The sequence below is a fragment of the Rousettus aegyptiacus genome, unplaced genomic scaffold (assembly GCF_014176215.1).
Source record: "Rousettus aegyptiacus isolate mRouAeg1 unplaced genomic scaffold, mRouAeg1.p scaffold_m13_p_16, whole genome shotgun sequence".
Classification (NCBI taxonomy): Eukaryota; Metazoa; Chordata; class Mammalia; order Chiroptera; family Pteropodidae; genus Rousettus; species Rousettus aegyptiacus.
The window spans coordinates 2,020,414-2,304,496 of record NW_023416291.1 but is presented as its reverse complement, the minus strand read 5'-3'; the positions used below and the strand labels follow the sequence as shown (position 1 = coordinate 2,304,496).

The 284,083-nt window shown below is 50.9% G+C and overlaps 4 protein-coding genes, 1 long non-coding RNA gene and 1 other non-coding gene across 10 annotated transcripts; 4 read left to right on the top strand and 2 right to left on the bottom strand.

Annotated features, from left to right (window-relative positions):
- Positions 1-8,990: 8,990 nt before the first annotated feature.
- On the top strand, positions 8,991-27,031 carry QRFPR (pyroglutamylated RFamide peptide receptor). Its single transcript, XM_016144803.2, has 6 exons — positions 8,991-9,330; positions 18,373-18,531; positions 20,507-20,568; positions 23,830-24,065; positions 25,517-25,614; positions 26,304-27,031. The coding sequence occupies exons 1-6, from the start codon at positions 8,991-8,993 to the stop codon at positions 26,642-26,644; spliced, it is 1,236 nt and encodes a 411-aa protein (XP_016000289.2). The 3' UTR covers positions 26,645-27,031.
- Positions 27,032-63,447: 36,416 nt separating this feature from the next.
- On the bottom strand, positions 63,448-153,672 carry LOC118612407. The gene is made up of 12 exons (XR_004954826.1): positions 153,574-153,672; positions 152,032-152,198; positions 148,890-149,000; positions 98,636-98,702; positions 92,362-92,449; positions 83,435-83,542; positions 77,637-77,713; positions 72,564-72,739; positions 67,596-69,212; positions 65,180-66,559; positions 63,919-64,157; positions 63,448-63,780 (listed from the first exon to the last, which is right to left on the bottom strand). It is a non-coding gene; the product is annotated as an uncharacterized LOC118612407 (long non-coding RNA).
- TNIP3 (TNFAIP3 interacting protein 3) lies at positions 65,534-122,922 on the top strand. Of its 2 annotated transcripts, XM_036233444.1 has the most exons (14): positions 65,534-65,589; positions 87,308-87,428; positions 98,917-99,003; positions 102,142-102,222; positions 103,898-103,963; positions 105,306-105,437; positions 107,721-107,849; positions 110,479-110,595; positions 111,901-112,026; positions 112,820-112,870; positions 113,698-113,805; positions 116,658-116,718; positions 116,880-116,948; positions 122,347-122,922. In XM_036233444.1, exons 1-14 carry the CDS (start codon positions 65,558-65,560, stop codon positions 122,376-122,378), a joined length of 1,212 nt encoding a protein of 403 aa, XP_036089337.1. In that variant the 5' UTR covers positions 65,534-65,557; the 3' UTR covers positions 122,379-122,922. The 2 variants fall into 2 exon arrangements, with proteins under 2 accessions (XP_036089337.1, XP_036089336.1); XM_036233443.1 differs by lacking the exons at positions 65,534-65,589; positions 87,308-87,428; positions 116,880-116,948 and having other exon boundaries at positions 98,490-99,003.
- On the top strand, positions 152,792-184,045 carry NDNF (neuron derived neurotrophic factor). 2 transcript variants are annotated; one of them, XM_016144805.2, is made up of 4 exons: positions 152,792-152,951; positions 172,131-172,319; positions 174,112-174,236; positions 175,785-184,045. In XM_016144805.2, the coding sequence occupies exons 2-4, from the start codon at positions 172,132-172,134 to the stop codon at positions 177,182-177,184; spliced, it is 1,713 nt and encodes a 570-aa protein (XP_016000291.2). In that variant the 5' UTR covers positions 152,792-152,951; position 172,131; the 3' UTR covers positions 177,185-184,045. The 2 variants fall into 2 exon arrangements, with proteins under 2 accessions (XP_016000291.2, XP_036089335.1); XM_036233442.1 differs by lacking the exon at positions 152,792-152,951 and adding an exon at positions 153,726-153,826.
- Positions 184,046-211,536: 27,491 nt separating this feature from the next.
- On the top strand, positions 211,537-264,222 carry PRDM5 (PR/SET domain 5). Of its 3 annotated transcripts, XM_036233440.1 has the most exons (14): positions 211,540-211,748; positions 224,075-224,158; positions 235,694-235,816; positions 243,668-243,839; positions 245,922-246,096; positions 247,203-247,295; positions 247,536-247,657; positions 249,703-249,782; positions 253,012-253,096; positions 254,234-254,391; positions 261,278-261,371; positions 262,273-262,433; positions 262,758-263,005; positions 263,201-264,222. In XM_036233440.1, the coding sequence occupies exons 1-13, from the start codon at positions 211,656-211,658 to the stop codon at positions 262,959-262,961; spliced, it is 1,644 nt and encodes a 547-aa protein (XP_036089333.1). In that variant the 5' UTR covers positions 211,540-211,655; the 3' UTR covers positions 262,962-263,005; positions 263,201-264,222. The 3 variants fall into 3 exon arrangements, with proteins under 3 accessions (XP_036089334.1, XP_036089333.1, XP_036089332.1); XM_036233439.1 differs by lacking the exon at positions 263,201-264,222 and having other exon boundaries at positions 262,758-263,193; XM_036233441.1 differs by lacking the exons at positions 261,278-261,371; positions 262,273-262,433; positions 262,758-263,005; positions 263,201-264,222 and adding an exon at positions 254,466-255,289 and having other exon boundaries at positions 211,537-211,748.
- On the bottom strand, positions 250,622-250,725 carry LOC118612815. The gene has a single exon (XR_004955074.1). It is a non-coding gene; the product is annotated as a U6 spliceosomal RNA (small nuclear RNA).
- Positions 264,223-284,083: the final 19,861 nt, after the last annotated feature.

Genomic DNA, 284,083 nt, shown 5'->3' with positions numbered 1-284,083 from the left:
CGGGCAGGTGTGCGCGGCCTCCCTGTGCACCTGGCCGCGGCCGCTCCCGGCCCCTCGGTGCCCGTCTGTGCGGCCAGCGTCCCCGGCACAGATGCGGGCGACTCCCGTCCACGTCCGCGGTTCCACGTTGGGTCTCTAGCAGCAAGCAACACGCGTCGTCAGAAAATGCTGTTTCCACCCCAAACGCCGCCCCGGGTGCTGGCTGCCTCCCTTGCTCAGCCAGCGCAGGGACTCCGCAGCCCCGAACCCCCTCATCTGAAGCCCCGCAGCGCCGTGCCACCCCGCAGCCGAAGTCTCCCCGCAGTCATCGGACGTGCCTATGCCAGTGAGCCAGGAGAACGATTTCCTGCCCGGACTCTGAAATAACAGCCGATTTCCCATTCGGCCTGGCATTTCCTGGAAGATGCGGCGTCGGGAACTGTGCCTGCAGAAGCACCTCAGGAGCGGGCCCGGGGGAGAACCGGTTTGCACCGGCAGCGTGTGTGCCATGCCTGCACGTGGCCTCTGCAGTCACGGTCACCACGGGCACGACCAGGGCCTCCAGGTGCAGGCGGAGAGGAGCTCACACGCCTCCCAGGGCCCAAGGCCGGCCCCGCGGGGCCCCCCTGCCAGGCGTCTGCTCGACTGACCCCTTGCTCCACTGAACCCACAATTATGTACTGGGTCGCAGTGTTCGTGGTCCATGCCACATGCACGAATCCACTGACTCAGCGCAATCGCCTCCCAAGTCTGGGCCACAGAGCGGCCTCCTTCGGTGGGTTCTGCATCTGCAGCTCAGTGAGCTGTCACAGTGGACAGAGTAGATTCATTCACTGCGAAAGTGACCCCGTAAACACACGCTCATTGCTCGCAGCAGGGGAGTGAGGATTTACACGCGCGGTCCCCACACTCGACGCCGCCTCAGAAGCATCCGGAGGGTTTTCACACCCCCAGGCTGGTGACCAGGCTGGGTCCAAACGTGCCACGCCTGCACGCGGCGCTGGGCGGGGACCCGGGTGCCCCGCACCCGAGAGGCCCCCCGGGGGCTGCGGCCCGAAGCCGAGTCTGAGAGCCGCCGACTCACTGCGCCTCGTGGGAACAGGGAACACCTGTGGCCGCGCGCGCCGCACCTGCATGGCCAGCTGCTCGCTCCTGCTCGACCCGCCCCACGACCTCGTCGCCGTCTCACGGCTCGAAACCAGGCGCGGGGCCTGCGCGCCGGCGCCCGGGCTCCTCGCCTCCCGCGCCAGGTCCCCGTTTGCGGTGGGGTGCGGGGGCCGCGCTTACACCCCCGCACGCGCCCCGCCGCCGCCGCGGCCCATCCGTCCGCTCCGCGACGACCCGCGACCCGCGTGACGCCGACCGCGCCGCGAGCGCCGGCGCTGGAGCCGAAAGCCGTTTGGGGACAGTGACATCGCGCCCCGCTGTGCAAAACCCGCACCGTCCAGCGTTTCTTAAGCAAACACGTGCTTCCTTCCCCCCAAACACAGACCAACCTGCAGCCTGGTGCGGCCGCCGTCACGGACGGAGCCCGCAGGGGCCCCGGGGCGCCCCCCCCACCCCCGCCCTCGCCCCCCACCCCGGGGGGCGTCTGGCCCCACGTGCGCCCTCTTCCCAGCGCCTGTCTCGTCCCCAGTTCAGCACAGAATCGAGCTGCTCGTGGGCCCGCAAGGCCGGGGACTTACCTTCCTTCCGCGGGGCAGCGGGGGCAGCGGCAGGGGGCAGCGGCGGGGGGCAGCGGCGGGGGGCAGCGGCGGGGGGCAGCGGCGGGCGGCTGGCCCCAGGCGGGCGCCTCTGACGGCTCCTCCTCCTCGGGTCTATTTGGGCTCTGCCTGCTAATGGCCGGCAGGTGGGCGCTCACGTGAGGCCTCTCCTGGCCCTGCAGCTGCTGCCCCCTGAGCCTGGCTGGGCTCCTGGACCCGCCCTCAACCGGGGGCGTCCCTAAGTCACGCTGCAAAGTCGCTGGTCGCCCTCCTCTGGTCCGCTCTCGGGAGGCTGCCGACTCACTGCTGTGACCTCTCCCCTCTCCGTGACTTGAAGAACTGCATTTGATTTTCTCTTCTGTGCAGTTCTCTTCACAGTCCAGCCTCTGAGGCAGGCCCCGACCTGAGATAAAACGGCCCTTTCTTGGTGGCCCCCTCCCCCGGGGACTGCAGCCCAAGCCCCTGACTCCAGCCCCAGCCTGGATGGCACCGGCCGCCAGACCTCGGGGACACCCACGGCCTGCTCTCAGGGCCCTGGCTCTGTCACCAGCCAGCGTGCCAACTTCCCTGCTTTCCTGCCAGCTGCTGAGACTTGTCCCCTGCACCTCCTCTGCCCCCTGGTCCTGCTGTGTTTCTGCTCACTGGCCTGACCCCTCCGGGGCGCCACTCGAGCCTGAGGCTTGGCAGCCTCCTCTCCGCTGGAGCCAGGCATGGAGACAAATCGCACGTGTGCACCTGAAATCTTGTTCCTACCAAGCTCTGTCACAGGCAGTTTGCCCAGCTGTCTCAGGGTGGCTGGCACAGACTGCTCCTTTGTTAAAGGGGCAGGTCCCCGAACAGGGCACACCTGTGAACAGGTGCACAGCTGTTTCCTGGGGCCTCACCGGGCATCGCTCCTTCCCGCACACCCTGCATCACCGTCTGGCCACTACCCCAGGCTCTTCCCTGAACCCCCGCACACCTCTCCTTATACCCCTCGTCCGTCAGAGTCAGGCTATGGCCGCGCCCGAGAGTCATCTAAGTCACCGATGAAGTCAGGATCTGTCTTAGGAGCATTTCAGTTTCTGTTCTTTTCTCTGAAGGCCAAAAGGCTCTGCCACCAGATTACAGTGTCTCTAATTTATCATTTTATTCCTAACACACAACATAGCATATGGCACATCTTGGAAACAATGTGTTTGATGGATAAATAAATGAGTTTTCTGACACTCTTTTTCCTAAGGCTAGAGGCTATGATTCCGGTCTGCAAAACCCAATTGGCTAGAAAATGCACATGGCCGATTACAAAAATTTTAGATTTTGACATTTCTCTCAGCTCTAGTTTTAAAATCAATTTATGTACGTTCACTATAGGGAAAAATAGAAGATACTCATAAGCAAAACCGATAGCACTTATACCCAGGGGCCCTCGGAAGTAACGGCCGTCACCCCCGTGCTCACTCCACTGACTACGCACATGTATTCCTGCATATGTTACGTCGAATCTACAAAAGGAAAAGTTGGCCTGGGACACAAACGTGCTCCTCTGCGGACGCAATGATCACGGCCTCTTTACTGCCTCAGTGGCAGAGTTGCATATTCGAGGCACAGACCGGCCCTCAGGGCAGTGAATATTTACCATCTGACCCTTTGCAGACACCGTTTGTTTGCCAGTCCCCAAGCTTGTCGGCTATAGCCAGATGGACACAGATCTCCAGAGCCGGAAGCCAAGGTGGTGAGTGCCACACCCACACGCAGAAAGACGTGTTCTAGAAACGCAGGCAAAGGCAGGTAGCATTTCACACCGAGGGCACAGACGGCCCAGGGGCGCTGAGGCAGCAGTGACTCTGCTGGACGGGAATGTGGGAAGCCCAAAGTAGGGGAGGCGGGTTGGCTTCTGCCGCCCGTTGCCAGGCCTCGTGACTGGAGCAGAACAGGGAAACGGGGCCCTTTCCCGAAAGAAACAAGCCGACTGAGCGAAGGTGAAACTCGCAGGGCTCTCTACCCTTGGGGGTGGAAATCTGAGAGGAAGTATTTGGGTAAACCTCGTCGCCGTCTCACGGCTCGAAACCAGGCGCGGGGCCTGCGCGCCGGCGCCGGGCTCCTCGCCTCCCGCGCCAGGTCCCCGTTTGCGGTGGGGTGCGGGGGCCGCGCTCACACCCCCGCACGCGCCCCGCACGCGCCCCGCCGCCGCCGCGGCCGCTCCGTCCGCTCCGCGACGACCCGCGACCCGCGTGACGCCGACCGCGCCGCGAGCGCCGGCGCTGGAGCCGACCGTTTGGGGACAGTGACATCGCGCCCCGCTGTGCAAAACCCGCACCGTCCAGCGTTTCTTAAGCAAACACGTGCTTCCTTCCCCCCAAACACAGACCAACCTGCGGCCTGGTGCGGCCGTCACGGACGGAGCCCGCAGGGGCCCCGGGGCGCCCCCCCCACCCCCGCCCTCGCCCCCCACCCCGGGGGGCGTCTGGCCCCACGCGCGCCCTCTTCCCAGCGCCCGTCTCGTCCCCAGTTCAGCACGGAATCGAGCTGCTCGTGGGCCCGCAAGGCCGGGGACTTACCTTCCTTCCGCGGGGCAGCGGGGGCAGCGGCGGGGGGCAGCGGCGGGCAGCGGGGGGCGGCAGCGGGGGGGGGGGGGGGCAGCGGCAGGCGGCTGGCCCTGGGCGGGCGCCTCTGACGGCTCCTCCTCCTCCGCTCTATTTGGGCTCTGCCTGCTAATGGCCGGCAGGTGGGCGCTCACGTGAGGCCTCTCCTGGCCCTGCAGCTGCTGCCCCCTGAGCCTGGCTGGGCTCCTGGACCCGCCCTCAACCGGGGGCGTCCCTAAGTCACGCTGCAAAGTCGCTGGTCGCCCTCCTCTGGTCCGCTCCCAGGAGGCTGCCGACTCACTGCTGTGACTTCTCCCCTCTCCGTGTCTTGAAGAACTGCATTTGATTTTCTCTTCTGTGCAGTCTCTTCACAGTCCAGCCTCTGAGGCAGGCCCCGACCTGAGATAAAATGGCCCTTTCTTGGTGGCCCCCTCCCCCGGGGACTGCAGCCCAAGCCCCTGACTCCAGCCCCAGCCTGGATGGCACCGGCCGCCAGACCTCGGGGACACCCACGGCCTGCTCTCAGGGCCCTGGCTCTGTCACCAGCCAGCGTGCCAACTTCCCTGCTTTCCTGCCAGCTGCTGAGACTTGTCCCCTGCACCTCCTCTGCCCCCTGGTCCTGCTGTGTTTCTGCTCACTGGCCTGACCCCTCCGGGGCGCCACTCGAGCCTGAGGCTTGGCAGCCTCCTCTCCGCTGGAGCCAGGCATGGAGACAAATCGCACGTGTGCACCTGAAATCTTGTTCCTACCAAGCTCTGTCACAGGCAGTTTGCCCAGCTGTCTCAGGGTGGCTGGCACAGACTGCTCCTTTGTTAAAGGGGCAGGTCCCCGAACAGGGCACACCTGTGAACAGGTGCACAGCTGTTTCCTGGGGCCTCACCGGGCATCGCTCCTTCCCGCACACCCTGCATCACCGTCTGGCCACTACCCCAGGCTCTTCCCTGAACCCCCGCACACCTCTCCTTATACCCCTCGTCCGTCAGAGTCAGGGTATGGCCGCGCCCGAGAGTCATCTAAGTCACCGATGAAGTCAGGATCTGTCTTAGGAGCATTTGTTTCTGTTCTTTTCTCTGAAGGCCAAAAGGCTCTGCCACCAGAATTACAGTGTCTCTAATTTATCATTTTATTCCTAACACACGATATAGCATGTGGCACATCTTGGAAACAATGTGTTTGATGGATAAATAAATGAGTTTTCTGACACTCTTTTTCCTAAGGCTAGAGGCTATGATTCCGGTCTGCAAAACCCAATTGGCTAGAAAATGCACATGGCCGATTACAAAAATTTTAGATTTTGACATTTCTCTCAGCTCTAGTTTTAAAATCAATTTATGTACGTTCACTATAGGGAAAAATAGAAGATACTCATAAGCAAAACCGATAGCACTTATACCCAGGGGCCCTCGGAAGTAACGGCCGTCACCCCCGTGCTCACTCCACTGACTACGCACATGTATTCCTGCATATGTTACGTCGAATCTACAAAAGGAAAAGTTGGCCTGGGACACAAACGTGCTCCTCTGCGGACGCAATGATCACGGCCTCTTTACTGCCTCAGTGGCAGAGTTGCATATTCGAGGCACAGACCGGCCCTCAGGGCAGTGAATATTTACCATCTGACCCTTTGCAGACACCGTTTGTTTGCCAGTCCCCAAGCTTGTTGGCTATAGCCGGATGGACACAGATCTCCAGAGCCGGAAGCCAAGGTGGTGAGTGCCACACCCACACGCAGAAAGACGTGTTCTAGAAACGCAGGCGAAGGCAGGTAGCATTTCACACCGAGGGCACAGACGGCCCAGGGGCGCTGAGGCAGCAGTGACTCTGCTGGACGGGAATGCGGGAAGCCCAAAGTGGGGGAGGCGGGTTGGCTTCTGCCGCCCGTTGCCAGGCCTCGTGACTGGAGCAGAACAGGGAAACGGGGCCCTTTCCCGAAAGAAACAAGCCGACTGAGCGAAGGTGAAACTCGCAGGGCTCTCTACCCTTGGGGGTGGAAATCTGAGAGGAAGTATTTGGGTAAACCTGAAAGAGAGGCAAGCAGAACTCTTCTGGGAGTGTGCTAGAGTTTATCTCGCCAGTCAGTGTGTACTAATTAGGTCCTCCTTAGACAATATTACGAAATTGTCAGAGACGGGGGTAGCCGGAAGTGGGCCGAGGGTGTATGGAACCTAAAAGCAGAGCGAACGGTCCCCCTTTCCTTCACTTTGCTGGGAATTCGTCACGCAGAAGGAAGACGTGTCTGTCAGAACTGGCATTCTGTTCTCAGTTCTGACCGGCGTGGAGCGTGAGGGAGGCAGGGTGACAGACAGTGCGAGGAGACTCGTGCCCACGCCCAGCGTGAGGTGAGGCGGCACATGCTACGTGCAGACAGACAGGGATTCTCAAGGTCAGGAAAGCAGGCTCAGGATGCTTAGAAGGTCCGCATTCTCCCCGGACCTGAGTTTCTGAAATAGAAACTGGCTAAGCAGGGTGGGCCAGCTCTACGGTTTGAACTCCTCTCGACACAGCGGCGACGAGGAATGACGAGAAGGAGCGGGCTCAGGACACAGCGGGGCGCAGACGCACTGCGAACCCCTGCCCCCGGCCGCTTCATTCGTGGCAGTCGGAGGCGGACACAGCTCACGTGCCCGCCAGCGGATGACGGAGTAACCCCGTGTGGTACGAACGCGCCCCGGAATAGTCCCCGGCCGTACGAAGGACCGCCCTCACGTGGCATGACAGCGATGGATCCTGGGGACGTTACGCTCAGTGAAATAAACCAGTCGCCAAAAGACAGATACAGGCACCTCTTAGGGCAGAGCTGCTGCACGAAGCTGCCCTTCTTCTCAAACGACATGATGGCCTATGTGGAAAACCCCAAGGAATCTACAAACCAAACCAAACCAAACCTAAACCCCTCCTAAAATTACTAAGTGAGCTAAGCGACATTGCAGGTTTCAAGGTCGACATACAAAATACATCATAGTTCTGTATGCTAGCAATGAACACGTGTTCATTAGAAATACAATACCACGCACAAATGCTAAAAGAAATTCAGTGCACATCTAACAAAACCTATAGGACTTGTCTGCTGAAAACTACAAAATGCTGATGAAATAAATCAAAGGAGGTTTAAATATACAGTGAACACATTCACAGATTGGAAGATTCGACACAGTGAAAATGTCCGTTCCTATCAAAATCCCAAATAAGGCTTTCTATAGACACAGGCATGTTTATTGCAAAATTTATACAAACAGGCACAGGCCCTAGAATATCTGTAACAATTTTGAAAAAGAAGCATGAAGTGGGAGAGATCGCTGCGTCTGAGTTCAAGGCTCCTGGAGCCACCGAACTCAAGACCGTGTGTGGTAGAAGGACAAACGGACACCGAGGTCGGCGGAAGAGAATAGAGGTCAAAAGGTCAAACATAAAACCGTAAAACTTTCAGAAAAACACATGAAAATTTGGGGGACCCAAGATCTGGTGAAGAGTAGACCGGACATCAAAAGTAGAACTAATAGAAAGTGATGACTAGGACCTGATAAAAATCGATAACGTAAAACGGGGTGGCCACGCTGGAGAGCAGTTTGGCAATTTCTCGAAAACCTAAATGCACACACCACAGACTCAGCAACCAAAGTTCTTGGCGTTTCCCAGATAAATAAAAACATCCCTCCACACGAAAACCTGGACGCGATTCTGCAGAGCAGCTAGCTCTATGTGCAACAGCCCCAAACGGGGAATAAGCAAAATGCGCTCCTGCCCAGGCCGGGGCAGACAAATGGGGGGACCCCTCAGGGAAAGAGGAGCTACCCCCACCTCCCGGAGTACAGAGACAGACGAGAGATGAGCAGCGGGGCGCGGGGCTCTGGGGTGGCAGGGCGCGGTGTGGGGGGCTCGGGGAGGCGCAGGGGGTGGGGTGTGGGGGGCGCGGGGTGGCGCGGTGGGGTGTGGGGGGCTCAGGGTGGCGCAGGGGGCGGGGTGTGGGGTCTCGGGGTGGCGCGGGGGGCGGGGTGTGGGGGGCTCGGGGTGGCGCGGGGGGCGGGGTGTGGGGGGCTCCAGGGTGGCGGGGCGCAGTGTGGGGGGCGCGGGGGGCGCGGTGTGGCCCCGGCACGGACCCTGGCGGCCCCGGGGCAGCCCTCCCCCCGCCGTGTCGTGTCGTCGGCGGAGCCCACAGGCCCGCGCACTTGGGATGAGACGCCGGGGCCCCGCACACGGTTCCCGGTTTCGCATCGGGCCAGTCACGGACCGTGCCGTCGGCGGGGCTTTGCAGGCGGCGGAGCGCCCGCCGCACCTGTCTGTGCCGCCTCCGCGATTTCCTGCGCGTTGCGAGCATGTTTTCCTTTCTGGTTCGGGGGCGTGTGTGGCCTGCATCATTTCCTAGGCGGGGAAACGGAGAGTCGGCGGAGACCCAGCGCTAGGCTCTCCGCATCCGCGTGGCCGAGGCGCGCGCGGGGCGGGAGGCGGTCCAGCCCCGGGGCGCACGCAGCTCCATCTTCGGGGCGCAGCTCCATCCCGGGGGCGCACGCAGCTCCAGCCCCGCGGCACAGCTCCATCCCGGGGGCGCACGCAGGTCCACCCCCGCGGCACAGCTCCATCCCCGGGGCGCGGCTCCATCCCCGGGGCGCACGCAGGTCCACCCCTGCGGCACAGCTCCACCCCCGCGGCGCAGCTCCACCCTCGGGCGCCCGGCACTCTGCACAGCAGAGCGGAGCGGCACCCCGTCCGCTCCCGCGTCCGAGCCCGCGCGGCGGGGCCTGCGGCCATGCGGTCGCTGAACGCCACCGCGGCGCGGCTGGCGCGGCTGCTGCGGGACCACAACCTGACGCGGCAGCAGTTCATCGCGCGCTACGGGCTGCGGCCGCTGGTGCTCACGCCCGAGCTGCCCGCGCGCGCCAAGCTGGCGCTGGCGCTGGCCGGCGGGCTCATCTTCGCGCTCGCGCTCCTCGGCAACGCGCTGGTGGTCTACGTGGTGGCCCGCAGCAGGGCCATGCGCACCGTCACCAACATCTTCATCTGCAACCTGGCGCTCAGCGACCTGCTCATCGCCTTCTTCTGCATCCCCGTCACCACGCTCCAGAACATCTCGGACAACTGGCTGGGCGGTGAGTCCGCGGTTCGCCGCCTGCGCGCGGCCTTCCAGGGGACACCCCCCCCCCCCCCACACACACACGCAGTTTCTCGGAACTCCTGACTTTTCTCTTTCCAACAAAGGAGTCCGGCGCCGTGCTCAGAACTTCCTCACCTGCACTCATTCACACATAAGTTTTTATTTTTGACACTTGCGATTCAGTCCAGCATGCTTTTCTTTTTCTCTTTTTTTCTCCTTGTCTCTTAGGGACCCGGGTTAAGGAACCCCCTAGGAAAGGTCCAGGGCGGGCGGTGGGGAGCCGCGCTGCCCCCCAGTCATTTCAGCCTTCTTTTCCGTAACTACCGGGATTTTTTTTTTCTATTTTTATGTAAAAGTGAGATGAAGATATCTTAAGTAATAAACGCCTCAGCACCCACTCCCTCCCTCGACCTCCAGGCTCTCGCCCTGGGTGCCTGTGTAGCTTCCAGGGATTTGTAGTCCAAGCACATGTATGGATGTGCAACTTCTAAAAGACAGATATAATACATTTGGCGAAAAAATATACCTTGAACCTGTTCTTTTCAAAAACTGGATTCAGAGTCATGCAGAAAACTCATGCCCCCCTGACTGACAAAGAGGAGAGATTAATTTCTCCTCCCCCTCACGCGGGGAGCAGACATGGCAGGGAAGACATTTGGAGTTGTGGGGCTGGGAAAAAATAGGACTCTTCCCCCAGTGATCCAGAGACACAGCTGAAGAGCACGTCCCTGTCACCCACGGGTGCAGTGTGGTGTGTCTGTGCCAGGGCCAACCATGTCCCTTGGGGGGGGGAAGCATGGCTTGTACCCATGCTCTCGTGGATGGGTGTGCTGTTGGACCCACATCGATCCTTAGAAGGTGATTGGAAATGCAGAGACAACGTGGGAGAAATGGATTACGCCTTCACGCCCTGCCATTTCCACCCTTTTGACAAATCCTTTTCCTCTCGTGGAGAGTGTTTCTTTCATCCCGCCATTTAGTTTTTACCTTTCATTTACCTCCCTGTCATTATTTTTTCCCCATTAATTTGCACTGGCTGTGTTGTTGGTGTAACAGGATGTGAAAGTCCTTGACTTCCATGTCGATCACGTCAGCATTTCCCAGAACGCATAAGACATCAGGGGACAGAGCAGTGATTTGAAAGGGGCACAATGCAGAGAGCTGTGGACTGATGTGTGGGTGACGGACTCCCTCACGCGCTCTGATGACACCATTGTACTCGGGCGTCTTAAAGTTGCTCAGTGCGGCTCACCATGAAATCAATAGGAGTTATTTCCAAACGTTTGTGAAGACAGAGTTAGGAAGCACGGTTGTTTTGCTGGATGAGGATAGCTCCATATTTAAAGGAAAACATTATTAAGCAAAATGGGATCTTATCCTGGGACTCAAAAGACCTGGATTCCCACTTTGGCTCTGATACTTCAGCATGTCTAGACCTTGGTTTTTCAGTAAGATATTAGGGATTGTGGAAGCGTGGAAGCAGACTGACATGTGTAGCCTCTGGCCGGTTGGGACGGACGTTGGAGGAAGACCGCGTAGTGCGTGGTCTTTCCCGCTGAGGACTCAGGTGGGCAGTGTTCAAATGTCCTGTTTCCTTGCTTCCTAGTTCATGGAGGACATTATATTTTAGCTTCTAAATGCCGGAAAAGGGTAATATGTTGCTTATGTACTTTACGGGGTTAGTGTGAGACTAGAGTGTGTCCAAGTGCTTTGGAGGAAAAAAAATGATCCTTCCATGAAAATGTAGGCTATTCATTGTGCTAAAGAGTGTTTAATTGGAGGTGGGACCAGATGTATAGATTAAATCTTCTTATAAATCGAGTAGGCAGCACCAAAATGGAAAAATTCAGGGGCGAGGAGAGGTACTGGAGATAGTGAAGCAAAGGGAACCTGTACTTTATAGGACCGGATCATTGCACAACGGCCTTGATAAGTTAAGAAAAGAAAGTTCAAAGCAATGGCGTGTCAGCATTGAACGTTAATTTACAGCTTATTATTTCATGAAGCTATTGAGGCTCTTCCTCATGGCGAAGCATTCTGCCTTGGGAACACAAAAATGAATAAAGCTTGTCAAAGCTTTTGTGGGCCCCAGAGAGTAGGAAATACCCACAAATGGGTGAAAATAGGGCTTGGCAGAAGAGGAGCCACGTGTTGTGGGGGCACGGGAGAGTCAGGAAGGTCTCGCCACGTGAGGCTTTGTCGAGGCTATCCGGTGCACATGTGGGCGGTGGCGGGGAGCAAGACAGAGAGTCAGGTGAGTGGGGCTGCGGAGGGAAAAGTACATGGAAAGTGACCTAAAGCCTGAGCTACGAATGGCCCTCGAACTCCTTCCGGGGAGGCAGGGAACATAACCCGGCAGCTGGAAGACGGCCGGGCCAGGAGGCCCCGGGCGGGAGGGGGGCTGGGAGCCCCTGCCCGCGGGGCGTGCGCCCCGGACGTCGCCTCTGCTTCCATTGCTCTTACTGCTTTTATTTATTTTCCCAGAGACGCTGGGAATCCAGATTTCCATGAGGTGGGCATTTAATTCACATTTAAAAAGTAAAACGCTACTATTGGGTGAAAGACCACCTCTGTGCGGTTGGCCACAAATAATGCGTGGTCCTCACGTGTGACTTCTCTCCAAAGCCCCTCTCTCAAGCCCTAGACACCGCCGACATTGGAAGGGCTGGGAATGACCCTTTGACTTTTTTTTTTGGTGGTGGGGGGGGGCGGAGCTGGGCATCTCCCTTGCTAGGGACCAATAGCACCTGAGTCAGAGCCTGCGTTTTGATGAAGTCCTGAGGTGGGTCCCATGAAGGTCTGAGATGCACAACCTTCGCTAACGGTCCTCGGCCCTGGCTGCACAGAGACTGTCCTGAGAGGCTTCTACAAACCATCTGTGCCAGCCAGAGATGAGTGACCAGTCCAGACTAGTTCCACGTGACCCCGCGGGGCCACGCCCACTGACAGCCATGCGACCCCACGGGGCCACTCGCACTGACCGACAGAGTCCACCGTGCACATCTCCAGCCAGGTCCCCGTCCGGGGACATGACGCTGCTGGCTCGAAACAGGCGGTGGCGGGAGATCGACGCCATGGCAATGGGCGGCTGCAAAGTAGGCGGTTAGCGAACAGCCCCGAAGCCACGAGCCGGCAGCAGCCGAGGCCGCGCACTTCGCGCGGTTTGCACGGGACACGCCCTCGTCAGGAGACGCGGTGGCCCCTGGGCACCCAGGTGCTGCCCGCTGCGAGGTGGCTGCCAGAGGGTCGCCGTCGTGCACGTGCTGGCCCCCCGAGCGCCCGCGCCCTGGTCTAGCCGTGGACTCGCTTCCGCACTGCTGCCCGGAACCCCTTCCAATGCGGGGCCCGCAGGAATGGGGGTTCTTTCCCCCACGAATCCATGGCCTTTGCTTACGCTTTTCCTTTTATCACTAATGCAAGGACGGGGTCGTGTTGCCATAGCAACAGGAGTCGCAGGAGTCCCGCCTCCTCCCGCTCTCCCACGCATTTGGGGGGCTCCGGCGGGGGGTCCTGGCCCGGGGAGCTCGCCCCCTTCGCTGCAGCCTGCTCCGCCTCCTCGCATCGCCTCCTCGCCGGCTCTAAAGCTCCCTCCACACGCAGACAGGACCCGTGTTTATTTCCAGGTACCTTCGGGAGAGTCCGCTTCTGAACAGCACTCCGGTTTGCTTTCTTCTCAAGAATCCCATAACCTCCCCTTTTCCTTTTTTGTTCGTCTGCGTCTGTCTCCTTTTCTGCCCTCTGCCCTTGGGCGCGTCTCACGGTGGCTGGAGTTCGCGCGCCCAGGGCGCCCAGCGCGCGCAGCCGCGGCCTCTCTCCGCGGCTCACTCCTTCCCGCACCCGGCTGCGCCCAGGGCTCCCCTTTCTGCGCCGACAGGATTCTGAGATCAGGGTCGATCGTCATCGTGAGCTGCAGCCTCTAGGTCTGAAGACTGGACCCTCGCACGTGGGTCTCTGAGCAGACCCTCTGCCCAGGGTCTGCGCTATGACTAACGATGCTCCTCGCCGTCCTCATCCTCGTGGGCGGTGAGAGGCGGGGCCTTGTGGGATAGACCGGTTTCAGCCAGAGCGAGGACAAGTTGGGGAATTCAGGGTCCCGGAGCATGCGGTGGGGGGGGGACATTCTGAGCCTGGGTCCGCTCCAGCGGTGAGCAGGGTCGAGGACCTCAGAGGAGCGCACAGTGCTGGGTGCCCACTGCATCCTGCCGTGGGACGGGGTGGTCTCCCTGCGTGCACGCCGAGCTCTGTGGCTCCCTCTGCCATCCTGCCATGGGCAGTGAAAAGGATTTTCGGTGCTGTCTGGCAAAGAGACTAAAAGCCATTCCAAGAAAGGAGCAAATTCCAAAAACACCCTCAGTAACAGGGCGTCTCGGGTGTGCACAGGTCCACCTGAAGGTGACGGGCTCGCGTAAGCAAACATGAGCCGAGGCGAGCATTTCTCTTAGAGCAGCTCTCGGCCTGGGCGACGTCCGGAAATCACCTGGGGAGTTCTGGAAAGGAGGCCTGGCTCCTCCCTGCAGAGATTCGGATTTACTGGGTCTGAGTGTGAAACCACCTATCGGATTTTCACAAGTTCCCCAGCAGAAAAGATTATCCTTGCGGCCAAGGCTGAGGACCCCTGAGGCAGTGTGAGGGCCGACAGCGCCGAGGCTGGCGCTGTCACAAAGGCTACAAGAAAAAAATGGATGGACAGTTCTGGAATAACACAGTGCCTGCCGCACGTACCCGTGAACGATGGCGATAGCGTTTTTTTAAAATCGCCATTGGAAAATGCAGAAGTCGGCTGCATGAAACAGGGTCCAACACGGAACGCTGAGACAATTCTCCCATCGCGTGCGACCAAGTACAGCCTTCCCGAAGCCTTTAACCTGTCTGAAGTGTTTCAGGATGGATTTGAAAAGAAGTAAAACAATGATGGCATACAAAGAAAGAAGAAATTATTCCCTCGTGTGCAGCTCTAAGTGAGCATGCTCCACGCCGAGGCCTGGCGTGGGTGGGAGGCGGGGTCTAACCGTCATCCTGACTCCCTTCTCTCTTTTTAATAGAGAGGATTGGCACAAGTCTTTGCATGGAAAAAAAGGATTTTATGGCGAGGAAAGACCAAAGGGAGAGGGAAAGGAAAAGAAAGAGCACCCACTGTAAGAGCAGGAAAAATTTAGGTGAGTTTTCAGGGATTTCGAGCTGATACAGTGTGAAATGGGCTATTACAGGAAGTCGAACTGTGATTTGGTGGAAAGATCTGAATTCTTCGGGCCAGTTAAGAGCAGAGGGATCAGACTGGAACTTCTATTTTATGATTTCGTCAGTGGTTAGAAATTTTCACTTATACTTGTTATGATTCTCCCTTTCTGGGTCATGTCAGAAACTTTAGAGTTTCTGGGAAAATTTAAATGCAGTGAAATGAATATAAAATCAACAGTATTACGTGGCTTTCAAAAAGTCTTTGACCGGGAAGGATGAGAACTATTGGGGAAGAAGTCTCGTCAGAGCAGAGAAGTCACACGGCAGTGAGGCTGCTGCCCCCCAGTGGTGAATCGGCAGCAGGAAATACGGCGGAGACGCAAGTTTCACCTCATGCCGAATTTTAACACGAATTAGAAGCGCGTATCCAGTTCTTAGGATTGCTCACTGGATTTCGCTACGAGGCATAAACTATGTACGTATTTCCACCGATACCACCTTTTCACCTACACAATTTGAAAGTCTCTTTCAATACATGCATGAAAAAAAAATGCACGTTATTTTCAAAAAACCTCTTGTGAGACTGAGATGCATTGAATGCCTGGCATCGTTACAGGCCGGCGAACACCGTGTTTGACGTTGGGACAATGATTTAATTTCTCTTTGCTACAGTGTCTTCGTCTGTCAGCTTGGGAAAACCCCCGTGCACCTGGCGGGGCTGTTGAGACGGGTACTGGGTGGGGGGCCTGGCACTTGGTGAGACCCAGTGACGGGAAACTGCCGAGTATTAAAGGTCGGGTACATTCGTGGCAGGATGAGGATTTTAGAGTTTAAAAAAAAAATAAAGACTGTAATGACAATATTAGTTATGCCTCTGATACTTATGATATGCATCGACATAAAACGATAAGTAGTCATGACCAATCATGGGTTATGTTCGGTTAATGAAATCTAGAATAATTACCCTGAAAACATTTCCTCCTGTAATCAAACTAAGAAATTCGAACTATTTGTTTGTACTCGGAAAAGAGCGCTCGCTTTCGTTTACTTCGGAAGCCGTGGCACGTCCCTGAGGGAGGATCGGGTGGTCAGCATTTGTTGGGGGTGACAGGTTTTATAATTCTTTGCACGGCTCGTGTGTCTTTCTACCCCGACCCCCTTTCCTCCCCCAGCTGTAGACACAGTGTTGGCGCATCGGTACAAACACCAAGTCCTCCCACTGACCTGAGTCCCTTCTTGTGACATGGGGCCTCGAGGTCCCTCAGCTCCTTTGTGCGCTGTTCAGAGCGCCACCCGAGAGAATCTCGGCGCAGCGGTGACCTGGAAAGCTGCCCGTCAAACCACAGGGCCGCTTGGGGAGAATCATTCGCGGGCCACACAGAGACAGCAGCAGACATTCTCCCCGAATTTGGTGGGGACGCTGATATTTCCCGTAGCCCCGTGCCAAGAACTCTGTAAACGTTAAGGGTAAGTGGAGCTCCGTCCACAGTTCTCCATCCTACAGCGTCTGCTGCCTCCCCTGCAGATACACCCGCTGGGCGGCCCGACCCCAGGGCGAGAGTGGCGAAGGGCCTCTCAGCTCGCTCCTGAGTGTCGTGGTTTACCCGCCTTTGCCCTTCTGCAGCCCAGCTCGTCGGCGGCGTCACTTCCCACAGCTGGGGACGATGGCGGCGACCGCACTCCGCCCTCTGCCCCCTTCCAGCGTGCTCCACATTTCCAGGCCGCTCCTTCCGTAGCGAGGGGCAGCTCGTGCTGGGCAATGGCCCTGTGTCTGCCACAGAGTCCACCTGCATTTTCCTAACGCATTTACCAGTTCCTGTGCTGGTTGTCATGCCTTGTGTGTGTGTGTGTGCAGGGGGGGTGGGGGAATTCACACTTCACATGAAAACTCCGCAGACAGAGCAGTTCGTGACAATGTAATTGTTTCACAGTAGAGAGCAACATTTCAAGCACTTTACAAGCTAAATCCGCTTTACAGGGTTTTAGCTGCACTTAAGGAATGCTGCTGGGAGTTTAACTTGGCATTTTAAATAATGGAGACTAGGCCGCCAGAGCACATGTTCACACAGAATGTCTCATTTTCGTGAAAAAGTTACTGATGTTAAGTGGGAGATGTCTGGATTTAAGAAGATACTGACTTCCCGAATCAAGAGAAAGCTTCTCAGAAAAGAAGCGTTTGACAATAAGGAAAGGTTGTTAAAAGTGGAAACATGATTGCTGAAGTTGTAAATAAATTATAGGAGCTGAGAGATAATGACAAGAAAATCTCCACAATGTGAAACAAACAGGCAAAGAGAATTTTTAAAGGAAAAATACCTGTAAATAAAGATATAGACATAGGAGGATCGATCCAGGAATTACAACATCTGATTGATAGGAATCCACAAAACATGCACAAGGAAAAGCAGAGATCAAGGAGTCAGAGGTCCCCACAGTCGAAAGGCAAACACGAGGCTGAAGAGAGCGCGTGAGACGTGACGGCCACATCCTTGACATGTCTCCCTGATATATCGGAATTTCAATTGCAAAGAGATCAATAAAAGCTTACAAGCAGGAAACCAGGGCGCTCAGAAGGAAGCAGAAATCAGACTGACAGACTTTTCGCACCCAAACTGAACGCTAAAAGTCAATAATGCGAGGTCTTCAACATTCATAAAAAAGACGATATTGGATTTAAAGTCAAATTATATCCACTCTCAGATGTGCAAGAACTTACAGAGCTTCCTTTAAGCTCATCATTTTGAAGACGTTATTGAAAAAGATTCATGAAAAACGAGGGTGAAATACAAGAAGTAAGAGGCCATGAAATGAAAGAAACGGTGTAGCCAGAATCCACCGAAAATCGATATCAAGACGACAGCTACAGAGCGGTCCTTAAAAACACACCTGAACCCGCAGTCTCAGTAAGGAGAGTCGCCGTCTTCGACGACAAAGTCTTCGAAGAGCACGAGCTGGACCTGGGGCCAAGCGGCGAGCCCGCGAGGAGCGGAGGCGGGACGGCGAGAGCGGCGGCGGGGGTGCGGGACACGGCGGGGGGGTGGGGGGGGCGGACACGGCGGCGGGGGTGCGGGACACGGCGCGGGGGGGCGGCGGGGGTGCGGGACACGCGGGGGTGGAGGGGCGCGGGACACGGCGGCAGGGGTGGGGGGGGCGCGGGACACGGCGGGGGGGTGGCGCGCGGGGCCCGGCCGGCGCCTCCCTCTGCCCCGCTGCTCGAGGTGGCGTTGGCTGGACGGTCACACGCCGCGGGGCTGGACGGTCACACGCCGCGGGGCGACTGTCCTGGTCTCGGCGGAACAGGCGGGAGCCTGAGGGTCTGGGAGCCCCCCCCCCACCCCTCGGCTCCTTACACGGTTCGCATTTGCTCCCCACGGGGCGAGGGGATGGGAGGCGGGACTCAGGGTCTGGTAAACCCGAAACCCGGGGCGGAGCGCGGACCGCGCCTGACACGGACGGCCGCGCTGTCCGCGCGCTTCGGCTGGTCGGTTTCGGCCTTTTTCCCTGTTCGAATGCGAAGTTAAGTAATTCCGCGCGGGACCATCTCACGTTTCCAATCGGTGGGGATTATTTCTTTGTTGCGATTTGACAGGGAACCAGCGGGATTAAAGAGTGCGCCTTGCGCCCGGGGGACGCGCGCGCGGGCTCCGTGCAGGGCGCGGGCTCCGTCTTTGTTCTGTCCTCGCGGGCAGATGCCGCTCAGGGAAACAGCCCGTGCCTCTTTTCTCGATTGTTCTGCGTCCGCAGCGTCGCCATGGACGTAAAACTCCCAGGCGGAGGCTCGGGTACCAACCGCGACCGCGCGGAGGGGCGGGGGGGCCCCCGGCGCCCCGGTGCGTGACGCGCCTGTCTCCTCGCGCAGGGGCCTTCGCCTGCAAGATGGTGCCCTTCGTGCAGTCGGCCGCCGTCGTGACGGAGGTGCTCACCATGACCTGCATCGCCGTGGAGAGGCACCGCGGGCTCGTGCGCCCTTTCCGGAGGCGGTGGCAGTCCACGCCCCGCAGGGCCTGCGCCGTGCTGGGTAAGGCGCCGGGCGCGCGGGTTCTGCGCCGGGCTGGGGCGCGGTGGGATCCGAGGGGTTCGGTCCGCTCCCCGGCTCCCTCCGCCCTCAGCCCGTCTGTCCTTCGGGCCCTCCCCAGCCCTGGAAAACTCACTCAGACCCACCTCCTTGGCTTAAGTTTCCAGCTTTATTTCCAAATTTCAGCTCTTCTAAGACAGCCGTCAGTGGCGCTGCCGTAGAACTGTGAGTTAGGGAAGAGACCGCGGAGCCCAGGGGCCCTGGTCAGGGACGGTAGACTGCAACAGGGGGCGGGAAGGTGTGTTAGGGACGCGGAGGACGGAGGTGGCCCCGGCGGCGGGGACGCAGCGGCGGAGGGCCGCGGGCCCGGGGCACTGGGCAGGGCAGACGCCTCGCGGGACACACGCCACCCCACCCACGTCACAGTCCCACCCCAGGCCTTCCTGAGCCCCCCACCCCAGCTGCCCGGAGCCGTCCCCGCCAGCGAGTCCCGACGACCACGAACCTCATGACCCACGGCCAGCCCGAGCCGCGCCCCGGAGCCGAGCACAGCGCCCTGGAGCGCCGTCCACTCCTGCGAGGACGGCCGAGCCACCCAACGCCCTCCACGTGCCTGCCGCATGGTGGCCTGCGTCCCCGCCCAGCGGTCGGGGGCTCGGAAGCCACCGATGCGGCAGCTGCAGCCGGCGATGCCCCTCGCGCCTCCCGCGAGCGCAGGGAGCGGCCGCCTCTGCTGTCAGGGCTCGGCCAGCGTGGTTCGGCAGGAGGGCGCGCGGGACGCCCGAGGCTCCGCCACGCCGAACGCGTCCGAGGGCGTTTGCGGTGAAGGAGGCGCCGGCTGGGGAGCACCTGTCAGTTCCAGACCCCCGTCCCGTCCTTCCTGCAAAGAATCCTAAGACCTCCTGGCCGTCAGGAACGGCCCCCTTCGCCCGCAGGACGCCTGGGAACGGGTGTGGGAAGATGGCAGAGGGCGCCCCGCGCCCGGAGGCTCCGCGGGCAACGGGCGGCCACGGCGGGACCCACCCGGACGAGTCCCAGGACACGGGAAGGGTCCCAAGTCGAGGAGACGTCGCTCGCCGGGGCTCTGGCGCACGGTGCCTGTCGCCGGGCTCAAGCTCTGGGACATCAGCAGCCAGTTGCTGTCTGTCACACCCAGCACGCCCTCCCGGCCGAGGCTGCCTGTCCCCGCGCCCCGGCCCACTCAACCCAGCTCCTCGAAGAGTTCCACTAAGGCCCGGGGAAACCACGGGCCCTAAGACAGCGCAAGGTCACGATGGGGCCAGAGCGGATGCCCGCGGCAACGTGCAGGCAGAGAGTCATGTGTGCCCCGGACCCGCCCCGACCTGCGGGCTCGGGACGCCGCCGACAGGCGCTGCCCGTTCACGCGATCCCTTATCACAAACCCCGATGGGCCCGAGTCTCAGCCCCCCGAAACCCGAGGCCACACGCTGTTCTCTTACGATTTCACTCCACACAGAAAGGACAGGCGGAGGCGGAGCTGGGAATTTCCCCTCGAAGTCCGAGTCGGGCTCTGGGTTCGGGCCTCGTCCTCGGCTGTTAGGATTCTCTTCGGTTCCTCGCTAAGGGCACATTGTTAAAGCGATTCCCTCAACGAGCTTTCTGGTTTCTGACGCGCTTGTTTTGCAACTAAAATAATGCCCGTGTTATGATGGTTAAGATAAACGTACCTTTGATTTTAAGAAGAAACTCTAGAGGGTGATCTAGGTCACACTTATTGATCCATTCGATGAACACTTTTTTTTTTGCAGATCGAGTACCTACTTAGGGCCAGGAATTTCCCTGGGAAAAGTCGAGGGGTCGGTTTTCCCTGGAAGGGGTGGGCGCCCCCACGGCTTTCCCGGAGGTGCCTTCTGGGTCAAATCCTGGAAACGAGTCCACAGACGGACGGTGGGGGCGGCAGGGGGGGATGCGCATCGCTCAGCTGACTGGTGTTCTGCTGGTTTTGACACTTCCGCAGGTGTGGTCTGGCTGGTGGCGGTCGTCGTGGGGTCCCCCATGTGGCACGTGCAACGACTCGAGGTAGGCTCGGGGCCAGCGTGACAGTCCTGTTGCTGAAAAGTCTCCCACCCCAGCTCGATTACGGGTCTCCTTCCTGCTAGCGGATGGCAGCGGATCTGCGTGATCGCGGTTATTTCACCGGAGGTTTTCCAAGTGGAATCAAATGGTTTGTTTTGGGATTTCCCCCTCTGGTCACCTCACCCTTCCCTGGTCTCCTATTGGTAAAACCCGAATGACCACGATACAGTTCGCCAGAGCCACGAGCTCCATTTATCCCGTTACATTGTAAGAATCCAGTGCTTGCTGCAAAATGTCCTTTTAAGTCACGTTAAAAAATGCATAACGAGTGTCTCCTTAGTAGGCGACCCTCCTTGGCAAGCCCTTTCTTTCCTGCTCCTCTTCAGAGACAAATGACGATTTGAAGTGGGCACGGGGGAGGGGCCATCTCTTACCCAACCTCTCCCTTCCCCCACACTGATTCACAGTGAGGGTGGGCGCCATGCTGGCGCGGGGGGCCCGGGCCGCTCAGCGGGGCGGACGGTCGTGCGTCCTCCTCGGCCTGGCAGAGACAGTGGTCTCTGCAGGGACAGGAGCACACGCCCCGCAATCATTTTTAACCCTGCGTCTATCCGCTTGTACCTTTTTAAGTTGACGCGGGCAAATGTGGAACCCTACCGGGCGGGCAAGGCCCGGCGGCCAGGATTTCAGACGAGCCCAGGGTGCTTTACGACGTGGCTTGCTTTTTGATGTCACTGGCATGCTGAACGGGCCGGATGCCACGGGCCGGCACAGAGACCGTTCTATCCTTCGCTGCCCATTAAATGCCATCGAGGGCTTCCCAGTGCCCTGATGCAAAGCCACGGAGGAAGCCTTGCGTGGGCCCCATGACCCTCCCAGTCATCCAGACGATTGAACTCCGGGACTTTCCGTGACAAGAGCAGTCACGAAAGCGTCTGGTCCAGTGTCACATCACATAAGTCTGTGTTCTCAGTCGATTTCAGACGCTTCCCTTCACCCAGGAGAGGGAGTATGGCCCCCTTCTCTGCTTCTTCACTCTGCCCCTGTCGGGCAGAGGACCGGGCAGGCGTCTCCTGGCCTCAGCGTCCTCTGTGTGCGACTGTTGCCGGAGACTCTTTACGGGTTTTCACGAGCTGACACCCCCGAGCTCCCGCAGGCGGCTCGCGAAGACCTTTCGGCTCCTAGACACAGCCCCGCCACCGGCCGCCTTCTCTCGGGGGTCCCTGTCTCCAGCAGGAACCCGTACTGAGTGAGCCCTTTTGGAAACGACCCAGCCCCCTTCCCATTTGTGGGGTCCATTTTGGGCCCACAGGACACAAGGAGATTTGTCCATTTTTTTAAAAAAATAAAATGATGTTACCATATGCTCTAAATATATTTCAAGTACATAATTCATTTCATTTGTAGAAAATGCATATAACCTAATTAGCAAAGCCAGTCCTGTCAGATCGGCCAAATCGAACCGGCTTTCTGTCAGGACGAAGCGTGACTTCATTTTTCAAATCAAATAAATGTATTTACGTGCAGCCCAAGGCCAGCTCCCCACTCCCGAGTTCTGTCAGAGAGGGGCGTGGGAGCATGCCCACGGCCGCGCCTCCCTCCCGCCTGGGCGAAGTGGCCCCGGCGGCTCGTGCGGCCCCACCCCCGTCCTCCGTGCTCTGCGCGCGCTGGGCTTCGCCTCGCGGGAGCGACGGAGTCGACAGGTCTCGGGGTGGCGGCAGCAGGGTGGCTGGCTCAGAACCGTCGGCACACTTCCGCCCCTCCCCCACGTGCACAGTGCGGAGTCCAGGCACCTGTCACAGGCCCTTTGTTCCCATGCCGAGCTGCGCCCCGAACGGAGACACGTTTCACGTCGGGAAAAGCACAAGGCCTCGTCTGCGTTTATGGGGCCTTGATCCGGGTGGCTCCCGTGATGTCGGTCCCTTGAACCCAGTTTTGTTTTGTTTTGTTTTTTCATTTTTCTTTCAGGCTTCCCATAGCGAGAGTTGGGTTGGGCGAGCAGTAGGACGCATGTAGATTGGGAGAAGGGTGATGTCGAGGCCGGAACCGGGGATGTGGGCCCAGGCGTGACACGTCCTCCATTCCCTCACGCGGCGGAAGTTCTGACGCTGGTTTTCACAGAGCCGCCTGAGCGCGCGCTCAGTCTTGGCTGTCCCCAGGACGGCGCGTCTGTTTGGAGATGGCTGGTCCAGGCTCGCGCTTTGGGATGTGTCAATGTGTGGCCCGCACGGTTCCTGGCCCTGGCGGCCTCTGTCTACGGGAAGTCAGACGGACTTTAATATTCTGCCCGCAGGGTCTTTGGATCTTGAAATCGTTATTTACTGAGCATTTTCATTCCTAGTCGTATCTATCAGTAACACCTAGATCGGAAGTGAAGTTTCCTTTCTCCAGTGAGTATACCAAAAAGCTTTCTCCCCTCATTCAATTGGAACTGAAGATTGGTGAGAATGTTTGCTGGGAATGAAGGTGGAAGTATGTCTAAGAGCTAAGTATTCTTCATCTGGAAGCTACGGTGTGACTAAAATGACAATAGTTTTTATTAATTCTCCAATTTTTATTCCTATTATCTAGAGAAATGACTTTTGAATATCCTTTGAATGTTTAGTTTGTCCCTTATTTGCATTTGCTGTTTTATTCATAGTTATTAATCATAGTTGAACTCTTGAGTCTGGCAGAAATAGTACTAATAGATATTGCATGTCTGCAAAATCTATACCTCAAAGGCTTATAACTGAACCTGAGTGTCCATAGATGAGCGATAGTTCGAGCTCCGATGTCTCATTCAGCTCAGGATGGTGCCTTTCCCGGGGCTCTGCAGGCGGCGAATGGCACCGGCACGTGCAGCCCCTTGGCGCTGAGCAACTGCGAGAGCTCCGATGCTGTGTCGAAAGTGTCTCCACGACTGAGGGAGCAACACAATGTAACACTAAGCCAGCTGGCAGGAGTGCGAACCTCACGTTCAGACGCGCGTGGGCCATTGACGCGCGCTCGCTCGCGCCCGGCTGCGAACTTACGACCCTAGGGTGGGAGGTTAGGGTAGGAAGTGGGCAGGCCGTGGACCCCGAGTCCGTTGAAGAGAGAAAAGAAAGCACGACGCTCTTAAGGATTTAAGCAGCGCGGGGGGGCGGGGGAGCCACACTGCACAGCAGAAGAACACTCGGCCCTGCACGCCCCCGGGAGCAGGCCGACGCGCCAGGGCCCGAGCCACGCTGCCGCTCGACGCCCACGCCTGGCCCTGCTGACCGACTCGTTCTTGCGTTGCAGATCAAGTACGACTTCTTATACGAGAAGGAGCACGTCTGCTGCCTGGAGGAGTGGGCCAGCCCTGCGCAGCAGAGAGGCTACACCACCTTCATCCTGCTCGGCCTCTTCCTCCTGCCGCTGCTGGTCATGGTCGGCCTGTACAGTCACGTCGGCTACGAGCTCTGGATCCACAAACGAGTGGGGGACAGCTCGGTGCTTCGGGCCCTTCACGGGAAGGAGATGTCGAAAATCGCCAGGTCGGTTCGGTGAGATCGTCGCTCAGAAGGGTTTTAACTGGTTGTGCTGGAAGGGACGGTCCCCAGAGATCGCAGGGTTCCCGGGGGGATTCGGTCAGAGTGTCGTGTGTCATCCATGTGTAGGGCAGGTCTTTGAACTTCTGAGATTTTGCATGTGGCGGAGAGAAAGGGCAAGGTCGCCAGCGTCCAAATTAAGGGGGAAGCCACTGTCACAGAGAGAAACCTACCTGGAATTCAGAGGGTGCGGTACGTCCATCCACATCTCGTTTGGGGATGCTCGGAAGGGCTGGGCGCACTCACCGGCCAACCGCGCGGGCAGGTCCCTTCACCCGCACGGCTCCGGCCGTCCTCAGCGTACCCCGGAGCACCCCGACACCGGTCCGTGCTCCCCGCCACCCGAGGACGATGCTAGCACACGTCAGATGACACTTAAGATGAACCTTTGGAAACCAGGGCATGCTATTTGCTTTAAATGACTAATTATTGATATATTTTATTCTCATCTAAGCGTTTTTGCTTTCTGGATCATACTCATGAGTAGAAAATGTAAAACACAATTTACCGCTATGGTACCTGTAGTTCGTATGGTTTATTTTATAATCTGCCTCTAATGGCTATTAAAAGTAAAACCCGGCCTCTAGAGGTTTGATGAGATTTTGCCATTTATTCAAGTGCGCAGTGACCTCTAGTGCCCAGTTTGTATATTTACAAAATCCCCCCTGTCGATGCACAGCACCCGGAAACTTCCTGCTGACTCAGCCTTCCCACTTCCTCAGAAGGAAGGGCCGCCACGTTGAAATGTGGACTAACAATATGACTTCTAATAAATGTGAAGCACCATGCAGACATGCAGACTCCTTGCAGAGGTGAACCGCCTTCACCCGAGTAATAGAGAGAACAAGTTCGAAACCCTGGTTAATCATGGCATTTAGATATAACATAGGGTTACCTTTTAATTATATCCTTAGGGCTTCCCATATTTCGTAAACGTTGATATTTTCCATCACGAGCATGAGTGCTCTTCAGTATAAAATGACTAAGAGCTCACACGCTGACGGGAGACCACCTGCGTCTCATCTGAACCAGCGCTCGTCAGCGTAGATCCCTTACGAGCCGCCAGACTTTGCAAGTTACTTAACCCTCTCCCAGCCTCAGTTTCTGCATCTGACCAATGGCTTGTTGGGAAGGCGAAAGGCGCAATCCATGCGCGGCAGTCGGCAGAGCGCGCGACCCATGGTGAGCGCACCTCACGAGGATGCTCGTGACATAGGGACGAGGGTAACGGCAGAGGACGTGGTGATAAACGGCCGCATTTAGCCGTGGACTTCCTTAATATTTGAAGAAGCGCGGTCGCGCGGTCCGGGCTCGAGCTTTGTTGAGTCGCTTTGCTCTCGGTTTGTGACGTTTGCCGAGGAGAACTGCACTGACACAACGCGTCCTTGTGAGTCCAGGAAGAAGCAGCGAGCCGTCGTCATGATGGTGACCGTGGTGGCCCTCTTCGCGGTATGCTGGGCACCCTTCCACATCGTGTTCATGATGCTGGAATACAGTGAGTGCTTGTCTTTCTCGTTTGACGGAAGCGCCCGTTGATCTCCTGAGAGACTGCGCAATGAATCGTTGACATTGTTGCCAGTCCCCTGGGTCATCACACATCAAGTAGTAGGCTTCTCTTATGTTTTCGAGATTATTACGTGGCAATTACGTAGGACTATGACCAAGTGTTTTAATAATTACAGAAGCCCACGAAAAGCTTCTGAGAGTCTTCTTCCATGCCATGCCTTCTTAAGTTCTGTTCCCCTCGAGCCACTTAAATACTGGGAGCCCTGGCCTAAACCACAGGAACGTCACACCATGTGGGATTTCGGGCGGCCCCTTGGTGAATTCTAATTATCCGAGATGTCGCGTGGTTCTCTGATGGGTTTCTAAAACACAAGTGGACGTATGAAGAGTCACTACTGCTTCCAGTTTATGTGACACTTGGGGTCAAGCTGAAATGGAGTGAGCCCCCCAATGTGTGCTGGGCACCCGGCTATGCTTGTGGGCCTCTAAGAACAGAGACCCATCGCACAGTCGTTTTTCTTCAGACGTCGAGGGCTAGCCCCAATGTGGTCTCGAGGATTTTTCACACTTTTACTCACTTGTCCAAGTGTGTTTGGTAAAGATAGATGACCAACAGAAATTTTATTTTATGCTCATTAAAACGATGATGCATTTTCAAGTATTTCTTTTTTGTTTCAGGCAATTTTGAGAAGGAACATGATGATGTCACAATCAAGATGATTTTTGCCATAGTGCAGATAATTGGGTTTTCCAATTCCATCTGCAATCCCATTGTGTATGCATTTCTGAATGAAAACTTCAAAAAAAACTTTTTATCTGCAGTCTGTTATTGCATAGTAAAAGAACCCTTCTTTCCGGCACGGAGGCGTAGAAATTTGGGAATGACCGTGATGCAGAGGAGAGCGGTGATTTGCTGGACAGAGAACCCGGTGGGGGCGGCCAAGGGCGAGGCATTCGGCGACGGTAACATCGAAGTCAGACTGTGTGAGCAGCCGGAGGAGGAAAGACGCCTCAAATGACAGCCCTCCCCGCGTCGTCCTGAACCTCGGAGAACCCTGCGTTAGGCTGTGGGCGTTAATTATCATAGTGTCTTCATAATTCATGCCATTCATATCTTGATCTGAAGAGAAAATGATTCTGAGCAAAGGTCAAAGACCTTTTTCATCATTTCGTTGAATGATGAAAAGAAGGAACCTTAAATTGTTCTTCCATAAAAATGACATTATACACGAAAATACAATTTCAAAAAATTAGTGAACCATCCTTGTAGATTATAAAAGCGAGTTTAAAAAAATCTTTTACAGAAATAAAGTATCTTGTTAGTAGCTTTCCCCCTAGGCAGTCAATGTAATGTGGCCTCTGTGTTGTTATGTCCAACAAGAAAATAACTTTAAAATTATATCTTCTCTCTTGAGTGTGTGTAGCAGCTGAGTGCCGTCATGTAATTTCTAGAGCCCGGCTGAAGCTCGGCGATAACGTCTCTTGCAGACGAGGTCTGTCCGATCATTAAGAAGAAGATGGAGAAGCAACAAAATGACCGATGCATGAGATTTAGAGGCAGACGCCTAGGCTCAAGCAGTCACAGCGCTGTCACAACTGGCAAGTCGCTGAGCCTCTCCAAGCACCCCTCCCCCGGGTTCCTCGCCGCGGGTAGTCACGGCCAGAACAGGGGCGGGGAGCAGCAAAGGCCCCTTGCTCCGACGCCCCCCGGGTCCCCAAGCTTGGTCGCCGCCCCTCAGGTCTCCGGCCTCCCCATCTGCCCCCTTCCCGTTCCGAGACTTGTCCTCGACCCTGCCCGGCCTTTGACCCGTGCTGTTCTGTAACTGGTTATTCTCCTCGAAAGCAGAAGGATCCTGGGACCCTCGTTTGAAGGCTGACGGCGATGTCTGCAGACGGACTGACCCGTCGCAAACGTCTGGTGTTTAAGCCCTTCGCCCCCGCCGTGGCCCGTTCTCCCCGACTCCGCGTGCACTGCCTGCTCTTTCCATAAAACGTGTTTTCTCTAGCCGAGTGCATCCGTGTGCGAGTTTATGCGAACGAAGCCTCTTGGCAGTTCTCCTTTTGTTACCAACTTTTTATCGGCGTATACTATCCATAGGGAAAAGTACCCACATTGTAAGCTTTAAGCTTAGGAATGAAAGTGACTTCAGCATGTTTTATACTGACGCCCAGGTCGGCTGTATTATACACTGCGCCCCATGTTTGCCTCCTGAGTGAAGTCCTAGCTCACCCCATTGGAAATACGGGTCCGACAGTAAATGCCTCGCACTTCAGAGAGATCAGTTACCACGTTAGAACCTTGGAAAGGCAGAACACGTCCCACGGTTGGTCACCGGCAGAGCCACGGGGTGGAAAATGCCGAGCTGCCCTCCACGTGGAAAGAGGACAGTACCTCACAGACACCACACAGGAGGGCTCTGGCCCAGCGGGGCTGCAGCAGCACCCCCTCCCCCAGGTCTGCCGTGACCCCCGTCTGCGGGGCGCGGCCGCTATTCTCGCGTTGCTCTGTAGGTGGCGCCATTGCCACACGGTGGCAGGTCGGTGGGGCCCGCTCGGCCCTCAGGGGCGCCTGGACAGGCTCCAGCGTAAAGGACGCCAGGGCCGCTGGCATGCGGCTGGTCAAAGCTCAGTGTTTTCCAGTCGGGCTCGTGGGTAGATGTTGGCCGGTCGCCCCTAGGTCAGAGGAGGAGGTCGCAGTCCAGGAGCAGGTGCGACGGTGAGGGGGAAGGTGTGGTGAGGACCTGGACGTTTGGGGGGTGCTCCTGCCAGCCCTGCCCTCGTCCCCCCCCCCAAGGCTCGCCTGGCCTGGTCTGAGAAGGGGCCACCTGCTCAAGGACCCCCGTCGCCGGGGAAAGGTCTTTCTATTTGTCAGTTGTCGAAAAGTCGCGCCTTAAGAACAGTGTTGGGAGGAACTGCGTGTCTACGTCATGGCCGCTGCGTGGAAGCAGAAAGTGCTGGAACCTAAGGACCGTTCGTTCCCACTTAGCATGTCCTGCAAAGTGCTCTCTGCAGCTTCCCCGTCAGGAGCGGCTCCGCTGGTCTGCGCCTACGCTTCTCTCTGGGACGTTATTACCAGTGGCAGGAGGAGTATCGATTTCACTGTTTGCTTTCGAAAGGGCAAAGAAAAGCTTCTGGGTTTACTCCCGAATGACAAAGGTTCTCTTTCCTTCCAAAATTATAGGTCACACAGAACACATTTCCTTCCTCGATTCAATTCCACTGCTCGTGTTTTAACTTTATTATTATTATTATTATTTACCTACTTCGCAGCCGTGTGAGCTACACAAATATCATTTACAGACGGACGCCAGAACGGTTGGTTTAGCTGTCAGCTGAATTGCCTCCTGGAGAGTGAGTGCGTTGCCTGCGTTTGTACTTGCGAGACTGGCTTCACTCTAGGGCGGAACGTGAGCTGTATCTGGGGTGCCCGCGGCCTTCACCGCAGACGCCCTCTCTCCTCTGAGGACGGCCATGGCCGGGAGGCATTCTTCCGCGCGCCCAGGAAGCGACAGCTCCAGACGTATTTGTCCTTTGTGCCCCTCGTAGGACACGTTGGACAGTACACATTTGTTTTGGACTCTGAGCCTTTTCGATTACTAGCAACGGGAAGCCGAGGCCCGGGAAGGTGCCCTCCGGTGAGGGGATGCGTGTGCGGCCGTCTGAGCAGATGGCGGGACGTTCCTCGGATGCCAGGGGAGAAGCCGGTCGCTGGGCTCTTCCGTTCTGAGACGCTCGGCGGGGGCGGGCCGATGGCAGGACAGCTGGGGACATTTGCCTCGCATCCCAGGCGGCAGACGCTCAGGCGAGGGCGAGGGCCCTGCCCTTCGCCCACCATGCCAGTGCCCTGGGCTGCACGGCAGCGGACCCCCTTAATGGCCATACTTCAGAAAAGGTGGGATGCCAGGGCGGGAGCTGGTCAAACGTTTCGATTCTCCGTTTATGCCTCCGCCGATGGACTGCCACACAAACGGAGAGGATCCCAACGTTCTGGGCCCTCGGGGGCGTCACCTGCATGCCAGCAGGTGAGAACCAAGATGAGGCCGACCCCTGTGGGGATAACTGGGGACTGTCCCTCCACACGGGGGAAGATGGCCGGCTTCTGACCCTCCTCACCGCCCGGACTCCTAGCGAGAGCCAATCACATTTTTTTTTCTGTCATCTTTGGCCTACATGGAGGAAAATGTTTAACTTTTTGTTTTATGTAAAACAAAATTCTAGGCAAGATTTATAAGCAAACTAACTTTTAAGTAGATTTGCAGAAATTATTTTTGCTCATTTCCCTCAGGTGATAAAAGATTTTTAAATTTTTGTTTCTGTTTCACTCTTGATAAAAACGCGGCTGCCTTCGCCACACCTTGTCAACAACAGAGAAGAGGCGCGGCCTGCCGAGGCCCGCTCGCTCCTGCAGGAGGAAGAGGAGACGCGGCGGCGTCGAGGGGGCCCCAGGCCGCGCAGGGGGTTTCCTGGGGGCCCTCAGCAGTGCCCACCCGCCTGCTCGAACTCTGGTTCTCTGCCTTGACGTATGATTCATACTCGATGCTACACACAAGTTTCCTCTGACTGAGGTTTCAGTCATTAGATTTAGCTTCGCGACAGTTTTAACAAGCAAGCCCTCTGCTACCGTCTCGCAGAGTTTACAGGAGCCTTTACTATCCCACGGCCATCATCACCCCATCGCTCTGCCTCTGACCGAAACGGGGCGTGTGTCTTCTCCACGGAGAGCGGCCCACACTCGGGAGCCTATTCTGAGCACCCATTCAGGGTGGGGAGGGAGGGTCAGGGGGAAGTCTCTAGGGAAAAGGGATCTAAGTAGTGGGAGATAGTGAGGCAGATAAAAATAGTTTAAATTTTATACGTACAAGTTTTCACACACACAAGAAGCCCTGGTAAAACGTGGTAACCAGGCCACCAGCAGGACCCGTCCTCCCTCCCAAATAATTTTCTAAACGTGAGCTTTTTTCATGACTCAACTCTTCTATACCTTGCAATAACCAAGTACAGAAGTGAACACCTGTCAATCTGCATTTAATCTACGCCCTTCACCTTGTTTCACGCCTCACCCGACCCAAGTAAAATGAAAACTGCACGAAGGATCTAAATTTTAATCAAACCAAAATGTAGATAAAAATCTAAAAGGCAAGCACATCGGGTCATGGTTTCCGTTTTCATACAGCAGAAGTTAAAAGTCACAGCAGCAGGGAGCCCGTGTCACTGAGGAGGAATTGAACCACAGCCCCAAACGCCCCACGAGGCAGATCTGCGGGCAGTGCCGCCAGCTGCCGGGGAGGACAACTCCCGCGACCCCAGCGGGCTTCCTCCCGCCTGCGGGCCGGCCCCCGCATGAGGGCGGTCACCTCTGTTCCCACCAGAAAAGTAGCCGAAGACAGTTTTTGACGGCTTTGCACTGTCTGAGGACACAGCGGGGCTGGCGGCCCCTCTGCTCCCCGGTCCAGCTAGCTCTTCTGCAAACAGTGCACATCGACGGGGATGGACATTTACAGCCTATGAGCAAAGAGCAGCCAGTTGTGAGGGGTCCGCATGGCCTTGTCCAGGAAATGGGCACCGCAGCCCCAGCTGGGGGACCTGTGTGTAGGCCGCGGTCAGTCACCTGCGGAGAATCGTCACTCGGAGAGCACGAAACTGCCTCTGGGCATTTTCAGTGACCAGACCCATCAGCTGTGGGCTGCGCGGCAAAGCAGTGGCCCTTTGGCTCCCAGTACGCCCGCACCTGCCCGGGAGCCCCGCCTGGCCGCCCGCACCTGCCCGGGAGCCCCGCCCGGCCACCCGCACCTGCCCGGGAGCCCCGAGCTCTGGAGCGACGTGCTGGCCAGCCTCCACTGAGTTAGAGATAATACATCCAGGCCTGCCGCTGGAGGCGGATCTCCTGCCCTGCTCAGAGTCCCGTGCCCGCCTTCCCACAGCCAGCAGGCCGGGGAGGGGCACACGGGCCCCCCCCATTCCCCCTCTCCACCAAGAAATTCCCTTACGAAAACTTAAGAGTCAGATCTACGAGGCCAGGGATTTGATCTGCTTAATAAACAAGTTAGAATACGCCTTTGCATTTTGGTAGAGACGCGGCTCAGGACCAGTGGCCTGGGTGGGACCGGCCCTTTCTGCTCCTACAGGGGCCTCAGAGGTGGGCCTGGGGTTTCGGGGAAGCAGGGCTCACAGGAGGAAACAAAACACATCAGTCTGTTCTGAAGATGCTGCTGGCCGCACAGGGCAAGCTGGCAGCAGGCTGTTCTCTTCCCCTCAAAGGCTGAGCCGTGACCCCCTCTCCCTGGCTTCTCAGTGAGAGGACGCCGTGTTATTAACAGAGAGAGAGAGCTGTCTAAGCAACACAGTTCCACGCTCTTAGAGCAAGTTAGAGCACAAGACAGTCTCCTCGTACCTTCCTTATCTGTCATCGAACCAGGAACACGGTACGGAAACTCATGTCTTGCTTATGTGCAGAAATTCCAGCGTGCTTTGTGCAGTTCGACAGAGGCGAGGTATACAAATAATGACAACAACGATAATCGCAGCTCTCCTAAGTGGACAGAGGTGCCTGCCCTCGGCGGGGGACACGGACCGCCCCGCTGAAGGGCTGGCTGGGGCGCAGTCCTCGCCTTGCACATTCCCCCACAGTTCTCGTTCGTATATATAGTGACTAATTTGAAACCCGGAATTGAGGCAAAAATTACACTTTAAATCACACAGTTGAGAGTTCATGTTCATAGTTAGAACTGGAGCGGTCCCTGTCAGACCCCGCTGGTCCTGATGGAGCTTGATTTATTGCTTCAGCATTTGACAGTCTAATTCTTGTGCTTTTGTGATACATTAAACACTAAACGTGAAACAGTACGGAATTCTCGGAACCATCATGCATTTTCAGAGGCGGTGACAAAAATAGCCCGTGAAGGAGGTTCTGGTGGCCCTCTAGGAAACAGCTCCCCGACTCCGGGACGCCAGCTCGACCCGACCCTTCCGTCTCTGACGAGGGTGGCCAGGTGGGGGGGGGGCATTCTGAGTTGCCAAGGAACACATCCTGCTCTTAGAGGCTGTGATTCAGATTCTGAGCTTTTAAATTTTTTTTTATTATTATTTTTTTAAATATGGCCCTGTTCTATTGCCGGCAGGGCTTAGGGGAGCTCCAAATTTGCATAAGGAGCCCAAAAACCTTCTGGGAAGGAAAGGACAAAGAGAGCCCCGCCCCGCCCGCCCATCTCTGCTCCTCGCCGTTTGCGGTGAGGGGAAGAGGCCCTGGCGGGGCTTTCACTGGAAGCTGAGAACTGACCGACAGCCTTACATCCTTACGTGAAAGGCCGATGACTGAGCTGTCGGGCCGAAGGTCCGCGCCGGGGCTCGTCCCTGCGCAAGGCTGGTTCGGGACGGGAAGCCCCCCGGACTAGCTCGAGGACAGGGCTTGAGAGCGACGCCTACGCTCGCGGCCCGGCGTGGGCGCCCACGCTGGCGGTGCGGGCCGGCCCCGGGCCAGCGAGGACGAGGACGTCCCGTGCTGTGCTCCCGCGGCAGCCAGGCGGAGCCACCGCCGGCTCTTTCCAGAAGACGGACGCCCCTGGGGGCAAATGGAAGGCGCCCTGGTTAACTGCACACGACTGAGAGGTGTGGCAGATTTGCGTGCTGAGCGGTGACTGTGCACCCGGGTGACCAATGAACCACGGTCAGGGCTTAGGGAGCTGCCAGGCACCTCGTCCTGGTCCAGGTGCTTCCAGGGAGTGCGGGCCGCGGGGGTCAGGGGCCGCGGGGGTCAGGGGCCGCGGCTGCGGTGTGGGCGAGCCCCTCGGAGGCATCGCCTGCGCGTGAGGCCCGCACCGTGCTTTCCAGGTACCACGCCCTGTTCTCGGCGCCTCACGTCTGGGACCTCGAACCTCACAGCCACCCTGACACCTCCTCTCACAGGTGAGGACACCGAGCACAGAGAATCGAAGTAACTTCCCACGGGCCGCACAGCAGTGAGAAGGCGAGCCCGAGCCCGCGGCCCCACCCCGGGGCCGTGCGCCCCGCCGCACCGCGGAGCCACCCCGCCTGAGCACAGCAGCGCACGCGGGCACCGTCGCGCAGTCACGAGCACCCTTCACGCTGAGACGTGTCCACTCCGCTGTGAGGACGTGCGCGCGCCGCAGAGAGTCAGTGTCGCCGGGCAATTAAATCGGATGCGCACTGAAGAGAAAGGCCCTGGCGGCAGCACGGATGGCGGTTTGGGGGGCCGCTGAGGCTGGGGGCGAGCTGCGCAGTCACGGGGCCGTCGCGGGACGCGAGGGCAGAGGTGGCGGCCCCGCCTCAGGGAACGGCAGTTACGACGGGAAGGAGGAGACCGAGTCAAGAGGTGCTGAAGTCAGCCGACCCCCACGTGGAACGCGGGACCCCACGTTCTGACGCGCTCGGGTGTGTGGAGGCGGCACTGTGATGTGACCAGGGACAAGCTGGACTCGGGCTTCTTTGGGAGCCACCGAGCTGGGGCTGTGAGGCCACCTCGCTGCCGTGATGGATGTGGGCCCCGGGGGCCCTGTCGGCAAACGAGTCTGCAGAGCAGGGAGACCCCGAGCCCCGGGGTGCTGGGGCGGGGGCGGTACCGCCGGAAGCAGGTCCGGTGGAGGGTGTGGTGGAAACCGGGGCCAGGCCAGCTGAGACGGAGGGCAGCTCAAGAAGAAAAGACACGCAAAGCAAGCAAACGCTGGCTGGAAATCTGGAGATTTAGGGGAGATTAAGATAGCGCTATTTTTTTTCCCCAATGGGAAAAAAAAAAAAACCCCAAAGAAAAATAGGACTTTGCCAGGCCATGGAACTCTTAGCTTTGAGGTCTTTCTGGCCTCTGGACCTAAGTGTACGGAGAAAACTTTGCAGGTTTAAGGACGGTGGGAAGAAACCCTTATCCAGAGGACCGCAGAAAATTAACTCTCCTGCTCTCTCCCTCTTTCGCTAGACCTGGGAGACAGTGGAAAATAAGCCTCGTGAAGAAGAATTCGAAAGAACTCGATACTTTAGTTTCCAGTTCCTTTTCGATTCAATAATCTTTCCCCATCTTGCATCGTCCATTTTAGCTTAATGAAACATTAGTTACATGTGACAAAGCAGAAATCATAATCGATATCCACAGAAGAGTCTGCGTAAGCGTTGGTCATTGCAATCCTGGGAAGATATACTGTAGACTGCCAAAAACGTAAATTACGTTAATTAAAAGTTTCATAAATTTATACTGAATCCCGCTTTACAAATAAATACTACGTGATCCTTCAGAGATTAAAAAAACAACAACTTCGGTTTGGTGCATCATCTCGAGAAACACAGCCAATGCCCCTTGTGCGCGGCCGACTGTTGCTTGAAAAGCTACTTCCTCATTTCGAGTGCCTCCCGCTCTGTCGCAAACGCCATCGCGGGGCCATGTCTCATCTGAGGTTTCCTCCTCCGAACAGCCCTTCACCGCACTCTTCCTGCGCGAGCGCCCCCTTCCCTCCCGCCCGCGTCCCCGGCCGTGAGCCCGAGCGCGTGGGCAGCGAGCCAGCCCCGGGCGTCCGGGGGGCCGCCGTCCCCGCCCTGCTCGCCTCGACGCCTTCACTTTACGCTTTAGGAAAAGGTCCTCCTCTCCTTACGCACTTAATGTCACGAGCTAGACACGGATTTGTATTTGCGAGCGAGGGTTTAAACGACCCATTTGGACTCTGTACACTCATTTGCATTCTTTTGCTCAATGTACTTAGTGGGAAAACGAAATACTCTGACGACTCTTTGTTAACGTGTGCCGGGGGGTGGCGGGGAAATGACCCTCAAAGACAGAGATGAATGCTAAAGCACGATTTTACCATCTCACAGACAAAGACGTTGGAAGAAGGAAGTTTGCCAATATGTTAAGACGCTGTCATAATATCCTGTCCGCTGGGCGGGTCCACGGAGCGGGCGTGGCCTTCTGCCGAGGGCGGGGCAGCTGGGGGGGCTTCGCGGTGGAGAGGGCTGGCACTGGGCAGGTGGCAGTCCCCGGCCCCTCGGGTCTCTGCGACAGACCCATGCAGCTCCACACCTCCCCGGCGCCCTCACCGCGACGGACGTTGGATCGACGCGGGTGGCTCCTCGGCCGGTGGGCCGCGTGCTCAGCCAGGTGCCTTGCGTGGAGCGGGGCAGCGTCAGGGGGCTCGCCGAGCCGGCGGCCGGGCTGCTCCTCTCCACCTGCCACCCACCAGGAGCGGCGCGGGCCTCGCCACGACACACCGAGGGGCAGAGGCGCACGGCCTGCAGCCTGAGGCCAGCTGCCCGTCGCCCTGCTGACAGGGGGCATGGCGTAGGGGACGACGGCCGTGGCGCTCCCAAGCGCGGGGACTGCCCGTCACCTACCATGGCCTCCCTTCTGCAACGGCCCTGCTGGAAGCGAGCAGGACGCGGGGCCCCAAGGGCGTTCGAGCAGGAGGAGGGGCAAGCCTGCCCCCCGGTCCAGCAAGGCGTGCCCGTCCGGCGCACTGCCCAGCAGACGGGGCCGGGGCGTCGCAGGGGCGCCCACTGCCGCCCCCTGAGGGTCCCGCCTCTCCCCCGCAAGTGCTGAGGAACCACTGGAACGTGTCGGGCAGCGAGGAGACAGTTACATCCGCACGTCAGACTGAGAACGTCCTACGGCGCTTCTCAGCAAGCGCGGCAACTTCTCGAAATGCCAGACTCACTGACAGCCAGTTCTCTGCAGGACCAGCCCGGAGGCGCAGCCCCCTCGGAAGAGCCCCGTGGGCCCGGGCGGCTCGCAGCGGACACGCAGGGGAGGGGGTGCGTCTGCTACGTTTTGTGAACCGCGTGGTTGAAATGTTTTCCTCCTCCCATTTCAGAGCAGAATCCGAGGCCCAACCTCAGGCCCTATGTTAAACCTTATGGCAGGCATTTTGTGAACACGAACTCTATCCCGGGCTCCATTTTATAAAGCTTTGTTTTCTCTTTGCTGTTTTTCTCACACACGTCTAACATTTTGATGGACAGAAGTCAGAAGACTGATTCAAATTCCGATGCTGCCACTTGCTGGCTGAATGGCCTAAGATGAAACAGTAACTGATCCAAGTTTCCTCATTTGCAAAAATTCAACGGAATTTTTGAGACCCATAAACACAATTACAAAAAAAAACAAAAAACCCACGATTTACATGTACACACAGCACCCCTCGGAGGGACCTCCGGGGAAGGGTGTCAAGTAAAACAAGCCACTTCCAAGAGGTCACACGCTCTTGTGGTTCCATTTATATAAATAACATTCTGACATGGCAAAATGATCGAGGCAGAGAACAGAACGGTTTTAGGAGGGAGGTGGGTGCGCTTAAAAAAGGGCAACAGAAGGGATTTTCGAGGCAACAAGATTGTCCTGCGTCATCACCGGACACGTAACTAAGTCACACAGAAGTAAATACACCCAGTTCACGGAAGGCAGCCTGCTCTACAGTCCACCGTTGTTAAATGTAAATCCCAGCCGAAAACACCCTCACAGAAACATCCAGAATGATGCCTGATCAGATAACCAGGCATTCCGCGGCCCAGCCAGGCTGCGCCCCAAACAATCACACGCGTAACAAGCCCGCACCTTTCTGTCATGGAAACCTGCAAGAACATCGTGCCAAGGGGGGCCGAGGAGCAGCAGGGGTGTGCTGGGGTCTCCCTGGACACGGACGCAGGAGGCCGACTTCACGTGTGTTATGTCTAAGCAAAGCACAAGGTCCGAGCGCCTCTTCCCAGACAGCTGCTGCTCAGGTGCCTCGGGACAGATCTGCAACATCTCACGATTCTCTTTTAAGAGTCCCTGCTCGTATGGAAACCATACCTTTCTATTTTAAAGTTTTTGGGAAGAAGCCTCCCCTGCAATGTTCAAAGTGAGAAAAGCAGCAGAATGAGCTAGCACACTTCCCTCCCACGGTGTCAACTCTGAGACGGTACCTGGTGAGTCCTGCAGACACGGAGCGGGGGTCTGTGCCACGCTGCGGCCAGCTGCGCCCAATCCTGGCGATAGAGTCATGAGCTCGGGGGCCCGATCCCCGGGGGCGATTGCACCTGCAGGAGGAAGGACGGAGCAAACACCGGTGTTACTTCAACGCGACCTTTCCAGGCAGCTCACGGGGAATACGCGAGCAGTAAAGCCCTTTGGGTTTGTCTTCGTTTCTTGATGTCTGACACGCATCGAATATGCTCTGGCCTAATGGCGGAGGCATCCACAATTTGGGGGCAGGGGTGCACTAGATGTTGCTGAATGATGGCGTGAACGCTGCTTGGTGTCCCTGGCAAAATCATCAAGTAAGGCTGTGAGTAGTTGTCTTAATAAGGAGCTCGATGCGTTTTTTTTTTTTTTTTTTTTTTTTTTTAAAATAATTAAAAAACTGAAATATATTTCTTTTTGACCTAAAAATATTCAGAGGAAATTTTGTTTTTGTCAGTGACAGGGGGAAGAACGTATTTTATACACATAGAAGACAAAAAATATTAAGATTATTTATACACAAAGAACATCGAGAAGTTACGAAAAAAAAAAACCGGTGAAGGGTGTGAGAAGAAACTCCTGAGACAATACAACAGTCAGTGAACCTAAAAAGATCAGTGTCTTTAAAGACTTGGAAACACACCATTTTTTACACGTCAGAAACACAGTGAGTGATGCTGTAATAATGCATGGTGCCAGGTGGGCTCTCGACTCGTCAGGGCGATGACTCCGCAGATGACATGAGCGTCTAACTGCCACGCTGCACTCCCGAACCCGACAGAACCGCGTGTCACAGTGACCGAAAAACAGAAATCGGAGCCAGCGCGACTCGCTTTACCTGGAGTTAGGTGTTGCGCTTTCAGGACAGAAACCGGCGGACGCCGGTTTGGAGAACTGGAGCAACGTGGGTTCTCGCCGCAGGCCACGTTCGCACAGCGGCTCCGCCGTCTCCCGGTTCATCCTGGCGCGTGGGATGCTGCGGGGCCGAGGAGAGACAGGGCCACGCGCCGGGCCGGTGGCTGACGACCGTGCGCCTGTGAGCCAGGGCACCCCAGCTCTGGCCCCGGCCAGGAGTGGCGGCTCCGTTGGGTGTCGCCTGATGCTGGGTGGTCAAGATGAGACTCCTTCGCAGTGACCAGACGACTTGCCTGAACTGGGGACCCCCCCGGCTCTGGCGGAAGCTCAGGTCACCACCAGTCTTCTCGGGGGACCCGGCAGCAGGGCCGGGGGACAGACTTTCCACAGCACCTGGCGGCTTCTTTCTTAAATTTTTTAATTTTCGATTTTTTTTTTTTTTACTGAGGTAGCATTGGAGATTTTCTCTTGCACAGAAATATATCAAGCTACATGAAAGAACAAGTTTTGGGGGAAAAGGCGCAATTATTGGCAAGTCCATTAATTAGAGTCATATCTGCAAATGTCCATTCAAAAACTCACTTTGGGGTGACACTGTGACTTCCGAGGGGAGCCGTCCTCTGAAACGGTGGCAGCCTTTGCCTGTCTCTCCCGAAACGCCGGCCCGGGCACACCTGCCGCGCTCCGGGAGGAAGCCAGCTGCCACGCGTGGAGGCCACAGGCCGGCGAGCCTGCCCCACGGCTGCGGGGCTGTGGGCGGGCGGGCTTTCGGGCGACTCCGGAGCCTCAAGGGCGGCCGAGCCCGAGGTGCAGTGGGTCGAACCCCAGCTGTCTCCACTGAGCGCGGTGCGGACGAGAGCAAGGCACGTGCTGCCGTGGCTCGCGGCCGGCGTGTTTTGGGGGGACCCAGGACGCAGCACAGAGTCGCTCGCAGCCGGCGTGTTTTGGGGGGACCCGGGACGCAGCCACAGACACTGGGAACGCGCTCCTTAGCTCGAAACCCGTGGCTCCCGCACACGTCTCGCTACCTTTTCCTCCCGGCCTGCTCGTTCTCTTACGCCGACGTGTTCTGATCTTCGTAATTACTTAAACCTGGGTCTACACAAATACTGAGATCCGCCCCCAGAGAACCACCTGAACAGGCTGGGTTCCGGGAACGGGCGGCCTGAGAGCACCGAGGGGCTTCGAGCCGCAAGCCACACTTCGGCGGCTTAAAAGAGCAGCTCTGGAGACGCCGCGGCCGATCGGAGTGTGGCAGCCGACGAGGACAGAGGGGCGGGGCTTCGGCAGGCAGCAGCGCTGTGTGTACGACTCTGGGGTCCTCAGGCGCAACGTCTGGGGCCCTGGAGGCGCCTCGTCCCCGACGGGAAACGCGGCAAGATCGACGCCCAAGCAGGGAGAGCCGAGGGCAGCGCGGGTTTTTCTGACGACGGCGTGCGGACGATCTCTGGTCACAGGAATTTCCATAACGACCCGTTTTCCTCGGATGGTGCTTAGTTTAAGACAACAGTTATTCGGTCCCTTTCCTGTCTTGGGCCCTGTGCGAGGCTCATGGGTCACCACCCCGCACATGGAGAGGTTCACTTTTCTTAGCCCAATAATGAAAATAGAGCCATCTTTTCACCACTTGACTTCCTGTTTAGACCGCAGCCTTTCATCTCCATCTTGGGGGCGGAGGGGGACGGCGAATAGACCCTCTGATAGGGAATGGAGCAGGGAACACACTGGCCCCTCGGTCCCTTGGCCGCTTATTTATCTGACAGGGTCTGTCTCTGAAGTCACAGAGAATGGAAGCCAGAGCTTTTCACTTCCGAAATGTCGACGACGATTAGAGTCAAACACGAACGACATGAAAGCAGCTCGCGGTGCCCCGATGGGGAGAATGAGGACCAGATCCCCGCCGGGCCCCGTCTGCCTTCGGGGCCCCCTGCCCGACGCCTCTGCTGGCTCCAGCTGGTCCAGGCACCAGAGGGTCTTAGAAATTGTTGTGGAAGGCCCTGCGAAGCACGGGGCCCCCTGCAGTGCCCGGCCGGCGCAGGGACCCTGACCGCCCGGATAGCGGGGTGTACTGGGCCCTCCATCCACTGCCCCTTGGCACGTGTTCTGGTCAGCGAGACAATCGAAAGGTCCAACATGTGTGATCGAAGGCCTCGTTTGCTGTGCCAAGTACCACCCATTTGCCCCCACAAATCCATCTCCGCCCCTTCCCACCTGCCCTCTGCCCCGGGGGGCTCACTGAGAGGGACTCACCTTCGGGGTGTCTGTGCCTCCTGACTTGCGGCGGGGTTTGCCCAACAGGAGCCCTGCACGGAGACAGAAGAAAGCCAGCAGGTGTGGGGGCGGAATTGTTCCCCCAGCCCCTCGCTTGGGAGGTCACTGTGGCAGGGCCCCCCATAAGGCCGCCGCTTCTCCTTGGCAGCCCTCACCCCGAGGATCTCTCTTTGGAAAGAGGAGACTGAAGGCCCCAGATCTTTCTCCATTCTCACTAGCGGGACAGTTTTCTTTAGCAGAGTTCCCTAAAATTTCCCTGAGACATTCTGGCCTGACGACAAAGGTCCACAGTCAAATACAGAAGCCAAATTGATTCCCAGCTGAGTGCAGATTATATGAGGCCTCTCTGCAGAAAATATTTCTAAACATCCATATTCATGGACGAGCCTCCAAAAAACGGGGCCATCAATGTTGAGTCAGGGCAGATCTAGCTGCCCAAATATGGCTTATGAATGTTATTCAGCGTCTTCGTTGTAGCGGCCAGATCCCAGAACCCCGAAGTGAAATAAAATGAGGCTAAATAACGTTGGAACTGAACTAACGTTCAGAGTCCTTTGAGCATCTCATTTTTCAGAAGGGAAACAGCACGGAGAGGCAGCGACCTGGCCAGGGTCACAGCCTTGGGCCTTGACAAAGGCAGGGTCACAGAGGCGGGGGGTGGGGGTGGGGTGGGGTGGGGGGGGGTCTGACGTGGGGAAGTGGCCGCTTGCGTGGTCAAGCGCAGCCTGGCTGCAGCTCCAGCCGCCACTTCAAAGCCGGTGCTGGGGAAGTCTCCACGCAACCGAGCCCCGGGACTGTTTTCGCATACTTCAGAGCGAAGCGTGATGCTCGCTTACGGAGGATTAAACGTGGGAGGCGCCTGGCCCACAGCAGAGGGTGGTGAGCGCCGCGGACCCTTCGCTCTCCCCGTCGAGCATTCTCTGCACTACGAGCGCTGGGAGACGGTTCCCCTAAGGGCAGCGCACAAGAGGGACTGCACAGCGATCATTCAAACGAGGGCTCCGCGAGTCCTCACTCCGAGGCGGCGGGCAGCGGCGCTCCGCAGGGGGGCGCAGCGGGGCTCCCCGGGACCAGAACGAGTGTGCACATGCGTGTTCTGCACACGCACACGGAGGCCTGCAGAGGGAGGCGGGAGCGGGGTTCGCCTGCAGCCGATTCGACTCCCCCGTGACTCAGAAGGCCAGCTTCCTGTGCTCTCCCGAAATGAGTTCTCCCCGCCCCCAGCCCCCCCCCCCCCCCCCCCGCCCCCCGCAGCCTGAGAACCCCGCTCGCTTCACAGGCTGACTCATGGCCTGTATGTCAAAAGCTTTTTCTGCCAACACAGTTTTCAATCCAACTTCAGAACAGGAAGATTCAGAGTCAGATTGCCCCAGTTAGCAGGGTTTTTTTTTTTTTTTTTTTTTGATAAGTCATATAATCAAAGTACGAAATTCAAACCAAAAGAAAAATACCAACATTTCAACATCTTTCACGGCTGAATTCAACTGCAATTTCCGATGTGCAGAAGGACATGGTGATTCATCTCAGCCCATAAAGGGCCCACGAAGGGCTCAATTTCTTTTGCTTTGTTTAATCAGATTCCAAAGGGACTTGGGAGATGTGGATTATTGATGGAGAGACTTGAAATTCCTTCGATTCCTTCTAGTTCTATCAGTTAGAATATGTGATACTTCATTAACCTAATGGATTGCAAATTGAAAGATGTTTTGCTTAGTTAAAAATAATTTTTGAATTTGTACAAAATTAAGCAGTAGACATGTTAACAATAAAACCTTGACGTCACATGAAATAAAAAATTAATTGTGGTCAATGTATTCAGTTTCAATATTTTTAAAAAACACCATAAAAAATTTCTGTTAGGTCTGGGACACGCAGCATTAATTAATGGAAAGGACGGGCTCGGGAAATCCCTCGTGACGTGGGTGGCTGTCACGGAGACCTCTGCCCGCTCCTCTGCTGCTGTCCCGAGGAAGGGATCGTGTTTGCACAGGCTCGGCCACCAGTCCGGCTGTGAACCACGCCACGCGCCCCAGGGGACCCGCCCGGCGCGCACGCGTGGACCTGGCAGGGCCGGAGGGGGGACCCCGTGGAGCGCGCGGGGGGCCGCGGGGGCGGGGCCGGGGGGCCGGCTGCTCCTGACCACGGCCGCGAGGCCCCCGGGGCGTCCCGCTGAGCGGGGGCAGCGGCGGGTGACCGCGTCCTCACTCTGACCCTCCCTCCCTCCCGCACGGACCGCCTGTGTCGGCTCCGCGTGGCTGCACCGCGAAGTGCCTCGCACCGTCGTGACCTAAGACGACAAACGTTCACGCTCACCGAGTCTGTGGTGGACGAGCCAGAAGCGGCCGCAGCCGGCGGTCCCGGCCGGGGTGGCTGGCAGAGGGGCAGCTCGGGCGGCGGCCGGGCGCGGGCTGCTCCTCACTGCGTGGCAGCCGGTGTCCCCAGAGCGCGCGGGGTGACCCCGCACCGCCGCTGCATGCGCTCGGTGACACGGGCCGGCCCTGGTGCCGCGTGGAGACTGCGCAGGAGCGCGAGCACCCAGAGTGGGGGCACCGGGCCCTCCTGCCACACGCGCCCCCCCCTCAGGTGGGAGCCACCTCCACGCCAGCTTGTGCAGAAGTCTGTGGGGCAGGCCCTGCTCTTGGGTGGGAACCGTGCTGAGAAGATGAAGAATTTCCTCTATGTTGGGTTTTAAATAAAGTGCATCTCTACGTGCATGCATTGATACAGAAAGATTTCCAAAATAAATTAAGTGCAGAAAGCAAAATGCAGAACTATCCTGGTAGGTGCATGTGACTAAAAGAATATAAAGAAAACCCTGGCTAACAGTGGTTATCTGGGCGGAGGGGGGAGGGGATACGGGAAGAAAGGCTTGTTAATTTTTATTTGATTATTTTCAGTACTATTTGAATGTTCGAAACATTTAAGTATCTTTAAAAAATAAAATTTGGGGGTGGTGAGATTGTAGTTTTAAATTTCTCTATAATTTTATGCATCAAGTACAGCGGTGCTTTTAAAAACAACCACCGCGACAGGGTGACCCCGGAGTGAAAGCCGCGCGCTGTGTGCTGCAGGGTCTCCCGCGGCCTCGTCTACAAAGTCATTGTAAACTCACACTGCTCGCTCGTGCTTTGCAGAGGAGACTGCCTTTTGGGGGACCCTGGACAGGTGCGGAGTCCAGCCTGTGTGAGGTGAGAGCCGCTGTCCGCAGGGGAGGTCGCACCTGAGATGAGAAAGGTTTCAGCGACAGGGTTTTCAACCTACAAAACTGCTCCCTGACCTAAGACCTGCCACTGCCTCTCTCATAATTCATATAGGTCTACAGCATCTAAGAAAAGAATCTGTACAGTATTTTAAAGAGAATGGTTGTGCTTAGTGTGCAGCACCCCGGGTTTGTCAGGGAGCAAAGACCCGAAGACACGGCATCTGGAGTGTCTTACGCCCCTGGAAATGATAACTTGTATAAACCAGCAATTTTTGTTTAGGTTGGTTTGGTTTGGATTTCCATCACTTGCAACGAAAAATCTCCTGCCTCAGGCGCAGAGAGCAATTCTGGTTATCATCATCAGGGGGTCGGCAGGTCTTGGGTCTCACGGAGACAAGACAATGAGCGCAGATCGAGTTAAGGGACAGATCTGGCAGCTGAGACCGCGGCCATCCTGTGCTGGGGCCGGTCAGCGTCCACGCGGCCCCAGAGGAAGATCCGTTCAGGGGCCGGTCAGTGAGAGGGACCCCAACCAAGCTCCAGGGGAGCCTTGGGCGCGGGGGAGGCAGCCGGCAGCTGCTGCGGTGCGGGGGCGGCTGCCCCTTGGGGCGGCGCCGGGTGAGGGCGCCTTCTGTCCTAACTGCCCCTCACAGGCCCCTGGCCCTCCGCTGATTGTTAACAAAGCACCTAACAAGACTCTTTCGAAAACAAAGTCCAATCGTGTTCTTCTCCTGCTTGAAACGACCCAGGGTCTTTCCACGCCTCCCAGAGGACAAGACGATGGCCCGGAAAGGCCTAGAAGCCCCGCGCGGCCGGCCCCCTCGGCCCCCGCGCCCCCTCGCCTCTGCCTTCAGCCCCCCGCCCCCGCCGTGCTCTCTGCCTGGACGCCCTCTCCCAACAGCCAGGCGCCCGGCCCTCGCCTGCTCCAGCTGTGGCCGGAATGCCGTCCGTCCGTCCGTCCGTCCGTCCGCGGCGCCTCCTCAGACCGCGCGAGCCCACGGCCCGCCCCCTCGCGGCTGCGGGTCCCTGCCAGCCGCCCGCCACGGCCGGCGAAGGTCGCGTCCGACTCGCCCGTGAACCTTTCGGCCCTCCCCAGCCTTGCGCTTCACCGGGGACAGTGCCCGGCACGCAGCCGGCGCCCCACGGACGCTGCCCTCGTGAAGAAACGAGTGGCGAAAGAATAAACCGATCCTCTGCCGCACGGCCCTCGCCCGCCCCCCGAGAGCGGCGCGTCGCGCTACGAGGCCGCACCCCGTCTTCACTGCCATGGAGCGCCGTGTCCGTGTGCCAGCCGGAGGCCCCCGCGGGCGCGGAGCCCGGGGCCGGGCCGGCCCTCGCGCGCGTCTACTCCCCTCCTCCCGGCCTCGGCCGACCTCCTGACCGCCCCTCCTTCCCTCCGGGAGCGCCCGGGGCTAAGCCGACACGAGCGCGGCAGGCGTGCCCATGGCCATGACACACGCATGTGCGCGCACGCGCTCGTGCTCACAGACGAGCGCCCCACGCGTGTGCACGCGGAGCTTCTGCGAGCTTCGCTGCCGACTGACCCGCTGACGGGCCCTGAGACCGACCCCGCAGGAGCTGGGCGATGAACTAGCACACGGACACGCGACGCTCTCGGGGACGGCGCCCCGATAAGGCTGGGAAAACAAGAATGCGCGTTCTTCAGGCCGAAGCAGCAAATCGATCCACCCACACGTGCCCTCGGAATACGTGCGACTCGCTGCTGCCGGAGCATCCGAGAGCCGTTGCTGCGTGCTAGGACACAGCTGAGGGCTGCGGTCTGCTTCGGAGCAGCATTTAACATCTTTTATCTGGAGCGTTTAAATTTGCCTTTTATTAATTTGTTTAATTTTTTTCCCTTCATTCAGTGTTTCCTCTGCCTCCTGAAAATTGTAGAAACCGACGTTTTACTCAATCTGCTCACGAGTACACTAGGAGTTTCTAGCACACAGTTCGTGAAGGGAAGCGGTGCTCTCGCACGGGGGTGCTCGCATGGGGGAGCTCACGGGGGTGCTCACATGGGGGTGCTCGCACGGGGGTGCTCGCACAGGGGGCTCGCATGACGGGGTGTTTGTTTTTCCCAGGCAGCGCTGCGGGGAGACCCGACTCAGCACAGACTGCATGCGGCCTGCATTGCCGGTGCTGTGGGGGCCAGACCCGCACGGAGCTGCCTGCCCCGCACGCCGGGCACGGAGGGTCCGGGGGGGACCCGCCGGATGCTCTCACATCCCTCCCATTCCTCCCCCAGGCTCCTTCTTCCCCTCAGGGAGTCGCAGAATTGCCTGCATTTTAATGGCCCGCACTAAAGGGTTAGGAGAGCAGTCACATCGGAAGCTTCCCGCGAAACCGTCGTCTCCTCTTAACTGTTGCGGGCTCGGGAACGGGCACTGGGCCGCCCGTCCAGAGCTCCGGAGCCGCCCTTGACCTGTTGCCCAGTGTCCGCGCAGCCGAAGTGTGTTCGTTTCTGTCACCCAAACGGCTTCTGCGACTCTGGACATCTTTATAAGCTCTTTTGAGTGTTTTGCACATAGTGGCCCATTTTGAAACAACTTTTCTTTTTAAATTCTTTGTTTTGAGGAAGCTTACATTCCCTCGGTCTGTGCGAAGGGCTGGATTCTGAGAGGTAAGTGACTGCTTCACCCAGAAAGTGCCCCTGCGATGTGGATGAAATGCGAGGAAAGCAAGCTTTATACAGCGAGAACAACAGAGCAGCAAAGACATCTCAGCGCTGCTGGCGAAGCCACCTACGACTCCCGCCGCCGACTGGTGAAGCGGTCCCCCTCGGCTTTCAGTAACCCCGAAGGCAGTTTTCATAAGGGCAGGAGTGATAGCGAGGCAGATAGACGCCCACACGGGGCGGGGGGGGGGGGAGGTTACGGTCCGTGCGGGAAGCCGTAGGCTGCTGGGGGCGCTTCGCAGCCAAGCCGGGGCTCCCGCTCGCCCCGCTTTGCCAGCCCCCCGCCCCCGCCCCCCGCCCCCAGCTGCTTCTCAGTTGCCCAGCTGGTCTGTTCTTGCTCTGTCTGTCTCTGTCTCTCCTTCTCTTTCTCTCTCTTTCCCTTCCTCTATCCCTCCCTCCTCTGCCTCAAATCCAACACATATGTTCAAAAAACAGCTTGTAGTGCGTATTAAAACACTTGAGGTCGTATCGACTTGCATCAGCAAATGGAATAAATTATTAAGATCTTATTCACACGTTTCATCACTCAAGCCATGTGTTCCTGTAAATATTGAGTTGTTCAAAGTAAAAATGAAAATGCTGTGTCATTCGCGCTATTAAATCAGCACTTCACTTGAAATCCTCCAAGGCCTTGGGTCACGCCGATCACAGTTTTCCCCCAGGGAATGATTTCTGTCATCGCACCATTCAATTTAAGACTGGGGCTCAAAATCACCTGAGTGGAGAATGCACTCCCCCACAGAAGCACTTAACAGACAGGAATTGATATCTCAATTTTTTCCTTTCTCTTAAAACTGAGTGAACTAACTTTAAATCTTTACTTAAATTTTTTAAATTAGCTTTTATGCTGTCAAAGAGCTGACGATCCCTCTTCACACGTTCTGTGTGAACGTGTTTGCATGTGCACCTGCGTCTCATCCACACTCCGTGTTTGTGCACGCGCGCGCACACACACACGCGCGCACACACACACATGCACACGCGCACACACACGCGCGCGCGCGCACAGAAAGATAAGAAAGGGAAGGAAGGCGAGTTGCAGCACCATAGCTTCTTTTCACAAGCTTTCTGTGACTTTTACGGCCGCCGCCACCGAAAAGGCGTCTGGTGGGAAGTGACCGTCTGAAGCCTGTCAGATGGGGGTCTCCCTGAGAGCTTTGGGGCGCCGACGCCACCCGGTCACTCCTCACTGAGCTGGGTGCGGTCTCACCGCCCTGGTCTCCCTGCCTGTCACCGCAGCATGGGGAGGCACTCCCTCCTCGATTTCGGTCCAAGCGTCTTGGGCCTAATTTCCAGACACTAGCTCCTCTCAGCTGACCACCAGAGTTCCTTCTGAGAGCCCCAGGGAGCCGCATCACACAGGCTTTCCAGGACAAAGGCCTCGGGGTTTCAGATTCCGAGGGCATGTCCTGCAGCCCCTTGGCTGCGGCCGAGCTGACCCTCACAAGCTTGTGGTCCTCTGTGGACACCACCTCTCCAGAGTGGCTCTGTTGGGGCTCCCTCCCTCCTTGGCCTCGGGGAGTCTCACTGTTCCACCTAATTTTCATTGCATAACTAAGACCAAGATGTAATTTTTATCAAAAAGTGTCCTGAAGAAGTGAAGGTTACAGACGCATAACTCAGAAGGCGGCTCCCAACTGCCACCAGAGGCCCGGAGCCGGCCGCTGGTTGCTCCGGACCGCCGGAGCTTGGGCATGCACAGGACGCCTCGGACACCGCCGGCCCGGGCCCCCGGGAGGGGCAGTGACCCCGACCACGCAGGCGGACAGACTCCTGCTGCGTCCTCGCTGCTCGGTGTGCAGCCCCTTCGATCCTCACGACAACCCCGTAATGGTGACCGGGACGAGGAGCACCCCCACCACCATAGCCCTCTTTCCGATGAGGAGATAAGGCCCCCAGAAGCCGGCGCCATCTCGCTTAGGATCTCAAAGCCGGGATGTGACCACCAGCGCTCACGGCCACCTTCGTCCCCATCGGGGTATAAACAGGATTACGAAGGATGTGCGAATCTTCCTGAACAACACAGCTCTACCCGCCGAGCATAACTAAATGCGGGCCGTAACCCCGAACTCTCAGATTCAAGGGCCCGCGAGCCCCCGGCAGACACGGGGCTTCCTCCCAGAGTCGCACAACTGTCCCCGGGAGACACGCTGCTCGGCCGTCTGAGGACGGTGCTCACATGATACCACAGCACCCCCCGCCCCCCGAAACCTCCTCCCCGAAGCCGTGTTTCCCTGAACTTCCCGGACTCTGACCCAGCACAATTCGGGGCCTCCCCACCAACCACACGTTACCGACCAAGTCGCCCCCGCTGGTCAGGGTCCCCAGCACACAGCAAGCGGGCGGCGCCCTGTTCCGGAGCAGCTCCTCCAGCTCGGAGACGGGCGCGGTCCCCACCTCACCCCCGTCCCTCCCTTCGCAGTCACCGATACGGACGCAGGTGTCCACCGACCCCTCCAGGTATCTTCAAGTCCACCTTATGCTGTCACGGTCACGTTTACTTGGATTCTTCTTCTTTCGGGCCGCCTTAGTCTGCCTGCAGCCGGGCAGTCCAGGCACAGACGTCCCACGGCCGTCCCGCGGCGTGACGGTGTGGGCCCCAGGCCCAGGGGCCAGCCGCCTACTCGCAGGCCCTCGGCCTGTCCCACGTCTGCTGCTCGCGCCCAGCAGGCCGGAGCCCCGCCCGGGGCTGCCCTGACGGTGGGGCAGGGGCGCCCCGCACCACACCCCCTCACACACGCACGGACCCCTCTCCCGCAGGACAGACGCTCAGGCACGAAGTCTCGGCGTCTCTCCTGGGCACACTCTGCGCACACAACGCCCGGCCCTCGTGGCCGACTCCAAGACGCGGCGCCTGATGCCGACGCGGCCACCTGTCGGGACGCGTGGGCCTGCTGACTCCCTGATCCTCACCCCGGGGCTCCCCCAGGACCCCGGCACCCTGAGTCATTGTTCCGGCTCAGCTTCGTGCGCTGACCCGCAAGTCGGACCCCCTGGCCTCCCGCACGGAGCGCCCTGATGCCACGGCTCACCTGGAGACGGCCCGGGGCTACGCCGGCGGAAGCCACGCCCCCGCACAGTGCTGGCCACTCTGAGGACAACAGCTGTTCTCCGGCTTGCACTCGTTTCTGGAACTACTTGCCTGCCGCCTTGAAGGAGTCATGTATGCAAAGCTGTCTTCTCGCTGTAAACTTCCTTTGCGAGAGCCTCACCTCACTTCGCTTTCCTCCTTCGGAACTCCTTGTCCGGGTCCATCCTTCAGGGGTGTGGTAGACAGGACCCCGGTGCCGGCGTGGATGACAATGGTGTTACCTCTGGACATTATGGCCTAATATCAGAAATTGCTTCTCCATTTTCTCTTTCCCTATGATATGGTTTTATACTCTTAAACTTTGCATAATTACCACGTTTGACATCTGTAATTGAAAATTAAATTAAAAAATTATTATTTTAAAAATTTATTATTTTGGGTCCTCGGCCACTCTCGACTTGTGAAACCCTGGTCCTTTTGTCAAATGCAGATGATTTTCCTAAGAGTGAAGTACCCCCCTTACTGTCGAATGCTTTACGCTGCAGAGAAGGACATGAGGAGGACCGTCTTCCTCAGGCCTAGCCGTCCCTTGGCGGTGAAGCAGGCATTCGAGAGGACGCCCTGTCAGCTGTGCTGGGAGCCCGGCTCTCTCAGGCCTCCGATGCTTCGGTTTAAGAGCTAAAAGAGTGAGTGCTCAGAGCACTCACACAGTAGAACAATGCGAGTCATGTTTCTGAGATTTTTTTTTTTTCCTCAACTATTAAAAGGAACTTTACAGCTGTAAAACCAGTCCAAACGGAAAGGCGGCACTTGCTTTTCGGTGTGTGCCACGTTCTAGAATCTCTGACCGGGACAGGATCCGTAGGCACCATCTGCCCAATTCCAGTTTTAGGTAAAGGGACGGCAGCTCCAAGGGTCGAACGCATCGGGCCTGTCATGAGGTCGTTGGGATGGACGCCACTGGGAACCGTGCATGGTCCGGGCGAGGCTTCTGCAAACAGCCCTGGGGATGTCTCTCCCTGGTGTATGAAGTGATCTCCAACGCAAGCTTTAAAATCATTCTGAGTTTCAGAGCATCGGAGGTAAAGTGTTGCATTTGTTTCATAATCTTCAGAATCCTTTGGGCCGATGCAGTGAGGGCCTTTCCCAAACTTCGGCATAGTAAGTGACTTTTCCTTAAAACGTGTATAAATAAAGTTAATGATTTTAGTAACTGTTTTTCATGGTTTAAAGGTTCCTGTTTACTCCCAAATGCATGAACCCCTCCGTGCTATAGATCTGAAGCGGAAGCCTGAGGATCACAGGGAGGCAGTAATGACCGTGGAAATAACAGCCTAAGATCATAAGTTACTTTCCCGTGTTAGGTTTTCAATGGAAAACGAGAAACCGATATAATAAAAATGTCCCTTCAAATAGGCTGTGTAGGGCTTCCAAGACCTGAACTCACTTTTCTCACGGATGGAGAATGTGCAAATGATTCCATGTTGCTTTGAAAGAATTTGGTCCAAAATGCTTGGCTTCTCAGTTAGTGCTCTTCGGGTGGTAATTGCTGTGAGACAGAAATGATCAAAAGCAAACGTAATGCTGAAAACAGCCATGGGCGCTGCATTTGGATGGGAACATGCGCTCATGTGCTGGGAACAGGAAGGGCTGCAGGTCAGGCGAGGGAGGAGGTCATGGGCTGAGCATCAAGAGTCCCCCCGAGACGTCTCTGCGCCGTCAGCACCTGGGCTCCCGTTAAAGAGCTCACCACACCCTCGGCCTGACGAGCAGCGACAGCTGGACCTCGGTCCCAGACGGCTGCATCTCGGATTTATCTGCATCTGTGATTGAGAGCCATCCTTTCATCTTCGTTAGGCGGGAGAGTCATGCTCCTTCTCCCTCCTGATTGTTTATCTGATGTATCGTCTTTTTTGGCAGAATTTTTCAGAGCAAAAGTTGGTTCCAGTCCTTAGGGAAAAGCAAAACTGTCATATTTTAATGGTTTAAATGATATGCTGTGTAGCCCTCTGTAATCCATGCTAGAATAAAAAAAAAAAAAGTGTGCTTGTTACACCCAGCAATGAAGGAAAACTCAGCAAAAGTGGGTAGAACTACTCAATTCCTTAAAACAATAGTTCTATTAGAAAAAAAATGGACAAAAACAAGCAAATATGACTATCACGTCATGAGTGTAACTGTTCCCAGAGTTTCATGAAGGAGTATTCGATTCTGTAAAATGACGACAAATTGTCCATTTTCTATGTCAATTTTCATCCAGGTAGAATTGCATCAAATAGTGAAATCGGCTGTGATCCTGGTGGTTCGGGGAGCGAATCCGAGAGGAAAACCGAACGCCACTGTTCCACGGGGCAGAAAGCGCCAACCGACGCGGAGCTCTGCCCCTGATACCTGGGCGGGGGCAGCGGCGCGGTCACACCTCCCGTCTAGTCCAATATTCATCCGGCGGAGCCTCCTGGCGCTCGGCCTCCATCTCTAATAATGTCACAGGCGATGCTCGGAAACCGTGACGGAAACTCAGCCTCTGGTTTGAACTGCCTGTGGGAACAAGCCCTGGGTTGGCGTGAGGCCATGGCCTCCCTTGCGAAGGACTCTGGCGGGGAGTGGGGGGCGTCAAGCGTCCCTAATCCTCAGGAAGCCGTCACCGAGCAGACACTCTCATCTGAACTCCGGGGGGAACGGTGCCTGCGGGCCGACAATGCCAGGCTGGCGTCCACTTCTCAGGAAGCCTCGTGGGGGGCAGGCCTCGGGGGGCGGCGCCGCTGTCCCCTCCCCCTCCGTTCCTGCCCCCGGCGTGGGGTCCGGGCACCGGGAGGCTGAGGGGGACAGGAGCCCGACTGTGTGCCGGGCACAGGGAGGCGATGGCGGGAGCCGCCGGGAGGCCGGCAGGGGGCCGCGTTCGGCCTATCCCCCGCGGACCCCCGCGGATGCCGGCACCCGGGTCACTGGCGCCTCCTCCCTGAGGGACACGCCGCTCGCCTGAGAGATGGGCCGGACCCGCCCCTGCCCGGGCCTAGAGCTTGGGAATTCCCTTCCCTTAGCCCCTTTCTCCTAACATTCGTTCCCGGTAAAAGAAGAAACACCAGGACCTTTTGACAAAGCCAACTCTCAACAGACTTGTCTGACTTCGCCGGGCTCATTGTTTCCTTTTTTATTTCCTCTTTCCCTCGGACCCTTGTCCCCGTAAGCTGCGTGAGATGAATTTTGGATCAATCGCTACAGGCACTAGTCTTCGCGTTTTATTAAAAATGTTTTCAGCTCATTTCCTTACTTTTCCCCGAAGGCAAATCACTAAACAAAACGCTCTTTTGCGGACAGTGGACGTCGCTTGGTCGGCGGACAGCCAGCTCCTGCGTGCCGTGGAGGCCAGTGGCTTCGGCAGCTGCGAGGAGCCGCGCACACTGCATGGACCAGCCAGGCCTTTCAGGCCCGGTGCTCCGCAGAGCCCCAGCCCCCCTCACGGTCAGCCTGGTGGGAGGCAGAGCGAACAAGACCTGTCCTGCTACTTTACAGACCGTCCTTCGTCAGGGACATTTTCATGCGGTAAACACTTTCCACTGACGGGCATCGCCACCCTCACTGTCGGCCTCACAGTTTTCATGGAGATTCTCTCTCTCTCGCTGACCCTGAGTGACTGTAGCTGCTCCCACGCCTCCTCACACCCTTTAATCCGTGTGATTGTCAAATGGGGGGGCGCGTGGCTGGAGACAAAGCTGGTCTTAGACACGCCCTGGGCGCACGGCAAGGCTCTCATAGCAGCGGGCACAGCGTGCATCCGCACGGCGCTCCGCAGGCACGGGAGAGACCTGGGAGAAGGGGGCCGTCCGCGGGGGCGGCCCGGCTCTCTGCCCCACTGCTGCTGGCTGACGCGCTTGTCCTCTCTTTTTTGCTGTGGCACTCAAATGCCGCATTCTTGTGAAACTAAGTAATTATTTTTTCTCACATGGAAAGAAACAGGGTAAATGTCATTTTTTTGTTCATTCGAAACTTTCTAAAAGATATATTCGAGAGACTTTAGAAGATCTTGAAGCAATGCTATTTTCAAATCAAAAATGTTTAACAATGCTTCTCAGATTAAGAGAAGCTTCCTAGTTTCCATGCGGATATTTTTTTTTTTTTAGGTTGACTGCTTAAGCAAGCTGCGTCATCTAATGGATCATTTTTTCTTTTGAAAAAAAAAAGTGACAATACGGAAAAACGCAAAGAAAAATACAACAAACACCCATGACTTCACAACCCAGACCAGATATTTATAACATTTTGTCATCAGAAAGATAATGCTGACATCCCCTGTGCGAGCTGCTGACTGGAGAGGTGGGGCCGCGGGTAACTCCCCGCGTGGGTCTGTCCTGCCGAGGGCCGTGCCCCCTACGAGGACAGCCGGCGCAGCCCGTCCCCTCCAGTCCCTGTCCACGTCACCTTTACTTAATCTCCCCAGTGTACCTGGAAAACGAGCACCTCAGTATGAACAAACAGTGTCAATAACCGTGAATGATCATCATTCGGAACTTCGTCAGCAGTGATCTGATTCCCGAACTGGTACAAATTTCTATATTACTTTGGAGAGATTTCTCACTGATAATAATTATGTGTTTTCTAGTACGACGAGGAAAGTATTTATATTTCCTATCCTATAATGCCAGTGAGGCAATAGTTTCCCCTCTAAGAAAGCAGCAGCCCCTCCTGTAGAGGCGGAGGGCTTAATTTCTAAATTACTTTAAAGGGTGAGCGTTTAAATGTTAACCCGGCGCTCGTTCTCTTGGGGAGGAAAAAGGAAGACGAAGCAGAGGAACATTCCTAGAAATGTGCGTGTGACCTCTGTGGTCCTTACAGTAAATTAGACTAGTTCTACACTGATCGTGTGTTGTGCCCTCCTCGGCTGACAGAACTTTTCCATTCAGTGGGCAGGTGGATTTCCTACACACCCTGCTGGCCTGAAGAGGGAGTTTGCTTTCGCGTGTTTCCATTACAGCACAGCGCCTCGGAGGGAATCCTCTGTGGTATTTTCGTACGGGCTATGAATCTTTAATCTGTAGGCCGTGTTTGTATCTGAGAGGTGACTATTAATAGCCTGCTGACTTTCTTACAAAAGGGATTTCCCTGTGTATGGGTGGATTAACCTTTCAAAACATGTTTCTATTTAAACCACTGAGTTACCGTTTGATTCAGAACCGTCAGGACGACCTCGCCACGTCCCGACGGCCCTGTGGGACGCGCGCCGGGACCGGAGCGGGCCTCGCCGCGTGTGGCCGTGTGAGTAACGCTGACACGCCGCGCCTGTGCTTTCATTTTGCTTACTTACAGGGTCGGCTGCGACCTGACTTCTTTATAAGATGCGTGACGTTTGCATGTTGAAATGGCATGTCTGACCGATGGCGACTGTAGTAACAGTGGTGATCGGGGAACGGTTTCGTGTATTCCGGGTGGGAAGTGCAACTCCAGGTGGCCGGCGGAGCTTATAAAATGCAGTAACGTGGGATGGTTTTCCTGAAAACTTTTAGGGTCTTTATCTGTTAGCCTCTGTCTATGTCACATAAATAAGCCTTTGAAATGATACAGGTAACTATGTGAATGCTATCCTATGGGCTTATTTCTAACCATTCTGCACACGATCACTACCTGCTAGCCACAGGAAGAGCCTGACCACGCTCGCCCCCTCCGGTCACCTTGGGGTTCAGCAGTCTGGACTGAGCGGTGCCGAGTGCAGGCCGAGGAGCGTGTGTGTCGTTGTAGGGGGCTGCGGCTTCGTCCTGTCTTCATGGGAGTGTATAACCTGTTCACGGGAAGCAGAGAAGGTTATAAAAGAATGTATTTCTAGGTATAAAGTCACTGGACTGTTTTCTTTAAATAGCAAAAATTTCCACAGGAGACTGGGAAATAAACTTCCCGTGGTATAATTCAAGTGTGAGCAAATCAAACGGACAGGCAAGGAAGGCCGTGTTCACAGCCGGCCGTGGACGCGGGCGGAGTAGATGCCGCGAGAGTCGCGCTGTTTCCTTCACCTGGCGCCGTTCCGTTTCTGGCCAAGCCACGAACTTCCTGCTGGTACATGCTGGGGACTCGGATCCTCCCGGGAGGGCCAGGTGGGGCCCTGCGGCGGGAACCCTGCGCCTGCGGCTCTGTGCCCACGGCGTTCGGCTGCACGGGGCCTCGGCGCGACGGCCACAGGAGTCTTCCCGAGTGACGAGTGGGTCGGGGTTAGCGGGCCGTGTGAAGATGTGCGCTCTGCGATGTTTCAGCAGCTCAGAGCTGTGCTGTGTTGTTAAAGTCCAGAAAGCGGGGGGGTGGGGGGTGAACGTGCCTCCTCACCTTCTCCTTTCCTCTCCCCCCTCCCTCTCCACCCCCCCTCCCTCCTTCCTGCCCTCCCTGTCCCTCAGCTTACCCCTGCTCCCCCTCGCCACTGCGTCTAAACCTTAATTAGTCTGTAAGCCATCAGCTTCCAGTACAACTTCTCCATTGACCTTTGCAGCCAATGTACCATTTCCCAATTTTAAGGGAATAGATGAGGTAGGAATGAGGAAGAAATAGTTTTAAACATGGAAAATTGAGTATTAAACTCAATTCCTCCTGTTAAAGGACCTGAAACATATTAGTGCCAAAGGGACCTGTGGGGCAACGTAGAAGAGCCAGGCAACGGTCCCAAGCGCCTAATCGGTCGAGGCCCCTGACCCCTGGCCATCCTCGCCCACGGGGATTAGGCCTCTCCGTGGGAGGAGCGGGTGCGGGCCAAGAGCAGAGCCGCTTGCTAAGCTCTCTGTCACCTGAGCACCAGGCCTCCTTTTAAGTGTCTCTTTTACAAATCGCTCTTTAAGGCTCTAGTCTTCAGCGCGTCGACTTTCGGTTCCTAGAATCTGCTTTCTCACCAAGATTAGAGAGTGAAGACCACTCAGAGGGAAGGCGGTCCCCACCGCGCTTTTCCCATCTGTTGGGAGCTGTGGCAGTCTGGATCTTTCTGCGACTGTTTCTGGGAAGGACGAAGGACTTAGAATAAAAGAAACATACTTCCCACACATGTCCTCAAGTCTGTAAGAAAGAGGCAAGAACAAACAATGTCTTTCCGCTGAAATTGTGCAGAACATGAGTAAAATATTAATTTTATTTGAAAACACTGCCAAGATTAAATAACCCCACGGTTTTAAAATAAAAGCAACATACGGGTGAAAATTATTCTGGTGGCTACAAAGTGCAGTCCCAATGAACAGACCCCTTGATTGATCGAAGAATATAAAAATCCTTGGATGACAGAGAAATGGTCACAGGGGGGCAGTGAGTACACAGTTAGTAGCTTATGATGGTCAGTCCTCAGAATTAATTATTCTATGCTTTTGCTAATCGGGCATGTATAAATTCTGCAAGAAGAAATATATTAGGCAGCACAATTCATAACACACATTTGAAGGTAAATTACCCTTTTTAGTTTTAAATTATATCTTAAATTACCACTATGGTGCAACATTTCCTTCTGCTGTCAATCAATACTGATAAATAGTACGGTTATGTCCGATGACTCTAAGACAAAGGAACGTCATCAGTACGTCCTTGGGTAGGTTGTCATACTCACTTTTTTCCCTTCAGTTTTAGAGAATACAGTATCATTTTTCACAAGCTCTTCTCTAGGAGAAGCTGTTTAAAAGTCTTCTGGGAAGATGGCCTATGTTTACAAAAGGCAGAACAACGGTAAACATTAAAATAAGCAAAAAATGGGTCAGCTTAAACAACAGGAGCAAGTGCTTCCCTTCTGAATTTTTCTTGTAGAGAAAAACATAAATATTGGAACAGCAGCAAAACTATTGACTTTGATTTATAATTGAAAAAAATGAGTAGGAAGATTCTCAACTTTAAAGTGTTTCATGTAGACAAATTTAATGCTATCTAAAGGTTTGAAAAAAAAATAAGATGAATTTCTAATTAGGGATTGTTTTAGTGACTGTTTAAAAATAAGAAAAAAATATCAAAAAAATATAACATGAACATTAACATTAAGATAAGACTAAGGCAGGGAATATAAAACTAGTCTGAGAGAGTCTTGAACTTCACATGTCAAAGCACAGGACGGATTTCGTACCTGGAATCCAGCGTCCGGGGTCAAGTCTCATCTCAGCGTTTCTTTACCAACAGAAAGCGTTTATTAAACCCCCAGGGCTGAGCTTAGTGTTCGTTAACTATTATTAGAATTAAATGTCTTTCATTCATTTTCACTTTGTCATATTGAGATAGCAGAGTACCTTACATACAAACATGTGTATTAATCTGGGATAGCTACCTGGATGTTAAAATGCCAAGGTGATTTCAAGGCAGTCATGGGTATTTAGATTTACCGAAATTGCTTAATTTTAATAAGCCTATGTTATCATTATTATTACTTTGAAAACATAGTCCCTGACATGTTTCTGTTGCTGAAATTTTGGTGCCTGTCAGGATCCAGTCACTCACAGAAGCTCACCCCCGCAGCACAAGGAACAGCTCCCAGTCTCACCTCTTCATCATTATCTGCAAAACAATTGATATTCATAAATACAAAACACACATTATAACGCGCATGTCCCATAAAAACCACCATCTCTACAGGATTTCCAGTGAGTTTTGAATGCTAAAGATTTAAATTCCATCATACTTATTCAGAGCTTATTATGCACCAGGCAACTCTAGGCAAATCTCCGTGGGGTGCAGGTGAACTGTCCTCTCTTATTTAATCTTTATGTTCTCCCCTTTGAAGACAGGAAGTGTTATCCTAACTTCATAGATGAGGAGATTGGGGCTCAGAGAGGTTTTTTTTTTTTTTTTTTAAATAATCACCAAAAGTCACAAAGCTTGTTGAGAGTCAGAGACCGAAGGGGACCCACATCTTCTGACTCTTAACTCAATTACCTTTCTGATGAACACACATGCTAGGAAACACACATGCTGGGAAAGGTGGATTTGTCCTCTGTGAGATGTCAGTGAAGTCGTTCAGAGGAAATCCACAGTACAAGACAAGTTCCCAGAACGGAGCTACTTCTGGACCCCGAGCAAGCCGCTGCTGGTCCTGCTGCGGAATGAGGGGCCCTTCTATGGGCCAGATCCTCTCTACAGGGCCAGAACCGGCCACTGGTCACATTTCAGTAAGCCTCCAAGACAAATGCCTCACGAGCCCTACGGCGATGTATGTAATCCTGGGGGGTGGGGGTGGGGCGGAGGGCTGGTTCCACAGCGCCTGCTGGAAGGGTGAGGAGCCCTTCGCCCAGTCTCCTCTCACGACAGGGACGGCGATCACGCCTTGCCCCGGGACCAGCAGGTTCCGTGACGGCCTTGGTGAGTGTCTTGGTCTCCTGACTCCCGGCTCAGTAACTGGTCTAGTTTCAGTCCCCAGGTGTGAGTTTTTCAGACAGAAGTGGTGCAGGTGCCCGGGGCGACTGAGCGACAGAGAACGAGGGTGGCAAAGAACCAAACAAAAAGGCTTCTTAGAAGGAAACAGATGCTGAAAGTCCCCTAATCTGACACCGTTCTCAGAACTATGAGATGGAAAAAACCCCAGCTGCTCTTTGGGGTATTTCTTTCTTTTGATTTAGCCAAATGATGTGCAGCCAACAATCTCTTTCTTCTTCTCGATTTCCCTCGAGCCATTATGGTAAATGAGAGCATGTGTCATTTTTCTCTCTTCCAGTTTCTTCCGCACTGCAATCAAAGGGCCTAAGTACCTGCTAGAGATAGGAATCTGATTCGCGAGAGGACATAAATGAAGACCTAGAACAAATGCTTAATTTTTTAAAGTGACCTCATATATATTCTTCAAAACCTTGAACATTTGCTTAATTTTGCATAGGAATGATCTGAAACGGTTTGATGGACTCTTAGCTTTGTGTTTGTAAATCGAGGCTGGTTTTACAGTTGCCTAATACACTTGATAATCCCTGTTTCCAGGCTAAGTGGATTCCTTTTTCTTCTTACTTTTTAAAATTTTTCGGATGTACAATGACTTTAACTGGGAGTTCTAGGACCAAAGCTTCTTGAACGTACAAACTGGTGTAGAGAGTGAGTCAGACCAAGCTAAGCTAGTATTGGAAAGCCATCTTGAGGGTTTGGTATTAAAAGTGCTACGGACCCATGTTTTCAGGCATGATTCACATTCCTTAGTTCGTTCACTCAATGTTAGTGGAGCACTTGGCACCTCACAGGTGCTGTACAAGGTAACGGGCAATTGGTAGAGAACTAAACAGACATAAAATCACAGAACTTACAGCTTAGCGGGGAAGAATGGCCAAAAGCAAATAACGGCACACCCACCAACACAGTGAAGCCACAATTACGACAAACGCTACCAATGGAAGGTGCACACGGTCACAGGAGTGGACAGCGAAGGAAGTGAGTACGCTATGGGGAGTCAGGAAAGAGTTCTTTTAAGGAGAAGAGTCTAAGGAGAAGAAACAGCAGATTCTAAGATTGCAGCGGGAGGGAGCATTCCTTCACGGAACGGAATGAAAGGCCGATATGTGATAAAGACGCTGGAAGGTGCTTCCGGGTCAGTGGGGGAGAGGACAGCACTTTGGGTTGTCACGGGTTTGGGGGCTGATGATCGTAAGCATCTTGCAAAACCAGGAGAGCTCTCACAGAACGAAGGACCGCCACCTCCGGCCGGGAGCGGCCTGTTTGAGACGTGCGGGGCCAGTTACCTATGAGAAGGACTTTGATTACCGTGATGGGAAACCACAAAGGTGCTTCTCTGTGGGGTGGCGACGGGGGTGATGAGATCAAGCGTGTGTTTTGGGAAGGACACTATGCTCCCCAGTTCGCTCTTCAGTTATGCACAAGTTGCTTCTTTCTACAGGGAGGGCAAGGGCACCACGTCACCCTCCTGCCTTGAGCATTAATCCAAGAGCGATGCGAGTCACTGCCCCCAGTGCTGACAGCAAATATTTGGCAGTGACAACCATGCCATTTTAGAATCCAAGGGACATTAACGATAATCCAATCAGGCTCTCCATCAGAAGAGGACTGCGATCTCGAGAGAAGTAATATGCTTAAGAACACTCATCTAAGCTAATTAAAAAATTGGGACTAGAAAAATAAAATGAAAACAAAAAATATTTGGTTTCTAATCTGGTGGGCTTTTCTAGTGGGTTTTTCCCTCCACATTTCTTTTTTACTAATAGTAGAAAGGATCTCAAAACCTTTATGCATGATCTGCATATTGGCAACAAATAAGCCCACGCTTTGGAAATCACAAAAGGCTCTGAAAAATAAACTCTTGATGAAGGCAAATCGAATTGTTTGAAAAGAACTTTTAAGAACACTGTGGTTTGTTTGTCTACTTCCTTAGTTTTTTTTTTAATTGAATTTTAAAGCCTTCGGGCAGGACATTCATTCGCCTGTTCTCCACAGGCCTAACAGCCATCTAACGGTGCGATTTGTGTTTGTGTCTGACCTGGCAGGCATTTTCCCACTCCTAACTGAAAACGCTGCTCCTTTCCCACACGCCACCTGAGCCTCTCGGCAGGGACGAACCCTGCACCCACTCTCTGGGGACAACAGTCGGATGGGGCACAGGGCGCATTCCGTGCTCACAGCCCAGCACAGTCACCCCGAAAGCTGAGTGGCATGTGTATCACAAGTCAGTCTTATTTGTTCCCCAAAACTATACACGACAATCTTACCTTTTTTGCAATTATATAATTTAAATAAAATTTATAAAAGCTGATGTTACATGAGTACAAAAAAGAATTCTGGTTCGTATGCAAGCTAATCTGAGTAAAAAACGTGAGTTGCTGAATTTAAATTGGACGTGGGTGACAGAAATGTAAAAGAGTGAGAAAAGATCATGAAGATCTCAAAGGCTTTTGTTCTCAGACAGTTCTGTAAACGTCTTAAAATTCTAATTCTCCTGTAAAGGCCAGAAAGCCTATTCCAAATGCCATCGGCAGGGCCCCACCCGGAAAGGGGGGCTCGGCCACTGAGGTGCACCTCTGTATTCTAAGTTACAAGAAATTGATGACATTCATGTATTATTATTCATGAGTCCCATTTTAAACTATTTTTTTGATCAACCGACTACCTGTAGGTCTCTCATGGGATCCATAAGAAAGCGCTTTATTTATTAAACATCAAAATCCCATTTCTAAAACAATCAACATAGGCACGATTATATATGTAGGTGTGAGTGCGTGTATATGTATGTTTTTCATGTTATCTTGTGAAATCTTGACTATTTTATATAGATGTAGGGATAATTTTCACAATGGCTTAGTACTTACCCGAGGCATTTCATCTAAAGGTATTGACTCTGGCTGACGCCTGAGTCTGAACTTAGTCAAGGTGGACGCGGGGAGGGAGCAGAGCTCCAGGGAAGGGCGTTGTCTGTGAAGAGCCCGCATCGGCTGCAGGCTCCGTCCCAGGCTTTCGCGCCTTGGGTCACGCGTGCGTCCGACGCACCCCGGTGCTGCGGCGTGGCCCTGGCCCACACGGCAGACATGTGCGACGGCAGGAGAATTCTTTGGCAATTTTCAACACGACATTCTCGGGGCCCGTGAAGCCATTTCGGCAGAGTTGACTATGACGGGGAACACGCCCCGGCCCTTGAACCCGACTTTAGAAATCCAGGTGCATTACAATCTGTCACCACAAATGGTGAAAAGCTCATAAAACTTGGTTTACTTCCAAAAGTAAGTTTATTCTCTAAAGTTGAGTTATTTTGGAACTGAGGATTGTGTAAACTTCTGCTTAAACAATCACACAGCTTATGATCTTCACTGATGTACTGAAATTCATCCAAGAATCTGGGACGTGTTTTAGTTAAGTTAAACAGAAGGGAACAGCTGCTTCTTGAGCAGTAAGAAACTCCTTAAAAAGAGGAGAAAGAGAAGGGGGAGAGAAGGGGAAGACAGCGACCAAATGATGGAAGCGAAGAAACGCGTTTGCCTCGGCTGAGGGGTGCTGTCAGCCGCCCGGTCTCCAATGTTGTGGTCACTGAGTCCCAGAAACGCTACGTGGTTTATGCCAGTCCTCTCCCAGGGAGGGGAAATCATAAAACGACTTAAAGTTACATGTTAAGTAAGCTCTCTTGATTTCAATTTTTTTTACATAAAGAAGGCGAAAATAAAACAACGTAAATAATCCACTAAAAAGGTCTGGGCACTGATGTACGGAGGGAAAGCTGGACATGGACGTTACCGCGAGGCTCCTTCTCACTCACGGTCTTGGACTCTGAGGCGTCCGGGGAGGAAACAGGCGCCCTTGGGCTCTCCGATGCCAGTGCCCCTTACTCGTCATTTTAACACCTTTTCTCTGAGCAGTGAGGTATCATGCCTTCACCCTACTCTTAAAATGCGAAGTCCACAGCGTGAGCCAGGTGTCAGGCCAGGTCCTGGGGGTGCGCAAATGACAAAGGCAAGACCGGGGCCTCGAGGCCTCCTGCTCCCACAGCAGGATCATGACTTCTTTGAAGGCAAACACCTATTTCTTTACTTGGAATCTTAGAATCACAGAATTTTAGAGTCAAAAGGGCCCTTAGAAGTAATATCCATACCACCCCCCAAACCCCAAGCTCTCTCAATATAAGCTCTCCCACCCACCATGACTCAGATGAAATGACCACAATTACTTACCTCTACTCTCCTAAGACTCCATTTAAATGACACCCATTAACTAGTCTAGTGTACTAACTACATGCCAGGCACTACTGTCTGAACTTTACACACATACCGAACGTAGGTGCCATATTTAAGCCTCGTTACAGCCCTCATAAGGCAGGTGATATTATCCCCAGCTCACTGAAGAGGACGCAGAAGCAAAGACAAGTCGGCAGTCACCAGAGGGGCAGGGACAGTCCCCGCTTCAGGCTCCTCTTAATCACTACACCATCCTGCTCCTGTGGGTGCAAGGAAAAGTTATTTAAACGCTTACAAACAGGAACAGGAGGCCGGCTCTATTATTTTTCACCCTATGATATTTTTAAGTCACAAATATTCCTTAGCTTTACTTTCTTCATCTTATTTACCAAACTTTAACCTGTTAATTTAGGTCTTTTCCAAAAATCTTCAAAAGAGTGGGCCATAGAAGCTAGAATTCCGGAGTCAGATCTCAGTGTTCGGTTCACGGCAGCCCTGTTGGCACAGAGTAGTTGTATTACAGTCGCACCTTGTATCAGCGACGGCATCGACCACATATGAGAACATTTCTGTCATCTCCGGGTGAAAAACGGCTTCTCAAATGACCCTGGAGGGTAGAGGATAAATGCCACAGACACTAACGAAAGAAGTGTTGCCTAAGAGATATATTTTTTGAGGGTTCACTTATAATGTAATTATTTTACATGTTACTTTAAAATATTTTAGCATTAAAATTAGAACTCACCTATTTCAAACTTGAAATTTCATCTGTATATAATGTTCAGTTGTGGAATAACAATAGCAAATCACAGACCGTGAGTTAAATGGCTTGACACATCTAATTCTAGACCAGCCATTAATTAGCCAAATCATTGTCCTCTCTGGCTTGTTTCCTCTCTCGTGGAGTGACGGTGTCATAATCCTCAGGGTCTTCTCCAAGGTCTCGGATTCTGTGATTCTCTGCCACGTGGCATTTCAGGTCTGCTGGGAAATCAGCATTTTATAAAAAGTAATTTTAGAAACAATGAAACCATTGAAGACATTTTTTCTTTTTAAATCCTTAGTCCACATTTATTTCATTTAATTAGCCAAAAATTAAAAACCTCATCTTCTGCAAAGCACAGCATGGGCGCCGACTGCAAGCCACTCCCTGTCGGGCAGCAGCCCACTGGCCTGCGTCTTGGCTGCATTTGCAGAGCTGTGTCAGCGTTCCAGAGCGCCACATGCAGAGAGTGGGCGCCGGTGCAGTTTGGCACAGTTGAAAAATAGCCGTACTAGTTGGTGGTCCAGTTCCTACGAGCCCCGAAAAGCCTTTACTTTCATCTGCTAACTGGCTACCACGGTGGTAATGGATGACTTTTAAACAGCTGTCCCAGTGGAAAACAAAACAAAATTAAAAAGCCACCCTCCCACACTGTGGACAGAAGGTGTGCCAAGAGCTGAGACGAATCCTTCTCAGAGCATTTTAACATGTGAACTTCTCTGAGGATTGTTGTTATAATTAAATAGAAGCTCATAAAACTCAGACCAGCTAGCTTCATGGTTCCCATAGACCCAAAGTGCCTAAATTTTCTTATGGGATTGTAGCAATTAGCGGTTTCTAGAAACGTTTAAAATGTGTTAAGTGGCTGCAGGAATTGGCTTTTAAAACATACACAAGTCTTCAAATGCTTCAATCTCCTATAAGCCCCTGAGCTACAGATGTCTGTGTAATGTTTGACCACAGTCTGGTGCTAATCAATATTAAAGAGAAAAATATGGAAAATAAAAAATTCTGTCTCAACATAGTTTTTTTTTTTTTTTTTTTTTTTTTAATGGTCACATTACCAGTTCCCTTGTTACCTTGAAAATCATAGAAATGGTCACCGACTCCTTGTAGGAGACGAAGTTAGAAGAAAGGCGTACTGAGCAGAAAGCTCTTGGTGTCTCTGGGCCGCGAGGCTCCTGCGGACCTCGGGCTGGACTGTGGCTAAGCGAACCACAGACACGTCGGCCGGACGGCCTACCTGCTCGTGACGCGCACGCGGAACGTCCAGCTTTCTTTCACCTGTTCCTGGATAATTTCTCCCTGTCACGAGTCTCTCCCTGAGTTGAAAGATTGAGTCTCTTTGTTTACACTCAGTATTTTACCTTTGATTGAAACTAGGCAGACGGCAAGTTCATGGTTTGCCTTTTCATAATTGGCAGTGCTAAAAACAAGGCGTGAGAGTAAAAACAGGGCTTTTGGTGAAAATGCATTTAACAGGCAGTTCTCTCCTCTGGTGACTGACAGAGTATATTCCCTGGAGACGCGTCCAGGCCTCACGTCCTTTATATATTTTCTCTTTTAGATTCCACGTGGACAACTCCCAACCAAACACGAGAAGCACAAAGAGAAACCGGTGATGTTCACCAATCAGTCTGAAGATTCTGAAAGGTAATAGCGACATTTTACGTACGAGACGTTTGCCGTTAATAGCAATGTTCTGCTTGGAACACTGTGCTTTCTGACAAAGATGATGCGACTATGAAGAGAATGTACCTGATAGAACTGTATATAAAGATAAAAAAAAAAGCTGGTGGATAACCATCTTTCATGGCTTTTCATTTCTTTGATTGCTATTGCTAATTGAACATTCTTTCATTGCTACCCAAGGGACAAGAATTATGGTGGGTTATGGTGGATTATGGAGGTGGGTTATTTGATTTTTAAAGTCTTTGGTAAATTTTCCTTGGCAAGTTTGGCCCTTAAGATAATTTCTCTTGACTAGCACAAATATTCTCCTAGGAAACAACTCAATTTCACTGATGAAGTGAACAGATAGCTGTATTTTCTGTCCCGACTTATTTAAGCCTTCACTTGGGTACAGGGTGAGAGACTCACTAAGTGTCTTATTGAAAAAGGCCCCTCCTCAGCCATTTGCCACATTCTATGGACCTTCCACGGCATTTCTCAAGCCTCGTACTAGTCACTGACCCACACAGTGATTTCTTTGACTTCTTGTCACCGTTTATGTGCAAGACACTGTGCTCGCTGCTTGCAGAAGAATCAGATAGACCCTGTGTGCTCGCTGCTTGCAGCTGAGAGACGAAACATGCACATACGGAGCAGAACTACACTGAGTGTTCTGCTTCTCCAAGGAGCCACCGACTGATACACCGCCCTGGGAAATCGGAGGAGGGCGAGAGGCCTAGTTGTGAGCACAAAGAGATGCGACAAGCGGGGTGGCGGGGGGAGCGTTCCAGGCTGGAGGCGGAGTGTGTGCCAACGTCACGGCAGGAGAGGTGCAGACTGGTGCTGGGCCGGCGAGCAGGTCCATTTGGCTGCGGCATGTGGCGTATGATACAAACACATCTTGCGGGAGAGGCTGAGCGGCTGAGAACGTACTCCACAGGCCAGTGTTTGTCTGTAAACATAAAACTTCTTTGAAGTGAAAGATAATTTAAAGAAATAGTAAGATTCAGGTTCTTAAGTCGGTGTTTCTCAGATTGGGGTTCTCATGACAGTTATTCTATAACTGTGCTGCTGTGTACATAAATCTTGGCTCTGATAAGATTTTATCTACGTTAAAGAAAAGAACTCAGCACACGACAGTATAACCCACTGTAGGTCTACAAAAAGAATGACTCTACTTCGTATAAATTTTTATAAAATGTAAGTAAAATATAAATTCACACCGTGAGCCGTCTGCGGGTTAACTGGCCATGGCGACGACCCGCAGGACTCTGTGGGTGCCGGGGAAGCAAAGACGGGGCGCACGATGCTGAGTGATTCCCGGGGAAGACGACCCCGCCTCCTCTCTGGTAGCAGAGGTCCGTACTGGGAAGATATTGCCAGTTCGAAAAGGAAAGGATGAAAGGGAAGAAACGAAGGAAAGAGAGGAAGGGAGGGAGGGAGGGAGAGCAGGGAGGGGGAGGGGGGAGGAGGGAGAGCTCAGGCGCCCCTTTTTCTTTTGAGCTGAACCCTTTTTACGTTCGGTTCTGCAGGGACACGACTTGCTATCGCTTTAGTTTTGTATACTGACATTATGATTGTTACACCAAGCTTCTTTTCAAGGCAGAAGTCAAGGAGGAGAGGAAACAGTGTGGATTCCAGTGGGGGATGGTCAAAACTACAGAGTCTTCGGGTTTTCACATTCCCTTTAAGCGAATCTGGAAGCACATTGTTCTCAAAGCAGCCCCACTCAGCATAGGATCCTGGGGCCATCCTCGTTTAGAAGTACTCTGATAACGCCAGTTCTCATTTTAATATTTCTAAAGCAGACATTTCCCTGTACTAACAGTTATTTTAAGAAACGTACATATTTCCAAAAAATGAATTACGTGTTCAGAAAATGATGATAACCTAGTAAGAAAAACTTTTAAGATGGATTATAGCCTCAAGCAGAGGTAATCTCAGAAGAATCAAATGAATGTCCCGTTCTCATGGCCCGCCCCTTCTACCTGGTGTCAAACTCCTCCAACCCGTGCATCGATGTGCATCAGACACAGTGGGCACCATCCCGGGTTGCCTTCTGGGAGCCATACTGGGTTCCGGTGCACTCGAGGAGCTCCCCAAATATGTCTTTCCCCATATTCAAAGCATTCAAATGTCTTTATGCAAAACGCTGGTGTGCTGTAAGAAAGTTGAAGTTTTTTGTTGTTGTTGTTTCTTTTCCATGTGAATAGCACATTCTCCTCAGATGCAGTATTTGGCAGCCAAACAGCTGCTGGCTATTAAATGTCCCTTAAAGCCCCCTTTTTTCCCTCTTATAAAAAGAAAAGAAGTGTAGGGACGTTTATGGGGTGGCAGGCAGATATTTTTGTGGGAGAAGAGTATGTATGTGGTAAGTGAAAGCTAAAGTGATCTCTTGTATGATATCACCGGCATTTTTACAATTCTTTTGGCCTCTTTATTTTTAACCTCCTTCGCAGCTGACCCTAAATTAAACTCTCCTGGAAAGGGCAGAATAATGAGCTATTTGTGTGGTTGCTGTCCACCCCGCAGAGGAGTTAATGGTGCCATCCACTTCCGCGGACATGGGTTATTTTCTGTCCATTCATATCATTTTGTTGGGTAGAAGAGAAATTGATTTTGAAGTGCTGAATTAGGATTTTTAATGACTCACAGAACATCATAGGTCATAATTTTTCCTCATAAATTTTACTCTTAGTCATACTTTAGATAGTTTCAATATTAAAGTTCATGAGACGAATTTATCGGTTTTTCAAAAATTATAGTTCTTCAAACCAATAATCATCAAAGTCATAATGGGCTTCCCGAGAACAATCTAGTTTAGTTTATTTTCTTCCCAAAGTAAGAGAGCGGCATCTCGACTATGTGTCTCTGTGTAATATAGTAAATCAAATTAACTTTCATTGGATGGACAAATTCACAGAAATTTGAGACAAGGGGCCTTTGGAAAACTTGTGTTTTCAGCCAGACTCTATAAAACACATTTTAAAAGCCTCTTCCATGCAAACAACGTGCACGGGCCAAGCGCAGACTTTCCGCCTTCTGAGGCCAGGCTTACACGGAGCTCCCGAGAAGAGAGTGTAGCACGGCTTTGTCCTGTCGGTTTTTAAGACTTCATGCCTATGCTAACTCTTCGCTTCAGTGCAACAACTGCTTATAAAGCTCCTACTATGTGCTAGAAAGTATTTGGGGAGATACTGTTGGAAAGAATACCCGATTGGAATTCTCCAGAGAACCTGGTTTCCCGTTCTCCGGGGAGGACCGGTGCTGCCTGCCCGTGCAAAAGCTGTGTGTGTGTGCAGACAGGGTGATGGCTTTGACCTCCACGGAGACGGCCTTGGTGTTGGTGGCGGAGGCGGGCGCTTGCCTGGAGGCCCCGTGGGACGCTCCCGCAGGCTGCAGACGGCATCATGCGGCCAGCCGAATGAGTTGCCTTTTTCCCACAGAAATCTTCAGAGTTTAAGCTAAAGGCATATCCTCCGACACGGTAATGAAGTACACAGAGCCTCCAAAGCAGCACACTCGGTTTTCCATGTCTTGAACTTGACATGTTCAAAGCCGATTAACATGATGGAAGATGTTGCATTCGCAAAATTTGGTCTTCGCTGCAGTTTGGAAATAACAGAGTCATGATTTTCTGCTGCTCTGACAGGAAGTCATGTAACTACACCAAGTGAGGAAATAATGGGGGAAAAAATGAAGGGACTCAAGTTTGGAAAATTTGGTTTGGTTTTGGTTTGGTCTTTTCTCTTTTATTCCTTCATATAAATTGAAAATTTAAATTTAATACCCTCAGCAAATTGGTTTTCTCACCTCTGGGAAGTTTCTGCTTTGAATACTACATATGTCTCTGTTTAAATGTAGGTTTACTTTTGAGAGTAGGCAGGTTATATTCGGAATTTGTTTGAAATACACTTTTATTCCTCACTTTTAGTTGTTTATACTATTTGCTAATTTTTATATTGGCATAATACTTTAGCAGACACTTGATATTTTGACTATCTGCTCCATTAGATAGAAGTTTAATTACTTAAGTCACACATGACCTCACTTTCCAAGGAAGCTGGACCAGATGATTGTTTTCTGTTTGGGATCTGGGAAGTCCTTCTGAGCTCAGGGTGTCTATTTTCCAAACACAATTACTTTCTTTGTTCTAAACCACGTAGGGTCCGTTATTCTCCTTCTATTACCAGATCGGTGTTTTCAATTGTTGTAGAAAACACCAGCACATTAAAAAGCAAAATATAATTTATTTTAAGATTCAAAGCATTTAGGTGATTTGCCTTTAAAAAATGTTTCTTTTTAATCTGCACTATACTAGATTTTATTTTAAAACACAAACAGGAAGGGAAATGTAAACGATCATGACAAAACTCAGATAATCCTAAAGTGTCATTATTACGAATACTGAATATGATACTTGGGGTGCAAGTATTCATAATACGACTTACATTTGTTTAATATTTTCCAGAACTTGGAAAGTGCTATTTAAATGTATATAGAAATTTGGAGGAGGTTTCAAAGTGAGCTTCAGTGTGTGGGCCCTGGTCATTCCCACTTGCTCTGTGTCTTATCTGCTGAGTGGCTAGCTGTTCCTGACGGGAAGGGCGGGCCGCATGGGCAGCAGGCGGTGCTCGCTGCGGGCGTGGACAGGCGGGAGACCGACGTGGCCGGTCAGGTCTCTGCCCCGCGGCAGCCCGAGAGCGCCGCCCTCCTGATCCCCACAGCGGAACCGGCCGCCAGGCCGTCTCCCCGTCCTCCTTGTCTTCCTTGCTCCTTCTTTTTGAAAGTGGTCTTTATTTTCTAATTATAATATTAAAATATTTTAAGCCAGTTTTTTCTATGTGGAGGCAACTATAAGATGTGCTATATTTGTGTAAAAGGCTTTAGTATTTGCAAAATTCGGCCAAAAAGAAAAGAACACTCGTGTGTAATCCTGCCATCCAAAATAACTACTGATAGAATTTTTCAAATATCTCTCTACCTCTTTATTTATTTATTTTTTTAAATATGGGACCTCAGTTTTCGCAACTTTTTTTGTAAGTGTGTTATAAATATCTTCCCAAGTAAATATTTATCTCTATCATATCCGGCTATACAGTTGTATCAACATCTATTTAACTGATTCTCTGTTTGAGACATTCAGTTTTAATTCAGTCTTTGCTATTAGGAAGAATGCTACAACAAAATACGTGTATTTAAATCTTTGTGTACATTCACTCTTGTTTTCTTAGGGTAAATTCCTAAAAGTGGAATTGTTGAGTCAAAATATAGGAAAACTTAAGACTTTGGATATGTACTTTACAATGCTCTCAAAGTAAGACCAGTTTACTCATCTCCTTTTCCCGTGATGCTATCGGCTTCTGATAATAGCCTAGACAATAATAATAATAATAATAATAATTATTATTATTATCGTAAAATTGTGGTATTCTTCCATTACTTCTTTACTATGTGGAATACTTCTATAAGTAGAAATTGCCCCCAAAACTATACAGGTATCCTGGGACGCAGATTATATGAGAGGTTGGTACCTCACGTACCAGCTTCTGAAGCGACAAGGACATTACTTCTTTCTGGGGAGACTCCAGCGATATCACCTTCGCTGGACTCCATGCTTTGCCTCTCTGTTCAGCCCCTTCTTCACTAGACCTTCTCTGCCCTGCTTTCCAGACTAGCCCTGCTCGTTTGGGATTGAAGCTGGTAGTATTCTCGGTCTCTTATGTTCACCCCGGAATTCTTATGCTGAAGCCCTTAACCAATGTGACTGTGTTTGGAGATGGGCCTTTAGGAGATAATCAAGGTTAAATGAGGTTAAGCTACTGTAGAATTAGTGCCCCCATGAGAGGAGAGACCAGAGACCTGGCCGAGTGCTCTCCTGCCATGCACACGCTCGAAAGAAGAGGTCGCAAGAGTGCACAGCGAGGCCGCGCCCTCTGAGAGCCGAGAAGAGGTCTCAGAAGGAAACGGACTTCCCCGGCAGCTCGATCTTGGACTTCCGGCCCCCGGACCTGTGAGAAATCGGAGTGCTGTTTCCTCGACCCCATCGCAGTGTTCTGTCATGGCAGCCCGTGCCCCTAAGACACTTCCTCAGGTGTGTTTTACAGATTTTTTGTGCTTCTTGTTGACCTTGTTGACGTGTGGAGGAATCTGGATTAGGCGGTTACTAATATCTGACAGCGTCTAGAAGGGCAGGCAATATATTGGGAAATATTCTCCTTATGAAAGTACCACAAGTACTTTTATTATCAAAGACATGATCACTAAATCTGGCTGACTTTAAGGCATGAGGATTTATTTCGCCCTACATAGTGGTAATTTTTTCTGTCTTTATTACATTGTATAAATTATTAGAGGATGATGAAACCCCTTCTTATCAGTGGCTCGGGTTAAGCCACACCTATCCTGTTGATCAAAGCTGGTAGCAGAAATTCTTATTTGTTGCTAAGTAAAGAACAGCCACTATCTCAACGACACTACTTAAAAAACAGTATTATGGTTAGGAGTGTGGTTTCTTGAGTCAGATTGCCTGATTTCAAATCATATTTTTTAGGTAAATTACTTAATCTCTCCAAAACCTTCCCTTCCTTGTCTTCCTGATGGGAATAACAGTTGTGAGGATTAAAGAACATAACATAGAGAGCTCCTGACACACAGCAAGCATTCAATCGCCGTCTAGTATGCAAAACAACCAGCTAACAACTGACTTAGCTATGGCACAGAAAATAGTTTGCCTTAAAAATATTTCAGATTTCTATCATTTTCTCTTAGAAGCAGCCATGTAAAATTAGGTACAATTCTATATGTTACTCAAAAATGTGTCGCCGACTGCTTTCTCACAATAAGAAATGAGAGGCCTCTCGTGCAGTTCTTGGCCCATGGTAAACTTGAGTAACTATTTCTTGAATGAGAAAATAAAAGGCGTGTAGTGAACGACGCCCCTGATGTTAGCTCACCCCACGTGGGATCGAAGGGGGGCGGGTCTCGAGTCTTCTGCAGTTACTTCCTGGAGCCTCAGAGCGGCAGAGCGGCGAGCCGGGCGGCCCTCGAACGCCTTCGCTCCCTTCCGCGTCACTGTGTTTGGCGCCCATGAGACGCTGCAGGGATTTAACTCCTATTTGCATCCAGTAGCCTATGGGAAAAAGGACTTTGTTATTCGTGGTTTTAAGGTCGATGGGTTGAGGAACCTGTCAGGGATTTCAGTGAGGACCGATTGTATGCGTGAGACCTGTCCTCATTTCACTGATCAGCCCTTTGTTTTTTCTCTTCAACTGTTAGTCATTAGCAAACCAACAGAGAAACAGCCAGGGACAAAACAAAATGGGACCCTGCACCGCACTTGGGGGGGGGGGGGGGGAGGCGGCCCGGGGGGAGGGAGGCGGCCCTTCCACACCCCGCAAACCCTCCCGTTGCTCTGGCCCAGTGAGGAGATCTGCCTCTGCCTGAGAACACCGTCTTGCTCTGAGCTCTCTGCCCTCTGGAGTTGATACTTAAATTTATCTCTACCTTGGGTCCAAACGTTAAGCGCAAACCCCATAAACACACGACGAGACAGCTCTGTGCCCTCAGGGGCTTAGTCCGTGGAAAAGCCCAGGGCACATACATCCGAGTCTGACATTTCAACATCTTTAAATAAACCTGCATTTAAAAAGTCAGACCGTTAGGTAACGTGTCCATGGCAAAATGCCTGACAATCGTCAATCATCTGTAGATGCTTTAAAAGAAGTGAGTTAATCATCATTACATTTACCCTGCCCAAGAGTCAGGAAATAGCCACGGCTTCCTTACTGAGTTAGGTGAGGACTGGGCGAGCACTGGGTGACGTGACCTGTAACAGCAAAGCTTAGCCAGAGGCTGGTGGGGTGAGCCTCGTGTGTCCATTGCCTGCCCCGCCCGGCTACGGACGTGCCTGTGCGGACGCCCTAAACGAGAGGCCCAGAGAGCGCCTCGCTCCTCCGACTCCCCCAGCTTCGCCCCTCCCTCCGTCCTCCCTGTCTCAATAAAGGGCAACTCCATTTTCTTCGAGTTGCTAAGTCTAGGATGACTTAGAGTCATCCTTGAACTAACACTTTTCCCCTCTCTGCCCCTTTCCCCTCCTACTTAAGTTCGAATCACACGTTTTCTCTCCAAATCCCCCAGCACCCCACGCTCTGTCTGGCCTCCAGCACCTCTGCCAGGTGACGGCAGTGGCCTTCTCAGTCGTCCCCAGTGTGCCCGGGCTAGCCTCCCTACAGGCTACTCCAGTCCCAGCAACCCCAGGAATACTGCCAAAAAGAAGTCACATCGTGCCTCCTGTATGTCCTCAGAGTTGACGCCAGGTTCTCCGACAGCCGCGAGCTCGCCCGCCCCCCCCCCCCCCCCGGCTGGCTCCCGCTGCCCTGCAGTCGCACCAGCTCCACCTCCCGTCCCCTCTCTGTCTCCTCCAGCCAGCGCTGCCTCCTGGCCTTCAGACACACCTCAGAGTCTCGGCACTGCCCACCTTGACAGGGAACACTGTTTGCCGAGGAAGCCACGTGGCTCACTCCTACTCCTCCCGCAAGGCTTGCTGGAATGGCCCCTCGCGCTGAGCCCTGCCTTTAACTAACTACCCTGTGGTGAGACACTGCGATCCCCACTTGCCCAGGCCACCGCCCCACAGTCCTGATCCCGCTCACCTTGCTTCGTTCTTGCTATATGCCTGTACCTGTTAAAATGCCAACTAGACAGAAAACTACCGCAAAAGGGAAAAAGACACCCATAAGGAAGGGTCAGTGAAGAACCAGAATGTTCGGTTACGGAAGAGAACAAGCACATGAATAACGAGCGCACCGAAACACGAGCGGCTTCACGGGTAATTAGGAAACACACGAGTTAACCGGCAATGGAATGCTCATCACTAGCAAAGACGTTAATACACCTAGAGCTGACAACAGTCGTAGGCAGATAAGAATTTTTTACACATAGCTGATGGAAATGAAAATCGATATCACCAGTTCCGGACCCCCGCCCGGCGGTGGCAGAGGATTCTAGGACCCGGGCCTTCGGGCGCAGGCCCAGGACTCTCTGCGGGGGGACACAGGGTGGGGGGCGCAGCTGGACACAGACGAGTGTCGCCCCAGGCGACGGCAGGCTCATCTGGGAAGCTCTCGAAAACATCCTGGCTCTGAACTTCCCTGCGGTGAGCATCGTAACCTCTTCTGAAGGACTATAACGTTCCCTCTTAGAAAGCTTATTATTCTTTGTTTTGTGTTTTTTGATTCTGTTTGGTGTTTTGAAGCTTAGAAACTAATTTTAAACACAGGAGACACAAAACGATGCCCACCAGCCAGAAGTCCTGCTCCGGAGCCTGGGGCTGTCCTGAGCGGGCCAGGGACCACCAGCCTCTCCGCAGGACCGGCCATGGGCTTCCGCGGCAGGCCCCCCTGGGGTCCCTCCAAGCCCAAGTGAAGCATCAGTATGGCTGCCCAGGGCTCCCTTTTGTGGAACATCTGATTGGCACATTTTCTGGACTTTCCTCACACCCCCAAAACTTCCTCTCTTGCCCCCTACTCATCTGGCCTCATCAAAAGCATCCACTGACGTGGCTTGGAGTCCATTCACAAATCACCCGGTTACTGCAGCCACCAAATTTCCCCCTTGACCTTCAACTCCTACGCTCCTCCCCAACACGCATTTCCACTTTTACTAATATTCAGAGTCTCTTGCCAAAAAGTGACCTTTGCTTTCACTCTCACCTAGACCCGAAGAACCAGTTTCGCTTTGTGACATTTCCCTTCGGGGTTAGTTCCACCTAGGGTACATTATTTTCCAGTATGTTTTTGCTTTTTTTTCCCTAATAGAGTCTAGCAGAGGACTTCGAGTGGCAAGCGGGGCTGGGGGTCCAGGAACATGCTGGTTGAACAGGGGCAGAACGCTCTCTGAGGGAATAAAAAAACAAACAAGAACCGCGCCGAGCGCTGGGCAGCCAGCCGCCAGTCAGGCTCGTGCCCCCTCGCTCCTGCCTTCGCCCCTCGCCGGGTCCCCATGCGCGCTGCCCGGCGTCCTTTACTCCAGGCTTCCTTTTTCTGATTCCGTTTCTTTGGTGTGAACTGCCTCTTCTCCCCGACCCTCGCACACGGCGCTTCCAGCGGGCGCCGTCCGCACCCCCTCAAGTCTTCTTGTTCGATGGATTTTAGAGCTGATAAACCTCTAAATTTTTGTTTACGGCTTCGTATCTCTATCACAGAGGATCTATACCTTTTCCAAAGGTCTCTGAAAAGTCTCGCCTGTTAAAGATAATCTCTTGCTGAGTACTTTCCCCAAGTCTTCGTTTTTATTTTAACAATTTAAGACCTCAGAGTTGTGCGTGTATTTAGTGACGTAAGACTTGAGGGTCACGGTGCAGACCAGAGTAACTCTGGAGGAGGGGTGGTTTTCGTAGCATATTCTGCAATTTTGTTAACAGTCGCTTTGAACCTACTTATATTTTCCAAATGGAAATACTAAAGTTATAATTACCTGAAGGCAATTAATCTTTTTGCCCTCACTAGGTCTTCTGAGCCACGTTTATTAACAAACTTGACAGCAAACTCACCATTGTTCGTCCAGTCAGCATAATGTTATGGCTGTTTTTAAGAAATCCTGGAACGTAAGCTCCAAAGACAGGGATTTTTTTTGTTTCTTTTTTGTTCATTGATGTAATGCGCCCACCATCAAGAAGTGCATCGGGCACACTAGATGCTCAGCTAGTATTTGGTAAAATGGTAAAATCCAGTCATTTTCGTGCTTTGCATTGCCGCCTCTGCAGTGCTGGGAGGGTGACTTCATTAGCAAACACTGCAGCGCCTGGCAAGCCCTGCGACGGAAAGCTTAGGCCACAGTGTCAGACGTGTGTGTTCTGGGCTGTTTCCTCTGAACGCGATTCTTCACCAGGAAGGTCGCTTTTCAGCCTGTTCCTAGAAGCGAGAGCATCTTCCCCGTAGTTCATTCCTTTTGACTTAACATTTTGGTTTGAAAAGGCTTTGAAAATGTTATCGTCATTGTTTACTTTTTCTTTCCTGCGATTTATGTTAAAAAATGAAATATTTCCCAGCCCAGATCTCTAAGAGAAACCAAATATTTTTACTCACCCAGAAATATGTCTGTTACTCATACCCTTCGGTTCTTTTCTAGAATCTATTTTTCAAAACATGACCAAACATTTTTACATTTACTCGATTTTTAAAATCGCCTTTGCCTATAATCGCAGTGACGTTTTCACGTTTGTATTTATTCAGTCAAGTGAGGTTCGTCTGTATGAAAACTTTTCTTCCCACAGCTCACATTACTTGGCTGCTGGTGACTCTGCACCACTGCTCACTGACAAGGCCTTCGCCTCTCCGATCCGGCTCTTATTAACTAACATACCGTCAGCGATCCTCGTTTCTCGTTCATGGGAAACTTATTTTGAGAAAGATTCCTAGATTTAAGGTTCCAGGGCAAATCCAATGTCTCGTTTGGTTCTCTTCTCAGCCGGGCTCAGGACAGGGCCTGTGAGTGTTCACTAGGACTGCGGTGGTAAGGGACACCCCACACCTTCAGCAGTAAGTCGCAAGTCAAGGGCCCCGACGGCGAATGGCCACTGCTGTCCTCTGTGTGTCCGCCTCTGACGCTGCGCGGTCGCCCGGGCCCGCAGCTGCCTTCCACCCGCCCTCCTCCCGCGCACTCAGACGCTCTGTGCTTCTCTGAGCTCCCGTGAGCCCCGTGCCGCGAGCCAGCTCTGCTCACATTCGCTCCTGAGTCAGCCCACTGGTCCCTATTCTGCCCACGGTTGCCTTCACTGAAGGAAAGGCCTTTCATAGATAGTCTGAACACACATGCAGCAGAAAACGTAAATTATAAAGCTTTACGCCCATACCCCTACTCCCAATTGACAAAAATATATATGTGCGCATCAGGTAAATTTCCTCTGATTTTATTCTAAATGTTGTACATTAAAGGTATATTACAAAAATTATCATCAAAATCTTTATTATGAAAGATTAAAATACTTAGTATCCCTATTAATTGATTCAGCGTTTGCATCTACTTACCCGGCGTTAAGAATTCCTTGTCCAGTTCTGTGTGTGGTTGCGTTTATACAAATTCTAGAGTTGTTCTTATGTTAACCCTGTGAAGATGGATGAAGAACAAAGACAATATTAGACCGAATAACTTTCGGTTTTCTGGTTTTTCACATAATCGTGACCCTTGATAATTCTCATCTGAATTCAATGGTTTGACATTTTAAAACAAAGAGCACACAGTATTTTTTTTCCATTTTACCTAGAAATAAATGATCCATTCTCTATAGTCAGAAATAGACAAGTTCCATAATAGTTTTACAGCTTTTGTATCTAAAAACACACTGTGATAAAAGTCCATTTTAAACCTCAGTGGTGTTCTCTGATGTCAAAGATCTTATCATTGTATAAAAAAGTAATTAGAGAAAATAAATTCCCTTTTATGTACATTTCTTCCTTTTGGAATCTCCTCCCAAGACATGAGGATACAGGCTTGGCTGATTTTGAAGGTTAGTGAGCCTTATACAAAAAGTGTTAAAGAAATATTTGTTGAATTAAATGAGAGAAGGTGTTCTAGGTTTGTGTTTTTTTCTGTGTGTGTGGCTGTTGGCGCTAACCCACACTGCCAAAGGCAGCCTTCCGCGACCTGAGGGCTTCGACAGAACCTGTATGTTTATCATAGTCCAGCACCACATGGCAACAGAGAAGACTTCAACGCCTGGGGGTTTTGTCTGTCTATTTCTGTGTGCCCCCTTCCCCCCATTTAGGCTTCATACAGTATGGTGGAAATAGCTCATTTTATTTTCCGGAATCCTTATTTCCCAGCTGGAATAGACCATCAGAGTAACTTGATTCACACGAATGTTCTTCTCCCACATTCTCTTAGAGACACAAAACACTAAGTCATTTTGCTTTGTTTTGATTCTCCCTAATTTCACAAATCTCAAAGATTTATTGGCTCAATCTTAGTTTCTGCTACATAGGGCAATGCTAATTTCATTATATTTCAATATAAAAATTAATGCTAATTTTTCTAAAATGCTGCCTTGAGCATAAGATAATTTAAGTGTCAAGTCAGAATTATTTTTAAGGTTTACTATTAAGAACTTCTTAAATTTTTATAATAATTTTAAACTTACCAAAAATTTCTGAGAAGTATACAAAGATCTTTTTTTTTTTCCTGAGTCATTAGAAATAAGTTACTACTGGGTGGTTTAGTGCGCTTTTCCTAAAACTGAGAACATTCTCCCGTGTAACCACAAAATAACCACTTTATTGGGGAGGGAAAGACTTTTCTTCTCCCCTTATGTTCCATGTTAAGGGGCTTGCTAATTTACCGACAGAGACAGATTAACAGGAGAAAAGGAACATACGCTTATTAACATGTTTATTTGCATGGGAGTTCACAGAAAATAAATGAAATTCAAAGAAGCAGACTGGGGAGAATCATATAGTCTTCTTGATAAAAGGAGGCGGGTTTAGGCTTCAAGGGATGAGAAACTGGAGGGAAGTGACCGGGAAACAGGAGGGAGAACCATGGACGATCAGAGCCATCTCAGGAAGGCTGGCTCGTGCCGACTCGTCTCAAGGCTACGGGGCCCTCTTCTCATCCTGGTACAATAGAGGGGCAAAATGTACGCCCCGTCCGCAAAGGGAAACCTGTCATGTGTTTGGGGAGGATCGGGGGAGGGCAGAGAACTCTTCCTTCAGCTCGAAGTAGCCATATGTCAACGTGGCGTATTTGGGGGTGGCGTCTTCTGATTCCTTCACATCGAAATCAGGGCGCGCACACTGGTGCCACACCAGCATCTCAGTCTCAAACCCACTCGAATCCTGCCCCACCCCCAGTTAGCCCGCTCGTGCCCTTACAGAAAAAGGCCTCTGAGTCAGGGCCATAGGTGGCCTGTGGCTCCGGGGTGCTCGGCCTCTTCCAGTCCTGGACAGCTTCCCAGTCTTTGCCTGACTCTCATGACCTGACACTTCGGAAAATTACAGGCCTCATATTCAGTAGAATGTCTCTCGATTTGTCTTTGTCTGATGTTTCCTCATAAATAGATCAAGATTACGCATTTTTGGTGGGAATACTATAGATGTGAAGCCTTTTTTTTTTTTTTTTTAATGTATCCTATCAGATGGTCGGTTTGGATTTTTCTCATCACAGGTTATTTTAATGTTGTCTGCCAACATTCTCCAATATGAAGTTATTCTTTAGTATTTTCTTTAGTATTCACTAAATATTGGGGGAGGGAGATGCTATGAAATGATCAAATATCCCACTTGTCATTGGAATTTCGGCCACTAGTTTTAGTACCTATTGACATTTCTTATTTGAATTGTTACTGTGATGGCTGCCAAGTAGTGGTTTCCTAATACCGTGATTTTTCTCCATTTATTAGCAGGCCTTCCAATGCCTCCTGTCCCCATTTGTATTTATTTAAAAATTCTATAAGCATAAATTAACAAATTCCTATTTTACTTAGTTATAATGCATTTTTATCATTTCTCTTGATGCTGAAATTGTCCCATTTTTAACAAATTCTTAGAGTACTTCCTAATTACTGTCACAAAAAAGAATTCTAGGTTCATCACTTTGACATCCCTTTGAACATAGCAAAAAAACCCCAATGAATATGGACTGCTGTTGCAATCTTTAGCAGAGTCAACTTACCACGACAGGAGGAAAGCTATTCAGTATAAGTCTAACATTATATAAATGTTAAATAATGGCTACAATGCCAAAAAAAAAAAACCAAACTATTAACAAAAGAAATTAAAATCTTATTAAAAGTTTTAAAATAAATAAAATAAAACAAAGGACCTACAATGATTACACATGCGTACACCACATATTTGCCTCTCTTTCTCTCCTGAACGCAAAATTCAAAATGAAGACCTCAGCAGAAAATGTCAGCGTCAGAGACCGGTTTTTACCTGAACTTAATGCAGAGTGCCCTCTAGAGGCATCATTCAATAATGCAACATTTCCAACTGCAAATGAACCTATTTAAATCTCTGTCGGTTTTCAGAAAGGGTTCTCATTAAATACATAGAATTTTACTCCACACGTTATAATAACTGACCATGATTTGATTTAAAATATCAACCTCTAACAACACTAACGCAAGGGATCTGGCAAAAAGTGACTGAACTTCATCAGCTAGAGGAAAGGATTGGGAATATGTCATCGGAAGATAAAAAACAGATGGTTCTATATCAGTTTAGACCTTTGGTAAAGCTGTTATAAAATCTCCACAAAAATTCACACAGAAGGAATGTCTCCATGATTCATTCCATTATTTCCTCCACATCCAAAGCGAAGCAGGTGTAGATTCAGATCTGTAAGCGCGTCGTTTGCCAGACTTCTCTTGGCTCTGTATCTTTGTATGTGCTGCTGCTGTAAACTCAAACCCTGATGATGAATTACAAACTGTCATCACATCTGGGAGTGAAGCTCCATGACAGATGTAAAAAATTCACATTAAACTGATAGTTTAGATAAATATTATTTGATGAGCAATTACATACAAAGGTAAACTATTTCTACTATTTTAAAATTTTTATATAACTCTCAAGTACATGATGTCTAAATTACTTAATACCTCATATATAGTTATTAAAAGCATCTCTTTATCATCTCTGCCATCATTTAAAAGAATTTGAATAAAATTATTTTACCAATGACCGTTCCTCAAAAAAGTCCTTTCCAATATGTATCCAAATGATATTTAGCTTTAACAATATTATCTAAGAGAATATGTTTAAGATGATATTGTTTTAGTTAATGATTAATGTTTACCTAAATTCAGTCAATAAATACCATTGAGATACTAGGGAAGATATTATAATTATTAGACATGACTCAAAATTTAGTCTTCCAAACGTCTTAGATGATGTTTCAAGTTGGTATTGTATAGAGATTTGAGAGATACATTTTGATAAAATAAAGAAAACTGTAGTTGACACAAGAATGTGGTCCTATCAGATGAGTACATCGGGTTTACCTTATCTCTTCACTTTTTGATAGACACAACTGTGAAATATATTATTTAATGTTCCTGTTGAAATACTTATTTCTAAGAACATTATAGGGGAGAAAAAATTCTTTTCTCTAGCAGTCTGCTCATGGCTCACTGTGTCTGCATGCATCAAACTGCAATCCTTTCTTTTCTGGGAAGAAATTCTTTTTAGTGATGGGGAAAAAAATTCTTTTCTCTAACCACTCTTAGGTCTTGGCTGGGGCTCTGTAGCTAAAGGGAGACACGAATCACCGTAACCGAGTCTGTTTGTCCAGAATTCTCTTGGACTTCTCATCCTTGATGATAAGAATGCTCTCTGCTCTTAGTACACGGAAAGCATCTTTCACAGGGGAGTTTTGCCTCTTGTTTTCAGGAAGGAAAGAAGGAGATTAGAATGCTCTCCTAACTGCTGCTTTTCAAGTGCCTTTAGCTCAAAATAACCCTCACACTGCCCGGGCATGTCGGCGGCAGCATGTGGCAGTGAACTCCGTTAACTTTCTGGGCTTGCACAGCTAGTTTGATTTTGTTCTCTAGATGTCTGTCACTTAGTCAATATGAGTGTATTTACACTCCAGAGAAATGGTGTAAAATGTACTACCCAGTGATACAGACGTTAGAGTTAAGTGCTGAGATTTTCCTGACTTAAAAAATTAACTGTTCATAATGCTGGTTCGGAATTATGTTTCCTAGCACCTCAGTCTTTAAGATTATTCACTCTTACAGATTTATTCAAGAGAGTGAAATTTTAAATAACAACGACCTCCATGAGAGTCTGCCATATTAAAACGAGGATGATAACAAAAACGTCCTACTGACTGTAGGGCGATCGGCTGCGTGCTTTGTGCCCCGCGTCAGGGGCGCGTCTGGGGTCATCTGTAACTTGGGAATGGATGTGGGGAGCACAGCGGTGTCTGCACAACTTCTTCCCCCCCCTTTTCCCACGCTAGCGTCCCCGCTCCCCAGGGCAGAGACACTGCCCTGCTAACATGCCCCGGCCTCCAGACTCAGCCCATCCACGGGGTCCACCAGGGTGTCACTGTTCTCATAAAAACTCATTTCTCTATCTTCTTAACAAAATCTCAGAGAGCTCGTTAGGAGGGCACCGTGCTAACACTTTCCTTTGGAAAGGGCCGGCCTTCTTCCATCTCCTCTCGGGCACCGACCGGACTGGGGTGCATCTGGGGACGCGAAGGGCCACCTCAGCTCTGAAAGCCCCCCAGAGCCCTGCGTCCCGGCGCCTGGGGCCCCCGCGCTTGCAGCAGAGAGCCGTGTCCCCGCGGCAGCACGGTCGCTGGGAGGCCTCTGCGTGCTCCCCTCGCCAGACACGGGGAGCCTGGGGCCCCACGGGCCCCACGGGCCCCCGGAGCCGCCCACGCGCGGCTCCTCCATGCAGGCCCTGCTCCGGGCTGCCTTCCGCCCTCGCCGACCTCACACCCGGCTGCTCCGGACTCCTTGTCATCATCACTGCAGCTCGGAAACCCGGGAACAAGCTGAACCCGGCCGCGCCGCGGGCCTTCGTGAGCCGCAGCGAACGCGGGCGGAGGAGCGCGCAGCCATGTCGCCATGGAGACGCAGCCACGTCGCCATGGAGACGCAGCTGGACCACGCCACGCAGGCTGGGGTGGTCCCGCTCGCGTAGCTAAGGTGAGAACCGTGGCGTGGCAGACACTTGGCCGGGCGGAAAGCCGGGGCGCGCGCATCTCCTGCCGTGACTGCGGACGCCCTGCCTCAATTCGTCCCCCGGCCCTGGGGCACGAGAGGGTCGCGCCACGCACCGCGGTTCCGATGCGGCGGCCACGCAACCCCGCTCACCTGGCCCAGCCGAGCGGCACCTGCAGCCGCCGCACCTCCGCTCGCGTCCGCCGCTCGCGTCCGCCGCCGCAGGCGTCAGGCTGCGGCAGGTGGCATCGGGTCGGGAGCCTGCAACGTCACAAAAGCAGAGAGGAAATAAACAGGGATGAATGCAGACTGAGGGTGACCGAGTCCATGCTTACAAGAAACGTCCCCATCCTCTGGGCTTTCATCGGACATGCAAAGAGAATTTTCAATACTTATCTAAATATCAAACCACATAGCCTTGGGTTAAACTCTAGAAATCGTCATTCTTGCCCTAGGCCAATGCTACTTTAAACATTCTCTGAGAGAACTTTTTCTCTCCTACTACCTTCTGAAGCCACAAAGTTCCTATTTCCTAAAATAATCAAGACACCATGACTTGTTCATCTAAAACAGACACATAGAGCAATTTCTTCTTGAGTAATTTACTTCTCCCCCACATAGCCAGGAGCACACTCAGAGTGCCAGTCCTAGCACAACGTGAAACCTACAAACGACTCCTGAGCGTCGTCTTCCAGACGACACTCTTCATCCTGAGTCACAAAAGGTTACAGTTCCCAGTCTCTGAACATCTGGGAGTATTTCTATTCTAGAAAAACCTGCTATCAATTTTTCCTTGTCTTATATTTGAAAATGTGCTTTTTTCTCTAGAATATTCTCTAAAATCTTGGCTGCAACATAAAAGCCTAAAATGTGACGTTGGCAGCAGGTGGAGGGAATGAGGACATCTGAGGGGGTTGAGTGTCTGGAGGCAGGAAGCACGCCGACACCCCAAACTCCTGCCCTGGCTTTGCGCTCTCATTCAACCCCTCTGAGCCTCACTGCTCTGTCTTCTAAACACAGGAAACAAATTAAATCATCTTCGGTTATTTCCGAGATTGTGGTTCTCTGTTTTGTCTATTATGTGTAATTATTTCTTCAGGAATTTATACTATTTGCCAATGCTAAGGAGGCAACCATAGCATGTAACCATAAAAGCCAAGTTGGGTGGGTCTGGGTCGCATGCTCACTGTGAGTGACTATCAACTCCTGGAAAGTCAATGCTTTTAAAGGATAGACATAGAGCAGGGTTAGCGTACGATGTGCAAAAAGTTAAAAATGTGGCTATCATTCAAATATAAAATGAACATATGTTCATGGTTTTAATTCAACTCATTAATTGAAGAAGGAGCCAGAAAGATACAAAAGCTCATTCGAAGAGCGTTTGGAGTTGGGTATCTGCAAGCGATTTAATAAAAGAATGTTAGAATGAGGTGGTGAGTATAGATATAAAGATGGTCAATGCCCTGGAAGGTAGTAAACAGTAACCTGTGAGATAATGGTTTTGTTTTGTTTTTCCAGAGAGCAATTTATAGATTAACAATGTCAAAGGTCTAATCAAATGATAAATTTTAAATAAATAACCCTTGGATGAGCCTATTAAACGATGACATTCAAGGACACGCTGCTTCCTGTGCTTTTGTCGGGTAGTTTTGGAGGCTTTTGTACTGGATATAACGAAAGTCTGAGGGCCCAGATAATCCTGCGGCCCATTCACCCCCTTTCCTGCTCGCTCTGGCCCCCACTGGTTACCGGGCAGGTAGTCCTGGGAGAAAGGGCTCGCCCATCACACACAACCTAGGGAAACATTTTAAAGTTTCATCGTCACATTGGCGGAAACTACTATCTGATTGGTGACATCTAATTCATATTAACATCATTTCTATTTACTTTCCGTGTTGACTTGCTCTTGTGAGTGAAGGGCAGGAAGGAGGGATGGCGACTGAGGGGACTTATATCATCCTAAGTTAAAGTTAAGTGACGAACGAGCCAAGGCTCCAACGGGGATTTACTGGACTTCACTGAATTTTGTCACTCTTGTCTCGAAGGATTCTTAACCTAACAATATTACCTCTATAATTCTCTGTTCGCTTGCAATTTAGTAAGGAGGCCACCCCAAAATAAGGTTTTAGTAATAGAGTTTGATTTAAGGAGTCGTTTCTGGATTTTCATAGTTTCTCCATGGTAAAAAATAAATAAATAAATAAAGTGTTCTTAGACAGAGATAGCCATGATGAGAAGTGATTTTAAAGTGGTCACTTAAGACAATAACTTAAGTTGGGTCAATGATTTTTAGCTTTTGCAGAGAGGTCAAGAACTCAATTAAAACGGTAGACTCTTCAGAAAGAGACAAGGAGCATATAACACATAGATTACTTTGTATTTAACTTGATTTGGGGTGATTCATGGGTGCCTGGATCCCATCCGTGGGTCCTGGTCAAGAACTTAAAACCCAGGAAAACAAGGAGCCACGGATGAAACGCCTAGCCCCCCACCTTGTCTCCTGAGCCTGATCTACCCTCTGACCTTCTGTGTCAGCTACATTTCAGCTGTGGGCACCAGTAGATTGTTTTCTTTGGAACTAAAGCAGAATTGTCCATCAAAATGGAAAACCAAAACCCAAGTATTGGCAAATAAACACAGCCCTCTACGGTCCTGCTGTACAGACAATTCCTAAAATCAGGGGGAAGAAGTCACGGGCTTCAGAGTGTATCTGCAACCTGCCTCTCAGAAGTCGAGTGACCTTAAGAAAAGGCATTTAACCTCACTGAGGCTCCACTTTCTCATCTGAAAACTCAGGGTGATCAAGGGGCAGGACCCAGAGCATAAATCAGTGGAGCCGCAGCCCTCGCCTATGCAGCTCAGTAGAATCAGGGAGCAGAGCCCACGGTGAGGGTAACGTGTGTCCGGAGAAACCAGCGCGAGGTTGGGCAGGATTTGCTCTGTTGTGTTTATGAGTTAGCTAGAGTTTTTATTTCGTTTTGTTTTTATACTCCAAAACTTGGACCATAATGTTATATTAACAATATAACTGTACTGTGTTTAATTATTTAGTGTTCTAAAAAGAAAAGCAGAGTTTACCAACCTAAATTCTTCTCCCTCTCAATTATCAGAATTTTGAGCTTCATAGGAAAGAAACTTTGATGAACATCATTTTCTTTTGTTAAATAAATCTAAGACCAATTGACATTCATGAAAGGTAACGAATTCACTAATTAAAAACAGAATGTAAAAACAGCTCTATCTATTAAATTCTTATTATAAAACCCAAGTAGGCAGCATGGCTGTCTTTTATCCAAGACGTGACTAAGCTTTTTAATTACCTTTTGACTTGAATTGAAATGTTTCTGTGCTGTTTGAATTTTTGTTTTGCTTCCATCAACATACTATGTTTACGGCTCCTACTTTCCAAGCTCCCGAGTTAGCACGTTTGGTCACCAGCCCCTCGCGACACGGCAGTGGCAGCGGGGGCCGGGAGCCTACGGCGCGCTGGCCTGCGCCGCCGCCGGGACGCGCTCATCGTCTCATGATGCAACGGGATCTTCCCCTGCTACAAACCAGGCCGGCAGGGCTCAGGGAAGCTCAGGGACTCACCCTCGGCCCCACCGTGGTGTCCCGCTCTAGAGCTGCACAGAGCCTCGCCAGGGGGTTGGCCCAGAAGCCCGTCGTCGGCTCCGCTCTGAGGTGTGGCTGACGCTTCAGCGGCCTGCTTGTGCCCACGGGAGGAGGTGTGCGGACAATGCCTGGCACACAGCACCTGGGTCCTGGCCTTGTCAGCAGACTGTGAAAGTCCCTGCGCTGGCCTGCCCCTTACTTCATCTTTGTATAAATGTGCAAATCAGTGAAAATTAAGCTCCACTGTCCTTTAAAGTGCCCTGCAGGGCTGGACTAAGGAATACAGAATGAGATTAGAGATCGGGGAATGCCCTACACAGATAACACCTCCGAGTCCCTCACAAACTCATCGTGCCCCTGAATAACCTCTGGTTACCTCTGTAAAATGTGACTTTGCCATGTCCCCCCGGGCAGATGTGAGAGCATGGAGCTGGACAATAAAATCCGCGATCTGATCGAGAGCAGTGCTTCTTCTGACCCCCGAGGAGTCACCACCGGGGCCGCACCGAGTCACAGAAGTTCAGGTCCGCTACAGGTAAGACATCACTTTCTTCCTACTTTGTCTTAATCCACGCTTCAGCAGTGTGTTCGCCCAGAAAACCTGACGGGGACAGTCCCCGAGTCACTGACGGTGATGCACTTCCTCGATGACCGCACAGATAAACCCAAGCAACATGCAGTGACACGGCCGCTTCCTGCCCGGACGGCCCTGTGGCGCTCTGCAGCGGGGAGGGTGGCGGCGGGCGGCTGCGGCCACAGGAAGGCAGGGGACGTGCAAGGGGAGCACAGGTTTAGCACGGCGGCGGCTCCCTCTCTGGGAAGAAAGGACGCCGTTCACACGAACCCGCTGGCCCCGGGCGACTCAAACAGCACAACTCGCGTCCACTTTTTAAAGCACAAACGAGGTGTTCCTGATTAAAAGCGCTGTTTGAGTTTGAATTTCCTCTTGTTTCAGGATATTTGTCTATGGTGCTTTATATAAGCAAATAAAATGGAAGGGTAAGCCCAAGCTAGGGGTTTCGCGGATGACTCTCGACTTCATCATAAATGACAACATAAACTCTTAAGCTCCGTAGCCCTTCCAAGTGGAAACCGTCTCTAATGATCATTTCAAAAGTCATTTTCTTCTCTAAGAAAATTTGAGAGCATGGATGACATTTAAAAAATCTGCATAACTTCTACCCTGCTTTGGTTCCTATTTCTAGTGCGATTCATGCTCACTGTGGAAAAGTCATATCAAGCGCAGAGAAAACTGTAAAAGTCATGTAGACACAGATTTGCTGTGGAGCCAATGAAGTTTAGATTCCCTTGAACAGACTTTACTGTTGTGCCTAATTTGCATTTACACTTTTGCATCTTTTTCTCTAAAAGGAGGCCCTAGAACTGCATAAGCCTCAGGCCTCACAAAGTCCGTATCTGTCTCGGAATCTCTAGGCCCCTCCCCTAGAAAGCATCTCTTTGCATGTCGGGTCTGTGTTTCTCCTTCTCACACACACACCCCGTGTTTGTGAAACTTTTACCCCTTTCCACTCACTAATGTACTATGGCTACTCCATCCCCCTGTGCCTCTTTCTTTCACTTTTTAATATTTTCTTTTTGCAAATCTCTAATAGTTTGAATTCTCCACAAGCTAATATTCAAAAAGTCTTTGCCATAGATTTTGCTGAAAAAAATAAAATACAATAAATGTGTTGCATTTAGCCACAGTGACAATAAAAGGAAGAGAGCCTTCCAAATCTGAGCCCCTCCCTTCAGGGATTTGACAGAGAAACTACAAGAATTAGTGCCTTTCTAATGTATTGTTGAACTGAAATTAGATCTCTGGACTACACTTATTAAAACGTCTCATTTTCAAATCTCTGCCTTATCTAAATACTGCGCGCTGGCCTCAGCTGTCATCTGAAGGTGTCTTCAGATATTTGATTCCTTAAGTCAACGCAGCGTAGTTTCCAGCGGGAATCTCTGCTGAATTGCTGTTCGCACACTAGCACTCTGCAGAAGGAAATCCTGCGTTCAGAACAAAACGAAATCGTCACGTTCCCAATAGGATGTCGACAGAGCTGGGAACGCTGTGAGAAACACTTGGTGGAGGGGCGTCAAGGGCGAGCCGGCGACGGGCACTGCGACGGGCGTCTCCGCCTCCCGCTGCACGACGTGGGCAAAGGAGCAGGAGGGCGACCCCCTCTCCAGGAGCAGGAAGTGAACTTCCTCAAGGCTTTGCGAGGCGGGGAGAGTCTGGCTAAGTCAAAGAGGTGATTTAAGGGCCTGAGACGAACGCCGGTTTCCTTTTTGCTCAACTGCTTTTGGCAAGAACAAGAGGGAGCGTGAACTGACAGGCCCACTGCTTCGAGGAGGCAGAGGACGTGACTGACGAACGTGAGCGATGTCGCCGGCGCGAAGGTGTTTTCATATCCCGGGACGGCGGAAGGAGAAGTTGGCGAATGAAGGGCATGGGAGTTTGATAGGCCCAGGGAAAACAACAGCCTCAGAGAAAATAATATTAAGATTCCAAAAGGAGTGTCAAATGGAAGTTATACTAGAGCAGGACATGGCCCTAAGAGGCACGACGGGAAAAGTATGTAGGAACATTAATCTATGACCTGTAACTTCATGTCTTCAAATGAAAGAGAAAGTGAGAGGCGGCCTGGACGCATTCATGAGCAGACGAACCTGCTTCCAGGAACGCCTGGGCACACGCAGGGCGCGGCCAGCCCCCCGGCCCCCGCAGACGGGCAGCCAGGAACCTCGCCTTGACTTCGGATTCTGTTTCACTTCTCCGATTTGAAGAGACAGCAACAGAAACTGGCTCCTAATGACTTTAGTGTAAGTTGAAGGAGGATTTTCCAGTAACTGGGGACAAATTCTAGATCTGGTCATTCTTCTCAATGGAAAATGCCTTGGGAAAATGCTTTGGATGGTTCAGAGAATAATGTGGATTTATGACGTGCTGAAAGATGATGAGGGAAAAACTTCTTGCAAACTACAGTAAGTTGACATGTTTTTTTTAACCACATTGTTGAAAAAAATAAGATCCAGTTTCCATTTTCTTATTTCCCCTTTTTAAATTAAATGTACTGAGGTGACATTGGTTAATAAAATTATATATGTTTCAAGTGTACGATTCAATAATACCTCATAGGTATATTGCATAGTGGGTGTGTTCACCACCCAAAGTCAAATCTCCTTCTGTCACCACATAGCGACCCCTTTACTCTTGTCTACCCCCCCACTTCCCTCTGGTCACCCCTAAACTGTCCATGTCATGAGACTCCATTCGTGTCTCACTCGGTTGCTGTTTTCAGCCTTATACCCCATACGGGTGAAATCATATGGTTGTTTCCCTTTTTTAAAAGTTGAGCTAGCTATTCTTCATTGAAATAAAATTTTATCGAAATCTTGTTTTCTCACCTGTAAAATTCTTTTGACAAGAATATAAAGTGAGTGAAAATGGGAAAGTACTTCGTAAGTATAAAGGGCTAAACAAACACATCACCATCATCATCATCATTGTTGCAGAACTAGCTTGAACCTCAACATTTCCTTAATTTTTCTCATACGATTACTGGTTTCCTCTTTGAATCTTATTGTCTAATTTCAGTGGTGGTAGCTGTGGGATGTTTTGATCCTATTGTCGTTAGGAAAAAAATGTGGCATTGCTGTGTGAGGATCTGTTTCCTTTTCACTGGGAATGTTTGAACAGTTGGCTAGAAAAACTGCCTCCAAGTTTTCTGGAAACTAGAAGGCCTGTCTCAGCTGGGCCTCCACGCCTCGTGGCCTTTGAAGTGAACAGCTCGCATAAAGTTGTTTAATGAGCTATGTGTCTTTCTCCGATCTGTAAGTTCAGCTTTTGGTTTTCAGTCTTCTTATTCTCAAAGCATATTCGAGCCTCAAAACAAAATGGATTAGTGTATAAAGAGGTCAGGTTGTGCTCCCCAAAATGTCCCTGTAGAGTTAGGCTGAGCCCAGGGCTGATCTGTGCCATACCAGCTTCAGTCCCATGATGCACGGCTCCCAAGTGGATGTCCAGATGCGGACGGCTTGCCGTGTGTGCCTGCCCTGAAGCCTGCTGTACAGAACCAGGTGGACGTCCGGATGCGGAGGGCTTGCTGTGTGTGCCTGCCCTGAAGCCTGCTGTACAGAACGGTGTCTCGCCAGGCAGCACAGGAAAACAGACACAGGTCTGCAAGCTAAAATTGGACTCTAAGACATGAGAATTAAAACTCTTAAAGAAGAGGGAGACAAAGCGCCTCCTAGCTTTTGAGAGGCGCCGTTTTGCTGGGCAGAAGGCTCCACAGGCTGGGGGAGTGATTCAATCGGCTGAGGCTCCGTCTTGGTAGAGAAGAGACACTTTGGAGTAGGTGTCCGTCCCGTCCCTGGGCGGGTTTGCCCCAGGTTCCAGAGAGATGAAAGACGCATGCCGGATGGCCTTTGGGCGACGTAAGCAGGAGGCGGCACAGAATTCCTCTCCCTCAGGGGACATCTAAGCCCGGCAGCTCCGGGTCAGGTTGCCTGGGTGACCAAGGGCCAGCACCACAGCAGGGGGACTGGTGGGGAAGCCGCCAAGCCTGGAGGTGAAGGGCGACGTACCCATCGGGTGGAAATCATAATAGTTTACCATTTTTCACTGATCGGGAGAACACAAGGCGCCCGGGCTGTACGAAGAGCAGGGGGAGAACTCGGAGTCTCGGCTGCCCACTGAAGAGACACTTGCCGCCAAGGCCCAGCCTGACTTTCCGAACCGCGCCTCTGCCTCTGACTGTCTTCTCCCAGACTGGTATGGACGGCCGTATAAGCTTTCAGCATGTCTTCCTCGTCGTGCAGAAGGAACAGCACAAGTCTCCAGGTTAAGCAAGTTGGAAACCTGCTAGGAAGCAGGATGTGGGCTTGCGGGATACGTGTGAGTCACACATTCCTAAGCGATGCTGGCGGACGTGTTCCTTGGGGTCTCGACGTGCTCCGCCTTGGGGCAGGACGTGGACCTCCCACAGGGACTTCCGAGTGCAAGCTGGGTCTGGGCTCGGAGGCCTGGGAAGCCTTCCCCTTTCCAGCCTGACTGGAGACCACTTCCCCAGTGGGCGCGGGGGGTGTGAGCGACACGGGGCCAGCGGCGGACGCTGAAGAGCGCCCCGAGCACCCCAACACCCACCTTCCCGATCAGACTCTGTCCTCCTTATGCTGTGCTTGAGACTGTGAGGCTTAAACCACAAAACACGTTAAGTGTCTTTGCTTATGGTATCGTGGGAGAAGTGGCAAAACTTGAGACTGATTATTTTCTTTTTTACTACAGTAAGAAAGGTTTAACTCTTAAAATTAAAAAAGGCTCCCACTATTCCTACACCGTTTGTAAATGCTCATGCTTTCTTCATTATTATACATAATTACAATTTTTTTTGTTATTCAAGTTTGGCATCTAGATCTATAGACATGATGCTGAAACGTACTGTCTCAGGGGGAAAGGTGTCTCTCACCTGAGGCGTCCGAGCCGATCACGTGATGAAGGTGGAGTGAGCAGGAAGGACTTTATCATCGGTGGAGGGTCCTCCTCATCTGCAGATTCTGTGTGCAAAAACCAGAAACTGCATGAAAGACAGGCCTGCTTTGCTCATCTTTATCTCCGGGACGCGGCGCGGTGGCCAGGCCCCAGGCCGTGGTGGATAAACGTTTACCGTGAGACGCAGGCTCGCAGGAAGGGGACATCAGCACGTGCGCGGCGTGCCAGGGGACAAAGGGTCTGCGTTGAGCCCCGGCGATCAGGGACTCTCGTCCTCGCAGAGATGAGACAGCGCTTCCTAATGCGAACACAAGAGCACGGTTTGCGAAGGCCAGTCATTCGCGGTGGGTCAGCGGCGGCGGGGACCAGCGAGATTCTGTCTCGGCAGGACTTCAGAGGTCGAGCCAGTTCACGTCTAGTCCTTAAGAAAACGCGATCTTCCTGCGACCTGCCTGACTTACATTCCTCAGTGGTGCGGGCTGCTGCACCAAGCAAGTCGGCGATGTTTCGTCCCGTAAGTTTTAGATGTGTTGCTTGCGTCTCGCCGCAGAGGTGAGAGGTCCTTCGGGGCGAACAAGCTGAGGGACTGAACACTGGTGTGTGAGCCCAGCCACCCGCTTGTCACGTCATGATCTTGGACAAGTCACTTAGCATCTCTGAACTTCACGTTAACCTCGGTCAACATCAAAGACCCCTCTCCTGACGAGCTCACGGGGCCATTCCGAAGTTCGCATTGAAGCACACCTCGTGTAGGAAATTGTAAATTTCTTTGTTTTTTAAATTGAATTCAGTTTCAGTCTAGAACCCCCTCCTGTCTCTTAGAAGACGGTTTGACCCGGTTGACCGCAGGAGCTCTCAGCCACCTCCGTGTTTCCTCAGGCGGTTTGCAGGCGTGTGGGGAAGGGTCTCCTGCCCCTCCTCCCCTGACGGCGCCTGTGGCCGGTGAAGTGGATTTCGTGAAGACCGCCAGGTAGGGCGGGCTTGGTTGGCGGCTGCGGCAAATCAAAGCGCAGGATGCCAAGTTAAGTTTGACTTTCAGACAGACAACGAGATACTGCGTGGGACACACTCGAAGCGCCCGCGGTGTGTCCACGCCGGATCCCTCTGGAGAGCTGCGTTGTCCTGGTGCCTGCGGAGTGGAGGCGTCTGGGCCGCGCTCTTCCGCCGTCCTGCGCGGCCCTGAGCCCTGAGGCGGTCTGCTCCCGTGCTCCTTCCCTGGCCTGTGCCCTCGCCGTCATTCGCCTCCTGTCCTTGGGCCCGCGCGGCAGACACGGCACCCTCCTCGGCGAAGCCTCCTTAAACCCACGAAACCTTAGGTGGCCGTGTGCGCACCCGACTCAGGAACACAGGACATTTCTGGCTCTGCTTCTAACCGCTCTGGGGTCGAGCCGTCTGTCTCAGGGCCCCTGTACCTGGACGTGGCACGAGTCTCAGCCGGCGCACCACGGTGGGGTGGAGAGATTCTCTCCAAGATGCGCCCCGTCTCCAGCTGATGGGTGGGGTAAGGCTGCAGCTCTCTCTGCTCGATGCCCAGTCCGGGCAGTTCGGTAGATGACAGGTTGGTCCCCAGACACCGGGGAGCAGGACTCGGTCTCCTCAGGAGGACTCGCGACATTCAGGTGCTTTTCCCCTGATTTTCTCATTTTCCCTCAGGCACGCAACCTTCACCTGCTCCTCGTGGGGTGGGGGAGGAGAGGTGAGAAACGGATTACGCCGTCTCTTCGTCCGCCCTCCTTCCTGCTGGCTGCTCAATAGCATAAGATTTTATACCTCAATTCCGATTTTTTTTTCTCAAACAGTTTGTTATAAAAATTCCAAACATGCAGCGAAGTCGAAAGGGTTTGACGGCGTCCACCCCGTCACGCACCGGTAACGTCTTAGTGCCCTCGTTCACCACGTCGCTGGTCTAGGCGCCGCCCCAGCCCGCTTCCTCCATCCATCACGGTACTTTCCGAGGCATTCCAAAATAAATTGCACGAAAAGAACTAGTAGTTTTTTTTTTTTCTGATTTAATGTATTATTTTCAAAAACACTAGCTCTTACAATTCGAAGCTTTGATTTTCAAGATGGTGCCAGAGTTTGGAGGGCCCATTTTGAAATTCAAAGGCTGAACAGGGCCTGTTTTCCTCTTTACATTCTAGGACAGGCTGAGTCGGCCCTGAGGCAGAAAATCTCTCTTCTTGAGCAGGGAAAGGATTAGTCACTGAGACAAATGGCAGTGTGTGTTGGTGGCCAGCAGCTAAAACTTCCAGACGTTAACTAGAACCTGCAATAAAGCACTGTGGAAAAGTGGGCAGTGCTCCTGAAGACCACGCCGACGCCTTTTATAAATCCCCCTGTAGTACGTATAATCATTGATATTGTCTGTTGAATATTAACATAGATTAGGAGAAAAAAACTTTAAAGGGTGTTTATATGGAGGCAAAATAATAGTGATCACGTCACCAAAACAGGAAAGGGGGAAATATTTACCTATCAAATGAGTTTAAAAAACACACGGAAACAGAACGGCTTCTAAAGACTAGACCGACGCCCGTCCTCCCTCCCTTCTGACTTGGCGGCGACATGCGCCCTCGTGTCTCGCTGTGGTCGTCCTGCGGGAATGAGGAGCTGAGGTGTGCTGCGACTTCCTCCCAAAGGTCCGGACGCGAACAGACTCGTTTCACAAAAGTGTGCTGTGCCGCTGTCCCTCGCTCCGAGGGCACTCAGTGCCCAAGGCCTGGCGTCAGCTTCTCAGGAGAGAAGGGTGTGCGGACTTTACGGCTGCTTTACAGTAAGTGCTGGAGCTGTTGCTTCACAAAGCGCCCTGGGGTCACGGAGGAGGAAGTGACTGACTCTGCCCTGGAGAGCGGGGAGAGCCTCTGAGGAGGGGCTGAAGGCCCAGGGGGTGGACCTTTCGCTGCTTCCTGCAGCGCCGAGAAACCTCTGGACGCGGAAAGTTCACAGTCTTCTGACTGGTCACAGACTAGCCAGCAGGAGCCAGCTTGTGCCACGCTGCGCCTGGAGTGCACTGACGACGGTGCAGCTGTGGAGAGAGCTTGCAGGGGACGTCCGTGCGCCGCGCCGGAGGGCCGCTCAGAGCCCCCCAGAAGCGGGCGCGTGTGCCCCAGCAGGCTACGAAACGCGGGCCTCGGCTCTCTTAGCCCAAACCCGGGTTTTAGGCATGAAAGAGTGACTTACTAGTTTGGAGGCCAAGAAATTAACTTCTGTGATCTTTAGATCTTCTGTAACCCTGTCAGAGGACATCTGACTCAGCAACAGTGTAGACGAGTTGGGGCCGGGGCGGGGCTTCGCGTGTGTCGGAGCACCATGTGTACTTGAGGAGGCACTAAAAACACTGGCACTATTTCAGGGTCAAGAACAGACAAAAATGGCTGTCGATGACTTTATAGTCTCATGGCGGGAGGCAACGAACAAGAAAAATAGTTAATTATGTGTAGCGCCGTGGGAAAGTATCGCAGGAAGGACGGAGAGGAAACGCTGGGACGGAGGGCTTTACGCACGGAGTCCGGGCACGGCCCGACGGCGCGGTCGGCCGCTGCAGGTGCGGGCGCGCGCCGGGCGGGCCTCCAGGAGGAGGACGGGCGCAGGCAGAGGGAGCCGGGCGCGCAGGGCGGGTGCCGGGAACGGCGGCGCCACCAGGACGTGGAGCCCAGTGCGACAGGAGACGCAGCTGCGCGGGGCCGGAGCAGCGGGCCGGAGGGCGCAGCCCCTTGTGGGCCGCGGAAGGAGCTTCGCCTCCCTCTCCGTGGGAGGGGCAGTGCCGACAGCTTCCAGCAGACTGGCGCGAAATGAAACGTTTCATAGACTCGACCTCACTGCGCTGTTGGTGACAGCCGGGGTGGAAGCGGGAGGCCGCTCGGTCACTGCGCCACTCAAGTCAGAGACCGCGGGGGCGGGGTCAGTCCAGAGATGCGGAGCATCTTGCCCACGGTCACCTTGCTGGTAATGGCAGAGTGGGATTTGACACAGAGACAGGTTTCAGTCACTACTGGCTGCTCTATTAAAAATTTTCATGTGACTAAAATCAGGACACGAACATTAAAGTTCCCACTTTGAAAAAATGACAAAAAGGCATGTCGATTTCACTTCTCTCATTAAGCTGGGAGGTCTCTAGGCTCTTATGCAATGTGCTAACTCTCCTTGCTGGGCACATTTTCAAAGAGCCTGAACATGTTCAGACAGATTGGATACAGGCTGTGAGAGAAAAAGAGGAGTCAGGGGTGACCCAAGGTTTTTAGACTGGAGCATGAAAGTTTTCACTGAATGAGGGGGAGACGTATTTTTGTGGGGAAGATCAGGAAATAAGTTTTATACCAGTGGAGAAGAAGGTGCCTATTAAACACCCAAATAGTACTGATGAGCAGGCAACTAACGCAGGAGACTGGCGTTCAGAGGGGTGGCCCGTTCTGAGTGCCCGAGGTGAACTGAGTGCCAAGAGCTGTTAAATATTTTGATAGTATCTATTAAGTGGTATTGCGGCTGTCAACCTCATCCGCTCAGTACATTATGCACATACCCAGGCTTATTCTTACTAAAAAGCCGCCCCGTTAAACTGCATAGAGAAGAGGCAAAGGAATTGTGATGACGAAGACAAGGACATAGAATTTCTACCCAACAGAAGCAACCACTGCGCGAGCGTGAGTGTGCGCAGGACACCGCGACAGAGGACGTTAAAGACAAGCGCCGAGGATCGCGCCTCCCGGCAAGGAAGTGTGCGGCTTCCCCAGGTCCACGTCCCCTCTCCACTGGGATGCAGTTACCAAACACGCAGAGAAGGCCGACGAGAACCTTGAACTAAGTGTAACTACAGTGTGTGTGCGCGCGCGCGCGTGTGTGTGGGAAGCAAAATATTTTTACGTTGTCTTCTTTTTCTTTTCTGATGACCAGATTTTAGAGTTAATGAAGTGTCAGTTTCCAGGAAATCTCTGTTATGTCCCCTAAAATCAGATTATATGTGAGTCACAACTATTAATTTTAGGGCTCCGAACAGTGTGATTCCCATCTGTATTTTTAGCTATTGCCTTAAGGCAACGTTGCTGCATTTCGTTCAAGTACACCCCCCAAACGGACCAAGAGACCAGCAGAAAGCAAAAACACACACAGCAACAAGCCTGTGAATTTGGCGTGTGAATATTCATCACTCAGCAAAAACGTGCTGAGCACCTGCTCCGCGCCGCTGAACTGTGGATGCAGAGTGAACACGCAGACTGTACATGTGCTATGCGCATGCTCGGCGAAGGGCTCTGCTCGGCTGGTGAGCGGGGGCCAGGCGCGGTCGGGGCGCAGGGGCGCGCTCGGCCGGGCTCCCCAGACCGCCGGGCTGGAGTGGGCCCAGAGCAGCGTGTGTCAGGGCACCCGACTCGTTTCAGAAAAGGAGGGAGCCCGGTCAGGCTGCAGCACGGACGAGTCGGAGAGGGGCGGCGACGTGGAGGAGAGGAGGGCGGGCCAAGTCCTGGGCTCTGCCCTTGGGAGAGCTTGAATTTCAGGACTTTTAAGATTTATCCCACAGGGAATTCTGAAGAAAAGCGTGGGCTACGTCCCTGACCGTGAACTCCTTCTTTCCTCCCTTCAGCGGCACACTCCCCTTGGCGTGTTCCTGCGCTCCCCTCCCCTCCCTCCAGTCCGGGACGAGGTCGACCCCCTGCTGCGGCCCGTGCGCACAGCTCCCCACCCGGTGCCCCCGGCCGCCCTCTGCCCTCCCCGCCTCGCGCTCCGTCGCCCCCACGCCCCGTGCAGTGCCAAGTCTAAGTCCACTAAGTAAAGCTAGAATGTCGATGCAGGAAAAGGCTTCTGTTCGAATGAGTCATAGGGAACATCTGGACTCTACTTATAGAAAAAAGGCCGTCTTCAACTTGAGCTTAAGTTTAAACTTTCTGCCAATACAGAAGTTTGGCTTTGCAAACAATGCCCATTTTCTTTGTGATGAATTATTTTCTTATCGGGTTCCATTAAGTCGGTAGCGCTCACAGAATTATGTATGACTCATTAGGTTCCACACAGCTAGATTCCCATCTATTTGGCACTGCCAGAAAATGTTGCCTTTAGGGTAGCAAGTAACTGAGCTGTCAAAAAGTCAACAGTTTCCTAATTGCTCTGGAGAAAGTCAACAGTTTCCTAATTGCTCTGGGAAACACAGTGAAGTTATGGCAGTTGGGAGACTGGGGGAGACTCGGTTCCCTCCATTCTGTCCTGACTTCCTCCTCCACGGGAAGAAACTGCCAGTAAAGGAAGAATGACAATTTACATACCAGAGCGAGGCTGATCTGCTTGTCCTCTTAGTCACGGCCTGCCTACTTGAGCCATCCTGGGAAATCCCTATTTGGAAGAGAAGAGAAGTTAAAATCACAGTGGCTGTGCTTCGAACTTTACTCCGTCTAATTCACGCAGAGAGGCACCTCCGTTCACGCTGAGGGAAAACTACTGCTGTCGTTCTCTATCATGAGCCGATAGACATCTTGTATGCTCGGTCTCACTTTAAAAGACATCTTAAGAGACATTTTCTTGTTCCTTTTTCTTTCTGCTTTCTAAGACTCCTGGAAACACAGCGTCCACGGCGTGTGCTGCCCAAGGCACGAGTAGGATGAGTGCTGCGGAAGGGTCCACGGAGCACACGGAGGTAAGGACGTGGCCGCACGTGTCGCGCACGGCCGCCCTGGGGGCTCGTCCACGCTGAGCGGTCGGACTAGACACGGCTCATTTGCTTTCTTTAGCTAAGATCTGCTCTCTATTTTTAAATGATGTTATTCAATAAAAAAACAATGTCTAGAGACTAGCTATTTCCTCCGGCACCTCTGAGACCCATTTCCTTTTTAACAAAGTGAGATTAAATCATGTCCTTTTAGCTTCCCAATTCTACGGGGTTCATATTTTGCTCTTGACTTAGAGAAATTCAATTCAATATAAAATTTTAAAAAGAATATTATATTGGTGTGGTTATAAATAGAATGTATTACAGTAATAGAGTATTCATAGTAAAATATTTATATATATTTGGAATCGAACTATAGTCTTTGGTTACTAGTTACTGCAACAGATACTAATTAAATGAATGAATGAATAAATGAATGAATGACCAAATGAATGAATAAAAGTGCTTTCTCGAAGGTTTTTTTTTTTTAGAGATAACTACGATATAATAGGAAACTCAGTGAGATTCCTTTGTTCATGTAGGTCTTTAATTTAGCAGTGTCAAAACTTGACTGTCTTCACAGTTGGTCTGTGCATTATGGGAAAGGAGAGAGAAATGCCCGGATGCCCTGCACCAGCTTACAGTTTTTAGGGAACAGTTGCTCTGCAAGTGGTCATCTGGTAGGACCGATGGCTAAAAACCTATGTATTTCTTGCAATATCAGATGCCTTCATTAGCAACTGGAAAGCAAATACAAAAGTAAAGTTCACCCAAAACTTTGTTTAATTGATTTTGATTCATTTTAACGTATACCTGGGACAAAGAAACCGTGGTAAAATGTTGAATAATCTCCAGAGAACCCCCTGGCGATACGTTTCCAGCCCGTCAGCCCTTCCTGCCGCTGTGTGCTCACTCTGCATGTACACACTCGCTCTCGCACACGCTCTCTCTCTCTTTTAGTATGTAGCCTTTCAATAACGCTTATTTATAAAATGGAAATTAAGAATCAACATATTTCATTTTTTTTCAGAGAAAACCATATATGGCAAAAAACGATACACATCATCTGATCACTCTTTATCTGGATTCTCAGAAAGCAGGGCCACATAAATGATGCTAATAGGAGATTTTACTTTTTATATTTTGTCTGTGTCGCACATAGAGAAAAGACTCTCTAAGGACCCTAACTCCACATTCCCAGACCTGGTGTGGAATGGGAGAGCTCTGGTGCTAGCATGAAGTATGACGGCCTGTGGAATCTATGAGAAATAGAGGCGATAGAGGCATTTTAGGGCAGGGAAACTATTCTGTGCGGCATCATGATGACACGTACAGGTCACTGCATGCTCGCCCAAGCCCACAGGACGTGCGCCACCAGGAGGGAACCCTGAGGCGCGCTGTGAGTGATGCTGACCTGTCGCTGTAGGTCGTCTACTGTAACAAATGCCTGCTCCGGGGGGGGAGGGGAGGCGGGGGCTGGTGAAGGGAGGGCCTCACACGTGTCTGGGCAGCAGGGCCGTGGGGACTCCCTGGGCTTTCCAGTTCTGCTGTGAGCCTAAAACTGCTCTAAAATATTAAGTCTATTAAAACGAAAATAGAAGTGCTAATTTCAGGAATTCTGTTTGGTGCTGGGGGTGCGCTGTGTTGAGCGGGCTCGCACGATGCCTCCGAGAAGCTCTGGAGGCCGGGGCACGACCCCTCTGCTCTGCGGAGCTCAGGACACACTCAGCAGGGCTACCTCACAGACTTTCCAGGTCAGAGATGCCTAATGCGTAGTCTGTCTGATCCAGCATGAGTCCAGTCTTTCGGAAGCCTTTCAAAAAAGGAAAAGTCCAATTACAGGACCCAACATACTTGTCACTGGGATTTTGAAGTCACCTCTGGCAGGTAGGCAAAGCAGCTTGAGGTCAAAAGATTAATTATTCTGAATTTGTCGACCCATGGAAGAATGACAGTTTTAAATTGCTTTAAATTGGTTCTAATCGTATATGGGTCTGCATAGGAAGAAGGTAAGAAAATTAAAAACAGTACCTAGAGAGATGCACAATATCGTCCAACCCTCAAACGTTGAGTGAAGCATAGATAAGTAGGAAAAAGGCAGGAAAACAGTCTATAAATCATTTCTAATGAAAAAAGTCCTGGGAATCCCATCGTGATTGCCGAAGAGCGTTCCCTGTAACTGTTCGACAGAGGCCGTGTGCCCGAGCCCCTCTCTCAGCTGTCCGCGGGCCTCTGTGAGCAGCCCCGAGCCCGCAGTGACTGCCGAGCCCCGCACTGAAGAGCAGACCTCGGGGCTGCCTCGTCGCCCCTTCGCTGTTTCGCCACGCGACTCGGAGATGCGGCGGGGCCCAGCGCATTGCGTCAGAACAGAGACAACAGCCTTGCACGCGCGTTTCTGGCGGGCGGATGGCAGGCAGCTCCCAGAGCTTCTGTGCTTTCTTCAGATGAAAACTCCTGCCCTTGGGGGGAAAAAAGACTGACAAGAAAGGTGCCCCTGACTTATTATTAATCTAAGTTTGCGGCTTTACTCAAAGGGCCGGTTAAAGTCGCAGCACACCAGGTAGCCAGCGCCCACCGGCGTGACGTGATTGTGTGGCGGGCGCCGCGGGAGCTGGCGTCCTGTGGCTTCGGAGTCGGGTCCCCGCCTTGCAGCTTCACGTGTCGCTCTGTCTGTCCTGCTGGTCCTGTCGCCCCTCGGACTTCTGCCGGGGCCACTCCCAGACCACGGGCATGTCTATGGAAAACGGTTTTTGAAAAATGCTGACTATATAAATACCTAACATGTACCCGTGAAACTTACCAGACTTCTAGATGCACTATTCTCTGAATTTTCATTTTTTTGGAAAAGAATTGAAATCCAAATTCATAAAATCCTACTTTCTTGCTTGCCTATTTCATAGATGCGGTTATTATTTATTAGGGAATTATTTTGGTAACTAATCTATATCAAAGAGTCTAAACCAGGTCTCTATGAAGCATAATGGTGTGAAGATTGTTACTGCTAGAATAAGATGTTATTTCAGAAATCACAACATGCGAGTTGGCCAAATGCATGGAGTTTGTGAAGGACAATATTTTTCCTGTTTATTTTATAGACTACTTTGTTTTCTTCTTCTTCTCTTTAAGTGCACTAAATCATCAAGAGGAAAGAACTCAGCGAATTCTCTTGAACAAAAGATAAGGTGCTTGGAAAAACAGAGAAAAGAGGTAATTTCGAAATATCAGTTGAAGCAACATGTGCCATGGATTAGGCTGAGAGCGACAAAGTGTATCACTCGGTGACTTTTATTTTGTTATTGGGTCACAGTTATCATCTCTAGGGCAGTGGACTGTATTATTTTGAGAGCAAATATTTTTTCTTATTCCCTACTTATCTCTTACTCAGTATCTCAGGGTTTGTGCAAATGAAAGCAAAATTTTGCACAAATGACAGTCCTGACTCTGACAATGATAATCTTGATTTTCTCAAAACTTAAATGTCTCCTCCACATGGACCGGGTGAACTTATCACCTGTGCCCTGTACGCCTTGCGACCTGACACGCCTTGAAACTCAAACTGTCAGAAGTGTTGAGTACAGCTGACTTAGGTGCTGCGACTTCACGCGTCGGGCATCTGACCGCTAACGGTCAAGGAACATTCCCACGCGAAAATGTCTGTTTCTGTGATGTCATTGGGGATGTAATGGATATTATCCGGAGCTCTGTTTTTCCGAGTGTAATGAGTATTAGAGCCTCTTCATCCCTCTCGGCAGAGGGGGAGGTGAAGAGCCTGACAGCTCAGCGCGGTGCGCTGCCCGTTCTGTAGCCCTTCTCGGGGCCCTCCCGCGCGCTCTTCATCTGGTCTGCCGCGGTGCCTTCTGGTCCTCTCTGATGCCGCACAAAACACTGCGCCCTTCTGGAAAATCACTGAGCTACAGCAAAGTAATGTTACCATAGCGCGGAAGTAATAATCCCTAACATGCCAATTGATCAACTATATTTATAATATTACATAGTCTTACACTAAATAGCCATTTTTATTTCTAGCACAGGAATTACCTAGTAACTGCCACTCTGGAGGAGATATTTTATTTTATAATTAGGAGAAAGTCTTGCTATTTTTAGTCGTTTTGACCATCTTCTCAGTGCCTGTCCCACATTGATAAGCGCTGGAATTTCTTTTAAAGCAGGAAGCTGCAGACTTCCCTTACAAAGAAATGAAAACACAAGGCAGTGTTTTTCATCCCTCTATTGGGTACATAGTTTTAAAACTTTCAAATTGTTTGCAGCCTCAATTATTTCTCAAAACAGTAAATACTGTCTATGATAAAAGTATTATTCCTTGAAAATCTATACCTTCAAAAAGGTGATATTACCCATTTGTTGAGTATATATCGTAAATCATGTATAGATTTTAAAAGACACATTATTGCAAGCAAATGATAATCAGTTAATAGCATTCAGAATTTATTAATATAAATTCTGCTTTTAAAAAGTTGGAAGAAATATTTCACTCTATTAATGTAAGCACATTGAAAAATATGAAAAGTTTTGAAAAAGACCTTTCATATATTAATAAATCTTACAGAAAACCATCATACTTAGAACTTCTGATTTTTTATCAGATTCTGGTTGGATTAAACAAAGAAGGTGAAAATTCAAGCAACTACACAATTTAAAGCTGCTAACAAACTGCCCATCTGACCTCGCTCTGCACCCCCGCCACGAGAAGGTGGAAGTGTGTCCCTCAGCGTCACCCCCGCCCCCCGCCCCCGCTAGAGGGGACGCTGTTTTCACCCGGAGCTTCTAAAACTTTAGCAACCTCAGAAATGCATTTCACGTTGGTCAAATATTCAAAGAGGCAGAAATCCTTTGTTGATTTCCCAAACTTTAACAATTTCAGCTCCTGGAAGTCAACCAGCAATGGGATCAGCAATTTAGAAGTATGAGAGAGTTATACGCAAGAAAGGTAAACGCCTGTCTGTGTCCGTTCGGTGTGAGCTTCAGTCACTGCCTGGGGGAGCCACGTGTGTGGAGGCCACTGACCTCCACTGCTGGCCAACCGCTGAGAAATGATGGGGGTGCTGAGTGTGCTCGTGGCCGCCTGGTCCTGGAGACTGATGCCCAGTATTGGGGAATCATCCCGAGCTTAGCAAAAGGAAGGTCCTGACGTCGCCCCTGGAGCTGTCACTGGCGTTCCTGCACACACTTGTCCCAGCTCGCAGAGTACCCTGGCCTGCCCTGCGGCGAGCGGCCATGAGCACACACGGGTACACGCGAGGCGAGAGACGGCCTCGGGTTCATACCGTCTGTGCGAGGCCAGCTCTCCAATTCCTTCATTAGATGGCACAAGCCGTTTTCCACGGGTACAGAGACAGACAGCGGGCAGGGAAACTCTGAGGGGAGTGGGCGTCCCCTCCTCCCGGAAGGCATGTTCTCTCTCAAACAGCTTTCGCTTTGGTGAGAAAGACACTTTTTTTGGAGACAATGTCTTAGTCAATTTAGTCAATTTAGAATTTAAAACCACTCCGTGTTCAAAAATAGAGAAAAGAGAAAGTAAATTCCCCTAAATAATTCGGAATGAAGCAACTTGACCGCAAGTGAGTGACACAGCGGTATTGCTCTTTCCTTCCCCATTTTGATACCTGGAAGTATTAAATTTAGAAAGAGCAGGATAATGTTCCCACACACTATGGTCAGTCCACCTAGTAATATCGAGTCCCCGAACTTTAAAGAGCATGACCCCGGGGAAAATGTTTAGGCTGCATCGGCCCTGAAGGCGGCAGCTGCAGGAAGCCCTGGGGTTAAGGCCGGCAGAATCCCCAGCTCTGGGGAAGCACCTGTCCGAGGCTTCTCTCACTGTGCCGCTGTCACCCGGATGACTAACGCGGCCTTCAGTGGCAGGGGAAGCGCAGGTTAGGTGAGCTGAAGGCCATGTCCGCTTGTCTCTGGTGTGGGCACCCCCGCACCCCCACTGCTGTCCCTCCAGCCCAGGCGAGCACACCTTGACAGCTGAGAGCAGAAAGACAGGCCTAGAAGTGGCCCTACCCGCGGCGTAGCTCTGCACCGCCTGGGAGGGGCTGGCCGCTGTGCCTGTCTGATTTTCCGGGGAGGATGCTCCTTTCCAAACGGGTGTCCTGACCTGGGTTAGGGCGGGGGTTAGGGCGGTGGGGAGCGGAGCTAGTGGAGGCGGGTGGGGAGGCTGCCCGGGGAGAGGGCCTGGCTGTCCCCTGTGCGCAGGCTGGGGACACATGCGGGGGGTGGTGGGCTCCAGGGGAGACGTCCGCAACTGTCTGTGACGGCTTCCTCAGGTCGCGGAGCTGAAAACGCAACTGGACGCCACGAGAAGACTCCTCAGCGCCCTGGAGGAGCAGCAGCCACCGGACCAGGGGGCCAGCGGCGGGCCGAGCGACCTGCGCCAGGGGCGGCGGCAGCGACAGGAGGTGGGCAGGACCGCAGGGGAGCCGGCGCGGGGGCGGCCGGATCCGCAGGGCCGGAGCCGCCCCCGTGGGCCGCTCCTCGGGCAGCGGGGGGCGGCGGTGCCGGCGCGACCTGGCCTCCGACGCGACCTCTGACGCGAATCAGCAGGTCGTGCTCTGCCAGGGAGCGACGGAGTCACGGCTTCCGTGATGCCTTTCAGGGCGTTTTAACCTTAGAGGAGATTTAGCTTTTTCTTTCTTTACTCAGTTATTATTTCTATTACTAGCATTACTGCTAATAACGGGACAATAGCCTGCATCGGCACGGCTGCTCTCCAGCTTTTACAGGGCGCTTTACAAACAGGGACTGCTTTTATAATCAGAAAAATGTAACATTTTAAAAACGCACGTCACCCTCATCATCTCACTGAACATTTCCAGCCCACCTGTGAGGAAAATATCACTCCTGCTGTTGTAAAGACAGGAAGACTGGGGCATCGAGAGGAGGGGTGCCTTGCCAACGCCGACACCCCGGCGCGCGGGACGGCGGGAGGGGGAGCCACTCCCCAGATGCGACGGCCCCATTAACCCCTGTCCAGACGGACGTGGTGGCCGTCTAGGTGACGGTGCCTCCGAAAAGAGACTCCCAGTCTGACTCAGTCACCTACTGGACCCCGTGGATATTGCGGGGGGAGCTGGGAGGGAAACCTTAGGCTCTGCGGGCCTCTATACGCTTTTTAACGTATATTAAGAAAAAACAAGTTTAAAATAAACATTCTAGCGTGAAGTCTGGTGGCAGGTGCTGCAAGGCATGAGCCGTGCTCAGAAGACACGGACCCCCCGCGGCCCGCCTCCCTCTGCCGGGCCGGGTGGGGGGGGGAGGGGAGGGCCTCCGCCGCGGGAGCCCCAGGCGGGCGGCCGGGCGCGTCTCCCTCAGCCGCGTCTCCCTCGGCCGCGTCTCCCTCGGCCGCGTCGCGGCCCTTTTCCGTCCCGCGGCCCTCGCGGCAATGTTTTCCTCGCGCAGCTGGGACCTTTTTCCAGTTGAAATAATTTTCTCTTAGATCACGCTAAATTAAAAAACAATTCGTTCATTTTCTAAGTGTATAGGCTCATTCTACTTAAATGAAAGCAAATAGGATTGTTTTCACTTTTAAAGAAAATGACTGACCTAAAAGAGAGTTCTTAAATGTAACCATTGCACTGGGAAATGTTAACTATACAACAACGCATCCTGAACACACCGAGGCAGAATTCCTGACGAGGCAGCCTCTCGCACCTCTGTTTTCTTTTTAACCGACCTAATGTTTTAGAGCAGTTTCAGGCTCACAGCAGAACCCGAAGGCCCGGGGGTCCGCACAGCCCCGCTGCCCCCGCACGTGGGAGGCCCCCCCTTCGCCAGCGCCCCCGCCGGAGCAGGCATTTGTTACGGTAGACGACCTACAGCGACAGGCCAGCATCACCCACGCCCACAGTGCGCCTCGGGGGTCCCTCCTGGTGGCGCACGTCCTGTGGGCTTGGGCGAGCGCGCAGTGACCTGCACCTGTCATCATGGTGCCGCAGAGAACAGCTTCGCTGCCCTAATATATACCTGAATTCTGGAACAGTCATCTTACGAGGTTCCAAAACTCAATCCCAGTAAGAGTCCAATTCACTCCAAAGTGTACTACCCAGAATATGAAATTAAGAGGCAGTAGATGTTGTCTGAATCCAGAGCCTATTGGTACCTAAGTAACTAACCTTACTTGTCATTTAAAAGCCTGGACTCCTTGAAGGTGACCTGAAACATGGTGTGTGACGGCAGCTAGACTAGTTGATCTCTGCCTTCGACGGAGAACAGTCACAACAGTACAGCACTGAGTAACTGTTTGCGGCTGATCTGCCTCAAGTTTATCCTCTGCTCCCTCCCTCCCGTCCAGAGTGGCATAGGATTGGGCTTGGGGATAGTATTTTTGTCGCAATGATGCTTTTCTCTTTTTAATACTTTTGATTATTTTACTGAGTCGCTCATCCATCACCTAGTAACAATACATGAGAACTGGTTTATTCGGCAGACCCATCTGACGCTCATGAAAGTGAGGATTGGAAATCTCGATATCTTTTTCTGAGTCACAAAACTTAGTTGCATGAGGGAGAAAAGGAAGATTTCTTCCATGCTAACCCTGCCCTCCCCCAGAGGAAACAGTGCTCGAATGCGTGTTGACGAAAACCCGGCAGTCCTGTTTTGCTGTTACTGCGGAAGTATGCCAACGCGATCGTGACGCCTGAATTGTACTGATCTTGATTTTGTTTTCTCGCTCTTTACTTCAGAAGGAAAAGGAAAGCCTCAATGAAGAATTATACGAGTTGAAGAAAGAGAATAAGCTTTTAAAGGAAACAAATGCTCTTGTGAACAGAAAGAAGGAACATTACGAATGTGAAATAAAACGCCTCAATAAGGTACCTGGCTGGGTCACCTGGGGAGGTCCTGTGCGCGGCCTGGCGGAGACTCCTGGCGCGGCGCTCGCTGCCAGGGGCTCCGGCCGCGGCCCGCACACGGGCCTCTCTGTGATTTTATGAATCCCTCCTATCCGCACTGCTCGGCCCTGCTTGGCTAGGAAGCTTTTGGGAATTCATGTCTCTGCAAAGCAGCACGATGAAAAAGAGAAATAAGAAGAAACCGTAGAAGACAGTAAGCAGAGTTTCAGCTCGAAGAGCCCCGGAGAGCGGGTGCTCATGAACAAGAGCCTGCTTTCTCGGTCAGCCACAGGGGTTCCCTGAGGGACAGGCTGCTCTTCACCATCGTCACTCGGGGGGCTGGGCGTGGTGCCGACCGGATGGGACGTGTGCGCATGTGCGTGCGCGTGTGCGTGTGTGTGTGCGTGTGTGTTTTGTGGAGTAACAGCTTCATTTTCCGGGGGAAAGGATCAGGGAAGAATCAAATCCTTTGCTGTTGACTTTCCCAAGAGCTGCGTCGTATGGGGACCATAAGAATCCTTGTGGCGCAGGATTAAGTTGAGACACGCATCTCTCGAGCTAGAGGTTTCTTGGCCTAAGTCACAGAAATTATCTTCTAAAGAAGAGTAGGTATTGACTGGCCTTGAAAATGTGGTCACTGCTTGTATTTTAGACTGTGTACTACGTTGTACTTAACCAGTGTCCAGAGGTGTCATTTCAAGGTCCCCAGAGGGTTAGTATGTGCCCCCCATAGTTGACAGAGTGCTTGACAAATGTAGCATCGGCTTAATAATTAACATATGGTTTTCATGAGTTCACACAACTGTGTGTACTCAATTTAACTTATTTGCTTTGAAAGCAATCCCCGAGGGCACTGTTTTCGGTCAAGTTCTTGAAGGGTGGCCAGATGTCTCACCACGGCAGAGCATTTACCTGGGCCAGTCAGCCAGCGCCACCCTGGGGCAGACGGGGTTTGTCTGGAGTCTCGGCCCTGTCACATGACTGGGTCTGCTGAGGATATCTATACTGATAGCAAAGAACTATTCTAGAATGGGTTACGGGTGTTTGTTCAAGGAAGCTGGAAAACCCCAAGGTGGAATCGATGTCTATTAGACTCTCCTTTCATTTGTGACCTATCTGCAAAATTTCTAGAAGCCTGAATAACATGAAAGGTGGACCAGGAAATTCAAATATAAGACCCACAAAAACGGTCTATTCCTGAGTAGGACATGGAAGCAGCATATTTGATTGTCTCAACTCACTGGGCTCACTCTACCCTAGATACGCTACTGCTATGAGCACATTTTTTGAAATCAGAACTATTACAGCATTTCCTAGAACTATGTAGCTTAGCAACAAATTTTGACAAAAACATAAATTAGTAAATGACTTTTGTTGTTTCTCGAAATACTTCTTGGAGGAAGAAAAGAGTTCTGTTTCTCTTACAACTTCCTGAAAAATGATACAACAGGCTAGACTGCATTCGTAGACTGAGACATTCCATTAGGAAACTCCTGGTCTGTCTGCACATGGTCAAGACCGTAAGTTAGTTTTTCTTTTCCGGCCCTTGTGACCACATGGCACAGTGATGCAGGGAAGTTACTAACGGTATCACTGAAGCAACATCACTGAAGCTACTGAAGACACACAGAGGCAGTAAGCTCTTCTGGCGCTCTGAAGTGAACCTTGCTATTTGTACAGGGGACTCGTATGATCATAAGCAGGTAGTCATGCTGCGCATGGGCTCTGAGACCACACCAGGATGACATGTTCTGTCACCATCTGTGAACTCATCATGAACCAAAGGTCTTCAGAACAGAGGCAGTGTCCTATAGGTGACCTGACCGAGCAGAGCGTATGTAAGAGTAGCATGGGCTGGTAGGTAAGGGCGGCAACTTTGCTGGCAAACCCAAGTGTCTCTGACTCCGCCCCCCCTCCCCCTCCTCCTCCCACAAGGAAAACAGCAGGCTGTAGTGGGTGCCAGGGACGCCAAGCCCTCCCTCCACGCTGTATGGGTGACAGGTGTCTTACTGGAGAACGGCATTTTGACTAGGCCAGGGCATGGCATGCTGAGGAGGACAGGGCAGAAGAGTAGCACAACAGATCTTGGGGACATAATTACGCAGCAGAATAGACTCAAAATGTCATCCAGAAACCAGCAGCATAAGCTCTTGAGCAATGCGGATTCTCAGACCCTACCCCCAGATCTCCTGGTCCAGGAGCCCAGGGATGGGCCTGTCTGCTACGTCTCCCGGTGATTCTGATGCGAGAATTACAGGTAGAATATGTACTTGCAGCACAGAATCTAGAGTAAGAGAGAATCTAGAGAAATCTAGAGAAAGGGCATAGACAGTCTTCCTCTCGTGGTTGGCTGGGGTGGGGGTGGGGCTCCAACACGGACGCCCTGAATGAGGGCTGCTGTTAAATGAGAGGTGAATAACATAAGCATCGCCATGGAGAAAAGACAGATTCTGGGGAAAAACGTATATATGCTAGAGAATCAGGAAGAAGAAAGTCATTCAGTCATGCAAGCGGCCTTGGAAAGGAAATCCGGCCTTGCAGGGACACTTGAGACGGCCGTGATTCACAGGCCGCACCTCTCAGGTCAACAGTGGGCTCGTTTTCAACACAGGCTCTTTGGGATGCCTTGGCCATCAAGAGTTCACTTCCCGAGGGCCGTCTGGGCAAAGCCGAAGAAGAGTGCAGTCACGAGGAGCTGAGAACAGAAATGGAAGTTCTCAAACACCAGGTGAGAGGCTGAAAGGGGCGCGATCCTGGGGAGAGCGTCCCACCCGCTGAACACGCATGCGCCTTGGGACGGTTTTGGAAGTCTCGCTTTTCAAAATGTGTCAAAGGTTTTTGCATTTAGTTCCGTGTGACTCGTCTAATTTTAAAGCGTGATGAGAGAATGATCAGCTAGTCCAACTCACGCTTCATGAAAGAGGGAACGGGGTTTCAGAAGGGTTCGATGGCTTGCCCAAGATCGCACAGGCATGAGAGGGGCACACCGAGATCTTTTTGGTGAGATTCTATCAGCACCGGGTGTGACGAGTCTCAGGGAGACATGACTTATTCTGCAAAGCCTGTTAACCCAGTCTGGCCCTTCTCGGAAAACGGCAGCAGCCGGGCTGTTGTTCTGTAGCTTCCGGCCGCCAGTCCTTGAACGATGAGGGTGGCTTTAAAGGGAGTACTCTGCGCTGGAACCTGGTGTCAACAGACAAACCTCTAGCTACGAGGTTCCAGCATCAGCCATAATTTAAATCGTGGTCTCGAAGGAATTTCTTTGCTTCATTCCCTAAGCTTCGTTTATTTTCATAGCCCACACACTAGTCTCCAAGCCACTAGTCAACACAATGCCAATTTAAAACGACAGTAATTAAGTGTTTTTCTTTCTGGTTTGACTACTTTTCTGAAATATTTGAAGTATCTCTGGAGAGGTGTTCCACTAAATAGTAGTTTCTTTTTTATGATATACCTCCCACCCCTGCCCCCCACTAAATTCCTAGGGCAACGACCTGTGAAAACCTTTTAACAATCATGCTTTGCTTCTCCACATACCTGAACCTTTCATTTCTATGCTATGTTCGACTTATAATTTATGTTTTGGAAACATTGGCATGTCTACGTTTAGTAACTTTACTTAACGGCTGTTGTCAGTAAACTGTCTCTTAGAACTCCAAGCAGTATTCATACATCAAAGCTTTATGTTGGGGATGGATAACTTGCTCCAAAACAGTGACACTTAATACGAGGGGTGAGGGGTCATCGAATAATGGGTGAGGGGAATTTTTTCAAAATATCTACATTATTATTTTACTTCTGAATTCCTGATACACGCTCAGGGAAGAAAGGGTTGAGAAATGCCATTCTAAACAAAGGGAAAGACACAGTTCTAGTCCTATGTATCAGCTGGAGCCCCGTCACAAAGCACTTGTCATGAAAAGGGGACAGGAATGCCTCCGATGAGACAAGCCTAGAGAACGCATCCTCTGAATCATTTCAATGGCGTAAGAGCAGAGGAAGCTAACCGTAACAGCAAATCAATATTTCCTAGGTGCAGATATATGAAGAAGACTTCAAAAGGGAGCGATCAGACAGAGAAAGACTCAACCAAGAGAAAGAGGAGCTACAGCAAATTAACCAGACTTCTCAATCCCAGTTGAATAAGCTGAAATCGAAGGTATAAATCAAAATGAAATACTCTTTGCCAGCATGAGTGCATTTTATTTTATTTTCTCATTTAAGAAAAAAAATTCAAGATTTTTTTGTCTTCTTAATGTTAACTGACATGGGATTTTTTTTTTTTTTTTTTGAGAGGTTAGCACCTGGGATGAAATCATTCTTAAACAATCTCGTAAAGAGTTGAAAATGACTGGAGATTTCTTTTCACTTACGTATATTAAGGAATTACCCAAGAAATTGGATTCCAAAGTCTTTCATAAAGTCTAATTCTTTTGATCTTTTTCTCATAATATTTATCTTGGTAGAACAGGAGCTGAACTGCCTAGTACTCCAATTCGAATTTGAAATTCTCTAGTGCGGTGAAGTTGTTTCTAAATTCCTGTTATTTTCTCTGAAGGACTATGTTGGAATGTTCTGTCTTCCAAAAACACACATATTTCTAAATGTCATTTACATATCTAGTGAAGCCAAGAGTTTTGTTCAATGGGTCCACTGATTAGATGTAACTCTCAAGGAAGCCAGACAATGATAGCCAGTTTATTGAAACGGACTGTGGCCTCAAACGAACTGGAATCCCAATTTAAGACTATCCAACTCTCCAAACTTGTTTGGGAAATTGAAGATAGAACCAACGCATGTCTGGAAAATCCAAGACTTTTTCCTGGAGCTATTGCTGTCAGTGCTTCGGACCCTGGGCTTCTGACCAAGTTACTGACAGCCAGTCAAGAACAGCTTTAGAACTAACCACTTGAACCCTTTGTGATAAGCAAATGCCTTTGTTCTGTCTGTAGATAAAAGCTTGCCAGATGGAGAAAGAAAAACTGGAAAAGCAATTAAAACAGGTATGTTGATGCTTGCCTAAGTTCACCAAGCCCTCTTACAATTTCATTCCCAAGGACAGCAGTTCAAGGCCGCAGTTAAAGGCATGGTCGAGATCTGCTACGGATCCTAGAACAGCATGCTATTCATCAGCAACTAAAGCATCAATGAATAGGTAGTGTTTAGGAACCAGCAAGGACTCTCAACCCCAACGCACATGGAAAACTGTCCTGCAGAGCACGTGACCAGCAGCACAAGCCTCGGTGTGTGTTTACACGAACGGAGATTTCTTCACAGACCCATAAACACCTGGGAAATACATGTTTTTGGGGTTTCTTATAATTGCTTACCCAACTGATGGTGGAAAACTACACCTCTGTTTGCCTCTTTAGAGAAATAGCACATCTTCCAAGGCACTGCCTCATTCTAACCCATCGGTTCCCTAGCAACCATGAGGCATGACCATTATTTCCATTCTGGACTTCAGTTACACCATAATGGTCTCTGGCTGCAATGTCAGAAAACTTACTTTATGGCTCAATTGCTGGTACTTAAATGAGGCCCCTTTGTGAAGATAACTCTGTATACCTTTCAAATCTTTCTAATCTCTTCACAATGGAAGCATAATTACGGTGTCACTTTAAGGCAAATATGGCCTGTGATCTCATCCGTATCAGTCCAGGGTCCACACTGACATGCTTACGCTTTTGAGTTAGGATTATGCTAGATTTAGGCTAAACCTTAAGATTTGAACCAAACCCGGTGGTTGTTTAAAGCAAGTGTCAGCGTGACTCCCCACCCCCACCCCGCTGCACCCAGCCCTGGTGAATGACAACCCTGTTCTCCTCAGATGCATCTCCCAACCTGCAGCTGCGGCCTGGACTTCCACCTGTGGGATGCGGGAGTGCCCGGAGTGCCCACCCGCCCCGGGGCCGTGCGGGATCTGCGGAAGTTCCCAGTGAGTACGAGGGCTCACTCCAGCAAGTCAGTGCCTGCTGAGCGTTGTTTCCGTCAAACGCTGTCTGTCTCTGGAATTCTGGCACATAGCATTGTCTAGAGAAAGAGCCTCTATTTTATCTCGTCCTCTGATTCGCAGTTACAGTGGTCAATGCCCATACCGTCTTTGTGATACGGTAGCCACAGGACCCACGGATGTGAATATTAACAAAAGGATCAAATTGAGCTGTAATTCCTTGAACAAACATACATTTTACATGGGTCATTTTTAATGACGTCTCTGAGTCTCTCAAAAGGACATTTTAATGTATAACGAAAAGCAAAGTGGATAAAGCAGAAACAGCGTGGGTGACGTCTTTTTCGGTTGTAAACTTACATCGAACTACTGCGGATGTCACTACATCTGTGCAAAATAGTTTCTGACGTTTTCCAGTCGAAAGGATATCCTTAAAGAGTCCAAGGAAAAGTGACCCGCTTAAGCTGCTCCCCATGGCCGTGTCCACCCGGGCTAATGAGATACACAGTAGAGCGATTATTTGTGAGTGGAGCTGATGTGGACGGTCCCCCTGGGCAGGTCAGGGCCAGGGCGCCCTCCCCCTCCTCCTCTGAAGCAGTCCCGGCCCCTCCCACGGTCCGGACCCTGGTCCCTGCCCTCTCTTCTGCCCACATACATGGAATCTTTACATAGGGATTATGCGTTTTTCTGTGTTTTAGGTTTGCTCAGAAAACTCCCCCCCCCTTCAGTTTTTAACTGTGTTTCTAATTGTGTGAAGAATCTGAGATTTTAAATGGATTTTCCCGGGAGAGCACCGAAAGAGAGCATGATGCTCTTGGCCGCTGAAACTGCCGTATGTTTGTGTTTGAATGTGCCTCAGAGCCTTTTCCCAAGGGAGGAGACAGACTTTCTGGGTGGCAGAAGTATGTCGGAATTTAATGAGCTTCTCTTATTTGACCCTGGCATGTGACACAGCACACTGCTGAGAATTTGGTTCTTTTCGTGGTTGGCAATTGCTCCTTCTGTCTGCTCTGCTTTTCTTTCTTTTCTTTTTCTCTCTTTTTTTCTTTTCTTTTTTCTTTTCTTTTCTTTTCTTTTCTTTTCTTTTCTTTTCTTTTCTTTTCTCTTCCTTCCTTCCTTCCTTCCTTCCTTCCTTCCTTCCTTCCTTCCTTTACTTTTTCTTTTTCTTTTTCTTTTTCTTTTACTTGTTTGCTTACATTCTTTACAGTCTTTACAGAAACATTTCTGGGACTCTCTGAACACAGCTATCATTCATTCATTCATTCATTCATTTTTTACAGAATGTAGGATTAAATTAATATTGTGGGAAATATAAATAGAAATTTACTTAGAAGTTAGCTCTTACAGGTTGGAGAATTGAAGAAATAGTCTTGTGATAGGTTAACTATAAAACCAATGAGTATTCAAGTTTATTTAGAAGTAAAAATAACTATTTTCTTCAAATCTTCACTTGTGTAGGAAGGTAGAAATTCACCTACTATGACAGCTCATCGAACTTTCCCTATCAATTATAAGAGGTAGGGCTGTCCAGACCATGTGAAATTATCACCAAATAAAGGTCTATATGTGAAAAAAGATTCCAAGTCATATAGAATGGTCTACATTTTCAAGCAGTATTCAATAAAACAAAATCTTGGTATAATAGTAGAATTTACAAAAACTCCCAGAATTAAGAGTATTTCATTCTTATTTATAGGTCTGAATTACAGCACATGCAATAATAGTGTTTGTAAAATTACAGTATGGTCACCTTTTTTTGGCAACTCTCCTGGAATATAAAACTGAGGCTCACGTCACTTATCCTACACGTTATCTGAGACATCTAAAAATAAGCAAGGAGGTAAAAAACAGAGATGATCTCATTTCCTGTTTCAGCTTCTGTGTACACCAAGAGGAGGCAGGGGCCTAGGTGTCTGGGGGTAGAGCGGGGTCAGGCTGCACTAAATGCAGCATTTCTCAGCATCTGGTCATATAATTGAACTTTAGGCTACTTTCAGTGGTTTGGCAGCCCTGAAAATGCTCCCTACTGACTCATTGTTAGAGAAATTCTCCCTGAGTTATTTTCAGGAGGTAACTTGAGTATAAGAATGAAAGGTCTACAATCTCTGTGCCTGGGGGAGAAGCAGGAGGCCGGGGTGAGCTTGTGGAGCAGGAAGCCAGAGCAACCTCATGGGCAGGTAAAGCCGAAATTGTTCTGTTACGTACAAAAATGCTGGCCTAGGAACTGAACTTGAAATTCAGGTCTGTAGCTTCTGATTTACTCTATGCACTTTGTTTGACACATTCCCTGATGTTCAATCTAGTTGTTCTTGGCCGGTGTAAACCTAGGAGAAAATCCCAGGAGAAATGCCCATGTCACCCTCTGGCCTCCTGGCCTCTCTAGTCCTGAGCCTCTGGAGCCACGGCCCCACCCCACGGCTTAGAGTTCTTCCTCGAACCACCACAAAACATCAGGCTTCTCATCCTTCTCTTGTCTTCCCATTGCCTCCTGCGTGACGGTTTTAAAAAGAGTATTTGTCGATAGTAAATGCCTTTGTTTTATTCATGGACTATAGTAAGTTTTTTAAAAGCGTTTGTTTATAGACTTCTGCAGATATACAAAACACATCTGTTTCAAAAATAGAAAATATGCCACAGCCTCAAAGTAGTGGAAATTCGGCCAAACGCAGAGTGGATCGAGGAGGGGGTGGGGAGATGGTCACGGAGCCAAGGGTGGCCAGTGCGGGGCAGGACGGACTCCGCGTGGCCTGCGTCACAGAGGCCACGCAGCACGACGTCAGCTCGCGCGCCGCTGTTCGGTCCGCACTGCCGTAACCACGCTTCTCTGTCCCACACAGCCAGACCATCAGTGGTGCACCCCTGACCAGCTTCCGCCAGATGTGCAGCACACGGCCGATGGTAAGACCACAGCTGTCCTGGGCGCTCTTTTGTGTTTATGTTTCCGTGGGATCTTTGGGGGATGTTTACTCAGCATACATTCATTCATGCTCCGGGACGACCTACAGGAAAGCTGTGTTGCATACACAACCCTAATTTGTCGCACCTGCTGCTCTCCTTAGGAAAAAAACTTTGCGAAGGCAGAAATGCACGAGTCTCATCCTGGCTCCTGTCCCTACTCCAGTCTCAGAGTGAGCATCCCTTCTGGGCCTGGAAATGAGAACTTTAAGCGGAGCTGTCTCATCACACCAACGGCCAGGCTCTGTGGTTCTGCAGAGGCCAGAGGCACATCCACGATTCCAGGCTGAGTTAACACACAGATGTTTTGAATGTCACTGGCAGACAGACAGAGGGGACTAAAGTCTCAGAGCTTGTTCCCTAATGGCTGAGTGTCAGACTCCAAGTTCAGGGTCGCCCACAACACCCACCTCCGAGTGTGCCGGGAAAACTGAAACGCCACCCATAGAGTGCTCGCCGCCAAGGGCGCTCTTGTCTTATCTTCTTTTCCTCTGCTTTTCCATTCTCCTCCTCCTCGGGAATCGGCTGTCCTTCCCACCGGTAGCTTCTGTGGTCTCGATCGGGCTGTGAGTGCCATCCCACTTCTCACATATCATCACAAGTCCGCGCTATGTGGCACATGTTTAAAATCTCGTTTGGCACACAAGCTGTGACTCTGAGTTGTTAAATTCCAGAGGTTTGGACCTACCTAGAAAAGCCAGAGATGAGCCATGTTCCAGCTTCAGGCCCTACTTGAAATCTGATCTCACTTAGTTCAGATGTGAGGTGGCAGAACTCGAGTTTGCAGTGCAGGGAGCCCGGGGACACCACGTGTCGTCAGGCAGGCTGTGAGCCTCACAAGTCCAAGGACTCTTCATGGTCGTCTATGTACGTGGAGCCTCTGAAGCTTGCGCAGTGCACAACATGGACAGCTGTGCACGGCTACGCTGGGCACGGCAAAGGCCACGGCTCACGGGAGCATCGCAGAGAAGGAAGGTCAGGAGTGAGGAGGCTATGATAAAGTGTCCAGGCAGTACCAGAGAGCTGCAGGATTTCCTTCCTTTCTTTTTTTTTCTTCTACTATATAACCATTAGTTTTTGGTTCCAGCCATAATGGAGAGCTTTTATTAGAAAGGCACACTGTTAACCATAACGATTGTTGCATAGTGTCTGTGACTGTGAAAGCCATTGTTGCATAATAGCTGAGTTACCACCCAATTATAATCTTCCATTTTATATTGGTCTGGAATGAATATTAAAGATACTTTCTCCTAGTGTTGGAGTTTAACCACTAGAAAATACAATTACGCAGAAGAAAATTCAGCAATATCATAGGGCCATCTATGTATCACTATTGGATTCTTCCTGGACCAATGTTACAGAAGCCATGAAATTACATAAAATAGAAATGAATTGATATTACCATCAGAAACTAAATAAAATATGCAAAAATAGAATTTTAAAGTTAGTGTATGAGACCTGATTTTTGTCTATTTGGGAAGAAATATAATGAGCTTTGTGATGTATAAACATGCTGTGCAACAGTGTTTACAAATGTAAAATTAAAATAAAAAATGAGCCTCTATTATGTACTCACCTAAGTATTTTTAAAACATTTTAATCTTTGTACCAATGCTATGAAGTAGGTTTCACGCTTAGACCATTTACGAATGAGAAACCGAGCAACCTAGCCTGCAGTTAGGGACAGGGGTCCTGGGAGGAAGTTCCAGGTGTGTAGGGCTCCAGAAACCTGTGCGTTGAAGCACGTCCCATAGGGCCCTAGGAAACCTTACCTTCTTCTAGATTAATGTTTTCTAAAATGAGAGCTGTAAAAATGAGGATGGGGCTTTAACTTAGATAACTACGTGGCTAGTACATCCTCAGCAATCTCTTCTTCCTGTGCATAGCAGATGTACTCTGTGCGACTCATGTGGTGTTGGATAATCCCACAGGGCAAGGACCAGCGCTATGTAAAACGGAGTCTGTGATGCATGCACTGTGAGCTAGTCTGGTAGGAACTGACCCGGCGGGCTCGTGCCACTTGAAACCTGCTCATTTCCTCCCAGCACAGCCCAGCAGCATCAGGGACGAACAAATGTGGCCAGGGGAACCCCCTAGATAAATCCCTTTCTCAAAAGCTACCACTTGGGTCTCCCACTGGTCCTCTCTAGCTTCCCCAGCTGGCGTTATTCCGAAGCTCAGGCCGGGTTGTAAGAATTGGCATAAGCTCGGAACTCAGCCTTGTCACAAGCATCTCATGTGCCATTATTTAATTCCAGGAGTGATTCTTGGTTTTGTTTTTTTATTTGGGCCATTTAATCAAAAGGCTCCTTTTAGTTTTTAAGTCTGACCCAATTGCTCAGATTCTTAAAAATAATTTCGTGGTATTGTTAAGCAAATATGAGTTTAGAAATCTTTTATTACATAGATATTTTTGTTATAATAGTACTCACTGTTCTATTATATGACTAATATATTTATCCCCCCTATTCAAGAATATACCACTGGTCAAAATGCCCTGTATTTTGGGCTACAAATACCAAAATTCAAGCAATAGAAGAAAATATGAGGGGAAAAATTAGACTCGATCTCTGATAATCTACAGATATTATTTCTTAAAACTGCTATAACTTGTATTCATATAAGTACTTAAAATACTTTACTTATATTTAAAATAGTTTTTTTCAGAAATGTGAATATTTAAATTAATTAGCATGTGTACTTTACAGGTTGTCCTAGTTCTCAGTTTTTATTAATTTTCTATGACTGCTGACGAATTTGCTTATCTAACCCAATATATGTACCCATTACATATGTATCCTAGTATCTTCCCCTTATAATTGTTACACTTTACGACAATTTAACCTGAAGTAGTGGCTCTGATAGCTATGCATGAAGTGTTGGTAGGGCAGTAGCCTTGTGATTTTTAAAAGGCACAGAGGGCGAAAGGTGATTAAATTTCTATGACGTCACCAGACCCCTCTTTCACATTCCTGAAGCCTGGGGCAAGAGCGAAGGGAGAGCTGCATAGCATGTGTGTAAATATTTAAACATTATGAGTCAGGTTTAGATGCTGTTCACGTACCGTCTGTCCCGCTATTCATATATAGAGCTGGAAAGCCCGAATGCATTTAGAATGCTCAGGGCCCTACGGTTCTGTGCCAGGGCGCGGTGGGACAGGACAGGAAGACCTGCGCCATGGCCTGTCCCCCCTCTCCCCATCTTCTACCACGAGGGGTCTGTGGATTTGAGGATCCCAATTTCATCCACATACCCCTCACCACCCCACAATCGGCGCCCCGTGGCCTGGGGCTGAGGATGACGCGAGGCCTGGGAGCAGGTCCAAGGTCACTTGGGCAGAGAATTTTGGGGTCTGTGTGTGGTACCCAGATCTTATCCTAGAGGAAGGGAGGCCACACTCCGAGGGGAGGTATGGCTGGAGGACAGCCATAGCGCGGCCCTCTTGTGAGCGGGGTCCCAGAGAAGGGCTCCCTGGCCGGGGACTAGGTCCCTGGGCATTGAGCACCACCGTGGGCAGCCTTCAGGTCAACCATCCACAGCTTTTCTCCCGGTTACTGTGCGGGGTTATTTCAGAGTGCCGTGGGGACACATTGAGAATCAGCCCTTCTTTCGAAAATTAAAGATTTAAATTAAGATTTTCAAGGGATTTGAGCCTTATTTGATTTTCTCTCTGCATAGCATGAAATGATGGTATTTCTATACACTGAAGTCTACAGAGGTTAATGAGTTACAGCTTCTGTTTAGAAACATGTGATTTTACAAAGAACATTTCAATTTAATTTTATCTGTTATCAGAATGGAATGCAAAATGAATTCCATGTTTCTAAAACAATTATGGTATAGTAGGGCTGCTATAACCTTGAAAACATGTTGTTTGTTTCTTCCTTTCTTACTATTTTGCTTGCCAGTCACTTCCATGCCTTCCAAATTTTTCACATGATGCAGAGTTGAACTTTGTCTAATGAGCTGCAGCTCAAATCTTACATATCTGGAAGGCATGGCATGTAGGCATGTGAGATTGTACTGTGATCAAACATAATTATTTCTTTACACTTTAAAGATCAAAGCCCAACTATTATAACTGACCTCTGCTAATGTACAATAATAACTAATTAACTGAATACTGACTGAATTCATCTCCTAGGGCTGCCACACAAAGGACCACAAACTGGGGGGTTTAACGCAGGAGAACTTATTCTCCCAGAGCTCTAGAGGGTAGGAGCCCAACGTGGAGGTGCTGGCAGGGCCGCGCTTACTCCGGAGCCTGTAGGAGGCGCCCTTCCGCGCCCCCGCCAGCCTCCGGTAGCCCCGGGTGCTCCTCAGCTAAAATAAAGTATAAAAGTATATTTTAAATGTCCATGGATATATAAAAATATAGGTGGTAAATATATTCCTATTCAAATGTGGATTTTATAAGCAAATTCTAAACATTCTAATTGACAAATGCTAAAGCCAATACTAAGTATTCTCATTAACAACTATATTTGTAGATATATGTATGTATTCTATGTGTGCCTAGTCTAGACCACTTTCGAGAGAAAAATGCATAAAATAAGTCCAGGCAAGTCGTAATTCCACCAGGTACGTAGAGTTGCAGTAATTCTCTTCAATGGAAAATAAAAGCCTATGGGGAAGAAAAGCAGGGACGTGCCGCATCTCGCGCCCCAGCTGGGAAGGACATCTACTCGCGCACGTCTCCACACGGCTCGTGCCTACGCGGCCACGTTCCAGGAGGCCGGTGGGCTCCTGTAGGGGGCAGGGTCACCTCGACCCTGGGCCACCACTCTGCTGGTGGCTGCCCCACCCCTCCGAGGGCCCATGGGATTTCAGAGTCATGTGGTCCTTGACCAATGGTACGTTATACTACTGGGTCCCAACTTATGTTCTGAGCATGTGATGTATGTTTTTAATGGAATGGCCATAGTTCTCAGAAGCACATATTTGAGGCCTGGGAAAGTTAATATCTCCCTGTTACCAAATGTTTGTTCAGCATGTCCTTGAAATACCAAGTGCAAGGCAGCAAGGGTAAGAGATTCTAGGCTGTCATCATGAATCAGGAAAACACCTCCTTTCTTGGCATCTGTCTGATTTTCTTCCTGTTGCCATGAGGAGGCTCCTTTGATTTTGTCTTCTTGTGGAACACATGCATGGCACTCCATCCTGCTCCTCCTAGCCCAGGACAAGTTTTCACCTCGGTCCTCACAGCACACTGACAAGTCATAAGAACCGAGCTCTCTTCTCCGTGTTTGACGGTCGCGTACCCAGTACCGTATTTAAAAGTAGCTTATGTGGCAATGTGCCTTCCGGTAGGGTGCGTAGTGACCTAGCAGCACCGCACGCGACTCGCTGGCACAGCGAGCGCCCGGGCCCCGCACGCCAGCCCGGAGGAGGGGTACACGATGAGCGCGAGGCCGCAGGGGTGCGCGGCGGGGCTGTCCCGCGTGCACCCGCGCAGGGCTCGCGGAGACAGTGCTTCCGTTTCTACCGGCTGACGAGTCTATGTTCCCCCGAAGCCAAAAGAGGGGAATTTCTGACTTTTAATCTGAAACATTTCCCTGCTGTTTTCCATAGGTTTCTCCACGGAAGACACAGTCGATCAGTAGAGGCGGCGGAGGCGCTGCGGGAAGCGGGGGGCCAGGCGGCGCCCTCGTTTTCCCTTGGGGGCTTGTGTCAGCCCCGCCTGCTCGCCATGGCCCCCCCGCTGTGTGACGCTTCCCCTCGGTGCGGACGGAGGAGGCCTGTGGCCGCGGAGACCCCGAAGACCCCGATCGAGTCTGCGGGGCCGGGATGGCACCGCCGAGCGCGCTGCCGGGGGCCTGGAAACGGGACTGGGCGACGCGTCACGAGCCCGCTCCGGAACTCGGGGCGCACGGCCGGGCGACCCCCGGGTTCCGGCAGCTCCCCTGTGGGCGCAGCGACACCGCGCGGAGACTTAAGTTACACTCCGTGGGGGAAGGGCCTATGCTCTAAACGTTTAACCTCGCTCCCGGTTTCCATAGGGGCCTAGTTCTTCAGCCGGTTTAACGCGACTCTCTGGGCATCACTGCTGGCCGCGGTGACCCTGGAGAGAGGGTTGAGGAGGTGTGTACACGGCCCCAAACGAAAGGAGCGGCTCGATCTGAATAAAACGATACACTGGAAACTGTTTCTTAAAGCGATCATTCCTTTAAGATGATGAGAAATCGTGAACCTATTTCATTTCTAGGTCGACTAGGTTATGAGCGACAGGGTCCTAAGGTGATGGTGACAGCTCGGCTGTGTTCACGTGGACCTACGGAAGAAGTTCAGACACCTATGGTTTGCAGCGAAATCTGTGCTTTTCCTCCTGTGGACTTGGGTAGTTATTTATGAAGAGCATAACTGTGACTTCTCAAGCCAGTTAAAATGGAAAACAAATGTATCCGAATTTTATTGCGGTTAGGACATACAGTGGCATGACAGATGTCTAAAGATTGAGCAGACCTAAAAGTGTGAAGTTCATCCGGTTAATGAGGGCTCTGCTGGGAGCAGCTGGAGGCCTCTCTGAGAGGGGTGTGACCCATGGGTGTCGGCGCTTCTAGAAACACCTAAAGGAAACCAGGAGCTTCAGCCGAAGCTGCAGCCACATAAAACCATCCAGACACACCACCGAGACTGTCTAGCTCCAACATCCAGAAGTCACGCTGTATAATTCGGGATTGATCTTCCCCACCCCCAACTTCTAGAAACGCTTGAAGCCTTATGTAAAGGGAAGAAGAAAGAGCCTTAGAAAGTTAAATAGTTTCATCTTCAGTCTTCGGCTACTTGAACACAACTCTTGTAAAAGAATTATCCTTCTTTTACACAAATTTTCTAAAGCTTGATTTTTGCTACTGCTTATTAAAGAGGCAAATCATTCTTGGCCAATACTTCAGTATAAATGAATCAGAAAAATAAGAGAATTAACAAATCAGTTGCACTGAAACATTTTGGCATTTAAAATTTTTCCATTTTCTCAGATTAGTACAGAAGTCATTGTAATACCAAGTTCTCGTGGGGGATTACGTTTGCTGACCGAGGTGTGCCCTCCGGGACACAAACTGAACACATACACAAGTGCTCCTTGACAGGCTCACTGCTGGCCGATCCAACAGCACTTAAGACATCCTAAGATCCTTAACCATCCTAAGATCACCGAAGTCATCCCATTGCTAACTAGCACGTTGGCGAACACTGGCAAGACGGGGAGGATGCTGATGTAATGGGAGGAAATCCAGTGTAAGTGAGCCCGCACTTATGTGAACTCCCAGCGGCTGACGACAAATGTGAGCAGAGGCCCCTCGCTCAGAGCAGGACTGCCACATCTGTACAACCCTGGCCCGCGGGTCCCCCCCGTCTCCCTCCCTGCACCACTTGGTGGGGTCTTCTCTGTCTCGGCTCATTATAAGGGTCATAGCCATCACTTGCTTCATTATCACATACAGTTTGTGGAAATTCCACTTTATTCCAACCAATATCAGAAGGAAGGACAAAAGTTAGGAGGCTTATGACATACCGTTTTGGTAAACTAAACTCAAAACTTAGGGCTTCCCAGTGTGCTTACTTTATTACCAGAATCTACCTGCTGGGAAGCCCCATGTTACTGCCCAGTTCTCCTGAGTCTGCTGTTGACTGGTGGGAGGGTGGGAGGGTGGACTGGCGATTCCTCTGGAACCGCCTCAGGATGATGGCCACGCCAGCGGACCCCAGACACACACACACACACACAGCGGGCAAGAACCACACCCCGCCCCTGACGCCTCTGCAGGCGGGAGAGCTGGCTACTACGCTGCCAAGCAAAATTCATGAGGCATGTTTCCTTCTTGGTTCCCAAACGCCCACAGTCTCTCGGTATTCTTTAGGAAAGTTCACTTTCCCACTGGGCCCAGGTTCATCCACGGTGCCCTGCTGTCGCCTAAGCTACGGACAGCCGTGCGATCCAAAGCAGGCCGCGTGGGAAGCGTCTGCTGGAGTCTGAGCTTCAAGCCGGCAGAGCCCTGGGAGGCAGAGGGTGCTACCAGGGCCCTTCACCTTGATGAATTGCGTATTTTGGTTGTTATTATTTGTCAGTGTTGTTTATTAGAAATTCCTTTTGTTTGCATAAAAATGTGCAGTGGTGGGCTCTGCCTACTCCGTGTGTTGTCTAAGGAACCGGCATCTATTCCGGCATCTGCGGAGGGAGCCCTGAGGCCAGGGGCTGGGGAGCCCGTCTTAGAGCCCAGCACAGGCCTTGGTCTTTCAACATCTCCACGAGCATTGTCTGCCTCATGCAGATCACAGGAGGCTACCAGTCAAAATGTGGCGATTTAAGTTGAGCAAATTTATTATAACATTCAACTGTTCTGGTAAAATTTTAAAGATTTTTTTCAATAATCAGCGAAATCTAGAACCATTTTCCCCCAAAGGACAACTACCCTTTATTTTTATATTATTCCTAGTTTGATAAAGTTCTAACAGTATGACAGAAATTCATATTTCCCATAAAACATTAAAGGTTAATCTTAATATGCAGATTAATTACTAAGAATTTACAAAGTTAAAATAGGTTTTTTTAAATACCAGGAAGAGGTAGGTTCAAATTAAATTAGGTCTCGTTTAAATTGGATTTTTCTCCCCTTGCATTAGTGTTTGCGCAGTTTTGCCAGTGTTTGGCCTGTGTGTTTGTTCCGCCTACGGACACTGAGACGTGAGGACGTACGTTTTGCAGGGACAGTCATTCTGCGAACAGGTGTGGGCCCTCCAAGACGGCAGGGCTGGAAGAACAGAAGCAATGGCTCTGCGTATTTAATGGTATTCTCGAGCCGCCAAGTCAACAGACCCTGGAGCCTCCCTAGACCTAAAACGCTAGCTCTGGGCAACGATAAGGTTTCATGCGGTCCAAGCCTCCGGGCGAAGGCCCGAAGCACGCCCCTCCGGCAGTGCGGCAGCGGCCAAACAGCGCCCTTCTGAGCCGGGCTCGGTTATTTGCTGCAGGAACGCCCCCTTACGTGTTTCCACTTCTCATTTTTGCCAGGCTCATTGTTAAGTAATCATCTGGGATTCTGAAGTGGTCTGTCTATAGGTCAGGCCACATCTAAGTCCCACTGCTTTCTGAAAAAACAAAGTAATACACAAAGGTTTGTATTAAAAAAAAAATCTGGAGAGCTAACAGGCTGCAAGTCAAGTAATAAAGAGACGCATCTACGGTCTTACAGCAAAGCTACTCTTCGAGCTTATAAATTTGGCCTAACTTTGAGTATCCTTCATCATATGGATTAGATGTATTTCAGAATGTGGACTCTGTTATTCAAAAAAAAGCCAATGTGGGCAATTTGTTGTCAAACATGATAAAAACTGCATATTACTAACCAAACACTCCAAGAGAACTGAATTTGAAAACTTCCAGAGACTGGCCATCAGGCCTACCAGATGTGGTTCACGGTCGGCTGAGACAGTGCAGAGGCTTCTCACCTGGGAGATTTTTACTCTAGCGCTGCTCCCAAGGTTGTGGCACTGTTCACATTCCCCAAACTCTGTGCTGACATGTTTGTGACTCCCCGAGTTCAGTATTTCTCCTACTTTTGACTGGGTGCATATCACACAGAGGAGGATCCTGTGGTGAACCAAGATGCAAAGAACGGGGAACAGGAGTCTGGAACTCGGTCTTCCCCAAACCTTTTCTGAGCCTAGACCCTGAGCTGCAACATTTCCTCACCTTTCATGCTAGGGAGATGAGCCAGACCCAGTGCTGGAAGTTTCCCACGGAAGAACCTCTAATGGCAAGACAAAAACGAATGTGTTTGGAAGGCAGACACTTTGGAAGATTTCCATGATAAAAAATGCAGGCCAATTTTGCCAATATATGTTGGTTTTCAGATATAAATATTGAACGAAATTGAAGCGTCAGAAAGATGTGCTATTCTGTGATCACTTATTCTCCAGACACACCTATTTCCCCAGGAATAAGCCTGCTGTAGTCTGAAAACTTAACAATACAGTATTCTAAAATCCTAAGGATTTGATATTAGGCTGCAATATCATATGTCATCAGTAGGTGCCGCCACTTTACATAATTTACTAGAATGTGACAATTTCTTAGTTCAACATCCATAAACTAATTAGTACATTTTAAAGTTAGTGTCATTAATGTAGAAGATGCATTAAAAACTAGCTCTATTTAAAACTGGGATATTTTCCACTAGGAGTCCAGAACGAGTTAAATTCTTAGAGGAATGCTGTAAAAAAAGTCTACATAAAACAGTGCAACTGGAGGGGGGCGGGGGGGGGGCAGGTAATGGACGCACCCTTTGTAAAGACATCCATTATTTCCCTGGAGTTTGTGATCCTAGACTTGCTATTAGGGTAAATGGTGCCTATTAAGCCTTGCTAAATTTCAAAATAATAAGATGTGATTGTTTCCAAATATATGAATTCTCTCTTAAAGAAAAAGATGGCAAAGCGCTGTGGTAGAGAACGCATGGGCCCTGGAGTCGGGCAGAACTGAGTGTGGCCATGCTCCTCCTCTGAGTGCTTGGACGATCCTAAATAATTGCCTCGACCTCTATTTGTGTGTGTGTCCAGCCAGAGTCCATACCTCTTCACGGCAAGGCTCACACTTCAAACAGTTTCTGGATGATTACTGATGCATACCAATAACCCGTCACAAAGTTCATATTAAAAAAATAGTAGTTATTAGCAGTAGTCATGTTTCAGCAAAGCTGCAGAAACTACATTGTCACCAAGGCAAAAATATGGTAGCATGGAACATTATCAATAGTTGTAATATTAATTTTAACTTATTCTAATGTACTATGAATCTAACATTTAAGAGACAAATATATTTCCATATCAAATCGAATTCCACATTACTTTTCTATTCTCTAGCTGGAAACTGAAAATGTACTTGGATTAGCGAATCTGGGGGTAAAGCTTGAGGGTAGAAAAAACGACTCATTCCAAGCGCCGGAAGCAGTGGCCCTGAAGCAGTGGTACTCTGCTCTGTAGGCGCCCCTGCGCCAGCCCCCCCCCCCCGCCCCACCCCGCTGGGCCATCCAGCGCCCTCTGTGGGCCACCGTCCAGGGGCCGAAGGAGCCAAGAAACAGTACATTCTCTCCCAACCCCGCCCCTGCCCTGTTCACAGCTCAGTCTACAGCTCCTCACCCAAGTTTTTCCCAGCCTGGAGAAACGGGGAAACACAGAGGCCTGCAGACGGGCTCAGAAATTCCCCCACAGGCTTGGACCTGGCCGAGGTGAAGAGGAAGCGCCTGCACCCACTACTGCAGCTGTCACCCCAACATGGTACGAGCCACGGCCACGGCAGCAGAGCAAGTCCTGACCAGGGGCTGACGCCCCAAGTATGGCATCGGCTTCGGCGCACACGGACGCTGCCAGGCGCGGGCCCCTGAGAGCTCGGAGAAGGAACCTGCCCCATGCCTCCTGCTGGCTTCTGCGGTGGGGTGGCCATCTCTGGGCTTCTCTGTCTCGTGGAAGCATCACCTTCTCTGCCTTCTTCACTCGGTGTCCCCTGGGGTGCAGGTCTGTGTTCAAATTTCTTGTTATAAGGACACCAGTCATATCGGATTAGGGGTTCACCCACTCCAGTATGAGCATATCCTAACTTAACTAATTATATCTGCAATGACCCTCTTTCCTAAGAGTGTTGTGAGTTACCAGGGATCAGGACTTCAACACAAATTCAAGTCAATCTATAACGTGCCCTTTTCTGGCTTAGAGGTCCGCTGGTGCTATGGCCTGAACTTTATGGTGAAAACCTAATGGCCAAGGTGATGGTGTTAGGAGTCGGGGCCTTTGGGAGCCGAGTAGGTCATGGGGCTGGAGTCCTCACGCACGGTCTGAGTCCCCTTACAAGACACCGCCGAGCCAGCTAGCCCTTCCTGCACGCGAGGACGCAGTGAGAAGCAGGCGGAAGCTCTACTACCCAGGAGAGGGCCCCGCCAGGACCCAGCCGTGCGGGCCTCCCGATCCTGGACTTCTGGCCTCCAGACCTGTGAGAACCTGCTGTTTCTCAGCCGCCCGGCCCGTGGTGTTTGATTCTAACAGCCCAAACGGACGAGGCCACCTGGCGCACACCGCGGGGAACAGAGCTTGGCAGCTGGCCTCCTGCCGGGGCTGTTTCCCCTTCATCAGACGCCCCGCCAGTGGGAAAGGCCGATCCCACAGTGGCTGGAGAGCACTGGGGGCAGAGCGTGCTCTCAAGGTGAAGACCCAGGAGCTCACAGTCCAGCTCCTATTGGACGGCTGACCAAAACCATGCTGAGAAAGTCCACTGGGGACCACCTGGCAAGACAATTCGATCCTGATATTTTAACTTTCGTGAGCTCCATTTCTAGAGACTCCATCTAAAAGTCTTCTCGGTTGTCCTTAGAAATGGCTTTAATGCTAGCTAAGATCTCTACGGTGCTTAAAGTGAGATTCGCAGCGTGAAAACAAAAGCTGTATGAATGTCTACACGGGACTTTTGGTTACAGTATATTTAGTAAAACAAGGAATTGCTTCAATCCCCTGTTTTCAGTCACTCCAGAATCTTCCAATAAGAAATGCTTTGCTTACTTTAGCTCATTATCTGAAACCTCCCACCCCCGGCTAGGACTTCATTGCCATTGCTGGCGGTGTGGTTTTCCTTTGCAGATGCTTAGCTGTGTCTAGCGCACGATAATGATGTGTGGGTGTTGAGAAGCGGCCTAGCTGAGCCATAACAAGGTCACAGCTGCCGTGACTCAGTATGTTCCTTTCAAAAAGGCTGGATCATACATAAAATTCCTAAGACTGATCCCCGAAAGTTGAGAAATGTTTAACAACTTAAATAAGCAATGTCGACAATAAGTCAAAGTGAAAGCAGAAGGGAGACATTGGATGGCTGGTCACAAGGCCACACAACAAGGCCAGGACCGAGACTGCTAGGACCGTGCACTGAGCTGGCATCAGATCACGGGGCTCCTGGCACCGAGGGGAGATGGGGAGAAAAGCTACACACTCCAGACAGATGCAAGAAGTCTCATTTAGCAAACTGAAGGGCCAATGTCAGTGTAAATTATATATTTTTGAAAAGTCGGCCGCCTTACTTTAATGCAGTAAACACATCTCCCTAGAGAGTCCCTGCAAAGCAACAAAGATCACAAAGCTACACAGGTAGACTCTGCAAATCTCCATCACTCGGTGTCATTTCCAGCCTCAAGGCCCCTCCTCCTGCAGTTTTTCGTCCAGATTCTAGCCCCTTGGTTCCCAGCACTTTCCAAAACAGTATTTGGTCTAAAGGGGCGAAACAAATTTATGCCCGATTCCCTCTCTTTCCTCGCGAGCACAGCCCCATGTAACTACTGCCCGCCTTGGCCTCAGTCGCTGGGAGCACACTCCCCGCAGCCGAGCAGCGGGGTACAGTGCGGGGCCCCAGCAGCCTCGGCCTGCGGAAGCCCGAGTGCGCACAGGTGCTGAGCACGTGCGGCGGAGCGGTCCTAGGCGCCCAGACGACGCGCGCCGCGGGGCTGAGGAGCGCCCCAGTGCGCCTCTCCGGACCCGCCCATCCGCGCTCACCGTTCCCTCGCCCTGCCGCGCGCGGAGCGCGGAGCGCGGGTGGCAGCGGCGCGGTGCGCGCGCCCGAGCCGCTCGCTCCCCGCCAGCGCAGCGCGCAGCCGGCGCGGAACAAAGACGTCTCCTTCCAGCCCGACAGAGCGATCACTAAAGGGTGCTGCGGGGGCTGTGTCACATTGATCTCGGCTAGTCTTTATCTCGCCATCTGGCTCCCATTCCAGGACCCCCTCAAAAGGGACATCCCTAACCAGCCCCCTCTCCCACACAGGGGCCCACGTAGCAACAACAAAGGGGGCCCACTGCGCGGGCCTCTGTGCGCCCGCATGCCCGGCCTCCGCGCGGCCCCCGACCGGGAAGCCCCGCCCCGCGCGCCGGCGGCCTCCCCTTCGCAGCCAGGACTCTCGTTTAAGCCCCTTTTAATGAGAGGCGCTGCGCGCCTCTACAGTCCCAGCCTTCCTCCCCCAGGCGCCCGCCCCACCCTCCCGCGCCCGGACCCGCAATGTTTCCTGCCGACAAGCTCTCATGTTCAGAACTGACGGTGCTGTTTTTCAGAGTCACAGCGTTTCGCTAACCTTATCCCACTTGAAAGAGGACCCCATCGCCCACTGTTTCCCCGAATCGGCTTGCAGAGTGAAGGTTACATATTAATAGGCCAATTCATATCAGTGACGGGTACTGAGGAAAAGCTTGGTCACTCACGGATCAATGTTAACCAACTGGGGCTCATCCCACGGTAGTCCTGAGCCACACATCCTCTCACTGGGTGAAACTCGTTCACTAAAGAGGTGTGTTCAACAGAGAAAGAACGGCGTGCAAAAGCCATTTGTTTCCAGTGGAGCCAAAAAAGCCACTTGATCTAGGGTGCTCAGATAACGCGTGGGCGAGGTTGCTGAGCCTCAGTGGTGGCTCTGTCGATTCCCGATCACCTGGGTCCCCAGACCTGCTTGTGGACACCCCTGGGAAGATGATTCCATGCTATTCCCTGTGCTCGTTTCCAACTGCTAGTGTTCTCCACATGAGGCATGTTCAAAGATACATGTAACACAAATGTTGCTGATTCATGACTGGAGCAAATGAATGCGATCGAATTTAGTATTACTATTTTCATCACTTAAGAGTAAATCCAAAACAAACGTGTCTGCGTTTCTCACATGTTCCATCTGCTTGGAATGAGCTAATCAGCCTCGCCTGGCATTACGGCCAACTCGCTCGCACCGAGGCAGTGTGTGAAACGCGCTGCTGCACCTGTCCTTGAGCAGACGACGCCTCTGGTAAGCGGCTGGGCACGACCTGCAAATCTCCTGGCAGCGGAGAGGCGCACACGTGACTCAAACTCCGTCTTCGCTCAGCGGCTTGACTGCAATGCTTGTGAACTGTCCAAAAGCTGTGACTTCTGCCATTTAAACACGAATTTCCTCGTTGTAAGAATGACATCATTAATGTTAACAAACAGCTCTCAAAATGTGGTCCCAGACCGGCTGCTTTGGCTTCAGCTGGGAACATGTTAGCAACACAAATCCTCAGGTCGCTGGAGTCTAGCCAGCCTGTTCCCGCGACTCGGCCCGCAGCCCGGATGCATGCGCGCTGAGCTCCCCCGGGCCAGGCCCTCTGCAGACAGCAGACTTCACCTGCATGGGAGGTGAGTGACAAGATTCTCTTGCTGCTGGGCACCTTAACAAAGTGTCGTATGGAAGACCTTCGGTCATCCCTTTCTGAATCTTTTGCCTTTACTACTGAAAAACTGAAGTTTCAACATTTTCTTGTCTGGTCAAATCCATTTTAACACATCGATCACATTCTCTAAAATGGAAAGGTCTGCTGTTGAGAAGCGGGGTTCACAATTCTACAGAGTAGAAACTCACAAATGTGCAGAGCAAGCATGGTTCCCACGATGCGACCCGCAGGTCATGCGCTTCTTTTAAACACTTAAAACATAAGAGCCTTCCTCTGCGGGATTTTCCCTTTCTTCGTCCCTGGAGCTGCATCTCTCGATCGGAATGCTCCTCTTTTGCCCAAGGACTCTGGCCTTCTCCCAGGCTTGCTCCTCGAGCAAAGGCTTCTCAATCCTGTCGGGCTGACCCTCAAGGCCGCCACTCTCATCATCTTTGCTGCTGTTCGTTGACCCGACACGCCGGTAACCTCCTTTAGTCTTTTCGCATTAACCCCCAAGCTCGCGTCTTGAGTGCCCTGTCCTTAGGCACCCTCGCCAGGCTTTTCGGTCCTGTGTGGTCTTCCGTACTCACTGTCTGCCACCCCATCCACTGTTTTGTTAGTGTTCTTCGATCAGTCGAGTCCCTTCTTCGCCATTTTCTGGCATCTCTTTAACACCTGACAGCATCAGATCAAGCGGAGGCGCGGTCCACAGCGATAGGATGGGTCCATGACAGGACAGTCCCCTGGTGGGTGGGATATTTTAACGCAGACTCTACCTGTGCAGCGGATCGAGGTTACCGAGTGTAAGAGGCCACAGACCAGAGGCAGCTTGGCAGGCACAGAGCTGTGTCCCCAGCATCACTCTGCGTCCTGGGCTTTCTGAGTCATCTCCGCGTCTGCCGCACAGGCCCAGCTTTGCACACCTCCTCCAGACTCTGGCGCACCCCAGGTCTCTGTGAAAGTTTCAAAAATGTGGTCCTTCTTGGACAGAACAATGATAAAAAGATACACCTATGGGGCTGACATCCTATAAGGTGGCCCCTTTGGGTGGACAAAATATAGACAGGTGGCCCTTCTCGTGGGCTGAGGTAGCCCCCAGAGGTACTGGGGGCGGGACCAGGGGTACCAGGTGCACTGGGGGTGGGACCTCAAGGCGTGGTCCCATGCCACAGCCGGGGCTGGTACCCCTGCTTCCCGGGCGAGGTGCACAGCCCAGCAACCGCGGCGCCAAGCTGTCCCCCAGGCCTCAGTGCTCTGTCTGCAGCAAAGTGCTCTGCGTGCACCCGTAGCACCATGGCCCGGAAACACACCAGAAGCCCAAAGTCTCGAACCCTACTGCGGACCTCCTGCCAAAGCGAGCAGCGAGCAGCGCGCTGTGTTTAAACAGGCCCCTAGATGACTCTGGCACACGCCGACGTCTGCAGAGGGCAGAGTGCCTTACGCAGAACAGGTGCCTGGTAAATGCCTGTTGGCCGAATAAATAAATGAATTTCTCCACCAAAATTAAGGGCAAGCATCCTTCCCCTGAGAACAGCCTTCCCAGGCTCCACCTCATCTGGCCATGTCCCCTGTGTCCTCGCAAGACTGTCCCACTGTGAGACGGACTTCAGTGCCCTGCAGGAAACACTGGCCTATTTGGCTCTTTCGAGCTTAGGTGCTCCTCGAGAATGGGACCTGTGTTCACAGACTGCATTTTGGCCTCCTCAGCACAGTCTGTGGTCCACGGCAGGAACTCCACTCGCATGGAAGTGCAAACGAGCAAACGGGCACCAGCCTGGCAACCGGCACCCCCCTAAAGCTTCTTGGGCCAGAAGTGTTCTTTGTACACAATTCCAGTCAATTACAAAACCCAAAGCTGGAAAAAATCTTTCCTTATTGTGCCTGAAATAATGTGCCATTTCCTCTGGGTCAACTGTTTGCTTGCTTGTAGGTTAACAATAAAATACATTTATTGAAATATTGTGATTGGTCAAGGGCAATATCTGTTTCTATTTCTAATTCTATATGGAAACATGCTATTATCCTTGTTATTTTCCTTTAATGCTGATTTCATTAAAAGAAAAAAAACTTCAACATTAGTTAAGATTACAAATTTGTTTTTTAGTAAAATGTCCACTAGATGGAACTATCGTCTCAAGAGAATGAGGGTGATGCCTTGGAAAAGGCCCCATTTCTAAAACTTTCCCACTGAAAGTTAAATCATTGAAACCTGTAGATAATGCCTTTTCTTTCCTTTTTTTAAACTAACTCTTTTCTTTTTTCATAAATTACATTAGCACTACAAACACATGCCATTTGACAACTCTAAGACTTCATGTAGTTGGGATGTCTCACTGCTGAGTTCTATTTTTAAAAACTTTCTTTTCCTATATACTTCATAGGTTTAATGACAACAAATGAAAACATCTTAGTTACAAAATGCATCTTAAAATTCAATTCACAGAGGTTAAATAAAAAACCCTAAAGTTAGAGTGCTTAACCAAAAGATAAAACCTCAAGTGTGGGAACACACACAAAGAATAAATGTGATTAGTCATGTCCATCAAGTTCTCAAAGAAACAGGATCCTTGTGTATTCACACAATCTTGCCCAGTATACACAACTGTATTTACAGTGTACATTTTACTATTTGCTAATGCAAACAGCATAATGAAGTTGCAAATTCCACTCTCTATCTGTTGAGGTTGCTGACACCAATATAAAAATTCTCTTTACTAACTGAAATTTGTCACAGTTCACCCTTTGTTTAATATACTTAAGGCAGCTTTTAAAGCAATTTCTTTGTTCTTCCTATAATGTTTATGACTATTTTTAAAAGTATTTACTTAATATCTCATGGCATATTATAATTAAATAGGCTTTGGAAAGTAATTATTATTATCTTTAGAAAGTACAAATTCTGAGGAAGCAAAGTTATGATGCAATATAACTTGAATGACAATGAGCTTTCTCCACGTCATCTCAAAAGTATATGCTTTCAACAATTGATAAGGAGAAATCAATCAGGCCCTTGGCAAAACCCTCTGAGGAATATATACCAGAAATATGAAAGAATATATATTTCATAATACAAGTCTGAGTCACCATGATGTTACTGAAAATACTGTGGCCTTTTTCTCTTTATAAAAGCTGAAGGGAATTTTTAAAAAATTAGATTGAAGCAGTCATAATACTTTCTTATAGCTTTGTTCAACACCGTCATAATTGAAAAATATTTTTTAAACTTGAGAGTAAATGTTCCTCCTTACATAATTTACTTACAAGTAAAATTTAGCAAAAAATTAAGTTTCTCAAAAACTAAAATAGTAATTTTATATTCTTCCTTTAAATCACTTGTCAAACATTAGGTTTTGATTTAATATTATATTATACAAACGAATACGAAAGCGGTTCACACCCCGTAAACGTTGCCTACAAATTCTGTGTACGCTGAAACCTCCAGAAGCTCATTTTCCAGTCCTGAGAAGCTAGACAACCTGACTAGCCTGCTCTCGGACCGCGGGCCAGTTCGTCGCAGAGGTGACTGCACTCTGCTGGCGCCCCGCGGGAAGCGCGGAGGTGGGGCGGGAGGCGGCCTCCCCTCCTTACCGCCCTAGGAAGCGCGAAGGCGCTGCCGGTCCCAGGGTCAAAACGAACGTGGGCTCCTCCCCCTCCACCCGTCCTCTCCCTCCCGCATTCATCGGTATTTGACGGATTCCTAAGGTACCTTTCTTAGCCCTCGGTGCTTTCCATGTCTTTTATTTCTGCCGCGCTGCCATGCCTTTCTAATCTGAGTCCCAGAGGCCCAGCTGCGGGCTCCGAGGTCTGACACGCGCGGCCTTCCTCACTGCGTCACGGCAGATTTCACTCGCAAATCTGAATATCACCTTCAGTTTACGGATGCTGCCCCTTCGCCTGAACGAGTCTCTTGCTGTCTCATGGTCCACACACTTCATGACGAATCTCAGACTGTACCCCCTGCGTGAGAATCCTCCACCCGAATCAGAAGCCACCTGGCTCTGAGCAACCTTTCACGGCCTTTCATCTCTAAGTCTCTCGTGTTGTAGATCACTGTCTCCTCCGTGACAGAATTCCCCGCACGTGCCGCATCTCCCTCCGCCACAGTGAGAGGGGACCTGGATTCTGGCATTTTCGTCTTTGCATCTCGAGAGCTCTAACCGCGCTGCCTCCCCTCCGTTACCCAGCCTGCGGCCACCGGGACCATCACCGCGCCCTCTGCCCGGGAAGCCCAGAGCGCCCCCCCCCCCCCCGCCCCGCACGGGACCGCACGCCCCGGCCCCCCGCTCTGGCTCTCCCGTCCTGGCGCGTCCCTGTCGGCACATAAACACGCTTCGGTCTCTCCTGGAGCCTTCTTTTCCACCTGATACATTCCACCCCTCCATCCCCTTAGACAGACGAACTTCCTGAACGGGGTTTCTGCACCAGTTGTCACCGCGTCCACGGCTCCCGCTCACTCCCGAACCCCATGTGCTCTGGTTTCCATCCCCATCACTCAAGTGACATCAGGGACAGCAATGTCCTTCTGGTCGCTGAATCCAAGCGAGACCTCTTAGACCTTTTTTATCGGCCTGTTTACATCACCTACAACTGTGGACCCTTCTTTCGAGTGCCTCGCCCCTTGAACCTCTGCGACGTGTTATGTTCCTGAATTTCCTCCTCCGTGTCAACTCATCACACAAAATGTGGGCCTCGCCCGGTGTTCTGTCCTTGGCCTTCTGCAAGGCCAAGTCTCTACGTTCCATGAACGGTCGTCCAATCCACAGCTTCAGATGCCATCAGACTGGTGGCTCCTGGCTTTGCTCCGCCCCAGCCCAGACTTCTCTTCTGAGCTTTCTGTCTACATAACGCTGTCTGGGACTTTTCTGCTTTGACGGCCCATGAGTACGGCATGTCCCCAAACGCTTCACAGTGTCTCCCTTCACTCACACGTGCGGCCTATTTCTTTGCTCCTCATCTCATTGAAAGACAGTACCATTTGTCAAGTTTCCCAAATCAGAAACCAGAGTTTTTTCCCTGGATTGTTCCAACCTTATTCTATATGATCAGTCACACAGAGTCTGCCTAATTCTCCCAACTACGAAGCTTCTGAATACGGCCCCTCCTCCCGAGTCCTCCCCCGCGGCCAGGATCAAGGCCACCCCGACGCCTCGCCGGTGTTTCCGCCTTGGCCTTCGACCTCGCCACTCTCCCCCCAGTCTCGGTTTCTGACAATCCGCTTTCTACACTGCAGGTTGAGTGAACTTGACAAATACGAGTCTGATCACCCCCTGGTTCAACACACCAGTCGCTCTCATTACTTGTGGGACGAAGTCCAGCTTCCTTAAGATAGCTGAGCGTGCACGCATAACCTGACCGCCGCTCCTTCTCTGGCGTCCGTGGTCTCGACCCTCAGCGCCCCGGCTCCTGACACCTTTGAGTCCCTCGCCACGCCAGGCTCTCCCCCTCCGGCCCGTGACACGTGCTCCCTCTGTCTGGGTCGCCCTTATTCTCACTTCTCAGCCTCTTTGCAAGGTGAACTTCCTCATCTACCAAGCCTCTTGGCTTACATATGTTTCTTCCTCCAGAAGATCTCTACTAAGCCACACACCTGGGTCAGGTATGTGTCCTAGGTGCCTTCGGCGGCATCTCACACTTCAGAGATCATACTTCATCGGTCTTGCTTATTTATACGCCTTTATGCACATGAATCGGTATGTAAAGACTATGTCTGTTTTGCACACGGCCATAACTACAGTGCCTGATACAGCGCCTGGCACAGAGCAGCAACTGGTCTGTGTTGTTTGCAACGTTACTACGTAAGTTTACTAAGCAAGTCAATCACACGGTTGTACACAAAGCCGCATCATAGATTAGCAGGGTGAGTCTGTCGAGTTGTGTTTTCACAGACACACAGATGGGCAGGTCTGCATGGACTGCCACACGGAGCATTCGGAGTCGTCCTGCGGTGAGGAGGGTCAGAGCGAATGAGCTGGCCAGGGCGACGGCCGTATATCCCGTGAGCTTAACTCAGCCTGTGTACGCATCTACACGTGACAGCGCTCACGCTGAGGGAGTAATTCATCCCAGGCTATGCTGAACTACAGGAGAAATCACTTGAGTTTGTGCTGGACAATTTTACTCATCCCAAATTGAAGTAAATGCTTCAGCTAAGTTTATAGAGTCACATCGAATATGACATTTTTAGGTGTCTAAATGGCTGACCGCATGGAACGAATAACTAGTAGTGCGCGTCACTCCTAGAAGGTGTTCAGTCACTGGACCCGAAGGGCCCCCTTCCCCCTTCTCTCGGCACACGGAAGAGGACAAAGCCCCGAGGGCGGTCTCGGTGCTCGGTCGCCTCGCCGCGTGGAGGCGAAGCTCTCACAGTAGCCCTCCGCCCCGCCTTCCCGCCCTCGGCTCGGCCACCCCACGGTGTTGTCACGGGCCGCCCCCGCGTCCCCTCATTCGTGCTGCCGACCACTTTCGCCCTGGCTCAGAATTTCTAAATCTTGCCACATCGAGATCTATGTTGCCTAGCTGGGATTGCAAAACAATTTTTTTTTTTTCATGAAATCTTATCTGGAACACAAAACAGATACAAATCAATGGATGAGTGTTTCCAGGCAATTCAAATCGTCACTGTTTATAGAACCTTGACGCCCTTTCGAGAATCCAAACTGTCGAGCAGGGGGAGAAAATTGCTCTAGGTGGAGGTTTTGGAGCAGGAGCTCTGGCTTCTGCCGTTCCCTCGGATCTGGGGAGCCAGCTGACACGGCAAAGCAGCGATCTGGCATTCTCGTGCCTTAAACTAAACTAAAAGTTTACTAGAAATACATAACATAACTCTGGGAGGGGGGGTGTGGTTTCTTCTTTGTCACCTTACAAGCATTCATTCAGCAATGTCTTAAATTTTTGTTCATTGTCCTGTACTATGTTCCCTGCGGGGCTTTGGTGACCGGCACCTCCGCCAGTGCCCCTGCAACGCAGAGGCCTGACCCCGACAGGCCGACACTCCGACTATTTTTATTGATGCGGTCTATGTTCCAGATGCTGTCCAGTCATTAGAATATTCGCGCATTCCATCTGCAGTGCTTTAGTCTCCTCCCACTCATGGGTACAGGTCTACTGCATATTTCAGGTTCCTAGTGATTCTTCAATGCCTATTGCGCATCTCGGCTCGGCTCGCTCATGAAGCCACGTCTAGCTCATCTAAAGGAGGCTAAGACAGCCTTCTTTGCTGAGCCATTACGGCATTTCGCTCAGACTTCCTGTATAAGTTCATCAGTTCTACAGTTTTCACAGGACTTGTCTCCTCTCCGCCCACCATTCACTCCTCCCCACACCTCACAGGGCGCACTTGTTTTTGAGACAGTTGCTCCATTATTTACCTATCTATCCACTGCACCAAGTAGCCCGGTGCCTTGTAAAAAGAACAGGCTTTAAGAAAGACAAATCGTAGCCTTGTAATTTTTAAAAAACTAATATGTTGGTTATGTACCCTTTCTGCATATCGGCATTTCGGCATCTGCAAAATGAGGAGGATACCTATTTATGATATTTTTGGTTAAGACTGTGAATAATGTATATCAGGTCCCAAGCCTTGGACTAGTAGAAGAGAGCTAGTATTACGTAATACCTCATTTAATTCATGCGGTATGGAGCTTGGGTCTGCACGTTCCTGTGGCTGCAGAGAGAGGCTTCTACCAGGAGTAGACACCTACAGCAGCAGGTGGTGGCCTATAGACTGTCTCGTAAAGGCAGGTTTTTCTTTCTACCCATTACATTTTATAGCCCTGAGCGCACGTGAAGCAGTGTGATAAGATGGAAAGGACTCGGAGCAAGGAAACCCTGTCTTCCGCTAAGCTCCGGCTGGCTGGTGGTGGGCAGAGGCAGACCTAGGCACCCTCCTCAGCTCAGGACACATACAACGCAGGAGTCCTGCCCCTGGCCTCGCACAGAGAATTATGGAAGCTGCTAGAGCCACCTGGAAGCTGCAAGGGGCAAAACGAATGTGAACAGGTGGTTGCTTCATTCTCCTTTTGAATACGTAATATAAAAACTTTGCACAAAATTCCAAAGATACGAATGGGCGAGCAGCGAAAGGCAGGTCCTTCTCCCACCGCTGTGCCCCAGACGCTCGGGTCCCCCACTCGCAGCAGCACACGTTACTGTCTTTGGTGCATCCTCCCATAGAAATGCAGCATTTACGTGCGACCTAGTATGCAACTTCCTATAAAACTCTCCAACGGCCCCGCACCTTCCTCTAGCCTCAGGTTCCACTTAACACCTTGAAAGCCAGCAACACACAGGGCCGACACCTACAGTTGGCCTACTTAAACTGTTAACTGTACTTACTATTAAGAGACCTTGAGTCGCTGAGAAAGATTCTGAAAAAGCCTTGAGTCTGAAAAAGCCGTCCTTCTCAGCACGGTCTCCCAGGGAACAGAGAGTCCATGGAAGGCCAAAGTTGTGGCATCTTCTGCCCAGAACCATAGCAAATAAACGGTCCCTGTCCTCACGCATTCCAGCCGAGGCTACATTCATTGAGGATCCGTGGCTTTGCTCTTCCCTCCCACAGGCCCTTGCTCGACTTAGAGCCATGTAAAACGATTTGGGTTTTTTGCTTGAAACAAGTACATTAGGAACAATCTTAATCTTTGGCTGACTGATATGAGTGATATTTACATCCTGTTATATTCCCAAGATTATTATACAGATTAACTAAAAATGTCAATATTACCAAGCTCTTTCAAATCTTTAGGTGAAAAGTCTATATCATTGTAATATTATTCTCTCTAATATTGAATAAAGCTAATGTAAAATTTTGAATTTATTTTCAAACAGGAAACATGTACCAGTCAGGGTCTGATCAGAAGAAAGAAACCACGACTGCTGTCTAGACGGAGAGAGCCTCATGTAACCAGGCACGGAAGGACCGAGAAGGGCACGGGAAGAGCAGAGGGAACAGCGAGGCCTCCGACAGGGAGCACTGCGCAGGCAGTGGCCCTCCGGGCACAGGGAAGGGGCAGCACCACCCAGACCGAGCAGCCTGGGCTCAGGAGCGTGGAGCTCAGGGCGGCAGGAACTGTCTTTGATGAGACACGGTTGGGCTCATGCTGCTGTGTCTAAGCTGTGACAGAGGATCCCGTCGACCTCTGAGGCAGGACGCTGGTGTCCCTGAGGGGGTGTGACGAGGCTGGCTCTACAGGCTGGGAGAAGGGTGAGCTGGAATCAACTGCTGTTACTGCGGAAACTGCCACAGCCCAGTGAAGAAGCAGCGCTGGGCAGGGCGGGCGGGGGGAGCGGGAAGGTCTGCGGAAGAGAGTGCTCCTCCCCGTCCTCCAACCTTGCACCCCCCCCCCGCCCCCACTGGCAGAGCCCAACCCAGAGCTGCTGGCAAAGCAGATATGTGTTTGGCGGGGTCCCGGCCTGAACACCACAGAGAAGTACAAAACAGGGAAAAGGGCGCACCAGGCACAGAAGGCTACATATATGTAACATGCATACCATGCATGTTTACATATGCCAAAGGGAACCTCTTACTTGCTTAGATTTCGTAAAAAGTATGATTGTCAGACCTTAGCAAAACCTGTGAACTTTCCACTACTTCTTAAACACAGGTTAACAGAGTTTGTAAATTCTTCTCTGCGGTGCTTTTGAGATAAAAGCAATAGGCTCGAAGTATTCCATGAAGCACTCTATTACTCTTCATTAAGAGTTAAGTGGACTATAAATCCTTTCTCCATCTTCACTCTGAAGTAGAACTATCCTTCCACCTTAAATGAATGTTTGTCTCTTGAGACGTGTGAATTAGGGATTTCACCGAGTGAGAGATGCCATGTAAAAATAAGACATTTTGTGTTTACTTTAGGTTAAAATAAATTTGGACTTTAATTTGCTTCTTTCCATTCATATTATAAAAATGATTTTTCTAGTTCACGTGAACAAAGTGCAAGAAACCTGCAACAGACCTGGAGGTGTGCGTGTGTGAGTGTGTGAGGGCGCACACCCTCCTGTCAGGTAGGATCCATGAGAACGGGCTTCCCAAAATACAAGTGAGAGTTCGAATAACACTGCCCATATTCCTCTCCTCCCTGGCCTTAGTCCATAAACTCAGCCCCAAACATATTGTATCTTTAAAAGAACATGAAAATGACAATCCAAATTGACACCACCTCCTTCGGATTATGCTGATGACTCCTGAGTTGTTTCGCCTGTTATTATGAGTTGCGGTAGATTAAAAATGGCCACAAATTCTTCTCAGCTCACCCCATCCAGAAGGGCAGTCCGCTCCCCTCCTTGCCTCTAGAATCTGCCGGGTTTTTGAGCTGCTTTGATCAACAGAATGAGGTAGAAGTGACAGAGTGTGACCCCCGTGCCAGAGCTCAAGGGGCCGTTTCCCTGCCTCGGCCTCCTTTTTTCCTGGCCTTGGGTTCTCTGCCCACTGCCCTGCTATGGTCCCCACCTCGGGAGGACCTGTTGCGGGCTTCCCACCACCTTGCAGCAGACGAGGCCCCTCCTGTCTTCCCTACGGCCTCGGACTCACTCACTTCCTGTGCATGCAAAGCAGCAGTGACATGAGATATTATCTTAGGTGGTGCCATGGCAAATATTTTATTTATTTTAATGTTGATGAGGGGAAAAAAAAAAAACAAAACATAACCAGCACATGAAACAGATATTACTGTTTAGGTTGTTAATTTCCTTTTTGAATAAGCTATTTTAAAACAGAAGGTCTCCGGTTTAAACAAATCAAGTAAGTAATCGTACAGGCTGTGTTTAGATTTGGAAAACTTTGGGGAAATTTTGCTTTCAGGCATATTGGCTCAAATCCCACTTGGTGCCAGTACACGGCCCAGTTTACTCTCCCTGCTTTTGCCGAGAGGACCCCTCTGACTTCAAGATCGTTCCTGGCTCAGCGTTCCGTCTTCTTTCCTTTCGCGCAAATTGCCCGTGAAAACCAAGCGGCTCTCGAGCTTCCCTAACCGGTGGCGAGGTGGAAGCCCCTGGCGTGCGCCGCTCCGCCCTGGCACTGAGTGCCGCTGTTGCCACCTCGTGTTGTTTTCTTGCTGCGGAAACACTGACAACGAGGTTCCCCCTAGCTCTGGTGCCCAGTCACCCCTTTCTCTAAGACGTCCCGACTCCTATTGTCCTGCTTCTTCACTTTTCAAAGCCTCCACCCCGTGCCCTCTGCTGACTCTCCTCGCCCCTGATCATGGTACTTAGTCTCTTTACGTCATTATTAGTCTCCTTCGTAAGCTATTGACCCCGGTCTCGTCTTCTCTTCACCCTCCTCTCCACATGATCCCTATCTTCCATCGTCTTCATTCTTCGTTTTATTGTGTTTCTTCCCTTACGTGCATCCCGCTGGACTTGCCTTGAAACACAGAGGAAGAGGAGGCAGGAGGCTTGTAAGTCTGTTTGCTCATGTAAAGATGAGAGTCAAACACTTTAGCACTTCTGAAGTCCTTTCCGCACTTGAATACTGCTTCATTTGTATCATTTATTCCCTTAAGAACATTCTCTCTTAAATTACAAAAATTCTGGTCTGGAATTGATCCAATAAAGATTATCTTTAGTTCTTGACTGAGACTCTGTGTTTAATGCAAATTACATATTCCTCATAGGTCGGTGTGCCAGTTCCCACATAGATAAGGTCTTTGAAAGGTTCTTTCAAAATCATAACGATTATCCTATGTTTTGACAGATGTATAAATGAGTTCTTTGAAGTTTAGTGTTTCAAATGACCTCTGAGTTTCTAACCTATTTGAATTTTAATGTTGTTATTCTCTTCTAATTGCAAAAAACGTCCAACTCCTAAATTTGCACTTTGTTCACAATAGGGATTCCCTTGGATTTTGACTGAGTAGTTTAAGGTTTGGGAATTGGAAATGATAGAATACCACTATGATTATCACATTAATAACAAAAAATTATGGACTTAGAAATACAGATGAAATATTAGAAAGACAAAAGAGAAATTTAGGGTTCTATATTATTTATATTTTATAGAGGAAAAATGTCATAGAAGGATTAATATGAAAAAATAAAGAGCACTTAGACTAGATCATCTTAATTTATATTAGCAAACATCAAATTCTTCCTTTATAACACCAAGAGTTTTAAGAGTCGCATTAGACTCTCCTGGAATGAAAGCTGTTTCCCCAAAATAATTTCAGTGATTCTATTACAATCTATTATCCAGAAAAAAATTGCTCGATTCCTTTTAAGTGACCCCCAAATTGGGCAATTTTTCCCTTCGACAGAGCATAATGAAAGTTGAAGAGTTATACTTAGAAAATTAGAACAGCCTCTGTTTCTCATTACCTTACACACACAGATTTTGAATTTTATATGGTAGTGATTCATGTTTGATCAAGTTTTATAATGGAATCTGATTTGGCACAATGAAGTAAATATAAATACATTTCTTTCCTAGATGTGGTATTTAAAAGTAGAAATGTGACAAAATCCGGTATTAACTAGTCTAAACCTATAAGGAATTTAATGTATTTGAGTCTTATAATACACACAGAGAAGCTTAATAGAATGTTTAAATAATGCTATTCTATTCAAGAAAAGTTTTATTTTCTCAAAGGGAAATTTTTTATATGTCCAACTAGTAGGAAATAGTTAAAAATGGATGCTGATATGGCTGGACTCGGCTGATTCTTGAATTCCTTAGCTCATTCCCCACATCTGTGAGGAACTCCCATGGACCTACTCCGAAAGGTAAGGAGAGAGTGTCACAGCAAAACGCAGTGCCTGAGTTCACATTTTTTCTTGGCAAGAAATGCAGCAAGTCCCGACAGCCCACCGAGCCCTTCTCCAGAATGGGAACCACAGCCACACCGCCTGAGGAGGGCTCTCGTTGGGGCTGGGGAGCGGTGATGGCAGCGGGCACGTGCGAGCCACTCGCTCAGTGGCAGAGACTAAACGGGCGAGTGGTTCATACATAATCATGTTTCTACGTTTCCTGAGCAGCACGTGTTAAGATTTTAACAGTGATGTCAGCCCTCCTGTCTGCACTACGCTTCATAGGTCAGCTAGTTCGACTTCTTTAGGGAAAGATCCATACTGTGCCAATGAGATGGAGTCAAACCGTTCTCTAGTAAAGGACTCAGGCAGCTACATCAGTTTGGACTATTCTACCTCCTGGTTCAATCTTCTGGACTTGGGACCTCGGAGGTTTGCAGCTGCAATGGATGAATTAGTACACTTTTGGGAAACAGTATGTGTGGGTACATTTGCCCTTATGGAGTGCCAACAAAGAGCCTCTGAATTAAATTCTGTGGTAAAATCCCTTTTAAAAATTACCCATTAATATAATAGCATCAAAAAAAGAGAAAAATGAATCCATGAAAATGCTTGATAGAGAGGTTCCAAGTAATTTACCAAACAGCCTAGGCAGCTGGTTAAAAGCAGAAGTGCTGGATCAGAGAGAATGGGGTTCAGACCCCAAAACCTGTTTTCTCATCTGTAAAATGTGGAAAATTATATCTTTTTCACTGAATTTTTTAAGGAGTAAACAGGGAAGATTTTAGATATATAGCACATTTTGCCAAGCATGAAATTGTTCATTTTGGTCATGCTCGTGAGGGGGTCCTGGATGATTCCATTCATTTTATATTTTCACTCACAAATGGTTTTCTGATTGGCAGGGGGCCCATATTTTATGCACTGTAAGGCATACTGAACTCAGAGAATTAGTTATTTAGTGCCTATTTATATATCAGGAACTTAACATATTCAAAACGGTTTAATTTTGACAATAACCCTATCAGGAAAATTTTGTCATCCCCATTTTACAGATGAGCAAACAGAGCGTCAGAGGAAATAAATAACTCTCCACGTTCACACAGTCCCAAAGTAAGTGGCACTGTAGGAAACTGTGCCCAAGACTTCTGACTCAGAAGCTCGTGTTCTTTCCACTCTATCTGATGCACACTTAAAATATAACCAGGCTTTGTGTTTGTATGGCCTTAAGGCAGCACGATGTCACTGTAACTATCAGGCACTTGGGCCAAAATGCCCGCATGAAAGAGTTTTCTTCTTAGCTGTGCCTAAACAAGCCATGGGATGTGGAAAATAAAGCAATTCTTAAATGATTCCCAACTATAGGAACATATGAATCACACAGTCCTAACTCCCTGTTACACCTAAGACTACATCCCGCCCCTGTTCCTTTCGGGCCTTTTTATACTCTAGACAGGTCCAGTATTTTTCTCGCCTTTTAAGTTTTGCATGTGCACAGCTTCGGTGGCCTCACGGCACTGCGGCTAGCCGTGGCTTGCACCGACTGCCATCACATGTGCTTGGAATGGTGCAGAGGACTGAAAACAGCAATCTGCGCTCATGTGGTCAGCCGGCCTGGACCACATAGCGGGAGATGCCTCCGGCTGAGACTCGAAGTCATCAGTGGACTTCCTCTTCTCGAATGTAAGAGGCTCTCAGAATATGTTTTCTGATGTATCTAAAAATATGCCATCACATAACCGATAAAATGTTATATATCAATTAGGAAAAACGTTCACAGGAGATGCAATGAATGAGCAGATATATGCTGTGTACTGAAATAGGGGATTTGATGTGAGAGGAACCCACCCATTCATTATCACCGAAAGAATGCCTCTTTTACAAACCAGGAGCATCCTTCTTAAGGGTGGCAAACAGTGCTTGCGTCAACGTTTTGTTTATTCAGGTTTTACTCATTGACAAGAGGAATGACGCCCAAACCTCTTCTAGCACGGCCACTCCAAACCTCCCCGCCGCGTACCCAGTTTCTTTTTGTATGCCGGCTCCCAGCCGGCTGTTCCAGTCCCTGCCCCTTAATGCACCTGGCGCCTCCTTCCTCCCAACCTTTCCCAGTATCGTTTCTACGGCTTCGATGTTCTCACTCTCTCTTATCCCTCAATTCAAACCTTTCCCAATGGCGAAAAAGTTCTATCCTATCATGTTTACTGCACCCTCGGATGTCATCACTTGGTGTCTGCTGTCGTGACCAATATTCGAAAGCCAACTAACTTGTCACCATTGCGCCACGCGCTCTCTGAGGGCAGGGGCCACGTGTGTCTTTTCAATGATACATCCTCAGGCTCTGGAATGTAATGGGCACCCAATAAATACATACTCAATGTCTGAAGGAAGGAAAGAAAATATAGCTGAACTCATTTTTCAGACTTTTCCTGAGCAAACATTATACGCTAAACCTTTGTATTTCTTTAGCACTGAGCTCAGTGCCCAAAACAAAGTAAGAATAAAAATTGTTTTTGTTTTTCTCAGTGTACTAATCTTTGGGAAGCTATGCAATTTTTTGAGGTTTTTAATAAAATTTTGATCACTTTTTTCGATCCAGTAATATTCTTGTAAGATACTGGTAATTCTGATTTAAATGAAATATATTTAAATGTACTATAATGCTTTTACTTCCTTTGCTTTTGAGGTCAAATTTGTAAACTCCTATTTAACTCCAAGGTCTTTGAGTCTAGTTCCTATGTTTTTTTCTATGCATTTTATTGTTTCGGGTCTTATATTCTGGTCCTTAACCCTGGGAGGGTTGGGGGGAGATAGATGGAGTAAAAGAGGCCAAATATGTGGTGACAGAAAGAAATCTAACTATGGGAGGTGAACACATGATATAAATATATATATGCTTTACTGTTAACATGTACAGCGGAAACGTACCAATTTCACTAACCAATGTCACCATTAAAAAATAATCAATTGAAGTAATAATAATAATAATAAATAAATAAAAATAATAAAGATTTAAAAATGTACTACAATGACTTTAAAATACCCTACGCTACTTCTCCAACAAACTAAAACTCAAAGAAAATATGTTGGTCTTATCTACACCTTTAAAATTAAGGCAAATTTCTATAGTTATGCTTTCCGTAACATTCTCCGCATATGTTATAGTCTATGCTGCTCCTCCTTCCTTCAAATGCTGGCTCCACGCCCCTGCCCTGTAACCCAAGACGACCCACCCATCCTTTGGGGCTCTCTTTAGATGTTACTTTCTCCAAGGATCTTCCTCGATGCCCCACTTCCCCCCTTATCAGGGACTTGCACAGCCTCCCATGATGCCCTTTTTGAGCCACATGGGAGTTACCTAATTCTCCACTAAACACAGATCCCAGAGTGCGACGGCCCTCCCCGTTCATTCTTTTATTCTCAACAGCTATCGTACCCGGCATGAAGTTGGTTCTCAACAAATATTTACTAAGTGAATAAATTTCCTCGGAAAGTATGAAAGGTGAGTAAGGCCTATTGTTAACACTGGTTCAGTACGTAAGAGCCATCATTGTAGAAGTAACCGTTAATTCCGAAGGGACCTTGGAGAACTACTTCAAGAGTTGTGCGACGACCTCTGCCATGGAGAGGGTGGGGAAGGGAAGGGATTGAGACTGAGCTCACAGACAAACGAATGCCCAGCACTGATCCGGCACTGTGCCCGGGGGTGTGATAGTGCCTTAGACGAGCCGGATTCGCATGATGGTTCCCACCGGTTCCTTTGTCCTGGTCCCCACAGGAGAGATGTCGAACGCAACACTGTAGTTAAGTCTACGTACAGAAGTGTGTACTTACATTTGTGGGAATGAGAGCTATATTGTACAAATACACTTGAGCGGGCAGCCGATCTACAGGAGGAACACTATGCTAGGCCTTTGATGACCTTTCGATCGAGTTTCATGATTGGGCCTATTCAACATGACAGTGGTTCTTGGGAGTCCTTTATAATCTTAACATCCTTGAGGATCCTGAGAAGCTTTTGTTTATTTGGGTTATCTCTATCAGTATTCATTATATTAGGAATTAAAACAGAAATTTTTTAAAAATTATGAATTTAAAAAAAATAACTATAGAGCTACTACATGTTAACATAAATATTTTTTCTGTGAATAACTATATTTTCCAAAGAAAGCGATTTAGTGAGAAAAGTCGCAACGTCTTACCTTTTTGCAAGTCTCCTCGGGACGCGGCTCAGCGGACGACAGCTGGACTCTCCTGTCACTTCCGTTTCAATCTGCTGCACTGTTGTTTTGTTTGAAGTAGGTCAGGAACGTCTGGATCCACATAGATGCACAGTGGGAAAATGAAGCGGCATTCCAATAATCGTTTCAAGTAATTCTGCGTATTCTTCTCTGATGGCTACACCCGAACTCAACAAGTGCTGGTTTCTTAAACCTCATCATTGTGATATGGAACAGGAAACCACATCAGTTAACTTTCACACTCCGTTCTGTGCAAATCCACGGGTCTAACTTGCACTCTGAGTGCATCTCTGCCTCAGGCATGATTTTATAACACCCCGTATTATTGGTCATTTGGAAAATACTGGTTCACTGAGTTACACAGATATTCCAAAGGTCAATGCCTTTTGTTATACAACATCAAAAAACCACATTAATCAAAAAGAAGCTCATGGTAGCAAATACAAGTTTTCTAAATAATATATTTACTTGAAAGCTCGAATTTTTCATTGTAAATAAGTACTGCTGCTTGTTTACCTTGAAGTGACAGGCTTACTTAATTGGTTTGGGAAAAAATGGCTGTCAAATAAGCAAGTGTGAATAACCAAAGTTCGTCAGTTGTTCTTTCACGCAAAACTACGTTGCATGAAAAAAGCAGATGGTTTAGCTCACAACTCAATTCCACAAACGTTTGAATCCGAGAATCTGGCTCACGGAGCAAGAGCTCTACGTGCGCCTCCCCTTTCACCACACGGAATATTAAAAGGGCTGAGGGCTGGGGTTCAATAAATGAAGGCTTTTCACTGCTTCCTCAAAGACCATCTTCAGTGACGCTGACGTTTTTAGCAGTGGAGATTCCAACAGCTTCCAGCACCGGCCAGTACCACTGCCTTGTTTCATACTGAGGTGCTAGCGGGGTTCCCCGCCATTGTTTTTGTATGATTAGAGCAAATGTCAACACAGTAAAAAAGGCAAACCACCACCTTAGAACAGTATACCAGCTCTGGCCTTGCGGATGGTCCTGAAAGGGTCGCGTGACGCCCCCAGGGGTCTGGAGGTCTAGGATAAACAGTCTGAGGACTGCTGTCTAAGACCCAGGCTCGAACTAGGAACTTCTCTTAAATAGACTTAAATTACACTCTTAATTTTTAAAGAGTTCTTACTTTTCTTTTTTCACAGTTGACTGAATATTTATGCATTTCGTAGTTTAAAAGTAAATTCAGATATAAATAGTCAAATCTCTGCCAAACACTTAAATTTTAAATATGGTATACTACCTAATCCTCACAAAACATCTGTAAGTCAGCTATAATTTGTTCCATTTTTATACTTGATAAAAGAAAACACTGAAGCTCAGTGAGATTAACCTATTTATCTCACAGCAAATAATTATCATTCTAGAATTAAATGCAAGTCTGTCTGACTAAATAATGCATGTTCTATTCGATATGGCATGTTGCCCAAGTTTCTCAAAACACATTGAAGATATTTACATATATAAATATAAATATACACAATACCATTGGTTTTACCAATGGCTTTTTTTTTTTTTTTAATGCAAAGACGGGTACATTGATACATGCAAATCTTGATGTTCAAAACGGGGCTATTTTTAGGAACTTTCATAAAAAAATATCCTTCGCGGAGCTCTTATAGAACTTTTCCCATAGAGTTGGTCCACCATTAATTGGCTGCAATAACAAGTCATTTTAATGCCTTTTGGGGTCAGTTCCTTCCTAGCAGCACTGTTAAAGCACTGTCTGAACCCCTGGGTTATCAGAGCTCCCCCCCCCCCCAGCCTGGGAGATCCACAGCGCACTGCTGCCCCAGTGCGCTGAGGGGAGAACTGACCCTCCGAGAACCTCTCCGACTCCTCAGCCCCTCCCTCCCTACCCCACTGACTGCCAGCATCACTCAACTCACACTGGGTGTCTCGCATTAAGAAAAACAGCAGCATACTACGAAAAAACGCTTTTCTCATAACTGTCTCTCCTTATGCTCTGTGCCGGACCGCTAGGTGAATGAGCTTCTATGCCCTGTCCCCAAAGGGCCACGTCCTGCTGTTCTCTACCTGATCCCTCACGCAGAGACCATAACCCATAGTTGCTTGCGTTAAGATCCCTGAGACATTTTGTGGTGCAGCGGGGGCTTTTCAGTCCGGTGGTCTGATCACAGCTGCAGTCTCCCCTGGTCGCCTGTCCCTCCCTCCCTTGGCTTCGTCAGCCCTGCGCTTGCCTTGGTCCCCTCCTCGTTCTCTGGTCGCCGTCTTTCTTTCGCAGGCTCTTCTTCCCCCACCCACTCCAGCGGCTGGTTTCTGATGGCGCTCCCCGCTTGGACCGTCTCTCCCAGGGACTCTCCTTCCAGCTGCCTAGATGATGCTGCACTCAGATGTCCCATGTGCACGCCCAACTCAACAGACCTTGTTATGTTCTCAATCCACTCCCATGTTGTTTCTCTTGGCAAGGGCGCCATCGCCCGCCTTCCTACCCCAGGAACCTGGGAGTCGGTCTAGGCCGCTGCCCCCCTCCCTCACTCCCCATAAACAGCCAATCGCTAGGTCCTGCCTGTTGCATTTCTTCAACATTGCAACAGCTGTCCCAGCCTCCCAGCTGGCACTTCGGCTGCCTTAGTTCAGCCCTCATTTTTTCCTCTGGAAATTACCTCCTCACTGCTGTCTCCGCCCTACTTGTCTTCTGCACTAACTTTCTAAAACTCATATCTGATGACATTGAAACACCTTAGAATCTGCCCTTGTTTAAAACCCTTAATAGTTTCCCAACCACGTACCATCTTCAGGAACCTTCCTGTTCTTTGGGCCCGTAGAGCCTGGCGCGGGCCGGCCTTGCTTACGTCAGCTGCAATCCACCCACAGCTAACTTCACTCAGTTCCTGGGACTCCAGGTGCTTTTTGACCCTTTCCTAACCTTTTCATTTGCTTCTCTGTTTGTGGAATGGCCTTTCCTCTTCTCCATCCCTCAGAACTCTGCACAGGGGCCAGCCGCTCCCTTTCTCATGCTCCCGCAGGACAGGTGAAAACATCTATTACAGTGTCAATCAACTTTTCACGTATGCCTCTACCTCCCCACCAGGCTGCCAGCCCTTAAAGGTGAGCACGATGTCTTACCTTGAAATCTCAGGACCCAGACAGATGTGGTACACAGCAGGCACTTAATGAATGTTAATGAATGCCTGATGACCCGCTGTGGGGCATATCAGAAGGACAACCCGCCAGTTCTCCAGATCTTCTGGGCAAACATCCAGAAATCCCTTTTTCTCGCCTCATTGTCTCATCTGCAAAAGGTAAGTTTGCACAGTGATCTCAATGTCCCCTTTAGCGTCTAGTTCTATGGCTTTTACAAAGCAATCCTGTGGAGATTCACACACTGCGGGGTCCTCATCTAGGAGCCACGAGGCTTCAAGAGCCGCCTCAGATGGCGTCCGTGGCCAGGTTTTTAGCAAAAAGACCATAGTTTTAATATGATTTTGGTAGGGTTGATTTTCATCTTATTTATCTACATTTCACGGTGGCAATGAGAAGAGAGCAAGTATTTTTCATGTTTTCAATACTGACACTACATCTTAATAAACTATATATTCTGAGAACTTCAAATCTGAGAGTCTAAAAACCATGTTTGCTGGAAAGTAGGTTCGCAGTTGCAAAAATGAGATCACTAAATCATTTTATCTCTTTTTTCTCCAGCTTTCGGATGCCTAGGCCAGGGTGCTAATTAGGTAACTTCTTACTATAATTACCAAGTCAGCCTTAACGGCTTCACACCCTCGGCTGGGTCTCTCACTGGTCCTGTAGGGCCGCTTTTCAACGGTTAAAAGCAGCTGCGTGGTGCGGCGGGCGGCGTGCACACTCTGCCCTGCGCCTCCAGCCTTCTCCAGTCAGCTCGTCTGCCCTCCTTGCGCCTAAATCAACCCAGAGAGCCCCTCACTGTGTGCTCGGGTCTCCCGGACCGGGCGACGGTCCCGCGAACGCGTCCCCCTGGGTTTCGTGGCTTGGAGGGGGCCGCGACCTCCCTCCCTGGCTGACGGGAGGTAAGGAAGGCGGTGTGGCCCGCGACGCCGCCCGCGAGGGTGCGCGTGTGAGAGAGCGGAGCCGCGGGCCGTCTGTGTGTCTGTGTGTGTGACTGTTAGTGTGTGTATGTCTTCGAGTGTGTCTCAGCGTGTGAGAGTCTGAGCGTGTGCATGTGTGTGCGAGTCTGTGTCTGTGAGTGTCTCAGTGTGTCTGTGAGTGTGTGTCTCAGTGTGTGTGTGTCTGTGAATGTGTGTGACTGTTAGTGTGCGTGTCTCCGAGTGTGTCTCAGCGTGTGAGAGTCTGAGCGTGTGCGTGTGTGTGTGTGTCTGTGTGTCTGTGAGTGTGTGCGCGCGCGCGCTGGCTCGCGGCAGCGCGCCGCGGGATGGAGGGAGGGATGGGGCGGGGAGGGAGGGATGGGGGAAGGGGAGGGGGCAGGGCCGGGAGGCAGCGGGCAGCGGCGGGCGGGGAGGGCTCGGGGCTTCGGCGGTGACACTCGGGATCCAGCGCGCACTCTCTGCTCGGAGCCGCGAGAGCGCGGAGCGAGCGGAGCCGCCGCCGCCGCCGCCGCCCGTGCGCCCGGCTCGCCGCGCCCGCCAGCCCCGCCGCGTCCCCCGCACGCGCCCGCCGCGTCCGAGGACCTACCGCCGCGGCCCGCGCCACTCAGCAGCAACTTCCCGGCCGCGCGCCGCAGCCTCGGCCGCCTCCGAAGTTCGCGGCGCCGCCCGCAAAGTTGGGGCGCCCGGCCGACCGCGCCCGCCGAGCTCTGCGCCCCTCGCCGCGTCCCGCGAGCTCTGGGCGCCGCGTCCGGCCGCCCCGGGGACGTGGACGTGAGGCCGCCGCGCCGCGGGGAGGCAGCTTCCTCCCCGCCGGGAAGAGCAGACAGGCTGTCCCCAAGGTGAGGTGCGCGGACAGCGCCCCGACGCCCGGCGCCGCCGCCGCACCCGGGGCCTCACGCGGGGCGCTGCCGCGGGCCGGCCCGGGTCCCCGCCGGCCGCGGGCGCGGGGGCGCGAGGGGCGTCCGCGGGGGCAGCCGCGCGCGGCGGGGAGCAGCGCCGGGACGCCGCCTGGCGGGACGCTCGCCCGGCGCGCCCGCCGAGGGCTGCCGCGGTCTCGCGGCCCCGTCCCGCGCTCGGCGGCCGCGGCCGGCGTCGCGCAGGGCGCGCGTGTGCGGCCGAAAGCCGTCCGGCCGGCGCCGGGGGCGGGCGGCCCGGCGGGCGCGGGTTCCGCCCGGCGGCCTCGAGCGGCGCAGCGCGCGCGCCGGGACTCGGGGCGGCCTCGCCCGCCGCGCCGGCCCCGCGTTCGTGCCCCGCGCGTGGCGAGCGGCGTGAGCGAAACTTCGTCGCCGAGAGCGGAGCGGGCTGGCCCGGGACGCGTCCCGCTGTAGCCCGGAGAACAGCGCGGCCGCGGGACGCAGCCGCGGGCGTCGCGCGCCAGCCGGGTCCGCGCGCGAGTCGGGCTTCGCTCCGGTCCGCGAACCTGCGGGACCGGGTTGGGAGCGCGGCGGACGCTCGGGAAGCCCGACGAGCGGTTCCAGGTCCCCGCTGTGCCCTCGCGGCACGTCGCCAGCTGCTGCTGCTGCTTTCGGGGTGCGGTTTGGTTTTCCCCTGCGCCCCCCGCGTCCCCGCGCCCGCTCCACGCGCTGGGCGCCGAGGCCCCAGCGCAGGGCCGCGCGGTCCCTCGGCCGGTCCCCTCCGGGGCGCTGTCCATCTTCTGCTCTGGGTAGAAGGGGCTCCCCGAAACCAAGACCTTGAGCGGGAAATGAACCTGAGCAAATGTATCTGGGCTTGATTTTTTTTTTTTTAACAGAGTTCTTTGGTGCAACTTAGTTGGGTTGGAAAAATTTGTTTACTTCTCATCTTTCAATCGGCTAATCACACACACACACACACACACACACACACACACACACACACACACACACACACAAAGAGAATTTATTTCTTCATTTAGCGGCGGATCGCCCAGACACACTGCCCTCCCTCTCCCCCGGCCGCCCCTCCTCCTCCCGCCCGGCCGCCTGAACCCTTTTCTTCCCCGGAGCAGGGACCCTCCGCACCTCCTCCCGCCCGGTCCCTGGGCGCCTGTGAGAACCGGGGAGCCGTCCATGGGAATGAACGCGAAGCGCTCCCTTCCCCGCCCCCTGCGCACCAGCGGAATGCCCGGGGGCGGGCAGGACGGCCCCCCTCCCCAGGGGGCCGCCGTGAGGATGGGATGGCATCGCGTGGTGGTCTCATCCCTGAGGACACGATGGACGGCCACGGGAGCAGACACACATTCGCACAGAACCCAGCCAGCCTGCCGAGGGCGATCGCTCGTTATTGTTATTCGTTACTGTTTATTAAGAGTGGTCATAAGGCCCTCGCTCTCGCTGAGGACTGTTTAGATTTGGTTTTGATTTTATGTCAGTCTCATTTCAGTGGTTTCAGAAAGTGGAAACACCAAAAAAGTATTAATTGCTCACAATAATTCTGCATATGGCGTTGATCAGATGTCAAAAAGATGCTGTTATTTTACTGAAGTTTTAACCCATGAACTTGTCGAAGGCTTGGGTCTTGTGAAATGTCCTCATTTACATCCGTCTGGCTTCTTAAAGTTCAAAAAACTTGGCAACATAATTAATTATGGTCCCAATTCCCATTTTCAATCTAAACCTGTATTCAGGATTATATTAAAGTATCCCATCTTTTATCCTTTGAAAGGGACTCTGGTGAGTTTAAATTCTTGGAGATGGGTCAGCTGGGAATGAAAGGCTCAGAAGTTTGAGAAATTAGTACTATTTCAGATTCACCTAAAAAATCCTTCTTCCTTTAAAGAACGATATCACAAGTGCTTTCTTTGCACAGTTCTTAACTTCAGTGAATGTCCTTAATCTTTACCACACGCTCGAAACGTAACAGCTTGCAGCTTTGTCTGTATTATTGTTTTCATTTTTATGTCAGGATGTTTTATTCATTAAACCTGTATGTCGAAGTCACAGGCTCAGCGTGGCAGTAACACTCTGTTTTAATTAGTAACTATCATAAAAAAGAAGCTAGAAACTCTGTAATGGGCCTAAATTGCTATGAATTATGTGTGGTTTAAATTACGCCTTTATTTCAACAGAAACGAAGCCATGAATAGAAAACATCTTTTAATCGCTTGCAGATACAGCTTTTATCTCTTAAGATGTAACAAAAGATATAATTGAAAAATATCCCCCTAAGAATGAGGGCAGCCCCCACCGTTGGCTTAGGCTTATTAGTCCTGGGTCTGTTGAACATTCATGTGGTAAAGTATGAATGCGAAAGAGCAGAGTCACGTTTCAACCTGGCAGACGAAGCCGAGGCGATGCTGCGTTCTCAGTGGCCGCAGTGGGTCAGCCTTCAGAAAGGGAATGGAACCGCGTCGTGAGCCTGGAGATTCAGATTTTAGTTTCTCACTGGGATTTACCGACCAGGCTCTCTACGTGGAATCTGGAAAATATGTGTTGTAAAACTAACAAATTATTCAAAATGAAAGGAGAAAAGGTAGAATTAAAATGCATCTGTTACCTTCCTATGTTCATTTCTATAGTTTGCTTCACTCTTTTGAGAGGTCGGAATTTTTATTCTAAAACTGTTTTTGGTGTGATGGTGGTTGGGACAGGACTTTTTCATTTTGATCGATGGACGAATAGGTGGAAATGGACTGATTATGCGTGAATTAAAAGATAGCACAGGGGTAGTGTGAATTTCATGTTATTTGCACTGATAAAAATTATATTAGTCTCGCTTCCTTAGTCTTCCCTGTGATAAGATGGTTGATTCTAGTGACTAAGAAGTGCTTTCCCACACTTTTCACTCCGTGTTTTCTTGTGGGTCTTGCTTGGGGGAGCCATGCACCCATAGTAGCATGAGTGACCCTTGCCAGGGCCAGTTGCCATCAGCTAGTCACCAGAAAGCAAACCCCATTGTCATCTGTAGTGGCTCAAAGGCAAGCATAACCTACAAAACCATTCATATCATTCATTTGACCTTGAAACAATATCTAGAACCTCTAAATATTTATTTTGGAATGATCATCCTGAAGAATATAATTTATCTTCCCCCTGTTGACTCATGGTCATTTAATGGAGGCAACAGCTAAGCAAGTTATAACTGAATAGTAAATCATACCAAATCTTTGCTTTGAATACTGATTTCAAAATTGAAGTCCTCCGACATTTACTCCATTTCAAAACATTCTGCAGTTTGTACCCTAAAGTTAGACTAAGTTCTGCTGTATTTTTCCACTCTATCACAAATGCAAACCGGCACCCAGGATGCATGCGGTCCTGCTTCTCTGCGTTAGAACCCACGCAGAAAGAAAAGTAAATACTTTGCTGCTGCTGTTATTGTTGAAAAGAATCACATAATATGGCATGGAAAAACAAAACTACCAATATTTTATTGCATCACATACACATAGTGGTACACTGACTATAAAGTCTGTTACATTTCTGGGAAAAACCATGCCGTGATAGCGCAAGTCTGCTTCTTTGGATTCACGTGTCTCTTGCCGCTTCTGAGCTGACACCTGACATTTGCTGTTCTGTAGCTGGCCAGTGCCCAAAGCAGGTGTATTCTTGGCTACTTACTTCTTAAGCACACTTCCTAAATCTGAAGATGCTATATCCACACCTTCCTCCCTTCCTTTTTGGTATTTTACTAACAACTGCAAACCAACAAATTCATGCGTTTTAGTCTTTTGAAATATTCCGAAAATATGAAATGTATAACATTAATTCACCCAAAATAAGAGAGGCATTCCTTATATTGCATTTTAAAAATTGAGAGTAATGTGTTTGGTCAGTAACTGGCAACATATTTCTCAGATTTTTCCCTTTGAGATGAAGAGGTAGATTTGACCACAAAACAGCTGGATATTGGGGACTGTTCTGTCAATTTTGTAAAGAACTCACTGAGCTAGATTTGATTTAAACTTAAAGTCCACAGACCTTAAGTTTATCAGTATAGATACTTCCCAGGTCACACATCATTATTCCTTCAATAATTTCTGGAGCCTTTGGAAGTGGATTTATGTTAATAAGCTGTTGAATAGTTTTTGCTTTCTTTTTGCTAATTTCTTTCTGTAACAAATTCGAACATGACGTATTTAATGTCATATATTTTTCTGAAGTATTTACTTTTAGTTTCACTTGTGAAAACGATCTTTTCTTTAAAAAAGGAAAATGGTAGAATATCTATTTGTCAAATGTCTCCTTTATTTTTTGAAAGAATTTGCTGCTTTTACATAGTTATGAGAAATAAAGAAGCATTTTTAGAAATCATGGGGTTATATAAAGTTTGGAAGCAGCGCAATGAAAACAGGATTACGTAAGATCGGAAATCAGGTCATCTGAGTGGCTCCGTTAGCCCCTGCCTCTGCAGTGTGATGTTAAACACGAGAGCCAAGTAACAGAAGTGAAGTCAGCAGCATACAATCGTGTCTGTCTTCCAGCTGAGACAATTTCAGCCACTGTCACCCGCCTTGGTGACTGAGTGAAGTAGAGGTGACTCTACAAGTTTCTGTCCCTTAATGCTTTTTTCTCCCTAACAGTAAATCAAGATAAACTCCGTCTCCTTCCAGCTGTGTGCTCAGAGAGCACTATTCCGCAATCTAAAGACGTAGCCAAAAAATATGTGCTACATTCAAGTTGGTTTTTATCACAGCTAAAAATCTCCATAACTGTATCTTGTTCTCTGAGGCAATATCCTAATATACAGAGCTCTAGATAAAATGTGAGACTGCCATTTATCATTTTCTAAAATAAGTAGCAAAAATTAAACTCAGAAAGGTTTAGAAAGTGTGATCTTGTTTTTTGAAATCACCACAACTGTTTTCTAAGTTAAAGTATAGAAGCTATGGGCAAGTGTTTATGGGTAAAGGTAGATAATACCATATCTGGACCGCTTTGTGGTACTTACTTGAACATACTATGTCTGAAGGGCTTGATTTATTTAGGATTAGTTTCTCCAACTTAGGTGCTACAGGTGTGAGGTGGGTACAGTTTATAGCTAGCGCATGACAGTGAAAACCACAGCCATCCATGTGAACCTGGAAGATGACTTTATGACCCTCTTTTGTCCAAGCAACATGGACTCTCAGCCCATAGGCATCACCAAGTGTAACATATGCATTTTCTTCCAGTAATAAGATGTGTTTCTGATTAAATGGTTGGTCATATCAAAAACACCAACAGCCACACACACGTAAACATAAATGTACCCGATCCATTTTAGTTACCTTGTTTAAAATACATTTAAAGACAACAAGTACGTTTTTAATCATAGGAATACACTTGGTTTAAATGTAAATAATATTCGTATGTTGATAGTGCTCAATAAATGTGGCAATTTCACATGAAATTATAGCTGTCACTAAAATTCACTGGTATTGTCAAAAGCTTCACATTGGGAAGGATCCAGGAACTGAAGAGAGATTCGTTGCCAGAGGTGGTGATGAAGATCAGATGCAGCACTGCCTCTGGGACACCAGGCACACTGAGCAAAGACCACAGCCACTGAGCTGTCTGCTCCCCGCGTCTCGGACACCTCAGTTCTGGGGGGATCCTTCAGGGTCTGCTTGAATGTGCCGCAACAATATATTACCTTTCCCTGGAAAAATAAGCCTGCCTCTTAAATGGGAGATAACAGTTTTAACACTCCGAGGTTGGCAGTGGCACTATTAACTAACCACGCTAGCGGGTCCCGTGAGAGATGACTTCAGAGGTACTGGGGAAGCCGCCCTGGCCCAAGGCCTCTCCTGCTAGTAAAACACCATCTGTAGAAAGATGACTTTTCATTTTTAAAGTAATTTTTTTTTTCGGTGTTCCCTAGAGGTAGGAAAATACCCCTGGGATGGGAAAGAGGGTAAGCCGATGTCAGCAGACGTCTTCCAGAGATGCTAGTAGCTGAGTAGTGCCAGGCTGGAATGAGGCCAGCGTGAAACAGCCCGGGAGAGCGGGGATGCTGTCTCGGGCTCTTTTAGCCCCTCCTTCGGGCCACCTGCTTTTTGTATCTACCTGCTCTTCATTCTCTTCCTCCGATAATTGATTCTCAGGTTCTGCACTCTAGTGTAAATTACACCCTCGGGCTAGCTTCAGGGGGCGGCACTTAGAAAGACCCCATTTCCAGTTGAATTGCTCTGCTGTTGCAGTCTTGAAATTCTTAATTTTTGGACAAGAGGTCTTGCACCGAGCCCCACAAATTTTCCTTTTACACTGGATCCCGCAGGTTATGGGACTCACCTTCATTCTACCTTGGTGTGAATTTAAAAAGACATAGAATCTTGATGTCGAGGAACTGCAAAGGACATTTGAGATCATCTGCGCAAGGTTAGGTCCAATGAATATTTGTATTTAAAAATTCGTTTTTTAAGTAGTGTGAAAGATACAGGATGCATTTTTAAGAACTTGAAGTGGAGGTTTCCCATTACCTCTAAAATCATACTGAATAGGTATCTAGCTTCTGATGGCACCAGTCTTGTAAAGCGGAGGTCTCTGAAAGGGACTGTCCTCTTTGCCTCATTGTGATCCACAGACATCTCATTATGATGCAGGGAGAAAAATGCCCAGAGGTATGCTTTATCTCTAAAGAAGAGGAATAAGTTTGGTTAATATTCTTGAATATATCTATTGACAAAGGCATTCTTACTCAGCATATCAGACGGTCATTGAACAATAAAAAATGACAGAGGTGACAGCGTCTGTAAAGTAAAAATAACATGAGGTGAAAATAGTGGCATTCTAATCGGCTCCAACCAGAAGTCAGCCCTGCCCACAAATTCACCAGAGAAAGATCCGAAGTATACAGTCTCATCCATTATGATAAACTGTGATACTCATCCCAGTGTAGGATGCCTTAAGTTATTTTGTATATATGAAATATATATATTTTTAATCACAATTCTAAGAGATTTGGAGACAACGCATTACAGAGCCAGAGGTCTTAAAAGGAGGTGGACAGGAAGCTTGAAACAGTTCTCAGGTCAATCAGCCACTACTGTCTTCCAGAGTTTTCTCAGTTATTTATATAAACACTTCATAGTTCCTGTTACGAATGCGTACATATTAAATTCCATTATGTTCTGAAATTTTTGGTATTCTAAGAGCTAAGAAGTGTTATCCAACTTTCTTAATTTCACATAAAAATATATGTCAAATTACATTTTGAAATTTTTATTTGGTATTTTATTGATTTTTCAGTCAAGTCGTCAGTTATTAATGTACTTAGGATATCCCTGTGCCTCAAATTTCACAAGTGAATGAGGTGATTCTATTCATTAATAATAGTACACCTCTGCAGGGCAGTTCCACATCCATCATTGTCCCTGATCGTCACGGGAAGCCGTGGAGGAAGGCGTCATGTCCTTCTATTCCTGAGAAACCCACGAACCAGTTTCGGTTAAGAGACTTACCTAAACTCACAAACTTTTAAAATAAAGTGATAACTCTTTGGTTTCAGAGGTGAAATTGTTAGAAATGTCTAATGAGATTAATTGCTGGATTCATTTGCAAGGATATACTTTGATTTTTTTTTTTATAGTTTAATATTAAAAAATATCATTAGCTATATTCGCAAGGCCTTAATTGGAAGCTGCTTATGTGCTAAATATTTGTTTGTTTTGGTAATAGTTAACTTATTAGGGAATTTTTTAGAGGAAAATAATTGCACTTTTCCACCTTTAAACCAGTATTTAAGGCCATGTCTAAATGACTTGTCTTTAAGAGTAAAAATGTTTTGGTTCAAAATAACACAAAGGGCTAGCAGTGATAAAGAATGCCCAGACCTGCCCTGGGAGGTTAAAGACATGTTCCAGTCTCTGAGTCTCTGTAAGTTCTGGTATAAGCCACAGGCGTTCTCACACATCCTGCCGCACTCACAAAAGGTGCACTGGTTTGTCACTGTGCTGTATGAAGTCTGCAGAGAGCCATGGATTCAACTCTTGAAGGCAAATCTCTTTTCCTTTCTTCAGGTCTCCTCTCAACTTGTCTACTGCCCGGCCATTCAAATCTGAATGTTAAAATGCCCTAAGATACACCATTTGTTGAATCTGTGTGTGTGTGTGTGTGTGTGTGTGTGTGTGTGTGTGTGTTAAACAAAGTCATTACCATACTTTGGAGACAAGTTGTCCATAAATGGAAATAAAACTTGTTTTCTTCAATAAATAGAGTTTAATAAGAAAATTAGGGATTAGAAAAATGAGTTCTAAATTATTGGCGAGATATAACCTGTTATGACTTTGGAATATATTTCAAGTATGTATGGTAGGCACAACATTAAAAAATCAATAAACTGTAGACTCTTTTAAAATTAATAGTCGTTTATAGTAACTCAGCTCTGTAGTTATTCCATTATTCCACTAATAAAGCAGCATTTTGGGGAGGTAAGATTTGAAGTTAGATCGGTTCTAAGACTTTTAAAACAAATCATCTCCCCCCAAATTGGACAAAATCATACATTCCAATGGAATGATGAGAGCTACTATAGATGTAGATGATATGACAGTCCAAATGTTCTGGAAGTTTAAAGCCCTTTGAAGCACAGCGAGGAATGAGTCAGTTCATACAGTGAAAGTGCTTTACACACACACTCATACTGACACTTCAGCCCCAGCGCAGCCTGGGATTGGAAAGGTCTCTACGTTCAGAGTCGATTCACCCTTACAGAGCAGCATCAGCAAAGAGGCAGTTTCGAAGCATCTTGTTCTCTGGTCTGTGCGATGCCCACGGAGCATTGTTGACCCTCACCTGCAGCCTCTCCTTAATGCTTCCCTTAAAAAAAAAATTAAGGAAAAATAGAAAACGAAAAACAAAAAAACTGTAAGAATAAAGCACCTAACTATACAGCTTCTTCGGGGGAAAGGATGAAAAAATGTTGAGTCCGAATTCCCGTATGGGTCAGTATTTTGTGGTTTGTCATCTCTCTGCTTATTACGGATTAACGTGCTCATATTCATCTTATCATTTTCTACGTAGACGCTTCGTTAAAAGTGCCTGTGGGATCTGTTCACACTGTCTGCACTTGGAGTGTCCTGTTCTTTAATCATCTTTTAATCCAGAAATAATAATGCAGAACATCCCGGGAGCTGAGCCTGATCCGCAGCCCCCTAATCTCGACACGCGCACCGTAAATCCTTTGCTAGATCTAGTTCGCAAACAGTCTGAGCACACTCACCTTTGAACCAGTTTTAATCCAGTTTTGTTTACCGAACGATGCTGATGTCCTCAGATAAGGCGCGTCCAGGCTAACGAAAACAATATCGAGTTTCCTGCAGTTCGGGTGATTATTTTAAAATCCCAACATCTTGGCCTTTCCTCCGTGTTTCTGGTCAGTCTCTAATTGAATCAGGACCTAACCTTTTACCTGATAGATTGGGTAAATACAGATCGAATAAAGTGATGCCGAAACGCCTTCTCACATCTCTGTTTGTAAGAACAGGTCAAAACTTGTGTCTTCGGCTGTTGAATGAAATTTCGCAACTACTCCGAGAAGCTAATTTATACTATTTGTAAAGACACAGAACCTTTGTCACTGTTAAAAGAGCATTCACATCCACTGTTGGTAATCTCACGACGATCCCGGGAGTAGTTGTCTCCATTTTGGAGATGAGGATACTCGGACCCGAAGAAATGAAGAGACTTGCTCAAAGTGCGAAGGCCGGTCATGGTTTCAGTCAGACCGTCTTCAGGTTAAAGCTTCTGACTCCAAGTCCAGCGGTCATTTTCCGTTTTGCCTCCGCAGCCTTTTCGCTGTCTCAGCGCTCGGCCGGGGCACGAGGCGGGGGAGAAGGCGAGATCTGCAGAGGCAGGCGGAAGGCGCAGGGCGGCCGCCCGCTCCGCCAAGCTCCCCGGGCTACCGGTTTGTCAGGAGTCGCTGTCCTCGGAGGACATTACGTCCTCTCTCCAAAGACGTGGCTCCTCCAAGTTAGTGGTTTGTTTTTGGCCTCGGATTTCTGAAAAAGGGATGGTAGACGGCATACACGTTCGAAAACTGTCCCTTAACGTCTTATTACGAGGACAAGACACTTCCATACTCATCTGTCCCCCACCCCCTTTTCCTGGTTTCCTTCTTTCTGGAAATAGGAATACTTTAGAGTTCAACCATTTTAACTACGTCTTTCTCACTTTTGACCGCATTTCGTTTTCGGCGTTCTGGGGGTTCTGCGGAGCCTCTTACTGAGCGGTGCCCCTCCTCGCTGACAGTAACTGTGACACTTCCCCGGGGAGGATGGGCGTGCCGTAGTCTTGCCCCCCCGGGACGAACCGACGGCAGTGACCGTCGAGCGCGGGCAAGCGGCAGCCACGTTTCGTCCGCGGAGGCCGGCCGCTCCACGCCTCTGTCCTGAGCCAGTCGTTCCTCGTCTCGCGGTTCGACGGCGGGGCCCACGCGACAGCCCGGATCCTCGAGAAGGTCGGTTTCCTTCTCCTTCCAGCTTTCGAAAGAGACGTGAGGCGACCCCAGTGTCGGCAGGTTCCCGGCCTCGGGGTTCTCCGGAGAACCCCTGGGCCGACCGGTGGGCCGTTCCGACCGCCGCGGGGGGTACGCTGGCTCTCGGTCTGTGGGTTTTTCCCTCACTGAACCCCGCTCCCGAAGCATGGGGCGGCGGGGAGGAGAAGCAGCGCAAGTGATGACCTTTGAAGAGTCGCCTCTCCGGGGGAAAGCTTCGCTCTTGGCTTCGTGGTCCTTCCCCGTGGTCGTGGACGCGACAGGAAAGCTCAGGGCGCAGGGATTCTGGCGGTCGCCGAGAAACTGCTGGACAGCTATCTTAGCGCTAAGTTCCCCATCCTTTATAAAGGCGGCTTTTGCGCTCATGAACCTTCACAGTGAGTTCCCTGCTGATCCCTCTCATCTCTGTTCAAGGACGTTTTCTTCCTCGCTTCCTCCTGGACCGGAGGCGCCTCCGGAAGAGAGGATGCCCGTGATGCTGGCCCCCCGTTCAGTGTCCAGTGCGTGGGGACATCCGTTTGGCTCCTACGGATGCGGTGCCCGCTCCGTGCCCCGGCTCTCTGCCCGGCCCACCTCCGTGTCCCCTCCCCAGAGGCGGTGCCTTCCTCTCCCCGTCCGCCCCTTCCTCTCGGAGTCCTGCTCTGTGTCCGCCGGCTCTCCGGGCGTCTTCCCGCCGGCTGGGTCGGCCCTTATCATCCTCCCAGCGTGCGTTACCTTACGCTGCGGGGTACTTTAACGCATAATTAATGTCCACGCGGCTGATCGTAAACAGTATGGGCCCACGTTACGTATCTCTGTGCTTTGAGTGCGTTTGGGGGTCTTGCGCTCAGCAGGGACACGCCGTTTGTTGACCACGATAGCTCAGGTGTCACTGTCTAGGCCGACGCGCCCCGTCGCGAGGAGCTTCCATGTCCCATCGGAGCTAAATCTCAGCAGAGCGTGGGGCGTGCAGTTTGTCGACCGCTTTGGGGGACGTCGCACAGGAAGTCATCTTCCTCCTGTTGCAGATCGACAGGAAATGAGGCTTAGTTGCCAAACTAAGTAAGAAAGGCGACTGAGCGTGTCATTCCAGGACGCGCTGGCTTCTCCTTGGACAGTGGAAGCCGCCCCAGCCACCTCCGTGGCACGTCCTGGGGACGTTCTGACTGGAGGAAGATACTCCGTACTTTGTTCCAGTCTCACAGTGCATTATCTAGATTTCTTTTGAATTTATTGTATCTTCTAACCGCATCTTAGTGTATTTATTCCTTCCTCTTGTAAATGGGTCTGGGCGTCCTGGACCGAAGTCCACTCCTGCCTTGAGTGCATTTAGTTTGGCCGAGTCCATCGGTCATCATTCCTTTCGTTGGCATTACTGCTGGTGGGAATGCGGGGTGACTAACTTTAAAGTCCGATCCTCTTAGGAGCTGTTCTTGCTCTGCGGGCCTGACCATCTTTTAAAATCGGTGTGCCAGAGCCTTGTCCCCACTGCGAGCCACGAGGACAAGAGGGGAGGGGGCGACAGCATGGAAACTATTCGGGACTTTGGCGTGTTTTCATTTCACGTCGATTTTTTCATACTGATTTGAAAGCTGGCGATCGTTTAGAGAAATGGCAGGGGAGGGGGGAAGCCCTGCAGGCAGAATGCATTCGTGAAGGTCTGCAATTCGCGGATTGTTGCCGTGAGAGACTCCGAAACCCTCCGCAGTCTGTGCTGTGCGGACGGCGGTGGGGCGAGGGCTCCGGCCGCGGGCTCCGCGCTGCTGGGCCGTGGAGCCGGCGTCCAGCGCGTGCGGGACGGGAGGTCGCCAGGCATGTGCGGGAGGCCCCTCCGTGGGGCACGTGCGCCCTCAGGATCCCTCTCCCGCCGGCTGCTCTCCTCGCCCTTTCCAAACACGGACGGCCACCTAACCGCCACGCGCTCCACGGCCCTCAGATTCTCAACCACAGCAGAGGGTATTTCTATATTAATAAGAATGATCGACTGATTTCCATTACAACATTCACTGTTTGCAAAAGACAACAAAACACAATGGCTTCTGGGAATTCAGCTTTTTTTATGGCAAGGCGTCCGCCTTGAGGGACCCAGCACATGCGAGCTGAGCGCGTCGGCAGGAAGGTGCGCAGACAGACCCCGCAGACAGACAGACACGGGGACGTTTCCCCCGCGAGGCTCTGCTCCTCCCTTTGCAGCTGGATCGGATGCTTCGGATTTTCCATCAGATGTCGGCGTGGCCGAGTCAAACAAGAATAAATGGCCTTGAGTTTAAAAATAGACATCGAAAGACTAAATATTTGCACTTACAAAGGAAAATAAAATAACAGAAATCTCCGCGGCCGGCCGGCCCTTGAAACGGTCCTCGCCAGTCATGGCCGCGCAGGGTCCGCGCCCGGCTGCATTTGCTCACGCGGAGTCAGACGCCCGGCCTCCTTTTTTGGGCATGATAAGTTTTCTTCGTGTTCGCAGCCTGCACGCGGCTGGGGGCACTGGATGGTTTTTTAAGTGAATCCTGATGACGCTGCGGTTTTTTTAATTGTATACTTCGCACGGCATATTTATACTGGTGACTCTGGTCTTCCTTAGGGGTGTCGACACGCAGTGTCTACTGGAGCTTGGCGACATTTTTAACAAACATGTTCCCATGTGTCTGCAAGGGTCTTGCAGAGCCTCGGCGACTAGTGGCAGAGGGAAGGCGGGACTAGCTTTGGTCACGGTGCCTACCGGTGGGTACAGCTGCCACCTGCTGTTCCGAGGGCCGGCCAGAGGCGAGAAAGGCCACGGTGTCTTTCTTTTATGAAACGTCTTCTGTTCGGGGAGCCTTGCACAGTTACCTGAAAACCCAAAAGAACCTTGTAGTGACCAGATCTGCGAATTCCTCCCATTAGCGACATAACACAACCAAACAGAAGGTGATAAATGCTAAAGGCCAGCTCTTCGGTGGTTGAGATGCTTCCCTGCTCTTAAGATGCTCACTTAGAATTTGTGGTCAAATCCATTGAATATCTTCTTTAAAGAAGTAAAAAGTAAACCAGATTGACTGACCCATTCTCAATGTTCGCAGCATTTCAAATAGTACATTTTTATTCTAAGTGAACCAGTGGGCTAACTGAGATGGTAACCGACTAGCTGGTCTCGTGTGACTGAAGATAAATTTCATGAAATGACAGTAGCTGGGTTGCTGCAGACACCCCGGGGCAAGTTTTGCTTGCTTTTGGGCACGGCGAGTTTCTTTGTGGTGCCCGGGGCTAGCGGATACACTGATAGCTTATTCAAGCGCTTTAATTCTTTCTCGCCTATGGTGAGACCACTTTACAATTCTCAAATATTTCCACTGGTTTGTGGAAGAAAGATAAGCCAGGCCAGTGTGACTATTTATTTTAGCTACACTGATGGCTCCATCGAATAAAAACTTCAAGTTAATGCTGCAAGGCTCAGGGTGGTTTGTACATCTTCAGCTGTCCATCAGCTGCTCTGCTCCCTACCCCTCATGGAGCAATAAAAGCCGTCCCTCCACTGGCATTCCTCTGTGACCCCTGCGGGTTCCGCACCTCCGCCTTCCCCTGGGCAGGCGGTGGGGGGAGAGCCCAGCGGAGGGGGCGAAGCGAGCAGGAGAAGCGTTCCCTCACACGGCCCTGCAGCATGCATAAAGCAACCCTGAAGCCCTAAAACGGTTCGTACTCTCCACTCCTGAGCTGATCTGCTCGCCAGACGGGGCAGCACGTATACAAACAAATGTTTACCTTTCTTTACTCTAAATTCAACTAATTGGACGCATTAACGCTCCTAGTGTGGCCTTAAGTGTGTGTGTATGTATCATATCCACTAATTATATTTAATTATATTTAAAGTTATTTCACTTTCAGTGCCCAAATATCTCTCTCTCTCTCTCTCTCTCTCTCTCTCTCTTTGTAAGTAGAGAGCACATGGCTAATCTTTGGACAATTGTATTTCAAAAACAATTTCTCCAAAGGATAAAACTGACATGACCAATAACCTGGGCTATCGATCATCTATAGGAAGAGTGAGGCGTATCACATTATTAGGCCATTTTCCCTTCCTTACTCCCTCGTGGCAGCATCGAAGGGGTACGCTGACTCTGAAGAAGGCCTCTGACCACGTGGACAACACCCGAGTTCTAGGTTAGCACCTGCACGCTTGTCCCACCAGGGCTTTGCGGTCAAAACAGTCAGAGTCAACCTCTCGTAAAAGGATGTCGCCTAGTTTTCCAGGCTGTGGGTGACTGTGCAGCTGACTGATCTGCCGAGTGAAACGAAATGTTTGCAATCATCCTAGCAACTCTTCTGTGGGAACTAAACCCTAATCTTAGAAAGACGACAAGATTTCTTGCTCTACAGATACCTTTCGCAGATTATGAACCAGATGCCCGGGACAAAAGAAAGAATGCTGAAAGAGAAGTTCTGAGAAATGATATTTAATTAACTTTAAGACTAGGTAAGCTCTGGATACCTAGAAGTAACAAAAAGAAATGAGAGGGCAAGGTATGCCGTTAGAGGACACTCCTGTGACCTTGGAAGCAAAGGCTATTCTGCAGGCTGCCTTACTCAAGGCTCATTCTTAAGAAGAATGTCTTTTCAGTTATTTAAGGGACTAATTATTAAGCTGAATGTCTGAGACAGAATGTTTTATTGGTAGAGAAAAAAAATTATAAAATCTTAAAACCATTCTTTAAGAAGTGTCTAAATAAAGCTTTAAATTTGCATCATTGAATGTAAGTTTTAAAATATGCACCATATATCTGCATAATAGTTTTTTGATTAGCTATATTCAATGCATTTAAAAAATACATTTGCTTTAAAAAATTCTGCCTGGAACCTGATCAAACTGAATAAATGATTTACTTTCTCTAATAACTGACTGCAGTTTCCCCCAACAATAAACAAATGGTATTCAATAACATTTTGGAAACTATCATCCTACAGAATATAAAGGCCTGTGTATTGCAATTATACAAATTTTCTTCCAGTTTTATTGAAAAGTAATCATCATATATCATTTTATATATTTAAGGCATACAGCATGATTGTTTGACTTACATATATTGTGAAATGATTACCACAATAGGTTCAGCTAGCATCCATTTTCTTCTATAAATACAATTAAAAGAAAGAAGAAATAAAGGTATTATACTAATTTTAAACCTCTGAAAAGTATGTTCTGCCCAGAGTTGATACAGCAATTAAAATGGTTAAAATTGCTTCAGAAGAAAAGATGCGACTTGATAGTATTTTAGCTGGGGAAATCTGATTTTAATAAAGACAGCAAAAGATAAAGCTGAGTCTATTCCCTAATCTAAATGAAAATGGAAATTTAAATAGAAATGTCTACCCGAGCCAGTAAAGGAGATAAGCCAATAAGATGATTTAGTAAGTAACGCTTGCTCGGTGTCCAGAACTGTGAAGTGTTTGAGATTTTGACCTACCTGGGAGCTATCAAGTTAGCCTGCCGTTTTCTGGCTGCTACACGGCATGAGATTCCTGGTCAGAGATAAAGGACTTTGCTTTCTCAGAGCAATGGCAGAATCCACAGTATCAGCATTTCCTCCCGCTAGCCCCGGAGAGGACCAGAGGACACCGGCCCCGGGTAGTGGGGTTTATTGCAGGGGAGAAGCCCTGAGCATGGGAACTCAGACCTCTTTGTGATGGGTAGCGATCACGCCTGCTCTCTGCTCCACAGCCTTTGTCTCCTGAGGCTGTTCACTGCACAGACATCCTTGAAAGGGTCATCTCGAACAGGGCTGCGCATGGGGGTCCCATTGGTTTAGTCCACCAGGTACGCCCCCGTTTGTTTCGGGGCGCTCGCCGAGTTTTGAATTCGATCCAGCCAGCCATCTTTTGTAGATATGACCCTTGTCTGCTGGTGCTAACTTGCGTGAGGTCCCACCTGAAGCCCGGCTTCTCATGGCTCTCTCCCTGATGATCACTTGGGCGGCCGAGGGACGGCTTGCTGAAGGACACGTAAGGAGACCTGCTCTGATCCCTAAACTGTTAAGTAGCCGGAAAGAGTAGATCAGTGTTAGACTCAGAATCTTCGTTAGTTTTCAGAGTCCAGCGGTCATCTCTCCGGACCCTTCAGGAAATTGAGGGAGGGAGTCGTCCAATGACTCGCCTGAGATCACACACCCAGTTAGGAGCTGAAAGGGAAAAGCCACGTGGCTTGGCTCCCAGTCCCATTCGCTTACAACATGGCCGAGAGAGAAGACGGGGAATAAGCCTTTGGTGAGAAACGGTTGTGGCTTTCTTGGAGAGATTACAGTGGATTCACGTTTGGGCTCTGTGGTCAGTTCCAGCTGGATTTATGGTATTTCTCTGTTTATGTAAAAGGCTTATTCTTGTACCTACTTCCCAAGGTTACTGCGAGGCCTAAATGCAATAATGCAGTTAGTGAACTTAGCACTGTGTTTTACACGTAGGAACTCTCAGAGCAGGTGTTTTACTTGGAAAACTGCAGAACGTGTAGCCAAAAATACTGGAAGGAAGAAGTTCGGTGAACTTTTTGAGCAAGCTGACTGAATAAACTGCTTCTCGAACTTCATGAAAAAAGCTTACTCCCTGCCAAAGTATTTTTGATAGCACTCGAAGAAACATAAAATTAGTCAAAAGATGGTTTAATTAGACGTGGCCTCAGAGCTAGGAATGACTTGGAAATAAAACTGGTCTTCACTTTCGGTTATCGTAAATATTGGCATTGGACTCTCGCTACTTGAAGCACTTAAATGTGAACACACTATACTTCCCTAAATGCTTTAATTCCCTGATGTGTGTTGTCAGAGATAAGGCAAAACTATTTCTGACATGGTTCTTCCTGTGAGAAAAAAGGCACCAAATCCTCAACGGAAGCAGGGCTTTCACTAGTACTTGACCTTGAAAAGACCTTGTGTACCTGAGGCCTCCTGTTAGGGAGCCAGAGACACATAGAAGACGCTGTCCTCCCTGTGGCAATGGGCAGCGGACACCGGTCCATAATGACTTGTAGGATCTTTGTTGAACGTCTGTGGCGAGTGCCCAAAGGTAGCTCGGGGCCAGCCCTCTGCTGGAGGTTAAGACAATGACAAGTGACGTAAGCATGCGGTGACCATCCTCTGGTTTCACCTGCTCTGAGAGTGAGGCTCCAAGACAGGGGAGGCTTCTGCCCAAATGTCGCGAAGAGCCTGGCGCTCTGTAATACCGATCGGCATCGGCGAGCGACTCACCCTGTGAGGTTGGACGAGTTGCTTGACCTGTGAGAAAGTCGAACTCGATCATCTCTCCACACAAGTCTCTGATGTTTGAAAATCCGATCTGGGGAATGAGACGGCTACTGTCCACGCAGAACGCTTAGTCAGATCTCGAGGAAGAGTAGAAGTAATTGCGCCGCGGTCGCGTTCCGGCTCTCGGCGGGTCTCTGACCTACGTTGCGGCTCAGGCTTTGAGATGTTTGTGTACAGGTATCTGCGCCGATGACCCTGCCATGGCGAAGTGGGGATCCGCTCTCTGAACACCTGGGAGGTTAATACCCGAGGAGTCCTTTTCGCTCCTGGACCTTTTTAATATCTGAAATTCTAATGAATTCATTATCAACTTCGTGAAATCCTTTTTTTAAAAAAAATGGGTCAAACCCAGCAAAGGTGTTTTCGGGATTGTGTGTGTGGGTTCCACATACGTGAGCCAGCTCTCACTTTCTGCCACACGTGAAAGCACTGACCTCGTAGAATTCTCGCGGCTCGGCCAGGCGTCTGCCTGCGGGACTGACGTGACCCCTTGTTTGTCACCCAGGATGGTGTCTCTCCAGTGCTGTCTGCTGTGGCTGCTGCTCCCGCTGAGCTCCAGGACCCAGAAGTTCCCCACCCGAGATGAGGAACTCTTCCAGATGCAGATCCGGAACAAGGCATTTTTCCACGACTCGGCGGTGATTCCAGATGGAGCTGAAATTAGCAGTTACCTCTTCAGAGATACACCGAAAAGGTACCTCCCTACACCCCTGCCTTTATCTATGAGCATGTAAAGGACACCTCAGGACAAGCAGGTCACCTTTTACACTGGGTGTAGATAATTTTCAGTGGACCTCTGAGTAGCATTGCCTGTTTTCTCTAAGTAGGAAAAATGGTAGTGGCTAACTAGTGGCTCTGTCATTCTGGCTGGTGGTAACTGTCTTTAGGGTGGAGAGGGTGATGTTTGCCTGTCTATCATTTTGGAATGATTCTTTTCTTCATGACAGTGGGAAATGTCTAAGAAAGACTCTCTAGGACTAAAATATTAATTGAACACATGTGAAGAGTTCGCATTACATCGTATAAGGGTTATTTCCTTGATCCATGTGATCGGATTCTGAGGAAATCAAACCAGTGATTAGAAACGGACCCTGTTCATTTATCTTCACGCCAACGTCAACAAACTGGGCTCACGTAATGCTTCTAAACGCTTTGACCTTTAGATTACATGTATCCTACAAATAAGTAGACGTGTATATGATATCTATGTAGCATACAAACTAATTGTGTATAAAGTTACTTACTTTGCAGTGCCCAAACCCCTCTCTTTCCTATTTCACAACAATTTCTCTTTCTTGACCTGGAAGACATTGACATTCCAAAGGCTCAAACTGTGTCACCTCATCAATGATCCATTTTCCTAAGATTGGGGTGCATCAGACCAATAGCTTAGCTTTCTCTAGTCACTTTGGTTTTGACCAACAGGAACCCAGGAGGGTGGCTCTCTCTGCCCTGCCTCTCTGTGGCCTAGCGTATCAGCCCACTGGTCAGTGAGTGACAGTGGGGATCAGTTTTCTTATCTTGGTTGGCGTGACCTCCACTTTGGGCACCGTTTCTGTGCGGCCCACGTAAAATTGTTTGTTGGAATGAATGTTGTCGATGAGGACCTGACTCACCAGTGAAATATAAAATAATTACGAACCTTCTCGTGAGGATTATGAGGAAAGGCACGGAATGCAAGGGTGATCACGTCGGAGGAGGTGGCCGTCCTACTGCTTACGGAGGGTCAGTCCGTGAAAACGGGGAGGGGCGCAGGCGGCAGCCCGAATTCTCCACGTCTGTCTTGCGTATCAGCTGAATTCTTGCCAGACACCTTTTGCTTCGTGCATCATTTTGTCTCTTGAAAGTTTTGAGTTCAGGCTGACGATTTAGATTCGGGAGTCGTTAGCATCCAGGCGGCGAGAGCTCGCCACAGGTGTGAGCGCGTGCGGGCACCAGCCCCTGGTCCAGCCCTTGCTGAGGCGGGGCTGGCAGAGGTGACCAGGAACCACGGAGAAGAAGACCCACCGGGCAGGTGGAAGGCCGTGGGGGGCGGCGGCTGGGAGGAGGCGGCGTCTGCCCACTGCGGAGAGGACAGAGAGAAAGAAGCCCAGGAGGCCCCGTCCGCGAGGGCCACACCTGCCTGCTCCTCGGGGGTGCGGGGGAGCGGACGCGGCTCTGGCCCGGCTGCCACTGACGACCCTGATTCCTCGCCTGCGAGATCACAGACTTCGAAAGACAATTAAATGAAATCGTCTAAGTCGTTCAGAGTAAGAATATGTAGCGTTGTAATGGTTAAGTCATATTTTTATTTTCATTAAAGTCTTTCGAGGCGGAACGCTTCGATTTTTCTTAAATTGCTTTAGAATCGCTAGGTCGTTTATTTCGGCAGCTCCTTTGAGTGGCAGAGACATGCGTCTTTCCGCGGGGCAGACACACGGGGGCCTCTCCTTTCCAGAAGTATTCCTCGCATGGCGATCACCCCTGAGTGCGTCCGCTTCCCGCAGGTACTTCTTCGTGGTGGAGGAGGACAACACCCCGCTGTCAGTGACGGTGACCCCCTGCGACGCGCCCCTGGAGTGGACGCTGAGCCTGCAGGAGCTGCCGGAGGCGGCGAGCGGGGAGGGCTCAGGTAAGCGGCGGGAAGCCTACGACACACACAGCCCCCCGTAGGAAGGAGGAGCAGCAGGATGCGCAGCGCAGCTGGAGATTTTGCGAGACGAGGGGCATGGCGGGGGTGGGGGTGCTGGGGGGGCCTCACATGGCAGAGGTCTTGGTGAAATAAGGTTAAGAGACAGGTGTGAGGGCCGGAGCGCTGGGAAACAGGACCCACGCTTGGACGCGCCTCTCTGCTGCTGGTCCGCTGTCCTGCCCGATGCTGACACCTGCCCCGGGCCCTTTAAACGCAGCAGACGCCTGGATGCTCCCCTGGGCTCCGATCTGCTCGCCCTGGGGCGTGGCCGCGCGCGGGCGCTGAGAAAGGCCCCCCAGCGCGTGCGGCCGAGGCTGAGGACCTCCGAAGCCTTGGGCGTCAGGGCCGGACACGGGCTGAGGAGCAGGAGGGCGCTCAGCATGGCCAGCCGCGCGGCCAGGACAAGGACGGTGCGGGCGGCTGCAGGCGATGGAGGGCCAAGCGCAGGGCGTGGGGACCCGAGGAGCGGCTGCAGGGCGGCCGGGGGCGATGCCGAGGTGCAGGCGCCCTAGCTCGCAGGATGCTCGCAGCCACGAGGGGCCGAGGGGCCGTGGTCATTAGTGCGCATGCGGAGTGACGAGACTGAGCTGGGAAAGTGAACAGCCGTGGGGTGGTCGCGTTCATCTCACGGGTCAGGGGCGCAAAACTCTACTTAACTCACTCTCCGCCTGCAGGGTGAGCTGGAGGAGGGTCGGTCCTCGCCCCCCAGTCCCCCCGACCCGACCCGCACGCGGCTTTCTGGGCCGTAGCTGGCGTTCGCAGTGACCGATGGGGGAAAGAATTCGTTTGTCAATATTTTCCCGGCATTACTCCTGGGCACACTGAGGACGAGGTCCTCTTGCCGGTGCTCTTCCCTCTGCATTTCGCGGAGGCCATCTAGTCCCACTGAGCAGAGGGAGGGGAGGGGGCTGGCTGGCCGTCAAAGTGTGACCGAGAGCATCTTTTCGGGAAGCAGGTGGACAGGATGGGTTAACCTCTAAACGATTTTGCGGTCTTTGACCTAAAAATCCCACAGCTTGGAATCCAATCTGGAGACCTCATTTAACAGCGGAGAAACCTTACACATATATAACAGCATTCTTTAGAACGGCCGAAAATTAACCGCGTCGTTTTAACACTGTAACCTTGGGTGAGAGAAGCAGAATGCAGAAGTGAAGGTTTGTCTCGGAGCATGCGCCCCTGATGGTGCCTGCTGTGGGGTCACAGAGGGCGAGAACAAGTGTTGTCGATCGCAGGAAAATACGTCAAAGAAAAGAGTGGGCGGAAATGAACCAGATGGCGCCACAGGGCCGATTCTGGACCGGGAGCGAGTGACGCTTTCTGGTGCTTTTTTTTTTTACGGTTGTTCATTTCTATTTCTCAGCTCCCTGCTGGGAACACGCATTGCTTTTACGAAGGAGAAAAGCCGAGACGGTCTGAGGCGCAGGGCGGAGGGCCGGCAGCAGCGGCCCCGGCCCTGAGCGCGGCCTGTGCCTCTGTGTCTTCCAGGTGAGCCCGAGCCGCTGGAGCAGCAGAGGCGGCAGCAGGTGACCCCCGGGGCCGGCGCCGCGCTGTTCTCCTACCGAGGCAACGATGTGGAGTCCTTCGCGTCCCCCGGCTCTCCCTCGGGCCTGTACCACCTGGAGCTGCTGTCCACCGAGAAGGACACGCACTTCAAAGTGTACGCCACCACCACGCCCGAGTCCGACCAGCCCTACCCCGAGCTGCCCTACGACCCGAGGGTGGACGTCACGTCGCTGGGCCGCACCACGGTGACCCTGGCCTGGAAGCCCAGCCCCACGGCCTCGGTTCTGAGGCAGCCCACCCAGTACTGTGTGGTCATCAACCGCGAGCACAACTTCAAGAGCCTGTGCGCCGCGGAGGCCAAGCTGGGCGTGGGAGACGCGTTCATGGCGGCGCCCAAGCCGGGGCTGGACTTCAGCCCCTTCGACTTCACGCACTTCGGGTTCCCCGCCCCCCGCGCGGGCCGCAGCGCCCTGTCCAGGCCGCCGCCGCCGCCGCCGAGGCCCGGGCGCCTGGCCAGCGCGCGGCCGCGGCCGGACGTGCAGAAGGTGTGCATCGGCAACAAGAACATCTTCACCGTGGCTGACCTGAAGCCCGGCACACAGTACTACTTCGACGTGTTCGTGGCCAACCGCCGGAGCAACACGAGCACGGCGTACGTGGGCACCTTCGCCAGGACCCGGGACGACGCGGGACAGAAGACGGCGGAGCTGAAGGACGGCCGGGCGGCCGCCGTCTTCGTGAAGCGCAGGGGCGCCCGGCTCCTGCGCTTCGCGCCCGCGGCCGCGCACCAGAAGGTCACCTTCTTCGTGCACTCGTGCCTGGACGCCGTGCAGGTCCAGGTGCGCAGGGACGGGAAGCTCGTGCTGGCCCAGACCGTGGAAGGCGTCCGGCAGCTGCAGCTCCGCGGCAAGCCCAAAGCCAAGTACCTGGTCCGGCTGAAGGGGGGGAGGAGAGGTGCGTCCCTGCTGAGAATCCTGGCGACCACGCGGCCCAGCAAGCACTCCTTCCCCGCGCTGCCCGAGGACACCAGGATCAAAGCCTTCGACAAGCTGCGCACCTGCTCCTCCGCCACCGTGGCCTGGCTGGGCACCCACGAGAGGAACAAGTTCTGCATCTACAAGAAGGAGGTGGACGACGCCTACGACGAAGGCCGGAGGAGGCGCGAGCAGAGCCAGTGCCTGGGGCCCGAGTCGAGGAAGAGGTCGGAGAAGGTGCTCTGCAAGTACTTCCATAGCCAAAACCCGCAGAAGGCGGTCACCGCGGAGACAGTTAAAGGCCTTCTGCCCGGAAAGGCTTACCTGCTGGACGTGTACGTCATCGGACACGGGGGCCACTCTGTGAAGTATCAGAGTAAGGTCGTGAAAACCAGGAAGGTCTGTTAGTCGCCTGCCGGAGAGACGGCTCGGGCCGGACCCGGGACAGTGGACGGCACCTCCCGGGGGCCACCCGCACTCTCACTGCGGGAGGAGGGTGCCATATCATGCCCGCAGGTGTTTATGGACGTCGTTGCTGGGGGCGCCTGTTCCGACGCGCCCAGCCGGGCCGCCTGGGCGTCCGGCGTCCGCCACATCAAAGGCCACCTCGGAGGACCTGCCAGCCTCACTCTGACCACTGCATGAACTGCTTCTAAATTATTTTATTACCTGAGAATTGAAACTATGCCATTCATTGCACACAGCTCCAAAATACAAACCATTTCCTCTCTATAGATGCTAGGAGAGATATATATATACATAAAAAAATATAAATATAAATATAAATATATAAATTATTTTATAAAGTCTTGTTTTAAATGTTGGTGTTTCTATGAATGTAAACTATTAAATTCCTTCCCTGTTAAAGCACAGAGCTAATCTAAGTATCTTAAGTGGGCAGCCCCTCTAGTCGGTTACATTGTAAATTCTTATCTGTCGAGTAAAGCGTTTAAATGCTGTATGTATCTCATGTACAAAGTTGACACGCATTATATTCATGTATATAAAATTAAAGATACGAGACTGTGGACTGCTCCGTGTCCCAAGCAGCCACCGCGGTGTGTTCGGGTTCCGTTCTGTCCTCCGCACTACGCTTGTGACCTTGGCACCGTCGCCGACCCTTCTCTGACAGTTGGAAAGGCACGCTGCATCTCTCTAAAGCTACTACAGCATTAGAGACGATGATCACAGTTTGTAATTTGACACAGAAAAGGAGCTCAGTGTCCGATAGATTGCTCTTAACGACCTACACTGCATCACCTCTATTTTAAAAATACACATCTGTGTTAAGTGCCATGGGGGATATTGACAGGGATTTTCCATCTGCTTGAAGAGTGGCAAAATAATTATTTTAATTTCTAGCTGAAGTAACCTAGTGAGCACCAGTTAGGAACATAAACAGGAATGAGACAAACTTTCAGAAGCTGCTGTTTTGTACCATTTACAGTCCGATACTTTTAACTTTGATTTTTCATGGATTTTCAAAATGTGGTTTCAGTGTAAGATAAGACTGAGGCCAGTAATAACAGCATCCATGGATCGAAGACTGTCGGAAGGGCCGCGTTAGGGAGCTTCGTCCTCCGCGGGCTCCACACGTGGGAACGCTGGACCGGGATCCGGAGGAGCCTGGAACTTAGTCACTTAAACTCTATGACTTCAGGAAAATCAGTTACCAGCCATTGTCTCCCTTTCCCACTTATAAGATCAGGTGGGGACAGATTTGGATAAAATGACATTGTAGGGCGGCTTTGAGCACAAGACACGGCCTTTAGTAGCTTTCTGTGATTCTAAGTTGAACTGCAGGGCCACCCCTTAGCCTCTGCATCACCTCCCCCATGCTGGCTCCAACCTTACCCTGTGGGCACAGAATAGCTGTGGCTCAGGAAGTGTGGTTCCCAGGGAAGGCTCCCCCCAGCTTAGGAGACACCATCCTCCTTAAAAAGGTACCACCCAACTCATCAAGCGTTAAGACACCACATCAGAACGCATCATATCTGTAGCACGCAGGAAGGAGACGAAATAATCCTCTCAAAGAACATGTGTGCAACCAACAGCCCAGTACCCAACCAAGGGACGCTGTAACATGGACAGACATCCCAGAGAGGGTCTGTCCTCCATCATCAACGTGGTGCCTTTGGACGGGGAGCCTGCCGCCCCGTTACTCACCAATACATTATGACACGGTCACGTGCTGAATTCACACAGAGTCACTGCAGCTTCGGAAGCCGATGGACTTACATCTCGGATTTGCGAATGTCCGGGACCCCTGGGAACTAGGCCAAGTCCACGTGACGGAGCGTGTACTTTTCAGCGGGCTGCGTTGGTGGTTTCTGCGTGGTCTGGATGAACCCGAGAGTGCCGCCACGGCCCCGGGGAACTCTGCCTTTGAAAAACAATAAGGAAATTAAAGACACATTGTGAAACTTCTATCATCATAAAGAAAGAGAAAAACTTACTAAAAATAAAGTTCTCTCATTTGCTCATAGGTGCAGATTTTAGGAGTGTTTCAGGTGAACTGGGGACCAGAAAGAAAAATGTGTTCTTAATTAACAAATGAATAGAAAGTAGCTCCTATCGAAACACCACCTCGTGCCCGTGAAGCTCCGGGAAGCAGCGCTGAGAACAGGCCCTTCGGAGACCCTGGGGGGACCCCCAGGCCATCACCAAGGACGGAGGAGTCTGAGCACGTTTGATTCAAGTTCACCGTCTTCATTTTTCAGGTAGGAAAAGGAAGTGAAGACTAGAGAAATAAACAGATTAGTGGATTTGCCCAGACTCCAAAATCCTTACCCTAATATAAATCACCAATTCTTAGAGAGGGAAAAAGTCACATGTGGATCACGATCCAGAAGGAAATAAAGTTTCTGTCTTTTTATGATTCCAAAGCAACTTGTTCTCAAAGACTACTTCAGGCTTTGATAAGAATGTGCATGTAACCTACAGCTGACAGCTCCAAACTTGTAAAACTTTTTATGGTTAATTTAGAGATACAGTATTCTAATCTAGGTTTGCATGCCCATGCAGACTTGAGGCTATAAAATCATTGTCAATTGCTTTCATGATAAGCCCCGTATTTTTTTTTTTAATCTAAAACAATTCAGAATCTATTAAAATTATAGCAGATGATTTTCTTGGTTACATAATGGTCAACGTGTAGATTAATTTTTTAAACATGCTTTAAAGAATCAATACGAGAAAGGACAGCATGCATTCCTTATTCTTGTCATTCAGAATAAATTTTTAAAAAATCGTGATTTCGGAATCTCGAAAAGCCAAATGAAGTGTCTTCGATAATAAATCACTTTGACGGTCGTTAGAGAGCGAAATCAAATGAGTGAATGGTTCTTAGCGGTTTAGGAAGTCCAGACACCTTCAGCGGAAACACACACACACACAGTTCTGTGTTGGATTCGAGGAGTTTCACCGACCGGCAGCCAATACGATCTGTTCCAACGCTGACTAGTCTCCCGCCTCGTTCTGTGAGTGAGGAAAGCGGGGCCCCGTCGCGGCGGGAACCCAGCGTCCTGGGCTCCCCGTTCAGCGTTCACGCCGACTTCCTTTTAAGCACTGCTTCTGTCCGGGAAGCCGCGGCGACCCACCCACGGTGCGGTTCTGCGTCTCCGGTCGCTGGCCGGCGGCAAAGCAAAACTAGACAGAAATGGGCGTCTGCCTGGAAGAACGAGGTGGCCGGGAGCATCTGCGGCCCCTGCCTCCCCTCTCTGAGCTGGCGTGAGAGGGGCACGGTCGGCCAGGACCCCGCAGAGTGGCCGTGGGCAGACTCCAGCCGTCCTGTCTGTGACTGACCACCAGCCTGGGTCACATCAGGGCACATGCATCATGTTTTCCTCAGAGAGTTTTGGCCAGAAGAATGGACAAGGGTTTGGGACTTGGGTCTTTTTCTTTCCTTCTTTCCTTCTCTCTCTCTCTCTCTCTCTCTCTCTCTCTCTCTCTCTCTCTCTCTCTCTCTCTTTCTTTCGGAGTTTCCGAGATGGAAAGTGAAGAGCCGGGAGGGCGCGGAGAGCAGACGGAGCGAGGAGGGAAGCAGAGCATCATCCCGTTTTTTCCTCTGTGGGGATGGGGAGACCAAGGGCAGAGAGACGTCCTAGGCTTAGCCTCATGGAGGTCGGACCCTGGCCCCACGCAGCCTCACTCTGGGAAACCTGACCGAGATCGCCATCCACCCTCTGACAATTGCGTCCCACCGGCAGACACTCTCGTTTCCTGGGAATGGTGGATCTCGTATCTGGGTGAGAGTCCCTTCGTTTCTCTCCATTTACTTTCTTCCTTCTCGGCCTCTGAGAAACAAACTAAGCGATCAAAGTCTAGAGATGAAGTTAATTAGAACGGCTTTTCACACCCATCCTTATGCCCCTGTCAAATACGTTTTTAAAATATTCTTTCAAAGTGTAAAAGAAATAGAAAGCTATTGGTTGCTGCCACAGAAAAATAATTGGTTCCAAGACTGAAGAGTACAAGGCTTTAGCCATAGTTTCATTACCATATTGTCATTATTCAGATACTAATAAAGACTAAAGACGGGGTGGCATCAATCACCCCACAGGTATTAGGGGGCAGGAGAGTAGCTCAGGGAGGGACATTGAGTCCTAGTAAAAGACCCATTACAAAACAGAAGTAGGAATGAATTTAACTCACACTTCATTATACTACAGGGGAGAACTTTCAGGAAAATGGAAAGTTTTCTTGAAACTTGTAAGAAAGGTAGAATCTTGAGACTTCGGGCCAGCGACACACCCATCAGGCTCTCAGGATGTGTGACCCATGACTTCAGATTTTGAAATATTATTTTGAATTGAGAATAAGGTAGAAAACTGAGACGTCAGAACAGATGGGTTTCTCATTGCGGGTGATGAGATCCAGACAAAATAGTCTAGAAGAAATAACCATCTTACATCTAAGTGGTGGGATGAGTATGTTGCTTTGTTTCTGAGTCCAGTGTTATTATTATTGTCAGAAACTGGTGAGAATTAAGCAGCAATTTAAAAATATTTCCAGTCTCTCTCTTGTGTAAAGACCCACCAAAATGAAGATCCAATCAAATTGCTATAAATTGGAAATAAGCAATTATTCATTTCTTGTCTATAGTTAGTTCATGTATAATTCTTCTGATTTGTGCAAATACGGTGGCACAGGATAATATAAACAGTTGTTTTAAGAGATATGTACTTGACAAGACCCCCAAAATGGCTATGTTTAATTATAATTCTGACAGGGTTTTGCTTCTGAGAAAAATTATTTATAATAAATACAACCAAGTACATTAATACATAGCGGGGTTAGAGGCTTGACTGTCCAGTCTCATCCCTTCCTGTAAAATAACTCAGACCTATTGAATGGGGTGGATACGTTGGCTCCGTCTCCCACAGACGGGAAGAGCCACACGACTCGCCGTCAGCTAGCAGTTTGTAGTAGTGCGTTACCCCCGGAGCCACGGAAATGTCTCACGCGCCTGTGCGTTTGACCCGATTTGCGTCCTGCTGCAGACCCATGGGGCTAAAATGAGATCGTGGCTCAACCACTCCCCCGTCATAACGACAGACGTGGTTTGCTACAGAAGCGGTTTGCTGAGAGCCACCGGCGTGGTCACAGATGTGGCCCGTTTCCGGTGGTCGGGTGTCCACGTGGCACGGCAGCCACGAGGAGCCGCAGCAGCACTAACTGCTTCCAGCTTCTCCGCGTAGTAAGCGCTTGAGCTCAGACAAGAGGCAGCGAGAGAGACGAGCGAGCACACACACCTTTTTTAAATAAGCAAATAAAATTCATCCAGTTTTCTTGTGCTACAACGTCATTTGGAAAACATGTTTTTAAAGAAATCACAGGCTCCTGCGGCTGTTTTTAAACGGTGGTGTTGGATGCCCCCTTCCTGCCAAAGAAAGCTTGCCGTCCTTCCGCCGATAAAGAGGCCAGCACCTCAATCCCAGGTTGCCGAGTTCTGCTTGCCTCCACCGTGCACTCGATCCCGGGTTCCCCTGGGACTCCCGTGGGTCAGCCGCAGGCGCGGACAAGGTGACACATGTCTGAAGCGGGGGACAAGCACGGCATTCGCTTCCATTTCATCCAGTGCGTTGACTCAGGCGGGGGGCTGTGCTTGGGCCGAGCGCCGAGCGAGCCCAGGGCCCCACCGCGCACAGCCGGCTCCTTCGGTGACCGGGCGGGGGACGGTCCTGCAGTGTGGAGCCCAAACGAGCAGGTACGAGGCTCAGCGCGGGCGCTGTGGGCGCCAAGCATGCGCAGCGCGCCTGTCCTGCTGCGGAGTCTGGGAAGAGCAGAACTTCTGTTCTCCATTTCTCTGAGGATTTACAACGGTTCTTAGACGGCTTACTGCCTTTCGTAAAACTCACTCCTACTTTAAGTCTCCTGGTGGCTTACTTACCTAGATTAAAAAGAGGGAAAGAATGTGCTTTGATTCCACTGAGTTTTCCCTTCTCTGCTGAAGTTAAACGAGCTAATAAGAGGAAGGACCGCAGTGGAAACGTGCAGAAACAGGGCTTTGTGCGTGTGCATTTTTAACTCCCGCGACTTGAGCGTTCTCGTGCGCGACATGAGAAGGGTGACGATCTCTAAGAGTCTTTTTAGAAAACAGGGACCCTAATGACCTTTGTGCACTCCCAGAGTGCCAGGCATGGGAGATACAGCCATTTACTAGAACGGCTCAGATGAAGTCGTTACGTTTTTCTCATAGAACAGACGAGGACCCTGCACAATGAGGGAATTACAGGATGTGCCGGGGGGAGGTCACCAAGTGACTGCGGAGCGGGGACCTGTGGCTCCCGGTGTGCGTATCTGTCCAGATCCGCCAGCGTGGCTGTGAGTTCAGTGCTTAGTCGTGAGGCAGAATTTCGCCACAGTACAACGCGTGAAGAGGAAACTGATAAAAATGGGCGGGGCGTGGGGGGGGGGGAGGCAGGAATAAAACACTTTCAAAGCTTTGCCTGGACAAATGATCTCTGATGTGGATAAATAGAGAGAGCTAGACACGGGAGAGAAATCATTCACGGGTTATCGCCAAGTTCCTCTGACTGCATAGAATTTTTTTCCATTTTAACGGTGTCTTAAACTATAGCAGAACAGCTTTGCTTGGTGTTTGTTATTATATCGAATTTGCTGCAATGCTTACATATGCTATAATGTCTGTAACACAGTGCCAATAAACCTTTATTTAATGTCTTCGTGCTTTAGCGTGTAGAGAGTTGTTTCTGGTTTTGTTTCTGTTTTGCACGTGCGCACATTTGCATTCTTTTGTTACAGCTTTTTTTTTGTTTGTTTTAATACCAAGTAGTTCCTGGGCCTTTGTTGCATGTGGCCCTGAGCTGAGAGTTACGTCTTACGCCGAGGCATCATGTCTTCATGCCACACAGCAGCCTTAGGTCGATACTGTCATTTTCCTCATTTGACTGATGAGGAAACCAAGCATCAGTGAGGTTGAGTAACTTCCCCAACATCACACGGCTAACTGGGGTGCAGCCCAGGGGTACCGGTCAAGGAACTGCTCGGAGGGGTGGTTCTCACTCCCTGCCTGGGTGAACGGCCCTCTGACTGTGCTTCTCATGGACCTGCGGGCACGGATTTAGAGTTCGTTAGACGCGTGTTGACTCTAAGCACCTGCTGGCATGTCGCATCCCTGCTGGCAACGCTCTTCTTAGCCCCTCTGCGTTATTTTGTCCCCACACACACTCTTCCTGTGCACTTGGCATTCGGGAAGCTCGCACGGCCACTGCCCAAGTCCCTGGGCTGTGCACGGGGCAGGAGCAGCTGCTGACAGGACTCGGGGTTCCCCAGTGTGCTAGGGGACGTGGCTTCTTGGACCGAGCATCATCCTGAACAGCACTGAGTGCCTCACCGCCACTAAAAACACATTGTTTTTCTTAAATGCTAAAGTAACATTGTTATTAAAAGAAAAACCACATCACTAAAACACATGACATGAAACTTGAAACTTCACTCTAATTCCATTCCCCAAATGAAACTATTTTTACAATTGTGTTTACATTCTAATGCTGCCTCCTTCCTGTACTTACACGGTATTTATTATCATTGTTTTTATCAAATGTGGAATTATAGTAAATACGACTGGCTTTTTTCCATTGAACTTGATATTTCGGCCCACAGTCCACGATAGCTCGATCTCATTTTTTTTTAAACATCGGTTCTCCCCAGCACGTTCTCCTTGGATGTGCGAAGTGTGTGTCAGTGTAAACACAGCGATGGCCTCTGTCAGTTACACAGCACGCCATCCTCGAATTCAGTGCTGGACCGCCGCCCGCCCCGCCTGCCTTCCCCATCACGCGCGAGCTTTCCCTGCCTGACCAGCCTCTCGTCAGGCCCCTCTGGGCCACCCGACCTGGGTCCTCAGCATCCTTCCCTGCTGAGTCACAGCCCAGTCTTATTGGAAACCCTGGTAAGTCGCTTAGCCAGAGTCCCTTACCTCGGAGAGCTGATAACTCCATCTCCAAGCAAACTCCGCATCCCTTCCCATCCCCCGGGCAATCTCTTCTCATCGCCTGCCTGCCTTCGACAAGAAGCCTGTGGGGTCAGTTTCCGAGGATGGCCATGCTCTCCTGGTCGTTCTCCATCTGCTGACCCCTGTCCCCACCCGGCTCCCCGCTTTTCCTAGTTGCATCTGGGGTGGAGCCCGGCCTCTCCCCGCTGCTGAGCCTCACGCACCGACCACCCTGCCGCCCCTGCCCCCCCCCCCCCCGCAGCAGTGCTGAACACAATCCAGCCTCAGCACTGCAACATGCATCGGAAGGGCCTTTGCTTTCACAGAGTCGAACGCGTCCAGACTTGTCTTCTGCCTCCTCAGTGTCTTCGTGGGTGGGTTCACCCCAAAACGTGGACTTTTGCTTAGGGGTTAATGTACGTGGGATTCTAAGAATCCCATGAATACATTAGAATATAAATTCCAAGTAAACACTGCTCATTTCCAGTTTAAGAGACATTTCAATGAACATTTATAGACACTGCTCGGGAAGGTTCATGTTTCTGCTCCACACAAATCAAGTTGACACCCGACAAGTAGAGCTGATGTTCTCTGAGGAAATTGTCCCCGGGTCCATTACCCCTGTCACTATCCCTCCAGCTGCCGCGGTCATCAGAGAGAAGGTCAGACAGATTCTGAGTCCCACACACTTTAGCCTGGGGTGGAAAGGAAGCAGAAGGCGTCCGATCGTTAAGATGTAAAGAAGTAAAAAGAACTGACCACGTAGCTCTGTCTTCGTGGATCAGGAGGCCATAACCTGACTCTGAAAGTTAGAAGTTGTTTCTGCATCAGCTCGAGCTTAAAGCCAGACACTCTCAGCTGCCACGCCGGCCCCTCCCCGTACTCACAAGGTCACCTTGGACTGGTACCCGGTTAAGCCGACCCAGGCTCAAAAGAGAGATGCAAACGGCCAGGATCACAGGGCGGAGCCTCGAGCTCACGTCGTCGGACAGCAAGGCACAGGGCCTCTCCACTTCCCGGAGCCGAGAGGCCCGTGGGGCCGGGCAGTGTCTCCATGCATGGTCCCGCCCGCCCCCGAGGCCCAGCGCGAGGGACAGGCCACGGCCGGCCCCGCTCCTGACGGGGAACAAAGCGCTGGTTCTCCCCCCGACAGGAGCGACCCTTGCGTCTCGCAGCTGCGGTGTGACGTGGAGAAGTGTGCCAAGCGCATCGCACTGTGTGTGCAGAGAACAGAAGTGAGGGTAGTAGGTCAGGGGCCGCTGCCTGGTCACAGACACTGCACATGGCTTCTCGTCCCTTTGGACTTTGCCCCGGTATGATAAACCCGTTTGAGAAAGCCCGTGAGAGTCTCGGCTGGCGTAACGGCTGTTTCAGGCACTCAGCGGTGTATCTGGATTTCTCTTTACCAGGTTGACCAACAAGAGCGTGTTTTAGGTAATTTATCTAACCTTATAACGTTCACATAAAAAGGAAAAGAAAGTGAAAAAGATATAAACCCGCTTAAACTGAGGGGAAAACTGTGTTTCAGACACCCTGCGTAACTGTATGAAAAGGCAAATGCAAACAAACAAACAAACAAACAAACAAACAAATAAACAAACCCATGAGATTCCTACGGTGAGTCGTAGAGTTACGGGAACATTCGTCTCACGAGTGGGAGGCTAGAGGACAGCTTCCGACCGTCCCCTTGTGTCCCCAGACCTGTGCCGGGCGGTCGAAGTGAAGGATCATTTCCCCATTTAATCAGCAGCCACGAGGAGCTGCCCGCTCACGGTCATCGGACCCACGGAGAAGCGTGCGGTCGGCCCCCTCCGCCAGACTGGAGGCCGGGTGTCCCCTCCTCGTGTGCTGCTGTGGGTCACTTGGAAAGCCACTCTTTCCAGCCCATTTATTTTAAATTCATTCCACTCCGGGGTGTTATTCTGCACGACCAGCAACCCCATGTCCCCCCTAGCACAGCCGCCAACGTCTCTGTAATTTAAATCCTTGCCGGGAGAGCAGGAAGCCGGCCTTTTACACCATTTTCTCATTAGTAGGGTTTTCTTACTCCTATTGGGTGACCGTTTAGGTTTATCTCAGGGAAAATGTCATTAGCGTCTTTGGGCCGCGGCATTGTCATGACAGAGCGAATGGCATTCAGACACCCAAGCAAATCTCTCTTCGTCATTTTCAGTTGATAAAAGAAAAGAGGCCACCAAACAAAATAAACTTTAAGGGTGTTCTTTTGGCCCCCTACTTAACATTGGATCTCCATGTTTTGGTTAAGATTCTATCGTTTAAAAAATTTTTACAAATGTTAAGTTAGAATTTTAAGAGAGTCAGTTGCATTTTCTAGGAGATATAGAATCTAAGCGCCAGAAACTCAGGAGCGTGGAAACTTCCTCTCACTGTCGACTCTCTTCCCTCGGTTATGGCGTGAGCCTTGATTGCGGCCCCAAAGGTACAACTGAAATTGCCGCCTTGGGGCCACTGCAATCCTTTTGATTTTTACTGTATTCGACCTCAGCCATCTCTTCCCAAATTCAGCTTACGAGGCTATATTTGAATGCCTGTTTACGTAGGCACACATATATCTATAAAATACGCGTCCCTGTATCCACCTGTAAATTTTCCTGTTGGAGCCGCCGCCTCCGAATGCCAGTGAGATGTGCTGGGTCAGGCCAGACAGAAGAGAGTCGAGATGGATGCTTCCCTCCTGCGTCTGCTCCGGCCTGACCTTGATCACCGAGGCGCTTGGGGGAGCCTGGTACCAGGCTTCACGCAGAGCGAGGTTACACCGGCGAGCCATAAATAAACTCGAGGTTGCAGACAGACATCAGGATCTGGCAGACGTCGGGATCAAAAGAGGAAATTACACTGAAACGCAACCTGATTTCAGATAAGAGAAGCGTAGCCTTCGATTCTTTTCTTTTTCTCGATGTGAGTTTTACTAAAGTTTCCTCTTTGTAAACCGGAGTGGAGTCCCTGGAAAACACAGCTATACCGGGGTCTTGGAGAGCTCAGGCTTTTTGAAACTGTATAAATTCAATGACTTCCCTTTGGCTGTCTTGTAACAGAGCCATGGAGAATCGATCACTTCCATAACAGAAGAAGAAAGCGTGTGCTCATAATAATGTGTGCATCAGGCGCTGGCAAGCCCTGTCATTTAAATACGTTGTCCAAACATTACGCTGTACTAAAAATGACTTTGCAATAGAGAAAACACGCCCCTCTTCCGGGTCTGCTTGATGTTGTGACGAGCTTCTGTGCTTAGTTTCTGTAACACTCGCCTGTTCTGAGAAGCCCATGCCATGGTCCTGCGGTTTCGGTCCTTGCTCATTAGAAACATTCCGCGACCCCCACAGATCGTGTGGGTGCCCGCCCCAGGGCTGTGAATCTGGGACGCTCTGAAACGGACGGGCTCAGATGGCGAGGAATGAACAATATACCGTGTCGACGACTCCAAAATGGAAGAGAAACTCGCCCCTCCTCACCGAGAAGCTTCTAGCAAGTCCTAAACCACAGAGCTAGAGACCACTGCAGATAAGGAATCCTGGAAGAGTTCTCGGAGAGTCCAGCCAAACGCACTCGGTTTCGAGTTAAACAAACAGTCTCCGAGCGAGGACACAGGTTGCCGGGGTGACGCGGCAAGTCGCAGAGGCCGTTCCTTGATTCCCACTCGAAAGCTTTTTTTTTCCTATGATATTTTCCATATTTGGCGCCTCCATTCGATTTCAAAATTAATCAGCAGAGCTTGACCAGATCGCCACAATTCTTTTCCTACAGTACTTTCGATGATCAACACTGCATGCAAGTGTCAACTTCAGATTTAAACGGTCGAAACGAGGGCCGGGGCATATGCCTCTGCTCTCTCCCTGCTCCCAACGCGCAGGGGCATCGGACGTTAAAAACACGAGCGCTTTACTCTAGAAACGGCGTTTGCCGATGTGCAGTAAAAACGTCGGGAGAGCCTGAGCGGCCGCCTTTCAGCCATGCCGCGTCTCCTCGAAGTCTCCCTTCGTCTGGCCAACGGGGCCCGGCCACGCGGCGCCCAGGGGCCGGAGTCCCTCGCGACAACCGCGTGGACCTTACGCCGCTTTGCGAGCCTCTGGGTGGAGCTGCAAACACCGCCTGCCGCTCGGAGCTCGAGGCGATGAGGACTAACAGATGCTGGAGCCCGAGCAGAAGCAGAGTCCACCTCCCGGCGTCCCGGCAAGCGATGTGCGGGCGCAGGGTGGCCCTGCCGGAGAGGACGCGGCAGCGGGGGGCGGCCCCACGCGGGCTGTCGCAGGGGCGCCCCACGCAGCCTTGCGCGCGAGGGCAGAGGAAGGCGACCCCCACTTTTTGGTCGCTGGAGGAGGGGGCAGGGGATGGGTGAGAAAGGCCAAGGGGAATATGGTCAAGGACGGCGTGGCAAGTCCCAGGTGATCACTAGACTGAGCGGGGATCGCGCTGTAGGGTGTGGAGACATCGAATCGCCGTATCGTGTACCTGAGACTGAGACGACTGATGCTATGTACCAACGTGATATGACTCCTCACGTGGACACCGGACTCTTAAAGACTCAACATACACGAACCTCTCTCGTGTACAAGGTGTGATAAAGACTTTCGGAGGATCCCTAGGGACCTCTAAAGCGAGCAGGTTAGGACTTCTCAGAACCACAGGGAGGGTGCATGGGGGGGGCCAGGCTCTGCTCCATGCTCAAGCCGTGGGCTGTTATGCCAATAGTAGGCATGATCGAATCAGGAAAAAATGAACGAAATGTGTTTCTAGCCCAGGAAGAAGTTATTGGTAACACCGCGAGTTCTCCTGAGGTACTCCTAAAACTAATTAAAATTCATTAGCAAGATTACCCTGGATGATCACATGGCCCTTGATTTTTCTTGGCCAGGCCAAGGGCAGTGTGTGTCGTAACTAACACCCTCGGTGCACCTGTATAAATTAGCGGGGTGATCACATTGTAAGGTGTGAAGTCCCGTGACCAGAATTAAGGAAAATTCTACCTGTTTTTCCAGAACAGACCCAGCTGTATTATGGGTCTTGTGTTCACGGCCCGGCTGTGGGTGGGAACAGAGTTCCCTGCCTGCTCAGTCCTTTGTAGCAGGCCAGGGGCGAGAAAGCAGAGGTTTAAGCTGCGTTTTAAAGTAGGGAGGGAGGAAGGGACACAGAGCAGTGCGCGCAAAAACTCTGGGGTACAAAAAAGTTCGCCATACCAAAGACGCTGAAAAAGGCCAGCAGGATGGAGCAGAGGTCGGCGAGGGGCTGGCTTTGCCCTGTGATGGCGCCGTAATTGCGAAGGAGCCCGCCGGGCTTGAAAAGCCTAAGATGGCTACACAACCGTCAGGCCCTTTCGAGGACAGTGTGCTGACTCTTGGCCGAGAGCACGAAGAGGCTGGACAAACAGAACCCGAAGGCTCACGGTGAACCGCTCCGACTCTGCGTCGCGGGCCGCGCGAAGCCACCACCTCTGCGTTTCAAACGGGAAGTGCCGTGGTCGGGTGTTGCAGAAGGGAACCCTGGCTTCCATGCACAAGGCGGACACACGGGGATGGTCAGGGGCGACCGTGCTCGTGAGGAGACATGGGCGGCCCGGGCTGGCCTGGCTTCCGCGAGGTGCCGTGCGGGTGGGAGCCCCAGAGTTTAGGCACCTATTCGATGTAAGGATGCAGGGAGGGGAAGCTATCAAGAACAGTTTTTCTTCCCAGTTATCCTGCCTGAAGAGTATCAACTGAAATTGGGAAAACTAGAATAGGAGATCCTAAAGGCCTCTTTTTTCTAAAATCCCACAATTCCGTAACGTTACGTTTACGCCCAAATAGCTTTGCTCTTTGTGGTTATTACTATTATTATCTTAAACTTCCAATTTAGGGTATGTTACATACATAATTATCAAACAATTTAAAATGAAACTATCAGAAAAAAGTAAATAAAATGATACTATCAGGCAAGTATAAAATGAACACGTATCAAAGACATTGTTTAACTCAATAAATGAAGGGCCAGTGAAATGCTATAATTGGTTCAAAGGAGATTTAAGAAGTGTCTAGCTGAAATTTTAGAAAGAAATGTTAGGAAAAAATGGCTAGATTAGGTAATAAACTGGTTACTATCTTATAGGGCGATGAACTTTTGCAGTCATCTGTTCTGCCACACAGAAATTCCTTATATCACTATGGACAAAAGTCTGCAAGTTATGCCATGCTCCTAAGGAGTTGTACTACCACAGACAATCGAACATCAAGCTCAAAGTTACAATGAAAGGAAACTCAGTCATGTCTTTCACCTATTTTGAAGTTTCCTGTAATTTTTCCGGTAAGTACATTATGGTGTTCTTTAGTGCAATAAGTGGGCTTGCTTATTCCAGCATAATACAGATTTATAATAATTGTGATATAATTATTGCAACTACGATTTCCAGAACGATTCCATTTTCTATTCTGATTTCTGCCACATTCGGATCCAAGTGAGGGATAAACGAACGAAGCCATAGACATAAGGACTCTATCGGGTAGAAAGTGCGTGTTATGTAGAACGACTGTTCGAACCGTTCCTTCAGATTTTAGGTGGGAGTTTTCCATTTCTGGGCTAGTTACTAAAATTTATTTTAAATCCAAAAGTCTAACTTTCAACATATAAACTTGAATTCGTAGTCGGGGGAAAAATGCGCTCCTTTAAACTGAGAGCAAAACCAACGATGACCTACTGCCGTCAAAAACGAGACTGTCGTTGCGTGTGACCTTGGCTTGCCTGGTCGGCAGCTTCGCACCGTGAACAGGCCCTGCTGTGGATAGAGACGCCGCCCGGGCTTCCGAGGGGCCGATTTCAGGACCGGGGTCCCCAGGACAGCTGACTTGCGTGTAAGGCCATGTTCTTCCTCTCATCGCCTCGTCACGCTTCGGAGCTGACCTTCTCACAGGTAACTAATTACGAAGCACGCAGAAATAATGTCGTGCTCCATGTTAGGTTTAAACTTCCGCATTTCGGCAGTAGCGCACCTTTGTGGGCAGAAACCCGTACCATTATCCATCTCGCTTGCCAGGGGGAGGTCTGACCCATGAGAGGCAGATAGCAGGCCTGTGATGCCCCACCAAATAATCAGAGAAGCGAAGAATGTATTTTCGTGGAGAATTGAAAGAATCAAATCATGGGAATTTAATATCGGCCTGGAATTTGGGTTCCTGAAAAATGTATTTAAAATGTCAAAACTAAAAATTCCGAGATGAATAATTTCGCGGAGAAATCCTAAGAATCTTTGGCTTTTTCCTAGGTGTTGCTCATGACTAATGAGGTGCTCTTTCGTGAACTTGGATGAGGCGCCTCCCGGGGGTGCTCTCATGCAGCGGGGTGGGAAGGGGGCCATATCGCTCTGCAGCGCGGGGCTTGGGAAATGAAAACGGAATGGCTCCCTGGGCTGAGATTTGTCTGTCACTTACCACTAAATAAGCTCAAAGTTCCGATTCTCTTTCTCGTCTTGAAGAGACTAATGCAAACGGCAGAAGAGAATTAACTATTTCTTACTGAATCCAGACGGTTCTAGAAATAATCCGAATGTTCGAATGATCTCTTTGACGTGTGGCACACATGTGGGTCATCTTCGCAAGTTACCTCGTTGGCGTATAGTCGACAGCCTCCTTCATTGTGCACTGGCCACTCGGAAAACCCAAATGGTACCCTGGCGACCGCAGAGCCGGGAGCATCCTCTAGTGGCAAGGAAGTGTTCACGTTGCTTTATGCTTAACTCAAAGGTAAAAAGTAGAGTTTTCAATAAAAAGCACCTGCCCTTACCTAAGACATTTACATTCCTCATTGAAACATAAAAAAATATGGATGAAATGAATAAGCGTACTTTAAAACAATTTGTTTTTATGTCGTGGATTTTTTTTTTTAAGAGTAGAGGTAGTTCTGTAATTCATTTTCACATCTAAGGGGAAAAGGGGAAAAACTCCAAAAGCGGCTTCACGTGAGCAGTACCTATAACCAGGAGGAATGTAACGGCACATCTCAATATTTCACTTTTAAGGTATGCCCACTTCCGGGCAATGATCCCACGCACTTACTTGACTTTGATTTTCTGGGCGTAGTCACTGGAGAAGTTCTCTTTCTTCTCTGAAGACCTAAGAGAACGTGTACTGGGACCCTTCCCAGGCTTAGAGTGAAGAATGCGTCCCCTGCTGCGATACCGTAAAACTCTATTTCCTTCCCATTTTCTCATCTGAGAGAGACGCGAGCTGTTGTAAGAAGCAGACGGCAGTCTCAAAGAGAACAGAAACCTTTCCTTCAGTGGAGAGTAAGGGGCTGACCAAATCTCAGAGGCTAAAACCTGCCCAGACTCGATTTTTCGTACCTTGATAATGACGATAACGACAGTGGTGATGATGATGATGACGGCGACGATGTTAACAGTAGTAGCAGCAGCGGCAGTGACTAAGCTTAACCAGGCGTTTGGTGCCCGCCGGGCACAGTGCTAAGCACTCAGCCTCATCTCATTTCCTCCTGGCCACGAGGCCCGGCCACATAAAGAAACGCTCACTCACGCAAGCACGAGCCAGCAAAGAACCTTTTAGGGGATCTACGGACATACTCCAGTGTGTTTCCCTATATTAACAAAAAAAAAAAACCTTTAAAATCTCTTGCTTTATCGTCAATGTATAGATTAATTTTATATTCTATTTCATAACTAATACGCCTTTATTATTAAAATATTTCGAATGACTTTATAAGAAAGAAGTCTATATTCCCTATAACCAGTATTCTTAACTGATACCCGAACTTCACTTTCGTTGAAGTAGTCTCGCTACATGAAGTAAAATAGAGAGATTTTTAAAAAATGGGTTAGATAAACTTAACAAACTAACATGGTGATGTTATTGTTAAAAGGGACAATTCATTCACCTTATTTAAGAGTTTTCTCCCCTGTCTTTTCTTTTACCCCTAAAAGTCTCCCCAGGAGCTCAAAACCTTTTGACCAGCACCTCCCAGGGCTTAGTCACGGGCAGTGAGCCGAGGCTAACGGGGCCGTGAAGGATTCTGAGGCTGGAGTTCTGTGTATTCTCCCAAGCACAGTCCTGGAGGGCGCCTGTGTGGGAGTCGATTTAATCAACCCCTCGCTCAGTCTCTTTAAGCAAAGAGTCATCCTGGACTTGGAACAGTTTTGGTCATTCTGACATTAAGCTTATTGCCCTCAATTTAGATCGAGGAAGAAACGCGAGGGTTTGTAAGGTAAAGGCTGTGCACGCCTGATTTTAAGGTGTATTGTTTTCATTTCCACATTCACAAAAGCCAGTCTCGCATCCACTTCCCTGGCCCGCCCAGGGAAGATGCAGATCTGCTTACAGGAAAATTTCTTGGGAGTCTCTAACATCAAAACAATTTTCTTCCAACTTTTGAATAAACGGGACATTCTGAAAGGATTCGACATGTTCTACTGAGGTCTTGTAGCCTAACATTTTGCTGCAAGACCCTGAAGCTTCTAATATGCAAATTAAGAAGGCTTAGACCAAACTGAGCTCAGAAAATTGTCAAGACAGCTGCTAAGAACTGGCCAGTCAGCAGGCAAGAGAAGGTAGGATTTAAAAAAAAAAAAAAAAAAAACGGACACACTTTAGAATTCAATGGAATAAAAGCACTTATATTTTTGAACTATTTCTTCCTAGGACTTGCGACAAACCCAGGCACGTAACAAAATGAGGTGGCCTCAGAGTCTCCCATGTTCTTGTTACGAGTGCCCCACTGGCGACTCTAGAAGGCTCTTACGCTCTTTTATATTATTGTCATATGGGAATTTACCGCTTTGGGTTTTGAAATTGGGGATAAACTGAACAGTCATCAGGTTGACGCAACAGCTTCTCAAGTGCTTTTGAAAAAGGATGATTCTAGCAAAGACGAGCAGAGGAGCAGTGGACTGGCGTGACCCATAAGAGGCCCCTACGTGATCAGGGTCAATGTCTCTCCAACAAGTCGCAGCAGAAGGAACCTCCAGAACTGAGAACGATCGCCATCCCACCGAGATCACTTTACCCAGTTCTGAGATAGCCGCGGCATTCTCGGCGAGTTCAAACTCGTCTCTGTTACCACGGAAAAGGGGGGAAAATGGTGACTCCAGGGACACGGGACCGACGTACCCCGAAGTGCCCCTTGGCCCTTGGTCAGTTTCGTCAGCAAAGCTAGACCAGGAAAACACGCCTCTCCGCCCAGGGCCCCCTTTCTCCTCACTCCTCCTCCCAACGACTGACAGTTGCGAAGTCTGCGCTCCGAGCACGTGGACTGGGCGTCTCCGCCGAAGGCACCCGCTGGAACTAGTTCCGATGTCTCCTGTCACTGTGGCTCTGTCTTTGAACTCGATACGCAGTGGGTGAGAACTGCGCAGGAAGGTGAGAGGCAGACGGAACACGGCGTCCCAGCCGGAGACAGAGACGATTTCTGCAGACGTTCCGCTGGCTTTTCGATTCCGGTTCTTTCTAGAGGTCTCGACCACTCCCAGCTTTTAGGGGAGTTATATGTGGTGCTTTCCAAGCCTTCCTTTCTGTCAGCGCGCAATGACTCCACACTTCATCTGTCATCCAGAGAGCTCTGTCTTGGGGTCGATTTTACACGATACTCTTCATCACGTGTAGAAGAGACTGTAAAGGTTTGAGGCAATTTTTTTACATAAAGTAAATCCTTGAAGTGTTTTTTTTTTTTTTTCCAATGTACTGTTATGAAAACACTCAGAATGTGTCCATTCTCGTGCCAATGAGAATATTGTCTGGCAGTTATCGAATGCAGTCTCTGAAGAATTGTGTCTATTCTATGTGGTTATTAATCAACTTCCAAATATAATTTAATAAGTGACGGGGTGATCCAAATACAAAACACTTTACAGCGAACATCGACTGGCATTTGCCAATCAGGAAAGCTTTGTCGCATGACGGACCCGCTTCTCCGGGGACCGTCCAACACGGAATTTAAATGCCCACGTCTCGTTCGGCACCATTACAAACACACTTAAGACCGTCAAAGCGCTTGCAAGAGTTCATCATGAATTTATGGTACAGCTGTGCCGCCCAAGGTGCAGAGTGGGCGGATAGACCCTGCACCGGGGAGAACGAGCCAGAGATTCTGAAACACGTGGGGGCTACTCAGTCACCTGGCCGACCCTTCGCACAGTGGCCAGGCCTCGACTTCCAAGGTCACGCGCCTTCTGGTGCCTTCTGACGTGCCCGGTGGCAGAGCAGACGGCTACGGCTCCCAGCATCGGGAGCTCTGTGCAATTTCAGTTCTCGCATTTTCTTCTCTGCTCAGTTTTGTTCAGCCTCGGGCTGACACAGACTTGCTAAGAATTGGAATAACCTCTGATCACTGCACACCATCCTCGAAGTTATTGAGCGGGGACTATTACCATTTCTGTCAGAGAACTAGCTTTCCAATCTCATTTTAAAATGTTCTCCAGCCATCCAGCCGTCCACCCCTCAAACGTTAGTGGGCACCTCTATGTTTAAGCCACTGTGTGTCAGGTGGGTATAGATTATACCATAATGTAGGAGACATCTGAAGAGAACATAATTCTTAGTTTACGAGCTCGAGGAAAAAAATTAAAAATTGTATTTCTTTTTCCTTAAAGCCTTCATCCCCTCAAGCCAAAAGATAATTCAGCTTCAGCCATTGCTAGCTACTACATGGAGGGGAAGTCGGAGAGAACGTCTTAATGCGTGTTATTACATGGCCTGACAGAGTTTTCGTAACCAACCTCGTATCATTTTTTGGCACTCTGTATACAGAATGCTCCAATACCAAATTCGGTGGTTGTCCCATGGAGCTCCATGAAGTACAGGAGATAAAGTACAGGAGATAGCAAACCAAGAGAGTGAAGATTCGATCACGAACCACTGCATGACACACTGCATGTTTGCCATTCACTGGGCACAGCGACCACAAAGCTGAAACAAACACCCCTCCGAGAACCCAGGGCTGCATCCTCGTCACTGATGGCGCTTCGGTCATCCGTTATTAAAATCTTTCCCCAACACTTCCATGCGCCTCTTGCAATTGAAGCGAATGAAAATGTTTAAAGGATTCTCAAATCCTTGGAGTCTCAGCTCCTTAAAACCTGACATAATCACAATGGCTCTGACCACTTCCCGACTATGTAAAATAAAAGTAAATTTACGGACAGAAAACATGCATCCACCTACAATTTTCCTAATGATATGTAGTTATTATTTTATTCCTTACATATTTCTGAATTTTCCACGTGTTCTATAATAAACATTTATTCAGGAAAAAAATAGCTAAACTAGATTAGATATATTTAATTACTTTTAAAAAGGAGAAAGCACCTTGAATAAAATGGGCTCTTATTCAGACTTTCCAAAGGGCCATTCTTAGGAAGTGGTGTTAATTGGAGCTTAAAGGCAGGAACCTGGCTTTCTTGGGACCTACTCCCAGAAGCGGCATTAATGCATTCAGTAGCCTTAAGCTCTTGCCTCAGCCTTTCAGCTCACCCTTTGTAAAGAGAGGATAATAGCCCTTCTTGGGGAATTACAATGGTAAATTCGCTTAGGTTTGTAAAGTGTTTTAAAGATGAGTTCCTGTATTAAATTGCTTTGTGATTTTTGGTATGATTGGAAAGAAATAATGAGGATGGTAATTAACCGAGAGTTGATATTCTTTTGGTAAAAGAAAATAGAACTTAATGTGTAGACTAACTAACGGCTCGGATGGAGAATGTTCCTCTCACCAGGACCCACACAGCTGGTTCTTTAAAAAAAAAAAAGTGTTTAAATATGTTTTTGAGGCTGAATGGGAATTGGGGACTCTCAGATGAAAGACAATATTTTTTTTTTTTTTGCAATATTAAATAACATATGGATAGGATGGAGGAAAAATCCTAGAAAATCGAGGAATGATTTTAATGTAAGCCTCTTCCACACAAGGCAGCAAACCGACAGTGTAATGTCATTTAAGTAAGTGTCTTTCTGCAGATCGAAAATAAAGTTCTCCAAACATGACTCGACCTCAATTTCACTTAGCGAAAGTGATGGTATTCTTGTAATTTCCGAATTTTAAAATCATGTACATTTTACATTTTACAAAGTTTTAATTAGCAAAGAAATTCAGCCTCGAAACTTTCTTCGGCAAGTTAAGTATATCGTTAATTACGAACTAGAAAAACAGATTTGGATGGTGATTTTTAAATGTCTAGTCGATATCTTTTACGGATGCTGTGATTTGTGTAATTTGATATTGAAATAAGACACATTTATTAAAAATCAAGCTATTTGAATAAGCGTCTATGCGATTTTACACCTACAGTCCTTCAAATCGAGGGTAGTTTTAGACCAAAAAAGTCAATATGCACGTACTTGGTTAGTAAAACTGAACATTGAGTTGTATATTTGTGCACGTGAGAGTGTATATTTTACATTTTACGAACTTCTTTGAATCCAGGTGACTTAATAAAGGCGGCCTGAGGGAATGCTGGCACCTTGGCGGCCAGCTGAGGCAGAGGACAGAACCCCGCTTGTGTGGAGTTTGGCAAGGACGCACCTCTCGGTTTCCCCTGTGAAGGCAGAGAGCAGGGGTGGGGGGCTGGGGCAGGATGTGCCAGGCGGGCACGACTCAGGCAGAGCAGCCCTGGGACGCACGTGAGGCCCGGGGTGAGGCCCACGCTGTCTGCTGGGGGAACCCACTGACTTCCGTACTGGTTTCATCTACTTTCTGTGGCACCTCAAAATTCCTAGGGAGGTTTATTTTGAGAATCTGACTGTTTGACTATGAATGCAGGATTTCCTTTTCCTAAGAAAACACTGTCGATCTGTCCAGCGTTCGGCAAGAGCTTCACATCACTTCCTGAATGGGACATCAGAATTTGCCAGCACCTCCCCAAAGGTCGAGGGCTGTAGGAACACAGCAGGAGTGTCGGCTGGGTTTCTCTAGGTTTAGAACTTAATGTGGATTTATTAAATCCACGAGCTCAAAGATGGGCTTCAGCAATTTAGAATAGAGATGAAAGACAGAAGTTATATTATTCTGACAATAACTTTATTAAAAAATCCATCAATGTTAACATTTATTACATGAGAAATGTACTTGATGCAGTGTGTTTGGTTTAAATCCTTTCTCGAATCTTTATTACCAGATTAGCTCCACAAAGATATTGCATTTTACAAATTCCAAGAGATTAAAAGGAGGCCATCAGACCGGAGAAAGAAATGCAATATAACTTGACACTTGTTTTTCCTAGAGGATCAGATTTTCAAAGGGATCTTTTTGGCTAAGTATCATTAGGTTAGGCTTAATATCAGGGTCCATATTACCAGCCACATTATTACGGCCTGAAAGAGTTAATATCTTTGAAACGCAAATAGTTTAGTGCCTTTTTATTGGCAGGGCCTGACAAATGGTCCCCGATGTGCTTTAAAATCTTATTATATTGTTCTCACCGCATTCTTTTGAGACAGGTGATTATGGCCAACTGTCAATTATACTTACGCGATGGACGGGGAGGCAGGCGGGAAACCGAGGTTCTGCGCGACATGGCAGCCCTGGCGAACTGATACGACGAGCGAAAAAATCGAAATCGAGACATAAAAACTCCCTGATTCCAGCAATGTGCCAGAGTTATTAATTTTTTGAACCCAAGGGTATCTTAGAGGCGAGCGAGCCCAAGTCCCTCGCTCGGCCACCGAGGGCACGGAGCCGCAGAGAGGTCTGCAGCGCACAGGAGGCTCGACTAGGACCCGCCGGTCCCCAGCCCAGGCTCCTCCCTCACTTCCCAAGCTGAGGGAGAGAATGGACCGTCACCAAAGTCCCGGGAAACCGCAAGTAACGCAGACGAGACAGATGAGTGCATCTGATGCTGAGATGAGACAAAGATCAGGGAGAGCATCGAAGAGGAGGTAGGGCGTGTGCATGCGTGTGTGCGCGTGTGCGTGTGAGCGCGTGTGCGTGTGATTCTGTCTGTGTTGCTTTAATTTGGGGGTTTGAGGATAAACAGAACTGGTAGGTAGAGCGGTGAGGGGAATTGCGGCCAGCGGGAGCCCCCCGGGGGGAGGCGTGGGAGCACCAGGTATGCTTGGAAAAGGGGCGGGATCAGTCTGATTGATTGACGGGTAGGGTTCCTGTGGAGGTTTTGCAGTAAAGGAACCTGGAAAGGCTGCAGAGGCCACGCTGTCCAGACTCAGAGCTCGGGGAAGGAGCGAGCGCCAGGCTGCATGGTGGGTGACATCAGGCCTCGCTGGTTGGGGGGGCTTGTCTGATTTGGGGCCCCGGTGCCCCGCCCATCAGGACTCATCACTCTCGTCCCTGGCAGGAGGTGGGCGCTGACAGGTACGCCTCGGATGTGATCGTAACGGCATCTGGGGACCGCCTCATTTTCTGCTCACTTTTGATTCCTCCAACCTTGCTGTCTGAGTGAATGCGCGTGTGCTTACACACACACGTGCGAGAAGCCCCCAAATGTTTCACATTCGTTCAAAAAGGGCCAGTCTGCTCGAGCTGACCTCATGCTCCTTGGAGCACCGGAATGCCCTGAAAACCACCACAGGAAAGCGAACTGCAATTCTTAGGGCTACATGTTTTTGACACAGAGGTAGAAGGTTCCCGAAGGGGACTGTATCTACTTCCCCCTGTCCATCTCTAACGGGAACGGATTAAGATCCGTTTGACACTGTGCGAATACTCACTGACAGCCATTTTTATTACATGCGCATTAAGGGCTTTTGCGATTTCAATGCACAAATTTCATGCTTAGCGTACCGTCCTTGCAAGCCATGCAGACCACGTGGCAGTTGGTGCAGAATGGCGGAGCCTTATTTTTTTTTTTATCTGTGTAGGGTTATCACAAGATGAGGTGCTAACAACTTTATGGTACCTTTAGTCGCTGTGTGAGGAAAATGACTCATTTCTGAGCCAAAGATTAATCAACTCGAGGTAAAGCAATGACGTTTATTCTTTAAAAATTACTACTTGGTCCTGCCTCCCACCTCCCTAACCCCAAGTGGTCAAAGATTTCACGAATATATTATTTCATTCTCATCTTTTTCCAGACTATTATTGTTATTTTTTTTAAAGAAAATATACGGATCAACTTAAACCAAAAAATTTAATCTTGCCCCAATAATTGCATTTGAACATACAGTTCTTAAGGCCAAATATTTTTCTAGGCGTCTTCTCTCCATCGTGACTTGTGCACTGGTACGCGATGTTTTTAAGGATCACGTTAGAGTTACGTGCCTCGAGTACTTGCATCTAATTCAAATTAAAATAGTTCACGAATAACTGAGAATCGATTTGGTCCCAAATGTTTATCTCTAAGTTACAGATGTTTTCTTTCTTCATTTTTTTTTCTGCCTTAAGTGTATTAGATTGCTTTTTAACTTTACAATCGGAGTTAAATAAATCAACGATTCCATTGGGGAAATTGTGGACTTTCACCGGCGGCAGGCTTCACTGCGTCAGTGAATTTATGTTTATTCTGTAGTAAAACAGTAATGCATGGCCCTGGCCTGAATTCACAGCTAGAATGTGATCTGTTTAATTGGGCAAGGTCAGCCTGAGGTCCTTCTGTCCTGCACAAAACGGCTCTCTGGCAGCGTATGGTTCTAACAGACCTCAGAGAGTGAGTTACGGTTCCGTGCTCGAACTGGGAATAGCCACAAGATTGTTGGGAAAGTAATACCCCAACTGGGGGCACTTTATCTTTTTACAATGGGATATTTCATTTTACTGGCCTAGGACTATTTGTCAAAGAGGCAAAAAAAAAAAAAAAAAAAAAAGGGCTTTTTCGAAATGGTCCTTCGCTCTTGTTTTCCAAGGTAATTAGTGTAAGAATGCCTCAGTTTCTTCGGGTGGAAGTGATTTAAAACCGTCAGAGGAGTTTCAAAGAAAGTCAGTTAAGGCTATATTCAGGCGAACGAATCATGCTTGTGTCGGGGGCTTGGGTTCTCTCCCATGCTCTGGGTCAAGTGTTTCTCGGATAGACTGAATGTAGAACGTGAACTTACAGATTAGGCACACCCTCGCAAAAAGGCTTTAAGCACCCATTGTGCAAGCTTCGTTCTCATTGACTAGAAAGAGACAAGAACTGATGTTTTCCGGAGCACCCGCTGTGAACAGACACAGCACTCCATGTTACAGGTGCTAACATATTCTTTCTCTGTATCTCTCTCTCTCTCTCTCTGTATTTTACAAATACGCGTATGTATATATCCCCGTTTAGTTAAAGAGGAAACTGATGTACAGACATCAAATAATTTTTCGATGTAGAACTGGAAGCTAACGCATGATCTTCCTGGCTCCAGAATCCACCCTCTTTCTCTTTCATTTTTATTTTTTTAAGTTATATGAGTCATAAAAAACCCTTTCTTCTTGTAAAAATCTAGAATATTCTGGCTAAAGCAAAAGCCTCTGTAAAAGCCACCTTTGATCCTGGTCCCTCCTCCCTCCTCTGAGATATACAGATTGTATGCATTTAATGTGCATTTTTCAGATCTTTAAAATCTTTTACTTACGTAAGAGAGCTAGACGAGGAGGCCATTAGACGGCGGCGGCTCCAACCCACTGGCAGGCTGCGTGAGCAAACCGCAGTCTGCGCCTGTAGACGCATCCAGGCCATGAACTCAAAGTGCTAAGGCCAAGAGATCACAAGCGGCCCACTAGGCTTGGACTCGAGCCGCAGCTCATTTCCTCGCCTGGCTTCTGCCTTCGCTGGGTCGGTCTCTCCCCAGCTGCGACCGGTGGAACGCTCCCACCCACTTCCGGTTTGGTGCTGCCTAATGTGAACCAACTTTCGCTCAAACTCCTAAACATTTTTAATATGCCTCGGGTTATCTTTTAACACCACCTGCAGACTTGTGAGCTACTGGGGTGTCCCAGGAAGTCCCTTCCTTGTCACTGAAATTGTGGGAGAGGAAAAATAAGTTTTCCTCTGCCCTTCTGAATTCTTGGCTGAGACCCCCCAAAATAAAAGATAGATTAAGGAGAGAGAGAGAGAGAGAGAGAGAGAGAGAGAGAGAGAGAGAGAGAAAACAAGTGTATTCACATGTATACCTCGCGTACACAGGGGAGACAACCAGGAAGACCGAATAACTCTCCAGCTGGCCCAAGCGTCCCCCTTAAATGCCACCGTCAGCTGAAGACAAAAGGAGAATGCTCTCGGAGGGAGAAGCCAGTTACGGGAGGAGCCCAGGGAAAGCGTGGTGAAGAGGAAGGTTTGCGATGCACATTCGAGTCGCCTTCTCCGCTAGCAAGTCTCTCGTGGCTTGGAGCTGCCCTTCTCTTGCGAGCGGAGGCGCCCTTTACGGATATAAGTCTCCTCTGCAGGCGCGTGACTTGTGTCAGAGCTTCTCGTGTCTTGTTTGTCAACAATCATCAGCTCGAACTGATTCTTTATGCCGGAAGGGCATGTTTGGGGGCGGCACATTCTGCTGCCCCGCAGGAGCAAAACGTGAAAGGCAGCTGTGGACCGTCGAGAAGCCGTTGTCGTAAGACGCCGGAGGAATGGCGCGAGGTGGGCGGCGATCGCCGTGAGCCTTCGGTCTGCGCCGCCTGCCAGCGGGCCGCGTGCGCGGCCGCTCCGGGAGGGCGCGGCTCAGCCCGGAGGGCGCCACGCGGCCGCGCCAGGCCCGCAGAGGGGCGCGATGCGTGACCGCCTCCCCGTCTCTGCCGCGCCATCCTTGAGGCCAGCTGCTGGATAAGTAAAGATGGCACACGCGAGGCGCGGTATCCGCCTTCGAAGACCCTGAAATCTAATTAGGTGGATACCACACCCCCCCCCCCCAACAATGTAAGCTGGTGACTGTCACGTGCCACACGAACGAACAGCCGACAACAACGACGGCTACGTGAAAACACGAAAGCAGCAGGCATCGCTTCCGAGTGCGGCGATCGGAAATGGCTTTGCGGAAAAGACGGGGCCGTGCAGGAGGGTGACGGCAAGTCAGAAACCGATGAGGGCGACGTCCTGGCGGCGGGGAACGTGCCAGCACAGCGCGGAGCCGGGCGTGAACGAGGCGGGGGGCGCGCGAGTGAGTGGCTGATGGAACGGGGGGCTCCAGACGCAGAGCGGGGGGGTGCGGGGAGCCGGTCGCGCAAGGCCTTTTGACTGCGGGACGAGGATTTCTGAAGCCCCGGCTGGTGTGTGGCCGCGCTCAGGCTGCTGGAGGACGGCAGCGAGGTCCGCCGTGCGGCCGGGCGAGGAGAAGCCGGGGTAGGGGCGCCGCACACACACTGTGGTGGTCAGGCGAGGGGCTGCACCGTGAGGAGCGCCAGCGACGGGGCCGGAGGCGCGACAGGCATCGCATGCGTCTGAGCCGAGGGCCCCTGGCCGCCCGGCCGGCCGTGTTCCAAGGGCAGATGCCGAGGGGGCCGGACTCGCCCCGCAATGAGGAACCCAGAGCGATGAACGACGCTGGAGCTGTGTCAACAAAGGGTTGAACGTAAACTCCTGGCTCATGGGTTCAGTGGGGAAAAAAAAAAATAAAGCCAGTTTTTCTTTTAGTTCGGTTTAGTTACTTACTATTTGTCTCTTGTCTCTTCTTAGAGCCAATGGTAGAATCATACGATTGCAACTAAGTATATTAGATAGGTCAAAAAGACTCTTAATATAGGCAAGATAGCTCTTTCAGATTTTACATCAGAGCTGATTGTCGTATGGAATATTATTAGATTAGGAAATATTTATTCTTTGAAAAAAGTGATATCGGTATGAATAGTTTTGAATAAATAAGGCACCCTATTGGATGTGTTCTTTAAAATAAGTTAAAACTCTACAAAGCTAGTTGAAGTAACAACTTTTTTTAAATTGAATTTTGCTATATGATGGTTTTTAACGTCTTTCTTTTAAAAGTTTCACAGCTGCTATCTAATCATAAGCATAAGAAGAATTTTGCTTCTCCTACAATCATTTTTAATTTCATGGGCCAAATTCTCCCCCTCGGATATATTTTTTTATAACTCCCACTGAAGTAGAAATCTAGTTAAACTACGTGGGGGCAAATATTAGAATTGCATTTGCAAAGATATTGACTTTTCCTGATTCACGTTTTATTGAGAAATTGGACATTTCAATTGGCTGGGATTACCTGTAATAAAGTATTTGAACTTGACGCCATTTAAGACGTGTTGGGAAAAAGAAGAAAAATAGTGTTTTACTGCAAGTTGCCACTTTTCAAATTTTTGACTTATATTTCCCGTGGAAAGAAAATGTAAAACCGGAGAATTAAACACCTCCACATTTTCCCCGACGGGGCTGAAAGTTAAAAGCATTACGACGGCATGAGTAAGATATTCTTTACGGCTGTAATAACGCCGAGCTGCAGGAGGGAAGAGGGACAGGACGCAGAGGGGGGAAGGAAGGAAATCCATGTGAATCGTGCGGATGCCGCGCCCGGGAAGCCGGAGCCAACGACCCGGAACCATCTTTCCGCCTCTACATTCTCCTCGCGACAACTCTGGCGAAGAGGTCAAACCGTCCTATTTTTGGGGGTGTTGACGTTAACGACCTTTTCGAAACATTAGAGTAATGGAGTGTATGAACCCTGACGAAATTCAGTCCCGTGTAGATGCAGTTGTGCAGGGGACATGCCGATTGTGCGTTGTCCACTTTGGGCGTCGGACTTACGATAGCAAAGCGCAGGCAGAGGTCATTCGTTCACTTCTGCTGTTGACGCTTACTTAACTTTGGAGGAACGTTTTTAGTACCGAGTGGAAGGTTTGTTTCAGATGACGTGTGTCTAAGTATCATCGTCTCAGTGAGGACCTCTGCAGCTTAGTCCTTGTACCAGCCTAGAATTCGCTGTGTCCGACTCACCTCGTCTACGACAGGAGCTGCGTTCCAGTCCCGGCCCCTGGCCTAGTGCGTGAAGAGTCAGCTCTGGCCCTCGCGACCCCTCTTCGGCGTCTGCCGGGTTTAGTATGTTCCTCAAAACGGTTCTTGCAGGAAGCCCGCTGCCCAGTCTCTGCGGTGCTTACGCACCTGCTCAGAACGCGAACGCCACGGTGTTAGCACGGTGCCGAGGAAAGGCCCCGCGCGCTTCCTCGGAGCTCCGCGACAGGCTGGCTGCGTCCACGCCAGACCACACCTGCTCCGAACCCACGCCCCCCTCCTATTAGAAAAATAAATGCTGTAGCGACAGAAAGGCTGGTAAAACCGCGTTAGGAAGACTTTCCTTCCCCACGAACGCACCCCGCCTCGGAGCTTGTTCTTTGCGCTTTGCACATAGTTAGGAGTTCTGTAAACACTTGTCGCAGGAGTCTACGATGACCTTAAAGCTTTATTTTTTAAAGAGATGCCACACACTCTGAGTTAAAAAGTCGAAGAACTTAGAAAGTTTTAAGTGAATCGAGGGTCTAATCGAGGACTTCGCAGTGACTAAATATGTTTGATGTATTTCTTTTCTCCCCAGCCGGAAGATGCGAGTGATCTGTGAGCCACAGGCTCTAGGTGGCAAGTCCAGGGTCCCACTGGTCTCTGGAGGCATCATTATCCTACAGACGGCGCCAGACAGGCATGAGAGACATCTTCTTGCCCCAACGGCGGGGTGGGCAGGGGCCGCCACGGGCCGCAGTATGACTTCATAGCCTCGCTTTAGTGTAATTACGCCCGGACCCAGCTGGTCTGGTGAAGAAGTTTGAAGTGTGACGATGATCCCTCGTCCTAAGCCATGGTAAGAATGGCCATAAAGCACGTGCATTTTGAACCGATTCTGCACCTGCAGGGTAGGCATCGCCTAATTACAAAGACTTTGGAAACAAAGTAAACCAGTGCTAGGGAACATAATTTTCTCGAACTCGCCTTAGAGGCCAACTAAAAAACAATATTCTTCATGTAGATGCAAAATTATATCAATATGGTACTTGCTTACCATTGGAAATAACAGAGAAATTCTAAAGCTAATGGTCTTCAAACAATGGTAATGTGCTACGATTATGCCCTCAGCATAATGGGATGGAGTTAGGAGCTTTTCCTTCTGATGATGAACTGCTACGTGAAACGTCGAGCTGCCAAACGTACACGGACAGAAGCCGTCAGCAGAGGAGACCCCAGTTCGACGGGGATTTACATCGCTGCTTGTGTACGTGCCCCTTTTTATTGAAAGGTCACTGAAAATCAGCACTTAAGTGTCATATTTACTTGAAATAACGTTTTCCAAGGAAAAATGTTGGTTCTTGCCTCTATGCTAAGTCACTAGTAGCACGTTATAATATTAATAATAATTATTATTTTTACTCTCTAGATAGTTTCAGAGTTTATAGAAAATGCTCACTTAAGATTATTCCTTACTCATTTGGAATAGTGAATTAAGATGGTGCTTTAAAAAAATTATAGTTAACTTCTGTAGTCACCAACAGCATAAATTGTGAGCTTTTGGCACAATAGGAATATTGGTATTGCTTTTGGTTAAGTACTGATTTTTTTTTTTTTTTTTTTTTTTTAGCATGATCATTTCTGTAAATGAACAGTCTGTGGCCAAGCGTAGCTGTGGTTACAAGGAAGCCAAGCCGCGAACTACCTGCCAGATTCAGAGACACGTTCTGGAGAGGCAGGGCCTGACCTTACAGCCCCTCTAGATAGCCTTGGAGAAGCACACGAGGCCGTCTTCTCTTAGACGCAGCCGATGGACTAACCTGGAGCATCTGACCATGACCTTGGCTAATCGAATGTTCCTCCCAGTTTCACAGGAGGAGTTGGAGAGAGAGAGAGCAGGAGAGTTCTATCTGTCCCAGAGCCACTGCTAAGCCTCAAGGGAGGTGTCCCTGGGGAGTGAGCCCGTCGGAGTCAGCTGGATCTAGAATCAAGGGCAGCTGGGATCAGCCAGCCCCGAGCGTGAATTACCCCCACCACGTCGTGGCTGTATGATGTTGCCCAGGATCAATCGCGTCTCTGAGATGGCTCCCTTGTGTGTAAAATGGGGCTGAGAAATCGCACTGAGCAGGGCCGTTATGGTAGGACCGTTAGGGTTTTAAGATAACAGGTCCCAAGAACCCTGCCTGGTTTCTGGACATTGCGAGGCTCAATCCACGTAACTATGATCCTTGTCCCCTCCTCTAGCTTCCTCTTTCTTACCCCAGAGTCAGTGCTCTACGGATGGAGCTGACCCCGGGGTGAGGTGACCGCTGATTCGTACCTCGGCTTTTCTCGTTATAACATTACTCGCTCTGTCTCTACAACTTATAGGTTCCTTCTAATTAGAGGCTGTTACGACTCTTCTCCGGGTCTGCAGAAGAGGCTTGGGTGCCCTCTCTTAACACCAAGAGACTAAGGCAGACTGAGGGCGCAGACTGTCTCAGGTTTCGGGGGCACCTTTCATGCCACTGTGGAATCCTTGTGAAAGAGAGGTGGTTTCGGAGCCAGAATCCAACTCTGAATTTCATTTTCAAGGATTTGTCTCTCTTTTTTTTTTTAGTCACACCAAATGAATCTTTATTCTTTCATGCTCAGGAAACTTGGTTTTATACTCATTTACTACCAAATCCTTCTCACTCTCAGGAAACTAAAGACAAATAAACTTCAGTGTGTTTTTTTTTTTTTCTATTGGGCTTTTTATTCTACCATGCCAGCTGGAAAGAGTTATTAACAATCGAGACGCAATCAAGAGAACTCGACAGTATGCGGGGTAAAATAATTAATACAGAATTATAACTCGAATCTTCCCTGCAATGAAAAAACCAAGCTTGTATCAGTACACGGATTTGAATTCAATAATTACAGTTTGCTTTAGGCATATCAATCACACATATTTCCTCCAAAAGTAATTTAAAAATAAGGAGAAATGTGTTCCGAGTCATTTCTCTACGTCAGGACAGTGCAGTATTTTCTAGAATACATAACTCAGGTGCATGTTAATATTTTAATGCCAATATTTTGATTTTCTTACTTATTTTTTTAAGACTGGGTTTAAACTCTTGATATAAAGCAGACTTTTAATTTCCCACTTTTCAGAGATAATATTGAAAGGTCACTTTCTAGCTTTTAAAGTTTTAAGAGAGGAATCACTGCATCGGCACTCTCTTACAGGCTTCAAAATCAAATTTCCGGTCACTATAGCATTTTGATTTGGCAAACACATATCCGTTTTTTATGTGTTGTCACAGAGATTATTATTAAGAGCTTTTTATTACTGGTTTCCACGTTTTAGGTAGATATTCAGCACAGCCCATCAAAGAGATAAAAAGAACATGGCATGTTTTAATAAAACATACTGTTTGCCTCATAACAAAATCTCTGACAGAGATTCATAAAAGATCTGGAAAGTTTCTCTGCTTATTACTTGCAGACTTATCTTATAAACTTATTTTTTACTGCTTCCTCATTGACAAAGATGTCTGCATTCAGAAAGACAAGCGTTCTCGAGCTGGTGGCCACCGAAAGGCAGGCATGCCACAGCAAGGCTGACCAGTGGAGGGGACCGAGTCAGGCTCAGGCCGGGAGGCACTGCTTTCTCTTTCTAGAAAGAGCAAAAGTGGTGGGAACTTCTGTTCCCAAAGACACCTGGCAGGCCATTTGACGGAGAAGCCAGCGTGGCTTGGGGGCCACAGCTGAAGGATCGAGCTTGACAGAAGACGGCGTCCCCTAGGGAATATGCCCTGGGTCACCCTCCGGATGGTGGTCTGGTTCCAGCTGGGCCCAGCGGCCTGGTCTGGCTGGCGTCCAGCCCTGGAAAAACTACTTAGTCCAGAAGTTTTGAGACACACAAGTGAATTCTAGGCTCATCATCGACTAGTTAGAAAATCTCGGCTTAGCTTCAAAATTGACTTTTGATCAGTAAATATTTATTGAAAACCTACTATGTGATTTGAGGCCATCGAATTTCAAATTCCCCCAAACGCTGTGTTTTCGTACTGATTCGTTTCCCCTGACAGAAAGTTGCATAACATCTTCAGCGGTGAGTCAAAATACAAAAACGCAGAACGATTAAGGCATTCTTCCTCTCGCCCCTGGCAAGGCCTCCCTTAAATATTTCAGAAAGCAGATCACTTTATTCTATTCTTTAAAAATCTCCAAATACTGCTATTATATGATTTTCTTCACAATGCTGTTTTTTAAGTTTTTTTTTCCCCCAAACTTTAATAAAATTCCTCTATTTATGAAATTAGCAACTATTTGTCCCCAGGCTTTTCTTAACCCTAAAGAAACAAGAATCATTTCCACGGTGTTTGTATGTTGTTAAAAACAGGACAGGAGACCAAAATGGAATCACATAGGCTAAGCCCCACAGAGACTACACTTTATTATGGCTTCAGCTCTCCTGAAACCGAATCTTAAACCAGTCCATCGGGATTGTCTGTTCAGCCCCAGAGGTCACCTGCCCGACAAACCCCTGCCATACCCTAAAGGACAGTAACTTTGCAGAAACTTGCTGCCTAGTATAACCTCCTGTTCTGCTCCCTTCTTCCCATAAATGTCTCTCTTTTTGTAAAGTTCCCCTGAGCTCCTCTCTGTCTGCTGCATTAGAAGCTGCCAGGTTCATGGATGGCTGAATAAAGCCAGCCAGATCTTAAAAATGTATTCAAGTTGAATCTTTTTAAAGTGTGGTCTTTACTTTTGACAACATTACCATTCTTATTTTAGGAGTTTATAGCAAACATTAAATATTTAACATCAATGGTTTCCAAGACAAGACCCTGGATAGAAAATCAAGAGGAAGAGCAGAAAGCTCAAGGCTCGCGGCGAAGGATGCCACAGCCTTTAAGGTCCTTAGAGCCTTTAAGGTCCTTCGAGCGCACTGCAGTACCTACCAGCACCATTAAAACCACCGAAGCAGGACGTGGCGTTTTTCCACGGCTGCGAGAGCGGACTCTGTGTCTGGCTGTCCCTCCCAGGCCCCCACGCCCACTGCGGGACCTCTGATCCACAATCTGGCGATCTTCGTGCCCCGGAGGACTGGGGAAGGCTGTATTTTGAGACTTGTGAGACCTTCCCGGGGCGGGCGCCGGGGAAGCACTAGCTTCCACTCCCCTTGAACAGCGCTGAGCCAGCTCTCTGGAGAGTTTGAAACGCCTGGACCCGGCACCTCGCACGGGGCGCCCCTTCCCTCTGAACGTTCAACACCAGGCCCACGGCGCCCAGTTACCTCGGTCCCCGCTCGGAGAGGCGCGGAAGCGCGAAGCTGCGCCCCGGGGAGCGAGGGGCCCGGACTTTGGCCCGGGCGGCCGGGCAGCGAGCCCCGAGCCGGGCCCGCCCGATCCGCGGGCGGGGACAGGGCCGGCGCGGGGGGCCGCCCGGGGGTGCGCGGGGCCGCCCGGGGGTGCGCGACCCCGAGCTCCGACCCGGGCCGATCGGCGCCGGCGGCCCGGGAAGCTCCGGGCCGGGCCGAGGGGGGGCCGGGGCCGGGGCCGGGGCCGGCGCGGGGCGGGGGGCGGGGATTCCGGGCGCGGAGCTCCATTTCCTCCTTCCCGCCGGCCCGGCCCTGGCCGGCACCCCGATGCCCCCGGCCGCGTCCCGGGGCGCCGAGCGCGAGGATGCTGGGCATGTACGTGCCCGACAGGTTCTCCCTGAAGTCGTCCCGCGTGCAGGACGGGATGGGGCTCTACACGGCCCGCAGGGTCACGAAGGTGGGTGACCGGGCGCGGCCCGCGGGGGTGGGGGGGCCGGACTCGGCGGGGCGGCCTGCGCCCCGGCGGCTGCGCCACGTCAGGGCCGGCGGCGCCCCGGGCCCGGCGCCCCCCCCTCCCCGCAACCTCCCCGCAGGAAGTGGGCCTGCGGGGCGCCCCTCCCCGCGCGCGGGCCGGGCCGCGGGGCAGGGGTCCCCCCCCTCCCCGCAGGGGCACCAAGCAACGTGGCCGCGTCGCCTGGCCGGCCCTGCGCGCGGCTCCGCACCGCCTCGGCGTCCCCTGCCCTCCTCCTGGGGTTCTGGGAGGTGCCCCCCCGACCACCTCTGCCCTCGCCTCTGGAGAAGCCTCTGCACTCTCCACCTGCCCAGGTCTCTCCTTCCAGGCTGACCGGGGCAGGGGGCAGGGAGCACGTGGCAGGAGCGGCCTGCAGGCGCTGGGTGCTGAGCAAAGGCCTAGGAGGAGGGCGCCTGAGGCCCTCCAGCTCGGGGGGCCAGCGAGCCCCGCGCCCTGCGCTTTCCCAGGACGTGCACCCTGTGGCATCACAGAGGCGGCGGGGCGGGGGCCAGGCTGCCTGGGCAGGTGCCTGGCGCCCAGCGGCCCTTGGTACCTCACCGACACTAGTGCTGCGAGCGCCCCGCCCCGCCGCGCCCCTGAGAACAGCGCTGACCCTCGGGCAAGAAAAAGGTGCAGAAACAGAGGCGCGGCAAGCTCCAAGTTCCTGCCGACTTCGCGAGTGACGCTTCCAACCCAGGGCTCCTGGCCCCCGCTCGGCTCTTCCCGGCTTCCCAGCGCCCACGCCCAGCCCACCCCCTAAACAGACACCTTTAAAAATGGAGGTTTGGACAAGAGCCGGCTTGTGGAGTAAAGCATGCTGTGAAGAGGGTTGCGGGGTGCCCCAGAGACGGCAGGATGCCCTCCTCTGACAGCGAATCTCTCCTCGTGAAAGTGCCTTGGACGAGGGCCTCAGAGGACTTCATCCCCAACCTGCCCCTCAGCAGCCCCCGGGCGCAACTGGAAAACGCAGGCCCCTCCCCACTTTCAGAGGGGAGTTTGGGAGAATGCGCAGAGGTGCACACCAAGCATAAGGACTTCGTCTAGTTAGAGGTGTCCCGGATAGATGCTTTTGCCCAATGGATAAATGTGAAACTCAACATTTCTTTCAAAGCAGGAGTCGAAATTCTGCTCTTGATTCTTTCTCGCAAGACACGAAAATTCCCAAGTGGATTTTTCTTGCAGGTCTCAGGCCTATATGTAATTACTTAAAAATTAAGCAGACTTCTTAAACACCACTCTGCTTCATGTCATTAAAAGTAATACTGTAAAGTTCTACAAATATCAGAATTATTACAGAATTCCTATTTTTGTCCCTGTATTATTTAGGTTTTTAGAAACAGCTGGCCAGTGTAGTTTCTTTTTATATATTTATTTATTCCAGCTTATTTCCCCTCCGTATTTGATTCTTTGGAAATTTTTATTATTTTGGGGTGAAGAATACACAGCTTCCAAGATGGTATATTACGGCATCTCACTCCTCTTGCCAGACCAAATAGCCACTTATCTATTCCCAGCTCCTGTAACCTCAACGTTTGAAACGCACGTTCATCCACGTCACACCTGGCATGCCTACCTATACTGCAGGTGAAAATGCAGCCGTTCGCAGTGAATCCAAATGACGTGCTCTGAGCGCGTGACCGTTTCCTTACAATCGCGAGGTCATCGTAAGGCTGCTGACCTCTGACCCTGACGTCGGTATCTGCTGCTGCGCTTTCGGCCGAGGACGAAGCCGAAGCTGGGCTCAGGGTTTAGCTGAGCAGTTAGGCTAACGCTGAGAGTCCTCGAGCACCCATGCATCCCCTGCCCGTTTGCACAGTACCTTGACCCTTAAATAGTTCCCTACATGGCCGTGAGTCAAGGGGTCTGGGAAGAGAGTATTTAAGCAGTTAAATCGAGCCCCTGGCTTAAAGACTTTCACGTTCTCCGTTCTGAGCAGATTTCGGACTCTGTCACTTTAGATATATATGGGACATCACCGATGCTTCTTCACAGCTTTAAAACACATATGTTCGTATAACGCTTGTTTAAAAAACGATCGCAGTACAAGCCATCTGTTGATTTCAAAAGCCAAGAATCTAATCCAGACTTGCATGGAGGCTGGGGGATCCTGCTAGGAACTCCACTCCTGCTGTGCTCCCCACATTGATTTAGGGGTTCCTTACCAATGGGACCCCTGAAATCCTTCTGGGCAGCTCTTCCCAGAGCGGGGTCCCGGCGGTGGAACTGCCGAGTTCCTAGACTCCACTTAGTCCTATGAGGCCCTTTCCTGGCCGTTCACCCTTTTTTGCAGACTGGTTGCCTCTCCTTGAGGGGTGGGGCGGTATAAAATCCACACAGAGCCGAGAAGAAAAGAAAAAGGCTTCCTCCTCTTTTGTTGCCATTATGGAAATTAGAAGTTGGACAAGAGGGTCATCTGGTAGCTATTTCTGGATGGGCCCTGAGCTGTTCTCAGGAGAGAGAGTGGATGCGAGTCTGTTGGGAAGCCCTTGAGCTTCAGAGGGGGGCCTGAGGCATTCACAGTGATACACATCGCAATTTGCTAGCGAAAAGGATAATAAAATGGACACTTTTCATGCCATGGGCCAGGCCCTTCACGACCTGTTCTCTCTTGAACACAGTGTAACGAATGCCTGATAAGACGTGGAATTCTAGGCTACAAAGTATTATGCAGATTAAAATGAATGTTAGTTACTCAGAGCTAGAGTAGGCTCCCTTAAACATGGCGGCGGGTCCGGTTCCCAGACGCCCCGCGGATGCCTGAAACCCGGATTTGACCGAACCTTGTACACGCACAGTTTTTTTTTTTTTCTGTACGTACCTATGATAAAGTTTAATTTACAAATTAAGCAATTTCACAGATAGAAGATTTGTTCTTACCGTAGGGTAGATCTCAGCAACCTTAGTACCGGACTCTCCTCCGTACTGAGTGGAGAACTCTCGCCTTTCTCTGGAAGGGGCGTCTGGCTTCTCTTTGGCACGGTCGTGCTTCGGGGCCCTCGTGAAGTCAAATGAGGGGGCCTTGACCGCAGGCACCCCTCACCCCGCAGGCCCTCTGACACCTCAGACGCCGCTGCCCTGACTGCGGGCGGGGAGCGTGCGCCGTGTGCACACGCTGGAGAAAGGGAGGACTCACTTCCGGGGCGGGGCCGGGGAGGACTCGCGAGATTTCGCCAGGCTCCTCAGAGAGGTGCGAATTTAAGAATGTAGGAATTGTTTGTTTCTGGAATTTTCCATCTCCATTTTCCATGACCGATCAGTGGTGGGTGGCGGTGTTTGACGCTGATCTTGCACCGGAAAGGTGGAAAGGTAAACCGCGAGGTTCTCTGAGGCCCCCAGACCCTGCGACTTTGTGGGACGTGTTCGGGCGGGAACCGTGCTCCGGTCACGGGCTTCCTTCCCTCGGGCCGAGTCGCAGGCCGTTGGGGTTTCTCCCTGACTTCTAGTCATCCATGCCGGGCTCTGGGCAGAGAACAAGTCAAAAGGAGGGTTTCGGAGATAAGTTAGGCGCCTGTATATGGACTGACTTCACTGGGCAGCACCGTCAGGCGATGGAATCGCAGAATTGCAGCCATGTTTGTCTGGTCGGGGAGACAAAGTACAGTTTCCATCAGAGCGTCTAGTGCTCTGATAGACGACGGGGGTTCAGTGGAGGGAGAAAGCCCAGTCGTCGTTCCTGTAAGTCATCAGGAAATGCTGGGGGGTCCCAGAAGGCTCTATGGAGCAGTCGAGTTTCAGGGGGTCATATTATTGGTAATATTTCGTTATTATGGAGAACTTTATGCCTGCGTTATTTTATTTCGCTCTTCCACTAACTCCGCGAAGTAGGTACTATTCTTATTCGGCAGAGCGGTGGGGGGCGGGGGGAGCAGGGGGACAGGCGTGTGGGACCCGCCAGGGTCCAGCGATGCCGAGCTGACTTCGGGGAGCCTGTGCTGTTCGTCAGGTCGGATGGGGCTGATAGTTTGTGGGTAGACGCGTTGGCAGTGGAGCAGGAGCAGTCCTGAGGGCCAGCCCTTGGGACAGGCCTCGCTCCAGACCAGGGAGTTTCGCAGACATGTCCACCTTGAGCGGAGGAGTCCGTGGGCAGCCCGGAAGTGTCCCGTGCGCTCGGTCACACGTGTGAAGTCTGGGCTTCCTCTTCACTCTGCGTATGTTATTCACTCGTAGATGCTATTTTACCATACCAGGGCCTTCAAAGGTTTATTGTTATCCCCAATTTACAGACTACACACTCGCTCCGTTATTATGTCTTATCAAAATTTTCCGATGGTCTTTATGCTGACCTCTCAGATTTCTCTGCTTTGCAGCTCATTCTTCCTTAGCTGGCCAAGACCTTCGCTGAACTTCAGATACACAGTTACCTCCTTTACCTTGTATACCCTGAGACTAACAGGAAAGCTAAAGAAAGCAAAAAAGGAGGTAACTGGATATAACGGAAATAAGACGTTATGTCTCTTCCAGATTTCTGGCCCCCTAATTCCTGCAGAAGCAGCAAAGGGGCATTGCTAAGGCCCAGGCAAGCTGAACTGTGCACGCACCCCGGCTACAGTGAGCTGACCCCGTTGGGGCTGCTCTGTTCCTGGCCCCATTCCCTCTCAACCCTGTGCTTTTTCGCCCACGGGGCTCCCGAGTGGCACCCTGTGTCCATGAGCCCTCGGGCGGCGCCCCGACTCTTCTCAGGAACAAACGCAGGTTTCTGGTTCTGACTGGCCAGATGTTCCAGATCTTATCCACAGCTGCTTGTCAGGTGCGACCTGCTGACGGCACTGGGTATGAGTTTCCTGTTACTGCTGTAACGAATCGTTACAAGCTTAGTGGCTTATAACAACACAAATGTGTTACATTATGGTTCTGGAGAATATAAATCTGGCGTGGAGAGGGCAGGCCGGCTCCTCCCGGAGGCCCTAGAGAGAGCGTACGTCTTTGCTGCCCACGGTCCTTGCGCGTGGTCCCTCATCGCTCAGGTTCCACTCACACCCCCTTCTCTGACCCTGACCCTCCTGCCTCCACTTCTGAGGACCCTTGTGAGGACTTCGGGCCCACCCACATAATCCAGGGCAATCTCGAAATCCCTAATGCAATGGCATCCGCAAAGTCTCTTTTACCTTGTCAGGTGATAAACCCACAGGTTCTGGGGATCAGAACTCTTTGGAGGCTCCCATTCATCCCCCCAGGCCTCCAAAGTCACATTCTTCCTTGCCTGGAGCACGTGGGACATTTTATGGTGACCACCTGGGGTGAGTCCTTGCTCGCATACTGGTCCTGATAAAATGGACCCACCGCTTATGTCCTGATGAGCTTCTGCCCCATTTTCAGTATTGATTCTGGCACTATTCATGCAATAAAGCCCGGGGGAGCGGTGCCCTCACAAAGAGGAGGAGAAAGTGTGTACGAGAGAACTAGAATAGGGAGGAGTGGATTCTGATAGTGTCTAAAAGGCCTTCGGGAGTAATCTGATTTGCACACTCATTCTGCACATGAAGACACCGAAGCCCAGCAAATCTTTGCCGGAGTCTCGCGGCTGATAACCCCTCAGTTTCTGCCCCCTCTCTTGCAGATCAAGGCAGACACCTTGACGAGGGGTACGCAGTCAAAACATGTGCCGAGGTAAAATCTCAAGTAAAAACACCTGAAATAAAGATTTAAATCTGAGTTCGTTGAAATACAATCAACTAAAAAAAAAAAAAGGGCAGAGTAGATAGGGTTATAAAAACAAGGGAAAGAGGGAAAAACAGAGGAAAACTCATATGGTATGCATAAATGTAATGCCAGAGGACTCGATTTGGGGAAATAAGGCGTTTTGCTGGTCAGCTTGGAAGGTGACTCGCGAAGAAACCATGGATTTTTATGCTAGGGCTGAAATTCTGAGGTTGGCTGGAAATTCCCGGTGGCCGATGGCAGCGAACCTGGTGACAAGGGTGGAGGGACGGGAGCCGCTGTCGGAGCCCTTCACACCTGCTCACTCGGTTCCCACGTTTTGTATATCATGGTGTTATCACAGATTTTTAAAGAATATGTAACTATTTCGCCTAAACTAATTGTTCTTCAGGAACTTCGTGTGTGTGTGTGTGTGTGTGTGCGTGTGTGTGTGCGTGATAATAAAAGCTACAGTTAATTCTAGCAAATAATATTTACCGAACAACTGTCCTTGTTAGGCGCTGGGCTAGTCGCTAGTGACCGTCACTGGGTGCGTCACAGGGTTCGTATTGAAGCCCTACAGCAAGGCTGCGCGGGGCCATCATTATCCTGGTTTTATAGATGAGAGAACTAAGTTTGAGGAAAGTTCTGTCGGTATGCAGTGGATTAATCAGAATTGGAACTCAGATCATTTTCACTAAAAACACCAACAGATTCTCTTCTCTATGCTGATGAAATGCTGTATCTGTGTGCTCATGTATCATGGAGAGACACTCACACACTTTGAAAAAATTATTTTACAAAAAGGAAAAAAGAGTAAACTCGTTTCATCATCACCTAGCATTTCTCATTTGACAATGTCTTGCGGAAATCCCACGGGGGTGATTTACTTTGGCTCAATTTATTATCTTTAGAGACGGAGTATATTCTGTGCTGTGGTTATGCGTAATTTTTTTTTATTCAAGTCTTGCTGCACTCGGTTCTTCGGTAGGTGACCCCGTCTGTCCTGCCCAAGCAGGGGCGGTCTAGACTCAGAGGGCGGGAGGCAAGTAGCCTGGCATTTTTGGGGGGCAAGAGCCTTCTGGGCAGCAGCTGGAGCAAAGGCCCCAGGATGGATGGACTTTGCCTTTTGTGGTCCAGGACAAGGAGGCCGGCGAGGCTGGAATGGGGTGAGCGAGGGGGCCGAGTCCAGGAGAGGAGGTCAGAGCCAGTGAGCGGAGGGGAGCGGGAGAAGAGCCACGGGTCCTGGGGCCTTTCGGGCCGCCGCAACGATGTCGGCATTGCTGGGAGCGAAGTCGGGGGCCGTGGCGGGACTCCGTGCGCAGGGCGTCGGCGCCGACTTGACCGCGCTGACTGGGGCACGTGTTCACGCTGGGAGGCCTGGCAGGGTCCTGCCGCAGCGTGTCAGGTGAGCGGTGATGCCGGCCTTGCCCGAGGTGGTGGCAGCGCTGGCGGGCGCAGTGTGACGACAGTGGTGACAGAATGTACCGCTGCGATGTGGGCGCAGAGAGGCCAGGGTGAAGGGCGGTCTGAGGAACCGGAAGGTGAGATTTCCCGGCCGATTACTCCGCCCGTCGGGGAGGCAGCCTCACCCCCCCCACTCGCCTGCCCGGCGTAGCGGTCGGAGGAGCTGAGGGTCGAGTTTAAGGGAGAAGATGCTGCATTCGGGTCACGATATGCCCGGGATCTCGTCTTCCTCACAAGCCCCCTGCATTTCCCTTTTCATATTTATTTTGTTCGCGATGCATTTCGTAAAGAACAATTAGTTCTGTCATATCCCGGGCACGCACGTACGTCTTTTAACCTCTGACACCTGCCGTATCAGCTGAGAGGAATAGAGGCACCTGCAGTAATTAAACCTTGGCGATCATCCTTCCCCTATAAATAGTAAGTTAGCAGGTGGGCGTCGGCTGCTATCAGTTCCATGGCGGACGAGGTCAGGATGGGCGTCTGCAGTTTTCTTGGCCCCGGGGTGGCTGCGTGAGCTCCGGCTCACATGCGCTTCTTCCAGGCAGAGCGAACGAGGGAGTGACCGAGGCATGAGGGTGTGCCTGCCAGCTGCCTTGGCGCTCAGCTCCGAGCTTTCGTGGCGGGTCCTCAGAACGGTGCTTTCTGCTTGCGGGGCCTCGGCCGTCTTCCCCGTCTTCACGGAGAGCCGGTAGAGGCAGTTTTCTACCTGGATACGTTAGCGCTCTGGACAAGGTCAGTGTCTAGCACCGAGGAGGATGGGCGTAGGGACACAGCGTGTCTCCGCAGGGCAGTCACAGCAGGGAAAGAAGAGTGGGTATTTTTCCAGAACTGCCTTTTTTTAGAAAAGTACTTTTTCGAAGGCCTGATTGTGTTGCAGGAGCGCACGCATGCCCGGCAGTTGCATGTTGGCGTATAATTGTGTTCTAAGCGGGGCTCCAGCCTCCTTCTGTGAAAAGCCATCATTGCTTTGCATACAGATGACTCAACTGCAGACCAATTCACTGTTAATATAATTTATTTCATCTCTATGTATATTTTTTAGTTGCCGAACCATTTCAGAGTAAATTATAGACTTTATGGCAATTCACTTCTCGATATTTCGGCGTAAGGACCTTCTCCTAAACAGCCACGATATTGTCGGGTCTGACAGAAGTATCGGTAATTCCCTAATGTCTTCGAATGCCAGCCCACGCTCACGTTGCCGCGACGGCCTCCAGCATGTTTTAATAGCCGTTTGTTTTCGAACCGGGGTCCCATCACGGACCACCTACCACGTTTGGTTATGTCGACTGAATCTCTTTCAACGGCCCAGTGGTTTTCTGAAGCCATCAGAGGGTTGCAGAGAGTCTCGCAGTCTGATTGTTTCCCCGCGGCTGTATTTGATGCGTTTCTCTATCTTCTGCATTTCTTTTAACCTGGAAGTTAGATACAGATGATTTTACTATTTTTTTTTAAATTGTTTTTGCGCACTGACACTGTGTATTGGACATTTCTCCTCGTCCTCAGAGTATTTTCTCCTTTGAAGTAGGTCGTGCCGTTTTAGTAGCCGGGACAGGAAGGAACACGGCGGGCCGAACACCACCTGTGCTTTTGCAGGCGGCGCCGACGCCCCAGGTGCTGGCTGAGCGACAGGCTCCGGGCAGAGGGTGGCCCGCCCTTCTGCCTCTGGAGAGTTCCGCAGACGCCCCTCCCTCTCTCTGGCAGACCCTGGGGCGCGAAGGCCGAGGCCGAGGATGGTTTACTTCCCACTGCCTCCTCGCAGGGGGCACAGCCCACCTGGGCTCCCGCCGTCCCTAATGCCAGGGCCGCTGGACATGCTTTGCCCGCGGTCAGGGCGCGGTGCGCGGACCGCCCACCTGTGAGCTGATCCTGAGTGAGCACCTGCTTCACCGCCTCAACCTTTGGCCTAATGGTTTTGGCGTCCATGGATAATCCTCACCCGAGTCAGTTATAGTCTCAGGGATTTCAAAACGGGGATTTCGCTCAGAGAGTCCTCCTTTCTTGGGAAGTTAGCGCGCCTCTGCGGAGACGGCTTTCGCTGCTGTCTGGTTGCCCTGATCTAGGGTTTTGATGGAAGAGGAGGAACCGGGGCCGACTTCTTCCCCTTTACTGGTTTCACTAAGCCGTTGTCGTCTGGTGATGGCGAATGAGGTTTTTAAAAACACAACTTTCTCCTCTCTCTCTCTGACTGTCCTCATGGACGTAAGAATTTGCTAATGCGTTTCAGTCAATTACACTCTTATTCTCCTTGCTTCTCAAACTGCTCTCAGTTTGGCCCGTGGGAGGGCTTCCTGATAGAATTTAAGAGCTAGAAAGAAACCTTAGACATGAGCTCATCCCAATCCCTAAGTTTTCCAGGTGAGGAAGCTAAAGTTCAGCAATCAAGTACAGCCTAATTGTCACAGCTAATTAACGGCGCTGCGAGGATCAGGATCCAGATCTCCTGAGGCCTCGGCTGGTGCTTTCTCGCTCTTCTGAGGGAGATTTGCAGTAAATCTTGCTTTCAACTTCTCACTGTTAATATTTAGGAAAATAAGAGAACGTGGCCCATGTTCGCAGCCGTACATTTGTTGTTGTTGTGTATTAGACGTTGTTGTCTAACAGTGGGTGGCAAATCGAATGGACTTCGTTTTGTTCAGAGATGGCAAAGAGGCCCCGCCGCAGACCGGGCATCGGGCTGGCCTTGGACGGGCGAGTGGCCCGGACAGTTTGGTGTCTGCGGGTTGCATTTGTCTTGGAGTCACTTTTTGTTGGACCTGCTCAGGATTTTGGAAACTGGGACCGCCTTGCCCGTGGAGAACAGTAACGCTCTCGCTCCCTAATGAGTCATCGGCAGCACCTGCAGCTTCCCGGCAGCACTCGGGCGGCTCGGGCGGAGCGCGCACCTGGCTAAGCAGGCATGCGCGCCCCCCGTCCAGCCCGCCTCCCGCCCACCGCCCGACCTGCTGCTCCCTGCCTGACCTGGGACGCCTCTGAGCGTGTGGCCCTGGGAGGGTCTCGCCATGAAACCTCAGCCCGAGGCGCCCGCGCTCGCGTGGGCACGTGGAAGGCGCGGAAACCCTGGAGCCGGCGGTGCTCCCGCGGCCCGTGTGAGGTCCTCCGCAGCCGAGTCACAGGAAGCGGGGCCGCGACGGCAGGAAGTCGCCTGGGGCGTTTGGAATTTGGGATGTTGGTTCCCTTCCTATCATTAGTTATGAACCTCAGCTTAGGTGTCTAATATGTTTAATGCACACGTGTATGTGTGATTTACATTGTAATAATGAACGTTTTTCATTTTCGTAGGTCAAAAATGGTCAAATGTAGACAATTTCATATGGTTCAACTAAAAGAAAAAATGCGTGTGTGTGTGTGTGTGTGGTGTGTGCTTCAGGTTTTCCTTTCGTATGGATGGTACGGGAACAGGTTCGAAGCCCCCAGGGAGGGGAGGCCTGCCGTCAGGTAAGACTTTCCACGGGAAGCGGTTAGCGAGCAGAGCAGTGTGTACGACACAGCTCTGACCGTAAGTGTGCAGCGTGCGTAGTGGGAGCCGCGGCAGACGCAGGTTTGGTCCCCTGTCCTTTCTCTGGTCTTCGCTAGTGACCGACCTCAGTCCAGTAAATAACTCAACCTCTCGGAGTCCCGGTTTCCTTCATTGTGAAGTAGGGCCGTCCTCACATCCGATTGCTTGGGGCGTGACCCGGAGGGGTTGAGCGAATACTCCCCTCCCGCTTGCTTCGGCCTTAGCGGCTTTCGTGAACTGCCCTCCGATCCTGAGAAGGCCCCACGTCGATGTGAGACGTGACCCTCCGCCTCGTTTCTTTGGGGGCACCCTCGGGGCTGCTGCGTCTGCGTGGGGGGGGGGGGTCTGGAAGCAGAGCCGGCCTGCGCCCTGTCTGAAATCCGCTCCTGGACCTACCGGTCCTCTGTGTCACCGTCACCGTGGACGGCGGCCTCCCGGCCTCTGAGACGTGCTGGTGCTGGGGTGCGGGCGGTAGTCTGGACCCGAGGCACCTCTGGAGCGTTTTCTGCCCCTGAGTTAACGTTGAAGACCAGATCTTGTGGCTCTGCTGTTAACCATGGCCCCGCGGTCCCTCTCCTCCTCATCTGTAAGATGGGGGGCTGAGTGAGCTCCCGGTAATCCCTTTAAGCTTTAGCAGTTACTGTTCCCGGGAGCTGGGTTTTCTGTTACTCATTAAGTCATTTATATTCCTTGAAACAGTGCTTTGGTGGTTCTTCCCCCGCTAACGATGCTCATCAAACGTCCCCTGGGGATTGGGTGGCTCCCCTGCCTCCTCGCAAAGGGAAGGTGCTGCTGAAGGCCAGGCACGGGCAGCCCGGGGGGCGGGGGGGGGGGGGCGCTGGCCGAGGCCGGCTCCCTGCACACGCGTCTGCAGAGCGCCTGGCCGCCCTGACGCGGCCCCACTGCGGCGGCCTTGGCCAGAAAGGTGTTACTTCTCCCTTCACCCTGCCTCCCGGCTCCCGCGGGGCCAGGTGCGGGGGACAGCCCCGTCTGGAACGCAGACGCCGTGGCCCTCACCTCGTGGAGCGTGCGGCACCCCACATCCCTCCCTCTGCCAAAGTCTGACGTTCCTAAGTCCCGGGTCCCCAACTTGAACTTCTCATGCAGGCGGGCTGGCTGCAAGGCGGGCGCGCTGAGAGAGGCTGGTGTCCAGGGCGCCCCTCCGGCCGTGTGAGCGATCGGCAGCAGCATTTAAACATCATTTGCGGACAGTCTTCCTCTGACGATGGCAAGCCTGCTTCCATGTTCACCTCTGGGAGGAATTTCTGATGTGCATGGGAACCAGGTGGTTTTCAGCCTGGTGGGCTTGTCTCTCAAGCCAGGCGGAACTCCATGCTCGTCATCTTAGGACCGCTCGCTAGAGAGGGCGGTGGGTTGAAACCCGTCAGCGCACTGTTTGGAGCCTCGTCGGAATCTGAGCGTTCAGCCATCTCACCCTTTGGCCCCTGTATTGTGGATTCAGGCTCTTAGGCTAAAAGCAGACTAGGCCGGATGTTAACTATGTAAATATCTTGTGTTGTATCAATTAGTTAACATTTTAAATGTGTCTCAATCCTTGGGCATGATAACTTAGAGTAAAAAATTTTTTCCAGAAGAGAAATAACAGTTTATTTTGGTGACTTTGTTGTTGTACTAACCCTTTTTTTATATAATCATTGCTACTCAGGGTGAAAAGTTTGGACCGTTTGCGGGAGAGAAGAGGAAGCCCGAAGACTTGGACGAAAACGTGGACTGCAGGCTGATGTGGGAGGTGAGGGTGTGGTTGCCGTTTGACGTATGTAAGATGTTTCTCATGATACTATTCGGTGCTTTTACAAGACGAGTTAATGCATATCGATTCCAGTTGACTCTTTAAGCATCGATATCTTTCCAATTTAAGGAGCCCGAATAACTTGAAAGTTCAACATTAAAAAAAAAATGGTGTTGAAATATCTTCCTAGTCAATTCTTCTAGAACTTTAAAGTTTATATAGTTTATCATTGAAACAAAAGTTTTCCATGCATAAGAATGTTTGGATTTCAAAATAAGCATGTTCTTTTACTGGATTTAGAATTCTGGTTTCTGCGAATGAAATTATACTTTACCTTTTATTTCTCAATCGTAGTTCTAATTATGGACGTATAAACAATTCTGATCTCTATGTTGGAATGAAAAATCCCTCCTTAAAATGTACCTTCCTGGAAAAACATTATGAGGCGTGTATCTATCTCAATCCAAGGACATTAGGGAAAAAAACAAAGCAAGATTTAAACTTCGCTTTGTGAACAGGTCATGCTCTTTCTTCCTCTGAAGGAGGTGTGAGCTCGTAAGGTTCCAGAAGGAAAATGGTGTGAGATGCACAGAGTGAGCCGAGGGCGGTCTGCTTTACCTGCCTGGCCCTGACTTCATGGCGTCTAAACAGGTTTACATTTGTCTTTCTAAATCTATCCCCTTGAGGACAGATGAGGAAAACTGTTTTGTTTTGTTTTTTGTTTTTTCACATAAAGCAGTGGAATTACCAGGGCTGTTGGTCATTATAACCTACTGGATAGCTGCATATTACAAATGTGCAATATCGAATTATTATACTTTATTTTTGTCAGTGGAAAAGGTTTTGAACCTCTGGGTAAATAACATGTTTTCAGAAATACAGCTCCTAAAATATATGATGACACAATTTGCAGGTGTTTTTGTATGAATTGTTAAATCTCCTACAGTTGTAGTAAGTTATTATTTCAAAATAAATGTACATTTACCATGATATTAAAATAGGTGAGCTGGGGCCCCTTATGTAATTGGGCTTTAAAAACAATCCATGTGGGTCGTTTGGGGAAACGTCCTTTCCAGCCCCCTTCCCCAGGTGGCTTACACACTGGTGACACTTCCTTGTTAATAACTCCTCTCTCCTTGGTCCTCACCAAGGCAGGACAGGGAGGAGCCAGATGGAGATTAAAGTATCTACCTCGTTTTTTGAGCATACCGTAACTCTCCAAGTTCATGGCTCCAGCAAAGCTGGACTGGAGAATGTGACGGGTCCCGGGCCAGAGCGCGGGCCTCCCATGCTGCTGCTCAACTCTCGAGCTTTGCACCCTGTGTGGCAAGAGTTGGGTTTGTGGAGTGGATTCTGGATAGGTTTGCACGTCAACTGCTTAGAAAATTATGGCCTGACTTACTTCGAGGACACCAGGGTTGAGCCTGGAGAGGTGCCTGGGGTGGGGGGAACCTGGGGAGGGACCAATGGTGTTGGGTGAAAATAGTATTCTTAAGGAAAAAAAAAATTTGACCCCTTAAATCATCTCATATATAAAAAATTATTTTAATCATTGTAAATGTGCATATGTAAGATAAAAGCAATAATAAACCTTGAGGAGAAAATGCAGGAGAATACCTTCACGATCTTAGAATGGGTGGAGATTTCTTTTAATGATAAGCAGTAAACACTGCAAAGGGAAAAACGGGACCCTGGGGAACTGTTCGTCCGAAGACACCACGAAAGGAATGAAAAGCGAATAACGGGGCGGGAAGGTATTAGTAACGCACTTGTCTGAAAAAGAGTTTGTATCCAAGACAAATTAAGAACTATGAAGTGACAGAAGAAAAGGAAAGAAATGGGCAAAACATTCAAACAGGCACGTCACACCAGAAGACATGTCACATCCGAATGGCCGGTGAACGGGAAGGATGCCCAGCTTCATCGTCGCCTGGGAAACGCGGACCAGAGGCCGAAGGCCGTCGCAGGGACCCTGGAGCCTGCCGGGCTGTGCTCAGCCCTGGAGGAGAGCCCAGAGCAGGCCGTGTGGAGAGCGGGCCGCGGGAGGCAGGAGGCGGGTCTGGCCCGTGCTCCAGGGGCCGTGGGGTTGGGGACAGTGGCTGGCTTCTGCTCGTGTGTCGTGGGCAGTGACTCACACCGGTGGGGCTTGCTGACGGATTGTGTGTTGGAAGAGACAAGTCCAGAACGGCCGAAGTGTCTGGCCCGGATGGCAGGTGGTGACGTTTCTGAGGTAGGGCGGTTGGAGAGAGAGTGAAGGGGGTGGCGGGCCGGGGGGCGGGGGACCACGTCCTCCACGGCGGCCTCTTGGGGGCAAGGCGTGGTCGAACTCATTGTCACTGCTTGGGTCTCAGCACCGTATCTATAACGTGAATATAATCGGGTAAAGGTACAGTTCCTTTTAGACTCCATGTTTAATCACCCGCTCCTGCTCAATAAACACACCGCACATGTGGATGTGATTTTTACTTCTGGCGTTCGTAGGACATATGTAATTGAAAGGTTCAAAAGGAAAAGAACTTACCAGTTCCCTTAGTCTTCCCCTACCCTGGGTTTTTCTGCTTCGTCGACATTCTCCTTTGTCGTGACGATGGCGATTTGACTGAAGTTTGGTGGTTGGAGAAGCGGATTGGTTGGCCATCACGCTGGACATTTCCTGTAGCTGTTTTCCTCTCTCTCTGCAGTTGCCTCGTGATTACAGCTCTTCCGCTCTTGATTCAGCCCCAAGTTTCCAATGCGTTTTATTTTTGGAAAAAATGTTTCCAATTGTTTAAAACCTTTTATTTTCCTTGATTGTTTATGGAAGTCCTTTTAGGTGTTTGCAACAAAGAAGTCTCTTCACCAAATGTTTCTCTTTCGCAGATGATAGCATTTTATGTAAGGTTCCAAATGGAATCACTTAGTGTAGACAGACAATAGTGGAAAAATACCACCTAGGAAGCCCGGCGGAACCCGGGAACCCTAACGCACACGTTGTGGTCCTCCCTCCCGGCTCTAGACATCCAGCTGGGGATGGAGCAGAGCAGCCGGACGTTACCTGTCTTTTGGAAGTCCCGCGTTGGTTGTGTGGTTGTCTACTCTCTGCTTTTCGCAGAGCGGGCTCCTACCAGAGCGTGTCAGACAACTCCTGGCCATTCAGCCAGACCTCAGACATGCTTCCAGGCATGTGAGGAATCCAGGCTAACTAGGCTGGTTAGAAAAAAAGAAACCCTCCAACATCTGCAGCATCGGAGTGCTTTACCTTGTGTGTGGGTCTGATCAGAGCTTACCGCGCTGTAGGAATTTCATCACATAGATGCATTTGGCTGCGAACAATGGCAACTCCAACTCGTTTGTAGAATGAGGACACTATGTCAGATAAGGGGAAATTCGGCAGTGAAGCGGGCTTCAGGGATGGCCGTGTGGTTAGCGTGGTAACGTTACCCCAGGCTCTTTCCGCCTCTCTGCTCTGCCAGCCCTGGCGGCGGCCTGGTCCTCAAGCGGGTGGCAGACATCGGGCGGGACCCGACACGCAGGGTCCGCAGCGTGCACGGACTCCCCCTTCTGCAGCAGGAACCCCCCCCCCATCCCCCGCTGCATGTCACATAGCCGTTTCCGAACTGGCCGACGATGAGGTGGCTTTGCCCAGGCAGGATCATTAAATGGTTCAAAAATAAGTCCATACCGCACTAGCTGTGCTGATTTACCTTTAAAAAGCCCTGGAACCGGCCCGTGGAGATGGATACCTGTCGGAAGGGTCGCGACTCGTGAGTTCTTACGATGGTGATGGGGGTCGTCTGTAGTTGGGCGGCTGTGTCTCGCAGCCCACGTGAGCCGGGGACGCGGGGAGACCCTTGGGGTACGTGGGGGGTGGGCCTCTGCACCCCGTTCAGCCGGTGCCGTCTCCTGCGGTCACCTTGTGTTCAGGGAGACGGAGCCACATAAGCAAACGCCAGTGTGTGTGATGCTCGAATCGTTCTTGTATGCCGGCCGCGTTAGAACCAACTGACAGTTGAACACAAGGGTAGCAGAAGTCTATACGCGTCTGAAATAGTGATGGGTTTTGGCTTTCTAAAACGGTGCTTTGGAAACACCTCGGCTTTGATCACCCGTCCAGCGCAGCATGGCGCCCGCCCGCGAAGCCGCTGTTCTCTGCAGAAAGGGGTGTCGGGAAGCGTCACCTCGTCCGAGGAGCAGCTCCCACGATGTTCGCCCCATGTCCCCGGCCCCTTCTCCCCTTCTTACGGACCGCCTCATCGCCCCGCCCTTCCACTCCTCACGTCCCTGCCTTTTTCTTCGGGGCCTAACGTGGGCTCTGCTTACCCACGTGGCCCCCAGAGACCCCGCCAGCGCCCCACGGCTGCTCTGCGGGGGGCAGGAGAGGTCGGGTGGTTTCGGGGTCGGCCTGTGAGGCGTTTGCCGAGCCGCGCCTGGCTGAGTCTGGCCTGGGAGGGGGAGCCCCGCTCTCTAACTCCATACCCGCCACGGGCCACCTGCCCTGTGCGGCCGTGGCCGTCCTCAGCACCGCGCCCCTGCGACGTCTGGCTGCGGGGCAGGGAAGGTGGGGGGTGTCCATGCTAGTCATTGGGGTGTTGGCTAGGATTTCAGGACCCCGTGAAATGATAACAGTAGTAATACGCAGTCGTGTCTTCTTCTTGATTTTAATACCGGCGCTTACGTATGTCAGCATTAAATATATTGGCTTTGATTTAATTGCCTATGGTTTCGATATTAAAATGATATTTTTAATTTTTAGTGAGCTAAGAGTTCTTATCGGGAAGGGGGTCGAGAAGTGACACCAGTCACATAGGCCTAAAATGAGGCTTCGTCCGCTTTTACCTTCTCCGGTGAATCCGAAGCCGAAACCCCATTTTAAATTGCGCACATTGAATCTAGTTCATCTGATAAGTAAAGGCAGAGAGAACGGGGAGCGTTTCATGTCCCCTGCCTCCTGCTCCCACTTCGTCGATGTGGGATTAAGTCATTATTGCAGACTTCCCTTAATCATCTGTTTCAGTAATAGCATTTTTGACTGTGGGGATTTTTGAGTTCCTGATTTCGATTACTTGGTCAATCGATTGGGATAGTCTTCCTTAATGAAAATGACCTTCAGTCTGGATAAACCTCTCATAAAGTGTATAACGTTGTATAAAGCGTACATCGTAGCTGGAGATGCCCAAGGAGCTAATAAAAAAAGCATCTATTTAAATTAGTTCATCTCTCCAGTCCCAGAAAAGTATATACTTGGATGCCGGGGCGGGAAGCTGTTCTTACAGAAACTTTGCTTTATATTTTTGAGACATCATGGAGAAGGGGGCAAATGAAGTTCCTAGCAGGGAAAAAGCAGGTTTTGAAAATTATCAAGTTCCTCAGCTACAGAGTTCGGAGTGGCATGCCAGGCACGCTGAGAGCTGGGAAGGGGGCCCACGCGGGAAGGGGGCCCACGCGGAGGCGGGTGGGGTGGGGTGGGGTGCGTTCCCAGCGTGCTTTCGATGTCGGCCCCGGAGGGTCCCGCGGACGTGGCAGGTGTGCTCCGGGTGACGCGTTTGGCCGTGGCTGTCATGACTTCGTGCACGAGGTGGAAGAACGTGGGCCGAGGCATTCCGTAGTCGCACAGCTGACAGGTAAAAGGCTCGGCGGGCGAGTGCCCGGCTACAGCCAGAGTGGTGTCGGTTCTTCCCGTCAAACATGCTTATCAAAGATTCGTGAAAATCGAGTACAGGCGTAATTGCACCCAAGATACGTATGAGCTGGGGTCAGAGTCAGGGTAGGTAATTTTTTTTTTCACTTTTTTTTTTTATCGTGGTAAAAAACATTGAACATTTTACCATCTTAATCTTTTTTTAAGGGTCCAGTTTAGTAGTGTTAAGCATCTTCACCTTGTTTTGAAACAGATTTCAAGAACTTTTTCATCCTGCAAATCTGGACCTGCAGCCATTGGCCAAGGCTCTTTCCCCCCTTGACTCCCCGAGCTGTTTACCCGCCATTCCGCTGCCATCTCTGTGGATTTGACCGCTCCAGGCGCCTTGTATACATGCGTATGACCAAAGCCAGGCCCACACACTAAACGCCTGACAGACAGGCGTGGCCGTCCCTGGAGCCAGGCTCCCCCCACCTGGACGGAGCGTGTCCCTCTCCGCTCAGGGAGAGTCTGGAGCTCTGGCCGTCCTGCCTGCGAGAAGCGCGTGGGGGAATTCTCATGGGCGGCACTCGCCTGCCAGGGCGTGAGCAGCCGTCACGAGGTCTGACCGCCCCTGACCTCTCTGCCCTTCACCCCCACTGTGTGCCTTCGCTGTCGGTCGCTTCACGTGCTCCGTCCAGGCCCCCCCTTTCTCCCCTAGATCCGCCCTCTCTTCCTGTCCTCGCTCACTGCCCCCCCGGCCCCCCACACTGTGCCACCTCCCTGCACAGGGCTCCCTCCCGGCCTTTCCTGCCCTGCGGCCCGCGCACCGGGGGGCCGAGCCTCAGACACACGGTTCCCGCAGATTCCGGGGCTCGTGCGTGCTGACACGAGGGATTTGTTTTTAATATGGCAAAAGATGTTCCGACATCCCTTGTTCTGTCTCCACATTATCTTTTCATTTACCTGCCTTTTTAGGTTTTTTTTTGTTTTTTGTATTTATGCTAGTCTCCTGATGCCAACCATCTGTGGATTCTCTGATACAGCAACACAGGCTGTGTGTGTGCTCAGGGCAGTTTACATTTTTGTTTGCCAAGACCTTTTCCTGTTATTATGCAGTAAATTAAATGTGAGAAAAACAGGCTGGCTGGAAGTCTCTGAGCGGCTTGATTTGTTTGTACGAGTCTCTGAGCGGTTGCGTGGCTGCTTAGGTTTTGGTCTGTTTTAGTAACAAATTGGAGTGCTAATTTATGTTTAATATAAAAAATTGCGTTTGACGAATTTTTTCCCTAAGCTTGGACCTGGCGTTTTCCATAAGCCAGAAAGCCCTGGCGTGCGTCGCCGCTTCGCGCCCACGGGAGACTCGCCGAGCGCTGCCGGGGGTGCACGCGACGTCCTGCCTGAGCAACGCCGCGCTTCTATTTTGTATAAAGATTAATGTTCGTGGACTTGCTAAGTTCTCTTTAATGATTTGGCCTACAGTTGTCTTACTGTGTGATAAACGAGTACTCTGAAAGTGCTTTGTTCTTGCAAGGATTTTGGGGACGGCTTAGATAATTAAGGTTTCGATGTGCCTGTTTGCTTACCTTTTAGCTTACGGTTAATGAATCATTTCTTTTTTTAAACTTCCCTTCCGACAGACCTGAGAGATTGAGGGAGACGCACACACATGCTTTTGTCGAGGCTCGAGATGGTAATTCTGTGTTCTGCGAATCTCAGGCATTTTAAGACCCGCGGGAGGGCCGTGTGGACCTGCCGTCCAGGGTGTCGCGTGTCTCCAGGTTGCGTAGCCACGTGTAGGCTGCAGGGGGCCCGAGGAGGAATGTTTTGCTGCGTGTGGGGGAGGCTGCGGATCTTCGCATCACGTGCTCTGTTTTTAATCGGCGGGCTTCGCCTGCAGGCCAGAGTGTGTATGTGGGGGGGGGGGGGTGGTTCTCCACGGGGCAGACCGTCCTGTGTGCTGGGCAGGGCTGTCGCAGAGTGCGGGCCGTCCTCACGGGAAGGACGTCGGCGGCAGGTAAATCAGCGCGTTTTTCTCGAACTCCGTGGCATCGCACTTTTTCTGGGCGCCATTGCCGGAGCACCTGCCATCATTCTAATAAACACATCTCACCTCTCTGTAGAGAAAGGACTCTCATAGGTCGTCTGAGCGCTCATTTTAACCTTCACGGTCACAGACACTCACCTGGAAATCTGAAATCCCCACAGCTCAGAAAACCAAATTTCTTGTTTTTGTTTTTTTAATAACTGAGCAGCAAAACCGGACTTGAACCTAGGCGAGGCTACTTGTGGCCTTTTGCCTTCATCCCACTTAGCACACGTATTCGTACACCGAGTTACAGAAATGCGGATGTTATGGGATGGCGTTCCCAGCCCTGCAGAGATGTTCTGTAAACACCGTGTGTGCACCACATTACACTTCTAAAATTTAAAAAACATCAGCTTTCCAAAACATCTGGTTACAGAATTGCGATATTTTCATAGGAATACTTCCAATGCTTGCTTAGGTCAACGCCGTAGATATTTCCGTAGGAGAGAGCCATTAAAGATCAAGGCGCCAGGGTAACAAGGCGTGAGGAAAGCCGCGGGCTCCGGAGCCCGCGAGGGGCTCTGTGAACGAAGCGAGGTGTGCGGGGTGTGCGGGGCCTCCACGAGCCGCACGCGGCGGCGCCCACGGGCACGCGCGGTCCCGTTGCGCAGGAGTGCATTGCCACCGAGCCCCGGCCTTGTGCGCCTTGCAGCCAGCCAGCGCCTCTGGGGAGCGAAGCCCCGGGGCCAGCGAGCTGGTCGGCAGAGCCGAGCGTGGGGGTCCCCGTGCGTGTGCAGCACAAGTTTTTCTTACTCCTGCGCTAACAGCTGCCGGGAAAGTGAGCCCTCAGTGGGCAACGAAGGTGTTTGTGTCACTTGAAATCTTAGACGACTTATCTTAAAAGGCAGTTGGTCGCAAAGTGAAAAGCACGCCTTCGGGGAGAGCCCCCGGTTCCTCAGCCCAGTCCCAGCACTCAGAGCGGCAGGGCTGAGACCTTCCGAGCGCCGATTCCCGCCCTCTCTGCACTGTGTCCCTCGTCTGCATTTTTAACGCCCCCTTATGCCTTTATGAGGTGAAAAAGTAATAGGAAAACATTCATGGTCGATAGTTTCCTTATGTGTTAAATTCTTGATGTAAGTTCAATATCTCTATACACTAGTGAACGTATACTTAGGCAGCTCCATGATACATGCAAAAACATTATGAAATTGTAATTTAAGGTTTAAGAGTTAGAGAAAACCGATGAAAAGAGAAATGTAGAAACATTTATTTTTTAAAATTTTATAAGGGGAACTGATTGTCTCTATAACCCAAGATTTAGAATTAAAAATTAAAAAGAATATTAGGTCCCTTTCCTATTTTTTTCCTCCCTTGCCTTTATTTAATATAAGACTAAATTCCTTAGATGAAACATATGTTTATGTTGTATTTAAGGACATTGCGTTTTTTCAACGTAATTAACATTATTTAGGTTACGAATTCATTTCATGTTAAGTGATAGAAGCAAGACAGAGAGGGCCCCCCGGCCCTGCAGCTTCCAGGGGCCGGGATTTGTCATAACCCAGCTGAGCTCAGGAGCAGATCCCTGCACAGTGCCCGCCCCGTGGCCCGAGGCAGAGAGCCCGGTCAGGCTGTCCAGGCGCCTGGCCTCACCCAGGACGAGATAAGCGGTGTTGTTTCGAGCTGTCTTGTTTGTGTAATTGTTGTCAAAACCTAACATTGGTCTCGGAACCGGGGGAGGAGGGTATTAATTGTCCGCTGTCGCCCGTGACGAATCACCACCAACTTAGTGGCCCGGGACAACGCCCTGGTCCCGTAGGCTGTAGCGGCCGTCGGGTGGGCTGGCTGCTCACGGCTCTCACAGGCCGTAGGTGCTGCCGAGCCGGGGTCTCATCTGGAGGCCTTGAGGGTCGGTTTGCCTCCAGGCTCCTTCCAACGGGTGGTTACATTCAGTTCCTCGAGGCTGTAGGACTGACGTCCTTGTTCTACTGGTGGCTGTTGGCCGGAAACTGCTTCGGTCGCTGAGTCGCCGGGGCCCCTGTCGGCCGCCCACGCCGCCCGCATGAGCGGGTCGAATCCGCCTCGTTCCGCCTCCCGTCCAGCATCGCGCTAAAGCTGTCGGGGTATCTGCTCCCGGGGCTGGTATCTCCCTGCGCTGACCTCCGCATCCCCCGCGCGGAAATGTCTGAGAGGGATGCCCAGAGGTAACCTGACTCACCCTTTCTCTCTCCAGAGAGGCCACATCCAAAAACGGCAGACAGGTGGCTGTTATGAAGTCTCCGCTTGTGTGTTTCAATATGATACCGAACCCCGAGGTAGTAAATGGAACATCTTTAAAGTCTCGTGAATAAAGAAGATTCAGAACAACTCTTAACAACATGTTCCGCAACTAACTAACCTTTGCAGCCAGAGCGTATTTTTTTTGGTTCCTACTTCCTATGTGGAAAACTCTTGCCTTCCACATGCCGTCTTCTTGCATGTGGATTTTTGTGGAGACGATGTGCATTGGTTACTGTCTACTGAGACTCTCTTCCGCACACCTGGGCCTGCGTTGCAGTCAGAACGCCTCAGTGCCAAGCTTTGTCTGATCCGCACAGGCGTCCTAAGCCAGGCCCACGAAAAATGTCAGCTACGGTGCGAAAGCAAACGAAACCGTCACGTGACGACGAAAACCGTCGCCCGTCGATGGAGCCATTCGCGTTGCTGTGACTTGTCCGCTTTACGCTAGATGGCGGGTGTCACTGGGCAGGCACTCGGCAGGTCCTAGTCTCTGGCAGATGCTACCGACGACACTTTCCACGCCTCCAGGACAAGGTGTGGCCGCGCACCTGTCCGTTTTTCCAGACTGAGAACGAGCAGTACAGCAAATAAGTCGCTGTGGTTTTGTTTTGATCCTGAACCCTGAGGCATTTGTCGCGGGAACGTGTGATTGTCCAGAGATTTCATGAAAATAGATACCTTATGGGGCCAGTCGTGCTTTATTATATAAAACGAAATTTTGGAACTCTGAAATCTGTTTCTCCCGTGCTCCAGGTCTGCAGAGGTGCATTTGTAGTCTTTCTCTTTGTTACTTGGCGCTGGAGATCGGGGGACTCACCAGTCCTTGCTTTCCTGGGTTCGAGTTGAACATCGACACGAAACGTGTCGGGCGAGGACCGGCAGCGGTCCCGTTACACGGAGCAGGTGCCGGGCGCCCCGCCAGGCGGGGGTTTGGAGGCCCCAGGTCGGGAGCCCCGCCTGCGCCTTCAGCGGGCTGCCCCCCCCTCCCCGCTCCCCCCAGTTGGGAGTTGAGTAGATCTGGCCACGAGGGCCCAGGGCGTGAAACCACGACCGAGAGCCCCGGGCAGGCCGAGAGGAGGCGAGACGGAAGGCGCTGTGTTCATCCGCTGGTTACACGTGTGAAGTGACGGCCGTTTGGGCGTCGGGTCCACGGCCTGGGCCGGCAGAGTCTCACGCGGACCGCTTCGGGGGCGGGGCAGGGAGAGGGGGCAGGGGGAGATCGAAAAGGTTGCTCCGGCTCCACCCCCCCCCCCACCGGGGCACCAGACGGCGCTAGCATCTTCGGTGAGAAAAAGGATGGACGGGCCGCAAGCAGGGTTTTCCCCTGAGCGATGGTAGTCGTGACCCATAGGTATTGAGATTCACCCGCAAATAAGTGACCTTGACCAGGAAAGCGCCGTCAACGCAGGATGCGTCTGAGAGTCCCCGGCAGGTGTGCGTCACGGGCACATCTGCCACCGGCACGGCCCGCGCGTGTGTTTGCGGGGGGGCAGGGTGTCTGCCCAGCGTCTGTGCAACGCCCCGTAGGGAGGACGGTCTGTGCTTCAGAAGAGCGCCGTGTGAGACGTCCGCGCCGCCCGCGGGGCAGGCCCTGCCTTCGCGGCCGGACTCAGAGCCCTTTGCCTTGCAGGTCCGCGGGCGCGAGGGCGAGGTGCTGTACGTCCTGGACGCCACCAACCCGCGGCACTCCAACTGGCTGCGCTTCGTCCACGAGGCCCCGTCGCAGGAGCAGAAGAACTTGGCTGCCATCCAGGTGGGTCCCCCGGGTCCGGCGGGCGCCGTGCGTGTTGGAGTGGGCCGACGGCTAAGCACACTCGCTGCGTTGACAGCGGTTCCCTGGTGGCCTGCTGCGGACGCAGCGGCCGGCCCGTACAAGCGGGGAAAGCGAATCTCGACGGCGCTCGCAGGGCAGGGCGAGCCTGGCGATGAGGCACGCGCGCTCCGCGAGAGTCCTCGAGGGGGCGGCTCCCGCGGCCTGCGCTTGTCTTCGGCAGGTCTCTAGGTCAGGCACTTTTCATTCATCCTGTGAGGGTTTCTTGACAGTTTTCTAATTTGATGGTTTCCTTGGCTCCTCGGGCAACATTCTGTGTTCTGATCTGGGAACGGCTTTGTGGAGAAAGTTTTTACTGGGGTACATTCCCACGGCTGAACTTGGAGCTTCTCGAGGGTCGTGTATTAGTCAGGGTTCCCCAGAGAAACAGCCAATAGGATGTCTCTGTCTGTCTGCCTACCAGTGTGCCTAGAGACAGAGATACCCAGAGAGATTTATCACAGGGGCCTGGCTAATGCAGTTTGGAGGCTGGCAAGTCCCAAATCTGCCGGTGGCTGTGGAACCAGGAAAAGCTAATGTCCCTCTTCAAACGTTGTCAGGCCAGAAAAACAGATGTTGCAGCCGGAAGGCCATCAGGCAGGAGAATTCTCACCTACAGGGGGAGAGTCACACTTGGTTCTATGTTTGCCTTCAACTGTTTGGACAAGGCCCACCACACGCTGTACTCCAGGCCTCGGTTTAAATGTTAATCTCGTGCGAAAACACCCTGAGTAATGTTGGAGCAACGATCCGGGCTCCCTGTGGCCTCGTCACGTGGTCACGTGGGAGGCGCCATTCCCAGTCGTACTTTGAGCTCTGTATTCCCACGCCCCGGGACAGTGTACACAGCATCAGGCTGTGGACTGGGCCTAGGCGATCCCTCGGCGGACGGTAAGGGGTGAAGAGAAAAAGTTAAGGCGAGATGTTCTCAGGGGGGGCCCGATCATTCAAACGCGTCGAACGGACGATGAAGAGAATAAAGACGTGATCTCCTGTTGGGGAGAGCGGCCGGCCGCAGGGGAGGCGCAGCTCCTGGACCCCGAAGGGCAGAAGGGGAGGCGGAGCTGCCCCTGGCAGGAGCCGGAGGGCAGGGAAGAGCATGCGGGGCAGACTCACCTGTCCCTGGCTGTTCACCCCGCGCCCTGTGCGGGAAGCCTCACACACATCGCGCCCTTTATTCACGGAACCCCTGGGAGTTTGGGATTTACGGAGGGTGATGCCGATCTCGCTCCATTTCAGGTATAAAACCATCAGAGGCAGGAGGGAAAATGCACAGTGAGTTTTCAAAGGAACCAGAAAACGCAGGCATCTAGAATATGCCATTTCCTGGTGTTACTAGCTATGCAAATTGTTTCAGGGCAAACTCATGTTGGGTGACCAATGGGATTGCTGTCTCGTTCGGTAAGGTTGAATGAAAGCTGACTCCACAGGGCTGGGCTGGGCTGGAAAACAGGGCTTTTTCGGCACAGATACATTCAAGCCGCTCTTCAGGTTTTCATGAAACGCCTGCTCCAACCACAGATTTACACTGATCTCTTTTTGTTTTAATGTGTAGACATCAATTTTTTCAAGTACGTCATATTTTTGTCGCTTCCTGAGGCCTGGTCATCTCCCAGGATCTTGAGTTATGTCATCGTTTGAATTCACGGACTCGGTTTAAGTGTTTCGTAAACGCTGCTGGTTCCCGATTTGCCTAGAGCCCTGTGACGTTTGCTTTGGGAAACCCACCGCTTTGCAGGTTCCTTACTTTCGTGTCTTAGAGGATGATACTCTGTCTAAACTAGATGCCTCCCTCCTGAGGCACGAGTCGGGGGTCTCAGCTTTCCTCCGGTCGCCTTCGTCCGAGGCGCGTCTGCCTGTTGCCCGGTGTTTCCGTAGCGTCTGCTCCTCCGTCCTCTGCCCCAGACTTCCTGGGTGTCGTGTGCCGAGCTCCGAGTTGCCTTCAGCTCCCTCAGGCTGCCCTTGCGTATGAGCCTCCTTTGTGCATGTTGCTTGCGATGGCCCCCTGAGAGAGTGGGATACTGTGTTCGCCGCCATCTTCGATTACCCACATTGGGTCTTCTCCGTTCTTTTTCCTTTCTTAATTCATTATATGGCAGCCTCCTACATGCCTCTCCGTTTTAGCGACCACAGTCCTTATGACTTGAGCAGGTCGCGTTCGCTCAGCACGCTCAGCACCATACTTTTCTTCCTCTACATCAGCTGCGTTTCTTCCTTTGGAAGAAAGTAGACATGGACAGAAGACGACGGATGTGTCTTTGAGGCTTTAAGAGATCACCGTTCGGTCGTGCGACCGAAGGCGGGTGGGGCCGTGGCCTGAGGACGGGCGCCACGAACGAGCCAGAGTCTCTGTGCGGTTTCGCGCTCAGATTCGAGTGGCGGCTCCGTCTGCTCCGAGGCGCTGCAGGATGCTCGGGGCAGACGCAGGCACCTGAGTGTCTAGCCCTCTCCTGGGCGGGGGGCGGCGCTCTCGGTGGCCGTGATCCTGGGAGCACCGAGCACACCGTGTGTCTCCGGGAGCTCCCTGGGGTGCCATCTTTCCTACCTACACAGTAGCCGGGGCAGCAGATTGCTCGGGGTTCAGAAATGGCAGCTGACCCTGGGGGCAGAGAGCTCGGCGCTGGGGTCACATGGCAGACTGTGGTCGGGCCTCGGATGGGCGGGGACGATCCCCGGAGGACCCTGTTCCAGGGACACCGAGCTGGTGAGAGGAATCGCCCGCAGTCCAAACGGCCTCTGACACTTGGGGTATCAGGAAATTTTTTATTTGAGCTGTACGTCCCAAGAGTGGAGTAAATGAGAACCATTTGTGGCTATGTGGCATTCTTGGTGGAAAACGTCGATTCTGGGCCCAATTTTTTTTTTTTTTTTGGATGAGGGATTAAGAACTTGAGGTCTGTTTTGGCAGAGGATTGCAACTTCTTTTTGGAGACTCAGTTATATTTCTAGCTCTGCAACATATTTGGTTTTGGGAAATTTGCTTTGGAAATGATGCTTCAAGTATCTGAATTATCGAAGAAGGCCCTCGTAAGCAAATAGCTCCTCCCGCGGGCACACAGTTCTGAATAAGCAGCCAAACTCTGTGTTCGAACTTCCAAAAATTGCTTCCACCTCCAATTCTAAATTTGATGTGGTTTAAAATTTAAACTTCACGTGAATGATGTGGCTTAAAACCCAAATAATCTTTAAGTTCTATGAGAAATGGGCGATTCTTATTACATGTTCATTTCGTTATGGTGAAGGAAAAATGTACACGTCATATTTGAAAAGATATTTGATCTCAGTGTTTCGCAGGGTTCCAAAAGTTTCTGGTCTTTTGTGATAGGAAACTATTTGTTTAAATACAGAATCATGTCACTTAAACTTGGAGCTGAGTCCTTTGGACATTTCGGGGAGACAGGGGTTACATCTGATGTTCCTGAGGGTGTTTCTCCAGATGTTACCTCCCTGGGGATTTTTGCACAATATCATCAATGTGAGTGAAAGGGTGGCTTGGTGTTATCAGGAAAAGGAGCGGAAGGAAGAACAGCCGAGTCGTCGTCCACCTCATTAGGGGTGTCGGGCTCTGGGCCGGTCTGAAGTTGAGAGGGGCCTGGGCCTGGGCCGGGCCTGTGGCATCTGCACGGCCCGCCCCGGTTCCGAGTCGGTTTGGGCCGGGAGAGCTGTTTCACGGCGTGTGATTTGCTCTCCCCGCCTTGTCTCTGTGAGGACGGGGCCTGAGGCAGCTTTTCCCGGAGTCTTCCCGGGCGACACGGCGTTTCAGTGTGGCAGGGCCAGGAGATGACGTGTAGGCCTCCAGAGAGCTCCGAGTGGGGTGTTTCTGAGCCGGCCCGGGGCTTCCTGCATCCTCGTCCTGGGGCCACAGGTTATCGAACAGCGTTAGCGCAGAACGCGGCTGGTGGTGGTACCAGCCCATCGAGCCCAGTGGTGGCACTCTGAGCCAGATGGCAGCTTGTACGGCCCTCCCGGGGGGGGGTGGGGGTCCCCCAGAATGCTTTGATGTTCCAGCTGTGTGTCATGCTAAAGAGTTTTGGTTTTAGCGTTAGAATGATAGTAATAGGGATACATATGTGTACTGTACTGTGGAAATGGCATTTTCCTGATTATCAGCTTTGTCTTTTGGGTGCTGTAGAAGATTTTGACATACGTATTGGGACTGAGTCAGGGTTTTCGCAAAGAGTTAAGTGAGAGGTTATTATCTATGAAACTCTTACTTGCTATTTCAATGTATTTTCTTTTCTCTAGTTCGTCATTTGTCTCCTACTTCTGTCTATTTTTGAGTAGGAGCCCAAACCGCCCCCTACCCCGACACCGGTCTAGTGTTTGCGTTTCTAAGCCCAGCAAGTGCTTTGAAGATGGTCTCCTTTTGTGTTGATTACCAATTCATCTTTTCAGTCAGGCTGGATTTTCGCAATTTACTACCTGTGTGATACAGTTTCACAATCATGGTCTGTCTTACATGATCCACATGTGGACCGCAGCCTGCTAACAACTAAACAAAACTAAGTTTTGTATGTCAACCGTAATTGGAAAATAAAAATATATATATTAAAAAAAAAAAAAAAACCTAAGTCACAGACAGACGAAGCTGAAATGCCACATCGCTCAAGGCCTCTTCTGGAGGTCTAGTGATTTGCACACAGTGTCGGGTAGTATTTTGTTTTTTATTTTTTTGGTAAAGCAACAGACAGTTACTTTTCCTGTTTTGAAATACCGGTACTGAATGAACTTCAAATGTGTGAGCTCATGAAATCCTCCTTGGCCGAGACGTAGTGGTTGAGAAGGGACAATCGTCAGAGAAAGCCGTGCTTTGGAAGTGACGCTGGATGTCGAAGGTCGCTAGGAAGTTTGAAGCACAGACACAGCTCCTAGATAGCCTGGGGGACAACGTTTTAAGATAGGGAGGATCCAGGAAGTATTGCGTGGGTGCGTTTGGCCCTGACCCTGCCCCAGTGCAGAAGCGTCCCGGGGATAAAATCTTACCAGAGGCGGCTTACCTCATTCTCCGTGATCCTCTTTCAGAGGAGGGGCCCTAGATCAGGTCTGGGAGGGAAAGCCCTGCCCCCCGACGCGTAAGCCAGGCTCTCTGAGGAGGGCAAGGTCGGCTCACTCGTGACTGAATGCAGCTCTGGAAGGAATGTGATAACACAGCCAAGTCCGTCGCTTTACACATGAAATAAAAGTTCCAGAGACGATAAGAGACTTGGCCAAGGTGACAGAGCCCACACACGAGAAAGCCAAAACCAGGGGAGCACTGTCTGACTCCTCATTAGGGGACTGTACCCCGCGTGCCGGGTGTGAGTGGCTGCTCTGCGTCGAATGTCAGCTGTAGAGTCGCTGGACCTTTAGGGTGCTCCCCCGTGGGAGGTCGAGGCAGCCTATAGATGATAGGGCCGAAAAAAGGAAATTATTTTCTGAGTCGCTGGTGAGTAAACAGAAAGAATAAAAAATTACCTGGAGACACATTCCCTTTCAGCTCTTAAATGCATTGGGGTATTCTAGGCTCATTTGGAAAACATGTCAGTGGAATTGGACTTGCTGATGCAGGGAATTCTCCGTTCCCGACTGGGCCGTGCCGGTTCTTCTCATGGCCCTAGCTCTGGCCCCAGGTACAGACCGGCTCTAGGATTTGTTGTGTGTGATCTCTGCGATGTGCTTATCATCTCTGAGCCTCAGTTTCCCCATGCGTGAAACGCGGGCTGGTCGGAGGGGTTCTCGCCGAGGGCGGGCCCCGCTGCGGACCGTCTCCCGTGGGCCTGCCGTCGCCCAGGTGTGCTCTACGTATTTGGTATTGTTTCACCCTCAGACGACTCTTTGAGGTAGGTGCTACTGACCTCATTTGAGAGACGGGGTAACTGGGACTCAGAGAACGTAAGGTGACCTTTCCCAAGGATACGTAGCTAATGATTTGTGTGCTCGGGTCCCGGTAAAGTCTCTCTGACTCCGTGTACTTGAGATTTCCATCCACACCTGGGAGGTTGCCATGGAGGTCTGATAATGGTACACGAAACACCTTTAGAAAAACACAGAGTGCAACGTCGATGAGATCTGTTCTTTCTCCTGAGTGTTCTTTGCCCTTGGTGAGAAATTAGCAGTAAGGTCCAAGGCATGGCTAAGTCGAGGGGTATTGCATTTTCCGGCTTGTGGGTGAGGAGACTGAGGCCTCCGGAGATGAGGAAGGCGCCCATGCAGGCAGAGAGAGCTGTGTCCACTCCTAGGCTGGTTCTCGAGCCCGGCTCCTGGCTGCCTTTCCCTTTCACCTTCCGGGCCCGGATCCCCGCCCAGGCGCGGGGCGTGGGGTTCCAGGGCCCACGGACCGATTCTCTAGCAGCGCGTAAGAGACCCTGGCGAGCTGAGATTAGGTCAGCGGCGTGGGAGGAGATGCGAGGGTGCTGAGAGTGGTTTCCAAGGCCATGTGCGCAGAGTTAGCGCTCCGAATCCCTGGCAGCTGCGTGAGACTGTCCTCAACGCGGCCCCGCTGCGCTGCCGGCGTCCAGAAGCGCTCGCCTCGGGGCGCGAGGGTTCTGTGAACCGTGCCAGCTGGATCCCTGCTTCCCCCCGCCAGCCCCAGATTTGTTTATCTTTATTCTGTAAATTTGTTTGGAAAACCCTGATAAGATATTCAGGGAAGCTCTCGTGTTTGTAAACGTGCCCGTAAATCTGAACTTCATAATATGTGACGTTACCGGAATGATGAGTCTCATAAAATCTAAGGCCCTCCGTTTTCTCCTAGCTTTGTTTAAAGGAACAGATCAGAGTTCTGCTCTGCTCTGCTCATCCGCATGCACTGGCCGTGCAAAGGAAGAGCTCCGCACGTGTTTTATGATCTAAAATAACTTTTTTTTGAGGAGTTGGGATTATGAGTGAGTCTGATTTTGCAGGTTGGTTTGAGAACAGTAATTAACTTAAAAAAAAATGGCGAGTCAACTGATATTCTTGGGGCCCTGAGCGAAGACCAACCCCTAAGACATACCTGCAGAGTGACATGTTTATGAGGGATCTGTGCTCACAAACCCACGAGCCCGACGGCCGTAAGTGACAGGCGATTCCGAGTGTGAAGTCCCCGGTGTCCGTGGGCGGGAGCACCCCTCTCCCGCGTCGGCGATGGGGCGAGTTCTCTTGCATTAGTTGGCTATCGCCAACCCTGTCCGCTTCCTACCGTCCGGAATTTTCTGAAATGTTTCGGTGTGTTGGCGGAACGCTTCCCTTCTTCTCTCCTGTTATTTTCGTGGGATTTAGGCGCCTGCGATACACGGTCAGTGCCTTGAGCCGCCTGGGTGTCTAGTCCAACTTTTTCTATTTCTGGTCCAGCTTTTGAGAAATTCTTTCAGATTTCATTTGCGATTTCTTTGGTTTATACTGTAAGTTGAAAGTTCTTTTCGCTTCCAGTTTTGCATTTAATGTTTAATCGCAATGACATTGTCGATATCTCATTGTTCTCTAGGTGTGGAAGTGACACTCTTTCTTGACTTTTCGACTGTATTCGTGGGCCTTGACGAGATGCGACTACGTTAGGCCAATTAGTGATGCAAAACTCACCTTTAGAAATTTAAATAATTATTATTTGATATGTGTAAGTGTCACTATCTACAATATATATTTGTCAGCTTCCTTTTTCGGTATCCAGGCAGGTTGGACAGGTACAGAATTTAACAGTGACTTTTTATGGGCACATGGTCCTCACAGTATCTTAAAGTGACTTCTTAATTATTATTAGGAATAAAGGAAATGGTTCAGTTTTTTTTATTAAGATAAATATTTGTCATACAATTTTTTTTTTTTAATTTTCCTCAGGAAGGAGAAAACATTTTCTATTTGGCGGTTGACGACATAGAGACAGATACGGAGCTGCTCATCGGCTACCTGGACAGTGACATGGAGGCCGACGAGGACGAGCAGCCGCCGCCGGCGAAGCGAGAAGAGGAAGGTGAAGGTGCTCGAGGGCCGGGCACACCTGGCAGTGCAGGTGCTCCCTCCCGTCGGGGAGCCGAGGGCGTGGGAGCCGCCGGAGGAGCGCGCTCAGGGCTTCTCGCAGAGCTGGCTCGGTCGGCGCCGCTGTCAGGGGGGGTCCGGCGGTGTGCCCGCCTTTCTTCCAGCAGGACGAGTGTGCTGGGCGTGGGTGACAGGTGTGCCCCGCACGACCAAGGTCACAGGCAGCTCCTCGCTCTCTCTGGGGCGGCGGGTGGAGCGGGCATGAGGGCTTCGCCTCTGGCCCTGAATCTGCCTTGCGAAGGGGCCGCTCCGGCCTCTGAGACCCGCCTTCTCCCCAGCACGTCGGGGGGGGGGGGGGGGGGGGCAGGGCGGAGCCTGTCCGCGGCTGCCCGGCTGCCGGGCCTCTCTCCAGGCTGAGACTCTCTGAGGACCTGGAGCTTCTGGACGTCTTTCTGTTCTGAGCACGGAGGCCTGGCGGATTTCTGGGTTGTCCTAGGTATGGGGTGACAAACTGGTGATGAGCACAGGTCGGACCTGCTTACGCCAGTCCTGTGATCCAGGAGACAGATCACCCTCGTTTGTCACCCGCGGGGGAGTCGCCCATTGTCACTGGGCCCCAGCTCTGTTCCGTGGTGTTTTACTCCTGACGGGGAGTGCGAGGTCATAGGTCTCCACCTGCTGTAATAGGCTGATACTTACTTCGGGGTGTGTTTGCACTTTGGTTAGCAAGGCCACTTCAAAAGTGACGCTGGTTTCCGTACTCGCCATGGTAGTAATGTTTTTTTAATATGCCTTTCCTGTTCTAACTGTATGTCCCCGGTGAGAAAGAGTGAGTAGTCTTCGCATTGCCGTCTTGTGCTTCTGCTTCTTTATTTTAGTTGGGTCATTTAAGGGGCGATGTGGGCGGCTGTCTGCTCCGTTTTCCACATGCGCATGACGCTGGGATGTCAGATGCTGGGTGAAGGGAATCGTTCCTGTGTTATTCCGTGTTTCCTTTGTTTTTGGGTTTACTTTTTCCTCGCCATCACCCCAGGGCATGTTGTTGTTGTCCATTATTTTAGCTTAAAATTTCCTACTTATTTATTACCACCCAGATTTTTCTTTAGTTAACAAAAGGTCAATTTCCAATGTTTTTGTAAAAAGAATCAACAGAAGCTTAAATACATTTTAAAACATACAATGTAGGTACCCACACTGGTACTATTTTTATTTTAGAATTCAGGATTTTGTTTATGAAAACAAGAAACGAAACCCAAAACCAAAACCACGAAAAAACTAGCAAAAGAAACCAAGACGCCCCAGAACGATGGAGAGTTTTGTTAAATGAGTTACGGAACCTGAAGTGTTTTTTTTTTTTTTTTTTTTTTAAACGTTTGACTGGAGACAATGTTAAATGGAAAAGAAGTGTGGTCACAGGTGTAGCTCCCCCGTGGCCGCGTGGTGTGAATGCACAAAGCACAGGCCAGGCTCAGACGCAGAGGGCGGCCGTGGTCGCGTCATTACGGGATTGCGAGTGATTTGTACTTTTTTCGTATTTTCTGCCTTTTCAAAATCGGATCTCGTTCGATAATCAGGAAGAAAACATGTCGTTTAAATGGCGCGCGGGGTAACCTGGGGAGAGCCGTGCCAGTGCGGCCGGGGCGGGGGGCCTCCCACACCGGCCACCCTGAGCGCGGTGTGTGGGACCAGGGCCTTTGCTCGCATGTACGTGACGAACCCCCGATGACTCGATGCAGTTCTCCCAGGCTGCTTTTGTCTCTTCGTGCAGCCAAACGTGAACTTAAGGTGACCCATCAGGGAAAAGTTTTGCTTTCTAGTTTGACATTTGTGAAAGCTCACTGAAGTGAAGACTTAACTTTATAAGGTAAATGAAAAATAGATTTTGTATTAATTTGGTAGAACACAAGTGAAATGATTTTTAAAAATAATGTGTTTCTCTATAATAACACTTCCTATTATTTTTCATAGAGAACACTGTTAATATTCAGAGACAGTAAGAATTTACTAATCCGATGCCACTAAACACGAGTAATTTGATTTTAAAAGGAGGAGGAAACTGGGCAGTTCGCGGCTCTTAACTTGTGTCTCGTGCCTCTGTGCCCTGGTGCGTGTGCAGATGGCCTTGGCCGTGACGAGGACGGCGCGTGTCCGCAGTGCGAGTGCAGCTTCGCCAGCCAGGAGGTCCTCGCCGAGCACCTTCGGACACTGCACCAGACGCCCGCCGAGGACAAGGGGCTCACGTGCAAGCCGTGCGGGAAGGCGTTCCCGGTGAAGCAGGCTTTGCAGAGACAGTGCGTGCATTCCAGGCCGTCTTTAACGCCACGCGCTAACGCGTTGTTTACCCACCGCGTTCGGTTTCTAGCCCGTGTATGTGAGACAGTCCTGGACAGAGGGGTCAGGCGTCCACTGTCTTTGCCACTAACTCCTCTGTCCTCCGCGTAGCATGCCGGGTTTTGAAACATTCCCATTATGCGCTTAACAGTTAACCATGGCTCATGCTAAGCAGCCTTCGTCCGCTCGATAACTTGCTATTAAATATCAAGCCCATGGGTTTACTCATCTGAAATGCAGATACGCATCAGTCAGCGGGCGCTTCGAGGTGACAGATCACGTTCCAGCTGTCATGGCGTATTCCCTCTGAAATCTGTAAAAGCGAAGTTTAGGAAGTGGAGGCAGTTCCGAGAGGGAGGAACCGGGGAGGTGCCGGGAGGCAGTGTTCCTGCCACAGTGTGGAGGGGTCGCTTGGAGACGAGCGTGTCCAGGAAGTGACGATGAGACGCAGCAAAGGAGCCCACACTTGCTCTGCGCCCTTTGTCGTCGAAGTGCTCACGTCAGCAATGCATGTCACTGCACAGGATCGTGAATTACTCAGAGCAAGGAATCTGTAAACGTATTTCTAACAGAAAGTCACTTTGCATATGAGCAAGCAGTCTTTAACGTAGACTTAATGTGGCATTGTTGATTCATTGAAGGCTCTGAAATACGCGAAATCTCATACTGAGACTTTTGCCGTATGTTATATGCATCTACTTTTGCTTATGAAATTGGAGATGAAAAATTTCTGCTCAAAACTGAAAACGTTTAATTTTTATAATGAGCAATTAAACATTTGGAAATTCTGTTATAGGAGCTTAAAACAAGGGCTATATACTCTTTAACAAATAGGCTTCAAAACTTCATTCCTGTCGGCTTTTATTGAATTTAATATGACATATTCCACCCCAAAGATACTTTTGCTGAGCTGGGTCTTACAGTTAAGTTAGGTTAACTACTAAAAATTTTAAAGGGCGAAAGAAGGAATGAAAGGAGAGGTCACACACAGGCTTTATTCCGAGTGAGAGGTTTTCGCACGTTTTGCTCAGGTTTCCAGTTTCCCTTCCTTTTCTGTCTCCCACAGCGTTCTCCAGTGCCCGGCGAGAACCGGCCCGCAGGACGCTTCCCGGAGTTCGCAGCGCTCGGCGGGCAGCTCCCCGTTCAGTTCGGCGTCCAGGTTTGGCGTCTGAGTGTGCGGATGGCATTGTGTGATCGCGGGTCCCTGGGGGGCACACCCGCGTTCAGGCTCCTCGGCTGCTTTCCTGTCCCTGGCTACGGAATCTACACCTTCTCACCTGCCCGGCAAATGCGCGGGTGACCCCGGCTCCTCCCCAGGGAGCGTGCGTTGCGGAAGCCCGCCGGGAGGCGGCGTCAGCGCCTGCTGGGGTGTCTTCACCGGCCTCCCCCTGTCCCGTAGTTGCGAGCAGCAGCAGGAGGCCTGCCGGAGCAAGGCCAGGTTCGTGTGCAAGGCCGACAGCTGCGGGAAGAGGCTGAAGAGCAAGGAGGCCCTGAGGAGACACCAGGAAAACGTCCACGCGGGTGAGCCATCGCCGCGGGGCCGGGGGAGGCCGTCCCAGCCGTGGCCCCGTCTCCGGGCTCACCGTGACCGCAGGCCCGCGCCGGAATCTGGTTGTGCTTGGCCGTCAGGTGCACCGAGAGGGAATGTTTTTACATAATAATTTCAGCGTTTCAGCATGTGAAATTTCCCGGCTAGTAGAGGAGCTGTCCTCTAAAACCCTTAAGGGACGCCCTTCTGCCTTAATCTTTTTACAGTAAGAGTCTATTTCGTAATGCTTATGTTTCTCCTCTGTTGGAGAAAATTACTGGCTACTTTTTGGCCTAGGAATTGAATGTTTGGATTGATAAAGCAGATACCAATTGAATTCCTTTGAATGGCTGGACAGACCGTTAAACAAACAAAACATGGCCGCCGTTTCGACTTCACCTGCTTGGCGCGCGGTAAACGTATTTTAGTTCAGGGAGCAAAGCCGTTGCACAGAGGTGGCCAGATGGCTGGGTTGGCCCGGTTGGCTTTTTATTTCCCCAGAGCCTTTTCCTCCAAGGAGGCGGGGTTCCCGGAGCTCCCCACCCGCTCCTGGCCCCACTTCACGCAGCGGGTTTCGGGCTGCCCGTTGAGCATGACAGCCCTGGGGGTGGGAGGTGTGGCCCCGTGAAACGCGGCTTCAGGCTGGCGTCCGACCCTCGGGCTTGACCGTGCTCTGATTTCTCCCTTTCTCTTTGGAGAACGTTTGGCCGGGTTAGGGAAGGTGGCATGTTTCTGCATTAATTGTACACGGGCCTCCCCTGTGCTGGCCGAGAGCAGGCGTAACTTCTCGACAGATCCATCTTCATAGTTTCTTTCTTAAGCTGTTATGTCTAAAACGCCGCTGTTCATTTTCTTCGTCTTTGTCTGCAGTGACGTGTAACAGATCTTTCGTGTCATTTTGAAAGTTAACTTTGCTGCACTAAGTGAAAACCCAGATGCTCGCCGAGGCTGTCCCTGGAAACTCGGGCTCTTGCTCGTTGGGTCTGTGGCCGGCAGGCTGTGCTCTGAGCATCAGGAAGCGTTGAGGCTTCTTGTCGTTGGCCATGGATATTGTAATGTTTCTCATTCCGGAAGCTCATGGCGATTTGGTAGGAAACGACTTACAAAAGGAAGTTTTTTATTTCTCTGCATTGTGGATTACGTAACGCGTGGAGCTTACCGCTTTCGGCCGTCCTGCACCTGTCGCTGGGGCTGGCCCCAATCTGTCCCTGTCCATCACCGCTCTCTGGCTCCTCCCTTTCCTTGGGGACCTGCACAGCCTTCGGGCCGGGAACGGTTCGTAGGCAGAAGGGCAGGCCAGGCGGCGTTCACACGCGCGGCTGCGGAACCCTTCCCAAGGCCTTCCGGGAGGGAGAAGGTCTTGCTTTCCCGCCGCCGGCGACGCGTGTGCCCAGCCAGTGGTGTGGCTCGACGGTGCTGGGGAGGGAGAAGCCGGGGTTTGCGGCGCGCGCCACCTCTTCCTGCAGAAGCCGAGCGCCGCGTGGCGGGCGGGTTTTCCGAGCAGCGCCGGGGCGTCCGAGGGGCCGCGTTGCCAGGACAGCAGTCGTCCCGTGCATCGCCTCCCTTCCTTTGTGAGTCGTGTGTTTCTGCATATGTTCGAGGGTCGAATCTGAACGTCAAATATCAGACTGCCCCGAATACAGGAAAACGAAATTAGCATAAAGTCTAGTTATGGCTTCGGAGGTGCGGCTGTCCTTGAACTTGGGGAAGCCGGCAGGCGGGGAACCCCCACAGTTACGCAGGACGCAGAGCGAAGGGGCTGCCTTCCTAACCCGCGTCCCATCCTTCTCGTCTGCGTGGATTCTGTGGACGCCGACTGTGAGGTTCTGTATTTCTGGGAAATCGCGTTTATGTGCGGTCTTCGGGGACGATCGTCAGCTCTCCCCGTGTTTCCTCTCTGAGGGGCTAGGCCTCCAGTTCCAGGATGGAGAACAGAAGACGGGAAAGGAGAGAGACACCTAGAAACGTTGAATCTGAAATGCGCATCTCCTCTTAATACTCTCAGTTAAACCATGGCGGCATTTTGTTTCTGTTTCAGGAGATCCTAAGAGAAAGCTCGTATGCTCCGTGTGCGGTAAGAAGTGTTCTTCACCGTCAAGCCTGCAGGAACACAGAAAGGTCAGTCAGGTGAAGGCTGGGCTGCTTTTAGTCATTCGTGGTGTCTGCCACGTCAACGTTTAGCTGATTTTTTATATCGTAAGGAAAGGCCTTTGTCATTAATTTAAGTACGAACGTACTCTAAAATGCAAGACCAATACGGAGAAGGATAAACTCTTGCAAAAGAATGTTTTGTGTTACTGTTCACAGTTAGTGGAAATATTTCTTCAAGGCAAAGGGTCCCGTCTGCCTAAGTGCTTCCCCTGCAAAGCCTCCCCTGGTTTCGAGCTTGCTGTTTGCTCAGGAAGTGTTTCTGTGTATTTGTAATATGCTCTACAGGGGCATTTAGCCATCAGAATGGATGCAGGTAATAAATAGCTAAGTCTGGTGTAACAGAGACAAAGCTCCATCATTCTAAAGAGCTAAATACGAAGTACAGGCATGTCAGAGTGTCGATAGCAGAAACATCATCATATCGGGAGACAATAAACTTGGTTTATTTTATGACTAGTATAAAACTTACTAAGTAATTATTTCTATGTGGAAAGTTAATATGAAAAGTAAATGGCAATTATTAACTCTAAAAACATTAGCAACTGGTTAATAGAATTTACGGTAGTATAGAGTCGAAACAGAATTTAGGGTTTCGTTCACATCAGGGATAGCTGTTCTGTAGTTTACTTTAATGTTGTGGTTGTGAGAGGAGGCAAGCACCATGTTCTCCATCTTGACCAGAAATCTTGTTTTCTCATTTATTAAGTGTGACATTGAACTGACCAGTGCTTTTTTATTTCTTCTCTGTCATGCAACTCTTTTTTTTTTTTTTTCGGTTTCCAAATGGTTATTTTATAAAAGTGTTTAAAAATATGGAACACATCAAGAATTCGCATGTAATTCTTGTGTGGGGGCCATGCTAATCTTCTCTGTATGAATCCAGCTTTAGTATAGGTGCTGCGGAAAGTATCCTCTTTTCCACTTATTTTCTCAGCAGTATACAAACTTTCTTTTTCTTGGTGGATCTGAAGGCTGCCTGGTGGGGGAGCACAGCACCTAGGTTGTCTCTGCGTAATACTGATAGCTACTTTGCGCAGTGCGGCACCCCCTCCCTTCCAGCACAGCTCCTCTAACCTCGCCTTTCTCGAGCCGTAGGCAGCTTTTACTAACGCCTCCTAGTTGTATGTGTCTAATGTCTAATAGAGCTTGGTTGCACTATTTCATCTTGCCAGTAGATGGTGCTTTATGACGACGCCAGTTTACATTATAGGCTAGCACAGAATCCAACATTACTATGGACTTTCCTACATTCTAGTACCACATATTATGATACTTCTTGGATATTATTTGATTTGGGGCTGCAAATTTAAGTTATTAGCCTCCATATCAATTGATGAAGCTGGACATTTTACAGACTGTGCTTTACTTAGCATTAAGCACAAGTAAATAGCATTACCTATCATTTTCATTTTATTCTGATTGATTTATTAAACCTATTTAGGAGTTTTGAAAATAGTTTCATCTTGGTTTTTCACTATAAATAGGATAGTTGATGCAAAAATGCTTTCATGCTCAGTAAAGGCTGTATCTTATAATTTGGGGGAATATCCATTCAATTCAACCTTTAAATATTTCATGTTTCAGAAGCCATGGGAGTTAAGAAGTGAACAAATATGAATACTATTCTGCAGCATTTTCTTTAACAGCTGCCATTTTACATGTGTTAATAATTTTAAAAATTATATATACTAATTAAAATTTAACATTAAAAATGAAAAAAGTGAACTGCGTTTCATCTACGTATGTCTGAGAAGGCCTATTGTCTTAGCGTATCTTGTAATGAAAGTTATATAGTAGGCATTACAGAAACAGAGTTTAAGACTATAAACCCGTTCTTACTGCTCCTCAAACATAGTCATTCCGCCGAAGCCACCGTGAGGGCCTCGGGTGGTGAACCAGGCTGCCTCTACACCGCCTCGGGCCGACAGTCCTTCTTCTGCGCCGCGGGGTGCTCGCCTTCTGAGTGCTCGTGCGGGTCCCACGGGCTCCACACGTCCCCGACCCCACGAGGTCTGCTGCGGCTGGGCAGGGGTGTGAGTCCCACGAGGGGACGGACGTCTCTCTGCTTCTGCCCTGCTGTCCACCTTGCCCCTGCTGTGGGCGGCTGAGTGTACAGCCTCGCCGGGAGTCAGCTGCGACTCAGGCAGGGGGCGGGCGGCAGCCCCTCGCCCGCCATTAGGAACTCAGGCACAGCGGGCTCACCTGGCTGCCCTTAGCCTTGCGTCGGGTCCCGCTTCCCGGCCCTGCCCTCCTTTCCGTGGCCGCGGAGGTCAAAGGGCAGTTTACCAGGAGCCAGCCCTGTCTCCCCCTCGTCGCCCAGCCCGCTGCTGTGCTAGGCCGGGGCCTCTGCCGTGGCCTGTCGCCGTGTGAGGCCCGAGTCGTCCTGTTCGCTGTGGGCAGCCTCGGCGTCTCGGCTCCTCGCAGACGGGACTTTGCTGGCCTGCGATTTCGTGTTGTTAGCTCTACGTTTAATGAGGTCGAAGCAAAGACCAGGACTTCACCAAAACAGGTTTTAAATCTTCAGCAAAACAGTGCGATGCTCTTGCTCCTTGGGGTGACCGGTGGCTCTAATGCAGGCTTCCCGCGGGACGGTCCTCCGAGGACCCTGTGCTGAGTCCGCTGTACGCTTCTCACGCCGCCTCTCCAGTCTCTCAGACTTCACGTCGGGGAGGGAAAGAACCAAACTTAAGATTCGGTTCTGACTTCTGTATTAGTTGTGTTCTGGTTGTGCTAGAGGTTTACTGTGAGCTAAGTGTTTTTTAGAATCATGTATCTTCTCTTATGGGATTTAATGTTTTGTTCTGTACTATGTACAGTTAAGTTTAAAATACTATTGAAGGGAATATGATGACCTGCAGCTTACATATTTCCACTTCTATAAATTTGTGCATAACAGAAAATATGTATAAATACTAGTGTAATTTTTTAGAGAGAGTATAAATTTAATATGTACTAAATAGGTCAGCAGTATTACATATTTAAACTGTGCAGTCATATATTTTTAAATGTTTTTCACTAGGTAACTTATGTTTATTGCAATTTCACTTTATATAGAATAGTATGAACAAATTAGGGCTGAATTATAATATGTAGGCTGCATAGTGCACTAACAACTTTCCACATGTTTATACTTTGAGTTCTATCTGATTTATTTGGCTTTGACAGCTGATTTAACTGTCAATTCAACTTTTTGCAGATTCATGAGATATTCGATTGTCAAGAATGTATGAAGAAATTTATTTCCGCCAATCAGCTCAAACGTCACATGATCACCCACTCAGGTAAAATGCCCTTTTTTTTTCATTTATATTCAAGTCACTACAAAAGATTCACTTTGCCATATTCAGGAGCTCTCGGAGTCGTTGTCAGGAGACCTGGCTGTGAGTTTTAGCTTGGCCGTTGACTAGCCGTGTGGTTTCAAATAAGTTACTTAACAGTGACTTAATCAAAGAGCAAAGGTGTCTGGACTGCACGATTTAGAAGATCTTCAGAGCCCAGTTTAAATGCTCACGTGCGCCTCCTTGAGCCTCGGTGTCCGTATTCTTCATCCGTGGGACCGGATGCCGGTTCCTACCCTCAGAGCTGCCGCGAAGGTTAAACGAGCTCATGCACGTGCTGTTCCAGCAGAGGCCCCGACGCCGAGGTGTGGGGTCTGCCGTTCCGGCGCCTGCATTCCGGGTGCCTTTACGTTTAAGTAAGGTACTGACAAACGTTAGTGAGATGTTTGTAAATACAGTTTGAAAATGTAAGTTTTTGAAACCATAGTTTCATTTGAAGCAAGTCCGTACTCTACGTCTGTTATACAGATTTCAAAAGAAAACAGCTCCGAAAATAATTTCCGCTTTCCGCAGTCTCTTTTAGAGTTCAGCATGTCTATAGTTTGAGGCCATTGAAGTCAGAATGTTTTTGAACATCCATGTTGGTTGGTGAGAGGTAATAGATATTTTGGCAAATGAAAATAGGTCAAAACAGGCGGCCTGCAGATATGCTTTGCTTGAAACAGTATTTTTGTTTTTTATCTAGTTGTCAGTGTTATGTGAATGTTGTATAAATGCGGGTTTGACGCAATGACTAAGTGTGTAGTTTCTTCAGATAACCGGACGTCTGCCTGTGCGGGGTCCACCCGACCGAGCAGGGGGCAGGTCTGTCGTTCACGTCCGTCTCTGTGGGGCCGCTCTTGCCGTTCAGAGTTGTGACCTTGACATAGGCTCACACCTATCGGTCCCTGAAGAACAAGCTCGCATTTCCTTCGTGGCTGAGCCCACACCCCTGACCCAGATGGCTTGGGTGGTAGATTTTTTCAGCTGCTTCTGAACGTTTTAGCCGACTCGTCCATGAGAAGTGATGTGAGGCGAGGCTGCTTCTCCCTTTATCCTTCTGTTTCTCTAGATATGAGCTTGTCTCCACTCATTTTTCAGAGAAACGACCCTATCACTGTGAGATCTGTAATAAGTCGTTCAAGAGGCTCGACCAAGTGGGGGCCCACAAAGTCATACACAGTGAGGACAAGCCTTACCAGTGCAAGCTCTGCGGAAAGGGCTTCGCCCACAGGAACGTGTACAAGAATCACAAGAAGGTAAAAGCTCATCGGTGTGGCCACTTTTTCCCTGCCGATTTGCCGACTTGACTTCCAACTGTTTTCCTTTTAAGGACATTTCTTACATCCGGGCAGGCTGTAGCTGGGATAGTTCGAGAAGATCTTGCTCTGACGTTGACCGCCCCCCTCCGGCCATGAGCCCGCGGCCCTCGGCTCCCCGCGCTCTGCGGAAACCGCCGCCCTCACAGGCCGAGTGCCACGTGGCGTTTTCCGGCGTCTTCCCCCCTCCTACGAGGGTCGGCGCTCTCGTTCCTGTCCCATCCGTGACGTCACTGCAGCTCGCAGTGCGGGGGCTGCCAGCTGCCCCGGGCACCCGGGGCCCCACCCCACCGGGGGCCGCGTCTGTGTCCCCGGTGCCAGCTGCAGCCGTGACTTTTGCCGTCACCTCTGCCGATGAATTCCACGGGGTTTATTCTTTGTAATCTCAAGTTTCAGACCCACGTTCATTACCAATTTGACACGTAACTGCGCATCATTTTGTCCCAGTGAATCTAGCAGGTCCCACAATGACCTTTCCTTCTTTTTTTGCCCCGGATAATCTATCTTTTGGAGTTTCCTATTTCTGCTAAGGCCCAAACCACTGGACGACGCCTGCTTCTCTCTGTAGCCTGGGCTCCTTTTCGGAGGAGCCGGACAGCCGTTCTCGAAGCTCCTACCCTGTGCGCCGCGGCCGTCACGGCCCCCACCCCGCCGGCCGCCCGTCTCCGTCACCGTGCCCCCCGTCCGGCCACTTCCCACTCCAGTCCCTCCCACCAACGCGCAACTCCAGTGCCGCCCCGGGGTCTGATGCCGTTGGCGGATGCGCACCGCCCGTGCGAGTCGTGTGCGCGCCGCGCCTGCAGGCTCCCGGCACCACGGCCTCCGCCGCCCTTGCAGGCTTCCGCCCCCCGGGCATTCGGCGGGGCTTCGGCCTTCGCTCGGCGTGGCCTCCGTGCCTCCGCGTCCTCCTCCCACGAGGCCGCCCTTCGAGTCATCTCTTCGTCTTCTCCGTTGGTTTCTGTTTGCTTTTCCCACACGTTGCCTTCACTCTGGCTCTTGTGCTAGTTTTTATCTTACTTATGTAAAATGTCGGAGTCAAATTCATAAAGTTTGTCCAAAGAGGTTCAGCATCTTAGAAATATATGTTAAAATGTACATGTGATGTGATAAATATTTGCTTATTAATTTTGGCTGATACATTTTAGCATGCTATTAAGTCACATGTATATAGTGTCTTTTAAAATAACTAGTTCCTTGTTTTCTTACTTGGACTATTCCACTGGAATTAGTTATTTCAGCATTTGTTGGGGCTTTTCAGAGACATCTCTTTTGAAATCATCTAAAAAGTTATGATATCGATTTTGGATTCAGTCTAAAGTGGGGGAGGAAAAAGGCAGATTTACCAAAGAATGAACGGGGTGGACTGCTGGCGTCTCGAGTCGCCTCTGCCTGACTTCTCTGGCCACCTCTGGCCACCCCTGTGTCTGACCCAGCACCGTGTGTCCGGGCGCACTCACCGCTGCCGCGTAGGACCGCTTGGCCGTGAACGTGCCTGGCCGGCGTCCCGCTCCAGCCTTGGAACTCTCTCGCTCCTTTCTTTGAGGAAACTGATCTGCCCACGTTTACGAGTTTTTTCGCAGCTCGGCTTAGGTTATGCGCCACGTGGGAATTTGGCACAGGGTTTTTGCAGCATCTCTCACACTTCAGGCCGTAAATCCTGTGAAAGTAATAACGATGTCTGGGGAAGGCTAGAAAGAGTGGTGCCCATAATTTCCAAAGTGGAGAGCGCATTCGATCCTTCTGCTCGGGCGGATGTGCCGCTGACTGTGGTATGAGCCCAGCGTGTGTTTGGTGTGGCTACGGGCAAGGTCTGAAACGGTCTCCAAGGGTTATGCGAAAAAAAGCAAATCAAAATTTTCTTTTGTCATTATTCATTAATGGCCAGTTAGGGATACGTAAGGAAAGTGGGAAAAAAACCCACTGCGAGTCAGACTGATCTTTAGCATGACCAGAGCTTGTTATTCTAAATAGATCAGTTTCAGTTCTTTTTGTTTTTTTGGTTATAAACTTAGGCATTTTTATTATACTGACTTGACTTATTTGGGGGTCAATTCTTTTACTGTTTAGATTCGCTTGAAAAGGGAATACTAGTTTTTACTGTGATCGTGACATCATATAGTGGAATTTTAAGAGTGCTTTCTGTTTCTAAATTTGATTCCTTGTTTTGTCCCTTCACCGGTTATGTAGGCACAAAAGGTCAAAATTAGCTTTCTTCCCCCTAATTCTTGCTGACAACTATTTGACCAGATTCATAGTTCTTTTTAGGATCTAGTGAAAATAAAAATTGGGCATGCGGAGTAGACTTTGATTGTCTAAATCACAGTCGGATAGACGTTTTAGAACCACAGAGACAGAAACAGCTCGGTTAGTCTCCGCGCTCCACTCGGTCCTCTGTCGGATCTCACGCGAAGCCCAGCTGAGGTGAGCCGCGCCCCCTGCTGCGGGCGGCAGGTTGAGATGGGCCGGCCTGTGCTGGATTCTGGGGCTGGCCATGCTCGCTCGATGGCGGAAGTGAGTACAGAGGGCTTTTGTCCTGATGAAGTCATGAGCCAGCTCCTGGGGAACAGAGGTGTGTCTTTTCAGATAAAGAACTCTCTTTCTTGACCCTTTACACGACCTTCCGGAGGCGAACCTTAGAGACCTACGAGGCACTGCCACCCCGGCCTGCCCTGGGAGGGTCCCACGGGGCTTCCTGTGTCAGCAGCTCACCCCGCGACTGGCACACCCTGGGCCGCGGCTGCCTTGCGGGTCTGAAGTCGACTTACGGGGTCGCACACAGCCATTAAAAGTGGAGCAGACAGTGTAAGAATAAGGGCCATTTAACGAAATAACACATGTCTGTGTGTATTTGCATGTGTGTGTGTGGATACACGTGTTGGATTTTGTTGTAAAACGTATTTCTTTGGTCATGGTCCAACAATTTGAAAGACACTGCAGAACAGACTTTGACCAGGTGAAATTTTATTAGACCTTAAAGAAAAGGACAGATCGTTCTCTGAAGAAGTCATGGATTAAATTCTAAACCATAATGTAGGGCATGAGTTTTACAGGGTAAAAAAAAAAAAAATCCTCGAGAATCTCTCAGGAAGGTGCCGATTTGGAGCCTAAAAGACAGGCCCTCGGGATTCCATCAGACACGTCTCCCTCCAAACCCGCATCGGCTGCCGCTTCTCGTGCGTGGAGCAGTCGCGCGTCGTTTAAGGTGCCGTGCGGACTTGCTCCTCTGCGTTCTAGAAGCACATTCGCGGCGGCGGGACGCCCCCTTTTCAGGGTGGCAGACGTCTTCCGAGTAGACGAATCCATGAGAAGACGACCCCCCCCCCCAACAAGAGCGAGTGCCCTCGGTTCCGCGGCGGCCGTGACGGAGGGTCGCGGCGGCGTCCGGAGCTGCAGGGCCCGGCGCGTGGCTCCGCGCCGCCATTCCAGTCCTTCTTTCCCGGCTTCGTGACCGGGTTAGTGAGCAGGGACACCCCGGCAAATCACCGCATTCCCTCTGCGCAGCTGAGTGTGTCAGCCTGACAGCTAAGCACGTGTGCAGGACGTGCTCAGACACACTGCATCGTGCTAATATTCCGAACGCTTTCCTGGCCCCGAGACGGGTGTTTGGCTTGGAGCTCACCGCCAGGCCGCAAGTTCCCTCTCGTTCCCTAACACAGGAACCTCCCCCGCAGCTCCCTCCTGCCCCCCACCCCATGCCGCCCGCCCCCAAACACGAATTTCAGAGCCGTCGGCAAAGACTGTTCCTCCCGGTGTTTGTCTGCACCACGAGGCTGCTGGGCGCCCTTCGGAGCCTGTTGGCGCGGGCCTGGCCCCCAGCCCTCTCTCTCGCCTCCAAGCCTTGCTCTCTGCCTTCGCGCTTCGGCCCCGAGCTCTGCTCCGAGCCCACCAGGGAGGGGACTTGGCTTTGCCCTCCGCTCTGCGTCTCCCGCCCGGCCCCGGGTGGCAGAAGCCGCTCATGTGACCAGCCTGGCGGCGTGTGCGCCCCTGGCTGTCACAGCTGCAAAGGGCCGTGTCGGAGGAGAGGGAGGGGAGGTCTCTTTATTTTTAATTTAAGTACAAGCTTTTGGCTTTTTTTTTCTTTTTCTCTGCAGTAGACATGAGAATAAATCCTGACAATCACGCAGGAACACATGGTAATAACCAGTTATGCAACCGAGTGGCCAGTCCCTGTCACCGGCCACTGTCTCTCTCCTGCCACAGGTCCAGCCCCCGCCCCCGGGAACACTCTGGGCTTTCCTGAATGTGTTAGAAACTGGACACTTTATTCGTACAGATAGCTTGGCTCGTTATTACCGCGTCTACCACTGCATTCCAAGGCCGGCCGCCCTGTGCGCAGCGGGCACTGTCCTCCTCTGCGGCGCCTTTGGCGTCGTCACTGTGACGAGCCAGCTGGAGCGTGGGGGGTGAGCTGTGAGATGCTGAGGGCAGAGGGCACTGGCCGAGCAGGTAGGTGGGGGCGGGACCTGGGAAAGGGGGCGTGAGAGTCCACAGTGTGGCACCCACGCGGGGAGACTCCCCCTCCCTGGGGAGGTCTCCCGGAACCCCCGCCTCTCGCCCGGGTTCTGTGTGAGAGGGGGTTCTTTGGGGCGGTGCTGGGGGGAAAATACCAGGTTTTGCCTGCCTGTCCTGGAGCGAAGGACATTTAGATGTGCGTGGCTGTGTGACGAGAGTGTCCCTCAGGGAGGCGCGTCTTCGCCTCGCCGTTGGGACTTGGAGACTTGCACCCCGTCTGAGACGGGCTTGCAGGTGCTTGCGGCCTGTTTTCCTGTCGGACTGCGTAGATACTCTCTCACTGCTTTCCAGGAGCTCTGCAGCTGCTGTGAATGTTAATTCCGTGCTGTTTTCGTTTCTAATATTCGCCCCATCTATCAACTCGCCTCTTTTGAATAAAGAAGTTTTACATGTTTATGGTTTCAGATGTGAGGTGAATTATGAGTTTTATGGCTTCCGAGTCTTGGCTTCTGAGTTTTTCTTATTCCAAGATTATGTAGATGTTCATCAATGTTTTCAAAAGTCACATTAGTTTCTTTTTTTTATAGTAGTATATTAATCCATCAAGAATTTATTTTGGGGTACGGAATGAGATATCGATTCATAAAACCATGGCTATCACATTGTCGAATTTCTCTCATAGAAATCTATTTTTGGACTCCATTCTGTTCCATTTAATTTCTGTTCCCTTGCTATTTTAATATTTGCAGTTCGTAGTATGTTTTAATATCTGTCGGTTACGGCCTCCTTTGTGGTTTTACTCAAGCGTTTTACATGGCGTTTTAGGCAAATTAACGTTAGCAAGCAGACCGTTTACCTCTGCTTCTTTATGTCCCCTTGAGATCAATATCATATATTAAAAAACATCCTTTCGTCACAAAAATTTTTCTTAAAAATACTTCGTGTAAACGCATGATTTCATTCAGACATATTTTGTTCTTCCTTTTTTGGTAGAAAGAGCAGGAAAGAAAGAATTTAATGATTCCTCTAGAATCATTAAATCAATTCTCTAGTTTGATTATATTTCACATTTTTTATATATTAAAATATTTGGTTGCAATGCGGAAATTTTAAATGATTTCCACCATCTTAGTGAGTAGGCAATAGAAATTTGGAGTTAAAATAAATGAATAATTGTTGCATTTTTGAAGAAAAGACACTCCTCTCTCTTTTATAACAGTTTGTGTCATACTAGAAAATGCCAGAAACCTGAAACAATGAAAATTAGAAACGTATGAATGAGAACTGTGAAATGATAATATACTGAAGTGCAGTATTTTCAGTAGAATATAAACTTTGAACCTGATATCCTGTCTTGGATGTTTTATGTTTAAAATAAGAAACTAACGCTAAACTTCAATCTTTTGACTTTAGTTTACATCTGGATTGTGTTGAAAAATGGATTCTTTTTTATGAAGTTTCATTGAGAATACGTCCTCTGATGATGCTGACACTTAGCTATTTGGGTGGTGGCTTGCAAACACCTCAGGGGTGACTGAGGCTGTGGGATTTGGTGGCCGGCTGCGGGGTCACGGCTTCGTGCTAATGGGGTCGTGGCTTTCAGGCAGCGGAACGGTCTGGCTGGGCCACGCGGAGCGGGCGTTCCCCACGGCCGTCACCCGCGGGTCTTACTCCTGCTTCCCTCTGAGAAACGAACCACCTTCCCTTGTACTGAGCTTAAAAAAACTGGTTTCTTCCACCTCTCTCCAGTTTCCATTCATTCTGGTGAGAAGGAGGCCTTTTAAAGAAGCCGTTACAGAGCTCACAGTAAAAAAAATCATTTCGCAGACCCTGTAATCAGCTGGATGACACATTTTCTGTGGCTGTAGGCTTTTTGTGTGACCCAGTGTGACAGTAATATGCTTATGATGTACAGACTTTTGAGATACCCTTTACTGAAAAAGAATAGTTCTAACCACGTATCTCTGGGATATTTTCTCCCGATTTTTTGTTTGTTTGTTTAATCTGTGTATTTCTCCTGAATTTCATGAAAGTTTTCTTGCTTTGTACTTGATCCAAAGAAGAATAACATTTCCAGTAAATACTGTCACTGTGGACCAATACACATTACTGACGGACGAGGTTATTGTTTTTAATTGTGAATGGCCCTGTGAAAATTTTATTCTGCTCTCATGCAATTACTATTTGGTCTGTAGAACTAGAAATGTGCTAATTTGTAATTATTATATAAAAATCACGGTGTAAACCTGAGGCGGCATTTTGGGGCGCGGCCGCGAGCTCGGCGCGTGTTCCGTCCTGGGTCCGGGTCGGGGAGGCGGGCGTCGGGCGGGGCGCGGGCCCCGGAGCGCGCTGAGCGGGGTGTCTCGGTCCGCAGACGCACTCGGAGGAGCGGCCGTTCCAGTGCGAGGCGTGCCGGGCGCTGTTCCGGACCCCCTTCTCCCTGCAGAGGCACCTGCTCACCCACAACAGTAAGTCGGCGCGGGCGGCGGGGCTGCCGCCTGCCTTCCTTTCCCTGCTCCAATCTCCCAGTAAGGAGGATCGTGTTAGGACACATTTTATCGCCTGCCGTGCCCCCCACCCCCCTTATTTCAAGTTTGTGCATAAGGAAGCATTTCCTGTGTTCGGTAAGGTAGCTTTGAAATTTGTTCTAAAAATGGACATTTTGGTCCTGTCTCCATGCAACGATTGACATCCTAGGGTGCTGGGCATGTTTTCTGTTTCAGTCCGAGCAGCAGTTATGGGGGTGCCCTCGCCACAGACTCGCTGGCACGCCGACCGAGGCTTTCCCCAGCTGCTCCCAGACGCGTGGCTCGGAAAACCGCCTCTGTGGTCGAGCGAGTGAGAGTGGCTTCGGCTGAGGCCGGGGAGCGCGAAGGCCGGGGAATCAGAAGTCCTGAGCCCCTCGCGCCTGCCGGCGGCCCCCGGCCCAGGTGGCCAGGCCCCTGTGCACCGTCCACCCGAGGGACAGCGGCGGAGCTGGGGGGGAGTCGGGAGGGCCCCTGAGGCCTCTCCTGCTGCTCGATACGACCCTTTTGCCACCAGAGAGTCTCCTCACCTCAGACCCCCCCGCTGCCCTAGAAGCTTGCGTTTAGTTTAAGGAAAGTTCGCGGCGCTAAGTCAGGCCCCACATTTTCCAGCCAAAGAGACTGAGCGTATGATAAGGTCAAAGGTCGTCCCCGTGGTCGCAAATATGGCTCCAGAATTTGCTGTGAAAAATTCCCTTTTATGGTCATGATAATTCGTTAAAGCTAGAAAGCCAACTTTTTGGGGGGAAAGCAAGACCGAATCCGGAGCACACGGGGGGGCGTTAGCAGGACCCCGTTACCGTGCATCTTGTTTTTCCCTCACTTGACCTTTTAATTTTCTAAGGCGAGAGGACGTTCAAGTGCCATCACTGCGACTCCACCTTCAAGCGGAAGGACACCCTGAACGTCCACGTGCAGGTGGTCCACGAGAGGCACAAGAAGTACCGGTGCGAGCTGTGCAGCAAGGCCTTCGTGACGCCCTCGGTGCTCAGGAGCCACAAGAAGGTGAGCGAAGCCGCGGCGCGGGCGCCTGCTCGTGGCCACGGGGCGGCCGGCTTCACGCGAGCTTACCCACGCGTCGACTCAAAAGGCATGATTCACGTCGACTATTCAGAAGATGTCTGTGATCTTCATTTTTTACGTTTTTCACATGAAAACAAGTGCGGAGTTCGGTGTGACTCCACACACCCCTGACCTCTGCCAACGGACGGATGGTCAAAGTACGAGCCAGTGGGAGCGTACCAATTTTAATAGGTTTTTGAGTTAACACGGTTTTTTTTTTTTTTTTGAGGAATTTGAATGGTATCTTAATAGTGTTATTTTTCAAAGCTAATTCAGAGGTCGATCGACACGTGCAGCCAAACTCCTCCTGGACTGAATGGCCCTGCACCCCCAGTCTCTAGGCCTGACGGGGCTCTGACCCTCGTTTGCTCTGGACCGTGCTGCTCCGGCGTGAGACATGTTCGCGGCCCTCACGCTCTGCCCTCTTTCTGGAGAGGTCGTTGGGTTTCCTTTGAACTCTCTAACATTTGATCAAAAATTGCTTTAAAAAAATTCCGGCACTCTACAAGCTTCAGGTGTGTAGCGTTGTAGTTTGACATCGTGCATTTGCGAAGTGGTCCCCACCAGGAGTCGGTTACTGTCTGTCACCATGCAGGCCACCCCTTCACCCGCTCCGCGCCCCAACCCCCTGGTCACCACCACTCTGTTCTCTGTATCTATCACGAGCTTATTTTTATCTTTTTGCTTTATTCGTTCTTCTGTTTTTTCAGATTCCACATATGAGCGAGATGTTATGGTATTTGTCCTCCGACTGACATCACTCAGCCTCAGTCCCTCGAGGTCCACCCGTGCCGTCACAGAATGGCCAGATTTTGGCTCTCTGTGGCCGAGTAGCATTCCATTGTACACATCGGCACATCTTCATCCCTTCCTCTGTCCACGGATATTCGAGCGGTTTCCTTACCTTCGCTGTTGTAAATTACATCGACACAAAAGTGGGGGTCGCTTCAGTTTGTGTCGTTTGATTTTTAACTTTTCGAGGCGCCTCCGCCCCCGTTCCCACGGTGGCCGCCCCAGGTCCCGCTGGCGGTGCACGTGGCTCCATCTTGCCGCGTTCTCGCCAGCACGTGTGACCTCACGTCTGATGACGTCCGTCCTAACAGGGGCGAGGTGTCAAAGCTCGCTTCCGATGACACTCGTTTATCTTTCCTTCTGTTTTTTTTTTTTTATTTTTATTTTTTATAATGCCCAGATAAAAGATATGTTCAGGCCAGGAATGTTCTTTCAAATGGACTGATCAGTTAGTGGCTTCTGATATCGAAGGTCAAATCGGATTTATATTCCTCTTTGCAGCAAAATTAGCCCGGGCAGACCATCGTAGTGCAAGTAGCAGATTACTTCATCAAGGTTAAGTCTGCCCTCAGGAGCTGCACGCACCCAGGGAGTGTGAGAGGGCCTCTCGGGGCACGCGTCTTGGCGGCAGTCACCCCATTCTGATTGTGCGGTTTCGCTAGCGTGTACTGGTTTTGTATCAGTTAATCATTTTGAGATGGGGGCTTTATAAACGCTTAAAAAGTAAACTGCAGAATTATTTTCAAATTAACACAAATGTACCAAATGTACAATTCTAAGGTTTTGTTTTTTTTTTTAACCTGTGGAAATAGCCATGATAAATGGTTTAAAATCTCAGTGTGATACTAAATCGTTTTAAGGCGCTATAATCCTGTAAGAAAGAATTTGGTCAGAGGCACTTAATCATGCTTACCCGATCTTTCTATGTCTCCTCGACCCCTTCCCCCGCCCCACCCAGACGCACACAGGAGAGAAGGAGAAAACCTGCCCGTACTGCGGCCAGAGGTTCGCCAGCAGCGGGACGCTGAGGGTTCACATCCGCAGCCACACAGGTGAGCGGCCGCGCAGGTGGGCGGGACACACAGGTATGAGGCCACGCAGGTGGGCGGCCACACAGGTGGACGGCCACAACTGGTGGCGAAACCAGGTTAGGGGAGCCAGGTGCTCCAAGGAGACCCTGCCACCACAGAGCAGCTCCCAGATTTGGGATTAATCTTGGCTCTTGTCTGTAGAGTTTTACGAAATCCAATTTCTCAGTCTAGACACATTTCGAATAGGTAAACTCTCTCAAACTAAGTCGAGTATCCACGGTGGGGACGGTCTGGTGAGTGTCTGGCCGTGCCCGGGCCGTGATTTCGTTCGCGCACGGGTCTGAGGGGCGCGGCGGGGAATGGCGCCTTCGCTGGTGCACAGGCTGAGGCCTCCCCACCCAGACCCTAGTGGAGAACTCAAGCAGCGGTCGGCTTTACAAAGGCGCCGTCCTCTGGAGCCTAAAACCGTCTGGACGAGCGTCTCCTGTTCCGTTTCTCTGAAATCCCTCGCGGGCCCGGCTCGCAGAACGCCGTTCCCCGGGCGTGGTGCGCGGCCGCGTGGGGAGGTTTTGGAGAGGTCACGCCGCCCTCTCCCTGTCTCCCCGTGACGTCGAAGGAGTCGGCTTTGTTTCGTTTCCATTGTCCTCAAAATGCCCATAGGTGTTTTGGGAAGCGAACTCTCCTTTTCAGCGTCGACTGACAGACGCGGAGTTTCGCGAGGAGGGGCTGCGACACCGGCGGGTGCTCCCGCCTCCGTCTGCCACGCGGTGCCCCGGCCGCCTCCGGCCTCCGTGCCGACCGCGTAGCTTGTGCGGAGTCGAGGGCAGTTTCCTTCACGTGACTTTCTCAGATCGGGTCTGTCATTGGCTCGGGAGTAAAGGTCATGAGACAGGGACGACTTTGCTTTGGGATCACTACGGCCTGTCTGTTGGTTCTGGGAGGAATCTGAGTGTTTCTGTCTCGGTGGAAGGTTTTCGTTAATGGTGTTTAAAGAAAACGTGTTAAAAACTACTCAGGCGCCTCCGCGGTCTGGTCGGTTTCCTCCTCATGGCCTCGCACAACCGGTCGGCTGTGTCCTTGCTCCGTCTTTCTTCCCTGGCCCTGCCCTCTTCGTCCTGTGTCCCCGGCCCCACTCTTCTGCTCTGCTGGGCTGAGGTTTGACAAAACTTCGTTTTTTCCTTTAGCTTTGAAAATATTACTTTTCATAACCTTTGTATCCACTCATTCTTCCTAATTAGGTGATTGGAATGAAGGCGCTGCCCAGCGAGTGTGCGTAAGACATCCGCTTCTTTCACTAGGTTATTAAAATAAAGTATTCTTGATGTTCAGAACAGGAGGGAATTTCAGAAAGATTCTCGTTCGAGCCTCTTACTTGAGCTAATGCCCAGCAAAACACGACGGTTGCTGAGCTGGCAGCTTGTGTGTGGTTCTTCTAACTCCCCCTGCTCCCAGTGCTGGTATTTTGCTTCCTTATTCTTCAACGCACCCCCCGACCCTTCCTGCTGCGCTTGCACTCACCACGGAATTGTGTGCATTCCTTCCATCTTGTCGATACATCAGCCGATCGAGGGTGATAACCTCGACTTGGGAGCTCGAGGGGCTGCAGGTTGCTAGTTCGGGTCTAGCCGAGGACTTCACTCCACACGTAGGACTCGCCCAGCCCCTGACCCGCCGTCCGTAGCCCCTGTCACTGAATGCCCGGCTCATACGTGGCACGTGGGTCCCGCAGGCAGCTTACGGGCTTTGCGACTCCATTTTATTTATTTCCTCCCTGCGTGAGCTTCGGTAGATGGCGTAATCCCTTTGCGGCTTAGTTTCCTCATCTGAACACCAGGGGCGATGACAGACAGCCCGGCTTCCTGGCGGCGTGTCCGGGAGCGCGTGGGGTGCGTGCGGGGCGCGTGGGGTGCGTGCGGGGCGCGTGGGGTGCGTGCGGGGCGCGTGGGGTGCGTGGGGCGCGTGGGGTGCGTGCGGGGCGCGTGGGGTGCGTGCGGGGCGTGTGGGGTGCGTGGGGTGCGTGGGGTGTGTCCGGGAGCGCGTGGGGTGCGTGCGGGGCGCGTGGGGTGCGTGGGGTGCGTGGGGTGCGTGCGGGGCGCGTGGGGTGCGTGCGGGGCGTGTGGGGTGCGTGGGGTGCGTGGGGTGTGTCCGGGAGCGCGTGGGGTGCGTGCGGGGCGCTCGCGCTGGGGCCGCCGCAGCTGCCCGCGTCGCTGCTCTGCTCTCGCTGTTCCTGCCTGTGTCGAATCACGGGCACACGTGCCCCCGGGTGTACGGTCTGACCCTCTGTCCCCAGCGTCACCCTCATCGTCTCTTTCGACAACCTTTAGCGACAGCACGCGGACCATGCAGGAAACGTCGGTGGGGACTCGCCACCCAGCGGCCGGTTCGGGGCGAGTGAGGGCGCAGGCGGGCACCGTCGGTGACGCTGAGCGTGCCGTCTGTGCCTGGCGGGCAGCTCTGCACTCCGCCATCCGCTCCCTGTGCCACGTGACGGGGACGGCACGCCGCGGGCAGCCGAGAGGGCCGCGGGCGGCCTCCTCCTGCTTTGCCGCGTCTCAGGGTCGGCGAGAGCTGGGCTTAATTCCACAGGGGCATCCGCGGGCTGTGACGTGAATGCCATCAGTCGTTCATAAATGATGAAAGAAATGCTGGGAATGGCTTTTGGGGTTTTAAAGCCAGGGGCCAGGAGGTTAATTACCTGCCTACAGCTCCAACCAGCGTCCCGTGTTGACAGACCCCGGCTGTGTAGACCCTTCTGTTCCAGGCTTGCGTGCACACTGTTATTTGAAAGTAGTAATAAATCACTGTCCTAGGAAGCTTTCAGCATTTTTCGTAAATCCCTGTGATCGGCTTAGAAAATGAAGGATCGGGATATTATAATTTGACTATACCTGGATTTCTTTCTTGTCTTTCTTCTCTGATTGTCTCTCTTCTCTAACACTTTTTTCTAAAGGAATTTATTCATTTTAGAAAATTTGTTCACAGTTTTAAAAATAGTTACAATTACAAATAACTCTAGGGCAATATGACAGCTATTAACACACAAAAATAGAAAATAATTATAAACACAGATGAAAATATAAAGCATGTTTTTCACGTTTTTATAAGACTTAGATAATCCTCATGTGATGAAAGGGGATTTATTTTGCTGTATTTATCTCCTAAGTGGTTAATTACTAACATTAGGCCAAATCGAAGGTTCTTTTACCTGAGAAAATCTCAGCTTTAACAGAGTAGTTGAGAGCCAGATGTGCATGGAAATACATGATTTCGTCTGCGTCGCACTGGGGGACCCTCAGATTTCCCCTAAGATCTCTTACTCATAAGTCAAGTCTGCAACGATTACTTTTCCTCTGTGTTTCTTTGATGCTTCAAATAATTTCTGGTTGCCGAGCATATCAGGGGAATGCACTGTTTCTTCCTCTCACTTTATTTTTTCTGTCCTCAGCTGCTCTCAGTTGATTGTGGGTTTGACAAACATATATAACAACTCAGGAGAGACAGACTTTCATTTTGACTTTCATTGGTAGTGTGATAATCTTGCTTTTCTTTCTAATTTTTTTAATGCAAAAATTCTTCAAGATGAGGAAGATGAGCACATGGGCCCCCAGTGCCTGCTCCCCGGTGAGCTGAACCCCGTTTGGCATGGCTTCAGAATGAGGGGGGTCCTGCAGCTGTAAGGCCACTGGGGAAGAGGCTGCATCTTTAACTTTTTCTATAGCTCTCTCCATAAACCTTGCAAAAAATAAAAAATAAGACTCGCTTCGTTTTGACTTGTGTATTAAAAGTATTTGGAGACGTAAAGATCTCGTTCAGTCACTTTCGGATTTTTGTATTTTATGGCTCACTTCCTTACGATAGTCAACTCTGGAAACTTATTAAAAGTAGAGTATCTCCCTCAATATTCCAGGAGTAAACGTCAAGTTCAGATTTCTGTTCTCTTTCTTTCAAAGATGCTGTCGTCGGGTTTAACTTCTCTGGGTCGGATGAGGTTGCGCAGGGTTGACTCATGGGAGCTTTCTGAGGGCGACAGTGTGAGCGGTGGTGAGGTCGGCAGGGTCTCGGGGCTCTTCGTACTTCGTGAAGAAAAGGGCATCTCAGTTCCCAGAGAGGTGCCAAGAATGGGCTGGAGGCACCACCATTTGCCCGGGGAGCATCTCCCGTCCCTCGGTGGTCTACAGCCAGCCTGTTAGGTGCCCCGGAAGTGGAGGGGGTTGGAACGGTAGAATTGGGAAGCAATTGGGTGGTGCACAATTATGGTTTCTTTTTCATAAATTTTATTTACAATGAGTCACTTCGATGTTTGTAACAATTTCCTTAGTCCACAAAAGCAAAGTGAGCCAGTCCCATGATAATTTTGGAATGCAAATATAAAGTTCTTCCGAAGAATTCCCATATAATATGTGTATTTCAAAGTTCGACCACTTGGAACAAGCTGAGGGTGTTTTTCTTGAAACATATACCACTGAGGTTTGTTTTTCCGTTTGGAGTTTGCCATCTCTAAGACAGAGTTTTTGTTAGAAAACTCAAAGTAAAAAGTAAAACGATAACTCCCAAACCTTTAAACATAATTTCAGTTAAGTATTTAAACATTATTTAATTTGGATTTATTGAAAGTAGGACTTTGATTTTATTTCATCTTAAATTACATTTTCTGTATTTACATCTTTTCATCTTTTCAGGGAATTATGAGAGTTCTCTGAAATCTACATAGCTTTTAAAAATATGCTGTCTGACAGAATGAAAGTTAAAATTATTAAAATGATTTCTGAAAATAGTCCATTTTAATCAAAATCTCCTAAAATGTGTACATTGTATATTAAGCTTTCTTGCTTGTTCAAAAAAGTTAAATATGGGGCTCGTTTGCTGGATACTTTTCTTTTTGAATTATGACAAAATGTATGTAAGTACATACATACAACGTGACATTATCATTTGAACCATTCTGAACACTTTTTAATCTTCAGGATCGATCACAGTCATCATTACTAGATCTGTTGCATTCGATGTATTTAGTAACATGAAATGAAATTTGACCTCTGAGCCCTCTGACCAAGTGGCCAGTTCATTTTTTTTTTTAATTAAATCCAGGCCCCAATTCAAGAATATCAAGGTTTCCCGGATCTTCCTTCATCAGTGGCATTTCATGCAAACATACGTCTGTAGAAAGGACGCGAGTCCGGCCGTGGACACCCAGGCGCTCGCGTAGCCGCGGGCGGTCAGTGGCCAGCGGCACCTGCTCGTGACCGTGCGTGCGTCCGCCACGCTCTCGGCGGCTCAGGGGCCCCCTCAGCGTCACTGCGCTCATCCTCTGGTGAGGGCCGGGTCCTCCTGATGTCTTCTATTAACAGGACCCTGCACAAAGTCACGGCGACGCCAGCAGGCGATGATTCTAACGGCGAGCATTCAACCGGAATCTGGTTTCTCCTCGTGCTTGGAGCCTCGCTCGCCCGTGCTTGGCCATTGTCAGTAGTGCATTTTCTTTGTTGAAGATGCCAGGGGACTTGTTTGGGGACCGGTTAGCCTCCGGCAAGGCGTTCCGGGTGGCAGCCACATGTCCCCTTTCATTGCCGCGGGCTGCCTTTGGGAGGCCGGTCCACCGTTTTCCGGGGCCTCTTCTGGACACTGTCCCGCCAGAAGCCCTGTCTACAAGTCAGGAGTCTCTGAGCTGCTCGCACCCCGGGCGAGCCAGCAGAGAGAGTTGGGAGGCCGTTATGTCAAGCACAGAAAGATGAACTGATTCCAACTCGAAGACGACGAGTTGCAGAAGGTGTGCTTGAATAATACCACGCTGGGACGGGGAGCTGCGCCTGTCCCGCCCTCTGGCCTGTTGCTGGTGCCCTCGGCTACGTCCGTCTCCTGGCCGCTCTCGCACACGGTTCAGCCCAGCGCCGGGATTTGCTTTCTCCGGCTAACTAATCAGTGCCTGATGTTAGCGTGGGTGTTCTCTTTACCTTGTTCTTGTCTTTCTCACTACACAAGTGAAACAGGAGGGACGGTACTTTCGTGACTCTCTTTGACACACCGCTGCCACGGCCCAGGTCAGTAACAGGAAGGTGGTAGATGCCCGGAAAATGTCTGGTCTGTTCATTCGCGGGGTATCCACTTTTTTGCACCTTTAATATCACCGGGAAATAAGTCCTTTGCAAAAGGCGCCCTTTTCTTGTTTCTGGTTGTTCCTGGGTGTGTCTGAAGAAAACACAAGTGGGTTTTAATGTTACCTAGTGTCGGAACGTACTTTTAAGAAAGTATCTATTTCGCGCGGTCAAGTGGAAACCGTTTTCGCTGCTGTCCGCTCGCTACTGTTTGCACTCCTGCACTCACTAGGCCTGGCTACCGGTAGCTAATCTCCGTGCGGCTGTGACACTGGCCAGCGCCACGGTCCCTTCTCGGTGTCAGGGGCGATTACCTAGATGCGGCTCTCCAGGCGCAGCTGCGTATCGCGTCGGGATTTACGTTCACGTGGGACCCGCCGTGAGACATAACACACATTGCTAACCCGCGCCTGCTCTTTCCCCGCGGGGACCGGCAGGATGCCCCCGTCGTCCAGCCGGAGGGGCCTGGCCAGTGTCGGCTGTCGCCGACTTCCGGAAGTCTCCCCTAACTCACACGGAACACGAGCTATGCCGTCGGCGTACCTGACGGCGTAGAGCTGAGGGTGGGGGGTGAATTCTGGTTCCGCCTCGCGGGTTCGTTTGCTGGCTCCTCTACCGGACCCGGGGCTGGACAGCGGGACCACGCACTGAGGAAGGAGAGCGTGGCCGCGGATGTCGGACGGTCTCCGGATTGCTAGATGGTTTTCGAAGTGACTTTGTGTCCGTGTAGAACCACTTACAGCTCTTAGCATGCTGTATCCATAATCTAGATTTGACTTCTTGGCTGAGTTGACTGTTAATAAATACGTGAGAAGGAAAACGTTCCAGCGTTCATTATCTGCCTCGGAGCATCTAAAACGTGCCTTCGCGCTCCCTACTTCACGAAGGAAGGAGGAGCGAGCGGTTGCCGGCAGGTCCCCGGCGCGGACTCGTCCCCGCGCTGCCCGCGCCTGCTGTCCCCGCGGGCCCCTCTGTCCTTCGTGTGCGCGCAGCCGAGGGTTAACTGGGTGAGACCCGCTGAGTGACAGTCCCGGCCCGGCTCCCTCGAGGGCTGCCGATGCCGTCGGTTCCCGGGCTGTTCATGCTGTTTCCATTTTTGCCTTCACCGCCGAGGAGAACTCCGGAAATGCCGCAGAGGTGAAATCAGTGCGAGCTGGAGACTGGACGTAGGGAGAAGTGAGTGAAAGGGGGGTCTGGGGCAGCCGGCTGAGCGTGGGGTGCCGGGTCAGGACAGGGGGGGTCTGGGGCAGCCGGCTGAGCGTGGGGTGCCGGGTCAGGACAGGGGGGGTCTGGGGCAGCCGGCTGAGCGTGGGTGCCGGGTCAGGACAGGGGACGCAGGCCACGCCGGATGCGAGGACGAAGGTCACGAATCCGGAGCCGTGACACTGAGTTCGCCTCGTCTGACACACGCCTGCCTGGTGGGCACGTGGGCGTCTCAAGACCAGGGCTCGACAGAGAGACCTGGAATTAAGGTGAACACAGATCATCAACTTACGGTGAAAGTGAGATTATGTGTTCATAGTCGCTCCGGTAATTTGGCCGCTAAGCCTTTTTCCTTCCGGCCGTGACAAGCCACCCCTTCCGGGGTCGTGCGTGGAGTGAGGTGCGGGGCCCGGGCCGCCTACCTGCCCCGGAGGCTGAGTTTGTCTCGGGGAGGAAGGCGAAGGTCTGGGCAGCTCGGCAGACGCTCCTGTCCAGTGGTGCCGCCGGCATCTTTAGTGTTTAGTTACTGGTCGGTTGGTTGGTTTTCGTCCATGTTGGTGGCCACGGTCAGTGGGGGCGTCCCGTGCGCCCGTCCTGGGGGTGGGGCTGGGGAAGCCTCCGTGACGGGGGCTCTGCCGCGTGGCCTCCGCGAGATGCCACTGCCAACGCGGGCGCGGAGGGCGGAGCGAGGCCGCGGGCCCGGGTCTCGCACCGGGGCTGGTACTGTCCGTCCCCGGAAGCTGCGGGGGGGGGGGGGGGTCCGGGCGGGACCTGACGAAAAGGGACCATTGGACGGAGCCGCGGGGAGCCTTGGTGGACCTGCCCGTGGCCGGTCACCGGAGTTGTGACCCACGGAGGGGCCGGGACCCGCTGGGACGGGAGGGGACTGGGGGGCCGGGCGTGGGAAACGCGACAGGAAGGCGACCGAGGTTTGGTCTTTGCCAAGGGCGGGTGCTTCGCCGTGCGGGTCCTCGACGGCACCCGGGCGCGGCACCGGCCGCGTATCACGTGGGCGATCGAGAGCGCGAGGGGCCATCTCCCACGCCTTCCACATTGGCTCTGGCCAGAGGCGGCGTCAGATGCTGCTGGGATCAAGTTTCGTCACGTCTTGTCATTTCTCAGCAGTGTTACATGCGATGTGTGTGTGCGCGCCTGCTTGTTTTATGGAACAGCCTGTTTCCTAAATAGCCTCCAGGTGGGAGGTGGTTTCATCAGAAAGCGTGGCTGCCTGCCGCCTGGCGTAACTGCCGCCGGCTCCGTTGAGCAGGGGCCGACCCTGCGAAAGGCTTGAGACGTGTTGCCCTGCGACAGACGGTAACGTCTTCTAGGAAGACGGCCGGAGCCCCGCGCAGTGAGCAGGGCAGGGACAGGACGGACCGAGGCACAGGAGAGCTTCATAACGGACTCGGAAAGCGGGAGGTTTCGTTTGGGTCCAGTGCGGAAAGGAGCACGCAGCCAGCCTGCTGCCCGCGAGTCGCTGGCGTCTGCGAGCTGGACGCGCTCCCGGCTCGGTCCCTGCCCGCAGGAGGGTCGGGGCCCCCGTGGCGCGGGGGGCGGGGGGCGGGGTCTCGAGCGGCAGGTGCCCACGGCTCGGGCTCGCTTTTCTGACGTGACGCCTTCCTCCCCTCGCAGGCGAGCGGCCCTATCACTGCCCCTACTGCGAGAAAGGCTTCAGCAAGAACGACGGGCTGAAGATGCACATCCGGACGCACACCAGGGTAGGCGCGCCCCGTCCCGCTCCGCCCGCTCACGGAGACCCTGCTCGCTTAACACGCCTTCGGCTTTGCGTGGGACGGTAAACGCTGCAGCAGAGCTACATGTTTATCTTTGTGAGGGGACGCCATTTGGGTAGAAGCTTTTTTTAAAAGACACAATGGTAAAAGAAACAAAAAAGCCCACACCCCCAAAGGGTCCCCATGCTTCGAACTGTGACTCAGGTTTTGGGAATAACAGGAGTTATAAATGACAGGCTGCCACGTGAACAGACGGTACCATTTTAACACTAAAGAACAAACAGGTGCTGTCTTGCAGAGTAGCTGCCAGTAATAGGTATGTCCTGGAATCGAGGTGAGTCTGTCAGCATGGGACTGTCAACACGTATGAACTTGAGCACGTGTATTTGCAAGAAAGACGTGGAACGTGGCGTAAGTTCCTGGGGGAGGCGGAGACCAGGGCGGGCAGCTGACTGCTGTCCGGGGGGAGCCCGTCTGTTTCCCAGGGGGCCCTTTGCCCTCTCCGTGCTCCCCTCCGCCCGCACTGCAGTCAGCCCCCCACAGACGGCTTCTCCAGACCCAGCCGTCAGCCTCGCCCGCACCTGTCTCATTTCTCAGCCGCCGGCCGGTTCGGGGCACGGCGAGACCCTCTATACAAACGTCCCCAGGGGCCGTCGGGCGCTGCTTTGCACGGCTCCTCCTGCGTCTGCCCTGCCTGCCTCGCCCCTGGGTCGCCTCACCGACCCCTCGAAGTCTGGCCTCCGCGCGCTCACGGTCTGTGTGTGAACGACACGCTTTTTCAAGTGTTAAGAGCAACTCGGATTTAGGCCTCCTCTGCACTGTACTTTTGCCTTAGCTGTAAAACAAAACCTTTAAAGAAAACACATAATAATAATAATAGTAATAATAATAACAACATCCTTTCCAGTATCACAGGGCTCTGCCCCCACCGCAGTTCTGGGGGCCGTAAGAGCCGCCCTCCGAGGTTCTGCTGGTAAAGACTTCTCTGGCTTTCGTGGTGGTGGAGAGAGGGGACGTGTCCGCTCGGGAAAGCGGGCCCGTTGTATCCTGCTCCCCTGACGTGCTCGTTAGGAACTGGGGTACTTTCTAAAGACAAAATTATGACAGAGGGCTAGATAGATGTCACTGCTCAGAGTAATACAGCGTCAGTGAACGGATTCGGAATATTTATTTCACAGGGAGCCTTATTCGGGAGGCGCCAGTAACATGTCTCGAAGGTGTTTCGGTCCCTGTCACCGAAACTGGCGGTGTCCCCGAGTCGGGGCAGAAGGTTGGAAGCCGCACCGTTCCCCAGGCTCACTGGGGGCACCGCACCCACCAGGAGACGCTGCAGGAAAAGAACACCTTTTGGGTTTTCCAAGTGTCTTATTTCTAATTCGACTAATTTGTTTTTCACTTTGTTTTCATGTAAAGTTTATTAACGAGAACGATACAAGTAGTTACAACAGATACAGAGACCACCAGTTCTGGGCGGCTCCTGGTCTAGGCCTTCGCGTTGAGGCATTCATTCATTTAAGCCTCACGGCAGCTCGTGTGTGCCCTCCGCAGCTCGCTGAAGCCTCCGCGAGGCAGCTGTCGTTGGGATCCCTCTTTAAAAGATGAGAAACTGAGGCACGTGAGCGAGGAGCAGAGTGGAGCTGGGAGCCAGGCCGACGGGCTGCAGAGACCACCCCTGGCCTGCGACAGACGTGCCTTGTGTTCGGTTAAGTGTTCTCGGATCCCGCTGACTCGGATCTACTTTCCTGTGTGTTTCAGACTAAACAAACTGCAGTAATGACCCTGAATGCATAAGTCTCATGTTCGTTTGAAAATCCGAGCCCTGCCTCCAGGTGTCCAGGTGCAGGCAGCTCCTTCGCAGCTGCCGGCCAGCACATGCCACACAGAGAGAAAGGCCCAGGCCTGCGTCGGGGTCCCTGGGGGCCCTGCCCGCCCGCCGGGCTTCCAGACAGAGCCGCACGGTCAGCGGGGAGGACCGGCAAGGGGCAGGAGCACAGGCGTGCGCCTGCGGGCCGCGCCTCACACGCACCTTCACGTGGTCCTTTTTTGGCGTGTTATATTCGATCGCAGACAGTTTTAGTTCTGAAATCCTGTTTCCTGAACAGCGGATGAATACAGAGAATCTTTGCTTTCCAAAAGCAAATGAAAACTGCGAGAAATCAAATTAGCATCGAGGCGCAGACCGACTTGTTAAAACACGTCCCGGAGGAGCAGTCTCTGCACCACTTGTGTTGTCTAGACGCGGTCCCAGCAGGGCGCCGTTGCGCTTGGACCATGACGCCGCGGTGTCCACTTCGTGTTCACGCTGCTCTCGTATCCAGGCGGCTCTAATTCAAGACGCTTTTGGTCTCGTTTCAAGAGCTACCTTTACCTGCATTGCAGCGGGAACGGAAACTGCAGCATTCGGCGAGCTGCGTCTGCAGAAGCCTCGGTGAGCCCGCACCCCCGGTTCGCATCCCGCGCTGACTGCCCGGGTGCCACGGGGAGGGAACCCAAGCCCCGTCCCTCCGGGTGTGGTTTATGGGGCGCAGCCAGGGCCCCCGGGAGGCTTTGCTGAGACGCGGGGCGGCCGTGTGGTCTCGGTGGAGAGGCGGGGGCCGGGGACCCTTCGCGTCCTCCAGCGTGTCTGCTTCACGTTCGGTTTTCCGCGAGGGGCCGGGCGGGCACTGCGTCTGCCCGCACTGGCCCGAGCTCTGGTGCTGGTTGGCGCGTCTCGTTTCGCTGAGTCTCCCCGGCTGCCGCGTGACCCTCGGAGACTGCCGCCACGGCCGAGGTCCACGGGGTGCAACAGGTGCCGGCAAGCTCCGCGCTCAGTACCGTCTGAGCTGATGAGCACTGTCTGAGACGGGATTTCCTCTGCAGGGCTCTTCACAGAACTTCTGCTTAACTGATTCCTGGGGCTGATACGGGACGAGATCAGATCCCCGTGTTGTAAGCTGTAAATACTCATGACGTAGTTTTCTTGATCGGCTGACATAAGATCTAAAAACTTAAACACAAGAGCGCGCGTCGGGGACCGCTGACAGCTCGTCCCGAGCTTCGCTCAACGACGGCTCAGCTGTTGCCTGAGCAGAGACCCCGGATGGAAGGCACCGTCTCTGACTGACAGGGTGTGTGTCCAGCTGTGACCCTGTAGCTGGAGGGGAGGGAGCGCCCACTTAGGCTCCGCTGGCCCAGTGGATGTTATGGAGTCAACTTCTGTGACACGTGGTGTGATTTCAAGGAAGGGGGAAGAAAAGGTTCCAGCCCCTCAGGGTTCTGGGGGACAAACTGATCAGACGAAGCATGACGAGGCGTGGAGAGAAGTGTCCAGGGGTGCCGCGAACCCCGCGGGGAGCCTAGCTCGCGTGCGGGGGGCTGCAGGAGCAGCTGGGACGCGCCCAGGCCAGGGCGGGGCATGTCTGGGGACACTACTTTGCTGTCCTGGGGTCCCCCGCTCCAGAAGCAAGTGGCGGGTTCTGATAAGTCCAGCAGAGAAGGTCGTCGTTGTGGTTTGTTTAACCAGAATTTGGCAAGGTGGTTTGGGCAGAGCGAGCGTGTTCACGTGTGTGTTGTGTGCTGCGCATGTTGCATGCGTGTGTGTGTGCGCGCTCCGTGTGTGTGGTCGTGCCGTCCCCCACCGAACACCCTGTAAGGGATCTTGCTCCACCCCCCTCGTCCGGTCCACTGATATTTCAGAGTGGACGCCCCTTGGCCGCCCCGCCCCGCCCTCCGGGGCCGGAGCTCGAGGCGTGTGCTGTGGAGGACGCGGCTGAGGGCCCCCGGGGGCTGGGCAGGCTCCACACACCCGGGAGCCTTCGGAGCTGGCGTGGGACGGGGGGCGGGTCTGTCGGTGGCCGGGCTCCTGTCCGCTTCCCAGCGAGGGACGGAGGGACGGGATAAGCGATAACCTCAGGGGTTCGTGCTTGTTAGAAATATAGACTGGGAAGCGAAGACGAACATCCACTCCGAGCAACTCGGTGCCCCGAGATGACGTTTTTTCACTTTCTATGGTTTTTTTTTTTTCCATTACAAAACTGCCTTGCAGGTTAAGACTAGTGAAGTTACGACTGAATTGCTAAGTCTGCGGTTACTGCGATTACCCCCGTGAGCGTGAGAGACAGCACGCACACGCTTCTAAAACCTCTTCCTTGTCTGTGACCGATTTCGAGTGTTCGTTGAACTGACTCTAAAGTGCCATTAATAGTGAGCAGACATCGCGGGGCTGTAAGTGGGTGGCGTTCCGGTCCAGGCACCTGCTGGCACGCCGCCTCGGTGGCCCTGCTCCGGGGCCGAGGGGTGGGAGAGAGCGGTGCCCGTGACGCGGGCAGCCCCGTCTGTCGTGACGAGGTCCCCCCCCCCCCCGAGCTGGGTCTCAGCGAGGAGCACGTGGGCGGCAAGCAGCTTGCAGATTTAGCTAAAATAAAACCGCAAACACGAGCGCGTGTGCTGCTCGGCTTTGCCACGCGGCGCTATCTTTAGACTCTAATAACCGGCTCCGGCGTCCAGGAGGAGTGCCTGCTGTCTGGAGCGCAGGAGCAGGACCTCCTTTGTTTCCCAGACAAGCAGCACGCAATTAACTTCTGTACGAAGTGAGACCGCCACCCTCAGACAAGCGATACGTTTTCTATGCGGTTTTCTCTGCGAAACAGAATTGGTAGTCGTCTTGCACTCCCTTCGGGGGGTTTAATTGCTAAAGTATCGCAAGAATCTTGAAATAAAGGACCATCTGTTGGCACGAACGTCCCGCGAATGGGTTTCGAGAACAATGCGATATTGAGAGATTCATACATAATGTCCTTTCTTCATAAAACCACTCCATTTACATTTTCATAAGTGCGCCTTTTTCAGTTTGGAATTATATTGCTCACGTGCTTTGTCGATAATAGACGGAAGAAAGCTGGTTAACACAACACGCGGAATGCCCCCGCGGGAAGTTTATCGTGGGCTGACGTTACGATAAGCGAATGGACGGCAGGTGCCGTGCCTCGTGCTCCCGGCGAGGGCCGCGGGCTCTGCCGGGATGGCTGGGGAGACATGGACGCTAGAGCGCTTCCGCGCCCACGCAGCCGAGGGCCTGACCCAATGGGGCCTCGGGACGGCACGCCGGCCCCGGAGCGGGGAGGGCCGGCCCGGGGCTGGTCCGTGCTTGCCGGGCCCCCGTGGCAGGCCTTTCCAGAAGCCCCCGCAGACTGCTCTCTGCTCCGCGGCCACCGCCAGGTCCGCTGCCCCCACCCGCACCCGCCGCTGCAAAGGAAGTGGGTCGACCTCATGGGCCTGGCCCAGGGGCCCCCAGCATGTCCGCATATCCGAATCACCTGGGGGCCTGAACAACCCCCCAGCCCAGGGAAGTGGGTGTGAGCTCCGGGCGGGGGGCGGGGGCCGCCTTCGTCGCCGTCACCGTGGCCGCCGCTGGGCCGAGTGGGCCGTTCCCGGCTCCGGGCACACAGGAGAGGCCCCTCGGGGACCGTCGCCAAGGGCAGCGCCTGCCCCCACTGCCCCACGTCCGGCCCAGGCAGAGTTTGTAAAGATCCCTGCGTGACGGACGTGTGCAGGCAGGGACGAAGTCCCCTGGGCGAGAGCGCGGGAGCTCATGAGGGTTGAGTCCAGGGTGGTCTGTTTTCCCGGCTATCCCAAATGGGCCAATTGGAGTCACTTCTGCACCCCAGGGAAACAAGGTTTCTGAGCTGGTTCGGCTGGTTCTTCGCTCGCTCTGTGCCGGGCGAGCTCTTCAGGGCTTTCCACACATCGTCCTCCAGAGCGGGTTAATTGAAAGGGGGCCGAGTGCCCACCTGTCTCCATTTAAAGTCTGCACACCCCGCTTTAAGGTAGAGATCGTATTCTATTTGCTGTGCTTGCTTTTTCGTTTTCTGCACGTGAGTTGTGCGATTCATTTTCCTGGAAAGTGCGTTTTCCACGAGCTGCGATGCGGAAGCCATCACGGGTGCGTTGGCAGATCCTGCTTCAGCGACTGTAGCTCTCTGTCCCCCTGCCGCGGCACAGCTCTTAGGTGCATTGTTTACGAGGTCACGGTATGTTCTGTCCCACGTTGAAAGACCACCACCGGCCATAAAAATAAGACGGCGCATGGAGAACCGCAGACGCCGTCAGCATCCGCGAAGGCGTTTTCGGGGCCAGGCCTCTCGTCGGGGGGGCACGCGGTGCCGTTCGACTGTGTGCAGCTGGCGGCACGCGCTCCTCCAGGAACCATTAGGGCACGGCACGCTGTCCCCTGGCTGTGCGCGGTCGTCACCGGGGGCCGCCACGTCCCACCTGCAGCCCTGCCGTGAACTGTGACCGTTCGCACGACTGGGAGCCATCGCTTGGACACGAGGCGTCACGAGAGAGTGCACTGTCTCCTGGGACGGCGGAAGACTCTGGAAATGTCGGTAGGGGCTTCTGCCACACTCAGGAGCACACGTCAGGCTGAGCTCCGGCCTGTGGTCAGGGCCGCCGCAGGACGCTGCCCGGAGTATCTTATTCTCGGAGGATCTGTCACGTGAAGCGCCCCACGAGGGACACACGCCGCCAACCCGTTCAACAGGTGACCCCGTGACACAGAGCCCGGAAAGAGCCGCTCTGGCACGCGTCTGCGCCCTCGCTGGCCCCCGACCCCCACCCCGATGCCTCGTCATCCTTCCTCCTCCCGGGCTCAGGCCGCCACTGCCCCGCGTGTTTACTGAGCGTCGTTCTGCGACTTCCCGACAGCACGGGGAGACGCTCGTTCGTCAGGCCCCCCGTGTCCCTGTGACTGTGGCCTGACAGGGCCGCGAGGCCCGCGGTGGGGACGTGCCCCACCCCGCGGCGTCTGCGCCGTGCCCGGCGTGAGCTACACTGAGAGGAAGCCGCCAAGAAGTTTCTATTTCGGGGAACCTCAGCATTCCAAACTCCCTGAGATGGACGAAACATCTGACTGATTCTACAGAGCGCACTAAGGCAATATTGAGATCGAGTCATTCCGTTTACACTGGCAAAGAGAGAACGTTTGGAGTTAGTTATTTCAGATAGATGGGCAGTAACAGCACAAAAATATGGCTTTTCCTGTGTTACCTCAGAAAGTACGGGGCGTAGGGCTCCACAAATCCTACCTTCTGAGTGAATCCCACCAAATGCTGTTTAATTAAAGCTGGACTGATTAGACACTGATTAACTCTGCCTTTGACAGATTACACGGTTTAACTGACGATTGCCTCCATTTGGTGATGGGTCCCCAGTTACGATGACAAAGGACAAGCTATTTGTCAGTTAAACCGTGTAATCATTCGGAAACAGAATTAGTCAAGAACCTAATCATTTTGTCTCTAGTTAAATCCAGCTAATGAGTTGAGACGTGTGATTTCTAGCACACGCTGTGCTCTGAAACGGCGTGACAGAGACGCCGTCCGTGACGCCTGAGCAAATCGCCGCGAGTTGCCGAGGAGGGGACGTTAGACGTGGCCAGCGCTGAAGCCATGCAGGGTGTGGGTTCTCCGTGGGGGGCTGTGGGGGGCACTTTGGGGGGGTCAGTGGAATCGGATTCCTCCCTGCGCCTCGCGCCCCGTCCCCGGGCTCACGGTGTCCCCATTGCCTGCAGGAGAAGCCGTACACGTGCTCGGAGTGTGGCAAGGCCTTCAGCCAGAAGCGCGGCCTGGAGGAGCACCGCAGGACGCACACCGGGGAGAAGCCGTTCCAGTGCGACGTGAGTGGCCCCCGCGCCCCCCGCCCCTCGTGCCCCTTGCACCCTCTGAGTGCCAACACGCTGTCGTAATCCCCTCCGTCCCGGTCAGCTGGCAGCCCGTAAACTCGATTTCCTTTAAGACGTGCCGGCGGCCTGTCCATGCACCTGAGTCCTTCCGAGGTGTGACGCGCGCAGGGCCGTGCGAGGTGGCACCCGCTGCCCGCTGACAGCCAAACCAGAGAGGCAGCTGCTCAGAGGTTTTATTTATTCCGTTAAAGCCAAACAGAATTTCTAAGACATGCATGAACGCCTTCGTTCACGTGACATGACTGCTGATTGTTCAGATTTTAAGTTTAGGACATTCGAATGGAAACTATTGAAGTAGTCGTTTACATTATTCACAAAAGGAGAAAATATTACCATTTTCAGACAAATAAACCTGAGCGTTGATTAATTCAAGGAAAAAATTGGTTTCTCAATGAACGGTGTTACCATTCGCCTGTGGAATGTTGACAATTGACAGAAAATTGACACAGGTGTTTGGGGAAACCCTCGGGTGCTTATTCTAACATGAAAGTAGCAGAGTGCTAACGTCCTCGGTGTAGGGGACCTCGGAGCCGCGATGTGTGGGCCGCACAGCATGGAATGTGAACATTGACGGAGACCCTGGTCGTCAGCCCCACTGCCGTACCCCAGGGGACAAAGTCCGGGGCGAGCCGTCCACGTGACAGGAAGCTCAGCACCCAGGATGCGTTCCCTGTCCCTCCGCGAAGCTTCTGCGGGGAGGCCAAGGCCACAGTGGAGGCCCAGGGGCCTGCTCAGGACGGGGCCCTCAGGGGTGAGCTTCGCTCAGCAGTGAGCTGCTCGGGGGGCGGGGGTGGGGGGAGTGGACAGGTGTGGGATGGCTCCGTCCACGACCGCAGAGCCACTGCTTGCTGTCGCCGCCTCCTGCCTGGACCCGAGTCGCCACGCATGAAGCATGCGGTGGGGAACGAGTGACCGAGTCGCTCACGTCGGGGCTGATTCTGGCTTGGAGGGAACAGTGGTTCTGGCCTCCCCGACTCCAGTTTCAGACGCTCTTGCCCACTGACTAAATATTTTAGTTTAGTCTCTATTTTGGGTCCTTTTCGTCACCCCCGCCAGCCGCAGAGTGTCCTCCCAGCTTCTTGCGGTGATCGCCAGGGCCCCCGGATGGGGCCCGGCCTAGCCCAGTAGCTGGGGGAGGGGAGGGAGGTTGGGGAGCGAGGACACACGTTATGTGCACATAACTCTCGGGGAGGATAGTTAATTTTCTGCACCTTTTCGTCTGGATGCTAGATTCCATTCGTGTCCGGAGCAGCTTCTGTCCTTGGGCCTGTTGGGGCGTCCTCGAGGACAGGACCACGGTGTCTGTCGCAGAAATGGTAAGTGGGCTTCGGTAGGATCTGACTGGAACCCCTGGGTCTTTTCCAGGTGTGCGACTTGGCCTTTAGCCTGAAGAAGATGCTGATCCGACACAAGATGACACATAACCCCAATCGTCCGCTCGCAGAATGTCAGTTTTGCCACAAGAAGTTCACGAGAAACGACTACCTCAAGGTGCACATGGACAACGTCCACGGTGAGGCCGGCAGCTGACCGCGCTGGGAGGCCGGAGCCCGGGGGCCTCTCTTCCGCCCGGGCGGCACGCGGCGGCCGCCCAGCACTCTGGTCTCGCTGCTCTTCTCCGCCTGCTTTAGAGTCTGTAGGTACAGATGCAAAAAGAAAAAACAATGCTACTTTAACCACAAAATGGTACAGATGGAAGAAAAGTACCATCGTGGCCTTGCGGGTGCTACTCGGCACTGTCTCGCAGAAACGGACAGGGCCAGACTCTCCCGGGCCGTCTCTCTGCACCCGACTTTATTAACGGTGCCCTTTTTGGGCCTTTTCATTTCATTGTTATCGTGCGTGCGTGCACGTGTGCACATGCTGGCCACCGCGACTGGCCATCACTAACTTGGTCATGAAGAGATTCGCGTATCCTGGTATCTCACCGATATCTCGAGCCTGAGAACAGCATCAAACTTGCTGTCATGTGAAACCGACCGAGAGCCGACCTTATCTAACAGCTCCCCGCAATATGGCAGTTTAAGATAAAGCAACGTCTAAGAACGAAAACACCTGTTAAGCCATCGCTTGTTTCCGGTAGTCCTGAGGAAGCATTACCTGCGTTCATCGCTCAGAGGCAGACGTTCAGGGTCAGAAACAGGTTTTTAAGATCCACCCAAAAAAGTGACCATAGCACTTTGATGTTTACCGGGCTGACCCCGCCGAGCTGATGCGAGTCTTCAGAAATGTGCAGCATGCAAGCGCCCACCGCTGGACAGGGAGGCAGGCCAGGCACGGCGCGCACGGGACGTGCCGAGCAGCCACGTTCTGCTTTGCAGAAGAGCTTCCAGAATCTTGTCCGTAGCTGACACGGAAACACTTTCCCAAGTCCCCTCAAGGATCCTGTATGATTTGGAATCCAGAATAAAGAAACGCAAACCTGCCAGCCGTGAGGATTGAAATGATCACTGACGCTTAAGCAAGAAGCATAATTTCTTCCTTTAGGTCACACTTCGTTAAAATGTTTGGAGCAACGTGGAACAAATAGCTTGTTTTGGGAGAAGATATGAGAACACGTCACAATGATGTCAAGTCACACAGAGGAACCCACAAAGAAGAAGAAAATTGAAGTGAAGCCTCTAAATAAACTGTCCCGTTTGGAGCCCCCCCCCCCCTCCGCCCCAGAGAGAAGCGCAACTCCGAGAAGTTACTTGGTTCTGATGATTTAGGCAGAGGTTACCTGGAGACATGGTTCTTTGCAGCCAGGAATCGCATGTTAGAATTACATTCGTGCTCAGTTCCAGTTTTCAAAACAAAAAGAAGCAAAAAAAAAAAAAAAAAAACCATAAAGATTCAATGTGGGTATTTAAACTCTGTAAAAATACCAAATTGGAAACTCACCAGAGTTAACTTTAAAAAATATAAATCCCCAGATTTTGATTTAGAAGGTAGCTATGGTTATGTGTAGCATTTTTTATCTGAAATTATAGACTGTGCTTCCTAAGACGAGATTTTGGTCTCGTTTCTCGTTGTGTCGTGT

What these genes read in the sequence shown, in the direction of transcription:
- QRFPR (XM_016144803.2), top strand. Translation starts at nt 8,991, where the DNA reads ATGCGGTCGCTGAACGCCACCGCGGCGCGGCTGGCGCGGCTGCTGCGG. An exon ending in CAGGGCCTGCGCCGTGCTGG is followed by an intron (nt 18,532 to 20,506) that starts GTAAGGCGCCGG and finishes ACACTTCCGCAG; the next exon opens with GTGTGGTCTGGCTGGTGGCG. An exon ending in GGCACGTGCAACGACTCGAG is followed by an intron (nt 20,569 to 23,829) that starts GTAGGCTCGGGG and finishes CTTGCGTTGCAG; the next exon opens with ATCAAGTACGACTTCTTATA.
- TNIP3 (XM_036233444.1), top strand. Translation starts at nt 65,558, where the DNA reads ATGTTCACCAATCAGTCTGAAGATTCTGAAAG. An exon ending in GAGAGTTATACGCAAGAAAG is followed by an intron (nt 103,964 to 105,305) that starts GTAAACGCCTGT and finishes CGGCTTCCTCAG; the next exon opens with GTCGCGGAGCTGAAAACGCA. An exon ending in AAATAAAACGCCTCAATAAG is followed by an intron (nt 107,850 to 110,478) that starts GTACCTGGCTGG and finishes TTTTCAACACAG; the next exon opens with GCTCTTTGGGATGCCTTGGC.
- NDNF (XM_016144805.2), top strand. Translation starts at nt 172,132, where the DNA reads ATGGTGTCTCTCCAGTGCTGTCTGCTGTGGCTGCTGCTCCCGCTGAGC. An exon ending in TTCAGAGATACACCGAAAAG is followed by an intron (nt 172,320 to 174,111) that starts GTACCTCCCTAC and finishes CGCTTCCCGCAG; the next exon opens with GTACTTCTTCGTGGTGGAGG. An exon ending in GGCGAGCGGGGAGGGCTCAG is followed by an intron (nt 174,237 to 175,784) that starts GTAAGCGGCGGG and finishes TGTGTCTTCCAG; the next exon opens with GTGAGCCCGAGCCGCTGGAG.
- PRDM5 (XM_036233440.1), top strand. Translation starts at nt 211,656, where the DNA reads ATGCTGGGCATGTACGTGCCCGACAGGTTCTCCCTGAAGTCGTCCCGC. An exon ending in AGAACTTGGCTGCCATCCAG is followed by an intron (nt 235,817 to 243,667) that starts GTGGGTCCCCCG and finishes AATTTTCCTCAG; the next exon opens with GAAGGAGAAAACATTTTCTA. An exon ending in TCACATGATCACCCACTCAG is followed by an intron (nt 253,097 to 254,233) that starts GTAAAATGCCCT and finishes CTCATTTTTCAG; the next exon opens with AGAAACGACCCTATCACTGT.